Source organism: Salvelinus fontinalis, chromosome 18 (genome assembly GCF_029448725.1).
Source record: "Salvelinus fontinalis isolate EN_2023a chromosome 18, ASM2944872v1, whole genome shotgun sequence".
Lineage (NCBI taxonomy): Eukaryota > Metazoa > Chordata > Actinopteri > Salmoniformes > Salmonidae > Salvelinus > Salvelinus fontinalis.
The window spans coordinates 37,022,377-37,300,092 of record NC_074682.1 but is presented as its reverse complement, the minus strand read 5'-3'; the positions used below and the strand labels follow the sequence as shown (position 1 = coordinate 37,300,092).

General features: G+C 44.4%; 3 protein-coding genes and 1 long non-coding RNA gene across 9 annotated transcripts; 1 reads left to right on the top strand and 3 right to left on the bottom strand.

The window, feature by feature from the left end:
* Positions 1 to 24,016: 24,016 nt before the first annotated feature.
* On the bottom strand, positions 24,017 to 28,070 carry LOC129815446 (class E basic helix-loop-helix protein 40-like). Its single transcript, XM_055869290.1, has 5 exons — positions 27,590 to 28,070; positions 27,384 to 27,447; positions 26,985 to 27,092; positions 26,476 to 26,599; positions 24,017 to 26,088 (listed from the first exon to the last, which is right to left on the bottom strand). The coding sequence occupies exons 1-5, from the start codon at positions 27,661 to 27,663 to the stop codon at positions 25,199 to 25,201; spliced, it is 1,260 nt and encodes a 419-aa protein (XP_055725265.1). The 5' UTR covers positions 27,664 to 28,070; the 3' UTR covers positions 24,017 to 25,198.
* Positions 28,071 to 51,010: 22,940 nt separating this feature from the next.
* Positions 51,011 to 219,309, bottom strand: LOC129815445 (inositol 1,4,5-trisphosphate receptor type 1-like). 5 transcript variants are annotated; one of them, XM_055869284.1, is made up of 60 exons: positions 219,096 to 219,305; positions 217,215 to 217,333; positions 213,505 to 213,575; positions 189,105 to 189,220; positions 188,246 to 188,332; positions 187,535 to 187,693; positions 181,928 to 182,026; positions 181,081 to 181,164; positions 180,720 to 180,866; positions 180,412 to 180,507; positions 180,236 to 180,280; positions 178,602 to 178,756; positions 174,296 to 174,395; positions 173,848 to 174,008; positions 173,507 to 173,648; positions 173,124 to 173,282; positions 168,275 to 168,447; positions 162,167 to 162,286; positions 158,496 to 158,690; positions 157,849 to 158,100; positions 157,459 to 157,600; positions 157,185 to 157,338; positions 156,754 to 156,944; positions 156,385 to 156,517; positions 156,244 to 156,298; positions 155,937 to 156,102; positions 153,971 to 154,141; positions 153,443 to 153,523; positions 153,166 to 153,303; positions 152,930 to 153,055; positions 152,585 to 152,785; positions 152,083 to 152,334; positions 151,559 to 151,684; positions 151,160 to 151,288; positions 143,484 to 143,604; positions 142,994 to 143,178; positions 142,733 to 142,881; positions 137,081 to 137,192; positions 130,854 to 130,889; positions 117,731 to 117,778; positions 116,390 to 116,525; positions 114,533 to 114,720; positions 100,680 to 100,863; positions 100,181 to 100,434; positions 97,610 to 97,810; positions 96,867 to 96,977; positions 96,322 to 96,417; positions 94,184 to 94,327; positions 93,885 to 93,992; positions 91,335 to 91,527; positions 89,370 to 89,492; positions 85,195 to 85,370; positions 84,127 to 84,291; positions 77,630 to 77,819; positions 75,988 to 76,083; positions 74,420 to 74,553; positions 70,567 to 70,732; positions 58,146 to 58,306; positions 56,613 to 56,774; positions 51,011 to 55,637 (listed from the first exon to the last, which is right to left on the bottom strand). In XM_055869284.1, exons 2-60 carry the CDS (start codon positions 217,304 to 217,306, stop codon positions 55,551 to 55,553), a joined length of 8,244 nt encoding a protein of 2,747 aa, XP_055725259.1. In that variant the 5' UTR covers positions 217,307 to 217,333; positions 219,096 to 219,305; the 3' UTR covers positions 51,011 to 55,550. The 5 variants fall into 5 exon arrangements, with proteins under 5 accessions (XP_055725259.1, XP_055725260.1, XP_055725261.1 ...); XM_055869285.1 differs by having other exon boundaries at positions 117,731 to 117,775; XM_055869286.1 differs by lacking the exon at positions 117,731 to 117,778 and having other exon boundaries at positions 219,096 to 219,304.
* Positions 219,310 to 225,289: 5,980 nt separating this feature from the next.
* On the top strand, positions 225,290 to 240,149 carry LOC129815444 (uncharacterized). The gene is made up of 3 exons (XR_008753431.1): positions 225,290 to 227,157; positions 236,107 to 236,227; positions 236,499 to 240,149. It is a non-coding gene; the product is annotated as an uncharacterized LOC129815444 (long non-coding RNA).
* Positions 240,150 to 245,945: 5,796 nt separating this feature from the next.
* Positions 245,946 to 260,062, bottom strand: LOC129815443 (leucine-rich repeat neuronal protein 1-like). Of its 2 annotated transcripts, none has more exons than XM_055869282.1 (2): positions 259,422 to 260,062; positions 245,946 to 249,155 (listed from the first exon to the last, which is right to left on the bottom strand). In XM_055869282.1, exon 2 carries the CDS (start codon positions 248,875 to 248,877, stop codon positions 246,742 to 246,744), a length of 2,136 nt encoding a protein of 711 aa, XP_055725257.1. In that variant the 5' UTR covers positions 248,878 to 249,155; positions 259,422 to 260,062; the 3' UTR covers positions 245,946 to 246,741. The 2 variants fall into 2 exon arrangements, with proteins under 2 accessions (XP_055725257.1, XP_055725258.1); XM_055869283.1 differs by having other exon boundaries at positions 259,573 to 260,062.
* Between the last annotated feature and the right edge of the window lie 17,654 nt (positions 260,063 to 277,716).

The window sequence follows — 277,716 nt, the reverse complement described above, 5'->3', positions numbered from 1 at the left end:
CATGTGTGGTTCTCACCGTGAAGCATGGAGGAGGAGGTGTGATGGTGTGAGGGTGCATTGCTGGTGACACTGTCAGTGATGTATTTAGAATTCAAGACACACTTAACCAGCATGGCTACCACAGCATTCTGCAGTGAGATGCCATCCCATCTGGTTTGCGCTAAGTGGGACTATCATTTGTTTTTCAACATGACAATGACCCAACACACCTCCAGGCTGTGTAAGGGCTATTTGATCAAGAAGGAGAGTGATGGCGTGCTGCATCAGATGACCTGGCCTCCACAATCACCTGACCTCAACCCAACTGAGAGGATTTGGGATAAGTTGGACCACAGAGTGAAGGAAAAGCAGCCAACAAGTGCTCAGCATATATGGGAACACCTTCAAGACTGTTGGAAAAGCATTACAGTTGAAGCTGATTGAGAGAATGCCAAGAGTGTGCAAAGCTGTCATCAAAGCAAAGGGTGGCTATTTGAAGAATCTCAAATATAAAATACATTTTGATTTGTTTAACACGTTTTTGGTTATTACATGAGTCCATATGTGTTATTTCATAGTTTTGATGTATTCACTATTATTCTACAATGTAGAAAATAGTAAAAATAAAGGAAAACCATTGAATGAGTAGGTGTTCTAAAACTTTTGACCGGTAGTGTATTTCAAATTCATGTAACAGAAATAGTCTTTCTACCTGTGATAGCTCAATGTAATAGTTTCCATTAAACCATAAATCTAGGATCAGATGATCTTAACCCCAACCTTAACGTTAACCATTATAGGTATGTAAAAGTTTCTGATCCTATATCAGTGGTTAGCAGGAACTTCCATCCAATTCTCCCTATGGGCCCTTGTCCTTCTGCAAGCACCTCTCCACCCCCAATTCACAGTCAACGATACTGTATAGTACACGTTCATTAGAAATGTCTAATTCCGAAAGATGATTGTTTGTATTATTCCTTCTCTCCCTTGCTCTCCACATTTTTAGAAGACTTCCGGAGGACAGCATGCACGAGACTGCTCCAGTACATAGTGGAAAGGAGTGACGGAGAGGGCAGAGTGGGAGGAGAGGGAAGAGCAGAGGAAGAAAAGGTGGAAAATAACTCATCACAATTTAACAGTATCAGAGGGATATACTGAACACACAAACACTTAATATACTGCAATAAATTGTGCCATTCTCGATGTCAAGCCAATCATTCTTTCCCCCAGTCCCTAAGAAACGCAGAGAAACTCGATTAGTCGCTCCAGGAATGATTGACAAGGCTTTGCACATATGCCATGAGTTTCTCAACAGCTTGGACCATGGTGACATTGATGTCACCCAACATACCTCCCCTGCTATGAGATCGTCTCGAAGGATGGCACCAGAGCTCGCCCTGGCAAATGCTTGCCTGGGGCTGAGTCTGAGCAGCGGTGATCCTCTCCGCCTAGTTCCCAGGACTCTGTCCCACTCCCTCAACACCTCCTGTGGAAAATTAGGGGGGATATCCACCCCTCTCACCCGAAAACCCATCCCGCCACAGGACCCCGTATCGCCTGGCACTTCCTCCCAGATTCCACGCTGGGACCCCAACGCAGGGCTCTACACTGGGGCTTGCCCACCCTTGCCCACCCAATCCCAGCCCTGGAGGTCCTTGACCTGCGCCCCACCCCACTGACAGGACCCCGCCCAATGCTGGCCACCCTGGCCTCCGCATACACCAGCTTCTCCCCCACTTCCACAGGCAGGCCAATGGCCACCAAAAACAGGGGCTGCACTGGCGAAGGACCCAAATCCTCTTGACGTAAATCCTGATCTGAAACAAAAGGGGAAAACACAAAACTGACTCTGGATTAGCATCTATGGGCAATGTCAACTTTTTTTCTCTCTCTGATGGAAGTCTTGAAAGTAGAATTAAATAGAACATGAAGTAAAGACTTTCCATCTGTGAGGTTAATGTATTTTATTTAGTGTTAGATTTAACAGAACTTCACTTCACGTACAGGACCGCTTGCAAATAGCACTATCAGTGATGGTTCAGGGGACATTCTAAGGATGGGTTTTTGATAACTAGGTTTTTCCTGTATTGGTACTGTTCTTTCCAGTAAATGGTCAAATTGACTTTACACTTGCACACAACATGCCAGGATCTCACCTCATTGGCAGCATCTCACTGGTATGGTCACTATGTGTCGGGATTTCCACTCACCCATGCAAACATACAAACAACTCCCCCTTCCTCTCCCAGGCGGATGTGGTCCAAAGAAGATTCTTTGGATGCAACAGTCTTCAAAAGTAACATCGAACCACAGGGGGTGAACGAGAATTCTGTAAAAATCTGCCAGAAGTTAGACAATAGATACCGCTACACTACCCTGTACTCCTTCAAGCATAGGGTGCCTATCTACAGCGGGTACACCTATGGCGAGTGTCTTATTCAAGACCACCTAAAACGAGACCGATTCAAGACCAAGACTGGATCAAATCGAGTCAAGTCAACACCAAGACCGGGGAGGGGGGGGGGGGACTGAGTTAAGACCGTGACCGGGAGGGGGACAAGAGGTCAGAGACCGAGTCAAGACCGAGACCAGAAACATGGGAGTCCAATTCAAGACCATGACTGTAATTTTGTCAAATCGTCACCATAATAAGAGTTGTCCAGTATTTCTGTGTTAATATTTCAGAAGAACATATGGATTCGTTAGATGTTCAGAAGGGTGAATGCTGAGGGCAAATAGAGCCACAAACCTAAACACAGTGGGGAACAAGGAGGGCCTTCTATGCTTTCAGAGAAAGACTAAGGATTTATAAAATAATACAAATATTAATAAATATATTATTATTTTCAATGATGTTCTATCTTCAGTGTTTGTTAGAAAGGAAAAGGTTAACACTGAAGAGAAAAAAAGATCCAATCAGGATCATTCAACTGTTTTCGCATTCAACTGTATTAGGGCAGAATTTGGGACTGACAGTGGAATCAACCAATTACATTGACTTGTAATGGCCAACAGGTCAAAGGCCAGCAGGTCACTGTGCAATAGCGAGCAGTAGTTTCCCACAGTCAGCGAGCTAGCTTTTGTTGTAGGCTAGTTTACAGTGGCTGCAGAAGGTGTTATCTGAAAGGATGTTGTTGCTAATTTGTTAGCATCTCCCTTTTCAAGAATAACTTTCAACAAGAAGTTAAGTTTCAAATTATCATCATCTGGTGAGTGGAACTGTGTTTTTTATTGCAGCTCGCATGCTGTTGTTGGCCATCTCTTTGAAAGTAATTTGTGTGTGTGAAACATTGTTGCATTCAAACTTTAGATAACCAGTTACCTTGTGTGCTAAATGTGAAATGTTTTTTGCAATGGGAAATAATAGTTGTACATTTCGATTGGGAAATGCTTAGCCTAACGGTTGTGTTTTTGTATTCTTATGATTGGGACCTACTGGTTTATTATGTCCGAGTGAATGGACTGCTTTCTTTCCATCGGCCCTATGCAGTGGTGTGGTGGTGCCTGGAGAGGTGGGTCCTGTGTGAAGGAAAGGCGCCTTGTGTGAAAAATCCAATGTTTTCCTATAGATTTTCCTGTTTTTCACTCTCAAAATCACACTTTTTAAAATAAAATAAAATGTTCTAATTCCACATCAATGCTCAAACCACATCAGGTGACCATTTTAAAAAAAAACATTTTTTATTTTTTTATTTTATCCCCTTTTCTCCCCAATTTTCGTGGTATCCAATCGCTAGTAATTACTATCTTGTCTCATCGCTACAACTCCCGTACGGGCTCGGGAGAGACGAAGGTCGAAAGCCATGCGTCCTCCGAGGCACAACCCAAGCTGCTTCTTTAACACAGCGCGCCTCCAACCCGGAAGCCAGCCGCACCAATGTGTCGGAGGAAACACCGTGTACCTGGCCCCCTTGGTTGGCGCGCACTGCGCCCGGCCCGCCACAGGAGTCGCTGGAGCGTGATGAGACAAGGATATCCCTACCGGCCAAACCCTCCCTACCCCGGACGACGCTATGCCAATTGTGCGTCGCCCCACGGACCTCCCGGTCGCGGCCGGCTGCGACAGAGCCTGGGCGCGAACCCAGAGACTCTGGTGGCGCAGTTAGCACTGCGATGCAGTGCCCTAGACCACTGCGCCACCCGGGAGGCCCATTAGTTACAGTCTTGTCTCATCGTACGGACTCGGGAGAGGCGAAGGTCGAGAGCCATGCGTCCTCCGAAACACAACCCAACCAAGCCGCACTGCTTCTTGACACAATGCCCATCCAACCCGGAAGCCAGCCGCACCAATGTGTCGGAGGAAACACTGTACACCTGGCGACCGTGTCAGCGTGCACTGTGCCCGGCCCGCCACAGCAGTCGCTAGTGCGCGATGAGACAAGAATATCCCTGCCGGCCAAACCCTCCCTAACCCGGACGACGCTAGCCCAATTGTGCATCGCCCCACGGACCTCCCGGTCGCGGCCGGCTGCGACAGAGCCTGGGGGCGAACCCAGAGACTCTGGTGGCGCAGTTAGCACTGCGATGCAGTGCCCTAGACCACTGCGCCACCCGGGAGGCCCAGGTGACCATTTTTGAGGTCTGTGAAAAATAAAAAAATATATTTTCGATAGAATTCAGTATTATATCGTTCTGCAGTAAACATTTATTTGGGAAGTTTTTTTGGGAAAGCCTTAAATGTTCATGAAAACAGCACATGATGATTAGATTGAACATCATAAATAGCCTATAACCAAGACTAAGGACCAAGCTTTTTCAATACCCATTGTTGCCTTAGTTAGCATTTACTGGTATATATCATAAATTGAAATGTCTTTCCTACCAATGTCATTCTTCTGTGAGCTGCTCCATGTTGAGAGCAGGGCGCTCTTGCTGCTTGTAGATGATATTCCGCTGAAACTAGGCTATGTGTATATATTACACATGCTTTGCGATTGTGTAGGCTACTTTGTTAATGATTTGTCTATTCTACTACTTAAAAAAGTCGTATAAGTCGTATACCTCCACTACACTCATGCACTCCCTTGCATGAGTGCGCTGGTATTATGAGCCTGTCACACACTGAAGGCCTAGGTCAAATAGTTTCAGCACTGCGCAAACATGTCTTTAATGGATAAAGACTGTTACAATTTCCCCCTGTCTCCAGTGGTGTGTATTCATGGATGCCAAGGGAAGCCAGACTTCCCCAAAAAATGTACCTAGAAAAAAAGCAAAAAATGATTTATGTTTCGTCACTCTGTGTTAAATAATTTTCCTTCAATTTGCAAGAGGTTGAATGTATCTCACTGGAGAAAGCATCTAAGCGAGCGAAACGGCGCCCCTCTCTCTCTGTATGTGTAGACCATCCATCTGATACTGTCTGGTCCAAAACAGTATGACATTGTTACCGCCAGTAGCATTGAATGCAAGGGCAGCGAGCATTTGGCCTCTCTTGATAAAATATTAAAAATAATAGTCAATCAGCGTTGAGCTAAACTGAGTGAGCTCATCTGTGAATGGTTCTGGTGCACCAAAGAAAGTGTCAAGGGAAGCCAGTTTGGATTTGGCCTCACTCCTATCAAATCGCATCGAGAGCATACCTCATTGACAGAAACAACATGAATTGTTGCATCTTGTTGTGTTGTTGTCCTCTGGTGGCTAGCTAGCTTAAAATTGTCCCTTTCCTAAATTAGCAAGGATGGAAATAGGGATTTGGACTTCTGGATTTACTTAATTCTCCGTACTGGCCAATGATACATTGTGCCCCTGGCCTGAGAGGATGGAAGTTCAGTATGTAGCTAGATGTAGAAGGCTAATGTTAACTAGCTAATGTTGCCCATGAAAGGAAGTTAGGGTAGCAAGCAAGCATTTTAGCCAGGTAGCCTTGGACCAATGTTCCCTCTAACCAATGTTCCCTCTAAGCTAAATCAAATGTCATTGGTCACATACAGACCAATGGTTAGCAGATGTTATTGTGAGTGTAGCAAAATGCTTGTGCTTCTAGTTCCGACAGTGCAGCAATATCTAACATGTAATCTAACAATGCGCGCATATGCGGGAAATATTAGCCCACAGAGAGAAGCACGAGATTGAACTTCACTCAACTTTCTAGAGCAGCGGTCACTAACCAGTCGCGATCGACTCGTCGATCTCCAAGACATTCTTAGTTGATCGCCAATGATTTCTGTAAAAAAAACAACGATAAAGCCTTGTGTTCCTATTTATTTTCTTTGTCTGGTGCTGTTGGCAATAGGTGCACCCGATTCAGCTGCCCTGCGTGTCGGGTAGGCAACTGAAGGTGCAAAAACTCTGCCTTCCCGGCAGGCCCGGAGAGCAAATCAAGTGCACTACAAGCCTAGCTGTAACGGATTTCCTCTTCGTCTGAGGAGGAGTAGCAAGGATTGGACCAATGTGCAGCGTGGTAAGGTGCGGACTCTGGCCGCAAAACCTGAACCTATAGGGGAGGGTCTGGGTGGGCATTTCACCGCGGTGGCGGCTCTGGTGTGGGACGTGGACCCCACTCCACCATAGTCTTGGCCCACTTATGTGGCGCCTTTGGAGCGGCGACCTCGGACTGGGGACCCTTTCAGCAGGCCCCGAATAGACGGGAGACTCCGGCAGCGCCGGACAGGCGGGAGCCTCCGGCTGCGCCGGAGTGAAAGGCGGTTCCGGCAGCGCCGGAGTGAAAGGCGGTTCCGGCAGTGCCGGAGTGACGGGCAGCTCCTGACTGACGAGCAGCTTAGGCAGCTCCGGACAGGAGGGAGACTCCGGCTGCTCCGGACAGGAGGGAGACTCTGGCTGCTCCGGACAGGAGGGAGACTCTGGCTGCTCCAGACAGGAGGGAGACACTGGAGGCTCCGGACTAGAGGGCGTCGCTGGAGGCTCCGGACTAGAAGGCGTCGCTGGAGGCTCCGGACTGACGTCCTTCGTTGGAGGCCTCATGCCATGGATCCTCACCGGAGGCTTCGTGCCATGGATCCTCACTGGAGGCTTCGTGCCATGGATCATCACTGGAGGCTTCGTGCCATGGATCATCACTGAAAGGCTTCGTGCCATGGATCATCACTGGAGGCTTCGTGCCATGGATCATCACTGGAGGCTTCGTGCCATGGATCATCACTGGAGGCTTCGTGCCATGGATTCTCAGTGGAGGCTTCGTGCCATGGATTATCACTGGAGGCTTCGTGCCATGGATCATCACTGGAGGCTTCGTGCCATGGATCATCACTGGAGGCTTCGTGCCATGGATTATCACTGGAGGCTTCTTGCCATGGATCATCACTGGATTGGAGAGACACACAGAAGGCCTGGCTCTGGGAGAAGGCACAGGACTCACCAGGCTGGGGAGACATGCAGGAGGGTTAGTGCTTAGCACAGACACAGAACTCACCAGGCTGGGGAGACATGCAGGAGGCCTTGTCCTTGGCCGAGGCACCGGATGCACTGGACCGTGGAGGCGCAATGGCGGTCTCGAGCGCAGAGCTAGCACCACTCGTCCTGGCTGGATCCCCCCTGTAGCCCGGCAAGTGCGGGGAGTTGGAACAAGCCACACTGGGCTGTGCTGGCGAACTGGAGACACCGTGCGTAGGGCTGGTGCAGTATACCCCGGGCCGAGGAGACGCACTGGAGAGCAGATGCGCTGAGCCGGCATCATCCCTCCTGGCTCGATGTCCACTCTAGCCCGGCCGATTCGAGGAGCTGTGATGTAGCGCACCGGGCTATGCGTGCGCACTGTGGACACCTTGCGCTTCTTCGTATAACACGGTGCCTGCCCAGTCACTCTCTCACCACGGTAAGCACGGGGAGTTGGCTCAGGTCTCCTACCTGAGTCCACCAATCTACCCGTGTGCCTCCCCCCAAACAATTCTGGGGCTGCCTCTCGTGCCCGTTACCTCACGCCAATTCCTCGCAGTGGCGCCGCTCTGCTCTAGCTGCCTCCAGCTCCTCTTTCGGATGGCGATACTCCCCTGGCTGTGCCCAGGGTCCTTTGCCGTCCAAAATTTCCTCCCAAGTCCAGGAGTCCAGAACCCTCTGCTTCTGGTTACCACGCTGCTTGGTCCTTTTTTGGTGGGTGATTCTGTAACGGATTTCCTCTTCGTCTGAGGAGGAGTAGCAAGGATCGGACCAATGTGCAGCGTGGTAAGTGTCCATAAAGAGATATTTAATAACTCAACAGAACACTGAACAAAATAACAAAAGTACAAACAAACAACCGAAACAGTCCCGTATGGTGCAAACACTAACACAGGAAACAATCACCCACAAAACACAATAGAAAACAGGCTACCTAAATATGGCTCCCAATCAGAGACAATGACTGACACCTGCCTCTGATTGAGAACCATACTAGGCCAAACACATAGAAATATAACAACAGAACAAAACATAGAAAAACAACATAGAATGCCCACCCCAACTCACGCACTGACCAGTAATGTCTGCAGTAATGTAGCAGGCATAAAATAAAGCTACAGCAGTTGATACTGTGAGATTTCAAAACGTTTAAAACCATGACTAGAGAGAGACTGTCAACGAATACAGCAACGAGCTGCTGTATTTATGATTGAGTTCATGTGTAAGTTCTTACTCAGCACTGTCAACACTTTGTATTCAACACTTTCATAAGCCATAAAATGCACCTTCTTCCTGTTTCCAATCAGTTCTACAACAAGCACTGCAGTAGTAATGAATGAGTAGGAAAGTGTATCTATAGGCTTGAGCTGCACCGTTGAGAGCATCCTGACGGGTTGCATCACTGCCTGGTATGGCAACTGCTCGGCCTCCTCTGACTACAGAGGGTAGTGCGTACGGCCTAGTACATCACCGGGGCTAAGCTTCCTGCCATCCAGGACCTCTATACCAGGCGGTGTCAGAGGAAGGCCCTAAAAATTGTCAAAGACTCCAGCCACCCTAGTCATAGACTGTTCTCTTTGCTACCGCACGGCAAGCTGTACCGTAACGCCAAGTCTAGGTCCAAGAGGTTTCAGCTTCTATCCCCAAGCCATAAGACTCCTGTACATCTAACAGATGGCTACCCAGACTATTTGCATTGCCCCTCTCCCCCCTCTTCTACACTGCTGCTGCTCTCTGTTATTATCTATGCATAGCCACTTTTATAACTCTACCTACATGTACATATTACCTCAATTACCTCGACACCGGTGCCCCTGCACATTGACTCTGTACCGGTACCCGCTGTATATAGCCCCGCTATTGTTATTTACTGCTGCTCTTTAATCATGTGTTATTCTTATCTCTTGCTTTTTTAGGTATTTTCTTAAAACTGCATTGTTGGTTAAGGGCTTGTAAGTAAGCATTTCACTGTAAAGTCTACTACACCTGTTGTATTCAACGCATGTGACAAATACTATTTTATTTGTTGTTGTTATTATTAGTGGCTTGGGTCTTTTTTAATATTGAGGAATATTTCACTTTCTCTGTTCATAGGAGTAACAACATGAATTTGTGCATAAGGCAGAAATACTGCGGTGCGACTCGTGTTTCGCCATCAGCTGGAAGACTGTGTCCGTTTTTGGTCAGTGTCAGTGGAGGATAGGGAGAGCCGAGGGATGTTGAGAGGCGGACCCTCAGTCTGCTGCTCTCTCCCTCCACTGAGACTGACCAGATGCAGGCACCATCAGCCCAGTCAAATTGCTCACTCAGCTGTGCCTCAAAAGTAATACAACAAAGGATCTATTACCGGTGTGATCATATTGCCGAACATCAATGCATTGGCAGGGCAATTCAAGCAAAGCCAATATGCGGTGATAATGTATTGGGCCTATAGCTCACTGCACAAACATTGCTACAGTACTGTTTTTAATTGGTTAATGTTGCATAGACTTACATTTTTTAAGTCATTGAGCAGTAGATGTCTGTTGCATTTTGACTCAGAAAGTGATCTTGACTCAGAAAAGGTTGGTAACCCCTGTTCTGGAATTTTCCGTGTTAACACTATCAACGTTTCCCTTTACTGTGGCAATTATGATCTAATCCAATACAATATTAGCCACTTTCAATGCAACATACCGAAACTATCAGGTTTTAGGAAAGACCCAGATGCAGACAGTGTTGAAGTAACAAAAGTTTGCTACAACAGCGGGCAGGCAAAACGACAGGTCAAGGGCAGGCAGAGGTCAGTAATCCAGATCAGAGTCCAAAAGGTACGAAACGGCAGGCAGTCAGGGTCAGGGCAGGCAGAGGTCAATAATCCAGTGTAGTGTGACAAGGTACAGAACGGCAGGCAGGCTCAGGGTCAGGGTAGGCAGGATGGTCAAAACCGGGAAAACTAGAAACAGACAGGAGCAAGAGGAGAAACGCTGGTAGGCTTGATGAACAAAACGAACTGGCAACAGACAAACAGAGAACAAAGGTATAAATACACTGGGGATAATGGGGAATATGGGAGACACCTGGGGCCTCATTAATAAAAATGTTCTTAGATTTATAGTTGAATTTAGCCTTAAAACAATTTCTGACGCTGTGCTTACGTTCGATTCATAAAAGATACTGAGCATAAAAAACCTTGCTTACGCAAGTTCTAAGAAAACCATTTGTAACTTACGCACCTGTGATCTATAAATCTCAAATTAATTTAAAATGGTGCTGGCTAAAGCTAAAACTGGCGAGTGTAGAGAGTATAGGGATATTGTTATCCACGTCGGCACCAACGATGTTTGGATGAAACAGTCAGAACATAGACAGGGCTTTAATTCCGCTAGCTCCACAATGAAATAGGGTGCAGGCCAGGCAGCAGGCTGTTAGCCAGCCTGCCAGCTCAGTGGAGTCTGCCATTAGCACAGTCAGTGTAGTCAGCTCAGCTATCCCCATTGAGACCGTGTCTGTGCCTCGACCTAGGTTGGGCAAAACTAAACATGGCAGTGTTCGCCTTAGCAATCTCACTGGAATAAAGACCTCCTCCATTCCTACCATTATTGAAAGAGATTGTGATACCTCACATCTCAAAATAGGGCTACTTAATGTTAGATCCCTCACTTCCAAGGCAGTTATAATCTTGATGTGATTGGCCTGACTGAAACATGGCTTAAGCCTGATGAATTTACTGTGTTAAATGAGGCCTCACCTCCTGGTTACACTAGTGACCATATCCCCTGCGCATCCCGCAAAGGTGGAGGTGTTGCTAACATTTATGATAGCAAATTTAAATTTACCACAAAAATAATATGTTTTTGTCTTTTGAGCTTCTAGTCATGAAATCTATGCAGCCTACTCAATCACTTTTTATAGCTAATGTTTACAGGCCTCCTGGGCCATATACAGCGTTCCTCAAGGAATTCCCTGAATTCCTATCGGACCTTGTAGTCATGGCAGATAATATTCACATTTTTGGTGACTTCAATATTCACATGGAAAAGTCCACAGACCTACTCCAAAAGGCTTTCGGAGCCATCATCAACTCAGTGGGTTTTGTCCAACATGTCTTCGGACCTACTCACTGCCACAGTCATACTCTGGACCTAGTTTTGTCCCGTGGAATAAATGTTGTGGATCTTAATGTTTTTCCTCATAATCCTGGACTATCGGACCACCATTTTATTACGTTTGCAATCGCAACAAATAATCTGCTTAGACCCCAACCAAGGATCATCAACAGTCGTGCTATAAGTTCTCGGACAACCCGAGCTCTGAAGCAAGCTTCCAGAAAATTGGAACGGAAATGACGCCACACCAAACTGGAAGTCTTCTGACTAGCTTGGAAAGAGAGTACGGTGCAGTATCGAAGAGCCCTCACTGCTGCTCAATCATCCTATTTTTCCAACTTAATTGAGGAAAATAAGAACAATCCAAAATTTATTTTTGATACTGTCGCAAACCTAACTAAAAAGCAGCATTCCCCAAGAGAGGATGGCTTTCACTTCAGCAGTGATAAATTCATGGACTTCTTTGAGGAAAAGATCATGATTATTAGAAAGCAAATTACGGACTCCTCTTTAAATCTGCGTATTCCTCCAAAGCTCAGTTTTCCTGAGTCTGCACAATTCCGCCAGGATCTAGGATCAAGGGAAAGACTCAAGTGTTTTAGTACTATATCTCTTGACATAATGATCAAAATAATCATGGCCTCTAAACCTTCAAGCTGCATACTGGACCCTTTTCCAACTAAACTACTGAAAGTGCTGCTTCCTGTGCTTGGCTCTTCTATATTGAACATAATAAATGGCTCTCTATCCACCGGATGTGTACCAAACTCACTAAAAGTGGCAGTAATAAAGCCTCTCTTGAAAAATGCCAAACCTTGACCCAGATAATATGAAGAACTATCTGCCTATATCGAATCTCCCATTCCTCTCAAAAATGTTGATAAAGCTGTTGCGCAGCAACTCACTGCCTTCCTGAAAACAAACAATGTTTACGAAACACTTCAGTCTGGTTTTAGACCCCATCATAGCACTGAGACTGAACTTGTGAAGGTGGTAAATGACCTTTTAATGGCGTCAGACCGAGGCTCTGCATCTGTCCTCGTTCTCCTAGACCTTAGTGCTGCTTTTGATACCATCGATCACCACATTCTTTTGGAGAGATTGGAAACCCAAATTGGTCTACACGGACAAGTTCTGGCCTGGTTTAGATCTTATCTGTCGGAAAGATATCAGTTTGTCTCTGTGGATGGTTTGTCCTCTGACAAATCAACTGTAAATTTCGGTGTTCCTCAAGGTTCCGTTTTAGGACCACTATTGTTTTCACTATATATTTTACATCTTGATGATGTCATTTGTAAACATAATGTTAACTTTCACTGCTATGCGGATGACACACAGCTGTGCATTTCTATGAAACCACTACCATGCTACCGTGCACCGCTACCACACTACCACGCACCGCTACCACACACCGCTACCGTGCACCGTGCACCGTTACCACCAACCACTACCATGCTACCGTGCACCGCTACCACACTACCACGCACCGCTACCAAGCAACCATGCACCGCTACCACGCAACCACGCACCGCTACCATGCAACCATTCACCGCTACCACACACCACAACCACACTGTAACTTTACAACAGTTTCCCCCACTTTTCCCTACCAGCAAGTCAAGGACATTCAGACAAAGTTTGAGGATATTTTTCAATAAAAGTAAAGGACAGTAATTTTACGAGTGAAGTAGAATAGGCGCTAAGATATTGTTTCAAGAAAGAAGTGAACATATTTGGCCTGGCGAAGCGCTTTTATGCACTGACTGAATGGAAGCTGATAAGTTTTTTACTCTGCAGGTCTCTGAAGGAAATTACGAGTCCTCACTGGCTGGTCTCTGAAAGAAATTGCGTGTACTCATATAATTTACGTGAACTCACGTAACTCTAGACCGAGTAAAATGTATCCAACACCGAGACAAGACCTAGACACCCAATATGTGAACTCGAGACCGGACTTGAGACCTCTCTCGAGTACTACAACACTGCCTGTAACTCTGACTGCAAGCATGAACACTGGTTTATTGATCCACAGCGAAAAAAGGAGACCTCTCGGCTTCACTGGTTGACTAACAAAAATTGACTGACCTCACTCTGTCTTAGCTCATCAGTCAGTCGACATGATGGAGGAGAGGGACCATGTTCCAGATAACGTGAGGATAATTTAGGCTATGAACAGTGATTTCAGCTACGAGAGTAGGCAGCTGAACCCCAACAGCTACCAGTGTGTGATGGCAGCTGTGTGACCTTCACTCTGTGCTCTGTCCCCTCTCATCTCTGGACTAGGGTTGAATGGCCGGAAACCGGTTACCGAGATTTACCGACATATGGCCCAAAACCATTCTCTTTTCCCGGGATTAATAACTGCAAGGAACCGGTAAATTATAATAAATAGTTAATATGAACAGCATGGCGTGAAATGGAACTGTTAAATTATATGCAATGTCTAAATCTGGCTTCTCTTCGGCCTCTGCATTTTTTAGCATTTCTTACATCAATAAACTATTCGAAGAGGGATTCAAGCTCATGTTTGCTGAATATTACATACAGCAGCCAATAGAACTCATGTGTAGTTTGAAAGAAAAGTGAACGTGCGATGGCGGTGACCTATAGCAGTTATTTTTTCAGACCCATAACCATTCAAACGTTGTGAAGATAAGTGAAAGCTTTCTGCATCTTATTATGGTCCTATGTTATTCAAGGATATCATTAGAATGATGAAGATAAGGGCAACAAAATGTATTTCATTTAACTGTTGAACGCATGAAGCAACAATAGAGAGAGAAAGAGGTAGGCTTATAACATTAGGGAACATGTTATGAAAGGTGTAAATATATATATTTACACCTTTCATAACATTTCACAACATTTCATAACACACCGGGAGACCCAATTGTGCGCCGCCCAATGGGTCTCCCGGTCGCGGCCGGCTGTGATAGAGCCTGGACTCTAACCCAGAATATCTAGTGGCACAGCTGGGTCTCCCGGTCCCGGCCGGCTGTGATAGAGCCTGGACTCTAACCCAGAATATCTAGTGGCACAGCTTGCCTTAGACCACTGTGCCACTCGGGAGGCGCAAGTCTCTTCTTCTTATTGGCGTCGTTTAATAGTGGTTTCTTTGCAGCAATTTCACCATGGAGGCCTGATTCCCACAGTCTCCTCTGAACAGTTGATGTTGAGATGTTGAGATGTGTGTGTGTGTGTTACTATATTTGGGCTGCAATCTGAGGCTGATAACTCTAATGAACTTTTCCTCTGGCAGCTTCATTAAATAGTACCTGCAAAACACAAGTCTCAACATCAACTCCAGGATGCTGGCCTTCTAGGCAGAGTTGCAAAGAAAAAGACATATCTTAGACTGGCCAACAAAAATAAAAGATTAAGATGGGCAAAAGAACACAGACACTGGACAGAGGAACTCTGCCTAGAAGGCCAGCATCCCGGAGTCGCCTCTTCACTGTGTTTTGCGGGTACTATTTAATAAAACTGCTATTTGAGGACTTGTGAGGCGTCTGTTTCTCAAACTAGACACTCTAATGTACTTGCCCTCTTGCTCAGTTGTGCACCGGGGCCTCCCACTCCTCTTTCTGTTCTGGTTAGAGCCAGTTTGCTCGGTTCTGTGAAGGGAGTAGTACACAGCGTTGTACCAGATCTTCAGTTTCTTGGCAATTTCTCACATGGAATAGCCTTCATTTCTCAGAACAAAAATAGACTGATGAGTTTCAGAAGAAAGTTCTTTGTTTCTGGCCATTCTGAGCCTTTAATCGAACCCACAAATTATGATGCTCCAGATCCTCAACTAGTCTAAAGAAGGCCAGTTTTATTGCTTCTTTAATCAGAACAACAGTTTTCAGCTGTGCTAACATAATTGCAAAAGGTTTTTCTAATGATCAATTAGCCTTTTAAAATGATAAACTTGGATTAGCTAACACAACGTTCCATTGGAACACAGGAGTGATGGTTGCTGATAATGGGCCTCTGTACACCTATGTAGATATTCCATTAAAAATAATCAGTTTTCAGCCAGTCAAAAAATCAAGTGTTTCCAGCTACAATAGTCATTTACAACATTAACAATGCCTACACTGTATTTCTGATCAATTTGATGTTATTTTAATGGACAAAAAATGTGCTTTTCTTTCAAAACAAGAACATTTCTAAGTGACCCCAAACTTTTTAATGGTAGAGTGTATTCTTATTTTTGTTTATTTTTATGTTCATTGTTGGACATAAAAGACTGTAAAAACACCAGGAAATCAGCTTCAATAGATTTAAAATGTGGAAATCTGTTCCCAAATATTCCCACTCGTACTACAGAGACGTGATCATAAAAAAAATGGTAGCAAGGTTTAAAATTATTATGTTTTAGTCACATATTATATCTGTGGTCAATTTGCAGTCTAAAAATGATTTGTAATTCTGTGTGTGTTCATAAATTCACTCTGGAGTGCCAGAGTGCGATCAGAGTGCGCTCTGGGTGTTTGTAAATTCTGAGCATTGCCAGATTGTCCATTCATAAGTTCATAAATTCAGAGCGTTTCACTCTTGGACAAAGCATGTGAGTGGAGCGGCGCCCAATTTGACTGGAGCCCAGAGCAAGATTCCCAAATGCTGGAGCGTCTGCCTTCTTGCCAGTCCAATTTGGCTCCAGTAGCGAGGGCCTGCACGGCCCAGCATGCATTTGTAGACTACTTGTCTACAGTGGTGGAAAAAGTACCCAATTGTCATACTTGAGTAAAAGTAAAGAAACCTTCATAGAAAATGACTCAAGTAAAAGTCACCAAGTAAAATACTACTTGAGTAAAAGTCTAAAGGTATTTGGTTTTAAATATACTTAAGTATCAAAAGTAAATGTAATTGTAAAAATATACTTAAGTATCAAAAGTAAAAGTATAAATCGTTTCAAATGTCTTATATTAAGCATACCAGACGGCAACATTGTATTGTATTTTTAATTTACAGATAGCCAGGGGCATGCGCCAACACTCAGACATCATTTACAAACTAAGCATGTGTTTAGTGAGTCCGTCAGATCAGAGACAGTAGGGATGACCAGGGATGTTCTCTTGATAAGTGTGTGAACTGGACAATTTTCCTGTCCTGCTAAGCATTCAAAATGTAATGAGTACTTTTGGGTGTCAGGGAAAATGTATGGAGTAAAAAGTACATAATTTTCTTTAGGAATGTAGTGAAGTAAAAGTAAAAGTAGTCAAAAATATAAATTAACTTCTTGCGAATATAGGGGGTGCTGTTTCGCATTAGCATAATTTGCTCTACAGATTAAACTGCCTAGTACTCAATTCTTGCTCGTACAATATGCATATTATTATTATTATTGGATAGAAAACACTCTCTAGTTTCTATAGCCGTTGGAATTTTGTCTCTGAGTGAAACAGAACTCCTTCTACAGCACTTTTCATGACAGGGAGTCAGATTTCAGACATCTTGGCCCCTGATCTGGGGTCGGTTTAAAGGTCCCTGTAAATGCTATGGAGAAACAGACACTGCTTACGTCTTCCCCTGGGTGTCAGTACGTGGTGACGCTTTGAATGGAGTCGATTGCGCAATCAGGGCCTGTATAAAAGACCAAATACCGGAAGTAGCTTCCTTTTCCTGCTGCGCCTGACGCACGAAGGACGTCAGACTCGCCTCCTTCCAAGCTGTTGTTTAGCCAGTAATATTTCTCCGGTCATGTTTTTACTCGTTATAGGTGTTAACAACATCATAAGGTAGTTCATTTGAACCGTTTTATAGCAATTTATATCCGTTTAGTGCGATTTTGAGGCATTGCTTTGTTGTGCACTTTGAAGCGCCGGGCACGTTTCAGGGTCCCGGTCGAACGTTAGTGGGCATTTCGACAGACAAGAGGACATCTTTCGACCAAAATAAGATTAGACCCAAGAAAGGATACATTGCCCAAGATTCTGATGGAAGATCACCTCATAGTAAGAAATATTTAAGATGATAAATCGTTGTTCTGTAGAAAAATGTTAAACGCACGTTCCGCCATTTTTGTTGGTATAGCTTCGCTTGGCGAACCCTGTATTGCACAGTAAGGATAATTTTAGAAATGTAATTCAGCGATTGCATTAAGAACTAATTTGTCTTTCGATTCCTGTCAACCCTGTATTTTTTAGTCAAGTTTATGATTAGTTATCGATTAGACTAGATCACTCTCAAAGATGGCGTCCGACACTTTCAGACCAGTTTGGCTAGTATTGTCATTGTATAACCACGTTTTTTTGTGGCTAAATATGCACATTTTCGAACAAACTCTATATGTATGTTGTAATATGATGTTACAGGAGTGTCATCTGAAGAATTCTGAGAAGGTTAGTGAAAAAATTAATATATTTTGGCGATGATTACGTTATCGCTCTCTTTGGCTAGAATCAATGCTCTGGTAACGTTTGCACATGTGGTATGCTAATATAACGATTTATTGTGTTTTCGCTGTAAAACACTTTGAACATCTGAAATATTGTCTGAATTCACAAGATCTGTGTCTTTCCATTGCTGTGAGCTGTGTATTTTTACGAAATGTTTTATGATTAGTAATTAGGTAATACACGTTGCTCTGTATTTTTTCTAGTCGAGTTGTGATGGTGGGTGCAATTGTAAACTATGATTTATACCTGAAATATGCACATTTTTCTAACAAAACCTATCCTATACCATAAATATGTTATCAGACTGTCATCTGATGAGGTTTTTTCTTGGTTAGTGGCTATCAATATCTTTATTTGGCCGAATTGGTGATAGCTACTGGTGTTGAGAAAAAATGGTGGACAAAGAAAAATGGTGTCTTTTGCTAACGTGGTTAGCTAATAGATGTACATATTTTGTCTTCCCTGTAAAACATTTTAAAAATCTGAAATGGTGGCTTTATTCACAAGATCTGTATCTTTCATTAGGTGTCTTGGACTTGTGATTTAATGATATTTAGATGCTACTATTTAATTGTGACGCTATGCAGCGATGCAACTCAGTGTGGGGGGGGTGGGGGGTGCTCCCGGATCCGGGGTAGAGAGGCGTGAAAGGTTAAAAAGTAAAGTACAGATATCCTAAAAACGACTTTTGCTGCTATAGCCCCTTGCTTTAGCTACTGTCATAAAGTTAGTTAAATATTTTCATAAAGAAGCTGATAGAACACACAGGTGCTAAATCAAGGTGACTTACAAAGATGAGGACCAAGAGCAAGAGAGGGAGCGCGGGATGTGGTGTTCACATCTAAATAATCATTGTCCCGAAAACATGATGGTGTACTTACTATGTGCACATGCTAAAAGAAAGGAACGAGGTGGGTAGATAACTAAGTGTGTCATTGTAGCGTTTAAGTATTTATAAACAAAAGATTCTGATCTCTTAAACATTTCCCTAATTTCTGTTCTATTGTCCATATAATAGGCCATAATTGATTTTGGCCCAATAGGCCTGGCTAAGGACTCTGGGACTAAACACCTCCCTCTGCAACTGGATCCTGGACTTACTGACAAGCCACCCATAGGTGGTAAGGGTAGGCAACAACACATCTGCCACGCTGATCCTCAACACGGGCCCATCAGCGGTGCGTGCTTAGTCCCCTCCTGTACTCCCTGTTCACCCACAACTGCGTGACCAAGCACGACTCAAACACCATCATTAAGTCTGCTGACACAACAGTGGTAGGCCTAATCACCGACAATGTGTAACAAATAAAATTATATTTGATATTCCAATGTTCAAGGAGCTTTCCATTTTGATTGGGTTATTTTGCCTAAAAACCTTTAGTCCTACCTATAGAAAAATTAAAAAAACAACTCTGCATCTCTGCCCAGCCTGGCAAGAGTTACCAAAAGGGTGTTTAGCATCCCCAGTGGCTCTGCAAGTGAGGAGAGGATATTCTCCGCTGCTGGCCTGCTCTCCAGGCACAGTCTGGCCAAACTTGTAAGGACAGACGCTGGAGACGAGAAGCAAGCACAGGGAGAGAAGATTTAATGAAAACACAAACAGAATAGGGACAGTGTCTGGGCAGGGGAAAACAAAATGACAATAATGCTGACATGGGGATGAAACAGAGGAAACAGACAGATATAGGGAAGGCAATCAAAACGTGAAGGAGTACAGGTGAGTCCAATGAGCACAGATGTGCGTAATGATGGTGACAGGTGTGCGTAATGAAGGGCAGCCTGGCGCCCTCGAGCGCCAGAGAGGGGAAGCGGGAGCAGGTGTGACAGTAACCCCCCCCTAGGGGCCCCTCCCGGCGTCCCACCTGGGCGAGCCTGACGGACCGGCCCGAGGCTAGACTAGCCGGCTAAGGCGTAGAAGCCCGATGAGCTGGCTGAGGCTTAGGAGCCCGACGAGCCGGCTGAGGCGTGGGAGCCTGACGATCCGGATGAGGCGTGAAAGCCTGACTATCCCGCTGAGGTGTCGGAACCTGACGAGCCGGCTGAGACATGATGTGGGATGTGAGCCTGACGAGCCGGCCGAGGCGTGGGAGCCCGACGAGCCAGCTGAGGCATGGGAACCTGACGAGCCAGCTGAGGCGTGGGAACCTGAGGAGCTGGCTGAGGCATGACGTGATATGTGAGCCTGATTGGCCGGCCGAGGCGTGGGAGCCTGACGAGCCAGCTGAGATTTGAAAGCCTGATGATCCCACTGAGGTGTGGGAACCTGATGAACAGGCTGATGCATGACGTGGGATGTGAGCCTGATGAGCCGGCCGAAGCGAGGGAGCCCGACGAACCAGCTGAGGCGTGGGAGCCTGATGAGCCGGCCGAGGCGTGGTAGCCTGGCGAGCCAGCTGAGGCACCCCCGGTTCCTACGGCACAGGCACCTGGACCCGATGTCACCAACAAAACAAAAAGTAAAAACCACCCTGATGCTTCAAATATTGGTGTCAGCATTCTGTAAGGACAGACGCTGGAGACGAGAAGCAAGTACAGGGAGTGAAGATTTAATGAAAACACAGACAGGAACAGAATACGAACACCGTCTGGACAGGGGAAAACAAAACGACAATAATGCTGACATGGGGATGAAACAGAGGAACCAGACAGATATAGGGAAGGCAATCAAAACGTGAAGGTGTCCAGGTGAGTCCAATGAGCGCAGATGCGCATATTGATGGTGTCAGGGGTGCGTAATGAAGGGCAGCCTGGCACCCTCGAGCGCCAGAGAGGGGAAGCGGGAGCAGGTGTGACAGTACCCCCTACCCTCTAGCGGCACCTCCCGGCGTCCCACCTGGGCGAGCCTGACGGGCTGGATCGAGGCATGGATGCTAGACTAGCTGGCTGAGGCGTAGAAGCCCGACGAACCGGCTGAGGCGTGGGAGCCTGACGATCCGGCTGAGGCCTGATGAGCCGGCCGAGGCGTGGGAGCCCAACGAGCCAGCCATGGCGTGGGAACACTTCCAGCCAGCTGAAGCGTGGGAACCTGACGAGCCGACTAATGCATGACGTGGGATGTGAGCCCGATAAGCCAGCTGAGGCATGGGAGCCTGATGAGCGGGCCGAGGTGTGGTAGCCTGACGAGCCAGCTGAGGCACCCACGGTTCCTACGGCAGCGGCACCTGGACCTGACGTCACCAACAAAACAAAGAACAAAAACCTCTCTGATACTTCAAATATTGGTGTCAGCATTCTGTAAGGACAGACGCTGGAGACGAGAAACAAGTACAGGGAGTGAAGATTTAATGAAAACACGGACAGGAACAGAATACGGACAGCGTCTGGACAGGGTAAAACAAAACGACAATAATGCTGACATGGGGATGAAACAGATATAGGGAAGGCAATCAAAACGTGAAGGAGTCCAGGTGAGTCCAATGAGCGCAGACGTGCGTAATGATGGTAACAGCTGTGCGTAATGAAGGGCAGCCTGGCACCATCGAGCACTAGAAAGATGCACTAATAAGTCATTTTTTGGTTTAATTTGTATTTCATTCTAAGTAAATCACTTCTTATATGCACAATTTAGACTATAATGATTTAATACAACAAAATGTTGTTTAAATGCTGAGTGATTTATGTCCCTACCACCCTATTGTGTTGCACTCGCAAATGCTTCACAATGTATTTCTTTGTAGGCTATAGCCTTGAAATAATAAAAATAATATAGTCTAAATAATTAATTTTCCGTCTTAGGCTACCTGTCTGGCTCCTGACCTATTTAGAGTGTTTATATGGTGTTTAATATGACATGTTGCCTATTTGAAATGATACGCGCTTCTTGTAGGCCGTCATTGTAAATAAGATTTTGCCTAGTTAAATAAAGGTTCTATTAAAAAAAACATAATTACATTCACCTTTTAATGTTTATTCAAATGCTTTTAATTCAAATCCATATGGTTTGGTTTCAATACTTCAAAACCAAATGGTTGGTCCAGATAGTCACAAAAATAGATAAATGTTGGTTAAATTGTGATTTTAGAAAATGGAGAAAATTTGGACCAGTAATTTGTTGTCCTGTGAGCATGGAGCGGTTTTTAGCGGAGTGGTTAAAAAGTACATGGAGGGCATGAGCCATGAGCGGGACTTTCAACCACTCAACTCCGCTCACATGTTCTGCTCTTGGAGCGTTCAGAGGGCACACTGGACGATCTGGCCAAGGAGTAGGCTTGATCCAAGCATTCTGACCACACAAAGGCAGTCAAGTACCCAAGGTAACTGACTAAAGTTGGCTAGCTTACTCGCCCTAGCAAATTGGTTAGGCTACAGTTACTCTGCACTCTGACACAATCAGAAGAGAGTGCTCTAAAACTGTCCCGGCCCCGACCATCCCCAAAAGAAAACATTTGTCCTGCGACTGAATCTAGTTGATGATCCCTGATATATACTATGTATTGGATAACAGCACAATAATTTGGGTTTGGGCTTGAGCTCATTAAATGTATTTAATGTATGGCTCATCAGGCTCAAGTAGCATCAGGCTTGAATTTTCTATCAAAGCTCTAATCAAATCCAGACAGGCCTCTTTATATGCTTTATAATGCTTTTGAATGACACTTCCTGTTTTGGCGGGAAATACCGGGCTACCCGGGAGAAAATTTGTTTATTTTCGGGATGGAACATTTGTAAAATACCTGGAAAATATTCAACACTACTCTGGACGGCTGTCTGTTTCCTACACCACGATGAAAGATAAAATAAATAATTTTCTCTGGGCTACGTGGGGCAGAACGTGGTCAACGACAGAGTCACTGTGATGACAGTCCCCGAGCTCAACCCCGTGCGGGAACATCAACCAAAGGGCTGGAGTCAAAGATAAGGCCCAGAACCTTCCATCAAACCCCCACTAGCAGGACAGTGAGGACAGATCTAAGTATGTGTATTGACTCATAAGCCAACAACTTTAAAGGAAGTATGAAATTATTGCTTTGTTGAAATAAATATTTGTCTTAACTATTGGCCCAACCATTGTAATGTTTTGTTGAAGTCATTCTATCCTATCAGTGAGGTGATGGTTCTCTATTCTCCCAGCAGGGGGCCACACATGGCTGAGGATCTCTACTGGATAACGGCACAGAAAAACAGGATGATAAATGGCAGATGTATTATCATATCTACACACTAGGGGGAGAAGACACCAAAGAATAGTAGGATATGTTATATTTAATAGTGTCTATGAGGCTTTTTTTGTCAATTAAATTAGCTGTATTTGTAAACCAATAGGACTTTGTCAGCATACTAGAGCAGGGTGAGGAAAGAGATGGTGAGGGAAATGGAAGAGCAGGCTGGTGTGTCCATGCTCATTTACACCTGGCTGCCGAGTAGCCCTCCCTTCCCATCAACTCACCAATCACAGCTACCGGGGATAGCTATGTGGCCGTTCATGTGACAGCCGTGTGTGACTGAGCAAGGTAATATTAAGCTGTGAATAAGAGTGCCTGCTGGCTTCTCATTTGTGTCAGTCTGTTAATGTTCTTTCCCTTTTATCTTCTTGCAGTCTTGACATCTTCTCCATTTGGTCTCTTGATCAGCCTGAGGTTTGTTAAACTCAACATCTATGATTTAAACTTACACCTGTTCTTTAAACCTTGATTCCAGTTTATTCATTATCATTGCACAGGAACTTTGACCCAGTGCCCAATTCTGTGTTTACCATGAACTATATAGACTGGACTATGGAGTGATAACATTTTGATTGTAACTATCTACATAAAATGGATGCTGAATAATAGGTCTCTTTATTGTGCTTCTGTAACCGATGTGAAATGGCTAGCTAGTTAGCGTTTTTTTGTCACTCGGTTGGGTATGGGTTGGGTCTAGGTCTGGTTGTTGTAGAGTCCATTTGGGTTCGGGTCTGATTGTTCTCGTGTCCATTAGTGTCCGGGTCCAACTTTTTGGAAATGTGAAGCTCTCTACTTTAAACAACCTCCTAAATATATGAAAGATAAAACCACATGGCCTTTAGAGCGCACTGATTGTTCAGGGACCACCACAGTATCTGTCTGTCACCATAGCGGTGTTTCTCTTCTTGTGACTAGCAGTGCCCGTCCAGTAAGCAGACTGCAGCAACTCTCCCCATTCTATAAGAGTTCCCCCCGACAGAGTTGTGATTGTGGGAGAAATATATCCCAGGAGATTACATTTCACCTCAAGATGCTCTCTACTCACTCATGAGGAACCAAGCAGACAGGCTTTCCACAGGAAAAAATACTTTATTAATACGCTTATATAATGTATATCACCATTTATAGACAAAGTATGTACATCAACAACTTTCTGGTAGGTCCCAAGTACCTCTTTCTATAGAAAACAAATATTCTGTTAAAACGTATACATTCACTTCTCGCCAACTCCTTAGACTGCAGTATTCATACAAATACATTTAATAAACATCTGATGATGTTTTTATCAGCTTTTCACAAGTAAAAGGCAACAGCATGAACAAACACCAGGTTTGATTTGAGGAGAAGCGGATTGCTGAAAAACGCAGACCAGGGCCAGCACAGGGCATGTATGTAAAGGGTTTATTTTACACTAAAATGACTGTCCACACTCTACTACCCCTCTCTCTAGTCCGAGAATTAGGACACATATCAAAAATAGAGATGTACAAGAAGTATACACAATAATGACAGATAATCCATCTCAACAGTCAGCGAATTGCCAACTCGACATAGTCACGTGATGACATCACTAACTCCATAAGGTGTGAATTGGCGTACCCTTTGCTCCTGGCTGTACAGTTGTGAGGATCATTATTTTAGTCACAGCGCTTGTTGTTGTCATAGGAAATGGGGCAAAGGGCATTGTCAGTGATGGCAATGGTTACCTAAGGTAGATAGACAGTGGCCTTTGGGTGAAAGGTGACTGTTGACATTAGGTGTAACATGATTTAGGACGGTATGTGTCTCTATGGCAGCAGATACAACTGAGACCTGTCAGTGTCATCAGCATGTAGAAACCTCAACAGCAGCATCTACGGGATTGCCTCTCTTTTACATTCAACCAAGGGTGTGTGTTTAGGGCAGGTCCAGATCAGTGGGGTCATTGGTGCACTCAGCTCTCTGGTGGGGGTATGCATTTTAAGTCAAACATTCAGAAGGTTGAGGGTCAGGTAACAGGTTCAGCTGTCTTCATTCTACACCTTCACTCTTTCTTCTCTTCGCAGCAGTGTGGCTGTGGATGATGCATCACCGGTCCGGGACCAGATCAGGTGCATGCTCTCTGTCTGTCTCCCTTCTGTCTTCTGACCTCTGGGGTGAGGGACCAGGGGAGAGGGGTGATGGTGGGTGATCTGACTGTCAGTCATGTTCTCCCCCATGTTCCCTCTCGGCAGAGCAGTCTCTATGTTCAATAACACTGTTCAGTGGTCTCTCAGTCTTTGGTTTCCAGGTTAATGGGCTTTAACGCTTGGAGGAGGGCTGGTGAGTCCATGAGGCTCTGGGCCACGGTGAGGGGAGAGGGAGAGTGCCCCCTGGGGGATATCGTAATCAGGGAAGGTTGGGCATGCGTGTCGCTAGGCATGCCCTGTGCGGAGCCCCCCAGGCCAGGGTAGATCATGGGCATGGCCCCAGAGTACCAGCACTTCTCCAGCATGGGTAGATAAGCGGCAGCAGAAGGGGGGATGAGGTAGAAGGGCATGCAGAGAGGATGAGGTTGGGCCTGGTGGGGGGAGTAGGCGCTCATGTAGCTGCCGTGACCGCTGGAGGAGGATGAAGAGGATGAGGATGACTCTCCACCTGAGAGAAACTCGTCATCGGATGACTCCACCCGGGCATGTTTGTGGCGAGGTTCATCTTCCTGCTTGACGCCCAATGATGCCGTCTTTTCGCCCAGCGCTCTCTTCAGCTGGCTCTCTTGGCTGTAGTACCCTGCACGCGACGCCAGATGCTCACCCTGCTCGCCACCGTAGCCGCTGTCTGTGTCTGTATCACTGCCGCTTTGCTCACCGCCCACCTGGGCATACGCCCGCTGTATGACTGGCACACAGTTCTTCCTGTGGACCTCGCTGGGCTTGGGGGGCTGGCCTACAGGCTTCTCCCTCTGGGCGTGGTGGTGGCTGGGGGTCTTTTCGGGCCAGGGGCTGTGGGGAGGGACCTGGAGGATCTCAGTGACCACCTTGTGCAGGTGGTTGATCATGTGGGAGGGTGTGAGGTCTCTGTCACCCTCCTGCTTGGCCAGGTACTGTAAAACCTCCTGGGCACAGACGTGGAAGCCTGAGCGGAACATCTCCTCACTGTTCTCCTGGCTGGGAGAGGACTGCTCTGTAGACAGGAAGGAACAACAACGTCAAATACAGAACTACCACAATGCATTATTATGGAAACTACCAAACTACTCTCATTTCATTTGGAGAAATTCTCATAAGAAATAAATCTTATTATGGGTAAAATTTCCCCTTATATTCAACCACATCCATTCTAAATTTATGAGTTATTCTCTCTCAGTTTCTTATTCCGGTAACATGTTATAATAATGCAATAGATGAGAAATGCACTGTGCTGCATTTGAGAATTAGTGAGGATGTTGTCTGCATCCAAATGGAAACGAGTCAAGGCAAGAGATGACAAGCTATATTTAAATTCACTGATTTGCATGCCCTTCTGCAGAATCATCTTATTGTGGGGGTGTGTGTGTATGTTTCTTCTCACCGATTTGCATGCCATTCTGCAGAGCGAGGATTTTCTGCTGCTGGTTTTCCAGTAGAGTGGTGAGGGCTTTCACATGCTTGAGCGTGAGCTCCAAAACCACAGCCTTCTCCAGATGGCCAAGAGTCTAGAGAATAACACACACTACTGTCAGCTGGGGCTCCACTCTTAAGGAACACACACACACTCAGCAGCACACACACAAACTTGGAGGAACAACAACAATAACTAGTTATACTCAAATTAAAATTCGATCTTCAACATTTGATCATATATCCGATATCACTACCTGAATCATAAAAATACTGATCTAAGGAAATTTGCACCATTTCAGAATTTGTTTAAGTATTTAACTTCATTGATTTAAATGATTTTATAAAATCTCAACTGTTAGTCACGCCGATACCAAAACCTGAAGTACCACAAAGCAACCACTTAACGGCGCCTTAGCTAACATCTACAAGCAGTGAACTAGTTATTACTGTGCTACTTCCAGATAAATAGGAACTTACTGTAAGTTTCAGGTGCTCAGGCAATAAATCTTTCAACTGAGCGATGCACTCGTTTATCCTGTCTCGCCTTTTCTTCTCAATAAGTCGATGAGGTAGTTTGTAGTTTTCCTAAAGGCAGGAGTGTGAAAGTAGGTTAGGTGGAGTCATATTGAGGTTACCGAACACCTACAGCAATTTGACAAGCAGCCCTATCAACACTAACATGGACTTCAAGCCTTACATAAGATGGGAAAACGGGTCAGGGCATGATCTGAATTATCAGGCCAACTGAGTGACTTAAAACAATGTATAGTTTAAATAATATTGTATAATCATAATATTCTTATTGTAATACTATTACATTCAAAAGTATTATTTCCCATGAAAATACAGTGAATAAACACAAATATTTCTACCAACCTTGCACTCCTCTGCTCGTTTCATTCCCCGACGGGATTTGTATACATATATAGGGAAATCCATCCTAAAGAAAGGCAGAAGACAGTCAATGAGATGTGAGTTTGGTGAAGTTGCGCACTCAATGTCAAAAGAGACAAATGTGTGACACTATGTAGAGGCACAGGACAAGCATGGCCATTGCACAAGTGTCTTTCTCAGCAACTTACCCTTGCATGTCAGACAGCTCAGCCTGCTGGTACTTGGGAGAGAGTTGCGCCCTTTGAATCCTTTCCATTTCCATTATCTTTAGGCCTACTCCAAACTAATCACGAAAGGGCAAGCTTGTTTTCCCAATGTATTCACTCAAGGATGCATATGAAATGTAATACAAGTAAATCGCCCTTAAATTCTTTCACAAAAAATCGTTCAGCATTCCTACTAACTCGAGATTAATAATATGTAGAGAAAATGTATTTTCCTTTATATTTCAATTGTTGTTATTATTATATTTGTCGCCGAATGGGAGAAAATTGTCCCGGAGATCTCCACGAAGTCAGTCAAGAGGTAGCCCTGAAGATGCACTAATCTTGGTTGCGCGTTGGGAGTGGGGGAGGACACTAGAGCTACGTGTTAAATAAACCCCTCTGACTCTCGCTCGCAGAGTGACCTACCTCTGTCACATGAGTCACGTTTTGGACGCCGCTGTCTCCTCGGTGGAGGGACTGCCCATTTTCTACTGATAAGGAGGATCTGGGGGCGGACGTCGGTTCCACGTCACACTGGAGGACTGATTCCCGGGTCTCGTGTACCACCATGCTCAACTGTATGGTAACCACTATACGCGCCACCGCTAAGGAGCATATAGATAGGTTACAGTTCACAACACAGAGCTACGCTTCTCACCAAAACTGCTCCGCAGGATCCACTACTGACAACAAGACATCAATAATATTGATATGGGGATAATTTTGCAAATATATCGATGAATTGATAGAATGGGGAGTTAATGTGATATTATCTTATCCCAATCCTTATATTGTTCATGGGACTCTCACCTTTTGCCTCATACACAACATAATTTAATCGTAAGTGTAAGCCTATGCCAATAAGCAAAATCATGTCATTTGTAAATACAATACATTATTCTATTATTTAACTTTAACCACTGTGTTAAGTTAATAGCCCTATGTTGTAGGGCTTTATAATAGGGGTATTGACATGCAGGCCTACCTGGTGGATGCTGAACTCAACACGATTTAGGATGGATTTGAGCAACGACTAGTGTGGGCTGACTGGAACTCCAACTTCACACAAAAAAACTTTTATTTTAAATAAAAAAACGACAGATGATAGCACCCAAAGATTACCCAGCAATTACACAGAACAATGTCATGTGTAATTGCAGGCTATTCTTTGGGTGCTGAAATCAGTAACTCAAAAAATAATTAACTTCGGAGCTCTAATCCGCCCACACTAGTTGCCACTCAACTCCATCGTAAATTGTGGAGTTGAGTTTAGTCGGCTAACCTGGTGGATGTCTTAACCTAACCTTGTGCTATCCTTGACAAATAGATTATATTAATTGTAGATATGAAGATGGCGCTGCAGTAGATAGCTTCCGTCTTACGGCCTCCTGACCAATTTAGCTATTTTGTGAGTTTTTTTACACTGATGTTAACTTTTATGTTCATGATATTTCCACCGTCATTTCCGAACAGCTCCTGGACATCAGAACAGCGATCACTAACCTCGATTTGAATGAAGATTTCTACTTCAACAAGTTTGCAGCTGTGGATGTACTGCTCATTTCGGACCAGGCCCTATTCCCCAGGACTTGAAAGAGGAAGACACTGCGCAAGATGGCACACGAGCGAGCTCCCTGACGAGTCTACCACTGCCAGTAAATGAGCTCTCTCTACCAGAGTATGTGAGCGGAGCTAGAGCAGAGCTTGCCCAATTTGACTGGAGCAAGATTCCCAAAGGCTGGCTTGTCGGCCTTCTTGCCCTCTCCAAGTATCGCTGACATCAAGAGCTCGGGGCATGCTGGGCCCCCCATGCATTTGTAAACGACTTGTGTGCTGCGTCACATTACCTTCCTCCTCTCCTGAAGCGACCATGTTCTTGAGACGGAATAGGTAGTATGCTGTGACATTTTATTTTCCTACCTTGTGACAGACAAAGAACTGGAAGGGCTGGAGCTCCAGATACCACCTGGTCACGCGAGAATTCCGGTCACCATGGTCTGGATCCAGGTCAGGGCTGTGTGGTCCGTGTGCAGGTCAAATTCTCTCCCAAGAAGGTAGTACCGGAGGCTATCTAGTGCCCACTTTATAGCCTCCTTCTCGATGGTCAAATACTTGGTTTCCCTGGGCAAGAGCTTCTGACTCAGGTACAGCACAATGAGCTCTTCTCCTGGCTCCCTTTGGGCCAGTACAGCTCCAATTCCCACAGCCGAAGCGTCCACCTGTTTGAGGAACCTCTTCTGAAAATCCCAGCTCTGGAGAACAGAGGATGAGCACATGTGTTTTTTCAGCATTATGAATGCTTCCTCACACTCCTCAGTCCACTTCACAGGGTTGCTGGCTACCTTTGAAGTGAGGTTGGTCAGAGGAACCGCGATGGTCGAGAACTGGGGAATTAATCTCCGGTACCACGCTGCCAGACCTAGGAAGGACTTCACCTGTGTCTTGGTTCTGGGTTGAGGGCTGTTCCTGATGGACTCCACTTTGTCCACCTGAGGCCCGAACTTCACCCTTACCCAGCTGGTAACCCAGGTACTTTGTCTCCTGTTTCGCACACTCATACTTCAGGAGGTTATGGGTGAAGTCCGCATCATGAATCTTCCCCACTACTCTGCTAAGATGTTGTATGTGCTCCTCCCAGGAGTGGCTGTAGATCACCACGTCATCCAAGTAGGCAGCACAGCAATCATCACAGTCCTCTGGAAAGTCACAGGGGCCCCATGAAGGCCAAACGGCATAACCTTGAACTGGAACAGGACCATTGGCGTCCAGAAGGCAGTGTAGGCCTTGGATAGTTAGTTCAGGGGCACATGCCAGTACCCTTTGCAGAGATCCAATGTGGTGATGTAATGAGCTCTACATATTCTCTCCAGTAAGTCATCAATGCAGGGCATGGGGTAGGCATCAAACTGGGAGCAGGCATTCACCTTACGAAAGTCCATGCAGAGACGCAAAGAGACATCCTTCTTTGGGACAATGACAATGATAATGGCTCAACAACATCCATCTCTATCATGGTATGGACCTCTTCCTTGAGGGCTACCACCAGCCTCTCAGACACATGGTAAGAAAGCTGGTGCATAGGGTTCTGATCAGGCTTCAAACGGATGATGTGTTCCAGAACCTTGGTTCTTCCTGGCTTCTGACTGAAGAGGGCTTGATACTCGCCAAACAGCTGCTCATCTTGCTTACCTTCTTCCAGGTGAGCCAGTATGACCTCTGCTCATCCCTTCCATGTCTCTGTGATCCCCTCCGACTCGTCCTCTTCTTCTACTCTGCGGCCCAGGAAGGATGTTCCCTTGGATAGTTCCTTGCTCTCTTCCCAGACCTTTGGAACATCCCATTGCACCTCTAACCCAGACACGTCAGCAACAGGTACAGGATGACTTTCTGGGCCCTTTGGTTCCCCCCTCGCACAGACTATCACAAGTCAAGCAGAGGTTGTAAACCATCTTTGGCCTGGGCACGAGAGACAACTATGCATGACACATGAACATCAGATTGGCAAACTGACTGCTCATATAGCTGACCCCCCACATTTCACAACATATCAGAGTACAGGCACATCCCTCTCCAAAATCATCTCAAAAGGTAGATTCTCCATTATCGCAACTTTGAGAAGGTACTTCTGGCCCTGAATCTAAACTGTGAGCTCAGCTGTGGGATGCTGTGACTGGTCACCGTGGACACACTGGATCAGTGTCTGGTGACCATAATCAATGCCATTACCAGGTACATTACATTTTCTGATCAAAGTCAGGGAACTGCCTGTGTCAATCATTGCAGTAAGACTATTATCATTCACTTTTACAGGTACCAAGACTGACCCTTCCCCACTGTGCCTATCCTGAACATCATCCCCCTCTCTGGGCACATAACAGTAACCTGAGAGCTTGGATTTACGTAGTGGACACATTGAAGCTTTGTGCCCTTGCTGCTGACAATAAAAACAGGTCAGGCCCCTCCCATCAGAGTGAAATGCATGATCCCTTACTTCCCTCCTCCCAGACACATACCCCCCAGAGTTACCTCCACCATCTCTGATGTCCCTTGTGTCTATGAAACTCCTTGGAGAGGGTGCTGAAGGTCGTGGTGGCTCCCCTTTTCATGGATTAAGGTGCTGCATAGCCAACCTGGCTGCCATAAGTCCATCCTTGGGCTCATGCTCTTGGACCCAGTTTGGAATGTCGTGTGGGAGAACATGTAGAAGTTGCTTGAGGATGAGGGACCTCACCGATCTCGTCCTGTGTCTTCTCCTCCGGTCGAACCCATCAACGGTAGAGGCCCTTGAGGCGGTGGTATGTCTCCGTCGGCAACTCACCCAATGGCGTTGACAGCTCTGAAGCGTTGACGGTAGGTCTCCGGGGACATGTTGAACTTCACCAGCATCGCTTCCTTCAACATGTTGAACAACCCCTCATCCATTGCGGTGTAAGCCTCTAAGGCCTTGACCCTGAGCAATGGGACAAGCCTGCAGGCCCACTCTACCTCCGGCCACCGCCACATCTTGGCAATTCGCTCAAACCTCAGCAGCTAATTTCCAATGTCCTCCCCCTGCTGGTATGAAGGCATCTTCGGCTCCTTCCTCAGAAATGCTGGAGGGTGGATGTTAGCACTGCTGGACTGATCTCCTGGTGCTGGGCCTGGCCTCATCACTGCTTGGGGACCCTTCTGTGGAGTTGAAGTCCCTGCTGTGTCAATCCTCTGTCGACCTGGTGTTGGCAGACCCAATCTTGGGTTCTCACTTACGAGTTCCGCTTGGTGAGGCGCTGTGAGGATATATTGTCGTAGGCCCCGGAACTCCTGCTTGAAGTCTCCTTCAGTTGGCTGGTCTTTTATGGCTGTATCTGGTGGTTCAATCTGCAACTCAAGCGATTCTGGTTGTGTTTGGCCCCTTGGCCAGGCTCCTAGTTTCTCATAATTGACCTCTTCTTCACCGGATGATTCCATGGTATTCCACCCCGTTTGAATTTTAGATACCTTTTCTGAAAGTTGATGCGAACAACTCTGTACGCGTTCCTTTATATCTATTTTTGGAATTCACTGATTTGCGGTGGGCCATCCCACTGCTGCCACCATATGTAGAGTAGAGTAGGCCAGAAGGCTAAACTGAAAAACCTAACCTCTATCAAATAAAACGATGGCCGTAAAAGTACTGCGCAAGGGTGTTTATTTACATAGTGATTCTGGAAGAAAAACAGTACTGCCACTGTTGATAAATCGTTATTGGAGACAGGAGGCCAAGTTGAGACATAGGACGAGGTGAACATGGTTTAATAAAGGCAGTTTATTAAAGGTAAAGATATCTGGCAAAGCGTGCTGCACGGCCCCGTTCGTCTGGCTCGTATGGAACCATCGGAAAAAAGAGAGCCTAAACATATTTTGCAGTTCATTATACAGCAAAAGGAAGTAGGTTGAATCTGGTAGTCTGGCCTTCTGATTGGTCACTCTGGGTCGTGGGTAGTCCTGTTCGGGCCTGGTGTCGACGTTCCATTGGCTCTTAACATGGTTCTTTGTCTTAAAGTCTCATCCTTGAATATAATGTGTGTGGGGTTGTTTTAGCAGGGGCCTGTTCATGGGGGAGGGGAGTGTGTGTGGGTCTGTGGTTGTTATCTGATGAGAACAAAATGTGTGGGGGTAAAGAGGGGGATGGGTGCATATTGTGTCAAGTATAGCTTGTGTTGAGAAGTTGTTAAAACAAGTTTCCAGTATCTATTACAATGTTTTACACCACCAAAAGTATACATTATGGGACAGATAAAACAGTGCTGCCCCATCAACAACTCAATCAAAACGCCACCCGCCCCCCTTACCAACACCAAAGCCTACATTTTCCACTAAACTAATCATATCATGAATTATCTTCATTGAACCTTAGCAATCGGTTTTTAATGATACAATATAGCGCAATATAACACATTTACATAATCCCATCACTCCTGACATGGTGTCTTCCATGGGACAGGCACTACAAAGCCAGCCCGATTGCCGTATCTCGTGTCTTTATTCCAGAATACCCGGAAGCTACAGAGACAGAGGAACAGAAACAAACAGAGCGCTCATCCGAAACATTGATAAGTACAATAAACGCCACATAAATTAAACATGAAATCTTGTCTGCGTCGTCCTTATAACATACCAAACTGTTACTGAAGGGAGGTAAGAATGTGTGTAATGTAAGAACTGAGATCGCTAAGTTAACGTGTGTGTCGACCCACATTTTTAAGGTAGCTAAAAACAGAGCAGGGAAGGGGAGATGAGTGTGTGTGGGTGTGTTAGCTTACCAAATGCGGCTAGTGTTCAGAGCGGAGCTAGAGCAGAGCGTGTCCAATTTGACTGGAGCGAGATTCCCAAAGGCTGACTTGTCGGCCTTTTCGCCTGCTCCAAGTAGCGCTCACATCAAAAGCTCAGGGCATGCCGGGCCCAGCATGCATTTGTAGTCTACTTGTGTGCTGCTATAGCCCCTTGCTTTAGCTACTGTCATGGAGTTCCCTAAATATTTTCATAAAGAAACTGATCAAATGTACAGGTGCAAAATCAAGGTGACTTACAAATATGAGGACCAAGAGCAAGAGAGGGAGTAATGTCCACAACTAAAGAAACATTGTGGAATCTGAAAAGACACATCCCAAACGCATGATGACTTACTTACTATGTGTACATGCTAAAATAAAGGAATGAGTTGGGTAGCTAATTAAATGTGTCATTGTAGCAAAGTATTTAAAACTAAAAAACAGATCTCTTAAAGGTGTCCTTAATTTTTGGTAGTATTATAATACGCCTGGCATATTCCAATGTTCAAGGAGCTTTCCATTTTGATTGGGTTATTTTGCCGAAAAAACGTTAGGCCTACCTATAGAAAACAAAACTCCCCAGTGGCTCTGCAAGCATGGAGAGGATATTCTCCGCTACTGGTCTGCTCTCCAGGCACCATCGCATAAATCTGAAGCCACAGACTAGCCAAACTGGAGTTTCTTAAAATGATTTCAAAGGCATGCAGACTGAGCCTAATAAGGCATTTATAATTTTTTATTTAATTTTAGTAGATCACAGCATATATGTGCAATTTCTAGACTAAAATGATTTAATACAACAACAAGTTGTTTAAATGCTGAGCGCTTAATGTCACTGACTCCCTAGTGTGTAGCACTCGCAAATGCTTCACAATGTATTTCTTGTAGGCTATAGCCTTAAAAATAAATTTAAATAATTTACCCCCCCAAAATATTTTGTGTTCCTTCTTAGGCTCCCTGTCTGGCTCCTGACCTATTTAGAGTGTTATGCTGTTTAATATGACATGCACTGTAGCCTTTTTGAAATGATGAGCGCTTTATACAACACAAGACATGCAAACAGGTCCAGAACAGAGGCAGGGAAAGTACAATCTTAAATAGAGCCTTGGCTACAGGTAACTCAAGCTTTCAATAAAACCAGTTTAAAAAAAGAGATAAAAGAACACCTTACTGCACAAAGGGGACTGTGAAGAGACACAGACATGTTATATATATTGTATTGTAATTTGCACTGTACTATGTATTAGACCTAGATATTGTGTGTTTGTACTGATATGTAGGCTGTGTGTGATGTTTTAAATGTATGTATTTCAGTCCTTGATAATGTTCTGTACTATGTATTATGTCATGTTTCATGTGGACCTCAGAAAGAGTAGCTGATGCTTTGGCAGCAGCTTACGGAGATCCTAATAAATACCAAATATCATTCACCTTTTCATGTTTTTTAAAATACTTATCTTTCCAATCAAAAATAGATTGGTGTTGGTTAAATTGTGATTTTAATGAATGGAGCGAATTTGAAGCAGCAGTTTTTCCTGGGTGCTTGGTGCAGTTTTTAGCGGAGCAGTTGGAAAGGACATGGAGCACAGGATAACTCCATAAGCAATGAGCGGGATTTCTGACTGCTCAACTTTGCTCCCAAACTCTGGTTTCTACCCTCAGTTCTATTGGCAGACATACAATCACTAGAAAACAAACTAGACGAGCTCCGTTCGAGACTATCTTATCAACAGGACTCGAAGAACTGTAATATCCTATGTTTCTCGGAAGTAGTGGCTCTTTCCATGACATAGACTGATCAGGTGAATCCAGGTGAAAGCTATGATCCCATATTGATGTCTATGATCCCATATTAGTGTAGATGAAAGAGACGAGACAGGTTAAAGAAAGGATTTTTAAGCCTTGAGACATGGATTGTGTATGTGTGCCATTCAGAGGGTGAATGGGCAAGACAAAAGGTTTACAGTGCATTCGGAAAGTATTCAGACCCCTTCACTTATTCCACATTTTGTTACGTTACAGCCTTATTCTAAAATTGATTAAATTGTTTTTTCCCTCGTTAATCTACAAACAATACCCCATAATGACAAAGCAAAAACACGTTTTTAGAAATGTTTGCAAAAAATAAAACATAAAACTGAAATTTCACACTTAAATAAGTATTCAGACCCTTTACTCAGTACTTTTTTGAGGCACCTTTGGCAGCAATTCTTCTTCTTCTTGGGTATGACGCTACAAGCTTGGCACACCTGTATTTGGGGAGTTTCTCCCATTCTTCTCTGCAGATCCTCTCAAGCTCTGTCAGGTTGGATGAGGAAGCGTCGCTGTACAGCTATTTTCAGGTCTCTCCAGAGATGTTCAATCAGGTTCAAGTCCGGGCTCTGGCTGGGCCACTTAAGGACATTCAGAGACTTGTCCCAAAGCCACACCTGCATTGTCTTGGCTGTGTGATTATGGTCGTTGTCCTATTGTTGTGAGAAGGTAGGGGTGGTCTACAGAAGAGAGCCCTATTTGGTGAAAGACTAGGTCCATATTATGGCAAGACCAGCTCAAATAAGCAAAGAGAAACGACAGTCCATCATTACCTTGAGACATGAAGGTCAGTCAATTCGGAAAATTTCAAGAACTTGGAAAGTGTCTTCAAGTGCAGTCGCAAAAACCAATTCACTATCACAATTCCAGTGGGTAAGAAGTTTACATACACTAAGTTGACTGTGCCTTTAAACAGCTTGGAAAATTCAAGAAAATAATGTCATGGCTTTAGAAGCTTCTGATAGGCTAATTTACATAATTTGAGTCAATTGGAGGTGTACCTGTGGATGTATTTCAAGGCCTACCTTCAAACTCAGTGCCTCTGCTTGACATCATGGGAAAATCAAAAGAAATCAGCCAAGACATCAGGAAAAAAATTGGAGACCTCCACAGGTCTGGTTCATCCTTGGGAGCAATTTCCAAATGCCTGAAGGTACCACGTTCATCTGTACAAACAATAGTACGCAAGTATAAACACCATGGGACCACGCAGCAGTCATACTGCTCTGGAAGAAGACGCGTTCTGTCTCCTAGAGATGAACGTACTTTGGTGTGAAAAGTGCAAATCAATCCCAGAACAACAGCAAAGGACCTTGTGAAGATGCTGGAGGAAACAAGTACAAAAGTATCCATATCCACAGTAAAACGAGGCCTACATCAACATAACCTGAAAGGCCACTCAGCAAGGAAGAAGCCACCGCTCCAAAACCGCCATAAAAAAGCCGGGCTACGGTTTGCAACTGCACATGGGGACAAAGATCGTACTTTTTGAAGAAATGTCCTCTGGTCTGATGAAACAAAAATATAACCGTTTGGCCATAATGACCATCGTTATGTTTGGAGGAAAAAGGGGGAAGCTTGCAAGCCGAAGAACACCATTCCAACCATGAAGCAGATGGCAGCATCATGTTGTGAGGGATGGCAGCATCATGTTGTGGAGGTGCTTTGCTGCAGGAGGGACTGGAGCACTTCACAAAATAGATGGCATCATGAGGAAAGAAAATGATGTGGATCTATTGAAGCTACATCTCAAGACATCAGTCAGGAAGTTAAAGCTTGGTCACAAATGGGTCTTCCAAATGGATAATGACCCCAAGCATACTTCCAAAGTTGTTGCAAAATGGCTTAAGGACAACAAAGTCAAGGTATTGGAGTGGCCATCACAAAGACCTGACCTCAATCCCATAGAAACTTTGTCCGCAGAACTGAAAAAGCGTGTGCGAGCAAGGAGGCCTACAAACCTGATTCAGTTACACCAGCTCTGTCAGGAGGAATGGGCCAAAATTTACCCAACTTATTGTGGGAAGATTGTGGAAGGCTACCCGAAACTGTTTGACCCAAGTTAAACAATTTAAAGGCAATGCTACCAAATACTAATTGAGTGTATGTAAACTTCTGACCCCCTGGGAATGTGATGAAAGAAATGAAAGCTGAAATAAATCATTCTCTCTACTATTATTCTGACATTTCACATTCTTAAAATAAAGTGGTGATCCTAACTGACCTAAGACAGGGACTTTTTACTAAGATTAAATGTCAGGAATTGTGAAAAACTGAGTTTAAATGTATTTGGCTAAGGTGTCTGTAAACTTCTGACTTCACCTGTAACTGCACCTCACAGAGTTCAAGAAACAGGCACATTCTCAACATCAACTGTTCAGAGGAGACTGCGAGATTCAGGCCTTCATGGTCGAATTGCTGCAAAGAAACCACTACTAAAAGTACCCCAATAAAAAGAAGAGACTATTTGCCAAGAGAGTATATCTATATTTTTCATAGCTGTCTTTTTACCACCACAAACCGATGCTGGCACTGTCCGCATTCAGCGAGCTGTATAGGGTCATAAGGAAACAAGAAAATGCACATCCAGGGGTGGCACTCCTAGTGGCCAGTGATTTTAATGCAGGGAAACGGAAATCCGTCTTACCTAATTTTTACCAGTATGTGACCTGTGCAACTAGAGGGGGAAAAACTCAAGTTCCCCTTTATTCCACACACAGAAATGCATACAACGCTCTCCCTCGCCCTCTATTTGGCAAATCTGACCATGACTCTATCCTGCTGATTCCTGCTTACAAGCAAAAACTCAAACAGGAAGTACCAGTGACGCTCTCAATACGGAAGTGGTCTGATGAAGTGAATGTTAAGCTACAGGACTGTTTCGCTAGCACTGACTGTAATACTGTATGTTCAGGGATTCATCTGATAACATTGAGGAGTTTACCACATGAATTACCGGCTTCATTAATTAGTGTATCAACAACGTCTTCCCCACAGTGACCGTACGTACATATCTCAACCAGAAGCCATGGATTACAGGCAACATCCGAAATGAGCTAAAGGCGAGAGCTACCACTTTCAAGGAGCTGACGCTTATAAGAAATCGCGGTACAATCTCCAACGAGCCATCAAAATGTCAATACAGGACTAAGGTTGAATCCTACTACTCTGGCTCTGACGCTTATCGGATGTAGCTGGGCTGGAAAAAACCCAGCTGTGAGTTTCCCAGTGATGCGAGCCTACTAGATGAGCTAAATTCTTTCTATGCTTGCTTCGAGGCAAGCAGCACTGAACCATGCATGAGAGTACCAGCTGTTCCGAACGACTGTGTGATCTCGCTCTCCGTAGCTGATGTGAGTACGAAGTATGTCACAAATAAAATTTGATATTGCTGAATGCATTGCATTACATGTCAAAGAAAATGAATTGAAGACGCAAGATAGGCCCTACAATTTTAAGAGGATGTGTGTAAAACCGCACATAGCCTAATGCCACAATGTAAAATGGTGGAAATGTTTGCAAGCCCTTAATGGTTAACTTGGAATGAATCCATATTCAGAAGCCTACAATTCACATTAGAATTTTATGTAATAGTTACATATTTTTTGAAAAGTATAAATATTTATTCAAGTGTGCAATAATTGACATGGTTCTTCTGATATTTTTGGGAGCACTTTTTAGGACCCTGTTGAATAAAGTGCACCTGCATGAGGCATTTATTTTTCTAAGAGATCTTTTTGCTTATAGAGACAACCAGACTAATTGCTTTCGCTTCAACAAGTGTGAAGGGCCAAGCAATGTTATTTCATGCTATCAGAACCATCTGCTATTCCACGTGCACGGTGGACTGGCAATGTGTGGCAATGTGCCTGGCAATGTGTCTGAAGGCAGGCTGCTTTGTTACCGTGCGCCACACTGGTTATCACATCGATCTGCTGATGGCCTCTCGGGGCCCCACTGTGTGCTGAGGGCACATCCACCATACGGCTACTTTTTATATCTAATGTGCACCCGCCTGCTCCACACTCCTGTGACTGCTGTCAATTAAACAAGCTTCTTTCAAGGTAGCCTATACTGCCTTGGCTTGAAGAGGCCTAAATTGCTCACCAAACAAATGGATTTATCTGAAAGAAAATGATATGCAACATACTACTACTTTGTATCCTTTATGGAAATCTAAGGGTTTAAATAATTCAATTTTACCACCAACATGCACATCACACCCCAACACGCAGATACCGTGACAAAATATTTAACTATTTGGAACGCGGAAAACTAATACGGAAAGCCCCAAAGAATCTGAATAATTTACACTGAATGAACCAATTATACACGGACAAAACCAAATAAAGCTCATTTTATTTTATTTCCCAGTCGGGGAAAAAAACCTAGTGACATTCATAGAGAAATAGCGCAACAGGTCAGAAGGACAACAGGCTAGTACATGCTGGTCAACCAAATCAGCAGTAACCCAATAGACAAAGAGCAAGTACACCCCTATCAACTCACAATGCATTTTGTTACCAAAGATATTACCTTTAGTCATTCAAAGGTTTAGGCTCATTAAACCAGAGTGGGTTGACAGAGTGTGTCATGCCCATCAATTTGTTCAATGTTTTATAAGTTTATTTTCACAATGATTTCAAAGGAACTGCATTTGGCTATCCTCAACATTAGGGGCATGGATCTCTGGGGCATGACCAGAAATAAGTCCACACTTTAAATGTAATATTTTTACCCAATCTGAGGTGGGCAATTATAATGCACATGTTTTGGATTTGTGTATCAGTGAAATCTCTTTAGGTTCATATTGTTTATATTTTAAATGTCGTTGCTGGTAAACCCTACCTGTTTAGCTATCCCTCCTCCTATTGGGTTTTAGTCCTATAATTTCTTTAGCCTACCAAGAAAGGAAAATTGATATTGTAATTAGATTAATATGAATTGATAGCCTTTGAGATTGGAAAATAAACGTACATTTTCTCCAGACCTTGATGTATTTATGAATAAAAAAATGCTTAATGTTTTACTCTGTTTTTTTGGTTTTGTCTTTTATCATTTGTCTTTTCTTAATTTCATGTCCCTTTTTCCGTTCTGGTTCCCCCTTATTGAACACGGGGAGAGTGGGGTAAGTTGAGCAAGTTAGGTCCAAAAAAAAGGATTTTAAGGAAGTCAAATTCATTTGTGTTAGAGGTTTCATGATGCTTGTATCTAAACCAAAGTAGATAATTAAAAAAATAATAATAATCTATTTGAACCTTTATTTAACTAGGCAAGTCAGTAGGGATGCACGATATACTGGTGAACATATCGGAATCAGCCAATATAAGCTAAAAATGCCAACATCGGTTGCTGCGGGGGGTGCTGAGATGTTGGCTGTGGTATGGGTAGCCAGGTAGAAAGCATGGCCAGCCGTAGAAAAATGCTTATTGAAATTCTCGATTATTGCGGATTTATCAGTGGTGACAGTGTTTCCTATCCTCAGTGCAGTGGGCAGCTGGGAGGAGGTGCTCTTATTCACCATGGACTTTACAGTGTCCCAAAACTTTTTGGAATTAGTGCTACAGGAAACAGTTACTGTTTGAAAAAGCAAGCCTTAGCTTTCCTGACTGACTGAGTATATTGGTTCCTGACTTCCCTGAAAAGTTGCATATCGCAGGGGCTATTCGATGCTAATGCAGAACGCCACAGGATGTTTTTGTGCTGGTCAAGGGCAGTCAAGTCTGGGGTGAACCAAGGGCTATATCTGTTCTTAGTTCTACATTTTTTGAATGGGGAATGTTTATTTAAGATGGTGAGGAAAGCCCTTTTGAAGAGCAACCAGGCATCCTCTACTGACGGGATGAGGTCAATATCCTTCCAGGATACCCAGGCCAGGTCGTTTAGATTAGGCCTGTTCACTGAAGTGTTTTAGGGAGCGTTTGACAGTGATGAGGGGTGATCGTTTGACCGCGGACACATTACGCACGCAGGCAATGAGGCAGTGATCGCTGAGATCCTGGTTGAAGACAGCAGAGGTGTATTTAGAGGGCAAGTTGGTCAGGATGATATCTAAGAGGGTGCCCATGATTACGGATTTAGGGTTGTACCTGGTAGGTTCCTTTGTGTGAGATTGACGGCATCTAGCTTAGATTGTGGGATGGCCGGGATGTTAAGCATGTCCCAGTTTAGGCCACCTAACAGTACAAACTCCGAAGATAGATGGGTCGCGATCAATTCACATATGGTGTCCAGGACACAGCTGGGGGCTGAGGGGGGTTTATAGCAAGATGTTATGGGGCATGAAACCCTACCTACCCTCTCCCTCCGACGCTCATGGAGACGGTTGTCGATGCGGCTTGCGAGAGAGATGAGTTCATCAAGTCCATCAGGCTCATCCTTGGACATCAACTCGTTCTTGAGGGTCTCAGTGAGCGCGTTCCGGAATGCTCCCTGGAGGGCCTCCTCATTCCAGCCGCAACGGTGCGAAACTCACATTCCATCTCAGCAACACTATGGGGGACTTGACGGAGGGACAGTAGTCGTTTAGCGGCATACTTACCGCAGACCGGGTGGTCGAAGACTTTCTTCATCTCCTCCGTGAATCTGGAGTAGGAGAAGCAGATGGGGTACTGTCTCTCCCACACCGCTGTGGCCCAGGAAAGCGTTGCTCCACGGAAGCAGCCAATCAGAAAGGAAATCTTGGCCCGTTCGCTAACAAAAGAGTAGGGCTGTTGCTCAAATACTAGTGAACATTGTATCAAAAAGGCTCTGCAAGCTCCGAGGTTGCCATCGTAACGCTCGGGAGTTGGAACAAATGGCTCCCGGAGTGGAGGAGAAGGACTTGGAACTGGTTGTGAGCTCTGGGCGAAGGGTCGGCCTTGTAGGTCAGACAGGCTCTGTGAAAAAAGTTGATGTACTCCAGAAGGGTCTTCAGGGCCTGGTCATATTGCTCGAGCAAGGTGCCTTGGCCGATGAGGGTTTGTTGGAGAGTAGCAGAGTCTGCTGGGTTCATCTCTTTGGCCAGATCGTACTGTTATGCGGAGTGGAACAGGGGAACCCAAAGAGCAGACTCAGATGAGGAGACTGGGATGAAGTAATCAAGGTATTTATTCACACATAGGGGGAGATGGAGTGCAGGTCAGGGGAAGCTCGGGCGGGTTGCTAGAAACCAGGTGCGGAGGCTGAGGCTGGATCAAGAGAGGTTAAGACAGGGTAAGCAGGTCCGGAGGGGAACCAAAGGAGTAGTAGAGTGGGGAATCCAGGACAGAGTAGCAGGATGACGAAACGTGGGACTGGAGACAGGGACCAGAGTCAGAGCGGGCAGGACTGTAGCGGAGAGGAAAACAACGTCAGGCAAGGAAAACAGGCACAACAGGATCTGAATAGTAACGAACGGCTAGAAACGTAGACTGACTGAGCAGAGATTACGATCTGGCAGTGTGGAAGTGGCAGGGCTGAGTATTTGTAGAGGTCTTGATTATGGAACAGGTTGCAGCTGGTGGGGATCTGCTCTGACTCCAGCACACCTGTCTCCACACACACACACACACACACACACACACACACACACACACACACACACACACACACACACACACACACACACACACACACACACACACACACACACACACACACACACACACACACACACACACACACACACACACACACACACACACACACACACAGAGGGAGAGAGTACTGGGGGAGTGGCGGCAGGTCAAGGATACACAGGAGGAGCATTATAGGGCATTGCAGGAGCAGATGTGACAGACACAGACTGTGAACAAGCGATTCGGTGACATTCTCTCTTTACTGTGTCGCCACCATGCTCGATGCCATGTACAAGGACCGCTACTTCGATGCAGACAAGAAACAGGGTTTACGTGAAATGTTACATACACAGCTGGACAAGATAGAAACGGACACAGTGACAGTGCGCACAAAGGAAGAGAGGCCACGGACAGACAGAGCTGAAACTTCACTGCTTGACATGTATGAAATGAACAACGAAACAGCATAGCAAGGAAGTGAAATAAATAGGTTTTGATTATGTTTTACTTGTAATGGGAACATACATAAATGCCAACAAAATAACTTTTCGGTCAGTGTGGTGTGTGTGTAACCTTTATTTAACTAGGCAAGTCAGTTAAGAACAAATTATTTGCAATGACGGCCAACCCCGGCCAAACCCGGACAATGCTGTACCAATTGTGCGCCGCCCTATGGGACACCCAATCACGGCCGGATGTGATTCAGCCTGGATTCGAACCAGGGACTGTAGTGATGCCTGTTGCACTGAGATGCAGTGCCTTAGACCGCTGTGCCACTTGGGAGCCTTGTTCTATAAAGATTGTTTTAAGATGAAAAGATGACACTGCAGTAGATAGTAGCAGTCTTATGGGCTCTTCATCAATTCTGCTACTTTGTGGGGGGTTTTCTTAACTTTTTTGTACATAATATCTCCGCCATCATTCCATGTGACTGAAAACAGTTCCTGGATATTAGAACAGTGATCACTAGCCTCGATTTGGAAGAAGATTTCTACTTCAACGAGTTGGCAGCTCTGGACATTCTGCTTACTCTGGATTAGGCCCTAATTCCTGGGACATGAAAGCGGAAGCGATTGCGAAAGAGAGGCAGGCATGGCGGCATGATGAGACCACGTCGGCAAGCAAATAGACTGCCATTGCCCTCTGTTCTATTGGCGAACGTGTAGTCACTGAAGAACAAATTGGATGAGCTCCGTTCCAGATTATCCTAACAACGGGACCTGAATGAGCTGTATATGGCCATAAAGCAAAGTAAAATGCTCATCCAGAGTCAACATTTCTTGTGGCCAGTGATTTTTACGCAGAGAAACTGAAATCCGATACATTTTTACCATCATGTCACCTGTGCAACTAGAGGCAACAAAACTCTAGATCTCTTTTACTCCACACACAGAAATGCATACAAGGCCCTTCGTCACCCTCCCTTATACAAATCACACCATAACTCTATCCTCCTGATTCCTGCTTACAAGCAAAAACTCAAACAAGACTGATAGCACATACTAAAATATGTTCAGGGGTTCATCAGATAACATTGAGGAGTTTTCAACATCAGTCACCGGCTTCATTGATAAGTGCATCGACGTCGTTGTCCCCACAGTGACCGTATGTACATACAGTTCCCCAACCAGAAGCCATGGATTACAGGCAACATCCACACTGAGCTACAGGTTAGAGCTGCTGTTTTCAAGAAGTAGGACACTAATCCGGATGCTTATAAGAAATCCCGCTACAACCTCTGACGAGTATCATGGATTACAAAGGGAAATCCAGCTGCGTGCTGCCCAGTGGAGCGAGCCTACCAGACAAGTAAATGCCTTCTATGCTCGCTGCGAGACAAGAAACACTGAACCATGCATGAGAGCACCAGCTGTTCCGTATGACTGTGTGATCTTGCTCTCCGTAGCTGATGTGATTAAGAACTTTAAACAGGTTAACATTCACAAAGCCGCGGAGCCAGACGGAATACCAGGACGCGTACTGGGCATGCGCTGACCAGCTGGCAAGCAAGTGTCTTCACTGACATTTTCAAGTAGACCACCATAGTCCCTATGCCCAAGAACGCCAAAGAAACCTGCCTAAATGGCTATCGCCCCATAACACTCACATCTATAGCCATGAACTGTTTTGAAAGGCTGGTCATGGTTCACATCAACTCCATCATCCCAGACACCATGTACCCACTCCAATTCGCATGCCGCCTCAACAGATCCACAGTTAACACAATCTTTATTGCACTCCACACTGCCCTCCTGAACAAAAGGAATACCTATGTAGGAGTGCTGTTCAGTGACTACAGCTCAGCATTCAACACCACATTCCCCTCCAAGCTCATCACCAAGCTCAGGACCCTGGGACTGAATACCTCCCTCAGCAACTGGATCCTGGACTTCTTGACGGGCCACCCCCCGGCAGTGATGGTAGGCAACAACACATCTGCCATGCTGACCATCAACACGGGGGCCCGTCAGCGGTGTGTGCTTAGTCCCCTCCTGTACTCCCTGTTCACCCACAACTGCGGCGCTGCGCACGATTCAAACACCATTATCAAGTTTGCTGAAGACACAACGGTGGTAGAACTAATCACCAACGATGATGAGGCAGCCTATAGGGAGGAGGTCAGGGACTTGGCAGGGTGGTGCCAGGACAACAACCCCTCCATCAATGTCAGCAAGACAAAGGAGCTGATCGTGGGCTGAGCTCCCTGCCGTCTGTTGTTTACGAGGCATGTGACAAATAACGTTTGATTTGATCAGTTTCAATGTGTCATAAACCTAGCATGAAAGTTTAGCTGTGCGGGCTAATATAGTCATCATGTTTGCCTTGGGGTAAGTCTACTCTAAACGGTGCCTGAGGAAGACCTGCTGTATCAAGGACACCACACACTGCAGCCACGAGCGATTCACTCCCTTACTGTAGGGCAGACGGTATCAGACCTCATGCTCCGATACCAACAGGCTCAGAGACAGTGTCTATCTACAAGCCATCAGACTGCTGAACACTTGAAATGGACTGACCACCTGCTCTGATTCTCTACACTTTATTACACACACACACACACACACACAACAACTTCGCTACTAGACTCTTATGACTGCTAAATAACGCACAATTTAAACACTTGCTACCCAATCCCCCTTTCCCAAAACATGTGTAAATATATTAATGTAGAAGTTTTTAGAAACACATTCTATTCTTATTTACAATAAAAGTGGCTCCAAAATGACACAATACAGTAATTTTGTAAAAAGTAAGTACACCCCCTGGAAAGTGGTCTTTTATTTTATTTTTTACTGATTTAGACACATGGATATTTGAGCTAAATTCCCACCACGTTCATTGATTAAGGTACCCAATTTAACAAATCACATAAAAAACATACTTTGAAAATGTTATGCAATTAAAATGAACAAAAATGCCCTTTTCTATGCGGAAAAGGTTAGTACGCCCCTACCTTTACCATCACATACAATTGCTAAAATTAGAATCAAGTGCACCAAAACAGGTGCAAATGATTAGAAAATCATTAGAGAGAAACTCAGAGAGAGTGTCCAGCCTTCCATAAAGATTAGAAACTGGTTTGGTCCTAACCATATGGGTGTGTGGTAACACATCATGTCAAGATCAAAAGACCTACCTGAGGCCCTCAGAATAAATATTATTGATGCCCATGAGTCTGGGAGGGGTTACAAATCCATTTCCTAGAAATTCAAAGTACATCAGTCCACTGTCTGACGGCTCATCTACAAATGAAGAAAATTCCAGACCGCTGGCAATCTACCTAGGACAAGTCATCCCACCAAATTCAGCCCAATATCTGACCAAAATATGCTCATAGAAGTCTCTAAGAACCCTAGGGTAACATCAAGGGATCTACAGGCCTCTCTTGCCACAATCAATGTCAAAGTGCATGAGTCAGCTGTCAGAAAGAGACTGCACAAACTTGGCCTACATGGGAGGTCAGGCAGGAAAAAGCCTCTGCTCTCAAAAAAATATTTCAAGACACAATTGACGTTTGCCAGACAACACCTGGGTGAAGACCAAAACTACTGGAACAATGTGCTCTGGACAGATGAGTCAAAGGTGGAGTTGTTTGGCCGCATTGCCAGACGCCATGTTCGGAACACTGCCTTTGAACAGAAGAACCTCATACCAACCGTAAAGCATGGAGGCGGTGGCGTTATGGTTTGGGGCTGCTTTGCTGCCTCAGGGCCTGGACAACTTGCCATCATTGAGTCAACCATGAAATCTTTATTGTACCAGATAATTCTTGAGGAGAATGTGAGATCATCTGTCAAAATGCTGAACTGAACATGGATCTTGCAACAGGACAATGATCCAAAACACACAAGCAAAGCTACAACAGAATGGCTCAAAAATAAGAAATTGAGGGTTATGGAATGGCCAAGTAAAGCCCAGATCTCAATCCTGTCGAAATGCTGTGGGGGTCTTGAAGAGGGCCGTACATGCAAGAAAGCCCTTGAACATGACACAGTTGAAGCAGTACTGTAAAGAAGAGGGGGGGAAATTCCTCCCAGTCGATGTAAGAGACTGACAGACAGTTACAAGTAACGGCTACATTAAGTTACTTCATCTAAAGGGGGCAACGCCAGCTATTGAAGCTAGAGATGTACTTATTTTTTCCGCACTATGAAATTGCATTTCTGTTGATTTTTGATAAATAAATGATTGCAAAGTATAATCTTTCAGTGTCATTTGTTAAATTAGGTTACCTTTATCTGTCAATAGTGTTGAAGTGAAGATTACATATCCATTGGTCAACAAAAAGGCAACTTTCCAGGGTTTTTTCCACGACTATACATTATTTACCATTCATTTCTATTGGGCATAAAATGCATAAAATAACCTGAAACACAACCAAAATAAACAGCAAATGCATCCAAAAAATGTGTAGAGTCACAAGCATGATGTAATGGTTGCGTGCTATGGATATGGGACCAAATAATTAACATTTTACTACATTAACACAAGTGAATTTGTCCCAATACTTTTGGTCTCTTAAAATGGGAGGATTATGTACAAAAAGTGCTGTAATTTCTAAACAGTTCACCCTATACTGATAAAAATGCCCTCTAATTAAACTTGATAGCCTGCACTTTAACCTCCTAGTCATTGTATCATTTCAAATCCAAAGTGCTTGAGTACAGAGCCAAAACAACAACACATTTGGAACTGTCCCAATGGTTTTGAAGCTCACTGGAAATGCATATTTGTCTCTGTTTCAGCACCAACTGGTAGATTTAAAAATACTCTGATCTTGTAGATTATTAAGCCACATTTTAAGGTTATGAAAGTACGTATTTATTTTTATTTAACCTTTATTTAACTAGGCAAGTCAGTTAAAGAACAAATGCTTATTTACAATGATTGCCTACATGTATAATTCATTCAAAAAAGGTTTGGAGAGCCTTTACGCATTAAATATATTGATTAATCAAAAATACAGTAGTTTGAGTCATTCAGAAAGTTGCCACATTCAGTTCTTTAACCAATGGTAATGTTGGAAGATTAGTGTACATAGAATTAGAATAGGGAGAATAGTATACAATAGTAGGCTTATACCCTTGTCCATTTCATACACTAACCACGGCCAAGTATTGCGCCATGAGTCAGGTCTGTTATAGTTTGGTTTGCGCTCTGCTCCATAACGATTTAATTAGCCTAAACCCTTTTTTAAATTTTATATATATATACACTGAACAAAAATAAATGCGACATGCAACAATTTCATTTTTTTTTACTGAGTTACAGTTCATATAAGGAACTCAGTCAATTAAAATAAATGTATTAGGCCCTAATCTAGGGATTTCATGACTGGGTATAGGCCCTCCCACTTGGGAGCCAGGCCCAACCACTGGGGAGCCAAGTCCAGCCAATCAGAATTAGTTTTTCCCCTCACAAAAGGTCTTATTACAGACAGACACTCCTCAGTTCCATCAGCTTTCCGGGTGGCTGGTCTCAGATGATCCCATAGGTGAAGAAGCCGGATGTCAAGGTCCTTGGCTGGCATGGTTACACATGGTCTGCAGTTGTGAGGCTGGTTTGATGTACTGACAAATTCTCTAAAACAACATTGGAGGTGGAGTATGGTAGAGAAATGAACATTAAATGCTCTGGCAACAGCTCTGTTGGACATTCCTGCAGTCAACATGCCAGTTGCATGCTCCCTCATAACTTGAGACATCTGTGGCATCGTGTTGTGTGACAAGACTGCACATTTCAGAGTGGCCTTTAATTGCCCCCAGCACAAGACACACCTGTGTAATGATCATGATGTTTAAGACATTTGAGAGTACCCATCCCTGCAAGTTAAAAGGCTGTACAATTTAAATTCTGCATAATGTCACAGGATTTCATAAACTTTACTGTGGGATGGTTTTCTACGTTAATATGCTTCAGTTTGCTGCCATATGACTGGTTTTACATGTCTCCAGCGATTATAAAAGGTAAAATATATCTAAAACAAGTGTTATTTATATTTACAATTCCCTTAGCCAAACAGACTACTCATTTATCTAGCTGTTATCAATAGTCATTTCAAGTTGTAAATTACAGTGCATGGGGAATGGTGTTATTTCTATCTGAAAATAATTCAGTAGATGCTTTTTTCACTTGGAATTGCTTATTCATGGTTTCCTCATGCGTAAAGATGGTAGCATTATTATGGCATTAAGTCAAGGTCAGAATATGGCATCTGTACCCACCTCTTCCCACATTCATTTATTCAATCTCCACCCAAAACGAATAGCAGGTGAAAAGCACGCTGTTGTCATGCTTAAGTTCAAGGTCAGAATACACATAGAGAGTAAAGTGCATAAAAAGGGAATTGTTACATTTATGCGCGCTTAACTAGGGTCGGAATCTGGGCCTTAGAGAATAGCAACTGGTAATGCTTTGGGGATGTTTGTCTGAATGGGGTAAGAGGACACTCACCTGACAACAGGTGGTGGTAACAGAACACTTACCTAATGACTGGTCCAGAAGAACTATATTACCTTATAATGGGGACACCCATTAATACCACTTTGAACTCTCCAGGTTATGTTCCATCCTGAGAAAAAGGAGATCCTCATGTTTCAAGCCTTTTTTCCCCTCATCTGTATTCATTTATTGCTTTATTTATATATATATTTTTCAATTGTTATAATGGGACTGTGTGAGAGCCTCGAGAGGAGATTTCACACTGTCTGGTGGCATTCCCCTGCTTCCTGTATGTGAGAGGACTCATTCAGCTCCAGCTGCAGTGGGCAGCACCCTGCATGAATGGCACTACTCTAGTCATAAGTAGAAAACCAGTTACGTGCATCACATGATACACATTTAACAGCATACATCATTCTGGCCCGTGGCCGTGGGTGACGCCTCATTAACTTCTAAATCTATGTTAGAGGGGTTTTCCCATACATGTCATCTGACCAAGGCAAACTCTGGGACCTAGTTATAGGATATAGGGCCCAGAGTTTTCCCTGGTTAGATCAAGTGTTCAGGAAAAACTCCTGACCTATAAAGTAAATGGACCATATTGATCCTTGTTGGACACCAATCATTTGATTCTGATATACTGATTCTGTGTATACCATATCACAAGTATTCTCTCTGTGGTGTTTACAACCCATACAGATGGAAAAATCACCCCCTGACTGTCTAACATCTTTAATAGACTTTTAAAGAATGGAATGTAAATTTCAGACAGCATGTTTTATATAGTAGTATCAAAGGTTTGAAAGAAACTTTGGTCAAACAGCACTCCAAATCTTTTATATTAGTACTCTGTGGATTTCTTTACATAAACACTGCAATCAAACCAGGACACCTCTTCGCAGAAGGCCCTTCACCAAACAAAGTGACAAGTAAACTTAATTAATTCATGTGCTACAAGCAATAATAACATAATAATCAGTGCTGAAAGATTAGATAGCAGAAATGTATGTAAATATAAGATTGTCAGAATGTAATTCAGAGCCAACATATCAAAACAAGGTTCTCACTTAGGTGTTTAGAGTGTTCCCAATGTATGACATAAGTAATACCAAAGTAATATAAAATAAATTGATTCCTTCAGTTTGACTCCTTGTCTTTTCTCCTTCTACACCCTCCCTCATAACGCTCACAACAACCATCTACAGGGGACATACGCAGAACAAACAGGCAAATATGCTACAGGAACCTTGGGATATGACATCACAAATATGACCTCAAACAGTAACCTTAGGTCCTCAACCTAAAAGCTTCTTGGGTATGATCAGATACCTTCAAATTAGAATATAAGAAAATAAATGTATACAATGTCTTCAGAAAGTATTCAGACCCCTTGACTTTTTCCACATTGTTACATTACAGCCTTATTCTAAATTGAATTAAATAAAAAAAATCCTCAAATCTATTCACAATACGCCATAATGACAAAGTAAAAACGTTTTTTAAATATTTTTTTTTTTTGCAAATGTATCAAACAGAAAAACCTTAATTAGATAAGTAATCAGCCTCTTTGCTATGATACTCGAAATTGATCTCAGGTGCACCCTGTTTCCAATGATCATCCTTGATATGTTTCTACAACTTGGAGTCCACCTGTGGTAAATTCATTTGATTGGACATGATTTGAAAGGCACACACCTGTCTATATAAGGTTCCACAGTTGACAGTGCATGTCAGAGCAAAAACCAAGCCATGAGGTCGAAGGAACTATCCATAGAGCTCCGAGACAGGATTGTGTCGAGGCACAGATCTGGGGAAGGGTACGAAAAGATTTCTGCAGCATTGAAGGTCCCGAAGAACAGTGGCCTCCATCATTCTTAAATGGAAGAAGTTTGGAACCACAAAGACTCTTCCTAGAGCTGTCCACAAGGCCAAACTGAGCAATTGGGCAGAAGGGCCTTGGTCAGGAAGGTGACCAAGAACCCGATGGTCACTCTGACAGAGCTCTAGAGTTCCTCTGTGGAGATGGGAGAAACTTCCAGAAGGACAACCATCTACCTCTGCAGCACCTCACCAATCAGGTTTTATGGTAGAGTGGCCAGACGGAAGCCACTCCTCAGTAAAAGGCACATGACAGCCCGCTTGGAGTTTGCCGAAAGGCACCGAAAGACTCACAGACCATGAGAAACAAGATTCTCTGGTCTGATGAAACCAAAATTGAACTCTTTGGCCTGAATGCCAAGTGTCACGTCTGGAAGAAACCTGGCACCATCCCTACGGTGAAGCATGGTGGTGGCAGCATCATGCTGTGGGGATGTTTTTCAGCTGCAGGGACTGGGAGACTAGTCAGGATTGAGGCACAGATGAATGGAGCAAAGTACAGAGAGAGATCCTTGATGAAAACCTGCTCCAGAGTACTCAGGATCTCAGACTGGGGTTAAGGTTCACCTTCCAACAGGACAATGACCATAAACACACAGCCAAGACAATGCAGGAGTGGCATCGGAACAAGTCTCTGTATGTCCTTGACTGGCGCAGCCAGAGCCCGGACTTGAACCCCATCGAGCATCTCTGGAGAGACCTGAAAATAGCTGTGCAGCAATGCTCCCCATTCAACCTGCCAGCGTTTGAGAGGATCTGCAGAGAAGAATGGAAGAAACTCCCCAAATACAGGTGTGCCAAGCTTGTAGCGTCATACCCAAGAAGACTAGAGGCTGTAATTGCTGCCAAAAGTACTGAGTAAAGGGTCTGAATACGTATGTAAATGTGATATTTCAGTTTTGTTTTTTTTGTAATAAATTTGCAAAAAAAAAAGTTTTGCTTTGTCATTATGGGTTATTGTGTGTAGATGAGGGAAAAAGTTATTCCATTTTAGAATAAGGCTGTAACGTAACAATGTGGGAAAAAGTCGAAGGGTTTGAATACTTTCCGAATGCACTGTATAGTATGATTAATATGCAGACAAACTCATGTGTTTGAAAACGAACACTGCTGGCATGATACCCATGCTGTGCATTTTGACTTTTGGGTCGAGCTTTCCTTTGACAAAAATACTGTATATATTGTCTCATTTGTAGATTATTGGTCAAAAAATCTTGAAAGAAGTCTTAAAGGTGGTCACAATTCTATTTGGCCATTGAAATACAGCGACTTAAGTATTTAGACATCGACTTTTTCCCCATTTTGTTGTGTTACAGACGGAATTTAAAACGGATTAAATTGAGATTTTTTTTGTCACTGGCCTACACACAATACCCCATAATATCAAAAGGGGAATTATGTTTTCAATTCCTTTTACAAATTAATAAAAAATGTAAAGCTGAAATGTCTTGAGTCAATAAGTATTCAACCCCTTTGTTATGGCAAGCCTAAACAACTTCAGGAGTAAAAATGTGCTTAACAAGTTGTATGGACTCACTGAGTGCAATAATAGTGTTTAACATGATTTTTGAATGACTACCTCATCTCTGTACCCCACACATATAATTATGGTGAAGGTCCCTCTGTCAAGCAGTGAATTTCAAACACAGATTAAACCACAAAGACTAGTGAGTTTTTTCAATCGCAAAGAAGGGCACCCTATTGGTAGATGGGTACACATTGTTTAAAAGCAGACATTGCATTTGAGCATGGTGAAGTTATTAATTACACTTTGGATGGTCTATCAATACACCCAGTCACTACAAAGGTACAGCTGCCCTTCCTAACTAAGTTGCCAGAGAGGAAGGAAACCACTCAGGGATTTCACCATGAGGCCAATGGTGACATTAAAACAGTTACATAGTTTAATAGCTGTGATAGGATAAAAGTGAGGATGGATCAACAAAGTGTAGTTACTCTACAATAGTAACCTAATTGATACAGTGAAAATAAGGAAGCCTGTACAGAATATATACATATTCAAAAACATGCATCCTGTTTGCAACAAGGCACTAAAGTAATACTGCAAAAAAAACTGACAAAGCAATTAACTATTTGTCCTGAATACAAAGTTGTTTGGGGAAAATCCAATACAACACATTACTGAGTACCACTCTCCATATTTTCAAGCATAGTTGTGGCTGCATCACGTTATGGGTATGCTTGTAATCGTTAAGGATTGGGGAGTTTTTCAGGATAAAAAAATGAATGGAATGGAGCTAAGCACAGGCAAAATCCTGAAGGAAAACCTGGTTCAGTCTGCTTTCTACCAGACAAATCTACACTGGAGTTGCTTACCAAAAAGGCAAGACCTGAGCATGGTTGTCTAGCAATTATCAACAACCAATTTGATAGAGCTTTATATTTATTTTACAAGAATAACGGGCAAATGTTGCACAATCCAGGTGTGGATAGCTCTTAAGAGACTTACCCATAAAGCCTTACAGCTGTAATCGCTGCCAAAGGTGCTTCAACAAAGTATTGACTCAGGACAGTGAATACTTATGTAAATGAGATATTTCTGTATTTCAATTTCAATAAATTTGCTAAAATGTCTAAAATCATGTTCACTTTGTCATAATGGGATATTGTGTGCAGATGGGTAAGAAAAACAAAAACAATCCATTTAGAATTCAGTATTCAGAATACTTTCTGAAGGCACTGTATATAAATAAAATAACAAAGCCATCTAAAAAAAACTCAAACCATCTCCATCAGACATTATGTACAGATTAAACATCTTTATGGTTGCATATCGTAAAGTATTCATATTGCACCTCGTACAAAATAAGATATTAAATACTGTTTGCCAGGTTACAAATATAAAAAAAGAGGAAAGGTCCTTCAACACGAGTGTCCCATGTGTCTCAAGAGTCTTGTGTTGCAATTGGCTGAGACTTCAAGTTCACCAAATACATCAAGACCAATGGGGGAGTAGAACCTTTGTCACCCATTCAAAGTGGTAAGGAAGATGGACAAGGCATTAAGGGTAGTAAGACAACCGAAGGCATTTTCACGCGAGTCATTTTCACAACCTAAACTTACATGACTGGTTCCTTCTTCTCAAGTCCAGGGGCACTTTGTGAACACTCCATACATTCCTCATCCACCTACTCAAACTCATGTGCACAGTACATAGACACACTAACGTACACTACATGCATATGCCCCATCTCCTAATGTGCACTAGTTTCATAAACACTAAGTGTTCATTAAGGCATTCTACACACAAATCCCTTCATACTGTACATACTCACTCTCTAAAGCCCATGAGTCAGGCACACTACTATTGTACATACACACTTTGGTATACTCCTGTACACTACATAGACTGTCAGAAGAAGGCACTGTAATGTCAGGCTCTCCTTCATGTGAGTGGTCCTGGGTTAGGGTCCTGGGTAAGGGTCCTGGGTGGAGGAGGTGGTACCCACCCCATGGTCCTCCTCAGGCTGGCTGCTGGGGATTGACGTTCATGTGAGGGGGGTGGCCCAGGAGTCCAATCCTCTGCTTTTGTTTCCTCTGCTCTGTCATCTACCGAAAGGAAGAGTGTTGATCTCAACCTCAAATAAACACACAGTACACACCCAATAACAAACACATGGAGAAGCGCACAAAAATCTGCACACCTACTGATAAATGCATTGAGACACACACACACACACACAGAAACCCAAGTTTCCTGTGGCGAGCTTTGACATAGACCATTGTTGACCCTGTGAACTCATGAACTGCCAGCCCCTTCCTCCACACACAGCCCAGCTGCCGCATATTTCTCAACAAATCTGTGAACCCACCCTGGGCCCACCTCACCAATCACAGCCAACCCCAACCCCACAAACCTTTCTCCACAATCACTCAACAGCCCAGACCAGTGAGAGAATCTGACATACCTTCTGCTCAATTCAAAATGACCCCTAACTCCTACTCATAGGCACTTGTAAACATACAAGGATTGGATCAGTTTAAAGGGTAAGAAGAAAAAGTTTCTCTCCAAAGTAACAACAGTGTGGTCAAAGTCTTAGTAGCTTAGTTTTAGTCACGGTCTGGTTACCTACACCTCCAAAAATATTTATTTTTATTTTTATTTTTTTAAACATTTAGTCTAAAAAAAAAATATCTTCGGGACAACCCACAATGAACTATTGTCAAAGTCGTATGGAGAACTTACAGAGTTTGTATGCTAACTCGAGCTGGCTAATGTTAGCCACTAGCCATGCTAGCATGTAATTACATTCCAGAACGAGTGTTGGCAGTGATGAGCTACAATCCATCAATCACTTCAGTTTCAGCACCGGCTGGCTCTTGTTGCCTTCTTGCCTCGGGCTCAGTAAGCAAGAGTAAATCGCTCCATCTTGACTTCTAATAGGCTAGGTGGAATCTCTCCCATATTGCTTTTCACCAATCCAATCATCTCAGAACTACATGAGCACCTTGCCAATTAGCTGTTGGGAGCCAAGGTGTGATTTGACAGACATCTGTCTGTGTGTCTGTGCAGATGAGACTCACCTGCTCCTTGAGCTCCGTGAGCTGTCCAGACAGATTGCATACCAGCCTCATGGCTGACTCCAGCTTCTCTTGCAGGTTTCTGATCTCGTTCTGCTCGCCTTCCGCGTCACTGCTCACCAGCGACATCGCACGCATCCGTGGGAACCAGTCCAGATTGTGCTCCTGTAAAATAAGATGAAATAAATGTCTCTTAATTGACTTGCGTAGGTAAACAGAGGAAGAATAGATAGAAACATACAGACATCCAATGGCTTTCAGGAGGGGTTGATGGATATCAAAGAAAACGATCAGCAAAAAAGGAAGACTCAGAACACTGAAAGTGATTTATGCCCCAAAGTGTGTTTATTTGCATTGAAACATAAGAAAAACTCCAGGGATTGTTAGCGTTGCGATCCTCCCTTATATTTGTGTTACACTGTAAGAATATTTTGAAGATAAATACACAACAGAGGACAAGAGGTCAATAGAGGACTAAAAGTCAAACGATCAATGGAAAGTGTTTTTTCTGTAACAGGGGATTAATGATCAATGAGACATGGGAGGAATTTCAGTCTGGGACTCATAGCTACAAAGCAAGTTCTCATTGTTCCAAATTGTTTATACATTGAACCTGAAATAAGATACTTGTTATTTAGCTATTGGCCCAGTTTTATAGCAAGGAATTCCAATCGGTCAACTACAGGCTAGGGCTGGGTTATAAAACTTTATTCTGTGGAGAGAATCACTAAGGAGAGATTCACTGAGGACAGGGGAGAATGAACATCTACCTCTCAGCATAACATTTATGATTTGTCCTCTTTGAATAAACATATTTTTCTCCCCCTGATTTTCTTTGGGGTCTGTGCTATTGAAAAGTAACATCAACTGCTAACACCACCAAACTGCACAGACCAGTATGATTGCTACCAAAATAACAAGGCCGAACAGCAAAAATGAAGACTCTTTAAGAGATGACTCTCCTGGCATCTCAAGTTTATTCTAGTTTATTCTCAGGTTTATTCCCATTCCTTTTCTAGTGCTATCATTGTGCCTCGTATCACAGCTTAATCTGTTTTAGGGTTAGACAACAGTTCATGTTTAAGTCTTACCCCTCTGCCTTTCTGTTTGTCTCATCCAGTGAGATCACAGGGTGTGTGTGTGTGTCATCCAGTGTGTTTGTCATTCAGTCGGTCAGTGACATTCAGTGTGTACATGCTATCTCTGTCAGTTGAGGGTGGAAGGGCAAATAGCTACGTTGGAGGTGTGTGTGCGCGAGTGTCACATTCTCCTCTCTGACTCAATACACACAATGTACACACAGTTAGTAAAGGTCAGCAGCTAGTTAAGGGATTTACCAGAAAACACAAACAGCAACTCTATGGCCCTACATGCACCCTGCAAACCTCAGTCTAGTGTGTAGTGTGTAGTGTACCCTATGCACTCATGTCAGTGGGTAATGGGAACGGCCTGGGCTTATGCTGTATCACATGACCTATTAGACATTGTGGTCTGACATGGGAAATGATACCAGCTCAGGCCTGGTGTGTGTGTCACCTTGATCATCTCAGCGACGTAGCTCTCGGGCCCGGTGTACTCTGTGGAGTCCTTCACCTTGACCAGCACTATGAAGAACAGGTAGTGCCACATGTTGTGCTCCTCCTTGATGTGCTCCTCAAACGTCACCGTCTTGTTGTCAAACTTGTCTCTCTCCAGACCTGTGAGGAAACAAAGTGTGCACACACACACACACACACACACACACACACACACACACACACAAGAGATCCTAAATCAATTCACGGAGGGTAAGCCGTTGTCGACCTAAGAAATAAGGAAAATGCAACTTCTTGACCAGAGGTCGACCGATTAATAGAGTTTTCATAACAATCGGAAATCGGTATTTTTGGACACCGATTTGGCCGATTTTTATTTTTTTACACCTTTATTTAACTAAGCAAGTCAGTTAAGAACACATCACATTCTTATTTTCAATGACGGCCTAGGAACGATGGGTTAACTGCCTTGTTCAGGGGCAGAACGACAGATTTTTACCTTGTCAGCTCAGGGATTCAATCTTGCAACCTTACGGTTAATTAGTCCAACGCTCTAACCACCTGCTTTACATTGCACTCCACGAGGAACCTGCCTGTTACGCAAATGCAGTAAGAAGCCAAGGTAAGTTGCTAGCTAGCATTAAACTTATCTTATAAAAAACAATCAATCAATCATAATCACTAGTTAACTACACATGGTTGATGATATTACTAGTTTATCTAGCGTGTCCTGCGTTGCATATAATCGATGCGGTGCGCATTCGCGATAAAGGACTGTCGTTGCTCCAACATGTACCTAACCATAAACATCAATGCCTTTCTTAAAATCAGTACACAAGTATATATTTTTTTAAATCTGCATATTTAGTTAATATTGCCTGCTAACATGAGTTTATTTTAACTAGGGAAATGGTGTCACTTCTCTTGCAACAAAGTCAGGGTATATGCAGCAGTTTGGGCCGCCTGGCTCGTTGCGAACTGTGTGAAGACTATTTCAACCCTAACAAAGACAGCCAACTTCACCAAACGGGGGATGATTTAACAAAAGCGCATTTGCGAAAAAAGCACAATCGTTGCAATCGACTGTACCTAACCATAAACATCAATGCCTTTCTTAAAATCAATACACAGAAGTATATATTTTTTAAAACTGCATATTTAGCTAAAAGAAATCCAGGTTAGCAGGCAATATTAACCAGGTGAAACTGTGTCACTTTTCTTGCGTTCATTGCACGCAGAGTCAGGGTATATGCAACAGTTTGGGCCGCCTGGCTCGTTGCGAACTAATTTGCCAGAATTTTACGTAATTATGACATAACATTGAAGGTTGTGCAATGTAACAGGAATATGTAGACTTATGGCTGCCACCCGTTAGATAAAATACGGAACGGTTCTGTATTTCACTGAAAGAATAAATGTTTTGTTTTTGAGATGATAGTTTCCGGATTCGACCATATTAATGACCTAAGGCTTGTATTTCTGTGTGTTATTATGATATAATTAAGTCTATGATTTAATAGAGCAGTCTGACTGAGCGATGGTAGGCACAAGCAGGCTCGTAAGCATTCATTCAAACAGCACTTTCGTGCGTTTTGCCAGCAGCTCTTTGCTGTGCTTCAAGCATTGCGCTGTTTATGACTTCAAGCCTATCAACTTCCGAGATTAGGCTGATGTAACCGATGTGAAATGGCTAGCTAGTTAGCGGGGTGCGCGCTAATAGTGTTTCAAACGTCACTCGCTCTGAGACTTGGAGTAGTTGTTCCCCTTGCTCTGCATGGGTAACGCTGCTTCGAGGGTGGCTGTTGTCGATGTGTACCTGGTTCGAGCCCAGGTAGGGGCGAGGAGAGGGACGGAAGCTATACTGTTACACTGGCAATACTAAAGTGCCTATAAAAACATCCAATAGTCAAAGGTATATGAAATACAAAACATAGAGAGTGAAATAGTCCTATAATTCCTATAATAACTACAACCTAAAACTTCTTACCTGGGATTATTGAAGACTCATGATAATGGAACCACCAGCTTTCATATGTTCTCATGTTCTGAGCAAGGAACTTAAACGTTAGCTTTCTTACATGGCACACATTGCACTTTTACTTTCTTCTCCAACACTTAGTTTTTGCATTATTTAAACCAAATTGAACATGTTTCATTATTTATTTGAGGCTAAATACATTTTATTGATGTATTTAATTAAGTTAAAATAAGTGTTCATTCATTATTGTTGTAATTGTCATTATTACAAATAATTTTTTAAAATTAAAATAAATAAATAAATAAATATATTTTTTATTTTTTATTTTGTAAATATTTTTATTAATTTTTAAATTGGCCGATTAATCGGTATCGGCTTTTTATGTCCTCCAATAATCGGTAACGGCGGTGGAAAATCCTAATCGGTCGACCTCTATTCTTGACAGCAGAGGAGCACTTTTGACCCTGTGATATGGCGTGGTGTTTAATGAGTATCTGGCAGAAGCAGATTCCCGAAAAAAGTCCATCTTTCAGTCTAATGACTAAACAACATTAGTCTTCCCGGATAAACTGGACAACTTCCCGGAATCTCCAAAATATGAAAATTGCCATGTGAATTTGGGAAATGTGGAGAAAGTGTGGGCATTTTGGATTTTATCTATCTGGGCAAGGGGTGTCAAATACATTTTGGCCCGCAGGTCGCGTTCGGTCTTCACCGAGGTCCTGTGGTCCTGTGGGCCCCCCCCCCCCCCGTAGGGATGGGCATTTGACATTTTTACTGTTACAGTACTCGCATGATTTTCTACCCAAAGTACACAGATAAAAAAACATATATATTTTTAGAACACAAAAAAAAATGTGTGTGCATTTATCTATATGCCAACAGTGCGCAACAAGGCCCAATTTGTCATAACCATTACAGATAACGAATCCTAATTGACCCATATATACTCAGCAAATAAAAAAAAAAAAGCAATTTAAGACTAATTTATTGAAACTGTTTTATCAACTGGTTATGTTATACCGTAGAACACAATCTTCAAAAATGTAGTAACCTTGCTTGTTGAAGCTTATGGCTGTGCAATGGCATAGGCTTTTTTGTTAATTTAACAGACAAGATGCTATTATTTCTTGAACCCTTATCACAGTCAAGACCAGTGGTATTCATGGATGCCAAGGGAAGTCAGGTATCCCCAAAAAATATCCCCAAGAAAAAAACAAATAATTTATCTTTCCTCTCTCGGTGTTTCACAATTTTCTTTCAATTCGCAAGAGACTGAATGTATTGCACCGGAGAAAGCATCCAAGCGAGAGAAACATCGCCCCGCTGTCTCTGTATGTGTAAGGCCATTTATCTGATGCTGTCTGGTCCAAAAGAGTATAACATTGTTTCTGCCCCTAGCATTGAATGCAACGGAAGTCAGCGAGCATTTGACCTTCCTTGATAAAAAAAATAAAAAATAATAGCCAATCAGCGTTGAGCTAAACTGAGTGAGCTCATCTGTGAATGGCCCTGGCGCCCCCCAAAAAAGTGTCAAGAGAAGCCAGTTTGGATTTGGCTCCACTCCGATCACATAGCATCGAGAGCATACCTCATTGACAGAAACTCGTTGAGCATCTTGTTGTGTTGCTGACCTCCGGTGTCTGGCTATCTATCTATCTACCTAAAATGAGTCCTTTCCTAAACTAGCCATGGATAGAGATTTGGACTTGTAGTTTTACTTAATTCTCCGTACTGGCCAATTATAACGGCGATTCTGATCCAACTATAAATTCAAACAGTTTGCCCCTGGCCTGAGAAGATGGAAGTTCAATATGTAGCTAGATGTAGAAGGCTAATGTTAACTAGCTAACGTTGCCCATGAAAGGAAGTTAGGTTAGCAAGCATGCATTTTAGCCAGGTAGAGTAGGACAACAAAAAATAAAAGCTTTTACTTGTATGAAAGAGTCATATACCATTTCATCAATGTGAAAGAGCGGAGTATGGCATTGGCGTTTCTCTACAAGTAGGGTGAGTGAACGCACAGCTACTGGTCAAAACACACCTATTTTATAGTAAAATAATTATGTAACATAACAGAATAAAAGAGAATAGTGTGAAGTGATGCGCATCTCGCATCTGGAACAGTTATTCTAAAAGCGTGATCATTTGAAACAGGGCTCAACTTGGGTTACAAACCAGAATCTGTCTTTTCTGTATACAGATGTTCGATTTAGTTTATTCTGCCTGTTCTTCGGAATTTTCTATATGGATTAACAATTCCATATACTGCATGGGGATGAATTACGACCACACCATCTGTTTGGTGAGTAGGCCTAGACTTAATGATTCTAATGAAAATATGCTCTGTCTTTAGCAAACTAATGTTTTTGCATATTTTCAGTGTGGAACCTGTCTATGTTTAGGGGGGTTATTAGCCTAGACTAACCAATTCTAAATGGCACTAGCAGTTCGCAAAGTAGGATCATCACTAGTTACCACATCGTCCACCGCTCCCGAGAATACTACTAGCCAACGTCTAGTCTCTTGACAACAAGGTAGACAAAATCCGAGCAAGCGTTGCCTTCCAGGGAGAAAGAGATTGTAACATTCTCTGTTTCACAGAAACATGACTCACTCGGGATACGTTATCAGAGTCGGTACAGCCACCCGGTTTCTTCACGGATCGCGCCGACAGAAACAAACATCTCTCTGGTAAGATGAAGGGCGGGGTTGTATGCCTTATGATTAACGAGTCACGGTGTGATCATAACAACATACAGGAACTCAAGTTCTTTTGTTCACCTGACTTAGAATTCCTTACAATCAAATGCATTATCTACCAAGAGAATTCTCTTCGATTATAATCACAGCCGTGTATATCCCCCCCAAGCAGACACCTCGACGGCCCTGAAAGAACTTCAATGGACTCTATGTAAACTGGAAAACACATATCCTGAGGCTGCATTTATTGTAGCTGGGAATTTAAAAAAGGCTAATCTGAAAACAAGGCTCCCTAAATCTTATCAGCATATCGAATGCGCGACCCGGGCTGGGAAAATTCTGGAACTTTGTTACTCTAACTTCCGCGACGCATACAAAGCCATCCCTCACCCTCCTTTCGGAAAATCTGACCACGACTCCATTTTGTTGCCCCCAGCCTATAGACAGAAACTAAATCAGGAAACTCCCATGCTCAGGTCTGTTCAACGCTGGTCCGACCAATCGGATTCCGCGCTTCAAGATTGCTTCGATCACGTGGACTGGGATATGTTCCGGATAGCGTCGAACAAAAACATTGACGTATACGCTGATTCAGTGAGCGAGTTTATTAGCAAGTGCATCGGTGATGTTGTACCAACAGCGACTATTAAAACCTTCCCCAACCAGAAACCGTGGATTGATGGCATTCGCGCAAAACTGAAAGCGCGAACCACTGCTTTTAATCAGGGCAAGGCGACCAGAAACATGACCGAATACAAACAGTGTAGCTATTCCCTCCGCAAGGCAATCAAACAAGGTAAGCATCAGTATAGAGACAAAGTACAGTCGCAATTCAACGGCTCAGACACGAGAGGAATGTGGCAGGGTCTATAGTCAATCACGGACTTCAAAAAGAAAAACCAGCCCCGTCGCAGACCCCGATGTCTTGCTCCCAGACAAACTAAACAACTTCTTTGCTCGCTTTGAGGACAATACAGTGCCACCGACACGGCCCGCTACCAAAACCTGCGGACTCTCCTTCACCGCAGCCAATGTGACTAAAACATTTAAACGTGTTAACCCTTGCAAGGCTGCCGGCCCAGACGGCATCCCTAGCTGCGCCCTCAGAGCATTCGCAGACCAGCTGGCTGGTGTGTTTACGGACATATTCAATCAATCCCTATCCCAGTCTGCTGTTCCTACATGCTTCAAGAGGGCCACCATTGTTCCTGTTCCCAAGAAAGCTAAGGTAACTGAGCTAAACAACTATCGCCCTGTAGCACTCACTTCCGTCATCATGAAGTGCTTTGAGAGACTAGTCAAGGATCATATCACCTCCACCCTACCTGACACCCTTGACCCACTCCAATTTGCTTACCGCCCCAATAGGTCCACAGACGACACAATCACAATCACACTGCACACTACCCTAACCCATCTGGACAAGAAGAATACCTATGTAAGAATGCTGTTCATCGACTACAGCTCAGCATTTAACACAATAGTGCCCTCCAAACTTGTCATTAAGCTCGAGACCCTGCCTGTTTCTTGGACATTGGTGTTGATGTGAGTGTGTATAAGGTAGTTGTGGAATTGTTAGATTACTTGTTAAATCAAATCAAATTTTATTGGTCACATACACATGGTTAGCAGATGTTAATGCGAGTGTAGCGAAATACTTGTGTTTCTAGTTCCGACCATGCAGTAATATCTAACAAGTAATCTAAAAATTTCACAACAACTACCTTATATACACAAGTGTAAAGAAATGAATAAGAATATGTACATATAAATATATGGATGAGCGATGGCCGAACGGCATAGGCAAGATGCAGTAGATGGTATAGAGTACAGTATATACATATGAGATAAGTAATGTAGGGTATGTAAACATTATTTAAAAAGTGGCATTGTTTAAAGTGACTAGTGATACATTTATTACATTTATTACATCCAATTTTTTATTATTAATGTGGCTTGAGATTTGAGTCTAGTATGTTGGCAGCAGCCACTCAATGTTAGTGATGGCTGTTTAACAGTCTGATGGCGTTGAGATAGAAGCTGTTCTTCAGTCTCTCGGTCCCAGCTTTGATGCACCTGTACTGACTTCGCCTTCTGGATGATAGCGGGGTGAAGACAGTGGCTCGCGTGGTTGTTGTCCTTGATGATCTTTTTGGCCTTCCTGTGACATCGGGTGGTGTAGGTGTCTTGGAGGGCAGGTAGTTTGCCCCCGGTGATGCGTTGTGCAGACCTCACTACCCTCTGGAGAGCCTTACGGTTGTGGGCGGAGCAGTTGTTGTACCAGGCGGTGACACAGCCCGACAGGATACTCTCGATTGTGCATCTGTAAAAGTTTGAGTGTTTTTGGTGACAAGCCACATTTCTTCAGCCTCCTGATGTTGAAGAGGCACTGTTGCGCCTTCTTCACCACGCTGTCTGTGTGGATGGACCATTTCAGTTTGTACGTGATGTGTACGCCCAGGAACTTAAAACTTTCCACCTTCTCCACTACTGTCCTGTCGATGTGGATAGGGGGGTGCTCCCTCTGCTGTTCCCTGAAGTCCACGATCATCTCCTTTGTTTTGTTGACATCAAGTGTGAGGTTGTTTTTCTGACACCACACTCCGAGGGCCCTCACCTCCTCCCTGTAGGCTCGTTGTTGTTGGTAATCAAGCCCACTACGGTTGTATCGTCTGCAAACTTGATGATTGAGATGGAGGCGTGCATGGCCACGCAGTCATGGGTGAACAGGGAGTACAGGAGGGGGCTGAGCACACACCGTTGTGGGGCCCCAGAATTGAGTATCAGGTAAGTGGAGATGCTGTTTCCTACCTTCACCACCTGGGGGCGGCCCGTCAAAGTCCAGGACCCAGTTGCACAGGGTGGGTTTCAGACCCAGGCCTTAAGCTTAATGATGAGCTTGGAGGGTACTATGGTGTTGAATGCTGAGCTGTAGTCAATGAAAAGCATTCTTACATAGGTATTCCTCTTGTCCAGATGGGATAGGGCAGTGTGCAGTGTGGTGGCATTTGCATCGTATGTGGACCTGTTGGGGCGGTATGCAAACTGAAGTGGGTCTAGGGTGGCAGGTAAGATGGAGGTGATATGATCCTTGACTAGTCTGTCAAAGCACTTCATGATGACAGAAGTGAGTGCTACAGGGCAATAGTCATTTAGTTCAGTTATCTTTACCTTCTTCGGTACAGGAACAATGGTGGCCATCTTGAAGCATGTGTGGGCAGCAGACTGGGATAGGGAGTGATTGAATATGTCTGTAAACACACCAGCCAGCTGGTCTGCGCATGCTCTGAGGACGCGGCTAGGGATGCTGTCTGGGCCAGCAGCCTTGAGAGGGTTAACAAGTTTATTTTTGTAGTCCGTAATTGCCTGTAGACCCTGCCACATATGTCTCGTGTCTGAGCCGTTGAATTGCGATTCCACTTTGTCCCTATACCGACATTTCACTTGTTTGATTGCCTTGTGGAGAGAATATCTACACTTTATTTTTCGCCATATTCCCCGACATCTTTCCATGGTTGAATGCGGTGGTTCGCGCTTTCAGTTTTGCGCGAATGCCGCCATCTATCCACAGTTTCTGGTTAGGGTAGGTTTTCATAGTCAGTCACAGTGGGTACAACATCTCCAAGGCACTTCCTTATAAACTCACTTACCGAGTCAGTGTACAAATCAATGTTATTCTCTGAGGCTTCCCGGAACATTTCCCAGTCCATGTGATTAAAACAATCTTGAAGCGTGGATTCCGATTGGTCAGACCAGTGTTGAATGGTTTTAGTTATGGTTACATCCGGTTTGAGTTTCTGCCTATGGGACGGTAGGAGCAAGATAGAGTTGTGGTCGGATTTGCCGAAGGGAGGGCCTTGTATGCATCGCGGAAGCTAGAGTAGCAGTGGTCCAGTGTATTGCCCGCGTGGATGCTACAGTCAATGTGCTGGTAGAATATAGGTGGCCTTGTTCTCAAATTAACTTTGTTAAAATCCCCAGCTACATAATGAATGCAGCCTCAGGATATATTGTTTCCAGTTTACATAGAGTCCAGTGAAGTTCCTTGAGGGCCGTCAAGGTATCTGCATGGGGGTATATACAGTTGTGGCCAACATTTTTGAGAATGACACAAATATTAATTTTCACAAAGTCTGCTGCCTCAGTTTGTATGATGGCAATTTGCATATACTCCAGAATGTTATGAAGAGTGATCAGATGAATTGCAATTAATTCCAAAGTACCTCTTTGCCATGCAAATGAACTGAATCCCCCAAAAACATTTCTACTGCATTTCAGCTCTGCTACAAAAGGACCAGCTGACATCATGTCAGTGATTCTCTCGTTAACACAGGTGTGAGTGTTGACGAGTACAAGGCTGGAAATCACTCTGTCATGCTGATTGAGTTCGAATAACAGACTGGAAGTTTCAAAAGGAGTGTGGTGCTTGAAATCATTGTTCTTCCTCTGTCAAACATGGTTACCTGCAAGGAAACACGTGCCGTCATCATTGCTTTGCACAAAAAGGGCTTCACAGGCAAGGATATTGCTGCCAGTAAGATTACACCTAAATCAACCATTTATCGGATCATCAAGAACTTCAAGGAGCACGGTTCAATTGTTGTGAAGAAGGCTTCAGGGCGCCCAAGAAAGTCCAGCAACCGCCAGGACCGTCTCCTAAAGTTGATTCAGCTGCGGGATTGGGGCACCACCAGTACAGAGCTTGCTCAGGAATGGCAGCAGGCAGGTGTGAGTGCATCTGCACGCACAGTGAGGCAAAGACTTTTGGAGGATGGCCTGGTGTCAAGAAGGGCAGCAAAGATGCCACTTCTCTCCAGGAAAAACATCAGAGACAGACTGATATTCTGCAAAAGGTACAGGGATTGGACTGCTGAGGACTGGGGTAAAGTCATTTTCTCTGATGAATCCCCTTTCCGATTGTTTGGGGCATCTGGAAAAAAGCTTGTCCGGAGAAGACAAAGTGAGCGCTACCATCAGTCCCGTGTCATGCCAACAGTAAAGCATCCTGAGACCATTCATGTGTGGGGTTGTTTCTCAGCCAAGGGAGTGGGCTCACTCACAATTTTGCCTAAGAACACAGCCATGAATAAAGAATGGTACCAACACATCCTCCGAGAGCAACTTCTCCCACCCATCCAGGAACAGTTTGGTGACGAACAATGCCTTTTCCAGCCTGATGGAGCACCTTGCCATAAGGCAAAATTGATAACTAAGTGGCTCGGGGAACAAAACATCAATATTTTGGGTCCATGGCCAGGAAACTCCCCAGACCTTAATCCAATTGAGAACTTGTGGTCAATCCTCAAGAGGCAGGTGGACAAACAAAACCCCACAAATTCTGACAAACTCCAAGCATTGATTATGCAAGAATGGGCTGCCATCAGTCAGGATGTGGCCCAGAAGTTAATTGACAGCATGCCAGGGCGTATTGCAGAGGTCTTGAAAAAGGGTCAACACTGCAAATATTGACTCTGCATCAACTTCATGTAATTGTCAAAAAAAAGCCTTTGACACTTATGAAATGCTTGTAATTATACTTCAGTATTCCATTCCATCCGTAACATGACAAAAATATCTAAAGACACTGAAGCAGCAAACTTTGTGGAAATTAATATTTGTGTCATTCTCAAAACTTTTGGCCACGACTGTACACTATAATCGAAGAGGATTCTCTTGGGAGATAATGTGGTCAGCATTAGATTGTATAGAATTCTAGGTCAGGTGAATAGAAGGACTTGAGTTCCTGTATGTTGTTATGATTACGCAATGAGTTGTTAATCATGAAGCATACACCCCCGCCCTCCTTCTTACCAGAGAGATGTTTGTTTCTGACGGCATGACGCATGAATCAACCCGGTGACTGTACCGACTCCGACAACATATCCCGAGTGAGCCATGTTTCCGTGAAACAGAGAATGTTACAATCTCTGATGTCTCTCTGGAAGGCAACCCGTGCCCTAATTTCGTTCACCTTGTTGTCTAGAGACTGGACATTGACGAGTAATATGCTCGGAAGCGGTGGGTGGTGTGCACGCCTTCGAAGTCTGACCAGGAGGCCACTGTCTACCTCTCCTGCGGCGACGTTTTGTGTCGGCCTCTGGGATTAGATCCAATGTCCTGGGTGGTGGTCTGAACAAAGGATCCGCTTCGGGAAAGATATATTCCTGGTCGTAATGTTGGTAAGTTGACGTCACACTTATATCCAATAGTTCTTCCCGGCTGTATGTAGTAACACTTAACATATTCTGGGCTAACTATGTAAGAAATAATACATAAAAAAAACTAATAGGAACTCATAAAAAAAAAAAACATTAAGTGTTGTATGTAGGCATTGTGTGTAGATTGGGGGTATTTCGTGTAGATTGATGAGGAAAAACCAAAATGTTATACATTTTAGAACAAGGCTGTAACTAAATGAGGAAAAAGTCAAGGGGTCTGAATACTTTCCGAAGGCACTGGAAGAGGCACAAAGGTAATACTTCAACTGTAGGAGGGTCCGAAAGGAGGACGAAGTCAGTGGCTTGAAGAACCATCTCTTTCTCTGTGATGGGAGACAATCCCTCTCCCATCTCCTCTTTGCCTCAGTTCCCACATGAAACCATGACGACGGTGCCGTGCCCCCCCCCCCCCCCCCCCGGATCAGGCTTTATGTAACGTGTGTGAGTCATAGACCACCTCCACAGACATACAGCTCAACCCGACAACAGACCAGGGTCTTGTTCAAAAAAGTATAATGGTAGGAGTGCTAATCTAGGACTCCCCACCCCACCTCTTATTCAATATGATTTAAAAGGGAAAACTGATCCTAGATCCTACTATGTGAGTACAGCTCCTGGACTAATACTAATATATCTGCTGCCCACTTGGGCCCACAACCTGACTGGCTGAGAGAGAAGAAAGGAGTGCTGGGCAGGCAGGAAGCCTCCCTGACTCAGTCTTCTAGAGAAAAGGGGAGGAAAGAGAGATACTGTATAAGGAGAAAAGAGGGAATGACAGCAGTAAACTAACATTCATAGAAGAAGGTCAAGCTAAGGACTTGTGCTTACTCATGAGGGTGTGTGTGCACTACCTGCATACTCCTGTCATACTCAGGACTTGTGGTTACTCAGAAGGGTGTGTGTGCACTACCTGCATACTCCTGTCATACTCAGGACTTGTGGTTACTCAGTAGGGTGTGTGTGCACTACCTGCATACTCCTATCATACTCAGGACTTGTGGTTACTCAGTAGGGTGTGTGTGCACTACCTGCATACTCCTGTCATACTCAGGACTTGTGGTTACTCAGTAGGGTGTGTGTGCACTACCTGCATACTCCTATCATACTCAGGACTTGTGGTTACTCAGAAGGGTGTGTGTGCACTACCTGCATACTCCTGTCATACTCAGGACTTGTGGTTACTCAGTAGGGTGTGTGTGCACTACCTGCATACTCCTATCATACTCAGGACTTGTGGTTACTCAGAAGGGTGTGTGTGCACTACCTGCATACTCCTGTCATACTCAGGACTTGTGGTTACTCAGAAGGGTGTGTGTGCACTACCTGCTTACTCATGAGGTGACACCCATCCAGATGAAATACTATGTAACCATATCTTGTAAAATACAACAAACCTACATTGATATGCCAGTTTTCTACTAAGCAACTGAAAACAAATGATTCAGAATACATGGCTACCCCAGTTATGTGACTAGTAGTTCTGTTCTTTTCAGGCTAGAGACAGGGCAGCTATGTCTTCTCACCGCATATGAAGCAGGTGGTCTTCAGGACCTCTTCCTTCTTCTGTTTCTCACTCCTCAGGTCTGCAAAAGTGTCGATGATGACTCCGAAGATAAGGTTGAGGACGATGATGATGACCATGAAGAAGAAGAGCAAGTCGTAGATCACCCTGGCCGCAAACAAAGGCTCCTACAAAGAGAGAAAGGGGGATTGGAGGGAGAGGAGTGGTTATAACACATTATAAAGCATTATAAACGCCAGGTAACAACATATACAGTACCACACTATAGCTATTATTGTTGGTACTTTGAGTAGAAAGTGACAAAGTGTCGGGTGTACAGACTAAACCAGAGATGACCAACAGATTTTTGGTCCAACCCACCACTAACAGCTCAACCTATAAACTTATTTAACAAATCAAATAAATGAAATCAATGTAAAGCAGTATTAGTTGATTTAGGTGTGTAAGTAGTGGACTGGACACACTGTGACCCTTCAGGATGGAGTTGCCCACCTGTGGATTAAACACATATAACATACAGCACATATAACACAATGATAATAAGGTCAGAATAAAGCCAGATGTTAGACAGTGAAAGTGGGGCCCTGTATCATACTGAGCTGACATATGATGATGTGACCTGGGTCAGAGATAGCGTGGCCTGTTTATTTGGGTACACAACTGAAAACGTTATGCAATGAAAGGTGGAAATGACTGTCTCTTATTGGACAGGTCCAGGTAGTCCCTCCCTGTTCCTTCCATTTGGTGACTATATTGAACACGGCGCTGGTTTTTACATAAAGGCAGAATAGGGGCCATTGGTTATGAGCAGGGGCTTAGCCTAATCGGCCCTGAATCATGTGTGTTGATTTGAAACATAAGAACACAGGTGCAAGCGGCCAGATGTCACACAGTTACGACAACAAGAAACAGTTACGCAAACAGGCTGAAATGTCGGGCACCGTATACAGGCTCTTCTCTCGTCAAGCACCTCTTTTTTAACCGTAACAAGCATTTTACAGCTTTGTGGGCAAAGATGAAAACATTTTGCACCGAAAACATTTTGCTCTCTGTCCTTGTACTCTTAGATTTAAGTGGTGCATTCGACACGGTTGACCAAGATGTCCTTCTGGACAGACTGGAGAAGTGGGTTGGTCTCCCCGGGTCCAGTTCTAAATTGGTTTAGGACCTATTTAACCAGTTAAGAGTGTCACCCTTGGTGAACATAACTCTGAGAAAATACATATCACGTGGCATTCCGCTAAGGTTTGATTTTGGGTCCGGTACTGTTCAGTTTATATACAGTATGCTACCCTTTGGGAGGGTTATCAGAACGCACAGCATTGATTTTCACTGCTACGCAGACGATACGCAACTTTATATTTTTGAGTCACCAGAGGATTTTAGCGACAAGGATAAATTATTAGACTGCATTAGTGATTTAAATACTGGGATGGCTCACAACTTCCTCCAGGTAAATCAAGACAAGACCAAGGTATTTATTGTTGGAGCCAAAGCAGAGAGAGAATCTAGCCACACAATTTAATTCACAAGCAATACAGATGAAACAGCAGGTAAAAAAAACCTAGGTGTTATTTTAGATTATGAACAAAATTTTGAAATCACACAATGTGACCAAAACAGCTTTTTACCACCTGAGGAACATTGCCACGGTGCGGCCATTTCTCTCTCAGGCTGATACAGAGAGATTCATCCATGCTTTTATTACAAGCAGGCTTGACTACTGTAATGCTCTCCTGTCTGGTCTACACAAGAAAACAAGAAATGCTGCAGCACGGGTAGTGACCAAGACCAGATGGAGAGCACACATTACACCGGTTATAAGGTCTTTGCACTGGCTGCCTGTGAGTTTTAGAATTCATTCTAAGATTATTCTATTGGTTTTTAAAACAATCCACGATTGTGCTTTTAAGTTATGTACCCAGTAGATCCCTCAGGTCCTCTGGCACTGACCTATTAACTATCTAAGACCAAGAGGTATGGAGAGGCAGCCTTTAGTTATTATGCCCCCTACCAGAGAACCTGAGGGGGGCGAACACTGTGGACATATTTAAAATAAATTATTTTAACTTTGCTTTTCCTTTTTAGTTCTTTAGTTTGTGTCATTCTTTAGTTTATGTTATGTTTGTTGTGGAGTACATTTTTCTATTTTTATTTTCATTGTTTTTTATTTGTTTTTTCATGTAAAGGACATTCCATGTCTGAAATGTGCTGTATAAATAAAGATTGATTTGTAAAACTTCTGAAAAGTTAGATTTAAAAGTTTCTGGTTAAAGTTATTATTTTTTTTAAAGTAAAAAAATAAAGACTTGCTTCCAGTCAGCCACAAGAGCTTTAGTGAGGTCGGGCACTGATGTTTGACGATTAGGCCTGGCTCGCAGTCGACGTTCCAGTTTATCTCAAAGGTGTTTGATGGAGTTGAGGTCAGTCAAATTCTTCCACACCGATCTCGACAAACCATTTCTGTATGGACCTCGCTTTATGCACGGGGGCATTGTCATGCTGAAACAAGAAATTACCTTCCTCAAACTGTTGCCACAAAGTTGGAAGCACAGAATCGTCTAAAATGTCATTGTATGCTGTAGCGTTAGGATTTCTCTTAATATTTTTTTTTAATTTGACCTTTATTTAACTAGGCAAGTCAGTTAAGAACAAATTCTTATTTTCAATGATGGCCTAGGAACAGTGTGTTAACTGCCTTGTTCAGGGGCAGAATGACAGATTTTTACTTTGTCAGCTCGGGGATTCGATCTTGCAACCTTTCGGTTACAACGCTCTAACCACTAGGCTACCTGTCACCTCACTGGAACTAAGGGGCCTAGCCCGAACCATGAAAAACAGCCCCAGACCGTTATTCCTCCTCCACCAAACCTTAGGTGGCACTTTGCATTCGAGCAGGTAGCTATCTCCTGGAATCCGCTAAACCCAGATTTGCCCGTCGAACTGCCAGATGGTGAAGCGTGATTCATCACTCCAGAGAGCACGTTTCCACTGCTCCAGAGTCCAATTGCGGCGAGCTTAACGCCACTCCAGCCAACGCTTGGCATTGGGCATGGTGATCTTAGTCTTGTGTGCGGCTGCTCGGCCATGGAAAACCCGCTTCCAATGAACAGTTATTGTGCTGACGTTGCTTCCAGAGGCAGTTTGGAACTCGGTAGTGAGTGTTGCAACCGAGGACAGACACGCTTCATCACTAGGCGCTACCGTTCTGTGAGCTTGTGTGGCCTACCACTTAGCGGCTGAGCCGTTGTTGCTCCTAGACGTTTACACTTCACAATAACAGCACTGACAGCTGAACGGGGCAGCTCTAGCAGGGCAGAAATTTGAGGAATTTACTTGTTGGAAAGGTGGCATCCTATGACGGTACCACATTGAAAGTCACTGAGCTCTTCAGTAAGACCATTCTACTGCCAATGTTTGTCCATGAAGATTGCATGGTTGTGTACTCGATTTATACACCTGTCAGCAACAGGTGTAGCGGAAACAGACAAATCCACTAATTTGAAGGGGTGTCCACATACTCTTGTATATATAGTGTATTTCCAGACCGTACCAAGTTCCACACAGGGAGGAGGCCAAACAGCTGGAATGGTTCTGAGGAAGATATGTATTGCTATAAACATCAGCTCAACTCTACAGATGATACTGAACTCTATATAATAACTGGGCCTGACTGGGTCTGGATCTGTATTCAGAAAATCTGAAAGTTGTTGTTGATCTCGGATCAGGTCCTTCTTCATGATTTAAAAAGCTGAACTGTTGCTAGATCAGCAGTCTTACGCTGAGACACTTTGTGAACAGGGGCTCTGTTCTCTCCAGAGTGTGCTGGGTGGGGGTCTGGTCTGTGTGCTTACCTCTTTGGAGGGCTTTCTCAGGACGTCTCCCACCCCCCCTCCACTCCTCAGGCCGTGGCTCAGCACAGTGACGATACACATGAGCAGAGAGTCACATGTACGCTCCTTGCCATCTTCCATGTCCTCCAACAAGTCTGAGGGAGAGGGACAGGTAGGAGGGTTAAGCACACACACAGACACACACAATTTTAAATAATTAATTTGAATCCACAAATCACATTACACAAAGGATACAAACATTTCAAAAGGTCTTGGTTACAATGAGACTTAAGGAAACAAAAAGCCACTTCTCCACACAGCGAGGCTGCCGATAACGGCAGAAACAGAGCAGTACCTCACCAGTTGCTTTGCTTTAGTCTTAGACAGGCCTGCAATCTGAAGGCTACGTAGAGTAAGCCTATGTACGTGGACAAGAATGCCAAATAGCAGTGCCACCAACTTGCACATATATCCAAGGCTATCCAAAACATGATACGAGGGGCTGGTATTTAAGAAACTTGTCAGTAAAGCCTGCTTCCTATAACAATCAAATGAGAAACCCACTTCCAAAATGAAAACCTCCCCCACAATGACAATATCTGTCAGATTCGATACACAGGAAAACACATCAACTTCCTTTTACACAGGAGTGTTCATGGATGTGGGCTTCACCACCTCACTGGCTATCAGGTGAATGAGGCGGTCATGTCTAGTATGGAAATGTGCAACAGTCTCCATTACATTTGACTCAGTGTGTAACATTCAAAACAGGTCATGATTTGCCGGGCAGGTACCAGTCCTAGATTATATTTTGTTGGTAGAACCTGTAACCTAGCCTTAACAATAAAGGTGAGAATGTCCTTGCCAATGGCAGCATTGTGACACATGGAATGATAGACAGAATGGTCAGCACGTTTCCCTGCAGCCTCAGGCCAGTCCAGTGCTGCAGTAGCTTTGCCTGGATACCCATCCACATCGCTCCGGCCAACTGACGTTTCTTCTTCACGATGAGTCTGGATTTGCACCCCTCCCCTGTGATTTCTAGAATGAACACATTCTGACCGTTCTGATTGGTCCCAGAAACCAATGGGTTGGGCCAGAGCCGGCCTACATGATGACGCTATCAACTTTGATACTCTGATTGGATCGTCTCTAACGAATTTAACCTATCGCTAATGAATTTGTTTTGTACAACGCCTTTCATTTTGAAGTCACACAAACGACTTCTAGGATGGCAGCTTCAGACTGAATGTATGGAGCGAGAACAGCGGAATTCAATTCAAGGTGAGCATCAGCAAGCCGTAGCTGCCTTTGCCTGATACCGAGGAGTGTTGTCCTCGATGCAGGGTATTATGTTTCATCATGGTTGACAAGCCTCCATGACAACACAGGAGCACGCCACAACTGCATCAGAGCCAATCATTGGTTTCGTTTGTCACACACACACACACACACACACAGCCTTGATAATGATCACATTTCAATAATCTGATAAAAGGCCTTTGAGAAATGATTTTGGTTGACAGAAACTTTTGCAGTAGGCCATAGATTATTATTATTGTATAGTTTGCTGGAGTATTGTACTGTACCATCCACTTGAGGCTCTGTGGTGCAGTTGTTCCCTCCACTTTCAGACCGACACATCCCATCAGACACCAGCTTATTGGGCATAGTGACCCCGTTCTCTACAAGGGACATCAGGTTAGTTAGCAGCATGACAACTGGGAGAGCAACACCTCCACATAACAATATTCTATTGTGTTCCCTGTACTATATATTATAGCAGTCCGGTGTGTAAGGGATTTTGGTTATTGTGTTCCCTGTACTATATATTATAGTAGTCCGGTGTGTAAGGGATTTTGGTTATTGTGTTCCCTGTACTATATATTATAGCAGTCTGGTGTGTAAGGGATTTTGGTTATTGTGTTCCCTGTACTATATATTATAGCAGTCCGGTGTGTAAGGGATTTTGGTTATTGTGTTCCCTGTACTATATATTATAGCAGTCTGGTGTGTAAGGGATTTTGGTTATTGTGTTCCCTGTACTATATATTATAGCAGTCTGGTGTGTAAGGGATTTTGGTTATTGTGTTCCCTGTACTATATATTATAGCAGTCTGGTGTGTAAGGGATGTTGGTTATTGTGTTCCCTGTACTATATATTATAGCAGTCTGGTGTGTAAGGGATTTTGGTTATTGTGTTCCCTGTACTATATATTATAGCAGTCCGGGGTGTAAGTGATTTTGGTTATTGTGTTCCCTGTACTATATATTATAGCAGTCCGGTGTGTAAGGGATTTTGGTTATTGTGTTCCCTGTACTATATATTATAGCAGTCTGGTGTGTAAGGGATTTTGGTTATTGTGTTCCCTGTACTATATATTATAGCAGTCCGGTGTGTAAGGGATTTTGGTTATTGTGTTCCCTGTACTATATATTATAGCAGTCTGGTGTGTAAGGGATGTTGGTTATTGTGTTCCCTGTACTATATATTATAGCAGTCTGGTGTGTAAGGGATTTTGGTTATTGTGTTCCCTGTACTATATATTATAGCAGTCCGGGGTGTAAGTGATTTTGGTTATTGTGTTCCCTGTACTATATATTATAGCAGTCCGGTGTGTAAGGGATTTTGGTTATTGTGTTCCCTGTACTATATATTATAGCAGTCTGGTGTGTAAGGGATTTTGGTTATTGTGTTCCCTGTACTATATATTATAGCAGTCTGGTGTGTAAGGGATTTTGGTTATTGTGTTCCCTGTACTATATATTATAGCAGTCTGGTGTGTAAGGGATGTTGGTTATTGTGTTCCCTGTACTATATATTATAGCAGTCTGGTGTGTAAGGGATTTTGGTTATTGTGTTCCCTGTACTATATATTATAGCAGTCCGGGGTGTAAGTGATTTTGGTTATTGTGTTCCCTGTACTATATATTATAGCAGTCCGGTGTGTAAGGGATGTTGGTTATTGTGTGACTGTGTAACTCAGTAAGCCGTGAAAACATAATTTCCTCTTAACAGATCATTAACATCTAGTCTGGCCCAAGTGCTGTATTACCAACTCTGTTGGAGTTGAAGAATTGGCAAGATGGCAAAAACAGATCTGGGACCAGCCTAATAAACATCCCTGGTCTCCATAGAATTAACGGGCATCCCAATTCTCATCAATTATAACATATTGAGTTCCCTCACAGCAGGAAGTAATATTTCTATGGTCTCCTACTCGTCCTCACCCAGAGTGGTGTTGGGGATGCGGTCCACCTCCAGGATGAAGTCATCCTTGAAGAAGATGTACCCCACGATGGAGAACAGGTAGACCAGGATGAGAGCCAGCACTGCTGTCAGCACGATGGAGCGACCGTTACGGGTCACACTCTTTATCACGTTCAGTAGAGTCTCCTCCCTGTACACCAGGTCAAAGAGCTGCACGAGAGACACAACACAGAGTTATAGCTAGACCTAATGTAGAAACAGAATGGAAGACAGAAAAATACTTTCTTGGATTTTCTGTTTGGAATGATTCACTTTTTTCTGACCTTTATAGAGGTATTTTTGTCTAGTTTGGAAATATAAGGTTTGTGTGTGTGTGTGGGGGGGATTGATATATTTGTCCAAAAATAGAATAATTTGGATAATTAATTTCCTCTTTTTACGTGGCTCCTTACATAGCTGTTCTATTTTCCAAAACAGATTTCCAGTCCATTTCTCTATGACACCTATAACTTTACATAATAGCAGTATCCTGTCATTCACGTGGAAATCTTCTGCATGTGCATTGGCAGCCGCTGGGCCTTGTAGTTAGATACCGAACAGAAAACATCCACAGACTCTAGCACATGTAGTACGCCTGACACATAAAACACCAGCAAGCATCACTCCACACCCAAATGGGTCTGTCTGCATATGTCTGTCTGGGTCTGTCTGTCTGTGTGTGGCTCTGTGTGTGTGTGTGTGTCTGCCTGTCTGTGTGCGTGTCTGCCTGTCGGTGTGCGTGTGTGTCTGATGGTGTGTGTGTGTCTGACGGTGTGTGTGTGTCTGTCGTTGTGTGTGTTTGTTTGTGTCTGTCTGTCGTTGTGTATGTGTCTGTCGGTGTGTGTCTGTCTGTCGTTGTGTGTGTGTCTGTCGTTGTGTGTGTGTCTGTCGGTGTGTGTGTGTGTGTGTGTCGGTGTGTGTGTGTGTGTGTATGTGTCTGTCGGTGTGTGTGTGTGTCTGTCGGTGTGTGTGTGTGTCTGTCGGTGTGTGTGTGTGTCTGTCGGTGTGTGTGTCTGTCGGTGTGTGTGTGTGTCTGTCAGTGTATGTGTGTGTGTGTCAGTGTATGTGTGTGTGTGTCAGTGTATGTGTGTGTGTGTCAGTGTATGTCGGTGTGTGTCAGTGTATGTCGGTGTGTGTCTGTCTGTCTGTCGGTGTGTGCGTGTGTCTGTCGGTGTGTGCGTGTGTCTGTCTGTCTGTCGGTGTGTGCGTGTGTCTGACGGTGTGTGCGTGTGTGCGCGTGTGTCTGTCGGGGTATGTGTGTGTGTGTGTGTCTGTCGGTGTGTGGGTGTGTGTGTGTCTGTCGGTGTGTGGGTGTGTGTGTGTGTGTCTGTCGGTGTGTGTGTGTGTGTGTGTCTGTCTGTCGGTGTGTGTGTGTGTGTCTGTCTGTCGGTGTGTGTGTGTGTGTCTGTCGGTGTGTGTGTGTGTGTCTGTCTGTCGGTGTGCGTGTGTCTGTCTGTCTGTCTGACGGTGTGTGCGTGTGTCTGTCTGTCGGTGTGTGCGTGTGTCTGCCTGTCTGTCGGTGTGTGCGTGTGTCTGTCTGTCTGTCTGTCTGTCGGTGTGTGCGTGTGTCTGCCTGTCTGTCGGTGTGTGCGTGTGTCTGCCTGTCTGTCGGTGTGTGTGCGTGTGTCTGCCTGTCTGTCGGTGTGTGCGTGTGTCTGCCTGTCTGTCGGTGTGTGCGTGTGTCTGCCTGTCTGTCGGTGTGTGCGTGTGTCTGCCTGTCTGTCGGTGTGTGCGTGTGTCTGCCTGTCTGTCGGTGTGTGCGTGTGTCTATCTGTCTGTCAGTGTGTGCGTGTGTCTGTCTGTCTGTCGGTGTGTGTGTGTGTCTGTCTGTCATTGTGTGTGTGTCTGTCTGTCATTGTGTGTGTGTGTGTGTGTCTGTCTGTCATTGTCTGTCTGTCATTGTGTGTGTGTGTGTGTGTGTGGGTGTGTCTGTCGTTGTGTGTGTGTGTCTGTCGTTGTGTGTGTGTGTGTCTGTCGTTGTGTGTGTGTGTGTGTGCGTCTGTCGTTGTGTGTGTGTGTGCGTCTGTCGTTGTGTGTGTGTGTGTGTGTGTCTGTCGTTGTGTGTGTGTGTGTGTGTGCGTCTGTCGTTGTGTGTGTGTGTGTGTGTCTGTCGTTGTGTGTGTGTGTGTCTGTCGTTGTGTGTGTGTGTGTGTCTGTGTGTGTGTGTCTGTCGTTGTGTGTGTGTGTGTGTGTCTGTCATTGTGTGTGTGTGTGTGTCTGTCATTGTGTGTGTGTGTGTGTCTGTCATTGTGTGTGTGTGTGTCTGTCATTGTGTGTGTGTGTGTCTGCCGTTGTGTGTGTGTGTGTGTGTGTCTGTCGTTGTGTGTGTGTGTGTGTGTCTGTCGTTGTGTGTGTGTGTGTGTCTGTCGTTGTCGTTGTGTGTGTGTCTGTCTGTCATTGTGTGTGTGTCTCTGTGTGTGTGTGTGTTTCTGCCTGTCTGTGTGCGTGTCTGTGTGCGTGTCTGCCTGTCGGTGTGTGTGTGTGTGTGTGTGACGGTGTGTGTGTGTCTATCGTTGTGTGTGTTTGTTTGTGTCTGTCTGTCGTTGTGTATGTGTCTGTCAGTGTGTGTGTGTGTCTGTCTGTCATTGTGTGTGTGTCTGTCTGTCATTGTGTGTGTGTGTGTGTGTGTGTCTGTCTGTCATTGTCTGTCTGTCATTGTGTGTGTGTGTGTGTGTGTCTGTCGTTGTGTGTGTGTGTGTCTGTCGTTGTGTGTGTGTGTCTGTCGTTGTGTGTGTGTGTGTGCGTCTGTCGTTGTGTGTGTGTGTGTGCGTCTGTCGTTGTGTGTGTGTGTGTGTGCGTCTGTCGTTGTGTGTGTGTGTGTGTGTGTGTGTCTGTCGTTGTGTGTGTGTGTGTGTCTGTGTGTGTGTGTCTGTCGTTGTGTGTGTGTGTGTGTCTGTCATTGTGTGTGTGTGTGTGTGTCTGTCATTGTGTGTGTGTGTGTGTCTGTCATTGTGTGTGTGTGTGTGTCTGTCATTGTGTGTGTGTGTGTGTCTGTCGTTGTGTGTGTGTGTGTGTCTGTCGTTGTGTGTGTGTGTGTCTGTCGTTGTCGTTGTGTGTGTGTCTGTCGTTGTCGTTGTGTGTGTGTCTGTCTGTCATTGTGTGTGTGTCTCTGTGTGTGTGTGTGTGTGTCTGCCTGTCTGTGTGCGTGTCTGTGTGCGTGTCTGCCTGTCGGTGTGTGTGTGTGTGTGTGTGTGACGGTGTGTGTGTGTCTATCGTTGTGTGTGTTTGTTGGTGTCTGTCTGTCGTTGTGTATGTGTCTGTCGGTGTGTGTGTGTGTGTCTGTCGGTGTGTGTGTGTGTGTCTGTCGGTGTGTGTGTGTGTGTGTCTGTCGGTGTGTGTGTGTGTGTGTGTCTGTCGGTGTGTGTGTGTGTGTCTGTCGATGTGTGTGTCTGTCAGTGTGTATGTCTGTCAGTGTGTGTACGTGTGTCTGCCTGTCTGTCGGTGTGTGTGCGTCTGTCTGTCTGTCTGTCATTGTGTGTGTGTGTGTCTGTCGTTGTGTGTGTGTGTGTGTCTGTCGTTGTGTGTGTGTGTGTGTGTGTCTGTCGTTGTGTGTGTGTGTGTGTCTGTCGTTGTGTGTGTGTGTGTGTGTGTGTGTCTGTCGTTGTGTGTGTGTGTGTGTGTCTGTCGTTGTGTGTGTGTGTGTGTCTGTCGTTGTGTGTGTGTGTGTGTGTCTGTCGTTGTGTGTGTGTGTGTGTGTGTGTCTGTCGTCGTGTGTGTGTGTGTGTGTGTCTGTCGTCGTGTGTGTGTGTGTGTGTGTCTGTGTGTGTGTGTCTGTCGGTGTGTGTGTGTGTGTGTGTGTGTGTCTGCCGTTGTGTGTGTGTGTGTGTCTGTCGTTGTGTGTGTGTGTGTGTCTGTCGTTGTGTGTGTGTGTGTGTGTGTGTCTGTCGTTGTGTGTGTGTGTGTCTGTCGTTGTGTGTGTGTTTGTGTCTGTCAGTGTGTGTGTGTGTGTGTGTCTGTCGTTGTGTGTGTGTGTGTCTGTCGTTGTGTGTGTGTGTGTGTCTGTCGTTGTCATTGTGTGTGTGTCTGTCTGTCATTGTGTGTGTGTGTGTGTCTGTCTGTCATTGTGTGTGTGTCTGTCTGTCATTGTGTGTGTGTGTGTGTGTGTGTGTCTGTCGTTGTGTGTGCGTGTGTGTGTGTGTGTGCGTGTGCCCGTCTGTCATTGTGTGTGCGTGTCTGTGTGTGTGCGTGTGCCCGTCTGTCATTGTGTGTGCGTGTCTGTGTGTGTGCGTGTGCCCGTCTGTCATTGTGTGTCCTTCTGTGTGTGTGCGTGTGCCCGTCTGTCATTGTGTGTCCTTCTGTGTGTGTGCGTGTGCCCTTCTGTCATTGTGTGTCCGTCTGTGTGTGCCTGCGTGCGTCCGTCTCTGTGTGTGCCTGCGTGTGCGTGTGTGTGTGCCTGCGTGTGCGTGTGTGTGTGCCTGCGTGTGCGTGTGTGTGTGCCTGCGTGTGTGTGTGCGTGCGTGTGTGCGTGTGTGTGTGCCTGCGTGCGTCCGTCTGTGTGTGTGCCTGCGTGCGTCCGTCTGTGTGTGCGTGCGTGCGTGTCTGTGTGCCTGCGTGCGTGCGTGTGTGTGTGCCTGCGTGCGTCCGTCTGTGTGTGTGCCTGCGTGCGTCCGTCTGTGTGTGTGCCTGCGTGCGTCCGTCTGTGTGTGCCTGCGTGCGTGCGTGTGTGTGTGCCTGCGTGTGCGTGTGTGTGTGCCTGCGTGTGCGTGTCTGTGTGCCTGCGTGTGCGTGTCTGTGTGCCTGCGTGCGCGTGTCTGTGTGCCTGCGTGCGCGTGTCTGTGTGCCTGCGTGCGCGTGTGTGCGCGCCTGCGTGCGCGTGTGTGCGCGTGCGTGCCTCCGTCTGCCTGTCTCCGTCTGCCTGTCTCCGTCTGCCTGTCTCCGTCTGCCTGTCTCCGTCTGCCTGTCTCCGTCTGCCTGTCTCCGTCTGCCTGTCTCCGTCTGCCTGTCTCCGTCTGCCTGTCTCCGTCTGCCTGTCTCCGTCTGCCTGTCTCCGTCTGCCTGTCTCCGTCTGTGTCTCCGTCTGCCTGTCTCCGTCTGTGTCTCCGTCTGTGTCTCCGTCTGTGTCTCCGTCTGTGTCTCCGTCTGCCTGTCTCCGTCTGTGTCTCCGTCTGTGTCTCCGTCTGTGTCTCCGTCTGTGTCTCCGTCTGTGTCTCCGTCTGTGTCTCCGTCTGTGTCTCCGTCTGTCTGTCTGTGTCTCCGTCTGTCTGTCTGTGTCTCCGTCTGTCTGTCTGTGTCTCCGTCTGTCTGTCTGTCTGTGTCTCCGTCTGTCTGTCTGTCTGTGTCTCCGTCTGTCTGTCTGTCTGTGTCTCCGTCTGTCTGTCTGTCTGTGTCTCCGTCTGTCTGTCTGTCTGTGTCTCCGTCTGTCTGTCTGTCTGTGTCTCCGTCTGTCTGTCTGTCTGTGTCTCCGTCTGTCTGTCTGTCTGTGTCTCCGTCTGTCTGTCTGTCTGTGTCTCCGTCTGTCTGTCTGTCTGTGTCTCCGTCTGTCTGTCTGTCTGTGTCTCCGTCTGTCTGTCTGTCTGTGTCTCCGTCTGTCTGTCTGTCTGTGTCTCCGTCTGTCTGTGTGTCTGTGTCTCCGTCTGTCTGTGTGTCTGTGTCTCCGTCTGTCTGTGTGTCTGTGTCTCCGTCTGTCTGTGTCTCCGTCTGTCTGTCTGTCTGTGTCTCCGTCTGTCTGTCTGTCTGTGTCTCCGTCTGTCTGTCTGTCTGTGTCTCCGTCTGTCTGTCTGTCTGTGTCTCCGTCTGTCTGTCTGTGTCTCCGTCTGTCTGTCTGTGTCTCCGTCTGTCTGTCTGTCTGTGTCTCCGTCTGTCTGTCTGTCTGTGTCTCCGTCTGTCTGTCTGTCTGTGTCTCCGTCTGTCTGTCTGTGTCTCCGTCTGTCTGTCTGTGTCTCCGTCTGTCTGTCTGTGTCTCCGTCTGTCTGTCTGTGTCTCCGTCTGTCTGTCTGTGTCTCCGTCTGTCTGTCTGTGTCTCCGTCTGTCTGTCTGTGTCTCCGTCTGTCTGTCTGTGTCTCCGTCTGTCTGTCTGTGTCTCCGTCTGTCTGTCTGTGTCTCCGTCTGTCTGTCTGTGTCTCCGTCTGTCTGTCTGTGTCTCCGTCTGTCTGTCTGTGTCTCCGTCTGTCTGTCTGTGTCTCCGTCTGTCTGTCTGTGTCTCCGTTTGTCTGTCTGTGTCTCCGTTTGTCTGTCTGTGTCTCTGTCTGTCTGTCTGTGTCTCTGTCTGTCTGTCTGTGTCTCTGTCTGTCTGTGTCTCTGTCTGTCTGTGTCTCTGTTTGTCTGTGTCTCTGTTTGTCTGTCTGTGTCTGTGTGTGTCTGCCTTAAATATGTCCTGAGACTGTGCTCGGAGCCACACCAAAGGCTTTTGAACTAGAGTTTGGACATTGAGGTTTATACCAACATTAGCTTATTCTGCTAGACAGCTTCCTATTAAGTATGACTGTGTGTTCACCAGCAGCCATATACATTAATATACAGAATATACATGTAAATATACCAGTAGGCTGTAGAAGAAGACATGGACGAAGACCCCCAGGCTACAGATGATGAGGTACATAAGATGGTAAAGGAACTCAACGTCCAGGATCATGGCCTTGTAGCCTCGCGTGAACGTCCCTTTGTTCCCCACAAAACTCATCAAGAAGATGATCTTATTACAGACCTGCAGGGACAGGAGACATTCATATTTATTAGCATTATTATTTTATCTAACCTTTATTTAACCAGGAAGTCCCATTGAGGTCAGAAGACCTCTTTCACAAGAGAGACCTGACCAATAATGGATTGTGAGGTAACGCTTAACTTAAAGTATCCAGCCATAATTCTGTATAACTCGTTAAAGACAGAAAAAGGCTAATTCGTGCTTATAACAAGGCCTATAATATGTTGTTTCTATGCATAAAATGTGAATATATTCATAGGACATGCACTACATGACATTCCATGATGACCATCAGACACAATGTGATCCTACAGAACAGGCATTTCATGGACCAACAGTGGATTGTTCTTAGCAGTATAGTAGGAGTTGTAGTAGTACTGGGGTTCAGTAGATGGATGTGGGATTGCTATCTATCCCCCAGCCACAGGGAGGGAGGGAGACCGAGGGAGGAGAGACCGAGGGAGGATGGGAATGCAAAAGGGGCCAGTTGAGGACATAGGGGGAGTGGGCAGCGGGCCGTGTATAAGGGGCAGTTCCAGGGAATTTTGGGCAGCTGCATGGGTGGTGTCAGCCTCCAGCGTCTAGTGACGCATTTCACAGCCGACCGACCACACACTCAGGCCGTGCCAGGCCAGCCAGGGAGTCAGGCCAGGGGGTTACGCCATAGGCAGAATGGGCACTGGAGTGGGTATGGGCTGGGGCGTGAGGGAGGTCTACATGGGGACAGGGTGTGTGGGTAGTGGGTACGTATGGATGAATGTGGTGTGAGGGGGGCATGAGGAGAGAGGGGGGCTACTGAAGGCTAGCAAGGCTATCTGGATTGACATTGGAGAACATGGAAATTAAGATTTAGTGTCGGACCACAATATAGTCAAACACACACGTTTCCCAAAGAAGACGTACGTTAAAGGCTCCAAGCAAGAAGAGGGTGGGCTCCAGGCCCACAGAGAAGATGAGGCGGAGGATGGTGGCAATGATGAGGGTGCGAACCCCAAGGTGCTGGGGCATGGCCACCACGATAGCCAACGATGCCAACATACCCAACCAGAGCAGGGCAGACAGTTGGGGCTCCAGGGTACCTAGGAAGGATACACACAATGTCAGCCTGCACACCCCACAATGTCAGCCTGCACACCCCACCATGTCAGCCTGCACACCCCACCATGTCAGCCTGCACACCCCACAATGTCAGCCTGCACACCCCACCATGTCAGCCTGCACACCCCACCATGTCAGCCTGCACACCCCACCATGTCAGCCTGCACACCCCACCATGTCAGCCTGCACACCCCACCATGTCAGCCTGCACACCCCACCATGTCAGCTTGCACCCCCCACCATGTCAGCTTGCACCCCCCACCATGTCAGCCTGCACACCCCATCATGTCAGCCTGCACACCCCACCATGTCAGCCTGCACACCCCACCATGTCAGCCTGCACACCCCACCATGTCAGCCTGCACACCCCACCATGTCAGCCTGCACACCCCACCATGTCAGCCTGCACACCCCACCATGTCAGCCTGCACCCCCCACCATGTCAGCCTGCACCCCCCACCATGTCAGCCTGCACCCCCCACCATGTCAGCCTGCACCCCCCACCATGTCAGCCTGCACCCCCCACCATGTCAGCCTGCACCCCCCACCATGTCAGCCTGCACCCCCCACCATGTCAGCCTGCACCCCCCACCATGTCAGCCTGCACCCCCCACCATGTCAGCCTGCACCCCCCACCATGTCAGCCTGCCACCCCACCATGTCAGCCTGCACACCCCACCATGTCAGCCTGCACACCCCACCATGTCAGCCTGCACACCCCACCATGTCAGCCTGCACACCCCACCATGTCAGCCTGCACACCCCACCATGTCAGCCTGCACACCCCACCATGTCAGCCTGCACACCCCACCATGTCAGCCTGCACACCCCACCATGTCAGCCTGCACACCCCACCATGTCAGCCTGCACACCCCACCATGTCAGCCTGCACCCCCCACCATGTCAGCCTGCACACCCCACCATGTCAGCCTGCACACCCCACCATGTCAGCCTGCACACCCCACCATGTCAGCCTGCACACCCCACCATGTCAGCCTGCACACCCCACCATGTCAGCCTGCACACCCCACCATGTCAGCCTGCACACCCCACCATGTCAGCCTGCACACCCCACCATGTCAGCCTGCACACCCCACCATGTCAGCCTGCACACCCCACTTCCACATAAGAATAATGCAATAAATTACACAACTTGCTTCTGTAACTGTCCCCAGTCACTAAACCTGGGGCTTACTGCAGGCAGGCATGTGCTAAGGGGGGACAGGAAGAAATGGGAGGCGGGGGGGGTAGAACTAGGGAAGAAACAAAGAGAGAGAAAGCGAGAGAGAGCGAGACAGAGACAGAGAGACAGAGAGAGAGGACAGTAATCGCCCCTCATTTCTTGTCCCTGTAGAGGTCACATGACAAGTGACACTTAAATAACTACTGCCGTCTTTAAAAATACTCTGCTGAAAGATTCATGAGGAATGGACTGACTGTCTGGGGTCTGCATTCACTGAAAGATTCATGAGGAATGGACTGACTGTCTGGGGTCTGCATTCACTGAAAGATTCATGAGGAATGGACTGACTGTCTGGGGTCTGCATTCACTGAAAGATTCATGAGGAATGGACTGACTGTCTGGGGTCTGCATTCACTGAAAGATTCATGAGGAATGGACTGACTGTCTGGGGTCTGCATTCACTGAAAGATTCATGAGGAATGGACTGACTGTCTGGGGTCTGCATTCACTGAAAGATTCATGAGGAATGGACTGACTGTCTGGGGTCTGCATTCACTGAAAGATTCATGAGGAATGGACTGACTGTCTGGGGTCTGCATTCACTGAAAGATTCATGAGGAATGGACTGACTGTCTGGGGTCTGCATTCACTGAAAGATTCATGAGGAATGGACTGACTGTCTGGGGTCTGCATTCACTGAAAGATTCATGAGGAATGGACTGACTGTCTGGGGTCTGCATTCACTGAAAGATTCATGAGGAATGGACTGACTGTCTGGGGTCTGCATTCACTGAAAGATTCATGAGGAATGGACTGACTGTCTGGGGTCTGCATTCACTGAAAGATTCATGAGGAATGGACTGACTGTCTGGGGTCTGCATTCACTGCTGGAGGTGTGTGTTGGGGGGCGGAGGGAGAAATACAGGCATGATGTGAAAGTTTGTGTGCATGTACTGTATGTGTGATAAGAGCTTAATGTATAGTGTCTGCAGGCGCGTGTACTGTATGTGTTGTGTCAGGCTAGGTGTGTGGGGTCCTGAGTGACATAAGCTCCTACTTGTCAACAGGCAGGCAGCGGCACACACTGATCTAGTTTGAGCACTCTTATCTCATTTCTATCCCTCATTCCAGAGCGGTGGGGGGGAGATGGAGGCCCTGAGTAATAAAGCAATAAACAGAATTCCTGAACCAGGCCAAAGGTATGTGGGGCCTCACGTGATCATCTTACCCCCCTTCACACAGCTCTAATGTACCGTAGGGCGGGAAACACACACACACACTGGGCTGAACTGTGCAGTGCTATATTACTGTTGTAGTCTACAGAAGAGGCCTCATCCACAGCCATGCTGCTCCACTCAGTTACAGTAGTTAGTGTGACTGTGTATAATAGCATTCATGTACATTGGAATGGGGTTGATGAGGATTACTTTTCCACATGATAACGTCTCTAGTTTTTGAGAGAGAGAGACAGAAAAAGAAAACTAGAGACAGAGATTTTTAGCCTATGCTCCTGATCCCAGGCAGGTGACCTGAGGTCAGAGGTCAATAGGTCAGAGGAAGAAGTGAAAGACAGAGCTCACTGGGTCAGGGGGAGTTTGGGAAGGGAAGGCCAAGCAAAGGATTTTGTTTCACTTCCCAGAGCCCAAAATGTCTCAACGGGAATATTTGACATTCTAAACCACAGAGATGGGTATGCCCGGGACCTATACTTACTGCTGCACTGTTTGGAAATATCTACGCTTGTGAAGAAGTAATGAAGTTAGCATATGGCAAAATTGTATATGTATAGCGTCAATCCCTCACATTGAAATACTCATTGCTAATAATATTATTGTCCTGTGTTTACACAGATACAATTTCCCCCCATACAAAATTGTACAATACATTTAACTTGAGTGTGAGTACCATTTGTGTTGCATAATTATGGAAATAATGTGTTATCTAAATAAGCCTCTATAAATAGAACTGTGTAGAACACAGTGTAATATAAACACATCAGTCCATCGTCAATTATTTGAACTAAATGCTCCACAGTTATTGTGCACTCATAATGTTCCATAATGAAAAAGTAGAGGCACACGTATAAAACGCACAAAAGAGAGAAAAATATTGCAGCCATCCAGTTGCACTGAGAAACATGTAGAAGTCTATGTGATACAGTGCAACTGGGCCGGATCATATCACAGAGACTTGAGCCGTCCTCTGTTCTTCCTGTTTTCAGCCCTCAGTGTTGTGTGTGCGACTCACGCAACCATCCTCTGACCCGATGTTCTACACCAGCACTTCAAAGGGATATACAAACATGCTTGATGGCTCTGAAGGGAACAGAGCCGGGGCCGGAGCGCCCACATAAACAGACCATGGCATCAACACACATGAAAGAATCCAGAATGGAAACAGCGAAAACCTGAAATCTCTTAAAACTCCTTCGTATACAGGGAAGAGTCTGAGCATTGATATGATGTCCCTAGTGACCAGGTACATGTAGACAACGGTTTTCTTAAACCAACACTACCTGCATAGACAGAATGAATGAATAGCACAATCAGATTGAAAAGGACATAGCTACAGCTTGAACCTATGTTCTACCTTTCAAAATGAATGAAATACCCTGATGTCCATCCAGGGTTAGTTTTAACTGTGGCTTGACAATCAAGGGGTCAAGGCTTTGGGATGGGTCAAGGCTTTGGGAGGGGTCAAGGGTTTGGGAGGGGTCAAGAGTTTGGGAGGGGTCAAGGCTTTGGGAGGGGTTAGGGGTTAAAGGTGAAAGCTTGAAGGTTGCTGGCACGTGACTGACCTTCACGCAACCCCTCCAGGGGATAGAAGAAGGCCACAAGCAGGTTCATGAGGACGGCCAGGTTGAAGGAGATGTTACTCCAGAACGACATGTTCCTGGAACACCAGTACAACACGGGCTGGGCTAGAGGGAGGGAAGGGGTAGGGAGAGGAGAGAAGGAGGGAAGGGGTAGGGAGAGGAGAGAAGGAGGGAAGGGGTAGGGAGAGGAGAGAAGGAGGGAAGGGGTAGGGAGAGGAGAGAAGGAGGGAAGGGGTAGGGAGAGGAGAGGGAGGGAAGGGGTAGGGAGAGGAGAGAAGGAGGGAAGGGGTAGGGAGAGGAGAGAAGGAGGGAAGGGGTAGGGAGAGGAGAGAAGGAGGGAAGGGGTAGGGAGAGGAGAGAAGGAGGGAAGGGGTAGGGAGAGGAGAGGGAGGGTAGGGGTAGGGAGAGGAGAGGGAGGGAAGGGGTAGGGAGAGGAAAGGGGTAGGGAGAGGAGAGAAGGAGGGAAGGGGTAGGGAGAGGAGAGAAGGAGGGAAGGGGTAGGGAGAGGAGAGAAGGAGGGAAGGGGTAGGGAGAGGAGAGGGAGGGAAGGGGTAGGGAGAGGAGAGGGAGGGAAGGGGTAGGGAGAGGAGAGAAGGAGGGAAGGGGTAGGGAGAGGAGAGGGAGGGAAGGGGTAGGGAGAGGAGAGAAGGAGGGAAGGGGTAGGGAGAGGAGAGAAGGAGGGAAGGGGTAGGGAGAGGAGAGAAGGAGGGAAGGGGTAGGGAGAGGAGAGAAGGAGGGAAGGGGTAGGGAGAGGAGAGAAGGAGGGAAGGGGTAGGGAGAGGAGAGAAGGAGGGAAGGGGTAGGGAGAGGAGAGGGAGGGAAGGGGTAGGGAGAGGAGAGAGGGAGGGAGGGAAGGGGTAGGGAGAGGGGGGAGAGAGAGAGAGAACAACAATTTTAAAAGAGAATGGGAAATAAACTTGGCATTACACATTTTACCAATAACAGAAAATCTATTGGGTATTTCCTTGTTTGGTATGATACTTTACATCAGGCTCAGTATATCCTGCAGTACTCATAGCTGGAGGGCAGTGGTGTGTGAAGCTGTGCGATACAGAGTATCAGTGCCTCGTACTGTAAGTGTGCAATAATAAAAAGGCTCGGTACTAAAGCACATACATTTTTATAATAGAATAAAGTTTTCAATAGACAAATATTACACTTTTAACAGGTAACATTTATAGAATTGAGTGAAGAAAAAGTAGTCTTTATGTATTTTTATTAGAAGTTTAAGCTGGGAGGAAAAAAACCACAAAGGCAGCGGGAGTTGAATGTCTCTGCTGTTCATGTTGGTTTAGGACTAGACACCCATGAGGAACGCGACCTTTAGACATCTCACTGTAACCTTTCCTCTATTGAAGCTGGCTGTCTTCTCCCCTCCCCACAGCTGACAGCCAATCTGGCATGCTGGCCCTGTTTATAGACGCTATTCTGTGTCGCTTTTTATATTGGTTTTATTGGAAAATAGAAAATAGACAAGGGACTTTTCTCTTTCTCTCTGACAGTGACAGAGAAGTGTGTGGGCATGTGTCTCTGTGGATCCACAATGGGTGTGTGCGTGTGTGTGTAGTGTGTGTGAGAGAGTGTGTGCGACTGTAAATGTGTGTGTCTGTGTGCGCTGTGCTCTCAGTTGTGATTCATACTGTTTCACGGCTCAGATGTAGTGGAAAGCCCCTACAGCCCACTGACAGACTGACAATGGAAAGAAGAGGTGTAATAGTGAAACACTAACCTCTGCCAAAACACACAGAGTTAGGATGATACTGGCTCTATTAACACTAGCCCTGCGACAGCAACATTAAAACCCTTTCTCAGCTCCTCTGGGTCACGACATGAGATCACTAGCAAGTTTTGGCATAACACACAACTTTTATTTAGACTGCATCAAGTTAATGCAGTAACATTTTAGAGGAAGTAGATGAATATCAATTGAAGAGCTACTGTAGCTACCTCGTAGTTTCTTCTGCCAGTTCATCTCATTGAAGAGGTTCTCAGCGCTGAGGAAGAAGTCGTTGATCTTGCTGCCCTGCTCGTCCCTCTCTGTGGTATAATACACCCTCAGTTTGGACTCACAGGTCAGGAACTCACAGATGTTGGGCACAGGGAACACTATCTCCTCCATGGTGCGGTCATGACGCACGATCTGAGAGGACACACACAGGAACACACGCAGTCACTTTCAGCTCCATAGGTATAGAGTGTACCAGCCACTTAGGCCCCAGGTTGGGGAGCACGAGTGTGCCTGGACAGTGTAATTTAGCCCCAGGCTTGGAGCATTCGATTAGGCCTCAGATTTAGAAGAACTGAAATCTCTCTAAGGCAGTGTTTCCCAATCCTGGTCCTGGAGACCCAAAGGGGTACACATTTAGGTTTTTATAATAACACATACATATAACAAACACACATCGACCTATCTACAGTTGAAGTCGGAAGTTTACATACACTTAGGTTGGAGTCACTAAAACTTATTTTTCAACCGCTCCACAAATTTCTTGTTAACAAACTATAGTTTTGATAAGTCGGTTAGGACATCTACTTTGTGCATGACAAGTAATGTTTCCAACAATTGTTTACAGACAGATTATTTCACTTATAATTCACTGTATCACAATTCCAGTGTGTCAGAAAATCACATACACTAAGTTGACTGTCCTTTAAACAGCTTGGAAAATTCCAGAAAATGATGTCATGGCTTTAGAAGCTTCTGACAGGCTAATTGATATCATGAGTCAATTGGAGGTGTACCTGTGGATGTATTTCAAGGTCGACCTTCAAACGCAGTGCCTCTTTGCTTGACATCATGGGAAAATCAAAAGAAATCTGCAAAAGACCTCAGACAAAGAAAATGTAGACCTCCACAAGTCTGGTTCATCCTTGGAATCAATTTCCAAACGCCTGAAGGTACCACGTTCATCTGTACAAACAATAGTACGCAAGTATAAACACCATGGGACCACGCAGCCGCTCAGGAAGGAGACGCGTTCTGTCTCCTAGAGATGAACGTACTTTGGTGCGAAAAGTGCAAATCAATCCCAGAACAACAGCAAAGGACCTTGTGGAGATGCTGGAGGAAACAGGTATAAAAGTATTTATTTCCACAGTAAAACGAGTCCTATATCAACATAACCTGAAATGCCGCTCAGCAAGGAAAAATCCACTGCTCCAAAACCGCCATCAAAAGCCAGACTACGGTTTGCAACTGCACAAAGATCATACTTTTTGGAGAAATGTTCTCTGGTGTGATGAAACAAAAATAAAACAGTTTGACCATAATGACCATCGTCATTATGGTCATGAGGAAAAAGGGGGAGGCTTGCAAGCCGAAGAACACCATCCCAACCGTGAAGCATGGGGGTGGCAGCATCATGTTGTGGGGTTGCTTTGCTGCAGGATGGAATGGTGCACTTCACAAAATAGATGGCATCATGAGGAAAAAAAATGATGTGGATATATTGAAGCAACATCTCAAGACATCAGTCAGGAAGTTAAAGCTTGGTTGCAAATGGATCTTCCAAATGGACAATGACCCCAAGCATACTTCCAAAGTTGTGGCAAAATGGCTTAAGGACAACAAAGTCAAGGTATTGGAGTGGTACAAAGCCCTGACCTCAATCCCGTAGAAAATTTGTGGGCAGAACTGAAAAAGCGTGTGTGAGAAAGGAGGCCTACAAACCTGACTCAGTTACACCAGCTCTTTTAGGAGGAATGGGCCAAAATTCACCCAACTTGTTGTGGAAGGCTACCCGAAACGTTTGACCCAAGTTAAACAATTTAAAGGCAATGCTACCAAATACTAATTGAGTGTATGTAAACTTCTGACCCACTGGGAATGTGATGAAAAAAATAAAAGCTGAAATAAATCACTCTCCCCCCTATTATTCTGACATTTCACATTCTTAAAATAAAGTGGCGATCCTAACTGACCTAAGACAGGGAATTTTCACTAGGATTAAATGCCAGGAATTGTGAAAAACGGAGTTTAAATGTACTTGGTTAAGGTGTATGTAAACTTCCGACTTCAAACGGTATATACATATATACTGTACATACACAAACACACACATTTTTGATGCACAAAACAACTTAGGCAACAGGGATCTTGATCCAAGAGGAGATTGAATGTCTCTGCTGTAACCAATAAGCTTGATCTTGACATCTAGCCTCTTAGCTAGCAAACCAAATGCATAGCTTGAGCCCTGAGAAGGATATCATTTATGATACATCTTAGATTTCTTATAGTTAAACTTAACTGAGCGTGCGTGGTGTTACACACACTCCCGTGAGGCTGGTATTGAAAATCGGAAACGGTAAGGAAAATCATACTGTTGGTATTTTGAAATACCCCGGTATACGGTATATTGCCCAAGCTTAATGTGCACCCCTTTTGGTCCCCAGGACCAGGATTGGGAAACACTGCTCTACTGCAAAAGGACACATTTGTGTCAATGACAATTAAAGATATTCAGTTAGTAAACTGTGTGAGTGTATGATGTCACTGACCTCTATCTGAGCAGTGTGTTTGGCGTAGAACTCCAGAGCCTCGTCTCCCTCTCCGTTGGTCCCGCCTGGCTTCAGCATCACCTGCAGCTCCTTGTTGTGGCGCGCCAACTACAGGGTTCAAAGGTCAAATAAGGGGTGAAAAATTGCTCGTGAGGAGTATGGGCAGGTAAGACAGGAGACTGCATCTGACTCTGCTGAGTGTACTTGTATACCTCAAATGGTTGTATCCAATGGTTGGTTATCCAAAAAACATGTGTATCTAAATGTGTCATTGGGGTCAACTAGGCCCTGAACACTACCTGGTGGGCCAGGATGTAGATGTTGTGGCCTACGTTCCTGGGGGATGCAGCATCATGCTCCTCTTCCTCCCCACTATCGTCCTCCTCTTCGGGATCCTCAAACTCCACCTCTCCCTGCAGGTAGGCCTTCTTGATCACCTCCACCTGAGGATCCCACCACCCACAGAACCATTACCTGCTTTATACCTGACCAGAAACACTGACTTTCTCAGGAGGATAGAACTACACTGAACAAAAATATCAATGCAACTTGTAAGATTTTACCGAGTTACAGTTCATATAAGGAAATCCGTGAATTTAAATATATTCATTGGGCTCTAATCCATGGATTTCACATGACTGGGAATACAGATATGCATCTGTTGGTCACAGATACTTTAAAAGAAAGGTAGGAGCGTGGATCAGAAAACCAGGCAGTATCTGGTGTGACCTCCATTCACCTCATGCAGCGTGACATCTCCTTTTGCATAGAGTTGATCAGGCTTTTGATTGTGGCCTGTGGAATGTTGTCCCAATCCACTTCATAGGCTGTTCGAAGTTGCTGGATATTGGTGATATTGTCATACAGGTCGATCCAGAGCATCCCAAACATGCTCAATGGGTGACATGTCTGGTGAGTATGCAGGCCATAGAAGAACTGGGACATTTTCAGCTTCCAGGAATTGTGTACAGATCCTTGCAACATGGGGCTGTGCATTATCACGCTGAAACGGATGAATGGCAAAACAATGGGCCCTTGGGATCCAGACACGGTATCTCTGTGCATTGCCATCGATAAAATGCAATTGTGTTCGTTGTCCGTAGCTTAACCATAACACCATAATAATACCATAATAATACCATAACCCCACCGCCCTTATTGGGCACTCTGTACACAACGTTGACATCAGCAAACCTCTTGCCCACACGACACCATACACGCTGTCTACCATCTGCCTGGTACAGTTGAAACTGGGATTCAACCGTGAAGAGCACACATCTCCAACGTCCCAGTGACCATTGAAGGTGAGCAATTGCCCACTGAAGTGGGTTACGACGCCAAACTGTAGTCAGGTCAAGGCCATGGTGAGGACGACGACCACACAGATGAGACGGTTTCTGACAGTTTGTGCAAAACTTCCTCGGTTGTGTAAACCCACAGTTTAATCAGCTGTCCGGGTGGCTGGTCTCAGACGATCCCGGAGGTGAAGAAGCCGGAGGTCCTTGGCTAGCGTGGTTACACGTGGTCTGCGGTTGTGAGGACGGTTGGACGTACCGTCAAAATCTCTAAAACGACAGAGGAGGCTTATGGTAACATTACATTATCTGGCAACAGCTCTGGTGGGCATTCCTGCAGTCAGCATTCCATTAGCACGCTCCCTCAAAACTTGGGACATCTGTGACATTGTGTTGTGTGACAAAACTGCACATTGTAAAGTGACCTTGACTTGTCCACACCACAAAGTGAACCTGTGTAATGGCCATGCTGTTTAATTTTGATATGCCACACATGTCAGGTGGATGGATAATCTTGGCAAAGGAGAAATGCTCACTAAGAGAGATGTAAACAAATTTGTGTGTATGGAAAATGTATGGGATTTTCTATTATTATTTTACCCCCCTTTTCGATCTTGTCTCATTGCTGCAACTCCCCAACGGGCTCAGGAGGCGAAGGTTGAGTTATGCAACCCGCAAAACCACGCTTCTTAACACACGCCCGCACCAATGTGTTGGAGGAAACACAGTTCAACTGACAACCAAATTCAGTTTGCATGCGTCCGGCCCGCCACAAGGAGACACTAGAGCGTGATGTAGTAAAGTAAAGCCCCCCCGACCAAAACCCCCTAACCCGGATGACGCTGGGTCAACTGTGCACCAGGGTCTGTAGTGACGCCTCAAGCACTGCGATGCAGTGCCTTAATCGCAGTGCCTTAGACCACTGCGCCACTTGGGAGGCCCTATGTATAGGATTTTATATTGCAGCTCATGAAACATGGAACCAACACTTTACATGTTGCGTTTATATGTTTGTTCAGTGGAGGGGGGTGAATGATTACTTTTTTCAGGTGAATGGGGACGTCTGGGAATAAAAGGGGATTTGTGGGGACGAATGGGGACTAGTATGGACACGTAGAGTTTTGTAGAGACACGAGGCTCACCAGCTCCTTCGGCCTCATGTTGTACAGGATTCTCTCAGCGTTCTCACTGTCATGGCGACTCTCCATGATAGCCAGCAACAGCTTGGAGGCATTGTTCTATGAGAGATGGAGAAATAAGTTTCCATGATATTAAACCATTATGCCCTTGTAATGAGATATGTCTAAAGTTAAAGATCAAATCCTTTCTGAGATGTTTCTGTTCCTCCCAAATAAAACAGACAGAATCCACAGGGCTTAGGGGGGGAAATGCACTCTGCAGATATTTGCTTTGGCACCTAAGGTGCTAGCTTAGGAGAGATGAATGAGTTGTCCAGGTTTCAAAAGCAGCAACACACTGTTTTTGAAGTTCCACTCAGGGTTTAGTAGTTATTAGAGTACGGGGTAAAGCTGCTTTACTACTAGTACAGTAGGCCTAGTGTGGAGACCCAGGCTGCTTCCAAAATGGCACCCTATTCCCTATATTGTACACTAATCTGGTCAAAAGTACAGCTCTAAATAGAGAATAAGATGCCATTTCAGACGTAGACCCAATGAGGAGGCCTCACCTTGAGTTCCAGCACCAGGTCCATCCTCTTCTTCCCCAGTGGGTTGATGTCATTCAGGATCAGGGCGATGATGATGTCAATGCCGTTGGACTCATGGGTGGCTATGCAGTTCTGCAAGGAAACAAGAACTTGGGTAAATTTTATAAAAGGCACTGAGGAGGACAACACTAGATCAAGAACTACACATGTCAGGACCCTCTCAATCCACCCATTGACAGTAGAAGTAGTATGGATGGAAATGGACCCAGGACAGGAGTCCATAACTGGTTCCTATGGTATGCACATGTGCTTGTAGCTAGTTCTTATGACAGGGTTCTCAAACTGGCGGCCCAGTTACTGTTGGACATAAAAAAACTGTAAAAATACCAGGAAATCAGCTCCAAGTGATTTTAATTTGGGAAATCTGTTCAAGTATTTCCAAGCATAATAGACAAGTGATCATATACAAATGTAAGCAACGTTTGAAATGATGATGTTTAGTTAAATATTATATATTTTTGGGCTTCTTGCGGTCAATTTGCAGTCTACAAATGATTTGTAATTATGTTCCGGCCCCCGAACCATCCGCTCAAGAAAAAGATGAGCCCGCGGCTGAATCTAGTTGATGATCCCTGTCTTATGGGACGGACCCACACTATCTGCTAGTTCTAATGAGAACATGACAAAGGCCCATAGCTAATTAGTTCAAATGACAAGGGCAGTTAACTTGTAGTAGTTCTAAAGGCAAAGACACATCCTAGTACCTGGTTCTCGTGGCAGGGTCCCTGGCAGTACTCTGTCAGGCTCTCTACTGCCTGGTTGATGAGAGCCACGTTCTTTTCATTGATGTAGAGTCCTAGTAGCCCCAGGCCTCCCGTGGTGCTGCCACAGATACAGTCCAGGAACTGCAGCGTCTCACACACCAGGTTATAGTTGTTCTTGTTGTTCTGACACCGAAGGAAGTTCTGAAGAGGAACGAGGCAAGTGTGAGGGAATGGAAAGGGCAGGAAACAACAGAATGCAAAGTCAATGTATTTTATACACACTATGTTTTACTTCACAGGAAAACAATCCCACCTGACATTGTGTATTGAATTTTTTATTTTTATATATTTTATTTATTTAACCTTTATATAACTAGGCAAGTCAGTTAAGAACAAATTCTCATTTACAATGACGGCCTACCCCGGCCAAACCCGGGTCAATTGTACGCCGCCCTATGGGACTCCAAATCACGGCCGAATCCGAATGTGATGCAGCCTGGATTTGAACCAGGGACTGCAGTGATGCCTCTTGCACTGAGATGCAGTGTCTTAGACCGCTGCGCCACTCAGGATCAGAAAGGGAAAGGGAAATATTGAAAGGGAAATATGCATTGAAAGTGTGTCTGACTCTGAACTGAAAATGAGGACAGGGTGACCCTGACTCCTTAGACTCCACAGAGAACATCTGTGTATGAGTCACTGGGTAATCATGACCATTGTGTTGAGTTAACTGTTAGATCAGAGACGTGACAGCCAGGCCTTCACTGAATATAACCATCTCTCTCATTACTCTCGATGATCCTCCCACCATCTTTGGCCCATGGGAGACGACGCATATCAGTTCAGACGGTGAATACACAGCAGCAGCCCACACAGACTTAGAGGTCGACCGATTATGATTTTTCAGCGCTGATACCGATACCAATTATTGGAGGACCAAAAAAAGCAGATTTTATATATATATATATTTGTAATAATGACAATTACAACAATAATGAATGAACACTTTTATTTTAACTTAATATAATACATAAATAAAATCAATTTAGTCTCAAATAAATAATGAAACATGTTCAATTCGGTTTAAATAATGCAAAAACAGTGTTGGAGAAGAAAGTAAAAGGGCAAAATGTCAAAAAGTTTAAAAAAAATAAAAAAATGTAAAAAAGCTAACGTTTAAGTTCCTTGCTCAGAACATGAGACCATATGAAAGCTGGTGGTTCCTTTTAACACGAGTCTTCAATATTCTCAGGTAAGATGTTTTAGGTTGTAGTTATTATAGGAATTGTAGGACTATTTCTCTCTATACCATTTGTATTTCATTTACCTTTGACTATTGGATGTTCTTATAGGCACTATAGTATTGCCAGTCTAATCTCGGGAGTTGATAGGCTTGAAGTCATAAACAGCGCTGTGCTTCAAGCATTGCGAAGGAGCTTTTGGCAAACGCAGGAAAGTACTGTTTGAATGAATGCTTACGAGCCTGCTGCTGCCTACCACTGCTCAGTCAGACTGCTCTATCAAATATCAAATCATAGACTTAATTATAATAAACACACAGAAATACGAGCCTTAGGTCATTAATATGGTCAAATCCGGAAACTATCATTTCGAAAACAAAACGTTTATTCTTTCAGTGAAATACGGAACCGTTCTGTATTTTATTGACGGGTGGCATCCCTAAGTCTAAATATTGCTGTTACATTGTACAACCTTCAATGTTATGTCATAATGATGTAAAATTCTGGCAAATTAATTACGGTCTTTGTTAGGAAGAAATGGTCTTCACACAGTTCGTACTGAGCCAGGCGGCCCAAACTGCTGCATATCCCCTGACTCTGCTTGCACAGAACGCAAGAGCAATGACACAATTTCCCTAGTTAATATTGCCTGCTAACATTAATTTATTTCAACTAAATATGCAGGTTTAAAAAAAATATACTTGTGTATTGATTTTAAGAAAGGCATTGATGTTTATGGTTAGGTACATTGGTGCAACGACAGTGCCATTTTTTGCAAATGCGCTTGTTATATAATCACCTGTTTGGGGAAGAAGGCTGCGATTCGATGATAAATTAAAAGGCACCACATTGATTATATGCAATGCAGGACAAGCTAGTTAACCTAGTAATATCATCAACCATGCGTAGTTAACTAGTGATTATGTTAAGATTCATTGTTTTTTATAAGTTTAATTCTAGCTAGCAACTTACTTTGGCTCCTTGCTGCACTCGCGTAATAGGTGGTCAGCCTGCCACGCAGTCTCCTCGTGGAGTGCAATGTAACCGGCCATAATCAGCGTCTAAAAACGCCGATTACCGATTTTTATGAAAACTTGAAATTGGCCCTAATTAATCGGCCATGCCAGCTATTGACTAACCAGCCTACGTAGTAGGAAATTCTGAGCAAACAAAGTAATGATTAACGCAAAACTATCCATAAAAAAAGCTAAGTAAAGCAAGATGCATGCCCTCCTCAGCACCTCCATCTTACCTCACGTAAGGTATAAATAAGACTAAAGAGGCCGTGTCTGAGGGCTGGCTCCCCCTGGTGTTGGGCTGGTTGACTGACCTGCAGGTCTCGGTTGTGGTTCTCACAGAGCAGCTGGAGGAAGCGCAGGATAGGCTGCATGATGACGATGATAAAGCTCATCTCTCCATCGTCCTGGCCCTTGTCCCCGGTGCTGGGTGTGCCATCAGCCGTAGAGAAGTGGTCATCGGGGTCGGCCTCACGGCGGTATGAGTTGAAGGCTTTCTTAGTGGCCGACGAGGCCTCCAGCAGCTGCTCTCTTGCCTCATCTGTCACCAGTACCGCTGAGTCTTTGGCTGCAGAGACACAGGGAGGGGAGGGGAGGTCAACAGAACCAGCCCACAAAGTCTATAAATCATTACAAAACTAGGTACTGGGGTAAAAAAAAATACTTCTTCATGGCAGTTATTTTTATATTGCTAACGTGTTCAGAGAGAAATTGACCTTAGATAAGTGTCTATGTGTAACTTCATCCTACTCCAATACAAAACCCATTAACAGCTGATATGAGAAGGCATTTTGATTTTGGTTGACCTCTGACCTTTCTTGCGGACGGGCACATCCTTGTCAGGGGCGTCGTCGTCTCTCTTCCTGTTGCCGAGGTCGCTGGTGTTGACCGTCACCGTGGCTTTAATCTCCAGCTGGGCAAGCTTCATCCGGTCATAGAACACACGGAAAAACTTCTCTGACTTCTTGTCCTCCGTCAGACGGCAGATGAAGGAACGCTAGCACAAAAGGAAAACAAAAAGGTATAGGGAAGTAACGTTATTTGCAATTAAAGATTAGGAACGTTATTTCACGCCACATGCTTGTGTATTGTTGTGTGTAGCCTACTTTAGCAAATAAATTACAACAGACATTGTTGAAGGCTCAGTTGGTTACGTGGAGCAAAGTGTTCACAACACCACAGTTGTGGGTTTGATTCCCGAATAGTAGAAATAGATGTGATAACTAAGACAGCTTTGGATAAAAGCATCTGCTAAACGACCATTGGTCAAAACACAGAGGTTCAGGTAATTGATCTAATTGATCAAAATAAGACAGTGCTACTGTAAACACAGCAGAGCAGGCCTAAGTACATATCATTAACATACACACTCGCTGCAGCACATACTTCAGACAAGGGAAGTTTAAGTCATGTGCATAGGTACTTTAACACTGAATACTACCATTGAGATGGTAATGGACCTAAAGCCACCTACGTAGTCACTTGGTTTGTTTCTCCACACGCCATTTAAAGTCATGAGAAGAATGATCGAAAATGCATTGTTTTTTACCCTATTCTACTGTGCAAACAGTCTATGACAACACACGGGATTCAAGACCGGGTTTCTTTATTTCTCTCTCTCTTTATTGCTGTGTGCCCCATGCATGCAGAAAATCATTAGACCACGACCATAGTCAGCCTCAGCCTGTTATCTGGTCAGTCTACTGGGAGGGAGAGACTCCAAACCAATGGCAGAACAGGCCAGGTCACACTGCTTAGGATGAAAAACGACACGAGTGGATGAAGCCTGCCCTACTTACACAGATAGAGGGGGGAGCGAGAGATGAAGGGAAGGAGGGAGGGAGACAGAAACACAGGGAGAGAGAGGGGGGAGAGGGTGGAGGGAGAGAGGAAGGGAAGGAGGGAGGGAGACAGAAACACAGGGAGAGAGAGGGGGGAGAGGGTGGAGGGAGAGAGGAAGGGAAGGAGGGAGGGAGACAGAAACAGGGAGAGAGAGGGGGGAGAGGGTGGAGGGAGAGAGGAAGGGGAGGAGGGAGGGAGACAGAAACACAGGGAGAGAGAGGGGGGAGAGGGTGGAGGGAGAGAGGAAGGGAAGGAGGGAGGGAGACAGAAACACAGGGAGAGAGAGGGGGGAGAGGGTGGAGGGAGAGAGGAAGGGAAGGAGGGAGGGAGACAGAAACACAGGGAGAGAGAGGGGGGAGAGGGTGGAGGGAGAGAGGAAGGGAAGGAGGGAGACAGAAACACAGGGAGTGGAAAAAGGGTGCAAGGAAGAAAATAAGAAAAAAGGTGACGCTTTACTTGACACCCAGCGTCAAAACATGTTATGACAGTCATACATGTCATAATAAGTCATAACAGCTGACATAACTCATAATATGGTCCTAACACTGTCATGACATATTTAGACCTGTTGTGACAAATATTGCGTTACATTATTGCTGGTTATGACACCTACATAAGAGTGTCAAACCCCAAAAACCTACCACATTCCATGACACAATAGCCTACATGTCAAGTGTGTTTATGATTAAAAAGCAACAACTATTGGACCATGTTCAATTACCATTGTAATAGCACACACATTGATGTCAGACATGCACCTACCCAAATGCTCTGTTGCTGATGACTGGGGTGAATGCAGGAGCTGAGGACATGTATGTGATAGGCCTATCTAGCTTATATAATTACGATGGTCATAATGCTTCTTGACAGTGTCATGAAGTGTTATTTCAAATGATGAAAAAAAACAAAGGATTTAAGAAACAAACTTTGAAACGAAAGGAAACTTCTAGGCAGGGAATAAAATAGTTTGAATAAATGTGGGTTTTGACAGTGTTATAACCATATTATGACAGGTTATGTCAGCTGTTATGACATTGTCATAACGTGTTATGACAGTGTCAAAAGTAAAGTGTTACTAGAAAAAATATGAGAGAGATGGAGGGGGAGAGTGAGGGGGAGAAAATGTTATCAGCTGGTATCTAGGCCAGTTCTGAAAGCTTGTTGAAAGCTGAAAGTTCTGAAAGCTTGTTGCATAACTAGACTTAATTCCAGGTTAGGTGTAAACTTTGTTAAACTGGGATAGTGTGTGTGTGCTTAAGGGCTAGTTTAAACCTCTTAAGGATCTCAACAGATCATTGTCCCACCCTCGGGACGGTTGAGCTAATGTGCGCTAATGCGATTAGCATGAGGTTGTAAGTAACAAGAACATTTCCCAGAACATAGACATATCTGATATTGGCAGAAAGCTTAAATTCTTGTAAATCGAACTGCACTGTCCAATTTACAGTAGCTATTACAGTGAAAGAATACCATGCTATTGTTTGAGGAGAGTGCACAGTTATGAACTTGAAAAGTTATTAATAAACTAATTAGGCGCATTTGGGCAGTCTTGAAACAAAACATTTTAACAGAAATGCAATGGTTCATTGGATCAGTCTAAAACTTTGCACATACACTGCTGCCATCTAGTGGCCAGAATCTAAATTGCGCCTGGGCTGGAATAATACATTACGGACTTTCTCTTGCATTTAAAAAACAAGACAAAAAGACATTTGTTTTTTTCTTTGTATTATCTTTTGCCAGATCTAATGTGTTATATTCTCATGCATTAATTTCAGATTTCCACAAACTTCAAAGTGTTTCTTTTCAAATGGTATAAAGAATATGCATATCATTGCTTCAGGTCCTGAGCTACAGGCAGTTAGATTTGGGTGTCATTTTAGGCAAAAAAAATAAAAAAGGGGCGGATCCTTACAGTGTGTGTGTGTGTGCGTGCGTGTGCATGGAGAAGCGGGATTGAAAAACAAATCGTTTTAATCAGTTTGAATAAAGTATAAACCAAATGGACAAACTCCATTTTACGATGTTATTTGAAAAAAGAGATGTGGTATAGAAGGCTTGTTGGCAGGAAGACATTCACTACTTTACCAGTACAATGTTAGAAATGTGAAATTAATTAAACATGCCAATCCTCCTCGGTAAACAGCCCTGGGTCTGCTAACAACACAATTGTGGAGTACTATGTAGCCTGCAGTAATCATTTTCAAATCTGTGCCAAAATATGTTAGTCAAATATATTGTCATAATGTAGACGATAATGAAGATGCAATAGGAATATCACGTTGGCAGTGTTTTCACATATTATTTGTAGCTCACAATGAATCAATGTGGTTGAAAAGATAGCATTTTCAGAGTTTCCAAGCCAACATTTCCAAACAACAGTACATTGCTGACTTGCTAGCAAAACATGGTATATCTATAGCACTTTCAGAAAGTATTCACACCCTTTGACTTTTTCCACATTTTGTTGTGCTACAGGCTGAATTTAAAATTGATTAAATTGAGACTGTGTGCCACACAATACCCAAACATGTCAAAGTGGAATTTTGATTCTTTAAATTTTTACAAATTAATAAAACATTTAAGGCTGAAATGTCTTAAGTATTCAAAAAGTATTCAACCCCTTTTATGGCAAGCCTAAATACATTCAGGAGTAAAAATGTGCTTAACAAGTCGCATAATAATTTTAATGGACTCACTTTGTGTGCAATAATAGTGGGTAACATGATTTTTTACTCTGTACCCCACACATACAGATAATTGTAAGGTCCCTCAGTCGATTAGTGAATTTCAAGCACAGATTCAACCACAGGCCAGGGAGTTTTTCCAATGCCTCGCAAAGGGTAAAACATTTAAAAAATAAAATAGACACTGAATATCACTTTGAGCATGGTGAAGTAAGTTATTAATTACGCTTTGGATGGTGTATCAATACGCCCAGTCACTACAAAGATACAGGCGTCCTTCCTAACTCAGTTACTGGAGTGGAAAGAAACCGCTCAGGGATTTCACCATGAAGCAAATGGTGACTTTAAAACAGTTAGAGTTGAATGGCTGTGATTGGAGAAAACTGAGGACGAATCAACAACATTGTAGTTACTCCACAATACTAACCTAAATGACAGAGTGAAAAGAAGGAAGACTGTATAGAATAAAAATATTGAGTGGCCTAGTTACAGTTTTGACTTAATCGGCTTAAAATCTAAAGTCAAGACTTGAAAATGGCTGTCTAGCAATGATCAACAACATTTACATTTACATTTAAGTCATTTAGCAGACGCTCTTATCCAGAGCGACTTACAAATTGGTGCATTCACCTTATGACATCCAACAACCAACTTGACAGAGTTTGAAGTGTTTAAAAAGAATTATGGAAAAAATATTGTACTAAAATCGTACCCAAAAAGACTCTGTATCTAATCTGTATTTAATCGCTGCCAAAGGTGATTCTAACATGTATTGATTCAGGGGGTTGAATACTTATCTAATCAAGATTCGTGTTACATTTGAAATTCATCTTTAAAAAAGTATTATTTTTCTTCCACTTTGAGATTAGAGTATTTTGTGTAGACCCTATTTAAAAAAATAAATATATATAATCCATTTTAATCCTAATTTGTAACAAAATGTGGAAAAAGTCAAGGGATGCAAATACTTTCTGAAGGCCCTGTATAGCTTCACTTATTGTGAAAGTGATAACTCACTAGATTCTCACCATCATCTTTCCTTAGTATCAAAATATTACGCCGTTTGAACAAAGCAGTATTATGTTGTGTCATGATTAGAGACCTGCCCATCTTGTGATGAGTGACTTCTCCTTCACACCGTTAAGCCTTTTGGACCTAGACTTGGCGCTCTGGTACCCCCTCAAGCCGATACCACGGCGATCCTCAAAGAACTACACTGGACTTTATGCAACCTGGAAACCACATATTCAGAGGCACATTTATTGTAGCTTGGGATTTTAGTCAGTAGTCCTCGCGCTGATAAAATATTGCTTAACAACTTTTCGAAATGCCTACAAATGCCTCTCAAACTACATTGCTCTTATGTAACAACCAAATTCATTCTCTACTCCCTCCCCACCTTTGTGTTGACATGCTTCCTCTCACTACTAGGGCACATTACTCTCCACTCTGAGCTGGTGGCTGTGGTTGAATATCTATGTGCAAATGGGACTCAGTTGGCAGTGTTGCCAGAGATGACAGAGTTGGTGGAGTCTGGGATCTGGGTTGGGTCAGGGTTACTATGTTGTGAGTATGTTGGGTTTGGTGGAGTTTTGTGAGGTAATGTTGAGGCTTCAGTTTGGTTGTGATGGATTTATGACACTGATGATGTATGACAGTGGTGAGGATGAGAAGTATCATGTCTACTGTAATTGAATGAGCGTTAGGTTATGGCATCAGACACCTGGCACAGTCTACGGCCGACAGCATCTCTGTTATTCATACTCACCCTCTATCTATCCCTGTCTCGCTCGGTCTCTCCCTCTTCCCTGTCCCATCTCTCTCCATCCGTCTCTTTCCCCCTCTTTGTCTGTCTGAAAGAGGCTTAGAACCTTTCTAAGAAATGTGCTGATATCGTCTAAATCCTAGAGGACAGGGGTCTTCCTCACAAACAGGAGGATGCATGGCATGCATCACAGTATACACACTGCCTTGTCATGGACGTTGCAACAACACACTGGTACAAGTAATATGTTCTTTCTTCTGCATTTCAGCATGATCAAAAACGTCCCCCTTTTATGAGAAGACTTCAGTAGAATAATAGAGATATAGTCACTTTATTAGCCACAGAAATGTGTCAAAAGCCCCTCCAAGTAAATGGCGTTGCCAGAGGTATTAACCCTTTCCACTCACAGCCCCCGTCATCCCGTATACAGGTTCTCTGCTTCACAGCGCTGTATGGGTTTTGACTTGAGCACCGCGCATGACAAGATGCCCCCATCCCTCCCACTAATTGGGGTGCTTTCACATTTGTTGTTGTCAGAGTAAGGGAAATGCTGTAAATTGAGAGGAGTCTATGTGTTTGGAAAGATTAGACATTGAGGATTATAATAATTGATGATGTCATACAAGCAAACCAGACACCCATGAGTCCAAATGTGCACTTCACATTTTCATATTTGAAAACTCATGTAATTTACAGTATCATCATTTATGATCTCTATGTTTGATCCAGTTATAAGGATGACATGCGTTATACCCTGGGTTGTCCTGAACAGAATGAGAATATATGAATCGTATTGTGAAGAAAATTTGCATTGGAACACGCACTTGAAAGCACTCATGACTCCATTCTATGCAAATCAAAAATTACAATATTTGACTGAAGTGCCTTTTGAAAGCCTAACACTAAGAAAGTATTTCATAACTTAGCGAGCCATGTTGGCAATAGAATAAGAGTTCAAATGATGCCCATCTGACCCAGATTGTGATTTATAATGGAACGTTTTTGGATTGCATAAACAACAAAAATTGTGTGATTTTGGATTGCATAAACAACAAAAAAAGTGTGATTTTGGATTGCATAAACAACAAAAAAATGGGGGATGGTGAGGACGCAGGGCTGTGTTCTAAACAAACAAAAATTGTGCTTGCCTCAGTTCCTCAATGGCAGAGCTAGGAGGGCTAAAAAAAACACCTTATAGTTGAAGGCTCTTTACTTGAGTCATAAATTACTTAGGAACTGTGCACAGTTTGGAGAGGTAGAGAAACCAGTTTGACCTCTCACTCAAACCCTTTAAATAGTTTTTTCTTAACTTGCACCTACTCCAAAATGTCAATGAATATTGTTATTATGTTACTGAATGTATGCAGAGTATTTTCAGCAGGGGTTGGAACCAGTTCAAAGAACATAAAACCGGAAAAGAACGTCATTTTTATAGGAACAGAATCAGAAAAGGGAACGAAAGAGATATACTGTTCCGGAACATAACTGTTATTTTCAAAGCATGGGAACCAGTTAATAACGTTATTTTATGTTCTGGCCAAAGCCCTCACTCTGTCACTCAAACTTATTCCAGTGCCTGCCTGCCAGTTGAATATCTTTGCCAGTGTGTGTGCATGTGCCCCTCCCCCTCCGAAGCTTAGGCTACTGTAGCCTACTGACGTTACAAGCCTGATTCAGAAATTAGGGAGAGATTATTCAAGAAAAATTGATAAACTTCTTCAATGCTAGTTAGGGATACTATAATTATCACGTTTCACATTGGATAATTAACTACAAAAAGGTGAGATGTGTTTTCAATTCTGGTGCCACTCTGCACACACAAGCTTGTTAGCTAGCTATCTCTGGTCCATCTATCGGGAGTTGAAATTTCCTCCATAGAAGCCGCTCCTCCGTAGGTATAATTCTCTGGGCCTAATTCAGATCATGCACGTCATAACAAGATGCCCAGCGTTCCTCCACCCTCTCTCACTTTCTCCCCACCCGCCAAATTTCAGTCGCCTCTCGTGCCATCGCACAAGTGAACAACTATAGCTTTGGCAGCCGATAGCGCCCATAAACTATTGGCTGCCTAGGCTGAAACAACTATAGCTTGCCCGCTCCATAGAAAGCTGTTCTATCAGAAAATAACGATATAAGGCATTACTTTTTCCCCCAAACTTGTTCAGAACTTTATTTTGCAGGATGGAACAGTGGAACGGAACTAAAAAACATAATGGCACTGTTCAGAACTAAAAGAATTACTAAATAATTTAGGTTCCAACCCCTGATTTTCAGATTTTGTTATTGATAAATGCTGTGAAAGAACAGAAAATATAAAATGCAAATAAAATCAAAAGTGTAATGTTTGGATTCAGTCTTGTGACAGGTGAACTGTTGTATCCTCACCTTTGGTCTGATAATTTCCTCATAATCTCCAAAGTGTTCTCTTTCAATTGCTACCATGGTCATACATATTCTTTTTATATTTCTTCTGTTAGAAACACTTCAATTGGGCCCTATCCATATAGGCTAATTTCCACAAGTGTAAGGGGTTAAAAAAGCCATCTGTGTTTAGACAGAATTTAGAAAACGAGTGCTGGAAAAGAGACACTCGACAGATTGATGGTGGTGGAGGAGTAGAGAATAGAGATAAGCAAGGGATGGGGAGTTTCAGGAGTCCCCTGGAGTGTTGGGTAAACAGAGAGCCTGTCTGTAACCATGGAGATGAACCTTGAGCAGAATAAGAGTTGGGAGCGAGGCAGGGCGAGGAGAGGCGGGGGAGGGTGGCTCTGAAAAACAAGGTCACAGCGCTTTCCCTTCACTCCTTCCGTTCCGCCACTTGGCATCAACAAAGGGATGTTATATAACAGCTATTTATATCCACACTCCCTCTCTTTCTCTCCCTCTCTCTCCCTCTCACACACATCAGGCAGCACCACACACAGACTAACTGGAAATGCAGCTCTCCTCTTCCCACTGACACCCCTTTGTCCTCTCTTACCGTGAACTAGCCTCTTGTTTCAATCTTCCTCCTATCCTCCTGTCAGAACTCTTGTCTCTTCCTCTTCCCTGTTCCTTCATCTCCTACTCTTCTTCCTATCCTCTCTGCCCTGACACGGGAAGGCATAACTTGTGGTTTTACGGCAGGTGCCCGAGCACTGCTGAAATGTTACAAGTCACCACTTGTGTGTGTGCCACAACCCAATTACCACTCACACAACCATTATCTCCCTCTCTTCTAGCAGTAGCTGTCATAGGAAGAAGTGAGGCATGCAGGAACAATCTAACGTTTCCTGCAACAAAGTGACTGACGTTGATTGTTAAAAGAAAATAAATTAAGTTCGCCGGAGTGAAGATTGAGATTATGACATGCGTCACATGATCTATAGTCTTGCTTGATTATGTATGTCCAGATATTGATTAAAACCCATTGATTATGAGAAGCACATTTATTGACCGTGATTGATGTGTGGATATTTATCATGTGAATATATTACCTGAATGTGTTTGTATGCCATTTGTCATACCTTCATTGAGTTTGATTGTCAATTAGGTAATTGGTAGGGTTTGTGATGCATCCTGGGTAGTGGGTGTTGCGACAAGAAGGATTTCATTGCTTTGTTTGCGAGACCGAGAGGTAACAGGTCGGCATGATGCCGGGTTCACAGGCATGATTGAAGCCTGGGTTTTCTTTTGTTAGAGCTCTGTTATTCACGTCAGTTTACCTTTCTGTTCATCGTCCTGTTTATTTGATTGTGAAAATAATTGTACAGTTCGCCGGCTCTTTATCCTCACATTGGCAAGAAAATCACATCTTCCTTGTATGCCTCTTCACTGTTAAAATCCTACCGCACAGTCAACCTCACAGCCGGGACCAAAGTTTCTCAGTCATTAATGGCCTGCCCAGTGGCTGACAGAGTGAGTGAGAAAGGTGTAAGTGAGGGAGTGATTGAGCAGGTGAGTGAGTACATGGTCAGGTTTATTTCTGTGTGATATGTAGGTCAGGAGGTAATGGTTAACCGTGTTATGTGAGTGAGTACTATCCCAGGCGTCTACCCTGAACAGGTGTCTGGGCTAGAGACGCATCAACACAGATTAAAGAACGCAGAGTAGATCTCTTGTTCAAAAGGGACAGAATAGACTGATCACTATCTATCCATCCTCTGTTTCTCATCTGTGAAAAAGGCAGAGGCTAGAAAAGTGGTCTGAATCTGAGTGAATAGTACACAAAAACATTATGCTAGTGTGTGTCATTTAGACAAATAACTCAATGTCAATACTCCAGAAAATTAATGTTAAGAGTCAAAAAGGTTCTTGAGTTGAAATGTCAGAAATCAATGTTTCATCGTGCTGAAATCATTAGTAATGCTAACCCTATTTCTTCAAAAGTTGAAACTGATGTCCAGCTAATCAGTCTAAAAAAGGTCAACCTGGTTTTCTAGTGTGACCTCAGGTTTCTTACTCTACAGGGAGACAGGACAGTCCAGACACCACTGATGACAACCACATAGAGACATCAAATGGTTATTTGTGGAGGTTACAGCGAGTGAGCATATGCAGAAGTATCTGGGTCAGAAAGCAAATATCTAGCCTACCAAACTGGTTTGCATTCATGAACTGCTACAATATGTTATGTCAAAGTTCTTTAGAGAACATGTATACCCTCATTAGCATTAATACTTCAGTATTTACCCCTCTAAATTTCCACTCCATGTTTCAGTACAAAACAACTGTTGGAAGAGAAGCTCCAGTTTCTTTCCAGTCCCCCCCTCTCTCCCTCCCTACTGCCCTACTTCAGAGACCCAAAATGACCCAGTTTGGGCTGAGCGCGAGCTTGAAAGAGGGCCGGAATGTTTTGAAGCCTGAGACATTCCTCATTGTTCATTCACACAGGCCTTATGTAACGCTGGTCACCTGATTATCTCTGCAACAGCCAGGCTGCAGCCGTGGGAAGCCAGGACATTATCTCTGCTAGAGTGGCTTCCTCACCCCTAATCTGATTACGCAAGCTGCCCCCGTTTACGCAAGCAATCAGACTGACAAAGGAGCAGACAGGCAGAGGAGCAGGCAGACAGAGACTAGAGAGATAAATGCAGCGGGCTTGTTCACACATGCATACACACGCACACCACTTACACACACACTTGAATCTACTCTTTGTAATTTCTCTTCTGTTTGCAGAGGTAGGTAGGCAACGCGTTGCCAAAACAACCATTAGTGAGGTTGGCTGCGTAAATGGATGAATGCAGAAAAGCGTGGAGGGGTGCAGGGTGGTAGTGGTTGATCTACACAAGCCCTCTATGAAATGACGATTCCACCCACAACAAGATGTGCCTTCCTCTCTATGAGCCCATTATGAAGGGGAAGGGTTATTCCACAAGGGGCTCAGCGGTACAGGGGCTGATCTACAGTATACACACAAACAAATATACCTCGACAGTCTACACTACTTGTCAAAAGTTTTAGAACACATACTCATTCAAGGGTTTTTCTTTATTTTTACTATTTTCTACATTGTATAATAATAGTGAAGACATCTAAACTATGAAATGATGTAGTAACCAAAAAAGTGTTATGATTTGTTTTTGAGAATCAATTTCTGAGGCTGGTAACTCTAATAAACTTATCCTCTGTAGCAGAGGTAACTTTGGTTCTTCCTTTCCTGTGGCGGTCCTCATGAGAGCCAGTTTTATCATAGTGCTTGATGGTTTTTGCTACTGCACTTGAAGAAACTTACAAAGTTCTTGAAATTTTCCAGATTGACTGACCTTCCTATTTTACCAAATAGGCCTATTTTCTATATACCACTCCTACCTTGTCACAACACAACTGACTGGCTCAAATGCATTAAGAAGGAAAGAAATTCCACAAATTAACTTTTAACAAGGCACACCTGTTAATTGAAATGCATTCCAGGTGACTACCTCATGAAGCTGGTTGAGAGAACGCCAAGTGTGTGCAAAGCTGTCATGAAGGCAAAGGGTGACTATTTGAAGAATCTAAAATAGAAACTATATTTTGAGTTGCTCACAACATGATTCAATGTGTTATTTCACAGTTTTGATGTCTTCACTATTATTCTACAATGTAGAAGATAGTAAAAATAAAGAAAAACCCTTGAACGTGTAGATGTTCTAAAACTTCTGACCAGTAGTGTACCTTCACAGTCTGTTCAACATCAGGGGGAAATTATAGTACATTCAAACACAAACTCAGCAAAAAAAGAAATGTCCTTTTTTCAGGACCCTGTCTTTCAAAGATAATTAGTAAAAATCCAAATACCTTCACAGATTTTCATTGTAAAGGGTTGAAACACTATTTCCGACAACAATTAATGAACATGCACCTGTGGAACGGTCATTAAAACTTCTTCAGGCTAGGGTCCTTTAATCTCAATTTCCGCCTGACTGATGTGCCTGTTGCTCAGGCCCTGAACCCAGGATATGCTTATAATTGGTAACATTGGAAAGAAGACACTTTATAAATAATGTAGGAGACTATAACACAATAGATATGGTAGGAGAAAATCCAAAGAAAAACCAACCGGAAATATTTTTGTTGTTGTTGAGAGCCCATGCTCCTACAATGGAAAGTATAGGGAAATAATTTAATCTAGCTCCCAGTATGCAATTCCTATGGCTTCCACTGGGTGTCAGCACTCAATGTTCAAGGTTTCAGGCTTGTTTCTTCCAAAACGAGTAAGAATAATGAGTTTTACTACAGGGACACAGTCTTGGAAATGCGTGTGCGCGCGCCATGAAGACAACGCGCACCTGCTAATATTGGTTTCCTATTGAACATACTTCTTTCCGTATGAAATGTTATAGTTTGATTACATTTTAGAGTATCTAAGGATTAAATAGAAATGTATTATGACTTGTTGAAACAAAGTTTAAGGATAGATTTTCGGATTCGTATCTTGGCATGTTGAACGAGTGGATTACTCAAATCGAAGGCGCCAACTAAACTGACTTTTTGGGATATAAAGAAGGATTTTATTTAACAAAATGACACTACATGTTATAGCTGATTTCCTGCAAGACAGGAATGTCAGTGTTCTGCCATGGCCAGCGAAGAGCCCGGATCTCAATCCCATTGAGCACGTCTGGGACCTGTTGGATCAGAGAGTGAGGGCTAGGGCCATTCCTCCCAGAAATGTTTGGGAACTTGCAGGTGCCTTGGTGGAAGAGTGGGGTAACATCTCACAGCAAGAACTGGCAAATCTGGTGCAGTCCATGAGGAGGAGATGCACTGCAGTACTTAATGCAGCTGGTGGCCACACCAGATACTGACTGTTACTTTTGATTTTGACCCCCCCTTTGTTTAGGGACACATTATTCAATTTCTGTTAGTCACATGTCTGTGGGACTTGTTCAGTTTATGGCTCAGTTGTTGAATCTTGTTATGTTCATACAAATATTTACACGTTAAGTTTGCTGAAAATAAATGCAGTTGACAGTGAGAGGACGTTTATTTTTTTGCTGAGTTTAGTTACATATACAGTACAAACATATGCGTCTCAAAAATGTCTCCCTTGTAAATAATCCAGAAAGAGCAGCGGTCATGTGCCTCAGTTTCAGTTCAATCATTCCCCATGGCCTCATAGGATTGTTTGACGTTGCCAGTAAACTCTACAGTGGCTCAGCTCTGTCAGGAAAAGTATAGAAGTGTTGTGTGGCATGGTGAGCCATCCTCTAAGGGAGCAGGGAGGGAGGGGTGTGGACTAACGTAAAATGGCTGCCTTATACAGGATCAGAGCATGCCAGTACATGATAGACCAATGCAGTGGCAGTCTAGTCTACAATAGGCCTGGTGCTGTTCCTATCCAAGGACTTACAGTGCCTTAAGAAAGTATTCATACCCCTTGACATTTTGTTGTGTTACAAAGCGGGATAAAATGGATTTGTCATTTTTTTGTTAACGATCTACACAATATATTCTGTAATGTCAAAGGGGATGAAAAATTCAAAAATTTGTAAAAAATTTATAAAAAGAAACAGTATTGACCCCCTGAGTCAATACATGTTAGAATCACATTTGGCAGTGATTACAGCTGGAAGTATTTCTGGGTAAGTCTAACTAAGAGCTATCCACACCTGGATTGTGCAACATTTGCCAATTAAAAAAATAATTCTTCAAGCTCTGTCAAATTAGTTGTTGATCATTGCTAGACAACCATTTGCAGGTCTTGCCAAGTCAAGGGGTGTGAATACTTTCTGAAGGCACTGTATCTTTCTCATCTGTGAAGTGTGCTGGGACCAATGATGCATCTTTATGGTAGTGAAATGCACTTTAAAAAATGTTTGTTTAGATTTATCATTCAGGTATGTATTGGGCTTCAGACTCTCCTGACACACCCACATCCTTTTGATTGACAAGTGGCTCAGACTCACTTGGATGGTGGTGTTCCCGCCCTCCAGCAGGGCGATGGCCAATAGGATGCTTTCCTGGAAGACGCGGTCACTGGTGGTGTTCATGATGAGGTCTATGACGAGGTCGGAGGCTCCCTCCTTGTCCAGGTGACACTGTACCTCTGACAGGCTCATCTCTCCTCGACTCAGGGCCCCCATACCACCGAGACCTGGAGGGAGGGACAGGGGTCAGAGGTGAAGGGCCAGGAGTGTGATTCTTCCTGTTCTCCTGACTCATAGCGATAAGGAGAGGTTTCAAATCTTTATATCTAACATCTTACTTCCAAACTACTCAATCACATGGAACAAGGAAAGGAAATAGGAAAGTGCCATCTTCCAGGCAGTTGCCTACTTCATTGTGGAACCATTACATATTAATTTACAATATACTTGCATATGGAATTAGAAAGTGAATGTACGTTTGCCACATTTCAAATATATCATTAATTTTGATAAGAAAACATCAAGAGGGGCTTTCCTGTGAGAATGTAAAAGAGGGCCTACTCTGCTTCTTTCACACAAGTATTATTGACAACGCCCTTGGCAGCCTTTACCAGCGGCAGGCAGGCAGGCACGCACGCAGGCACGCACATACACGTACACATAGTGCTAAGAAGTCCGGACTCTCGTTTCTGCAGCAGGTGCAACCAGGAGGCCGTTTTCACAGGAAGTAGTAGTCTGTCGTCTACCAACAGCCAGAACTGGATCAAACAAGGGAGGGGTGGGTTGACTTGCTATGGTCTGGAGGGTTGCCAGGCAGTGTCTTGGTTCACATGGGAGACATGGTGAACCAGGAACTAGGCTTATTTCTCAACTCATTCCCATAAGAGGCACAGGGGTCTAACAGTAGTAGTACATTGTTTGACATGAACATGGCTGGGCAATTAGATATGCTATAACTGGGTAATATGATGTCACGCTATATCAATAAACAGTACATCTGACCCCATGTTAAATGTGACAACACTACATCTACATTTACATCTATATAGAAATACATGACAACACTTCATCTCCATCATGTTGACTGACTCATAGGCCTATATGTTGACAACACTACATAGAAAACTCAATATTTTGACTTGAAATAGTGAGGTCAGATCAGTCACGCAGTGCTTATTATGAGGAGATTACAGTGTTGTGCTTGGTGTGCTCACAGTCACAGGGCCGGACAAGACCTAGACCTCTGTGTGTGTGTGTGTGTGTGTGTGTGTGTGTGTGTGTGTGTGTGTGTGTGTGTGTGTGTAGATAGGCCTATTGGTTAAATAATAGAGAGATAATGAGAAGGCCTGTTTGGGAAACAATATCAATATCCCTATCCACCACCATCCATCACACACAGACCTTCACCTCTCAAAGTTGCATTATCCGCATGATGGTATGTGGGTGTGTGGGAATGTTTATGTGTGTGTGTCAATACAGAGGAGTCTTTTCTTTGGCAGAAGTTCAGAATGAGGTCAGAAGAATATGCAACGTTGTCATGTTTGGTTCCTGTGTGCACTAGAAAGAAACTCATGCTTTTTTTGACAGTTTAGTTTCACTCCTTTTGTTCATCTGTATCTGGCAAATTACTTCTACAACACTTAGTGACAACTTACATAAAAGGTACAAAACAAACAGATCAGAATTACCCGAGTTAACCTTTTCGTCCAAACCATGGACAGACAGGGAGAGAGATGGAGAAGAGAAGACAAGAGAACAGACAGACAGAGACAAGAGGAGACAGACAGACACAGAGAAGATGACAGAGAGACAAAGAGAGCAGACAAACAAAGGAGATGACAGATCAATAAATACTATATATAGATACCATACCAAGCGACAGAGAGGTGCTCTCACCTGATTGGCTCTTGCCTGGTCCTACTGGAACCAGGGTTGCGTTGCTGAAGGCCTTCAGGCTGTCCCTCCGCCCAGCACTCCTACTATGGAAGTTACCATAGTAACGGTTCACCAGAATCTGCCTCAGCGCCTCACCCTTCAGAAAGAGGAAAATGGTGGTGTATTAGTGTGATGATGTAAGAGACTTGAGAGGGAGTCTATCATACAGTATACATTATGTGCACCATATATCCATCATCATGTCAATAAGGCCCACTTGAACTGATTAAAGGGGTTTGAAGAGAGAAGGGACGTGAGGTAAACTGCCAGGGCCAATCCAAATAAACATTGTGTGCATGAACTGCACTTAAGTAGTATAGTTTCGCAAAGAAGAAGACTAGAGTTGAGTTCAGATGCTTAGTTTGGTTTTGTTGGCGTAGGGTTCTGAAAACACCAGGGTTATGGGTTTGATACCTGCATGGGCCACCTATGTTGCTGTGGATAAAGCATCTGTTAAATGTCTATAGCGTTATTACTCTCCCGACATTCTCATTCACGTATTGAATAAACAACCAATAACACAGGTAAAGATCAGTCATCAAGCTTGTTATATCTCTATCCCTGGTAGAAGTGCGACGGAAATTTGGGTCCTAGCTGTTTTCAGACAGGCCAACAGGGGGGCCATCTCTCCCCACACCATCGCCATGACTCATCCAGAAACCTGTCGGCGTCAGCACCATAGAAAATAGAACCTTATCTGTCACTGGCAGGAGGCAGACGAATGGGCATAATGTGAAATGAGCTACACAATCACACGTTGAGAGCCAATCATCCAATCACATTCCACAAACATGAGCTCACATCCTTGTCCTCCACTCCTAGGTTCCTTGGAGACAAGTGTGTGGAGGTGGGAAGGTAACATATGCTGTTTAGGTTGGTTCGGCTGTGCTAGGTAGCATTACCCAGTCAGTGTTTGAGACTTAAGAAAAAGCCACTGAAATGCAAGCTTATCTATTCAACACATGGAGACACACTAAGCCAACCATGATTATACTGTATGATGTGCACCAAGTCAGCTAACCACAACTGTAGGGAAAGGGCTGCAGTGAGGTTAGTAAAAACAACCTGTAGAGTTCAGTGACAGGTTGAGGGTTCAGGCTAGGGTGAAAGCCTAACAATCTCAGTGGTCAGTCTTCATCGTAGAATGAGTGTTGGGGTTTCTGTTAGGGTTAGGTTCAGAATTACCTATCCTCCTCTGAAACTATGTTCATGTTAGGGTCCTCCAGTTGTTTAGGTTTTAGGTGGGGTTCAGGATTCATGGTTTATGGTTGTATTCATGTTACGGTCAGGTTTAGTACCTACCCTCCTCTGGTCGTCCAGTATTTTCTGTGGCTGGTTGAGATCCAGCTGCTGGTGCAGTGAGGTGGGTTAGTACAGCACAGCGAGCAAACAAAAACAAACGCAGGGTTAGTCCTCATGCAGCATTTGTATGGCCAACACACACATAGTTAATAAGTTATTAATAATTTCATTCATTATGGACGTTAAGGTATAGGGTTGTGCTGTGCCATGCCATGAACAGTGGGTTAGAGAGGGGTGGTGTGAAAGTTAGTGAGGGGTCAAAGCAAAGGGAGGGGTCAGCAGCGGTGAGGATGACTATTAATCAGGAAGTGAAAGGTGAAGGAGAAAATCAACAGTTCACTATATTTAACAGTTTACCTAATTTCAATCTGCAAAGTAGGCCACAGTACTAGTGTCCAATAAAGATATGCACAAATAAAAGTGATCTATGGTTCTCATCTCTCTTAAAGAGTTGGACCCTATCCCCTCCTCTTTTCTCCAGACCATTTCCGGAGACCTTCTCCCTTACCTCACCTCGCTCATCAACTCATCCTTGACCGCTGGCTACGTCCCTTCCGTCTTCAAGAGAGCGAGAGTTGCACCCCTTCTGAAAAAACCTACACTCGATCCCTCCGATGTCAACAACTACAGACCAGTATCCCTTCTTTCTTTTCTCTCCAAAACTCTTGAACGTGCCGTCCTTGGCCAGCTCTCCTGCTAATCTCTCTCAGAATGACCTTCTTGATCCAAATCAGTCAGGTTTCAAGACTAGTCATTCAACTGAGAATGCTCTTCTCTGTGTCACGGAGGCGCTCCGCACTGCTAAAGCTAACTCTCTCTCCTCTGCTCTCATCCTTCTAGACCTATCGGCTGCCTTTGATACTGTGAACCATCAGATCCTCCTCTCCACCCTCTCCGAGTTGGGCATCTCCGGCGCGGCCCACGCTTGGATTGCGTCCTACCTGACAGGTCGTTCCTACCAGGTGGCGTGGCGAGAATCTGTCTCCTCACCACGTGCTCTCACCACTGTTGTCCCCCAGGGCTCTGTTCTAGGCCCTCTCCTATTCTCGCTATACACCAAGTCACTTGGCTCTGTCATATCCTCACATGGTCTCTCCTATCATTGCTATGCAGACGACACACAATTAATCTTCTCCTTTCCCCCTTCTGATAACCAGGTGGCGAATCGCATCTCTGCATGTCTGGCAGACATATCAGTGTGAATGACGGATCACCACCTCAAGATGAACCTCGGCAAGACAGAGCTGCTCTTCCTCCCGGGGAAGGACTGCCCATTCCATGATCTCGCCATCACGGTTGACAACTCCATTGTGTCCTCCTCCCAGAGTGCTAAGAACCTTGGCGTGATCCTGGACAACACCCTGTCGTTCTCAACTAACATCAAGGCGGTGACCCGTTCCTGTAGGTTCATGCTCTACAACATTCGCAGAGTACGACCCTGCCTCACACAGGAAGCGGCGCAGGTCCTAATCCAGGCACTTGTCATCTCCCGTCTGGATTACTGCAACTCGCTGTTGGCTGGGCTCCCTGCCTGTGCCATTAAACCCCTACAACTCATCCAGAACGCCGCAGCCCGTCTGGTGTTCAACCTTCCCAAGTTCTCTCACGTCACCCCGCTCCTCCACTCTCTCCACTGGCTTCCAGTTGAAGCTTGCATCCGCTACAAGACCATGGTGCTTGCCTACGGAGCTGTGAGGGGAACGGTACCTCCGTACCTTCAGGCTCTGATCAGGCCCTACACCCAAACAAGGGCACTGCGTTCATCCACCTCTGGCCTGCTCGCCTCCCTACCTCTGAGGAAGTACAGTTCCCGCTCAGCCCAGTCAAAACTGTTTGCTGCTCTGGCACCCCAATGGTGGAACAATCTCCCTCACGACGCCAGGTCAGCGGAGTCAATCACCACCTTCCGGAGACACCTGAAACCCCACCTCTTTTAGGAATACCTAGGATAGGATAAAGTAATCCTTCTAACCCCCCCCCCCTCCCCCCTTAAAAGATTTAGATGCACTATTGTAAGGTGGTTGTTCCACTGGATATCATAAGGTGAATGCACCAATTTGTAAGTCGCTCTGGATAAGAGCGTCTGCTAAATGACTTAAATGTAAATGTAATGTAAATGAAACTTTCCTGTAAATTTCCAGAATTTCCCCGTAAATCTTCCATGGGAAGTTAAGCCCTGGAATTTGGGGAATTATGATTAAATTCATAAAAAAAGTTAGCTTATAAAAGTTAACCTTTTTTTGTGGGATACACATAAGGCAATTCTAGGTCTTGTGGCATTTTTTGGTTAAACTATCCCCAATTCAATGGAATTGTACAGCTGATTCTCAAGATCTTGCACACTAATGAGATGCTATTGAGACCACTACTACACTGTCTGAACCAAGGACTACATGCGTTCTGGTAAGTTTTTATTACAATACTGGGTAGGGTGAATATATTTTATATGACATACATGATTTTGTGGTAACTAGTAAATAGTAGCCTACAGCAAAGTGTGTTTAAATCATTTTCTAATCAATTTCTGCAAGTTAGTTTTTGCTACCATGTGGGTTTTAGCTTGCTTCAGACTGCTAACTGAGGAGTGTTAATTCACCTGTTTCCATACATGTTTCATTTAAAAAATATATCTTACAAAGGAGTTGTTTAATCTAACTGCTTAACTATTTATCTGTACATGGAATTGTAATTGTTTGTTCTTCTCATTTTTTCCTAATGTTTACAGGAAAATGCCACAGGCACTATCTGATGTGTGGAGACATTTCACTGCAGCTAATGTAAAAGGAAAAGCGGTGTATATTTGCAAATACTGTGCCAAATGATATGTGAAGAATGCAACAAAGATGCAGAATCATCTGGCCAAGTGTATAAAGTTCCCTCACCACCCACAACCTCTGACAAAAGTCCCTCTACTTCTACTCGAGGTGAAAATTATGAATCAGACACCTTATCGATAGCAACAGCTTATGGTCCTCCTGGAATCAGAAGGTTTTTTGACTCAATGGAGGAACGTAGTCAGAAGTGCTGATGAATGTCTTGCTCCAGCTGTGTATGCAACTGGTTCACCTCTGATGCTCGCAGGCAATGTGTATTGGAAGAGATTTCTGAATGTTCTTCGCCCAGCATACACCCCTCCAACCAGACATGCTTAATCTACTCATTTGCTGGATGCAGAGTTCAACAGAGTTCAAGTGAAGGTCAAGCAAATCATAGAGAAACCAGACTGTATTGCAATCATCTCTGATGGGTGTTCGAATGTTCGTGGGCAAGGAATAATTAACAACATCATCTCCACCCCTCAACCATTATTCTACAAGAGCCCAGACACAAGGGACAACAGACACACCGGTCTCTACATTGCAGATGAGATGAAGGCAGTCATCAATGACCTTGGACCACAGAAGGTATTTGCACTGGTGACAGACAATGCTGAGAACATGAAGGCTGCTTGGTCTCAAGTGGAGGAGTCCTACCCTCACATCACACCCATTGGCTGTGCTGCTCATGCATTGAATCTGCTCCTCAAGGACATCATGGCACTGAAAACAATATATACACTCTACAAGAGAGCCAAGGAAATGGTTAGGTATGTGACGGGTCATCAAGTAGCAGCTCTTGGCAGTCTGGCGAAGTACACTTCCAAGCAAGGGCTTTGGGATGGAGATGCAATATGGCAGTAGTGCCAACATATCTCATCAGCCACCTGGTAGAAGGGACTTTGTGGATCTGAGGCGCTTTCCCCTGTTGCCTCCATCATCCTCCAAATCCCACCAACATCAGCCACCTCAGAGCGCAACTGGTCCTTGTTTGGGAACACACACACCAAAGCATGCAACAGGCTGACCAATACAAGGGTTAAAATATTGGTGGCCATCCGGGCAAATCTGAGGCTTTTTGAGCCTGACAACGAGCCATCCTCAACAAGGTTGGAAAGTGACAGTGAAGATGAGGCCTCAGTCTGATGTTCAAGAGGTGGACATTGAAGAGGTCCAGGAAGAAGACATGGAAGCCTGAGAGGAAGACCACAAAAGCTTTAGTTTCTAGACTATCATTTTACAGATGTATGTTGAAAAGGTTTTTCGGAGATGCGATGGATCATTGGGGATCATTTAATATTCCCTTTCTTTTGTTGTTCAGTGAAATCATCCCATGTGAGGAGTCAACTCATTTAATTAAAGTTCAATTCGTAACTAAATAGTTAAAAAATATATATATTGGAAGGATTTAATAATTTGCAATTATGTCTACTTATGATGAGGTTAAAGGTTTATGTTTCTGTCTCCATATGACATGGTAAATATATCCAATGCAACAAACATCTAGATTTAATTGGCATTCATATTAATTTGCATGTATTTCCGTTAATTCCCATATATTCCCGTTAATTCCCACGGAAAGATTCCACCTCTGAATATTCCCCAAAATGTCCAACCCTAGCTACACATGAATCATCCAAATACCATATCTACATTTGTAATTCCTGGTAGCTAGCTACAACTGCTTGGAGTAGGACCAGGCTCCCATGAAATCATGTTCATTACATAAGAAGCAGAAACACTAGAAGGGGAGTGGAGGGAGGTGTGGATGGGGGAGGGAGTTAACATAATGTTGCTCAGGAGGGAACCAGGACACTGAACTAGTGACACACAGGAGCTTAGAGAGTCCATATGTCACCAAAACAACACAGAGAGAGAATAACACAACACTGGGGCACTGCCAGCACAACCATGGGTCCCCCTGAAATAAGGTCAGACAGGACAACACAGAGGCTCTGCCATAACCAGAGGGCTGTAGGTGTGTGGAGAGGTTGTTCTATCCTTGGGGGTAATGAAAGTCCCCACAAGGATAGTAAATCAAGGAAAAGTATCCCTCATGGGGACATTTCTCCCATCCCCATGAGGACAAAGGCTATTTTAAGCATAGGGGTTAGGTTTATGGTTACAATTTGGGTTAGGGTTTCTGTTAGTGTGTCCCAGTAGAGAAGCAGAGGCAGGTTAGAGGTTGTCCTACTGCAGCTCAGTCAGACAGTCAGAAGTGGCTACACCATCCTCCCCCACTGTGACCACATCAAAGCCAGACAGCCACCGTCACACAGCCTGCTGATCAGAGCAGATCTGCTCCCTCTCCACACCGCCCACGGGCCGACCACAGTGACCGCACAGCAACTCCTCATGCTCACCACATCCTCTCCAACAACCGTTCCACCGAGTTGGAATCTCCCCGCGGCAAGCCCCTGCTGTCGGTCTCTGACATCTCCAGCTTCCCCATTAGAGGAAACACACACGTACAGTTTTACGTGTACACACACACACGCGCAAGCTTATGTACTCACACGCACGCACGCACGCACGGACAAGTACATGTACACACACATACCGAATGCAAAAACATTCCCTTTTGGGGGGGGTGCACGTCCATGTGTTTGTGTTTTAGCAGGCGGAGGGAGACGGAGTCATGTTTAGTTTCGTTGTGACTGAAATGGATCCTGGGGTTTACCGCTTGGCTGCTCACTGTGTCCAAACACCATAAAGACATCAAGGGAACCTAATTAAAATAGTCTGTTGCTCTCTCTGTCATTTTCACTGCAACTGACCTGCTTTTCTCAAACCTGTACCACCCAAGATCTGGAACCAAGGTGAGTTCAAGCCTAGTGAGTGTCAACTCTCTTTTGGTAACAAGTGGCTGGTCCGGAACTACCTTCGTACTTGGTTAACCATGTGGACCTATTTAGTAAGGTGAAATAATAATTCAGAACATGGCAGATGGTTATGTAATGTATAGAGCTGATACAATTCCCTATTCTACATGAGTATCAGATCTGCTCTACACCATTTGTATCTGACTGCTCTGTGATGTTAGACCCTTCTGAACAGAGCCCAGGTCCCTCTGATTTGCCTTCCTCTTTAAATCCTGGGCCCAGGTGTTAAGGGAAGACTTTAAAACCTGGCAATCTGCAGTGGAGCCAACTTTACTACCTTACATAACAAACTGAGTGAGGCAACACAGGCCTCAGCTCAGCCGGAGGACGTATGTGAATGTGCGTGTACTCTGCAGTCACGGCCTCACCTATCAGTTGCCAGGCTAAGGTTGGTCCATACGGTACATTATGAAATACCTCATTCAACTGTCAATCACTGAAGTGTACACCCGTGGTTTCCTATCCTGGTTCTGGGGAACCCAGTCAACCCACAGGGTTCTAGCATAACACTGACAAACATCATTCGTCTTCACCTAACCAACATCAATCAATATTGAAGCCCTTGATGTGTTGAATCGAGATACAGGTAACTGACAAAATAAAGGAAACCCCAACATAAAGTGTCTTAATAGGGTGTTAGGTCACAACGAGAAGCAGGAACAGTTGAAATGCACCTTGGCATAGATTCTACAAGTGTCTGGAACTCTATTGGAGGGATGCGACACCATTCTTCAACAAGACATTCCATAATTTGGTGTTTTGTTGATGGTGGTAGAAAACACCGCCTCAGGCACCTCTCCAGAATCTCCCATTAGCATTCAATTGGGTTGAGATTTGGTAACAGACACCCGATTAAGCCAAAATAATGGGCAACTGCGCATCTTTAGACATGACAATAAGCATGATAGGCTGGTAATTGCTCAGGTACTCAGGAAACACACCTGTGTGGAAGCACCTGCTTCAATATACTTGTATCCCTCATTTACTCAAGTGTTTTCATTATTTTGGCAGTTATCTGTAGTTAGTGCTGGGCTGGAACAAAACGGATCACCCCTGTTAGTTGGAACAGAACTGAAGAGTACTACAAACATATTTGAGAGCAGCGCATAAAGTAACAAACAGTACATGTTCATGAGCATTAAGTGTGACCTACATTTCAACCCACACACATTCTCCTGCTCTGCCTCAGTGTAGCTGAGGAGATCCACTTTCACAGGAGTAGAGTGTGAGAGGAGAGGCGCCACAAGCACTTTTTTCTTCTTTTTTCTATTGTGTTATTGACTGTATGTTTGTTTATCCCATGTGTAACTCTGTGTTGTTGTTTGTGTCGCACTGCTTTGCTTTATCGTGGCCAGGTAATAGTTGTAAATGAGAACTTGTTCTCAACTGGCCTACCTGGTTAAATATAGGTGAAATAAAATACATTTTAAAAAAGCCCAGCCGGTGTGAGGATCACCTCCAACACACTACAAAACTAACACGCCACAGAAACAACCTCTAACTCCACTGAGACTACAGACACAGTGTGATTGTCTGCAGGACTGTATGTGTGAGAGAGGAAAGGAGAAAAGGGGAAAGAGAAAATGGAAAGAGAGAAAGGTAGGATGTTTTGAATGACATTTCAAAGGAGCTAAGAGATGGAAGGAAAAAGGAAGGAGAGAGTGGAGGAATTAAGGAGAGAGAGGACGAATCAGGGAGAGAGAGAGGAGGAATCAGGGAGAAAGAGGGAGAAACGTTGGCTAGAGAAGGTAGAGTGGGCGAGGTTGTCTGGCTTGCTTTCCTCCACACTGCCTTGTTATTAAATCAGCGCTGGCGACAAGGAGGGAGGGAGGGATGGAGGGAGAGAGGGGCACTTAACAGGTGTGGATAGGGAAGGCTGTAGATAGCTATACTGTATACCCCGACCCTGTACCCCTTATACCCTCTGACCTTGTAACCGCTTAGCCTCCGACCCTGTACCCCATATATCCTCCCGACCCTGTACGTGCTATAGCCCCCGACCCTGCACGCCCTATTGCCCCCGACCCTGTACAACCTATACCCCCCGACCCTGTACCCCCTATAGCCCCCGACCCTGTACCCCCTGTAGCCCCCGACCCTGTACCCCCTATAGCCCCCGACCCTGTACGACCTATAGCCCCCGACCCTGTACCCCCCGACCCTGTACGCCCTATACCCCCCCGACCCTGTACGCCCTATAGCCCCCGACCCTGCACGCCCTATAGCCCCCGACCCTGTAAGCCCTACAGCCCCCGACCCTGTACCCCCTACAGCACCCCGACCCTGTACGCCCTATAGCCCCCGACCCTGTACGCCCTATAGCCCCCGACCCTGTACGCCCTATAGCCCCCGACCCTGTACGCCCTATAGCCCCCGACCCTGTACGCCCTATAGCCCCCGACCCTGTACGCCCTATAGCCCCCGACCCTGTACCCCCTATAGCCCCCGACCCTGCACCCCCTATAGCCCCCGACCCTGCACCCCCTATAGCCCCCGACCCTGCACCCCCTATAGCCCCCGACCCTGCACCCCCTATAGCCCCCGACCCTGTACGCCCTATAGCCCCCGACCCTGCACCCCCTATAGCCCCCGACCCTGTACCCCCTATAGCCCCCGACCCTGTACCCCCTATAGCCCCCGACCATGCACGCGCTATAGCCCCCGACCCTGTACCCCCTATAGCCCCCGACCCAGTACCCCCCAACCCTGTACCCCCTATAGCCCCCGACCCTGTACCCCCTATAGCCCCCGACCCTGTACCCCCTGTAGCCCCCGACCCCGTACCCCCTATAGCCCCCGACCCTGTAAGCCCTATAGCCCCCGACCCTGTACCCCCTATAGCCCAGCGACCCTGTACCCCCCGACCCTGTACCCCCTATAGCCCCCGACCCTGTACCCCCTATAGCCCCCGACCCTGTACCCCCTATAGCCCCCGACCCTGTACGCCCTATAGCCCCCGACCCTGTACGCCCTATAGCCCCCGACCCTGTACGCCCTATAGCCCCCGACCCTGTACGCCCTATAGCCCCCGACCCTGTACGCCCTATAGCCCCCGACCCTGTACCCCCTATAGCCCCCGACCCTGCACCCCCTATAGCCCCCGACCCTGCACCCCCTATAGCCCCCGACCCTGCACCCCCTATAGCCCCCGACCCTGCACCCCCTATAGCCCCCGACCCTGTACGCCCTATAGCCCCCGACCCTGCACCCCCTATAGCCCCCGACCCTGTACCCCCTATAGCCCCCGACCCTGTACCCCCTATAGCCCCCGACCATGCACGCGCTATAGCCCCCGACCCTGTACCCCCTATAGCCCCCGACCATGCACGCGCTATAGCCCCCGACCCTGTACCCCCTATAGCCCCCGACCCTGTACCCCCCAACCCTGTACCCCCTATAGCCCCCGACCCTGTACCCCCTATAGCCCCCGACCCTGTACCCCCTGTAGCCCCCGACCCCGTACCCCCTATAGCCCCCGACCCTGTAAGCCCTATAGCCCCCGACCCTGTACCCCCTATAGCCCAGCGACCCTGTACCCCCCGACCCTGTACCCCCTATAGCCCCCGACCCTGTACCCCCTATAGCCCCCGACCCTGTACCCCCTATAGCCCCCGACCCTGTACCCCCCAACCCTGTACCCCCTATAGCCCCCGACCCTGTACCCCCTATAGCCCCCGACCCTGTACCCCGTATAGCCCCCGACCCTGTATCCCCCGACCCTGTACCCCCTATAGCCCGCGACCCTGTACCCCCTATAGCCCCCGACCCTGTACCCCCTATAGCCCCCGACCCTGTACCCCCCGACCCTGTACCCCCTATAGCCCCCGACCCTGTACCCCGTATAGCCCCCGACCCTGTATCCCCTATAGCCCCCGACCCTGTATCCCCTATAGCCCGCGACCCTGTATCCCCTATAGCCCCCGACCCTGTACCCCCTATAGCCCCCGACCCTGTACCCCCTATAGCCCCCGACCCTGTACCCCCTATAGCCCCCGACCCTGTACCCCCTATAGCCCCCGACCCTGTACCCCCTATAGCCCCCGACCCTGTACCCCCTATAGCCCCCGACCCTGTACCCCCTATAGCCCCCGACCCTGTACCCCCTATAGCCCCCGACCCTGTACCCCCTATAGCCCCCTCCTGCAAAGGCAAAGCCAGTGTCTCTGGGACAACAGCGCCTCCACACTTTTATTGGCTATTACTTCTGAAGGTCACACATCAGTGGAGGGAGGGGAGAGAGGTAGAGAGAGACGCAGGCTGGGTTCCAGGGAGAGGGGCAGGCTGGTTTCCAGGGAGAGGTAGGCAGAGAGAGAGGTATAGAGAGAGATGCAGGCTGGGTTCCAAGGAGAGAGAGGTATAAAGAGAGATGCAGGCTGGGTTCCAGGGAGAGAGAGGTAGAGAGAGAGATGCAGGCTGGGTTCCAGGGAGAAAGAGGTATAGAGAGAGATGCAGGCTGGGTTCCAATGAGAGAGAGACGTATAAAGAGAGATGCAGGCTGGGTTCCAATGAGAGAGAGGTATAAAGAGAGATGCAGGCTGGGTTCCAGGGAGAGAGAGGTATAAAGAGAGATGCAGGCTGGGTTCCAATGAGAGAGAGGTATAAAGAGAGATGCAGGCTGGGTTCCAAGGAGAGAGAGGTATAAAGAGAGATGCAGGCTGGGTTCCAGGGAGAGAGAGGTATAAAGAGAGATGCAGGCTGGGTTCCAATGAGAGAGAGGTATAAAGAGAGATGCAGGCTGGGTTCCAGGGAGAGAGGGAGGGAGAGGTATGGATAGAGAGGCAGGCTGGGTTCCAAGGAGAGAGAGGTATAGAGAGAGATGCAGGCTGGGTTCCAATGAGAGAGAGGTATAAAGAGAGATGCAGGCTGGGTTCCAGGGAGAGAGAGGTATAAAGAGAGATGCAGGCTGGGTTCCAATGAGAGAGAGGTATAAAGAGAGATGCAGGCTGGGTTCCAAGGAGAGAGAGGTATAGAGAGAGATGCAGGCTGGGTTCCAATGAGAGAGAGGTATAAAGAGAGATGCAGGCTGGGTTCCAGGGAGAGAGGGAGGGAGAGGTATGGATAGAGAGGCAGGCTGGGTTCCAAGGAGAGAGAGGTATAAAGAGAGATGCAGGCTGGGTTCCAGGGAGAGAGGCAGGGAGAGATATGGATAGAGATGCAGGCTGGGTTCCAGGGAGAGAGAGAGTCAGGGCGAGGTATAGAGAGAGGTATAGAGAGAGGCAGGCTGGGTTCCAGGGAGAGGGAGAGAGAGAGAGATGCAGGCTGGGTTCCAGGGAGAGGGAGAGAGGCAGGGAGAGAGATGCAGGCTGGGTTCCAGGGAGAGAGAGGTATAGAGAGAGATGCAGGCTGGGTTCCAGGGAGAGGGAGAGAGAGGCAGGGAGAGGTATAGAGAGAGATGCAGGCTGGGTTCCAGGGAGAGAGAGGCAGGGCGAGGTATAGAGAGAGGCAGGCTGGGTTCCAGGGAGAGGGAGAGAGAGGCATAGAGAGAGATGCAGGCTGGGTTCGAGGGAGAGGGAGCGAGAGGCATAGAGAGAGATGCAGGCTGGGTTCCAGGGAGAGGGAGCGAGAGGCATAGAGAGAGATGCAGGCTGGGTTCCAGGGAGAGGGAGAGAGAGGCATAGAGAGAGATGCAGGCTGGGTTCCAGGGAGAGGGAGAGAGAGGCATAGAGAGAGATGCAGGCTGGGTTCGAGGGAGAGGGAGAGAGAGGCATAGAGAGAGATGCAGGCTGGGTTCGAGGGAGAGGGAGAGAGAGACAGGGCGAGAGGTATAAAGAGGCAGGGAGAGGTATAGAGAGAGATGCAGGCTGGGTTCCAGGGAGAGGGAGAGAGAGGCAGGGAGAGGTATAGAGAGAGATGCAGGCTGGGTTCCAGGGAGAGGGAGTGAGAGGCAGGCTGAGTTCCAGGAAAAATAAAAAAAGCCGGCCCGGTCGTTATGTAACCATCACCCCAGAGCTGGCAGCGGCCCAGGAATCGTGCAACTTGCAGGCAGGGAAAACTAGGACACAGCAGCACACGCACACACCTTCCTAGATATACCGTCACAGTGCCCCCTACTGACATCCTGGGGAAAGCCCAGACCTCACGTAGAATGAGGAAGACACTGAAAAGGTAGAGAATGGAGAGAAAGGAAAACTTAAAATCAGGAAATTGTGAAAAGAAGAGAAGGTAAATAAATGGCACACATATGAGAAGCCAACATTACTGGTCCAAAATTCATGTTATAGGTCAAACAGACAGTATCAGAAGTTATATTATACTCTCCCCTTATGACAGCAGGTAGCCTAGCGTTTAGAGCGTTGGGCCAGTACCTGAAAGGTTGCTGGTTCAAATACCCAAGTAGTCAAGGTGAAAAATCTGTTGATTTGTGTCGTTGAACAAGGCACTTAACTGTCATTTTCTCCAGGAGCGCCGTACTACTATGGCTGATCCTGTAAAACAACATTTCACTGCACATTTCTTCCTGACTAGGAATACTCCTGGTCCTGTTGCAGTAGCATTGACTAAAGCTCCTCCTGAAAGCTCCCTTCATCCTTCTGGTGAAATAGGGAGGGATGTTCCTAAAGGAACCATGTACACACATTCCACAGCCCTTTTGAAGGCCCTATAAAAAATACATTAAAACAAGTCAACCTACTGTCGTGAGTTAGAATAGTAGAACACACAAGGTGCAACTTCAAAATGTGGTGGCGCACCAGCAGTTTCTCTCTTATGTCAGTCACTGATAGTCACTCAATCAGCCCATGTCAGCAAAACATTTCTCTAAAATTAGTAATCATGGTTGAATTAAAAGAGTGGGGGGCCCCTCCATTCGTTTTGTTAGTCAGTCCCACTCAGATATCACATTAAAAACTGCAAACATTTCTCTCCACCGTATGGCAAAATGTGTAGAATTGCAGGACATTTGTATAAATGCATAAAATGTGTTATAATATGGCAAAATCTTTTCTCTGCCCCATGGCAAAATGTGTAGAATTGCCGCAAACTTGCTTTAAAACTGCAACGTGTTCTCTAAAATGTGTATAATTGCACAAATTGCATGTGGGTACGCAGACTCGTGAGCAACTGAGGACCCTCATGATAAGTTCAGATTTTTTGTGGCCTCCACCGCCATCAAAATGTGCCTTAGAGAGACTGGGTATGTCCAAACACACCGACAGCCTGCCCTACCAGCATGGGACTCTGGAACAGCATAACACTATTGGCTAATGCACACACACACTTAGCTTTACTTACTGAATGGGAGGGTGAGAGAGAGCGGGTGAGAGAAAAAGCAAACCAGAACTACCACTACAAGCCCAGGCGTACTACCTACAGACACGCATCACCACCACATACAGACACAACCACAGACCTACATTTAAGAGGAAAAGGCACATTGACAGAACAAGTGAAAGAGGGAGAGAGAAGTAGAAGAAAAAGAGGAACAACCTCCGGCATATCCATCTCATCATTAAAGGACCTGAGCTGAAAGAGAAGAGAGGAGGGTTAGATTGGTTAGCATAGGGAGGACACAGGCTGCTGCTGTACCATTGTGAACACCACAACATAAGGGAACATATATCAACTTTATTCAGACAACAGATAAATACGGTCTTCAAAGCACTCATGTCATGTGTATCTTAGCAAACATGTAATACTTTAGAAAATACACCGTTTCCTCTGGTCTAAAAAAAAATATCCCAATGCCCCAGGGCAGTGATTGGGGACATTGCCCTGTGTAGGGTGCTGCCTTTCGGGATGGGACGTTAAACAGGTGTCCTGACTCTCTGTGGTCACTAAAGATCTAGTAGAGGCCCTCATACCATCACGGTCATCTAATCATCACCAGCTTCCCTGTAACTATTCCCCAGGTCGTTGCTGTGCATGAGAATGTGTTCTGTCAACGTACCTGGTAAAATAAGGGTTAAATTAATTTCAAAATAATACTATTTGACGAGTCAAATAAGCTTGTGGACCTGGATAGGACTGCAATTCACTTAACACTTTCATTACTTTTTTACACAGTTATTATCACTCCTATTTCATATGTCACAGCGATTCACCGATACATATGCTATGATGCTGGTGCTAAGCTGACATATGGAATTGTTTCAAGATGGTCATACTATGTATGATTTTTTGGACCCCTATTAGGTATAAAATAAATGTTTTGATAAAATATTGATTTTGGCTGTTACTACTAAAGCCCATATACACGGATTGCATAACAGTCATAAAAGGCAAAAAGGAGAGTCAAAAAATGTATCATAAAAAAATAGGTTTTGAAGTGTCCTAAATCTAGGAATTATACTAAGGAAATATATATATAGAGAGTACCAGTCAAAAGTTTGGACACACCTACTCATTCAAGGGTTTTTCTTTATTTTCACTATTTTCTACATTGTAGAATAATGAATAAAGAATAAAACTATGAAATAACACACATGGAATCATGTAGTAACCAAAAAAGTGATTAACAAATCAAAATATATTTTAGATTCTTCAAAGTAGCCACCCTTTGCCTTGATGACAGCTCTGCACACTCTTGGCATTCCCTCAACCAGCTGCATATGGAATGCTTTTCCAATAGTCTTGAAGGAGTTCCTACATATGCTGAACAGCTTTGTCTTCACTCTGTGGTCCAACTCATCCCAAACCATATCAATTGGGTTACATTTACATTACATTTAAGTCATTTAGCAGACGCTCTTATCCAGAGAGACTTACAAATTGGTGCATTCACCTTATGATATCCAGTGGAACAACCACTTTACAATAGTGCATCTAAATCTTTTAGGGGGGGGGGGGGGGGGGGTTAGAAGGATTACTTTATCCTATCCTAGGTATTCCTTAAAGAGGTGGGGTTTCAGGTGTCTCCGGAAGGTGGTGATTGACTCCGCTGACCTGGCGTCGTGAGGGAGTTTGTTCCACCATTGGGGTGCCAGAGCAGCGAACAGTTTTGACTGGGCTGAGCGGGAACTGTACTTCCTCAGAGGTAGGGAGGCGAGCAGGCCAGAGGTGGATGAACGCAGTGCCCTTGTTTGGGTGTAGGGCCTGATCAGAGCCTGAAGGTACGGAGGTGCCGTTCCCCTCACAGCTCCGTAGGCAAGCACCATGGTCTTGTAGCGGATGCGAGCTTCAACTGGAAGCCAGTGGAGAGAGCGGAGGAGCGGGGTGACGTGAGAGAACTTGGGAAAGTTGAACACCAGACGGGCTGCGGCATTCTGGATGAGTTGTAGGGGTTTAATGGCACAGGCAGGGAGCCCAGCCAACAGCGAGTTGCAGTAATCCAGACGGGAGATGACAAGTGCCTGGATTAGGACCTGCGCCGCTTCCTGCGTGAGGCAGGGTCGTACTCTGCGAATGTTGTAGAGCATGAACCTACAGGAACGGGTCACCGCCTTGATGTTAGTTGAGAACGACAGGGTGTTGTCCAGGATCACGCCAAGGTTCTTAGCACTCTGGGAGGAGGACACAATGGATTTGTCAACCGTGATGGCGAGATCATGGAACGGGCAGTCCTTCCCCGGGAGGAAGAGCAGCTCCGTCTTGCCGAGGTTCAGCTTGAGGTGGTGATCCGTCATCCACACTGATATGTCTGCCAGACATGCAGAGATGCGATTCGCCACCTGGTCATCAGAAGGGGGAAAGGAGAAGATTAATTGTGTGTCGTCTGCATAGCAATGATAGGAGAGACCATGTGAGGATATGACAGAGCCAAGTGACTTGGTGTATAGCGAGAATAGGAGAGGGCCTAGAACAGAGCCCTGGGGGACACCAGTGGAGAGAGCACGTGGTGCGGAGACAGATTCTCGCCACGCCACCTGGTAGGAGCGACCTGTCAGGTAGGACGCAATCCAAGCGTGGGCCGCGCTGGAGATGCCCAGCTCGGAGAGGGTGGAGAGGAGGATCTGATGGTTCACAGTATCAAAGGCAGCCGATAGGTCTAGAAGGATGAGAGCAGAGGAGAGAGAGTTAGCTTTAGCAGTGCGGAGCGCCTCCGTGACACAGAGAAGAGCAGTCTCAGTTGAATGACTAGTCTTGAAACCTGACTGATTTGGATCAAGAAGGTCATTCTGAGAGAGATAGCAGGAGAGCTGGCCAAGGACGGCACATTCAAGAGTTTTGGAGAGAAAAGAAAGAAGGGATACTGGTCTGTAGTTGTTGACATCGGAGGGATCGAGTGTAGGTTTTTTCAGAAGGGGTGCAACTCTCGCTCTCTTGAAGACGGAAGGGACGTAGCCAGCGGTCAAGGATGAGTTGATGAGCGAGGTGAGGTAAGGGAGAAGGTCTCCGGAAATGGTCTGGAGAAGAGAGGAGGGGATAGGGTCAAGCGGGCAGGTTGTTGGGCGGCCGGCCGTCACAAGACGCGAGATTTCATCTGGAGAGAGAGGGGAGAAAGAGGTCAAAGCACAGGGTAGGGCAGTGTGAGCAGAACCAGCGGTGTCGTTTGACTTAGCAAACGAGGATCGGATGTCGTCGACCTTCTTTTCAAAATGGTTGACGAAGTCATCAGCAGAGAGGGAGGAGGGGGGAGGAGGATTCAGGAGGGAGGAGAAGGTGGCAAAGAGCTTCCTAGGGTTAGAGGCAGATGCTTGGAATTTAGAGTGGTAGAAATTGGCTTTAGCAGCAGAGACAGAAGAGGAGAATGTAGAGAGGAGGGAGTGAAAGGATGCCAGGTCCGCAGGGAGGCGAGTTTTCCTCCATTTCCGCTCGGCTGCCGAGTTGAGTTGAGTTGGGTTGAGGTCGGGTGATTGTGGAGGCCAGGTCATCTGACGCAACACTCCATCACTCTCCTTGGTCAAATAGCCCTTACTCAGCCTGGAGGTGTGTTGGGTCATTGTCCTGTTGAAAAACAAATGATAGTGGGACTAAGCGCAAACCAGATGGGATGGTGTATCACTGCAGAATACTGTGGTAGCCATGCTGGTTAAGTGTGCCTTGAATTCTAAATAAATCACTGACATTATCACCAGCAAGGCACCCCCACACCATCACACCTCCTCCTCCATGCTTCACGGTGGGAACCACACATGTGGAGATCATTCGTTCACCTACTCTGCGTCTCACAAAGACTTGGCGTTTGGAACCAAAAATATCCAAATTGGACTCATCAGACCAAAGGACAGATTTCCACTTGTCTAATGTCCATTGCTCGTGTTTCTTGGCCAAAGCAAGTCTCCTCTTCTTATTGGTGTCCTTTACTAGTGGTTTCTTTGCAGCAATTCTAACATGAAGGCCTGATTTACGCAGTCTCCTCTGAACAGTTGATGTTGAGATGTGTCTGTTACTTTTTATTTGGGCTGCAATCGGAGGTGCAGTTAACTCTAATGAACTTTTCCTCTGCAGCAGAGGTAACTCTGGGTCCTCCTTTCCTGTGGCGGTCCTCATGAGAGCCAGTTTCATCATAGCGCTTGCTTGCTTGCTTGATGGTTTTTGCAACTGCACTTGAAGAAATTTTCTTGAGTTCTTGAAATTTTCCCGGATTGACTGACCATCATCTCTTAAAGTAATGATTCTCTGTTTATTTGAGCTGTTCTTGACATAATATGGACTTGGTCTTTAACCAAATAGGGCCATCTTCTGTAGAACACCCCTACCTTGTTACAACACAACTGATTGGCTCAAATGCATTAAGGAAAGAAATTTCACAAATTAACAAGGCACACCTGTTAATTGAAATGCATTCCAGGTGGCTACCTCATGAAGCTGGTTGAGAGAATGCCAAGAGTGTGCAAAGCTGTCATCAAGGCAAAGGGTGGCTACAGTGAAGAACCTGAAATGTAAAATATATTTCGATTTGCTTAACACTTTTTGGGTTACTACATGATTCTATGTGTTATTTCATAGTGTTGATGTCTTCACTATTATTCTACAATGTAGAAAATAGTAAAAATAAAGAAAAATCCTTGAATGAGTAGGTGTCCAAACTTTTGACTGGTTCTGTATATATTTTTTAACACATATTTAACCCCTTTTTTGGGGTAGGCACAAAACTAACTTCATTACTTCAATTCGTTTTTTTTTTTATACCAGTACCGGGTACCTTCAGACGAGTCCCGTGACACTTGTGAGGGTCGTATAGCAAAATGGAGAACACCATCGTGAGAATCTCCCCTTTCCACAGCGGGGTCCCATTAGTTTGTAGCCCAAACGGTTCGGACACTACTAAACAGAAATTGGCACATCGACTGTACTGACTTCAGACGAGTCTCCTAACATTTGTGGGGGTCAAAGAGCAAAACGGACAACACCATCGTGTTCGGTCAAACCGTTCGGACGCTACAGACATTTTCGTTAGAAAACCTATTATAGGGATGTCTCATGGTCTGACAAACCCCGCTCTAGCTCTGCCACCTTTCACTGCAGATACGGAAGTGCAACACAGGCGGATGTTCTTAAAATGATTTTGTTATGTAACTTAGATTGACGCACCGGTGTGTCTAACGACTCTAGTGGGATTGAAAGGGATGTACAAATAGCTAGCGAGCTAGTTATTTTCATGAACTGAAATTTTATTTCAAAAGGAACACAAGTGGCTGCCTAGCTATTATTGAAAATAACTGCAGTTTCTGCTGGTCATTGTTTTCAGGCTGTTTCAGGCATTGGTGCTAACTAGGTAAACAAGCTAACGTTAGCTAGCTAACCCCGAGAGGATGCTAATAACATCTGTATCTAACATTTCTGATCCTGCTCGTTTGATCCTGATCTTATTTCAAATGCTCACACAGACGTTTTCCATTCGGTCAAAGAAATAATGCTTTATTACCAAAGCAGTATTACAAACATATTTTTTTACAGCAGCTTGGACAGTGCTACTGATCATAGTGGTGGTGCTTGGCTTGCACAGCCTATATCAATTAGCGATAGCATTGTAGCCAACAACTGCTGCATCCAAAATATGTATTTTACAAAGATCACAATGAAATATAATCTTAGTGACTATTCAAGCAAGAATCAAAACAAACATAATTGTAAGCGTATGAGAAACCAAATGTTTTATTTTGTTTAGAAGTAATACAAATTTAAATCTAGGCTGTTGACTGGGCGCAGATGGTGTTGGCTTTCTTAATGATGCCAAGAGTCGCACGCATCTGTGTGTCGCATACTGGAAAAGGGTCTATAGAATTTTGTTATTTGTAGTGTCAAATTAAAAGTTTAATTGACGCATCAAAGTGTTATTTGACGTGTATATTTTTGACACGCAAAGACCAAAATGGCGTTCCATATTAGAAGGTGTTATACACAGATTGAAAAGTGTTTGGTATAATTGAAGAGGGAAATTCCATCCATTCTGAACCAATAGCTTTTATATGGAGATGGACCATCGGGAGCTACAGTACATCTTCATGCTTGTCCTCACACATGGATGCTTTCATTGGGCCATGCAGGTTAGTTAGTGCCCAGCCAAGTATTCATGAGGTCAGTCTAGCTTGGCCAAGCTGTGTGTGTGTATTCATTATATAGACCCATATAATTCCATATCACATCAGAATAAATAACACACCCAGACATTGGTTGATGAGTATTACAATGTGAGCAAACCTAAAAAGAGGAGGTTAGACACTACACAGAATTGTTCATCGATCAAACTGTGATTGAAAGAAAGAGATGTTTTTAGATGTTCAGGGCTGCAGTTGAATGTAAGGTAAGATGTGATTTGGCTCGTGGTCTACCTTCTCTCCGTATCCTCGGTCTTTGGTCATCATCTCTCGGAGGGTCTGCAGGACTTTGATACACAGCCTCTCCTCATTCTCCTCCAGCAGCTGCTTGGTGTGTTTGATCAGCCTGGGGAGAGACAGGGTCAAAGGTCACCATGGGGTCACTAATCATGGGGTTGAGGTCACAAGAGGATTGACTGGATGGGTGGGTTTGGGGGACAAAATGTTGGAGTGGCGGTGTTGTGTACACATTCACATTCATATTTTTGTTATTTAGCAGACACTGCTAACCAGAGCGACTTAACAGTCAGTGCATTCAAATAAGTTCAATAAGAAAAATGACAGCTTCATTAAATTGTACCTGCGAAACACCAGTTTCAACGTCAACAGTGAACAGGCGACTCGGGGATGCTGGCCTTCTAGGCAGAGTTGAAAAGAAAAAGCCATATCTCAGACTGGCCAATAAAAAGAAAAGATTAAGATGGGCAAAAGAACACAGACACTGGACAGAGGAACTCTGCCTACAAGGCCAGCATCCCGGAGTCACCTCTTCACTGTTGCCGTTGAGACTGGTGCTTTGCGGGTACTATTTAATGAAGCTGCCAGTTGAGGACTTGTGAGGCATCTGTTTCTCAAACTAGACACTCTAATGTACTTGTCCTCTTGCTCAGTTGTTCACCGGGGCCTCCCACTCATCTTTCTATTCTGGTTAGGGCCAGTTTGCTCTGTTCTGTGAAGGGAGTAGTACACAGCATTGTATGAGATCTTCAGTTTCTTAGCAATTTCTCACATGGAATAGCCATCATTTCCCAGAACAATAATAGACTGATGAGTTTCAGGAGAAAGTACTTTGTTTCTGGCCATTTTGAGCCTGTAATCGAACCCACAAATGCTGATGCTCCAGATACTCAACTAGTCTAAAGAAGGCCAGTTTTATTGCTTCTTTAATCAGACCAACAGTTTTCAGCTGTGCTAACATAATTTCAAAAGCGTTTTTCTAATGATCAATTAGCCTTTTAAAATGATCAACTTGGATTAGCCAACACAACGTGCCATTGGAACACATTGCTGATAATGGGCCAATGTACGCCTATGTAGATATTCCATTAAAATAAATCTGCCGTTTCCAGCAACAATAGGCATTTACAACATTAACAATGTCTACACTGTACTTCTGATCAATTTGATGTTACTTTAAAATGGACAAAAAAAAATATGATTTTCTTTAAAAAACAAGGACATTTCTAAGTGACCCCAAACTTTTGAACGGTGCTGTATATAGTACCAGTCCAAAGTTTGGACACACCTACCCATTAAAGGGTTTTTCTTTATTTTACTGTTTTCTATATTGTAGAATAATAGTGAAGACATCAAAACTATGAAAAAACACATATGGAATCATGTAGTAACCAACAAAGTGTTAAATCAAAATATATTTTATATTTTAGTTCTTCAAAGTAGCCACCCTTTGCCTTGATGACAGCTTTGCAAACTTGGCATTCTCTCAACCAGCTTCATGAGGTAGTCACCTGGAATGCATTTCAATTAACAGGTGTGCCTTGTTAAAAGTTAATTTGTGGAATTTCTTTCCTTCTTAATGCATTTGAGCCAATCAGTTGTGTTGTGACAAGGTAGGGGTGGTATACAGAAGATAGCTCTATTTGGTAAAAGTCCATATTATGGCAAGAAGAGCTCAAATAAGCAAAGAGAAATGACAAATTACTTTAAGACATGAAGGTCAGTCAATGCGGGAAAGATCAAGAACTTTGTAAGTTTCTTCAAGTGCAGTCGCAAAAACATCAAGCACTATGATGAAACTGGCTCCCATGAGGACCGCCACAGGAAAGGAAGACCCAGAGTTACCTCTGCTGTAGAGGATAAGTTCATTAGAGTTACTAGCCTCAGAAATTGCAGCCCAAATAAATGCCTTAGAGTTCAAGTAACAGACACATCTCAACATCAACTGTTCAGAGGAGACTGCGTGAATCAGGCCTTCATGATCTAATTGCTGCAAAGAAACCACTACTAAAGTACACCAATAATAAGAACAGACTTGCTTGGGCCAAGAAACACGAGCAATGGACATTAGACTGCTGGAATCTGTTCTTTGGTCTGATGAGTCCAATTTGGAGATTTTTGTTCCAACCGCCGTGTCTTTGTGAGACGCAGAGTAGGTGAATGGATGATCTCCGCAGGTGTGGTTCCCACCGTGAAGCATGGAGAAGGAGGTGTGATGGTGCTTTACTGATGACACTGTCTGTGATTTATTTAGAATTCAAGGCACACTTAACCAGCATGGCTGCCACAGAATTCTGCAACAATATGCCATCCCATCTGGTTTGCCCTTTGTGTAACTACCATTTGTTTTTCAATGGGACAATGACCCAACACACCACCAGGCTGTGTAAGGGCTGTCTGATCAAGAAGAAAGGTACCATGCATGTAAAATGTGTGTAGAATGTACATGTAAAAAACAAAACGTTGTAAAAACAAATGTATTTTTGTGCTCCGAAGAGGTGAATGGGCCAAAACAAATCTAAAATAAAAAGTTTTGTAGGAAAAAACTAATCACATATCACAGTCATTGCAAGTAGAACCTTATTCATTTTGTTTATATTCACTTTTGATTGGACTTTTCTATTCAGGCGATGTCAGGTGAAAATAGAAATTCACGCAGACACATGATAAATAACAGGTTCACTCTTCCCACGACCAATAATCTTATCCACAAATGTTCTCTTTGTGAAGGCCTTGGCCTCACACAACTGTGTCACCAAATATAGGCAATGCATCGTATGTAATGACTGAGGTATAAAAATGACCACCAGACAGTGTTGTCAGAATGAGGGCTTCTGTAGTTCTACTGGTGTTGCTGCTGACAGTGATTAAACAATAATGACCAAATGGAATGAATGCAATCTCTCTTCTTCGATGCTGTATTCACAGACAGACCATAGGTGGCGTGACACTACATTGATCTACCCCAAAGTCATCACAAACATCAGCAAGGTTTAGAACCAAGTTACAGGTACAATGTACTATGCATGTATTTCAACCATTGGATGACAAAATAAAAAATACAAAAATGTACACGTAACATACTGTATGTTTTTTCCTGATAGAGGTCTCTTTACAGAACTAGTGAGAGGAGTCTACTACTTCAGATACACGGTCTGTGGTCAACTGAATTAAACAGGTTTGGGTGTAGGCTTGCTGAACAATGGCCAGTGAGCTGTATACAGTTGTGGCCAAAAGTTTTGAGAATGACACAAATATTAATTTCCAAAGTTTGCTGCTTCAGTGTCTTTAGATATTTTTGTCAGATGTTACGATGGAATAATGAAGTATAATTACAAGCATTTCATAAGTGTCAAAGGCTTTTATTGATAATTACATGAAGTTGATGCAAAGAGTCAATATTTGCAGTGTTGACCCTTCTTTTTCAAAACCTCTGCAATTCGCCCTGGCATGCTGTCAATTAACTTCTGGGCCACATCCTGACTGATGGCAGCCCATTCTTGCATAATCAATGCTTGGAGTTTGTCAGAATTTGTGGGTTTTTGTTTGTCCACCTGCCTCTTGAGGATTGACCACAAATTCTCAATGGGATTAAGGTCTGGGGAGTTTCCTGGCCATGGACCCAAAATATTGATGTTTTGTTCCCCGAGCCTCTTAGTTATCACTTTTGCCTTATGGCAAGGTGCTCCATCATGCTGGAAAAGGCATTGTTTGTCACCAAACTGTTCCTGGATGGTTGGGAGAAGTCGCTCTCAGAGGATGTGTTGGTACCATTCTTTATTCATGGCTGTGTTCTTAGGCAAAATTGTGAGTGAGCCCACTCCCTTGGCTGAGAAACAACCCCACACATGAATGGTCTCAGGATGCTTTACTGTTGGCATGACACAGGACTGATGGTAGCGCTCACTTTGTCTTCTCCGGACAAGCTTTTTTCTGGATGCCCCAAACAATCGGAAAGGGGATTCATCAGAGAAAATGACTTTACCCCAGTCCTCAGCAGTCCAATCCCTGTACCTTTTGCAGAATATCAGTCTGTCTCTGATGTTTTTCCTGGAGAGAAGTGGCTTCTTTGCTGCCCTTCTTGACACCAGGCCATCCTCCAAAAGTCTTCACCTCACTGTGCGTGCAGATGCACTCACACCTGCCTGCTGCCATTCCTGAGCAAGCTCTGTACCGGTGGTGCCCCGATCCCGCAGCTGAATCAACTTTAGGAGACGGTCCTGGCGGTTGCTGGACTTTCTTGGGCGCCCTGAAGCCTTCTTCACAACAATTGAACTGCTCTCCTTGAAGTTCTTGATGATCCGATAAATGGTTGATTTAGGTGCAATCTTACTGGCAGCAATATCCTTGTCTGTGAAGCCCTTTTTGTGCAAAGCAATGATGACGCCACAGGTTTCCTTGCAGGTAACCATGGTTGACAGAGGAAGAACAATAATTTCAAGCACCACACTCCTTTTGAAGCTTCCAGTCTGTTATTCGAACTCAATCAGCTTGACAGAGTGATCTCCAGCCTTGTCCTCGTCAACACTCATATCTGTGCTGACGAGAGAATCACTGACATGTCAGCTGGTCATATTGTGGCAGGGCTGAAATGCAGTGGAAATGTTTGTTTGGGGATTCAGTTCATTTGCATGGCAAAGAGGGACTTTGCAATTAATTGCAATTCATCTGATCACTCTTCATAACATTATGGAGTATATGCAAATTGCCATCATACAAACTGAGGCAGCAGACTTTGTGAAAATTAATATTTGTGTCATTCTCAAAACTTTTGACCATGACTGTACACTGCTGAAGTTAATACTGATGGAGTCAGAATCTAATGCAGCAATCCTCCTGGAGTTAGAGTTGGGAGATGTGGTCTACATCCCGCTTCCATAAATCTACCAGATCTATCTATTCATATGGTCGTAACACCTTCAGTGGCTTCCTGCTCTTCAAATCAAATGTATTTATATAGCCCTTCTTACATCTGCTGATATCTCAAAGTGCTGTACATAAACCCAGCCTAAAACCCCAAACAGCAAGCAACGCAGGTGTAGAAGCACGGTGGCTAGGAAAAACTCCCTAGAAAGGCCAAAACCTAGGAAGAAACCTAGAGAGGAACCAGGCTATGAGGGGTGGCCAGTCCTCTTCTGGCTGTGCCGGGTGGAGATTATAACAGAACATGGCCAAGATGTTCAAATGTTCATAAATGACCAGCATGGTCAAATAATAATAATCACAGTAGTTGTCGAGGGTGCAGCAAGTCAGCACCTCAGGAGTAAATGTCATTTGGCTTTTCATAGCCGATCATTCAGAGTATCTCTACCACTTCTGCTGTCTCTAGAGAGTTGAAAACAGCAGGTCTGGGACAGGTAACACGTCCGGTGAACAGGTCAGGGTTCCATAGCCGCAGGCAGAACAGTTGAAACTGGAGCAGCAGCTTCACCGTGCAAGTTATGTTATCATGTTGAACAGAGCTGAAGGAAGTGCTTGGATGAATTCCTCCAACCAATAAATACATTCATCAAGAATTGGCAATGTACCTTTCTTTAATTTGGTTTTCAATATTATTATTTTTTTTTTTTAACCATGTCCATTTAATATCCCAGGCACTGTATACTTTGTTTAGGGTTGAGGTGGGATTGTTAATGTAAACACACGTACTTGCAGATGAATCCGCCACTCTCACACTTCCTGCGGGAGTCTGTGTTCTCAGGAAAGAGCAGCTCTGGCCGATGCAGCACATCCACTAGGACAGACAGCTCAGCCTGGACCAGCGGACGCAGACGGTCCTCTAAAGCTGACACTATGTCCTACGGAAAAGGGGGGGGGGGGGGGGGGGGGGGGGTTATGACAGAGACACGTAAACCATACAGATGGATGAGTTTAAAGGGACGGACGGATTCACAAACACAGTGTACCCACCTGCAGTCTCTCAATGATGTTCCTGTAGTCTCGCGAAGCGGTCAGTACCGAGTCTCTGCGGGCAGCATTGCGGGCAGACATTCTCCAGGACATTGCTGTCTTCTGGACGATGTTGTTGGACTTCACAAACAGGTTGTTCACCTGGCTGTCCAGATCCACCGGGATGGCGATGGCTCGCCCTTTAGCTGTCACACACCAAGAAAGTCAAATAATGTGTGTGTAGAGGTCTTACAGACAGTATGATACAACACTCATCTTTATAGTACATCCCAATCATAATACCCCTGCCTCATCAGGGGATTTGACTAACAAAAGAACAACAAATTACTAACATCAAGTTGGATTTCTTTGAAAACATACATAAATAAAGTGTTAAATCTGTCAAATCTATACATACACCAGAGTAGTTCATAGAACTACTTATTATTTTGAGTTGTCTTTGTTAGTTGATGATATAATCAGTGTTGGGGGTTAGTGTTGTCCTCCTTACCCACGTCAGACAGCACCTTGATACAGCTCTCCACTGAGCCCTTCTGAACTGGGACCAGCCAGTTACAGTGATACACTCTGAACACTGCCTGTAACTGCTGAACAAACACAGGCTGTCTGGTCTGGGGACAGGGAGAAGGTAGAGGGAGAATAATAATAATAAGTTATAACATAGATCAACTATACGGAACAAAAATATAAACGCAACGTGTAAAGTGTTGGTCCCATGTATCATGATTTTCAATAAGCACAAAAAGCTTACTTTTCTCAAATGTTATGCACAAATTTGTTTACATCCCTGTTAATGAGCATTTCTCCTTAGCCAAAATAATCCATCCACCTGACAGGGGTGGCATATCAAGAAGCTGATTAAACAGTATGATCATTACATATGTGCTGGGGACAATAAAAGGCCACTAAAATGTGCAGTTTTGTCACACAAATCCATGCCACAGATGTCTCAAGTTTTGAGGGAGCGTGCAATTGGCATGCTGACTGCAGGAATGTCCACCAGAGCTGTTGCCAGAGAACTGAATGTATATTTTTCTACCATAAGCAACCTCTAAGTCATTTTAGTCATTTTAGAGAATTTGGCAGTACTTCCAACCGGTCTCACAACCGCAGACCATCTGTGACCACGCCCAGGACCTCCACATCCGGCTTCTTCACCTGCAGGATCATTTGAGACCAGCCACCCGGATAGCTGATGAACCTGTGGGTTTGCACAAGCAAAAAAGTTCTGCACAAACTGTCAGAAACCATCTCAGGGAAGCTCATCTGCTTGCTCGTCGTCCTCACCAGGGTCTTGACGTTGTAACTGACTGCAGTGGGCAAATGCTCACCTTCGATGGCCACTGGCACGCTGGAGAAGTGTGCTCTTAACGGATGAATACCGGATTCAAATGCACCGGGCAGATGGTATGGTGTCGTGTGGGCGATATGCTGATGTCAACGTTGTGAACAGAGTGCCCCATCGTGGTGGTAGAGTTATGGTATGGGCAAGCATATGCTACAGACAACGAACTAAATATAATTTTATCGATGGCAATTTGAATGCACAGAGATACCGTGATCCTGAGGCCCATTGTTGTGCCATTCATTTGCCACCATCACATCATGTTTTAGCATGATAATGCACAGCCCCATGTTGCAAGATCTATACACAATTCCTGGAAGCTGAAAATGTCCCAGTTCTTCCATGGCCTGCATACTCAGACAGATCACCCATTGAGCATGTTCGGGATGCCCTGGATCAATGTGTACGACAGGGTGTTCCAGTTCCTGCCAATATCCAACAACTTCGCACAGCCAATGAAGTGGATTGGGACAACGTTCCACAGGCCACAATCAAAAGCCTGATCAACTCTATGCAAAAGGAGATGTCACGCTGCATGAGGTGAATGGAGGTCACACCAGATACTGACTGGTTTTCTGATCCACGCTCCTACCTTTCTTTTAAAGTATCTGTGACCAACAGATGCATATCTGTATTCCCAGTCATGTGAAATCCATAGATTTGGGCCTAATTCATTTATTTAAATTGACGGATTTCCTTATATCAACAGTAACTCAGTAAAATCTTTGAAATTGTTACATGTTGCATTTACATTTTTGTTCAGTGTAGATAATACTAAAAGGTCTATAGAACCATGCTATTGTATACCTAACAGGAATGTTTCCAACTCACACTTAATATCAAGTCTCCACCATTACAAATCAAATGTACACCTAACCCTGTGAAACAACATGACCCACATGGGAAATCTGCCTCAGATTCTGCTGCATCCTCACAACCTGTTACCTTACACCACAAACCCCTCCCCCTTCTGACTGTGGTAGGGTAGAGGGGGAGGGGCGATAACACCTGTAACCAGGCCAGCAGGGAGGTGGTGAAGAATCTAACTGCTGGGTTTAGCGGCAGTTAGCTTTCCCATGTGAAACACCAAGCACCAACATCACACCGTCATATTGCCCCAGCCCACCCAAACCCCTGTGTCACAACACCCTGTCAGACCAACTGAACATGACTAAACATAAATAGTTTGCATTCAGACAAAAATTGGAGAGGATACATTGCATTTGTGCTAAGGTTGCCTAACCTTACCAACACCAGCTGAGGTAATGGGATGGAAAAGCACATGCACCTGCATACTCACACATGAAACATTAGCACCCAGATGTGTGTGGTCCCCATTCCAATAAATGTAAATAAAATACCTCTATCATTTTCCCCAAAAGTGAGGCCTGCAGCAGAGGATGAAAGCAGTCAGAAAATAAAATAATTGTCAGTGACAATATTCAGGACAAGCCACTTGATAAACTGGTATCTCACCTCTCTTACAGTCTCTACACCAGGGATTATCAAGTAGATTGAGACGCGGGATGATTTTTTCTTGAGCGGATGGTCAGGGGGCCAGAACTTAATTACAAACATTTTGTTGACTGCAAATTGACCGTAAAAAGCCCAAACAGATATAATATTTGACTAAAACATAATCACATTACATCTGTATACGATCACATCTCTCTATTGTGCGTGGGAATCATTTGGAACAGATTATCAAAATCACTTGCAGCTGGTGTCTTTACAGTATTCTGTCCAACAATAAAAAATACAATTATTGTTCAGAAAACTTGGGGGGCCAAATAAAATCACCCGTGGGCCAAATTTGGCCAGGAGGCAAACAGTTGGGGAACCTTGCTCTACACACTGGTGCAGATGCCTATAATAATCAACTCTTACCCTACGAGGTCCGGAGCCTGCTGGTTTTCTGTTCTACATGATAATTAATTGCACCAACCTGGTGTCACAGGTCTAAATCAGTGCATGATTAGAAGGGAACAATGAAAAAAATGCAATGGAACTGCCTTCATGGTCCAGAGTTCAGTTTGAGGGGTCTAGAAGGTCTAATGTCTTCTATTCTAGGAATTGAAGAGCGAGTTGTTTACCAAGAAGTACAAGAATGGACATTGAACACAATGATCAACAATTACTGCATGTTGTCTACCAAGGATATGACTGTACAACAGGAAAACACCATGATAATCATTACAGACGGTCACAGGAAGAGGCTACAGCCCTAAGGCTAGGATGATGACTAACTCCATGTTCAAGGATGAAAGACAGAAATGGCAAACGAGGTTGAAGGAACTGAGGGAAGGAGGTGTGTACTGGCTTTCTCTGACAGTACGTCACTCTATGTTCAGGGAAGGGATGCATTTTAAAACCGTATTGCTCGCACACACCACACACACCTGGTCTAGAGTTCTGTGAATCACCATCTACATTCTCAGAAATTGGTAGGAATCACTTAAGAGCCTATAGCTTAAACCCATTTGAATTCAATCCCTTTTTGAAAGCATCCCTTTTTGATTTAAACAAAACTTCCTATACATGTTTGCCCACAGAAAAAGTTTATTTTTAGACCTGAATTCAGGATATATCCAGGCTGCATCCGGCCGTGATTGGGAGTCACGTGATTGGGAGTCCCCTGCATCACATCTGGCCGTGATAGTAGTCCGAGTTTGGCCGGGGTAGGCCGTCATTGTAAATAAGAATTTGTTCTTAACTGACTTGCCTAGATAAATAAAATAAAAAAATTAAAAATATATATACACACACACAGTGGGGTGAACAAGTATTTGAAACACTGCCGATTTTGCAGGTTTTCCTACTTACAAAGCATGTAGAGGTCTGTAATTTTTATCATAGGTACACTTCAACTGTGAGAGACGGAATCTAAAACAAAAATCCAGAAAATCACATTGTATGATTTTTAAGTAATTCATTTGCATTTTATTGCATGACATACGTATTTGATCACCTACCAACCAGTAAGAAATCCGGCTCTCACAGACCTGTTCGTTTTTCTTTAAGAAGCCCTCCTGTTCTCCACTCATTACCTGTATTAACTGCACCTGTTTGAACTCGTTACCTGTATAAAAGACACCTGTCCACACACTCAATCAAACAGACTCCAACCTCTCCACAATGGCCAAGACCAGATAGCTGTGTAAGGACATCAGGGATAAAATTGTAGACCTGCACAAGGCTGGGATGGGCTACAGGACAATAGGCAAGCAGCTTGGTGAGAAGGCATCAACTGTTGGCGCAATTATTAGAAAATGGAAGAAGTTCAAGATGACGGTCAATCACCCTCGGTCTGGGGCTCCATGCAAGAGCTCACCTCGTGGGGCATCAATGATCATGAGGAAGGTGAGGGATCAGCCCAGAACTACACGGCAGGACCTGGTCAATGACCTGAAGAGAGCTGGGACCACAGGCTCAAAGAAAACCATTAGTAACACACTATGCCGTCATGGATTAAAATCCTGCAGCGCACGCAAGGTCCCCCTGCTCAAGCCAGCGCATGTCCAGGCCCGTCTGAAGTTTGCCAATGACCATCTGGATGATCCAGAGGAGGAATGGGAGAAGGTCATGTGGTCTGATGAGACAAAAATAGAGCTTTTTGGTCTAAACTCCACTCGCCGTGTTTGGAGGAAGAAGAAGGATGAGTACAACCCCAAGAACACCATCCCAACAGTGAAGCATGGAGGTGGAAACATCATTCTTTGCGGATGCTTTTCTGCAAAGGGGACAGGACGACTGCACCGTATTGAGGGGAGGATGGATGGGGCCATGTATCGCGAGATCTTGGCCAACATCCTCCTTCCCTCAGTAAGAGCATTGAAGATGGGTTGTGGCTGGGTCTTCCAGCATGACAACGACCCAAAACACAGGGCAACTAAGGAGTGACTCCGTAAGAAGCATCTCAAGGTCCTGGAGTGGCCTAGCCAGTCTCCAGACCTGAACCCAATAGAATTTTCGTCTGCCTTTCAGGACCGGAACGAGCCTGTGGTTTTCTGAACATAACGCGCAAACCAAATGGAGGTTTTTGGTTATAAAACTAATCTTTATCGAAAAAAAGAACATTTAATGTGTAACTGGGAGTCTCGTGAGTGCAAACATCCGAAGATTATCAAAGGTAAGCGATTCATTTTATTGCTTTTCTGACTTTCGTGACCAAGCTAATTTGGGGCTAGCTGTTCTTACTGTTTTGTCTAGTGATTGATAAACTCACAAACGCTTGGATTGCTTTCGCTGTAAAGCATATTTTCAAAATCTGACACGATAGGTGGATTAACAACAAGCTAAACTGTGTTTTGGTATATTTCACTTGTGATTTCATGATTATAAATATTTTTAGTATTATTTTTGAATTTGGCTCTCTGCAATTCAGCGGTTGTTTACGAAAATGATCCCGCTAAAGGGATCCGTGCGGCAAGAAGTTAACATCGACAGGGCTCTGTGTGTGGAGTAAATGTGGTCTAGAGTTTTTTCCCCTCGGGTTGCACATTTAACATGCTGATAAAGATTAGGTAGAATGCATTTGAGATTCCCTGCATTAAAGTCCCCGCCCACTAGGAGAGCTGCCTCTGGATGAACGTTTTCCTGTTTGCTTATGGCCGTTGAGCTCATTGAGTGCGGTCTTAGTGCCAGCATCAGTCTGTGGTGGTATATAGACGGCTACAAAAAATATAGATGTAAACTCTCTTGGTAAATAGTGTGGTCTAGAGCTTATCATGAGATACTCTACCTCAGGCGAGCAAAACAGAGACTTCCTTAGATTTCGTGCACCAGCTGTTGTTTACAAATATACATAGTCCGCCGCCCCTTGTCTTACCAGAAGCCGCTGTTCTATCCTGCCAAAAAAGCTTAAAACCCGCCAGGTGTATTTTAATCATGTTGTCGTTCAGCCATGACTTGGTGAAACATAAGATATTACAGTTTTAATGTCCTGTTGGTAGGATATACATGCTCGTAGTTCGTCTATTTTATTATCGATTGATTGTACGTTGACTAATAGGACCGATGGTAAAGGTAGATTACCCTCTCGGCAACAGATACAAGGCAAGGCACCCGGACCGTCGATCCTTACAAGGCACCCGGACCGTCGTCCACGATATCTCCGGCTTTTCCTCCTGCGAATGATGGGGATGAGAGCCCTGTTGGGCTTCCGAAGTAAATCCTTCCTGTCCGACTGTCACGTTCCTGACCTTATTTCCTTTATTTTGTCTTTGTTTAGTATGGTCAGGGCGTGAGTTGGGGTGGGCATTCTATGTTATGTGTTTCTATGTTGGGTTCAATGTATTAGCCTGATATGGTTCTCAATTAGGGGCAGGTGTTTTACGTTTCCTCTGATTGAGAACCATATTAAGGTAGGCTGTTCTCACTGTTTGTTTGTGGGTGATTGTACCACACGGGATTGTTTCGTTTCGTTCGTTCGTGTGTTCCGTCCTGTTCGTGCGTTCATGTGTTTTGTTCTCAAGTTCAGGTCTGTTCACGTCGTTTGTCATTTTGTAGTTTGTTCAAGTGTTTTTCGTCTTCGTTTAAATAAACGTGATTATGTCTTTAAACTATGCTGCATATTGATCCGATCCTTGCTCCTCTTCAGATGAGGAGAAAGACGAGCGTTACAGACTCATTGAAGAATTCTTCCAGTATGGGGTGAGTAATCGCTGCCCTGATGTCAAGAAGCTCTTTTCCGTCATAAGACACAGTGGCAGAAACATTATGTACAAAATAACTTGCGAAAAAACATGCACAATAGCACAATTGGTTACAGGATCGTAAAACGGCAGCCATCTCCTTTGGCGCCATTATCATCACCATTATTATCGCCATTTTTCAAGTCAACATTCTCTGGTGTGTTATTCCCATGTTAGTACATTTATCAGCCAAAACATGACACCCACCCTGTATTCAAGAGCATGTTGTGTCTCAATAACATATGTGTATATAAAAATAAAATACAAATCGGAGTTTACGCTTTTAGATAATTGATGTTAAAGGATAAAAAGTAAATTTTCTATTAAAAAACATGTTTTTCAAGAAATTATAAAATAGTTTGACTGACCCTGTTAGTAAGCTTTAAAATGATATCAAACTCAACTGTTGATTTTTTCCAGTGAAGAACACATGGCTGTCTCATGGTATGGTGGGGTATGCAAAATGGGTCAAATTTGAGCACCTTTATCTATTGAATGTTTTGGCATTAAGGTTAAAAAATCCACTTTCTGAGCACTTCTACAATGGTCAAATATGTATGGATGGTTCTGTTCAAATCAATGGAGGTGCTGTCAAAAAGTGATTGAATTGAAATGGATTCACCATATAGGTTGGTAGGTGGAGAAGGAAGTGGGGTGAAACCATTAGGTTATGTCAATGGAGGGAGGGGGCATACTGTATGCATATGTGGTTAAATGTAGATTTGGTGACTTAGTATATCTATCCATATTTACAAACATGGTCCTGGCCACCTACACTATACAATGAAGTGATGAAAGAGAGGGAGGGGGCTGGGGGTTAAAGGGAACATAAGCTAGTTGTGGGAGGGGCTATGTTAGGAGAGAGACCGGTGCCTCTTGGGAGCTACACTATCTACAGAGATAGATTTTTGGTAATTATTAAACCTTCAACCATGACATTAGCACTGTCTTACTCTGAGGCGAGCCAAACCAAGCTTTACTGAGCCGGCCTGGTTGCACATCCACCACTTTCAGGACGGTTTAGACAATGTGAAAAGAAACTATCTGATCCAACACAGTTTGGTTTCGGTCAACACAATCATGTAAAATGGATAACATAGTGGTTAGTTGTTGGTTGCCAGTGGTTACCTGCAGGCTGGTGGACTGGTCGGAGAAGGGTGAGCTGAAGAAGGTGGTCACGATGCCCATGACTGTCTCGGTCACGTAGCTCTCCAGGACCGTGTCGGCGTGTTTGCGGTCACTCGTGTTGTTGCACACCTGCAGAAGTCACAAGGTCAAGAAGGTGACCACAACTCATTCCTGTTTCACCTGCAGTTGTACTGCAATTATAACATCTACACAGTCTGAATACTGAAATGAATGCAGGCCTACATACAGTATAGTACAGTACAGGAGGATAAACTGGGTTATGCTAATAATTATACTATTGTGCTCCAATGATGCCTTGTAAATTAGTTTAATTGAAACCCTGACCCAAACTCATCAGTCATTCAGACATAGAACTATTGTGTAAGTGTTGTCCCTCACCCTGCAGATGTCCACCAGGAAGTTCTCAAAGAGCTTCCACATGTGGTTGCTGGTGTAGATCTCCTTCATCTCCACCTCTGTGTCCACATAGCAGTGGTTCAGGAAGTTGATGTAGGCTATCTTCACCTGGAAGGACAGGATTAAATACCATCATTACACCCTGTCTATGCCCCTAGGAGTTGTTTTACAATGATGAAGAATGCATCTTGATTGTAGCTTTGGCCTGGGCTGGAGTACAGTGGCATGATGTTAGTTGACATGGTTATACTGGGTTTGTTCCCATAGAGTGAGGCTCAAAACTGTCTAACACAGAGAAGATGACAGCTAGTGGACAATTAGTTGTCCACAAGAGTGAAACGGGGACGAGGGCATACAGGCCTTTGTGGGGACGGTTAGTTGATAATTGGTACTGTTGGCTTGTGATGTCTTGGGGACCCATAACCCCCTGCTATAGACCTTCAAGTCTAACCCTAATCGCCACCCTTCTCTCTCTGCATCTTCCATCCTGCATCTCCTCAGCTCACCTCAGGGATACAGTCCTCGTGGGTGACCACCCTCACTATGTCGTCCAGAGGCAGCAGAGAGTTACATTTGATCTCAGTGTAGACGTTCTTTCCCTCAGTGCAGACAGCCAGCAGCTCTACCAGGTGAATGTGGTACATCAGAGGACTGTTCTGATCCATACGGTCCCGCTCTGACCGCATCATCGTCACCAGGGTCTGGAAGGACGCACGGTCGTTGTAGAACACCAGCACATCCTCGCCAGCGTTCACCAACTATGGAGGAGAGAGGGACAGAAAAGCAATAAAAATATAGAGAGTACAGGGTAGGTTGAAAAGGGATGGTCAAATATGTCCAAATAGGATTAGTTGGTGATCGACTTGAGTTGCATATGATTTGGTATTAAGGTATTAAGTTGTAGAAATAGACAATTATTTTAGAATGACAAATTAACTGTCTTGAAAAGAGTAAACTAGAATGAAACGTTGACAAATACAAATGCTGAGGGTATTACTGAAAAAAGACCTCAGCCATGACGATGTCTTGACACTTCTTAATGAACTTGCTCTCGGCCTTGACGATGGTCTGCAGGAACTTGAGGTACTGGACGTTGCGGCCGTGCGTCTCGATGCAGTGGACAAAGTGCTGTACCACGCGCTCGTTGATCTCACTGCACAGCTGGAAGTTATTCATGAAGACATGCTGCATGGTGACTGCCTCGAGGATCTGTAAGGGGGGAAGAGAGAGAAGAGGGGGAGGGAGAGAGAGAAAGAAAGAGTAGAAGAGATGGTTAGAGTAAGACAGTGTTAATGTCATGGTAAGAGTAAGAACAGTGGTGAGGTCATGGTGGGTCAGTGTAGTCTGTCTCACCCCAGGGTTGAGGAACAGGTTGATGTGTTTGTGGAGCAGGGCCTGGTTCTGCTGGTTCCCTGCACAGAAGTTCTGCAGGAATTGGTGGGCCAGCTTCATGATCTCCTGCATACGTACATCCTCCCCCTGGAGACAACACCGAGGATGAAAGGATGGAGAGCACACAAACACACCTCTACAAACACACCCACACAAACACACCTCTACAAACACACCCACACAAACAAACACAGTACCTTCTCATAGGGGATCTGCAGTAACTCCAGCACCACGGTGTGAGCCCCCATGTTCCTGAGGAGTCTCTGCTGCTGCTTCTTACTCTTCCTGCCGGACAGGCTCTCCTGAACACACAGCCTACTGAGACGCAGCAGAATCTACACACACACACACACACACACACACACACACACACACGTAGATAGAGCTTCACGATGTTAACCATAGCTCTATCTCTATCATACCTATATGATAATACAGTATAATGAAAAGTTAAAAAGACTGTTTAGACTTCACCTCCTTCACCACTCTGTAGTTGTAGCTGCTGGTGCTCTCTGGTTTCTTTGGTTTGTCTGAGCCACTTGAGTTGGAGTCACCCTAAAGAATAAGACCATTAGCCAATGCATCTCTCCCAAAAGATAGCTAGCAGGCTAACACCAACGCTCTATTGCCATAGTTTAACACATAGAGCTAAGCACTAGGTGGCTAACTCCTTTTCTGTGGATGCCTACTACCGTACCTTCTTGGACTACTACCGTACCTTCTTGGACTACTACCGTACCTTCTTGGACTACTACCGTACCTTCTTGGACTACTACCGTACCTTCTTGGACTACTACCGTACCTTCTTGGACTACTACCGTACCTTCTTGGACTACTACCGTACCTTCTTGGACTACTACCGTACCTTCTTGGACTACTACCGTACCGCATGTTGGAGCTCAAAGCATAACATTTTCACTGTACCCTGCAACCCTGTACATGTGCCTATCAAACACTCTGAATCTGAATCTACTACTGTACCTTCTCGGGCTACTACCGTACCTTTTTGTGTTGAGACTCGGCAGAGTGTTCCCCAGTGTCCATGCCCTCGTCTGGCCCCAGTCTCTTGTAGACCCACAGCTCAGACTTCTCCACAATGGAGCGTAGCTGGTCCAGGTCTGACTTGATCTGTTTGTAGTTTTCCACATCCTGACTGGTCACCAGCAACTGGACCTGGAGGCATGGGCAACACACCAGTAGGACACCAGTATGGAGGATACCAGATGTGGGATGGTTGCATGGTGTTTATGATTAGAGATGAACAAGAGTTTTACCTGGTCATGTGACTGGACTAGGATCAACTCTGGGCCCTAGTTTGAGTGTATATCTACAGGTTTTCCTGGTCAGGTCATGGAGTCATTTACTGGTCAAGCATGACTAAATCCCTACCGGGTACTTATAGTCTGTTAGGATAATTGGAATTACTCTAAGAATATTAGGTAAGTGAGTAATGGGGTCATTGGTAGGATACACAGTGTAATGGTATGACTATTCTGTATGTATGACAGTATGACTAATAGGACTATATTTAACATTTTAGTCATTTAGCAGACATTCGTATTCAGAAAAACACACAATAAGTGCATAATAATATGTCCAAATAAGCAGAGGTGTGGACTCGAGTCACATGACTTGGACACGAGTCAGACTCGAGTCACAAATATGATGATTTGCAACTCGACTTTGACTTTAACACCAATGACTCGTGACTAGACTTGGACTTGAGCCTTTTGACTTGAACTGACTTGATACCCTCCCCAAGCCCAAATATTAAAAATGATGCTATTAAAAAAAGTGTGCAGCGCATCAATTCTTCATTTAACAGATTACAGTTTGAATTGGACAGCAGCCAATCAAATTGTGGCAGCTGAGAAAAAGTTGTGTGTGGCAGTGCAGAGGAACGTCGGCAGGTGAATTCAGATGGAGCCCTTGGAAAGATGATACCACAAATTATTATTTTCGGAAATAAAGACTATGCTGTAACAACAAAAAACGGATTGCAACTTGCAGAACATGCGGGAAGAACATTACAGATGGAGGTGCAACAACTTCCAACTTTGTTTGACATTTGAAGCTGCACAAAGAACGGTAAGTCGTGGCTAATATAGCCAACAGCTATATATTTTATTACTTTACTGGTGTATCATGTAGGCTAACGTAACGTTAAATCAATGAGCCTCCATACAGTCAGTCAGTGCGGGAACGTGATCATTGCACCCAAGATTGAGCTACAACAGGCTAGGCAGTTGGTAGCCTAAATCCTGCCTGATGTTACTGCTGTTCCTGAAACCATTGACATACGTTAGCCTACTGTAACCACACAGAGAGAGAGTGTGTGTGTTAAGGTTGGGCGATTGTGTACAAGCCTACATTGCACGATTGCGCCGGGGCGGGTCTTTCTCAAGGCTACCCATGTATTTCCATGGACATATAAAGTTTATTTGGAAAGTAATAAATATATATATTTTTTAAAAGCATTCATGATTTGCGTAAATGTATTATACAAACTATTACTCTTGTTAAAAATATGAAATGGTATTACATTTGGTGAAGAGCACATTATGACTTGTTAAGGACTCAAAACTCAAAGTTTAGGACTTGAGACTTGACTTAAGACTTGTTCGTCTTGACTTGGGATTCGAGTGCTAAGACTTGAGACTTATTTGTGACTTGTAAAACAATGACTGTGTCCCACCTCTGCAAATTAGTATAGCTAATGCGTATGCTTTTGTGATGCATGAATCAGCTCAAAACCCTGGTCTTTCTGTTTATACAATCTGCTCATGCATTTAGAATTGGCTACTTTAAATGAGATGTGGGTCATCATTTCTATTATATTACATTAGGCGGGTGAAGGTCAGTACATGTTTTACTGCAGGTCAGATGCGGATCAAAATTATCCCTGGCCTATGCATCATTAGTATATACAGTATACTAGTTGTATGGTGGGTGGGTAGCAGTAGAGTACCTGTTTGAAGGCCTGTAGAACCTCCTGTCTCTGGCTGAAGTGTCTGAAGAGCAGGTGGAGGGCTCGGGATACCAGGGGAGGGTAGTCATGCATGGTCAGGTGGAGGAGGACCCTCAGGAAGGTCCTACCACCATCGTCATCTAGGTCCAACGGGGTGTTCTCCTCACTGGGTGTGGGCACACAAGCACACATATTTGAACACATTCACAAACACACACAACAAACTGAATTGGCCATGTCAAGTATGAAAAATGAACTGAAATGAGCCAGACTAATTGTTGCAGGTTTAGCGTATCACAACAGTTACCTTCCACCAAATATCCCCTCTGCCTGCTCCTCTATGTTCTCAAAGTCCAGAGCTCCTGAGAAAACAATTCAGTGACCTTAGAAACACACAAAGAGGTGTCATGCCAAGTGATGGCTGCCATAAGATGAATTCTTCTCCCACCTGGCATGTTGTTTGGTCCCTCATGGGTTCCTGCTATAGACAGATCTGACTGGGAGTTGCTCTCATCAAACTCCCTCTTAAAGATGCACAGCAAACAGGAGATCCGGTAGTCCAGACGCACATTCAGAATGAACTGCAGAGAGACGGGAGGAACATGACACATACTAAATGAGTAAGACTATTGTATAGTAGAGGGATTATATTAGGATAAGCAATGGGGGATATGGATGAGTGGTTGGGGATAAGGAGGGTAACCAAGTTCGGGGGAAGGACATTTGCAAAGGAGTGTATACAGTATGTCCACTGCATGTATGCATCGATAGTGATGTGTGTGTGTGTGTGTGTGTGTGTGTGTGTGTGCCTTTCTACCTGTAGTATCTCTATGATCTTGAGCTTGGTGTCCATGACAAGGATGTCCTGTTTCTCCGGCTCTGTTTGGGTCTTGACCTGGTCCCCATTGGGGGGGTTGATGGGGTTGGTGGGCAGGAAACCCCCTCCTCTCAGGACCACCTGGGTCATCAGCTCCCCCACTCCGTGGATGGAGCGCATCACGTTACTGCCTGGAAACGCACGCAGGCACACATGATTGGGCCATCCATCATGTATTAGAGAGCACAATTGTTCGGTCCTTTGTTGGCCATGGGGTGAATAATGCTCAAGCTCAGGGTTGCAAAATCCCAGAATCTCTGAGAAAAACCTGGGAACTTTAGGAATGTTTCTGGAAATTTGCAACTCTATTCAAGCCCCACTGATGTTTGATCTTTCACCCCTCTGGGGGGCAGTGTGTTACTGTGCCCTACCTTTAGTCTCGTCTCCCTTCTCCAGCTTGTTGATGGGGAAGATGGTGCTGACGTGGACACAGTCCAGGATGGCTAGTAGGATCTTGGTCAGCCTCAGCAGGTCACTGAAGTTGTAGAAGCCAAAGTAGATGAGGTTCCTGGATAGATTCACTACCTGGGAACAGACCGAAAGAAATGGGAAGAGAGAACAAAGCTAGTGCAAATCCATGTCCTACTGAGACTCATTCTGCTATGACCAATAGGGGTTGAGTCTCTAGATGGACTGACCAATTACCTCGAAGGTTAGTTTGTTCTTCTCCTTGTCGGCGAATGGGAAGCTCTGACACACCACGTCTCTTAGGTAGTTCTCGACAAACTCCATGGTCAGGGCAAAACGCTCCTTGATCTCATCCTTGGATGTGCCGTCGTTGTCATAGCTGGTAGCAAGGGATACAGGTAGGGGACAGGTGACAACTTATGACTAACTCTTACCATGTTAATGCTACTCTCACACTACACAAGACTGATAAGGCTATGACATTGTATTCACTCCTACACTCCACTTACTCCCTTCCTGATGGCCATTGGACATGATAGTCATTCCTTTCCTCAACCCTGATAGGCCATTGTTTCAGCTACTAAATCCTTTCCCCAACCCTGATAGGCCGTCGGCCCTGCCACTCACTCGTCAATGGCGATCTCGGAGGGGATCTCAGACCAGAGGCGGGCATACTTTACAGGCGTGACCTGTTCCTGGGGGTCGCGGTCCACATGCATGTGCAGCATCATGCGGCAGAAGGAAGCGCGCAGGTCGTAAGGCAGGTCCTCATCAGACATGCAGCGCAGGATCAAGTCCACGTCCAGCTGGCCAGAGATCTTATTGATGGCCAAGTACTGACGATCCAGACACATCCGCGCAAACAGGTTCAGCTGGTACCTGGGAGAGAAAGGCGTAGGGACAGGGGCAACATTGCGTAGATATTTAGAGACACAGAGGCAAGGAGGGAGACAACAAACAGAAAGGTTAATCGTGCATACTGGTTCTCTACTTCCTGGTATTTTAATAATCAATTCATATCATTAGTTTCAGAATAAAAGTGGACTATGAATGATTTCATTTATATTGGACCTTTTCCAAGTACTCATAGGAACTTCTAAGGGGAGAGGGAGTGGGTACTTACCTCATCCACTCCCAATGTGCAGGATCCCATTTCCAAAAGCAAGGATGAAACCAGCATATACACACACTAGCATCTCGACCAACACAGAAGTTATTGACCGTCTACAGTCACAGACAGTAAAGAGGAGAAAAGGCCGGGTGTTGTTTCTGACCTGTAGTAGCTGACCACCTCTTGGTCCTCCTTGGCGCCCTCCTTGGCATCCTGGGCAAGTTCTCTGATGCTCTTACTTCTGATCTCCTTACTGCTGTCCTTCCAGAACAGCCACACCTCCTCCTCGTCCTCCTCAGACTCCACTGAGTTCTCTCCGATGGACGCTCCCTCGATCTCAAACCTTGACAGCACCAATCTGGGGAGGGGAGAAGTTTTCCCTATAAGAACAGATCTAGGATCAGATTACCCTATCAGCAATAACTATCAGGGGGGAAACAACATCTGGTCAGCAGTCCAAACACTTAAAAGACACACCCTATCCCCTCTGATGACGTATCATGAAGTGTGACGAGTATACACTTGCAGGGCAAGGGAGTAAGGAATGATTTTTTAAATGGACCACCCTTACACGGTGATTGTGTTTTCAGCCACTGGTAGCTTGTGGGTGCTTTATATGCGCTACAGTCAATTATGATTGCATGTCCACTTATATTAACTATATAATTATTAATATACGCCTACTGTATGATAGCTAGCAAATTAATTAGCTAACTAACGTTAGCCTGCCTAGCTGGAACTTCTGAAGAAGGAAAATGTTTTATTTCTACAATTTCCAAAAGCTAACCAAACAAAAACATAATTACCTTAACGATATGTGTTTGTGCTGTCGTGTGCATTAGTAGCACAATTTCTAACCTTTTTACTTACACTTGTATGTTGACTTTTCCATTGATGTTGTTAAGTGTGGCTGACTTTTCTTAGCGGATGTACAATTGTACATCGTACAGTTTCAGGCCCCGGAGTGAACATAATTGTACACTCGCAAAGCTGACTAAAAACGAGGGCTGAGGGGCTTACGTTACAAACTTCCCTTGCTTGGCTAATCATTTGGACCGCCCGCCAAGATGGTGACGGGGATTCCCCCAAAGGCATAAGGCGAGGGTAAGTGAACGAGGGTGTCTTTTATGAGTTTGAACCGCAGCCCTGATTTCAAAACTTAAGACAGCACCAGTCTGGGGAGGAGAGGAACAGTGCTAGGCCCTCTAGCCACAGATCTAGGTTCAGATTACCCAATCACCCATCACAACCATGACTATTCAGGGAGTGGAAACAGTATGATCTCAAACCTGGACAGCACCAGTCTTGTAGCAGCCCTGCTCGGAAACACTGGTAAAGTAAATGTGGTCTAAATTTAAGACCAAACGCGGATTAGCTGAATCAGGTGTGTTGGAGCTGGGCTAGAACAAAAGCCTGCACACACAGCCAGTTGACCATCCTTGAGGTACATACAAACATGTTGGCGTGACGATACACACTACTAACACATTTAGGGGAAAGGGGGGATACCTAGTCAGTTGCAGAACTGAATGCATTCAATCGAAATGTGTCTTCCTTATTTAACTTAACCACTCTGAATCAGAGAGGTGCGGGGGGCTGCCTTAATCCACGTCATCGGCCTCATATAGCTCGGGAATACACTTTGGTTGAACCAAAAAGCTTCACATGGAGTTCTGAGAGTAAACCTGCCTCTTCCTTTTTGTAGCACTGAGAACAGAACACATAGGTACAAATGAATGCAAGCCTTGCACTTTCAAGCCATGGCACACATGGAGATATTAAGTGCTTTGCAGTCGGGAAGCATTGTTTTGTCTGGAAGAACAGACGTTTACTGAATGGCTACATGTTGTTCTCTACTACAGTGCCTTCAGAAAGTATTCATGCCCCTTGACTTATTCCACATTGTGCTGAGTTATACAGCTCAAATTCAAAATTGATTTAAAAAAAAAGTATCTACACACAATACCCTATAATGACAGGGTGAAAACATGCTTTTAGAAATTATTGACAATGTATTGAAAATGAAATAGAAAAATATCTAATTAATAAAAGTCAATACTTCGTAGAGCCACATTTGGCATCTTTCTGAGTAAGTCTCTAAGAGCTTTCCATACCTGGATTGTGCAACATTTTCCCATTATTCTTTTCAAAATTCTTCAAAGCTCTATCAAATTGGTTGTTGATCATTGCTAGACAACCATTTTCAGGTCTTGACATAGATTTTCAAGCAGATTTAAGTCAAAACTTTAACTCTGCCAGTCAGGAACATTCACCATCTTCTTGGTAAGCAACTCCAGGATAGATTTGGCCCTGTGTTGTAGGTTATTGTCATGCTGAAAGGTGAATTCTTCTCCCAGTTTCTGGTGGAAAGCAGACTAAACCAGATTATCCTCTAGGATTTTGTCTGTGCTTAGCTCCCTTCTGTTTATTTTTTATCCTGAAAATCTCCCCAGTCCTTAACGATTACAAGCATACCCACAGGATGATGTAGCCACCACTATGACTGAATATATGGAGTGGTACTCAGTAATGTGCTGTATTGGATTTGCCCCAAACATAACACTTTGTATTCAGGAGAAAAAGTTAATTGCTTTACCAATTTTTTTGTTGCAATATTTCTTTAGCACCTTGTTGTAAACAGGAATCATGTTTTAGAATATGTTGTATTCTATTCAGGTTCCTTATTTTCACTCTGTCAATTAGGATAGAAATGTGGAGTAACTACAATGTTGATCCATCCTCACCTTTCTCCTATCACAGCCAATAAACTCTGTAATTGTTTTAAAGTCACCACTGGCCTCATGGTGAAATCCCGAAGTGGTTTCCTTCCTCTCCGGCAACTGAGTTAGGAAGGACTGGGTGTATTGATCTTTGTAGTGACTGGGTCTATTGATAGACCATCCAAGGTGTAATTAATAACTTCACCATGCTCAAAGGGATATTCAGTGTCTGCTTTTTTTCTTTTTACCCATCTACCAATAGGTGCCCTTCTTTGTGAGCATTGGAAACCCTCCCTGGTCTTTGTGGTTGAATTTCACTGCTCAACTGAGGGACATTACAGATAATTGTGTGTGGGGTACAGAGATGAGGTAGTCATTCAAAAATCATGCGAGTCAATATAATTTGTTATGTGACTTAAACAAATTTTTACTCTTGAACTTATTTAGGCTTGCCATAATAAAGGGGTTGAATACTTATTGACTCAAGACATTTCAGCAGTTTTAATTCATTTGTAAACATTTGGAAAAACATTCCACTTTGACATTATGGGGTATTGTGTGTAGGCCAGCGACAAAAAAAAAATCTAAATTTAATTCATTTTAAATTCAGGCTGTAACACATCAAAATGTGCCTTTTCTGAAGGCACTGTATATTGCTAAATGACCATACCATATAATATTATTATTAACCATAAACCTGGTTGTGTGTGCAGGCTGGACCATCCTGTGCTGCATGATGGTAATGTGGAATAAGTCAAGGGGTGTGAATACTTTCTGAAGGCACTGTCCATTAGGACAACCATGAGGACTCATTGTTCTGTAGAGCTCAAGGTCATCGTGTGGGTGCTCCAGGAGTAAACACCTCCATCATATTGTCACCTTGAGCAACTTGATCTGTACGACTGAAAGAGATCCAACTGAACACACTTCACTAAAGAGAGTAGCACTGCACTGAATATCGAGCTCTTTTTCTACCATACTAGAACAACCTGTGATAGACTATAGGCCAACAACCACTGGATATTGTTAACTGTTTAGAAAATATGTTTCTATAAGGTATTGATTGATTCTTCAAAGGAAAAGAGTAGAGGAATGGAGAGGCGAGGAGGCATACTTAGTCTCTATGAGGATGTCTCCGTTGGTGGGGTCCAGGACTGCGTTACAGATGAGCTCCTGGGTTACAGGGATAGACTTGTTCATAGACACACACAAGTCAGACAGGTAGTCCAGGAACCTGGAAGACACACACAGATCATTCAATGGACAAAGACGTTCACATGTACACAAAAACAAACACATGTTTCTATAGACCTATGATCAGTCTCTAATAAAAATTTCCCCAAAAGCTTAACTTGACCACAATTAAATGACAGAGGAAAACATACCATCTGACCTTAAGCAGCTTAAAATACACTCCACAGTGTTTTACTCCCTTGATGTCTTTAATTCAATTACATAGAACACATTAACATATCTGGCTATAAAGAGCATACAGACCGATATCAAGACATGCAAATTAACACATTAAAATCTGTACCAAAAACATGTACTGCACACACAAACATGTGAGCATGCACAGTGATCACATACAATACCGGTCAAAAGGGTTTCTTTATTTCTACACTCTTGGCATTCCTCTCAACCAGCTTCACCTGGAATGTTTTTCTAACAGTCTTGAAGGAGTTCCCACATATGCTGAGCACTTATTGACTGCTTTTCCTTCACTCTGCAAGAGTCCAACTCATCCCAAACCACCTCAATTGGGTTGAGGTCGGGTGATTGTGAAGGCCAGGTCATCTGATGTAACACTCTCCTTCTTCAAATCAAATTTTATTTGTCACATACACATTGTTAGCAGATGTTAATGCGAGTGTAGTGAAATGCTTGTGCTTCTAGCTCCAACCATGCAGTAATATCTAACAAGTAATCTAACCTAACAATTTCACAACAACTACCTTATACACCCAAGTGTAAAGGAATGAACAAGAATATGTATATAAAAATATATGAATGAGTGATGGCCGAACGGCATAGGCAAGATGCAGTAGATGGTATAGAGTACAGTATATACACATATGAGATGAGTAATGTAGGGTATGTAAACATTATACACTGCTCAAAAAAATAAAGGGAACACTTAAACAACACAATGTAACTCCAAGTCAATCACACTTCTGTGAAATCAAACTGTCCACTTAGGAAGCAACACTGATTGACAATAAATTTCACATGCTGTTGTGCAAATGGAATAGACAAAAGGTGGAAATTATAGGCAATTAGCAAGACACCCCCAATAAAGGAGTGGTTCTGCAGGTGGTGACCACAGACCACTTCTCAGTTCCTATGCTTCCTGGCTGATGTTTTGGTCACTTTTGAATGCTGAGGGGGCTTTCACTCTAGTGGTAGCATGAGACGGAGTCTACACCCCACACAAAAAGCTCAGGTAGTGCAGCTCATCCAGGATGGCACATCAATGCGAGCTGTGGCAAAAAGGTTTGCTGTGTCTGTCAGCGTAGTGTCCAGAGCATGGAGGCGCTACCAGGAGACAGGCCAGTACATCAGGAGACGTGGAGGAGGCCGTAGGAGGGCAACAACCCAGCAGCAGGACCGCTACCTCTGTGCAAGGAGGAGCACTGCCAGAGCCCTGCAAAATGATCTCCAGCATTTCATTTCATTTCACAGAAGTGTGATTGACTTGGAGTTACATTGTGTTGTTTAAGTGTTCCCTTTATTTTTTTGAGCAGTGTATAAAGTGGCATTGTTTAAAGTGGCTAATGATACATTTATTACATCAAGATGGCAAGATGCAATATATACATATGAGATGAGTAATGTAGGATATGTAAACATTACATAAAGTGGCTTTGTTTAAAGTGGCTAGTGATACATTTTGCCATTATTAAAGTGGCTGGAGTTGAGTCAGTATGTTGGCAGCAGGCACTCAATGTTAGTGATGGCTGTTTAACAGTCTGATGGCCTTGAGATAGAAGCTGTTTTTCAGTCTCTCGGTCCCAGCTTTGATGCACCTGTACTGACCTCGCCTTCTGGATGATAGTGGGGTGAACAGGTAGTGGCTCAGGTGGTTGTTGTCTTTGATGATCTGTTTGGCCTTCCTGTGACATCGGGTGGTGTAGGTGTCCTGGAGGGCAGGTAGTTTGCCCCCGGTGATGCGTTGTGTAGACCTCACTACCCTCTGGAGAGCCTTATGGTTGTGGGCGGAGCAGTTGCCATACCAGGCGGTGATACAGCCCAACAAGATGCTCTCGAATGTGCATCTGTAAAAGTTTGTGAGTGTTTTTGTGACAAGCAGACATTGAGTGTGAGGTTATTTTCCTGACACCACACTCCGAGGGCCCTCACCTCCTCCCTGTAGGCCATCTCGTTGTTGTTGGTAATCAAGCCTACCTGTCGTCTGCAAACTTGATGATTGAGTTGGAGGCGTGCATGGCCACGCAGCCATGGGTGAACAGGGAGTACAGGAGAGGGCTGAGAACAAACCCTTGTGGGGCCCCAGTGTTGAAGATCAGCGGGGTGGAGATGTTGTTACCTACCCTCACCACCTGGGGGCGGCCCGTCAGGAAGTCCAGGACCCAGTTGCACAGGGCGGGGTCGAGACGCAGGGTCTCAAGCTTAATTACGAGTTTGGAGGGTACTATGGTGTTAAATGCTGAGCTGTAGTCGATGAAAAGCATTTTTACATAGGTATTCCACTTGTCCAGATGGGTTAGGGCAGTGTGCAGTGTGATTGCGATTGCGTCGTCTGTGGACCTATTGGAGCAGTAAGGAAATTGGAGTGGGTCTAGGGTGTCAGGTAGGGTGGAGGTGATATGGTCCTCGACTAGTCTCTCAAAGCACTTCATGATGACGGAAGTGAGTGCTACGGTGCGGTAGTCATTTAGCTCAGTTACCTTAGCTTTCTTGTGAACAGGAACAATGGTGGCCCTCTTGAAGCATGTGGAAACAGCAGGCTGCGATAAGGATTGATTGAATATGTCCGTAAACACACCAGCCAACTGGTCTGCGCATGCTCTAAGGGCGCGGCTGGGGATACCGTCTGGGCCTGCAGCCTTGCGAGGGTTAACACTTTTAAATGTTTTACTCACGTTGGCTGCAGTGAAGGAGAGCCCGCAGGTTTTGGTAGCAGGCAGTGTCAGTGGCACTGTATTGTCCTCAAAGCGAGCAAAGAAGTTGTTTAGTTTGTCTGGAAGCAAGACATCATGGTCCGCGACGGGGCTGGTTTTTCTTTTGTAGTCCGTGATTGACTGTAGACCCTGCCACATACCTCGTGTCTGAGCCGTTGAATTGCGACTCCAATTTGTCTCTATACTGGCGCTTAGCTTGTTTGATTGCCTTGCGGAGGTAATAGCTACACTGTTTGTATTTGTCACCTTGCCCTGATTAAAAGCAGTGGTTCACGCTTTCAGTTTTGCGCGAATGCTGCCATCAATCCACGGGGTCGCACAATCGATATGCTGATAAAATTTACGGAGCCTTGTTTTCAGATTAGCCTTGTTAAAATCCATAGCTACAATAAATACAGCCTCAGGATATGTGGTTTCCAGTTTACATAGAGTCAAATTAAGTTTGTTCAGGGCCCTCTGTGTCTGCTTGGGGGGGGGAGTATACACGACTGTGATTATGATCGAAGAGAATTCTCTCGGTCGGCATTTGATTGTGAGGAATTCTAAGTCAGGTGAACAAAAGGACTTGAGTTCCTGTATGTTGTTATGATCACACCACGTCTCGTTAATCATAAGGCATACACCCCCGCTCTTCTTACCAGAGAGATGCTTGTTTCTGTCGGCGTGATGTGTGAAGAAACCAGGTGGCTGTACCGACTCTGATGACGTATCAGAGTGAGCCATGTTTCCGTGAAACAAAGAACGTTACAGTCTCTGATGTCTCTCTGGAATGCTACCCGTGCTCCGATTTCATCAACCTTGTTGTCAAGAGACTGGACATTGGCGAGTAGTATGCTCGGGAGCGGTGCGCAATGTGCCTGTCTTCAGAGCCTGACCAGACGACCGCTCCGTTTGCGGCGCCGTTGTTTTGGGTCGCCGGCTTGGATCCGATCCATTGTCCTGGGTGGTAGGCCGAACAGAGGATCCGCTTCGGGAAAGTCGTATTCCTGATCGTAATGTTGGTGAGTTGATGTTGCTCTTATATCCAATAATTCCTCCCGACTACAGGAAAAGGAGCACCGAGCACGTCCCCATTCTCATCGACGAGGCTGTAGTGGAGCAGGTTGAGAGCTTCAAATTCCTTGGTGTCCACATCAACAAACTAGATTTGTCCAAACACACCAAGACAGTCGTGAAGAGGGCACGACAAGCCTATTCCCTCTCAGGAAACTAAAAAGATTTGGCATGGGTCCTGAGATCCTCAAACGGTTCTACAGCTGCAACATTGAGAGCATCCTGACCGGTTGCATCACTGCCTGGTACGGCAATTGCTCGGCCTCCGACCGCAAGGCACTTCAGAGGGTAGTGCGTACGGCCCAGTACATCACTGGGGCAAAGCTGCCTGCCATTCAGGACCTCTAACCCGGGCGGTGTAAGGCTTCTCAACAGTTTTTACCCCCAAGCCATAAGACTCCTGAACAGGTAACCAAATGGTTACCCGGACTATTTGCATTGTGTGTCCCCCAAACCCCTCTTTTACGCTGCTGCTACTCTCTGTTTATCTTATATGCATAGTCACTTTTAACCATACATTCATGTACATACTACCTAAATTGGCCCGACCAACCAGTGCTCCCGCACATTGGCTAACCGGGCTATCTGCATTGTGTCCCACCACCCGCCAACCCCCCTTTTTACGCTTCTGCTACTCTCTGTTCATCATATATGCATAGTCACTTTGACGATACCTACATGTACATACTACCTCAATAAGTCTGACTAACAGGTGTCTGTATATAGCCTTGCTACTCTTTTTTCAAATGTCTTTTTACTGTTTTTTTTTTTATTTCTTTACTTACCTACACACACGCACACCTTTTTTTCCTGCACCATTGGTTAGAGTCTGTAAGTAAGCATTTCACTGTAAGGTCTACACCTGTTGTATTCGGCGCACCTGACAAATAAACTTTGATTTGACTGTATGTAATAAAACCTAAGATTTCCTGGGGTAACAATGTAAGAAATAACACATAAAAAACAAAATACTGCATAGTTTCCTAGGAACACAAAGCGAGGCGGCCATCTCTGTCAGCGCCGGATGTTAGCCCTTACACAGCCTGGAGGTGTGTTAGGTCATTTTCCTGTTGAAAAACAAACGATAGTCCCACTAAGGGCAAACCAGATGGGATGGTGTAACGCTGCAGAATGCTGTGGTAGCCATGTTGGTTAAGTGTGCCTTGAATTCACAAAGACACAGCGGTTGGAACCAAAAATCTAAAATTTGGTCTCAGACTAAAGGACAGATTTCCACCGGTCTAATGTCCATTGCTTGTGTTTCTTGGCAGAGGCAACTCTCTTCTTATTATTGGTGTCCTCTAGTAGTGGTTTCTTTGCAGCAATTCGACCATGAAAGCCTGATTCACACAGTCTCCTCTGAACAGTTGTGTCTGTTACTTGAACTCTGTGAAGCATTTATTTGGGCTGCAATTTCTGAGACTGGTAACTCTAATGAACTCTGCAGCAGAGGTAACTCTGTGTCTTTCTTTCCTGTGGCGGTCCTCATGAGAGTTTCATCATAGCGCTTGATGGTTTTTGTGACTGCACTTGAAGAAACTGACCTTCATGTCTCAAAGTAATGATGAACTGTCATTTCTCTTTGCTTATTTGAGCTGTTCTTGCAATAATATTGACTTGGTCTTTTACCAAATAGGGCTATCTTCTGTAGACCACCACTACCTTGTCACAACACAACTGATTGGCTCAAACGCATTAAGAAATTCCACAAAATAACTTTTAACAAGGCACACCTGTTAATTGAACGCATTCCAGGTGACTACCTCATGAAGCTGGTTGAGAGAATGCCAAGAGTGTGCAAAGCTGTCATCAAGGCAAAGGGTGGCTACTTTGAAGAATCTCAAATCTCAAATATATTTTGATTTGTTTAACACTTTTTGTTTACTAAATGATATTTCATAGTGTTGATGTCTTCACTATTATTCTACAATGTAGAAAATAGTAAAAATAAAGAAAAACCCTTGAATGAATAGGTGTGTCCAAACTATTGACTGGTAACACACACACACACACACACACACACACACCTGGGCTCCCGGTTCTTCCTGACGAGGCTGACGAAGGTGTCTATCTCTGCAGCGGTGATGTGCTTCTCCAGCAGCTTGCGGTTGTTGTGGAGCAGGGCTGTGATAGTGTCCTCAGCTAGAACATCATAACCGATCTGCTTCTGCATGAAGCGAAACTGCTTGGCTATGTACTCCTATTGGACAAACACAGCCCCTGATCTTAGTCAAACATTATCCCAACATTGGGATTGTGGTCCTGTGTGGCTCAGTTAGTAAGCGCATGGCACAAGCACCGCTAGGGGTTGTGGGTCAGATTTCTGCTGGGTCCAACCATACGAAAATCTATGCACTCAATGGATAAAAGTGTCTACTAAATAGCAAATGTTACATTGATGCCATGCTATTGAATGAGGTCAAATAAATAATCGTGAATCAGGTCAATCAAATAATGTAAACTCTGTTGAATGGTTAGCCACTTTGATTTAGAGTTTAAATGACAATGTGTTCATAGTGTGATCCAGGTTGCTACTAGTTCACTAAGACTATGCGGCAGGTAGCTTAGTGGTTAGAGCGTTGGGCCAGTAACCGAAAGGTTGCTGGATCGAATCCCCGAGCTGACAAGGTAAAAATCTGTCGTTTCTGCCCCTGAGCAAGGCAGTTAACCCACTGTTCCCCGAGCACCGAAGACATGGATGTTGATTATGGCAGCCCCCCCGCACCTCTCTGATTCAGAGGGGTTGGGTTAAATGCGGAAGACACACTTCAGTTGAAAGCATTCAGTTGTACAACTGACACGATATACCCCTTTCCCATTGTTGTCTCAGTATTCCTGACCTAACCTTCCCACTCATTACTTCAACAATTCATTTAATGTAGGCTAAAGTAATTTCTTAGTATTCATTGTAAGATCAAATCTAAGATTCCCCACGTAAATTCCACAGATTACCTTACAATTCTCCCATGGGTAATTTCCCAATTTTCCTGAAATTGTTCAACTGGACTGACCAGTGTAACGTCATTAGATTACAGAGAGAATGGCGGTCCCTGCTAATGGAGACAGTATTAGTGCGGCAGTATCAAAGGCCTCCAGCATTCATCTGAGACAGAGCCTTTCCACAGACATCAGACAGCCTTCCTCCTTCAGCTGAATTCAGCCACCATTCCAACAATTACACAGTATGTGAAAGTGAGAGCAGAGACATCCTTCTGTGTCTGTCTGAGTGTATATGGACAATGCAAGTTATTTCTCTAGGAGTGCGATCGTGTGTGTGTGTGTGTGTGCGTATGTCTGAGAGCGGGGGTGCATGTCTTGCACCCTGGGAGGGAGGGATGGGGTCGTGGAAAGTTTGATGAAGGCAGAATGTGAGTATAGTTGACACACTGACTGAACACCACATTCAATTACAGCTCTCTATGAATGGCATGGTCTTTACATTAAAGGGAGACTTCAGGATTTTGGGCAGTGAAGCCGTTTATTTACAGTTGAAGTCGGAAGTTTACATACACTTAGGTTGGAGTCATTACAACTCGTTTCCAACCACTCCACAAATTTCTTGTTAACAAACTATAGTTCTGGCAAGTCAGTTAGGACATCTACTTTGTGTATGAAACAAATAATCTTTCCAACAATTGTTTGCAGACAGATTATTTCACTTAAAATTCACTGTATCACAATTCCAGTGGGTCAGAAGTTTACATACACTAAGTTGACTGTGCCTTTAAACAGCTTGGAAAATTCCAGAAAATGATGTCATGGCTTTAGAAGCTTCTGATAGGCTAATTGATATCAGTTGAGTCAATTGGAGGTGTACCTGTGGATGTATTTCAAGGCCTACCTTCAAACTCAGTACCTCTTTGCTTGACATCATGGGAAAATCAAAAGCAATCAGCCAAGACCTCAGAAAATAAATTGTAGATCTCCACAAGTCTGGTTCATCCTTGGAATCAATTTCCAAACGCCTGAAGGTACCACGTTCATCTGTACAAACAATAGTACACAAGTATAAACACCATGGGACCACGCAGCCATTATACCGCTCCGTAAGGAGACGCGTTCTGTGTCATAGAGATGAACGTACTTTCGTGCGAAATGTTCAAATCAATCCCAGAACAACAGCAAAGGACCTTGTGAAGATGCTGGAGGAAACAGGTACAAAAGTATCTATATCCACAGTAAAACGAGTCCTATATCGACATAACCTGAAAGGCCGCTCAGCAAGGAAGAAGCCACTGCTCCAAAACCGCCATAAAAAAGCCAGTCTAAAGTTTGCAACTGCACATGTGGACAAAGATCGTACTTCTTGGAGAAATGTCCTCTGGTCTGATGAAACTAAAATAGAACTGTTTGGCCATAATGACCTTAGTTATATTAGGAGGAAAAAGGGGGAGGCTTGCAAGCTGAAGAACACCATCCCAACCGTAAAGCACGGGGGTGGCAGCATTATGGTGTGGGTTACTTTGCTGCAGGAGGGACTGGTGCACTTCACAAAATAGATGGCATCATGAGGTAGGAAAATTATGCGGATATATTGAAGCAACATCTCAAGACATCAGTCAGGAAGTTAAAGCTTGGTCGCAAATGGGTCTTCCAAATGGATAATGACCTGAAGCATACTTCAAAAGTTGTGTCAAAATGGCTTAAAGACAACAAAGTCAAGGTATTGGAGTAGCCACCACAAAGCCCTGACCTCAATCCCATAGATAATTTGTGGGCATAACTGATAAAGCGTATGGGAGCAAAAAGGCCTATAAACCTGACTCAGTTACACCAGCTCTGTCAGGAGGAATGGGCCAAAATTCACCCAACTTATTGTGGGAAGCTTGTGGAAGGCTACCCGAAACGTTTGACCCAAGTTAAACAATTTAAAGGCAATGCTACCAAATACTAATTGAGTGTATGTAAACTTCTGACCCACTGGGAATGTGATGAAAGAAATTAAAGCTGAAATAAAGAATTCTCTCTACTATTATTCTGACATTTCACATTCTTAAAATAAAGTGGTGATCCTAACTGACCTAAGACAGGGAATTGTTACTAGGATTAAATATCAGGATTTGTGAAAAACTGAGTTTAAATGGATTTGGCTAAGGTGTATGTAAACTTCCAACTTCAACTGTACTTCCCCAGAGTCCGATTAACTTGTGGACACAGTCTATGTCTCTGCGTGCAGTTTGAAGGAAGTTGTTAACTAGTGTTAGTGTAATTGAAAAACTAGGGTTTGTACATCGACTGGAAGTCTATGGTGACTGCTTGCAGGACACCCCTTCAAATTAGTGGATTCGACTATTTCAGCCACACCCGTTGCTGACAGGTGTATAAAATAGAGCACACAGCGATGCAATCTCCTTAGACAAACATTGGCAGTAGATTAGTCTTACTGAAGAGCTCAGTGACTTTCAACGTTGCACTGTCATAGGATGCCCCCGTTCCAACAAGTCAGTTCGTCAAATTTCTGCCCTACTAGAGCTGCCCCGGTCAACTGTAAGTGCTGTTATTGTGAAACCGCACACAAGCCTAAGATCACCATGTGCAATGCCAAGCGTTGTCTGGAGTGGTGTAAAACTCGCCACCATTGGGCTCTGAAGCAGTGGAAACACGTTCTCTGGAGTGATGAATCACACTTAACCATTGGGCAGTACGACGGACGAATCTGAGTTTGGCGAATGGCAGTACAACGCTACCTGCCCCAATGCATAGTGCCAAGTGTAAAGTTTGGTGGAGGAGGAATAATGGTCTGGGGCTGTTTTCATGGTTTTGTCTAGGCCCCTTAGTTCCAGTGAAGGGACATCTTAATGCTACAGCGTACAGTAACATTGTAGACCATTCTGTGCTTCCAACTTTGCGGCAACAGTTTGGGGGAAGGCCCTTTCCTGTTTCAGCATGACAATGCACCCGTGCACAAAGCAAGGTCCATACAGAAATGGTTTGTCGAGATTGGTGTGGAAGAACTTGGCTGCCCTGCAGAGCCCTGACATCAACCCCATCGAACACCTTTGGGATGAATTGGAACGCCGACTGCAAGCCAGGCCTAATTGCCAAACATCAGTGCCCAACCTCACTAATTCTCATGGCTGAATGGAAGCAAGTCCCCACAGCAATGTTCCAACATCTAGTGGAAAGCTTAACCAGAAGAGTGGAGGCTGTTATATAGCAGCAAAGGGGGACCACCTCCATATTAATGACCATGATTGTGGAATGAGATGTTGAATTGAGGTGTCCACATACTTTTGGTCATGTAGTGTAGCATAGATTTCCAGTCATTGCACTAATGCTAGTTAGCATCGGCTCATGAAACTACCTCTAACTTCCTTCATACTGGATGCAGAGACATAAAAATGTTATCCATGTTCCTTTATCCAGGTACCACTTGATCTTACTATGGGGAAGTAGATACAAGGCTTTTTTGCCAAACTCCCAAAGTATCCCTTTAAGTGCCAGCAGACAGTATTTAGGCTAATTGCATAAGTGCTGTGGCTTGATCTATAGGCTATGGGTTAAGACTCGGTCTGCTGGAACACTGTCCAGAACAGCATGCGAAAACAACCCCTATTCCCTTCATTTACTGGAGCCTGTTAGGGCCTGCAGGCCTAAAGGAACTAGATACTGTAGGTGTATAGAAGCCAAATGGTGATGACTCCACCTAGACCTCCAATGAACTAAGGGGAACTTCAATCATATTCCTTAACCTCATCTAGTATCTTCAGATCAGCAAACATTGAAAGGGTTGGGGTTAGGTTAAGGGGCTAGGGATAAGGTTGGGGGTAGTGGTTGTTTTGTGACCAGACCAGTCATGCGACCTGTCATGTGTGTCCTTGTGTGGCTTTAGAAGGACCAGACCAGTAGGCCTTGACCATTACCACGTTGCTGTACCTGGTTCTTGCGGTAGTCCTGTTGAGAGTGGCGTAACACACGGTAACACAGGCGACAGATGTGTCTGAAGGGTGTGTGGCGCTGGTCAGCCAGCTCCTCCAATCGCAGCATGGGCCCGTCCCCGCTGTCTGTGAATGGAGCCTGCAGTAACTTGAAGATCTGAACACAAAATTCCATCAGATGGATGATGTTCCATCAGGTTAAAAAAATGTGTTTGGTGAAGGATGACAACGTTCGTTATATAGGTTAATAGTAGACAAAGGAGCTTGCTGCAAAATGTATCCACATTGAAAAAAGGAATCAAGTAACCGTCCTGAGCCTTTATTCACCCCTTCAGTCTGTGGAAGTTCTGGTTGTCCCTTATGAATGACATGGTCCTCTACCTGTTTGAGGATGTTCTGTTCCCTCATGAGTTTCTGTCTCTCTCTGTTGGGCTTGTTGACCATGATCTCCAGAACATCCTGGCCATTGTTGGGGATGTCCACCACAAAGAACACCAGGTCCTCCAGAAGCTTGGTCACCGCCCTGGACGACACACAGGAACGGGAAGTCATACACAGGAAGAGGCACAACCAGAAATATCCAGAGGTAGGCTAATTTTATTTGAGATTTAGAATCCTTAATGTTGATACCAAGAGTTCTAAGGACATTACATTCCGGTAAAGGTTTGGTGCCAACATTGAAGAGGTAAAGAATGCAGAGCACCAAAATTACTGCCATGTACCTTCTCTCGTTCTGAGTGATGGTGCCCTTCTCCAGTTTGCCTGCGATGGAGGCCAACACTTTACTGGCATCGTTGGCAAAGTCCAGGTCTCTGACTTCGGCGGGCGAAACAGGTACGATGGCAAACGCCTCTTTGTCTTCTTTCAGTGCAGACGTGCCGATCTTAAAATAACAACAGTGATGCGTGAATTAGGATGGTAAAATGTAATTATTTCTCAGAAGTAAACTCACAAATAGAATAGTATTCAATAGTGCACCTGGTCATCAGATCAATTGTCTATCTAAACTATTCTAAGGGTATTATTATATTATTGAGTAACGTTTGGGTTGGACTGATTATCTGGAACAGACCAATCATAATGTACAGGAGTTAAAGATTGGGTTAGGCAAACTATTGATAAGGTCTCACAAACTGGCTAGTCTTAATGGCTGGCTGAGCGGTCACTCACGCGTAGCATGACAGGTTTCTCCTCCTCCTTGTCGATGGGGTGGTTGGTGCTGTGGACCCATGTGTTGGTGCATAGGTGTCTGAGCCTCACGTACGAGTTCCTGAGCGCACGCACACACATACAGTATTGTGAATCCAGAATGAATAATAAAGTATTTATTGGACAAGGCCCACTCTAGAACATACCAAGCAGTGCCATACAAAACAGTGGAATGGAAGTGTGCCTCTGATAAATATTCTAAAAAACATCTCATCTGATTCATTCCAGAACAGGGAGGGAGATCATAATAATAGTGGTTACTGTAATCCAAACACAACATCTTATAGCATCTCACATGCATAAAACTCAACCACACACTTGAGTAGGTACCGTAGCCTATATAGTAAGTAAGGAACAGGGCAAGGGCCTGCAGTAAGTCAGTCTAGAGTAGGGTTGCACATTTTGGGGAATATTTAGAGGTGGAAACTTTCCGTGGGAAGTAACGGAAATATATGCAAATTAATATGGAGACAAACACATTAACCTTTTACATCATCATAAGTAGACATAATTGCAAATGATTAAATCCTTCCAATAGAATTTTTTTTTTTAAAGATTTTGTTACGAATTGAACTTTAATTAAATTAGTTGACTTCACATGGGATGATTTCACTGAACAACAAAAGAAAGGGAATATTGAATGATCCCCACTCAGCCATCACATCTCCCAAAAACATTTTCAACATACATCTGTAAAATGATAGTCTAGAAACTAAAGCTTTGGTTGTCTTCCTCTCAGGCCTCCATGTCTTCTTCCTGGACCTTTTCAATGTCCACCTCTTGAACATCAGACTGAGGCCTCATCTTCACTGTCACTTTCCGACCTTGTTGAGGATGGCTTGTTGTCATGCTCAAAAAGACTCAAATTTGCCCGGATGGCAACCAACCTTTCAACTGTTGTATCGGTCAGCCTGTTGCGTGCTTTGGTGTGTGTATTCCCAAACAAGGACCAGTTGTGCTCTGAGGCGGCTGATGTTGGTGGGATTTGGAGGAGGATGGAGGCAACAGGGGAAAGTGCCTCAGATCCACAAAGTCCCTTCCACCAGGTGGCTGATGAGATATGTTGGCACGACTGCCATATTGCATCTCCATCCCAAAGCCCTTGCTTGGAAGTGTATTTCACCAGACTGCCAAGAACCTTGCCCTCATCCAGGCCAAGATGGCGAGACACGTTAGTGATGACACCATAAGCCTTGTTGATCTCTGCACGAGACAGGATTCTCTTGCCAGCATACTCGGGGTCCAACATGTACGCTGCAGCGTCTATGGGCTTTTTGATGTATTTCAGAACTGCAGTTTCCTCTGCTTGGAGCAACAGTGAAGTGGCCAGTACAGATTCCTTCTCTTACATCTGCAAGCAGAGTCTGAACATCAGACAGGATGGCATTGTCTCCCGCAATCCGTGCAATGGCTACTGCTATATGTTTCAGGAGTTTCAGGCTGCTTACCACTCTCTCCCAAAATACTTAATCCAGGAGGATCCTCTTGATGGGGCTGTCCATATCGGCAGACTGCGATATGGCCATTTCTTGGAGAAACTCCTTTCCCTCCAGGAGACTGTCAAACATGATGACAACACAACCCCATCGGGTGTTACTGGGCAGCTTCAATGTGGTGCCCTTACTCTTCTCACTTTGCTTTGTGAGGTAGATTGCTGCTATAACTTGATGACCCTTCACATACCTAACTATTTCCTTGGCTCTCTTGTAGTGTATCCATTGTTTTCGGTGCCATGATGTCCTTGAGGAGCAGATTCAATGCATGAGCAGCAGAGCCAATGGGTGTGATGTGAGGGTAGGACTCCTCCACTTGAGACCAAGTAACCTTCATGTTCGCAGCATTGTCTGTCACCAGTGCAAATATCTTCTGTGGTCCAAGGTCATTGATGACTGCCTTCAGCTCATCTGCAATGTAGAGAACGGTGTGTCTCTTGTCCCTTGTGTCTGGGCTCTTGTAGAATACTGGTTGAGGGGTGGAGATGATGTAGTTAATTATTCCTTGCCCACGAACATTCAACCACCCATCAGAGATGATTGCAATACAGTCTGGTTTCTCTATGATTTGCTTGACCTTCACTTGAACTCTGTTGAACTCTGCATCCAGCAAATGAGTAGATAAAGGATGTCTGGTTGGAGGGGTGAATGCTGGGCGAAGAACATTCAGAAATCTCTTCCAATACACATTGCCTGTGAGCATCAGAGGTGAACCAGTTGCATACACAGCTGGAGCAAGACATTCATCAGCACTTCTGACTACGTTCCTCCATTGAGACAAAAAAACTTCTGATTCCAGGATGACCATAAGCTGTTGCTAATGATAAGGTGTCTGATTCATCATTTTCACCTCGAATAGAAGTAGAGGGACTTTGTCAGAGGTTGCTTGTTGTGAGCGCTGAGGGAACTGCACTTGGCCAAATGATTCTGCATCTTTGTTGCATTCTTCATGATTTGGCATAGTATTTTCAAATGTACACAGCATTTCCTTCTACATTAGCTGCAGTGAAATGTCTCCACACATCAGATAGTGCCTGTGGCATTTTGCTGGTAAGATTAGGGAAAAAATGAGTAAAAAAAACAAACAAATACAATTCCATGTACAGATAAATAGTTAAGCAGTTAGATTAAACAACTCCTTTGTAAGATATATTTTTTAAATGAAACATTTATGGAAACAGGTGAATTAACACTCCTCAGTTAGCAGGCTCAAGCAAGCTAAAACCCACATGATAGCAAAAACTAACTTGCAGAAATGTTAAGTTAGAAATGATTTGCAAACACACTTTGCTGTAGGCTACTATTTACTAGTTAACAAAAAATCATGCATGTCATATAAAATATATTCACCCCAACCAGTAATGTAATCAAAACTTACCAGAAAGCATGTAGTCCTTGGGTCAGACAGTGTAGTAGTGTGGGCTCAATAGCATCTCATTAGTGTGCAAGATCTTGAGAATCAGCTGTACATGTGATGGAAGAATGCACTGTGCATACAGAGGGTTGCAATTCCATTGAATTGGGGATAGTTTAACCAAAATATGCCACAAGACCTAGAATTGCCTTATGTGTATCCCACAAAAAAGGTTCACTGTTATAAGCTAACTTTTTTGATGAATTTAAGCAAAATTCCCCAAATTCTCGGGCTCAACTTTCCATGGAAAATTTCCGGAAACATTCCAGACATTTTCTGACCCTTTGCAACCCTAGTCTAGAGTCAGTCTAGTCTGTGGGAATTATCCTTTTGTCCTCCATCACAGTCAACAGATTATATCCTTCCACCCTCACAACCAGCATGCCAGTTACACTGGTTATTGGAAGTCAAAGCTTCCCTACTGTACATTCAGCTAGGGAGAAAAAAATGACAGACCGACTCACACGTCCACACTATTGCTCACACATGTCCTATGTCAATTTATACTGAAGCCAGCGTAACCATAACCCTGTCCACTCACCCTTTACACTGAAAGTAATAACAGGTGTCTTAATAGGGGAAATTTCACTTGAATTCAACTAAATGTGGCTGATGACAAACAAATACCACACATATGTAATCTAAAGATTATTAGTGTGTGTATGTGTGTCTCTGCATTTCCAGTGGGAGGAACATGCCCGGTTACATTTCATATTGGAACATGTTCCTTAGAATCTGATCTGCGTCAACAGTGGGATACCTACTGCAGTCACTACGTCTTCTGGGGGATTTTCCAGAGATAGTCAATCTTTCCAGACATCCAGACTTTATAGCTACTCTAGCACCTTCTATCTCAATAGACAACCACGTATACCAGGGTGGGATCAATTCCGATTTAAGTCAGACAATTCAGGAAGTGATTTGAATTTAAAATAAAAACTAATTGAAAAACTTCGGAAAGAATAGTTTCTTCTTTGCAGTTTATTGAGAAGTCATTGAAAATAAAAGCTTTTTCAATTATTGAATTGGAGTTTAGTTTAAGTAACTTTAGTTTACTTCCCGAATTGACTGACTTCAATTCAAATTGACCCCAACCCTGACATAGCCTGGTCACTCACCCCTCTCCCTGTACATGACCAGTTCCATCACACAACAATACAGGATGACATCTAAAGATGCATTTTAAATTGACACATTCTCATGGATGTAGTAAAAAGTTACTTTCTAGAAAAATTACTAATTTCTATAGAAATATTATGAGTAATGGAGTCTTTTTGCACAATGCAGTGGCCCTAGTCCTATCTGGGTACCAGGGAGTCCCCCCCCTCTCACAGTGGTAAGGTCCATCTCAAAGTCCTACCTGGGTACTAGGGAGTCACCCCCTCTCAGAGTGGTTGGGTCCAGCTCAAAAATGGAGGAGATGTCGTTGCCATCAGGGACAGACACCAGGGTGTACATGACCTTCTCCTGGGGGTTTCTGAGGCGGGCGCGGAGGTCCACCTGCTCAGAGTCCAGCTGGAGACACAACATGACAACAAAACAGTTTCATCAGATCACTACAGAGACTTTAAAACAGTCTCATCAGATCACTACAGAGACAACATAACAGTCTCATCAGATCACTACAGAGACAACATAACAAAACAGTCTCATCAGATCATTGCACAACCACATGGACACGAGGCACAGAAGAACAGGATCAATGATTATAAAGAGGAAAATGATTGATAGAAACACACAGGTCAGTTTCCTGTAAAATTCCTGGACAATGACTCAAAGAGCATATCGTGTGCAGGAACATACTGAAGAAGGTAGACTCACAACTCAAAAATAGCTCTTCTTTCACCACAATGAGAGCATCAATTTGATCAATTAAAAAAATAGGCTTAATTCAATACTACACGTCATGACCTACTAATGGTATGAAGTTCTAAAGGCTAAATGAGACGTTTCCTCTGTTATCACAGTGTATGGTGGAGTATCAATCACAGCATTATACATAAAGAGAATAAAATATGTATGCATGTTAATATTTCAGTATTTAGGGTAATTAGTTAGAGTAGGTACGGAGTTAAACTGCAGCTGTCATTTTAGTTTGGGTCTTCTGCTGTGTTCACATGGTCACTATAGTGAATGATTGTTTAATACTGTATAACCCTTTTCACTCTATGGTGCTGACCCCAACCTTACTGTTCTGGTTTGGATATTTTCTTTTTAAGTTGTCCTTTCCAGCAACTATAATATGGTGGATGCATAACCAGAACAGCCAGCTCATTACAACTTGGCTCGGTTTGACTTAGTGTGAAAAGGGAACATGTTCATTCTCAGCATCCTGCTCTGTTAGTTATTCAACCATGTGTTGACTAATGAGAGTAGTATGTGTCAGTGCTGTAGAAGTCAGGGTCTTGTAGAATGAATTGTGTGACTCTGAGATCCATTCCTAGTAGTAGACTGCAACCAGCTAGCTAAAGGCAGACCATGCCACATTAGTACCATCACGCTTCTCTATGCAGACACTGCCATCTAATGGTGGCATCGGGGAAATGCTCTTTACTGTGACGGTTCAAGCTGAGATAAACAAGTAAGAAGAGTTACAATAATCACTGTTTCCTGGGACACAACAGTAGGATGTGACTGATTCATTTCACATTGTGTCAACAGACTGGGTTGTGATTGGTTCATTCAATGGGTCACAGGAAAACTCTGCGGCAGGTAGCCTAGTGGTTAGTGTCGGACCAGTAACCGAAAGGTTGCTGAATCGAATCCCCAAGCTGACAACGTAAAAATCTGTTGTTCTGTCCCTGAACAAGGCAGTTAACCCACTGTTCCTATGCCGTCATTGTAAATAAGAATTTGTTTTTAACTGACTTGCCTAATTAAATAAAGGTTAAATTAAATAAAACAAATGGGAACGACTGGTTCAGATGACCCACAGTATTCATCATCCCTCTACATGGTAGGCCATTGCTACCAGAACTGGAGAAGGTGACTCACTGAGGAGCTGAACTCCAGGCGCTCTTCCTCATAGTCAGGGTTCATCTGGAAAACACACAAAGTACACACATACAATGAACAAGCTAGGGCTCTCTTCACAATCAGAGGTCTCAATGTGACTTCCTGGCAAAAATATATATTTTTTGTGTGCGTGTGGTAAAAGCAGTGTTACTGACCTCTGCAGCCAGGTAGTGTCCAGTGGCCAGGTGTTTGAACCTAAACAGACTGTTCCAATAGCCAGCTCCGCCTCGACATGGATCATGCTGCACCACCTGGCAAGAGGAGAAACGCAGCGATCAGTCACATGTCATATCTTACCTTGAAGTTGTGTACATGCACATATTAACAACTTGTCAGCCCATATACACATCAAACTAAAATGGAACTTTTAGTCAGAATAAATTTGCAGTTGTGAAGGAGAAGTAAAATTGCCATGATCTGAGGGGCTTTCTACAATTTCTATTTCTATGCACTTCCTCCTCACCTCCACCTCCCATAAGGCTTTGCTGCTAGTTGCCGAGGTAGCAGACTGGCGTCCAGTGGTGCGCAGGAAGACATACTGTTTTTTCCGGTGGTCGTCACAGGTGAGGAACTTCTCCTGCTCTGCATGGAACAGGCGCACCACGTCACCCTGCCAACAAACAGACAGGAAGGTTGTTACAGAGACTGCTAGGGAAAGTATCACTGCCTTGGGATATATTTTTAAGCTACCTATAACATTTAACAGTGTTGTGTCTTCAACTGGGATACCGGGTTCGTCGACCCATTATTTTCAGATTCATACTCAAGGCAATGTGAACTGTGAAAATCAGGCCTGATCGGTTGAGAGTTGTGATAAAACCAACCCCTTTTAGAATGATCTCCTGATTGTCACCCCATTTCATGAACAGCACAATCTTCCAGCTGGTGTTACAGTTGACCGAGTTCACCTGAAACACCAAGCAAACAAAAAGAGTTACCAGTTTAATCCCTTAACAGCAACACATGCAACAATCATCACTGAGGGAATTTGATTATCTGGTCCGATTCCCCCGGTGGATGGAGTTGCACAGGGTGAAAAGTGATTGCATTAGTTTTGGAACCGGGCTGCCTCCCAGCGTGCGCCAGGTGCCCAGTTTAAAGCCCCCGGGGAAGTCGGCTCAAAACAAAGTGATATAGCCTAGGCTAAATTAAGCATGTGGAGTAATGAATAGGATTCTGAGATTTCACATGCAAAAGTCTTTGTTCTGCCGTCCCAATGAAAACTAGTCTGAAAATTCAAACATATATTTTATGGAAAAGAGCTGTACATTTCTGGACGATGCACCATGCTGTCGACAACATGACCGAGCGGCACATATTACTGTTCCATTTGAGAAGGGCACTCCTCCCTCACCGCTTTTGACAGATCACATCACAAGCCATAGACCGGTGCACCGCGGCTCAGGTTAATAGAACTCCTTCACCGGTACCCTATAACTATAAAGCAGCACACCATTCTCACAGAATGAGCTGCAGACTAGAGCTAAATGCAAATCCTAGACATAATTGATGCAAATGTGGAGGACCATGGCACAATGCTGTAATGTTTGAAATGGTAGGAGGGGGCCAATAACATTACACACTACACACTCCTATAAATACAGTACATACAGTATACAGCAGTGTATAAAACCCATAAGAGAGGAGCTGCAGACAGCGTGAGGGTCTAACCTCGTTACATCCTGGGTTGTCCACTAGTTGATGGGTGCTGGCATGAAGGGGCTGGCCAGCATTCACTGGGTTCAGGACCACCTTGTCCCCTATCACCACCTGGAATGAAAACACACATTACAATTTAGTATGCATGCATTACACATGTGCACGTCAGCTGCTAGGGGCAATGAAACATGAACAAAACTCATTTGAATGTGTGTCTGTCTGCAGTCAAATACAGGACAGTATGTGAAGCTCTGAATCTCAAACTCAATCACTCATCCAGAGGGCCTATTACCAAGACGTAGTACTAGAACAACAATCATGGCTCCACCTTAGGTCACCCTGTCCTGGGGCTCCTACTCACCTCAAGATCTTGGCAGGGAGAGCCAGGATCATTCAAAACAGCTCTAGAGACCTGTCCTTAAAGGCGCGGATGAACTTCATGATTTAGCCTCGATTTAAATTCTACTTATTAGGAAATGCGACAGAACGAGATTTGGGTCTTGGGGACTTGCTTTGATGTGGGTGTCACGTGTGTGTGTGTGTGTGTTCGAAAGTGGGAAGCATTTGTACTTTATCTGTCAAAACTGTACACAGTCATTCCCCCTTTTAGATAACTTGAAACAGTATAGCCAAATTATTTTGCCAATTATATTCAGCTGGCGGGTGTGCGACAGTGGCAAATTGGTTCGACTTTGGATAGCCCATATGTGGAGCTAGTTAGGAACCTTCAATAAATTACAGAATGTAAATGGGACAAAATGTTGATATTGCACATGTTTAAGTCTCATTAAATGCTTTCAATATTTGTACATACATTTCTATAGTTTACAGTTGTTAAGGTTTTTAAGTCAGTGAAATTTGGAGCTATTGACATTTTTAAATATTGTCCCATATACATTGTGTAATTCACTGATGGTCCCATGGACATCAGGATCGGGTCACCTGAAGCTGCACGCCGAATTGATGATTACACTTTATTTGTTGTTGACTGATACCAATGCCACATGATGTTGTTTTCTACCAGAGAAGTTGTTAATTGCCTTCAGTTGTTATTTGAAGTACAAGGCTCCAGCATGGTGCCACTATAAACCCAGTCAGTCCAGAGCTAGATCTGATCTGGCCCTCATCAAAGAGGATTAGATTGGAAAGCCAGCACAAAACACCTGACCTGGGCCTGACCCCTTTTCCTGTCCCAGCCTAAACACTGACTCGGCCTGAGGTGATACAGCCATTTGTGTTGTTGTGGCTGTAGAATGACTCGTGGCCTCTGCTGCTTTAATCCACAAAGAGACTACTATGCTGCACACATGGCTAGCACAACTGACTGGAACAAACCTGATTGACTGAAGTGCGAGCTGGCTGCCACTTAAAGTTGAAGTCGGAAGTTTGCATACACCTCAGCCAAATACATTTAAACTCAGTTTTTCACAATTCCTGACATTTAATCCCAGTAAAAAGATCCATGTTTTAGGTCAGTTAGGATCACCACTTTATTTTAAGAATGTGAAAATGTCAGAATCATTGTAGAAAATGATTTATTTCAGCTTGTATTTCTTTCATCACATTCCCAGTGGGTCAGAAGTTTACATACACTCAATTAGTATTTGGTAGCATTGCCTTTAAATTGTTTAACTTGGGTCAAATGTTTTGGGTAGCCTTCCACAAGCTTCCCACAATAAGTTGGGTGAATGTTGGCCCATTCCTCCTGACAGAGCTGGTGTAACTGAGTCAGGTTTGTAGGCCTCTTTGCTTGCACACACTTTTTCCGTTCTGCCACAATTTCTATAGGATTGAGGTCAGGGCTTGTGATGGCCACTCCAATACCTTCACCTTGTTAATCCTTAAGACATTTTGCCATTGTCCATTTGGAAGATACATTTGCGACCAAGCTTTAACTTCCTGACTGATGTCTTGAGATGTTGCTTCAATATATCCACATAATTTTCCATCCTCATGATGCCATCTATTTTGTGAAGTGCACCAGACCCTCCTGCAGCAAACCACCCCCACAACATGATGCTAACACCCCTGTGCTTCACGGTTGGGATGGTGTTCTTCAGCTTGCAAGTCTCCCCCTTTTTACTCCAAACATAATGATGGTCACTATGGCCAAACAGTTCCATTTTTGTTTCATCACACCAGAGGACATTTCTCCAAAAAGTAAAATCTTTGTCCCCATGTGCAGTAGCAAACTGTAGTCCGGCATTTTTATGGCGGTTTTGGAGCAGTGGCTTCTTCCTTGCTGAGCACCATTTCAGGTTAATGACGATATAGGACTTGTTTAACTGTGGATATAGATACTTTTGTACCTGTTTCCTCCAGCATCTTCACAAGGTCCTTTGCTGTTGTTCTGGGATTGATTTGCACTTTTCGCACCAAAGTACGTTCATCTCTAGGAGACAGAACGCGTCTCCTTCCTGAGCGGTATGACGGCTGCATGGTCCCATGGTGTTTAGACTTGCGTACTATTTTTGTACAGATGAATGTGGTACCTTCAGGCATTTGGAAATTGCTCCCAGGGATAAACCAGACTTGTGAAGGTCTACACGTTTTTTTCTGAGGTCTTGGCTGATTTCTTTCGATTTTCCCACGATGTCACGCAAAGAGGCACTGTTTGAAAGTAGGCCTTGAAATACATCCACAGGTACACACCTCCAATTGACTCAAATTATGTCCATTAGCCTATCAGAAGCTTCTAAAGCCATGACATGATTTTCTGGAATTTTCCAAGCTGTTTAAAGGCACAGTCAACTTAGTGTATGTAAACTTCTGACCCACTAGAATTGTGATGCCGTGAATTATAAGTGAAATAATCTGTCTGTAAACAATTGTTAGAAAAAAGACTTGTGTCATGCACAAAGTAGATGTCCTAACCGACTTGACAAAACTATCGTTTGTTAACAAGAAATGGGTGGAGTGGTTGAAAAACGAGTTTTAATTTCTCCAACCTAAGTGTATGTAAACTTCCGACTTCAACTGTATCATCAAAAAGAAGCGAGACGCAGTGCATGAGAACTCACCAGAAAAGCACAGTGGAAAATAATTTGTCTGAAACTAGATAGCTCACGAAGCTTATTTTAAACACCCAAAGATAAAACCAACACTCAGCAGCAATTATTTCATATCAGCAACAACTGTACTAGCTAGCTAGTTAGATGTAAAATGTAGTGCTTTTAGCCAGTTACCTAACTAGCGACGATAGCTTGCAAAATTTAGCTAGCCTAAAATCCCTAGCTAACTGGCAAGCTAGCTAACTGGCAAACACAACATTTGTAAATATAGCTACTTAAGCTACAAAATGAATGCCTAGTTAGTTGTAGGTAAGTACACACATTCTCAAAAACTGTTTGTATCGTTCAGAAAACATGTATATTTATTTAATTACTAACAAAGTAAAGTGTGGTGTTTTCTGGCACATACACAGCCACCATATTGGTCAGAAAACCTGTTTCTCCCGCCTTTATTTGTTTCCACCATTTTGATCGGTCGACTGACCCCAAACTGACATACACTTCATGGTCAAAAGTATGTGGGAATCTGCTTGTCGAACATCTCATTCCAAAATGATAGGCTTAAACATTACTACCGGACTTGCTTCCATTTAACCACATTAGTGAGGTCGGGCACTGATGTTGGATGATTAGGCCTGGCTCGCTGTCTGCGTTCCAATTCATCCCAAAGGTGTTTGATGGGGTTGAGGTGAGGGCTCTGTGTAGGCCTGGCAAGTGCTCCCACACCGATCTCGACAAACCATTTCTGTATGGACCTCACTTTGTGCACGGGGGCATTGTCATGCTAAAACAGGAAATGGCCGTCCCAAAACTGTTGCCACAAATTTGGAAGCACAGAATCGTCTAGAATGTCATTGTATGCTGTAGCATTAAGATTTCCCTTCACTGGAACTAAGGGGCCTGGCCTGAACCATGAAGAACAGCCCCAGACCATTATTCCTCGTCCACCAAACTTTACAGTTGGCACTATGCATTCGGAAAGGTAGCATTCTCCTGGCATCTGCCAAACCCAGATTCATCCGTCGGACTGCCAGATTGTGAAGCGTGATTCATCACTCCAGAGAATGCGTTTCCACTGCTCCCGAGTCCAATGGCGGTGAGCTTTACACCACTCCAGCCGACGCTTGGCATTGCACATGGTGATCTTAGGCTTGTGTGCGGCTGCTCACCCATGGATACCCAATACATGAAGCTCCCGACGAACAGTTATTGTGCTAACGTTGCTTCTAGAGGCTGTTTGGAACTCGGTAGTGAGTGCTGCAATCAAGGACAGAACATTTTTACATGCTACAAAAATTGCCCGTCCCATTCTGTGAGCTTTTGTGAACTTCCACTTCGCGGATGAGACGTTGTTGCTCCTATACATTTCCACTTCACAATAACAGCACTTACAGTTGACCGGGGCAGCTCTAGCAAGGCAGAAATTTGACGAACTGACTTGTTGGAAAGATAGGATCCTATGTCGTTGTCACATTGAAAGTCACTGAGCTCTTCAGTAAGGCCATTCTACTGCCAATGTTTCCTATGGAGATTGCATGGCTGTGTGCTCGATGTTATACACTTGTCAGCAATGGGTGTGTCTGAAATAGCCAAATCTACTCATTTTAATGGGTGTCCGCATACTCTTGTATACATAGTGTAGATGTGCTTCGCCGCTTTGAAAACATTTCACCATAGGGTTTTGCAAGCTGTGTGAGTTTTGGCATATGTTTTACTTATTTTTTGTAAGTCTAGGAAGGTATATCTGTGACCATATTGCCTTACACATTTGATTCACTCAGTCTGACAGATTGTTCATGTTTCCAGAAGCTGTGATTCAGGCGATCCTATACAGTATGTGTGATCATTGCCATAGGTGTAACTCGCACTGTCTCCTGTAAAGCGCAGCTGGTAGAAAGGATGGACGTATAAAACCATAAAGATAGAACTCACACTTTCTCCTATGTAGAACCATATTGAACTCACACTAATGCCTATGGAGCACAGCTTGTAGAACCATGATATAGATACAGTGGAACTCAGTCTCCTGCACATGCGGTAAAGAAGTCAATCGAACTCGACCAAAACAATGGAAATGCCATGGAGGAAAGATCCTGAATCTCCTCATTGCCCCCCAGAAATGATGAGATTCAGGCTAGTATTTATGTGTATTTCACACTATGTTAAGGTAAAAATCAGAGTATAATGCTTGTATTGATGTCAACCCCAATACATGTTCATGTCATCGTCACCAATCATCTGCATTCCAGTTCAAAATGACTGACTACCTCCACCGATTTCTGTACGCTAGCTATTCTATCAGCTTATAAGAACGGGACTTAGCAGTCACTTCTAAACCTGAAAAGAAAAAACATAAATAAATCCAAAGAGGACTTTAGAAAGTTCATTTTGGGCCTGTTACAATACATCAATCATGACGGATATGACGAATATCCTCTTTGTTAAATCAGATTTGTTGAATGTTCCCCAATCCGGTATCCTCCTATCCCCAATTATGCATTCCATTGACCTCTTTACAGCATCTATGGAGCGAAGCTTGGAGAACCATATAGATCTCACACATTCTCCTTTGGAGCCCAGCTTGGAGAACCATATACATAGAACTCACACTGTCTCCTATGGAGCGCAACTTGTAGAAGGGTTGAATGTAGAACCAGGAGCCTTCGTTCCCGGCTGTGTCCAGCATCACTCTCATGGCATTCTTCTCCAGCAGCGCAGGCAGACGCTTATTCACTGTCAGGTACTTGTTACTCTTCAGATGGAGGAGCTGGGGGAATACAGCAAACATATTGGTGATAGAATATGATGCGATACAATATTACAAGATACGATACAATAACCCAGCAGTCTGTCATTGTGTGATACAAACATTCTGACAAGTTTTGCCTGTGCACGTCATCTTCTTCATAGGGTTTATTTTGGCGTTGTATGGGCTTTCTCGAACCTTATGGGTATGCAGTACGTTTTAGTCTCTCCACATAAACAGAGCAGACTATAACTGAAAGGTTTTGACTGAGAAAAGAACATGCTCAATTCTGAAGCTAGAAAAACACCATCTAGATCCTCCCACATCACTGTTCTATTTATAAACAAACAGAAACAGCATGGATGCCTCCAGGGCTCTTAGTCTCTCCAAGTTTGGAACCGGCAAAATATATTGGATGGGAAGCCTCGTAAACTGTGTCACGTTAAAATCCAATAGAAATATGTAGGGTATGAGATTCATTATGGCATAGATTGGCTTCATTGACATGACTTTGAGCTGTGGATACAAGCCAATCACTGTTCATCCAGACAATGAATATGTATACACACACACCTGAATGACGTTCCCATACTGAATCACCGTTCCGAGCAACTTTTTATTTTCTGAATCGTTTTGCTTCTTTTCCAAATCTGCTGCATGCTACACAAGTGATGGAAAAAGGAGTTAGAGACCATTACTATTGCTAGTAGTAACATTGCTACTGCTTTTGCACAAATGTATCCACAAATAATTATCCACATGGACTTGAGTAAGAAGGACTAATTTCAATGACAGAAATCTGAAGAATGTAGCAATGGCAAGTGCAGTTAACAGCAAACACTCCTGCAAGCTTCAACTGAAGGGCTAGAACCTACAGCTCTGGCCTCACATCACCATGGTAACACAGGAGAGATTTTATGACTCTGTAGTCAGATACCAGAAGGCTTTAAGTGGTATTGTATCAGAACAGGGAGGGAGGGAGAAAGAGCTGAGAGAGAGAGAGAAGAAAGGTGGGACGGTGGTAGTAATGAAACTACAGCTTCAGAAATGGCTATAAAAGGACCTGAACATTACCTCTAGCTCAGCAAATATATAATTCCCCTAACACCATCACACCAGTGTGGGGACAGAAAACCTAAACCCTTTAAGAGAGCTCCTCAAACCATACATGTTGTTAAAGGGAATTGCAGGATGTAGTATTTCACACTTGAACGAGAGATTTACTAATGTAGTTGTATTGGATTTTAGAAGTAGTGCTAGTTTAGATTAGTTATCTAAGAGGGCTCATCTATTGTATCTCTTCAGATGTGGATGAGCTCATACCTCGAATGACATTTGGAGTCATTATACCACTGATTAATTGACATTATAAATCATATAATACAGTAATATCATGGTAAGACAGTTGAGATGGGTGAGGGGAGTCACTCACGTGTAGTTTGTTGAGGAGGACCGTGTCTGTGGTGCTGTTTCCTCCGGGCTTCGCTGCCTTCCAGAACTGTTTCTGAGCAGAGTACCGGTTCATAGGACACAACCTGAACAGACAATCTGGACAGAGAGACACGAAGACGATGAATAACAGTTTCAGAGGTGAAGGATGGTTAAGATTGAGGTGTTGTCAATACAGCTACAGTTGAAAGTCAGACGTTTACATACACTTAGGTTGGAGTCATTACAACTTGTTTTCAACCACTCCACAAATTTCTTGTTAACAAACTATAGTTTTGGCAAGTCGGTTAGGACATCTACTTTGTGCATGACACAAGTCATTTTTCCAACAATTGTTTACAGACAGATTATTTAATTTTCACTGTGTCCCAATTCCAGTGGGTCAGAAGTTTACATACACTAAGTTGACTGTGCCTTTAAACAGCTTGGAAAATTCCAGAAAATTATGTCATGGCTTTAGAAGCTTCTGATAGGCTAATTGACGTAATTTGAGTCACTTGGAGGTGTACCTGTGGATGTATTTCAAGGTCTACCTTCAAACTCAGTGCCTCTTTGCGTGACATGGGAAAATCAAAAGAAATCAGCCAAGACCGCAGAAAAAAAATGTGTAGACCTCCACAAGTCTGGTTCACCTTTGGGAGCAACTTCCAAACGCCTGAAGGTACCACGTTCATCTGTACAAACAATAGTACGCAAGTATAAACACCATGGGGCCACACAGCCGTCATACCGCTCAGGAAGGAGATGCGTTCTGTCTCCTAGAGATGAACGTACTTTGGTGTGAAAAGTGCAAATCAATCCCAGAACAACAGCAAAGGACCTTGTGAAGATGCTGGAGGAAACAAGTACAAAAGTATCTATATCCACAGTTAAACAAGTCCTATATCGACATAATCTGACAGGCCGCTCAGCAAGGAAGAAGCCACTGCTCCAAAACCGCCATCAAAAAGCCAGACTATAGTTTGCTACTGCACATGGGGACAAAGATCATACTTTTTGGAGAAATGTCCTCTGGTCTCATGAAACAAAAATAGAACTGTTTGGCCATAATGACCATCGTTATGTTTGGAGGAAAAAGGGGGAGGCTTGCAAGCCGAAGAACACCATCCCAACCCCGAAGCACGGGGGTGGCAGCATCATGTTGTGGGGATGCTTTGCTGCAGGAGGGACTGGTGCACTTCACAATATTAATGGCATCATGAGGGTGGAAAATTATGCGGATATATTGAAGCAACATCTCAAGACATCAGTCAGGAAGTTAAGGCTTGGTCGCAAATGGGTCTTCCAAATGGACAATGACCCCAAGCATACTTGCAGAATTGTGGCAAAATGGCTTAAGGACAACAAAGGCAAGGTATTGGAGTGGCCATCACAAAGCCCTGATGTCAATCCTATGAAAAGTGTGTGGGCAGAACTGAAAAAGTGTGTGCGAGCAAGGAGGCCTACAAACCTGACTAAGTTACACCAGCTCTGTCAGGAGGAATGGGCCAACATTCACCCAACTTATTGTGGGAAGCTTGTGGAATGCTACCCGAAACATTTGATCCAAGTTAAAAAAAATTATAGGCAATGCTACCAAATACTAATTGAGTGTATGTAAACTTCTGACCCACTGGGGATGTGATGAAAGAAATACAAGCTGAAATAAATAATTATCTCTAATATTATTCTGACATTTCACATTCTTAAAATAAAGTGGTGATCCTAACTGACCTAAGACAGGGAATTTTTACTAGGATTAAATGTCAGGAATTGTGAAAAACTGAGTTTAAATGCATTTGGCTGAGGTATATGTAAACTTCCGACTTCAACTGTATATTGAAGTTGCCGAAACAATAACTTTGGACAAACTTCAAATTGATCAGTGTAAATAAATTCACAGTGCTCAGTGACACACACACTTGCATCATCCTTCTCACAGGGCTACATGCTAAAACACACATGAGCACACGCACGCACTTACAGATGGTTTGCATCAGGTTCCTATCCAGATAAGTCTCATGAGCTCAGATGAGAGGGGGAGGACGTGACATGAGACAGGCCACTGAGGGAACATTAGAGGGGGAAAGGGGATAGGGAACTCAGCATGTAACAGAGTGTCTGTCTGTGACCATTTCCACTGAAAAGTCTGGGGTATGATTGTATACAGTGGGTACAGCAGCACTGTAAAAAATGTCGATTCAACGTACAATTGTAAGGAAACCAGTTTCAACAGTTTGGTGAGTTTCCTCAGCAAACTCACAACAAAAAGTTAGTGTTAGAATGTTGTTTAGCAAACTCACAATCCTATTGCAGCTTTTTTTAAATTTGATTTCTTTGTGAGTATGTTGAGATATGACAGTCACTGTACATAACGCCAAACTACCGGCCAGTCCTGAAAGTATTGTGATTCTACCAGTCATTTCCATAGCCACAATAGGAAGCAGACAGAGAAACAGCGCCTCAAATTTGCATGTGTTCTCAGTTAAACCAACCAAGCAGTTTCACTACATAAGTGTTGCAAAGTAGAGGATACCCATCTCTCTCTGTCTGTGTCTGTCTGTGTCTGTCTGTGTCTGTCTGTGACCAAATAAGGCTAGCCAGAGCAGGGGAGTGGAAAGAGTCGTGGACTCCAACTCCCCTCTCAATCATCCCTCCATCCAAGCACTCCTCAAGCTAATAGCTGTTTATACCCCCTCTATTTCTCTAGGATGTGATTTACACCATGCAGTCCAAAACAAACAAGAGAAAGTGGTGTCAGCAGAGAAAGAAATAGGAAAGTGAATATGGAGGGAGGAGCTCTGATCTATTCCCTCAGAGCTCTGGACAGAGCGGCCCTTTGTAGTGTGTGTAGCTTGTGTGTGTGTCAAAAAAAGATATTCCGTCTCTAGCGATGGGCTGATAAAACACGTCCACCAGAATCACATCAAAAAGGGGTGAAAATAGAGTGAAACGGCAGAAGAATGCAGGATACCACAGAGTAGTCGGACTGACGAAGAAATACATCTCTACCACAAAACAAGTACCTCCTCCTCACTCCTCCTCCCCTGTCAGTCAGCTGTGGGAGATATCAGGGAATTATGTGGCCGCTCCTTCTCAGAATTCCCATTCGGACTCCGGGAAAAGGGGTGGTGAGATCGCTCTGAGGGCGACCTGGTAAACTGGGGCAGTTAATGATTCAAAACTTTGTTGACATTCCTGGTTTTAGCTGGCTGGTATCAGCAGAATATACTGTCTACCAATCACAGAACAGGACTATGACCCACTGATTGTCAACTCATGAGCTCACAATCATGGAATCCTAATAGAGACCAAAGTGGAGCTAGCTAGGCCACCAGACAATATGGTAAGCAAGCACAGCCCCTGAGAGTACAGAATAATTCAGAGATTGGATGCTAGAGTGGACGAGCCCACTAAGTAGCCTAGTATTTCCCCTAGATCCCCCCCATTCAGGGCAGCAAACATCAAAACATTCAAATGAAACCAATAAAGGCCACAAAACAACAGAGCTCAGATGTGTTGCCTCTGTCTTGAAAGTTGAAAGGGAAAAAAAACAGCGACACACACACGATGTCCTCAGAACATGGCCTTACACAAACAGAGACAGAGACCCAAATAGAGAGAGCAACAGAGAGAGTGACAGAGTGTGACAGAGAGCTATCAAAGGCCTGCTGCCAGGAATAGGGAGGCCTGTCTGGCCTGGTGGAGAGACTCAATAGCCAGGACCAGCTCAAATCCAGACAACTTCACAGGTCTGGATCTATCCTCTGTTCTTATCCTGTTTTACAGTTTATAAAGGAAGCAACCTCTCAGCTTTATTGCATGTCCCAGACAATGGCGCAGTCTCGATGCTCTTCAACAGCTTCCTTCCCTTGCCTAACCTCTCCTTTACCTCACTGACAGGTTAGTTCAATATGCTGAAGACATATCCTTATTCTAAACGTCTGGGTTGAGCCTGAACTGTAGAGCTGTTTAATGACCCAGTACACATCCATGTAAACAATTTTAGCTGTGATGAGGAAGAAAGCAGGATAAAGGAAGGATGAATGGAGGAGAGCAAAACAAACAGATGACAAAACCAGCCTCTGTCCAGCAGGAGAGATCCCTCTAATGTCTTCCACATGCTCTCACATTCTGTTAGTCACCAACAAAACCAGCCTCTGTCCAGCAGGAGAGATCCCTCTAATGTCTTCCACATGCTCTCACATTCTGTTAGTCACCAACAAAACCAGCCTCTGTCCAGCAGGAGAGATCCCTCTAATGTCTTCCACATGCTCTCACATTCTGTTAGTCACCAACAAACCCAGCCTCTGTCCAGCAGGAGAGATCCCTCTAATGTCTTCCACATGCTCTCACATTCTGTTAGTCACCAACAAAACCAGCCTCTGTCCAGCAGGAGAGATCCCTCTAATGTCTTCCACATGCTCTCACATTCTGTTAGTCACCAACAAAACCAGCCTCTGTCCAGCAGGAGAGATCCCTCTAATGTCTTCCACATGCTCTCACATTCTGTTAGTCACCAACAAAACAGCGTCTAGAAAAACACACAAAGACAAGGTTCTGTCCCTTCTTAGGTATTTCAGGTGGAACAAAAACATTCCAATCTTATTCACTGTCAATGTGGTTAGAAACAGAGTTTGTCCTGACTTCTTCAAGGACATGTTACTCCTGAGGAGACGGTAATGAGAAGGTTTTGAGAGAGATCATTGTGGAACAGAGCTTTATATACTGCAACAAAGGTGGACATTATAACTGTATGCATGAGAGGAATGGATGGGTCACCTCAAGCAACAACTACAACTTTTCAGAACATTCTGAACCGACAAAGACAGACAAAGGTCCTATGTTTAAGGGAAAACTGAACACAATGAGATGAAAACAATTGGTATCTAGGTGTCACATGATGGAATGTAGATTGGTCTGCTACTTGAAACATAATAATGATGTGTTTCAGCAGCAGAATGTGTATGGTCGGATGATGGAGGTGAGAATGTTGACATGAGCCTTTGTTTATGTGAACCCCAGCCTTTGCTGAGCTGTAGGGACACGAAGAGATGTGCAGTGCCTTCAGAAAGTATTCACACACCTTGACTTTTTCTATATTTTGTTGTGTTACAAGGTGTGATTAAAATATATTTAATTGTCATTTTTTGTCAACAATCTACACAAAATACTCTTTATTGTCAAAGTGAAAGAAAAATGTAAAATAAACGTTCTTAATTGAAAATAAAACACAAATATATTTTGATTAGGTAAGTATTCAATACGTTAGAATCCCCTTTGGAAGAGATTACAGCTGTGAGTCTTTCTGGGTAAGTCTCTCCAGAGCTTTCCAAACCTGGATTGCACAATATTTGCTCATTATTCTTTTTAAAATTCTTCAAGCTCTGTCAAGTTGGTTGTCAATCATTGCTAGACAGACATTTTCATGTCTTGCCATAGATTTTCAAGCAAATGTAAGTCAAAGCTGTAACTAGGCCACTCAGGAACATTCAATGTCATCTCCAGTTACCTTGAATTTTAGGTTATTTTATTCTGTACAGTCTTCCTTCTTTTCTCTCTGTCCTTTAGGTTAGTATTGTGGAGTAACTACAATGTAGTTGATCCATCCTCAGTTCTCCTATCACAGCCATTTAACTCTGACTGGTTTAAAATGACCATTGACCTCATTGAAATCCCTGAGCAGTGACTGAGTGTAATACACCATCCAAAGTGTAATTAATAACTTCCCCATGCTCGTTGGGATATTCAACGTCAGCTTTTTTTTATGTGTACCCATCTACCAATAGGTGTTCTTCTTTGTGAGGCATTGGAAAACCTTCCTGGTCTATGTCGTTGAATGTGTTTTAAATTCACTGAGGAAATTGTATGTGTGGGGTACAGAGATGGAGTAGTCATTCAACAATCATGTTAAACACCATTATTGCACACAGAGTGAGTCCCTGCAATTTATTATCTTACTTGTTAAGCACATTTTTACTCCGGAAGTTATTTAGTCTTGCCATAACAAATGGGTTGAATACTTATTGACTCAAGACATTTCAGCTTTACATTTTTTATTAGAGAAATTTCTAAAAACATAATTCCACATTAACATTATAAGGTATTGTGTGCAGATCAGTGACACAAAATAGAAATGTAATCCATTTTAAATTCGGGCTGTAACACAAAAAAATTTGGAAATCGCAGAGCAAAGAAGTTCAGGGACCTGAGAAAAAATGCGATAACAAAAAAAAGACAAACGGGAATGATTTTCAGTGCAAAATGTCCAAATTACATCAGCTTGACCAGTTGTAAGGAAATATACTGAAAAAAATAAACATGTAGGTTTCATGAGCTAAAATAAAATTAATTTTCCATACGCACAAAACGCTTATTTCTCTAACATTTTGTGCACAAATTTGTTGACGTCGCTGTGAGCATTTCTCCTTCGCCAAGATAATCCATCCACCTGACAGGTGTGGCATATCAAGAAGCTGATTAAACAGCTTCCTCTCATCACCATATTTGGGAGTGAATGGAAACGCCAACTAGGAAACTTTACATTTAAACATTCTGTGAAATTTCTAGCTCATTGTTCTAGGCAGCCACAAAATAAAGAAATCATTAAACTGATGTTAAACAATCACATTTGATATGTAAATAAACAAAGTTCGTTAAGGCTGGTTCATTGAGTGAATGCTTATTTTACAATGCTCCTGTGTAATGAGGCCCACGCCATGCATTAATGAAAGCACTTGTTTCCAAAGCTCAAATTATATCTGACTCTTTTTACAGTTCTAATGGATGATGTTAATAAATGTCATGTTTATTGTAATTTGAACTATCGTGGGGTTGTGACTCGTGTCATGTGTGATATACAGTTGAAGTCGAAAGTTTACATACACTTACACTAAATATTGCATCTAACTAGCTAGCTAGTACAGTTGTTGCTAATATGAAATAATTGCTGCTGAGTGTTGCTTTTATCTTTGGGTGTTTAAAATAAGCTTTGTGAGCTAGCTAGTTTCAGACAATTATTTTCCACTGTGCTTTTCTGGTGAGTTCCCCCGCACTGCGTCTCGCTTCTTTTTGGTGCTACAGTTGAAGTCGGAGGTTTACATACACTTAGGTTGGAGAAATTAAAACTCATTTTTCAACCGCTACACAAATTTCATGTTAACAAATTATAGCTTTGGCAAGTCGGTTAGGACATCTACTTTGTGCATGACACAAGTCATTTTTACAACAATTGTTTACGGACAGATTATTTAATTTTCACTGTATCCCAATTCCAGTGGGTCAGAAGTTTACATACACTAAGTTGACTGTGCCTTTAAACAGCTTGGAAAATTCCAGAAAATTATGTCATGGCTTTAGAAGCTTCTGATAGGCTAAATGACATAATTTCGGTCACTTGGAGGTGTACCTGTTGATGTATTTCAAGGCCTACCTTCAAACTCTGTGCCTCTTTGCGTGACATCGTGGGAAAATGAAAAGAAATCAGCCAAGACCTCAGAAAAAAATGTGTAGACCTCCACAAGTCTGGTTCACCTTTGGGAGCAACTTCCAAACGCCTGAAGGTACCCCGTTCATCTGTACAAACAATAGTACCCAAGTATAAACAACATGGGGCCACGCAGCCGTCAAACCGCTCAGGAAGGAGACGCGTTCTGTCTCCTAGAGATGAACGTACTTTGGTGTGAAAAGTGCAAATCAATCCCAGAACAACAGCAAATGACCTTGTGAAGATGCTGGAAGAAACAGGTACAAAAGTATCTATACCCACAGTAAAACGAGTCCTATATCAACATAACCTGAAAGGCCGCTCTGCAAGGAAGAAGCACTGCTCCAAAACCGCCATATAAAAGCCAGACTACGGTTTGCAACTGCACATGGGGACAAAGATCGTACTTTTTGGAGAAATGTCCTCTGGTCTGATGAAACACAAACAGAACTGTTTGGCCATAATGACCATCGTTATGTTTGGAGGAAAAAGGGGGAGGCTTGCAAGCTGAAGAAAACCATCCCAACCGTGAAGCACGGGGGTGGCAGCATCATGTTGTGGGGATGCTTTGCTGCAGGAGGGACTGGTGCACTTCACAATATTGATGGCATCATGAGGGTGGAAAATTATGTGGATATATTGAAGCAACATCTCAAGACATCAGTCAGGAAGTTAAAGCTTGGTCGCAAATGTGTCTTCCAAATGGACAATGACCCCAAGCATACTTGCAGAATTGTGGCAAAATAGCTTAAAGACAACAAAGTCAAGGGATTGGAGTGGCCATCACAAAGCCCTGACGTCAATCCTATGGAAAATGTGTGGGCAGAACTGAAAAAGCGTGTGCAAGCAAAGAGGCCTACAAACCTGACTCAGTTACACCAGCTCTGTCAGGAGGAATGGGCCAAAATTCACCCAACTTATTGTGGGAAGCTTGTAGCAGGCTACCCGAAACGTTTGACCCAAGTTAAACAATTTAAAGGCAATGCTACCAAATACTAATTGAGTGTATGTAAACTTCTGACCCACTGGGAATGTGATGAAAGAAATACAAGCTGAAATAAATCATTGTCTATTATTCTGACATTTCAAATTTTTTAAATAAAGTGGTGATCCTAACTGACCTAAGACAGGGATGTTTTACTAGGATTAAATATCAGGAATTGTGAAAAACGTTTAAATGTTTAAATGTTTAAAGTTTAAATGTATTTGGCTACGGTGTGTGTAAACTTCCGACTTCAACTGTATGTAAACTTCCGACTTCCAACTGTATGTAAACTTCCGACTTCAACTGTACATGGCTTATTGATAACAACTCTGTTTCCTACTATAGGCAGTTGGCTGCCTAGTGATTGTAACTGTCCGATGTAAATAGTTGGCATCGAAGAGTTACCAAGTGCTTTTCTTAATTTTACCTTTATTTAACTAGGCAAGTCAGTTAACAACAAATTATTATTTACAATAACGGCTTACCCCAGCCAAACCCGGACGATGCTGGGCCAATTGTGCGCCGCCCTATGGGACTCCCAATCACGGCCGGATGTGATACAATAGTACTGAATAAGCTCAACTGAAACACATCAATCCATTCCTTATCTTTACACTATAAAATGACACAGGGACGGTATATCTTGGCTAGGGAGGCAGCAGAACTGCTAGGATTGGGCCAGACAAACAAGAATTTGCCTCCAATTTACTTGCATATGCGGTGGATCTTGGCCTACTCAAAGCGAGCCGGTCCTGTTGTGAAGTCAAAACTGTCCTTGGAGCAGCTTGCTATGCGCATCTGCCTCGTTACTTTGTCCTCAAGGCTGTCTTTAATCTGTTTTGGAGAAAGAACACCCTCTCAGCAGGCACACTGGAAACAGGGATAATCAACACAATCTTTGCCAATTTTGCCCAGTCAGGGTACAACTTATGAGGACCTTGCATCGTTTGCGTGAGTAAAAATAGAAAAACACATGCACCGACACTTCCGAGCAGCTTGATGATTTATTCGCCTATGAAGTATATTTGCCTTTGAAGTTGGAGACCATCGACTGGTATTTCCATCAATTAATAAAAAAACATTATTTTGCAATGGATGTTCGTTTTTTGTGGATAATTTGGCCGGCCACTATTTTATTAGCTTTTCATAACGGAAACCTTGCTGTCTGCTGCTGTCGCAGGTACACAACATGTGGGAGCTGCTACGCCGGTACACAACAGTTGGGAGCGACACTGCCTCCTGGAGCGCCCCTGCCTCCTGGAGCGCCCCTGCCTCCTGGAGCGCCCCTGCCTCCTGGAGCGCCCCTGCCTCCTGGAGCGCCCCTGCCTCCTGGAGCGCCCCTGCCTCCTGGAGCGCCCCTGCCTCCTGGAGCGCCCCTGCCTCCTGGATACATACTGGAGTTATAACTTAAAAAATGACCAATAGATGTTTAAAAAGGGAATGCCCACGTGCAGGAATGTCCTGAATTGTAGGCAGCAGTTGCACCCTTCACTTTTTCTGCCCATTCCCAAAAGCACTTAGTGTGTAGGCTATCTGGGGCACATTTGAGTTGAGTTTGAGCTTATTTTTATTTTTACAGGGACAGTGCACATTAATCAACGTTTCAGTAAAAGTGCCGGTTTTAGCCAGCCGGCTAATTTTCAACCGCAGTCCCTGGGCAGGTTATTATTTAATTAGGCCCTAAAGATTATAGGCTTACGAACTAATGCCAGATGGTCCAAAATAATGAAAGAAAAACCTCAATGGTGCCTATAGATATAAAATGCACAAGAATTATACATTTATGCATTTTTTAAAGGTAATGTTCTCTTTATTCAAACCCGCCCGCCACCCATCGACCCTTCATCCACACTATTTCATGACCCTGAACCCACCCTACTAGGGTGACCACATGTCCTGGATTGTGCGGGACAGTCCCGCATTTTGACCTTTTGTCCCTCATTTAATCAACAAATTCAAACACGACTAATAAAAAATAAAAAAAGGTTGATTTGTCCATTATTTCAGTCAGACATTCAGACTGGTCCCTTGCGGTCACGTGACACACATACATACATATACTTACATATACATACAGTGGGGAGAACAAGTATTTGAAACACTGCCGATTTTGCAGGTTTTCCTACTTACAAAGCATGTAGTGGTCTGTAATTTTTATCATAGGCACACTTCAACTGTGAGAGACGGAATCTAAAACAAAAATCCAGAAAATCACATTGTATGATTTTTAAGTAATTAATTAGCATTTTATTGCATGACATAAGTATTTGATCACCTACCAACCAGTAAGAATTCCGGCTCTCACAGACCTGTTAGTTTTTCATTAAGAAGCCCTCCTGTTCTCCGCTCATTACCTGTATTAACTGCACTTGTTTGATCTCGTTACCTGTATAAAAGACACCTGTCCACACACTCAAACAGACACCAACCTCTCCACAATGGCCAAGACCAGAGAGCTGTGTAAGAACATCAGGGATATGGTGATGTTAAACACTCTCAATCGTTGTCTGATCTGATATTCTGCACAGCGCAAGACGAGAAGTAGGCCCATCGTCAAACAATCAGATTTCTCAAATCCTTTCGGGCTACATTCCAGCTAAACTTGGAGAGGACAGCCTAACTACATACAAAAAGCATGCTTCTAATGAAGACCTACAAAAGTAAGTAAATCGCCATATTTGACAAAGATATATAAGGCAATTTCGGCAAACTTGTGAGGCTCTCCATGCTCATTAGTTGCTGATACAACAAAAACACCCTAAAATCTCATAAGAAATTAGGTGATGGTTATAGTTGAATAGCTAATTTTCACAAGTTTGACGAAATTGCCTTATATGTATGTGTGTGTGTGTGTATATATATATATATATATATCTTTGTCTAATACGGCCAAAACTGAACAGCTTGAGCCACTAGGTAGAATGTGCTATGGACTGAAACTAAATACAGGAAGGCTAGGCTATATAGTCTGCTTTAATTTGCTCATGAACCAGTAACTCAATAAGATCTAAATGCATATTCCCATGAAACTGATTGAGATCAAATGATTGGCATGTAGATTCAGTTTGGACATTTCACTGGTAAAACGTGAAGAATCGTCATTCACGATTGACAGTGATGATGCCATGGCCTATTTTGAAATTATGTATGCCTAACTTGGTGTTTGAGGGAATTAAAAATATTAAATGTTCTAGAGACAGTATGTTTTTATGCATATTCTATAATGATATTAAATATAATGATATCAAAGTCGGTAAAAATTATTAATTAAATTTATGTCATTTACATTTGTATTGCTCTCCAACACCTAAAAACTACACCATAAGTGGGAAGGGGATTGTGTGTGTGTGTGTGTGTGTGTGTGTGGGGTACAATTGTTTTTATCATGTAGGCTACACTGTCCCGTGAATGTCAGCAAAATCATCCTGTTGTCCCACATTTGTGTATTTTAAATGTGGTCCCCCTACGCCCTACCTGCAGATATAACCACAGGGACTGCGATTTATGAGTCAACCAGCACATCACTAGCCTGTGTGTGTTTAAAGGGATACTTTGGGATTTTGGCCCTTTATCTACCTAGCACTAGCAGATGACTGGGAGTCTATGGCTATGACCGCAATGACTGGGTACGGGTATGACTGGAAGACTATGGGTATCTGCTAGCCATATGACTGGAAATCTTTGGGTATCTGCTAGAATGCTAGTTAGCATTGGCTCGCGAAACTACCTCTAACTTCTTTCATACTGGACACAGAGACATAAAAATGTTGTTTGCCTGCAAAATTGTGTGCGTGCATGTGTGCGTGCCTGTAAAGTGGGGTGTGTCTGCTTACATTGGGAGGAAATGGTATGCATACCTCAGTAGTGAGGACTGGTGGCCAGGGTTAGTCTGGCCCTCACCCAGCAGCATGCTAAAGTAAGGAGGGTTATCTCCACCATCTTTCAGAGCAGCAACACAGAAACACTTTACTCTCTCTGAGGAGGAACTCTCCAAAATGGACGGCACACAGGGGGACTGTGCTCTAGGCAGAAGTCGATCTAGGATCAGAATACTTCCGGCGCCGACAGAGATGGCCGCCTCGCTTCGTGTTCCTAGGAAACTATGCAGTATTTTGTTTTTTTACGTGTTATTTCTCACAATATTACCCCAGAAAATCTTAGGTTTTATTACATACAGTCGGGAGGAACTATTGCATATAAGAGCAACGTCAACTCACCATCATTACGACCAGGAATACGACTTTCCCGAAGCGGATCCTTTGTTTGGCCTACCACCCAGGACAATGGATCGGATCCCAGCCGGGGAACCAAAGCAACGACGCTGTAGAAGGGGCAGATGGAGCGGTCTTCTGGTCAGGCTCCGGAGACGGGCACATCGCGCACCGCTCCCGAGCATACTACTCGCCAATGTCCAGTCTCTTGACAACAAGGTAGACGAAATCCGAGCAAGGGTAGCATTCCAGAGAAACATCCGAGACTGTAACGTTCTTTGTTTCACGGAAACATGGCTCACTCGAGACACGCTATCGGAGTTGGTACAGCCACCTGGTTACTTCACGCATTGTGCCGACAGAAACAAGCATCTTTCTGGTAAGAAGAAGGGCGGGGGTGTATGCCTTATGATTAACAAGACTCGGTGTGATCATAACAACATACAGGAACTCAAGTCCTTTTGTTCACCTGACTTAGAATTCCTCACAATCAAATGCCGACCGCATTATCTACCAGGAGAATTCTCTTCGATTATAATCACAGTCGTGTATATTGCCCCCCAAGCAGACACATCGATGGCCCTGAACGAACTTCATTTGACTCCATGTAAACTGGAAACCACATATCCTGAGGCTGCATTCATTGCAGCTGGGGATTTTAGCAAGGCTAATCTGAAAACAAGACTCCCTAAATTCTATCAGCATATCGATTGTTAAAACCCTGGATCATTGTTATTCTAGCTTCCGCAACGCATATAAGGACCTCCCCCGCCCTCCTTTTGGAAAAGCTGACCACAACTCGATTTTGTTGCTTCCAGCCAATAGACAGAAACTAAAACGGGAAGCTCCCGCGCTCAGGTCTGTTCAACGCTGCTCCGACCAATCGGATTCCCCGCTTCAAGATTGCTTCGATCACGTGGACTGGGATATGTTCCGCATTGCGTCAAACAACATTGACGAATACGCTGATTCAGTGAGCGAGTTTATTAGCAAGTGCATCGGCGATGTCGTACCCACAGCAACTATTAAAACATTCCCCAACCAGAAACCGTGGATTGATGGCAGCACTCGCGCAAAACTGAAAGTGCGAACCACTGCTTTTAAATCAGGGCAAGGTGACCGGTGTAGCTATTCCCTCCGCAAGGCAATCAAACAAGCTAAGCGTCAGTACAGAGACAAAGTGGAGTCGCAATTCAACGGCTCAGACACAAGAGGTAGTATGTGGCAGGGTCTACAGTCAATCACGGATTACAAAAAGAAAACCAGCCCCATCGCGAACCAGGATGTCTTGCTCCCAGACAGACTAAATAACTTATTTGCTCGCTTTGAGGACAATACAGTGCTACTGACACGGCCCGCTACCAAAACCTGCGGACTCTCCTTCACTGCAGCCGACTTGAGTAAAACATTTAAACGTGTTAACCCTCACAAGGCTGCAGGCCCAGACGGCATCCCCAGCCGTGGCCTCAGAGCATGCGCAGACCAGCTGGCTGGTGTGTTTACGGACATAATCAATCAATCCTTTTCCCAGTCTGCTGTCCCCACATGCTTCAAGAGTACCACCATTGTTCCTGTTCCCAAGAAAGCTAAGGTAACTGAGCTAAACGACTACCGCACCGTAGCACTCACTTCCGTCATCATGAAGTGCTTTGAGACTAGTCAAGGACCATATCACCTCCACCCTACCTGACACCCTAGACCCACTCCAATTTGCTTACCGCCCCAATAGGTCCACAGACGACGCAATCGCAACCACACTGCCCTACCCCATCTGGACAAGAGGAATACCGATGTGAGAATGCTGTTCATCGACTACAGCTCAGCATTTAACACCATAGTACCCTCCAAACTCGTCATCAAGCTCGAGACCCCGGGTGGTGAGGGTAGGTAACAACATCTCCACCGCGCTGATCCTCAACACTGGGGCCCCACAAGGGTGCGTTCTCAGCCCTCTCCTTTACTCCCTGTTCACCCACGACTGCGTGGCCATACACGCTTCCAACTCAATCTTCAAGTTTTCAGACGACACTACAGTGGTGGGCTTGATTACCAACAACAACGAGACGGCCTACAGGGAGGGGGTGAGGGCCCTCGGAGTGTGGTGTCAGGAAAATTACCTCACACTCAACGTCAATAAAACAAAGGAGATGATCGTGGACTTCAGGAAACAGCAGAGGGAGCACCCCCCTATTATCATCGATGGGACAGTAGTGGAGAGGGTAGAAAGTTTTAAGTTCCTCGGCGTACACATCACGGACAAACTGAATTGGTCCACCAACACAGACAGGGTGGTGAAGAAGGCGCAGCAGCACCTTTTCAACCTCAGAAGGCTGAAGAAATTCCGCTTGTCACCAAAAGCACTCACAAACTTCTACAGATGTACAATCGAGAGCATCCTGTCGGGCTGTATCACCGCCTGGTACGGCAACTGCTCCGCACACAACCGTAAGGCTCTCCAGAGGGTAGTGAGGTCTGCACAACGCATCACCGGGTGCAAACTACCTGCCCTCCAGGACACCTACACCACCCGATGTCACTGGAAGGCTAAAAAGATCATCAAGGACAACAACCACCCGAGCCACTGCCTGTTCACCCCGCTATCATCCAGAAGGCGAGGTCAGTACAAGTGAATCAAAGCAGGGACCGAGAGACTGAAAAACAGCTTCTTTCTCAAGGCCAACAGACTGTTTAACAGCCACCACTAACATTGAGTGGCCGCTGCCAACATACTGACTCAACTCCAGCCACTTTAATAATGTAAAAATTGATGAAAAAATGTATCACTAGCCACTTTAAACAATGCCACTTCATATACTGTTTACATACCCTACATTACTCATCTCCTATGTATATGCATATACCATACTCTATATCATCTACTGCATCTTGTCATCTTTATGTAATACATGTATCACTAGCCACTTTAAACAATGCCACTTTTATATATGTTTACATACCCTACATTACTCATCTCATATGTATATACTGTACTCGATACCATCTACTGCATCTTGCCTATGCCGTTCTGTACCATCACTCATTCATATATTTTTATGTACATATTCTTCATTCCTTTACACGTGTGTGTATAAAGTACTTGTGGTGAATTTGTTAGGTTACATTACTCGTTGGTTATTACTGCATTGTCGTAACTAGAAGCACAAGCATTTCACTACACTCACATTAACATCTGCTAACCATGTGTATGTGACAAACAAAATTTGATTTGAGCTTGGGGTGAAACTGACCTAAGATCAGTGTTTCACTCCAGAGGTAACCTCACCCTACACCATCCAGCGTACACACACCCCCCCTCCTCCGGAAGTCTCAAAAAAGTACTTACCAATCTAAAGTTTGGGATATAAATGGAAGTACAGTAACTCCCACTGAGTATACACAGTGGTTTTTAGTGTTTGGCTAATGTTAAAAAGAATAGGAAGAGACTGTTTATTGTTTGGTTTAACGTCTGGAAAAAACATCTCGTAAATAAAAAGGCCATGACAAGCCACAGAGAGAATCCAAATGAGTCACGTTTTGGTATAAAAAAAGAATTAGATCAGTTGAGGTCACAGTAGTGTTAGCCAAGCAGGCTACATCTTACCCTATACTATCATCTATTACTACCAACAACAATCTTCTTACTGTTAGAATACAGGCGACTTCAGGTCACAGCCCTGGTTAAAGCCTTACAGGACACTGAACATCCTGTCGGGCTGTATCACCGCCTGGTACGGCAACTGCTCCTCCCACAACCGTAAGGCTCTCCAGAGGGTAGTGAGGTCTGCACATAACTTGACTGAACATACACACACAGACAGAGATAACTTGACTGAACATACAGACACACACACACCGTTACTGCACAGAAAGATGGACGGACAGAGAGAGAGTAGCCTCCTAGTGTTGTTAACAGTCTTCAAGGAGGACAAACTCAGAGAACTTCCATCGGACATCAACTCTCTATCGAAGGAAAATAAAGCTTTATGGCTTATAAATACAGTACAATCTCCCTGCTTCGCTCTATCAGACTGCAGCTAATGGGCACAATGTATGCTAGACAGAGCCCCACTCACCTTCAGCCACATCGTGTAATGTAGAGACTAACATAACTCCTAGTATGAGTGGAATGCTTGTTAGTCTCAACTCCTTCCAGCCATGCTGAAACATCCTCATTTGTTCCTCTTAGGACGACACTTAGACCTACCATGGATCCATATTACACTCCTTCCATTACTGCAAAGTACACCATCACAAAACACCATGCTTTTCTCACCTCTTCAGCGATTATTACACACACTAACACAGACAATTGCTAAAACCCCACATCAATTGTGCATGGAACGTCCACGCATATTGAAATGGTGAACATACTGCAGTGCCAGGAAAAAGTACTGATACTGAATGTTTTCTGATCTTTAACCAAAACCTAATATTAAATAAAGGGAACCTGAGTTAACAAATAACAAAAACAATGTATACTTATTTTATTAACAAAGTAATGTAACACCCAATTCCCCTGTGCGAAAAAGTCATTGCCCCCTTACACTCCATAACTGGTTGTACCACCTTTAGCTGCAATGACTGAAACCAAATACTTCTTGTAGTTGTTGATCAGTCTCTCACATTGCTGTGGAGGAATTTTGGACCACTCTTACATGCAGAACTTAACTAAGCAACATTTGTGGGTTTTCAAGTATGAACTGCTCGTTTCAAGTCCTTCCACAACATCTCAATTGGGATTAGGTCTGGACTTTGACTAGGCCATTCCAAAACCTCAAATGTGTTGCTTTTTAACCATTTTCATGTAGACTTGATTGTGTGTTTGGGATCATTGTCTTCATGCACGACCCAGCTGAGCTTCAGCTTTAGCTCACAGAAGGATGGGCTGACATTCTCCTGTAGAATTCTCTGATACAGAGCAGAATTCATGGTTCCTTCTATTAAGGCAAGCCATCCATGTCCTGAGGCAGCAAAGCATCCCCAAACCGTCACACTACCACCACCATGTTTGACCGTTGGTATGAGGTTCTTACTGTGGAATGTAGTGTTTGGTTTTTCTCATCCAAAAAGTCTGCCAAAAAGCACCTGGTAACACCTGGAAGAATGTTCTATGGACAGATGAGTCAAAAGTATAACTTTTTGGAAAATATGGGTCCCATTATGCCTGGTCGAAAACCAAACACTACATTCCACAGTAAGGACCTCATACCAACGGTCAAGCGTGGTGGTAGTAGTGTGATGGTTTGGGGTCAGCGTGGTGGTAGTGTGATGGTTTGGGGTCAGCGTGGTGGTAGTAGTGTGATGGTTTGGGGTCAGCGTGGTGGTAGTAGTGTGATGGTTTGGGGTCAGCGTGGTGGCAGTAGTGTGATGGTTTGGGGTCAGCGTGGTGGTAGTAGTGTGATGGTTTGGGGTCAGCGTGGTGGTAGTAGTGTGATGGTTTGGGGTCAGCGTGGTGGTAGTAGTGTGATGGTTTGGGGTCAGCGTGGTGGTAGTAGTGTGATGGTTTGGGGTCAGCGTGGTGGTGGTAGTGTGATGGTTTGGGGTCAGCGTGGTGGTGGTAGTGTGATGGTTTGGGGTCAGCGTGGTGGTAGTAGTGTGATGGTTTGGGGTCAGCGTGGTGGTGGTAGTGTGATGGTTTGGGGTCAGCGTGGTGGTGGTAGTGTGATGGTTTGGGGTCAGCGTGGTGGTAGTAGTGTGATGGTTTGGGGTCAGCGTGGTGGTAGTAGTGTGATGGTTTGGGGTCAGCGTGGTGGTGGTAGTGTGATGGTTTGGGGTCAGCGTGGTGGTAGTAGTGTGATGGTTTGGGGTCAGCGTGGTGGTAGTAGTGTGATGGTTTGGGGTCAGCGTGGTGGTAGTAGTGTGATGGTTTGGGGTCAGCGTGGTGGTGGTAGTGTGATGGTTTGGGGTCAGCGTGGTGGTGGTAGTGTGATGGTTTGGGGTCAGCGTGGTGGTAGTAGTGTGATGGTTTGGGGTCAGCGTGGTGGTGGTAGTGTGATGGTTTGGGGTCAGCGTGGGGGTAGTAGTGTGATGGTTTGGGGTCAGCGTGGTGGTAGTAGTGTGATGGTTTGGGGCCAGCGTGGTGGTAGTAGTGTGATGGTTTGGGGTCAGCGTGGTGGTAGTAGTGTGATGGTTTGGGGTCAGCGTGGTGGTAGTAGTGTGATGGTTTGGGGTCAGCGTGGTGGTAGTAGTGTGATGGTTTGGGGTCAGCGTGGTGGTGGTAGTGTGATGGTTTGGGGTCAGCGTGGTGGTAGTAGTGTGATGGTTTGGGGTCAGCGTGGTGGTAGTAGTGTGATGGTTTGGGGTCAGCGTGGTGGTGGTAGTGTGATGGTTTGGGGTCAGCGTGGTGGTAGTAGTGTGATGGTTTGGGGTCAGCGTGGTGGTAGTAGTGTGATGGTTTGGGGTCAGCGTGGTGGTAGTAGTGTGATGGTTTGGGGTCAGCGTGGTGGTAGTAGTGTGATGGTTTGGGGTCAGCGTGGTGGTAGTAGTGTGATGGTTTGGGGTCAGCGTGGTGGTAGTAGTGTGATGGTTTGGGGTCAGCGTGGTGGTGGTAGTGTGATGGTTTGGGGTCAGCGTGGTGGTAGTAGTGTGATGGTTTGGGGTCAGCGTGGTGGTAGTAGTGTGATGGTTTGGGGTCAGCGTGGTGGTGGTAGTGTGATGGTTTGGGGTCAGCGTGGTGGTGGTAGTGTGATGGTTTGGGGTCAGCGTGGTGGTAGTAGTGTGATGGTTTGGGGTCAGCGTGGTGGTAGTAGTGTGATGGTTTGGGGTCAGCGTGGTGGCAGTAGTGTGATGGTTTGGGGTCAGCGTGGTGGTAGTAGTGTGATGGTTTGGGGTCAGCGTGGTGGTAGTAGTGTGATGGTTTGGGGTCAGCGTGGTGGTAGTAGTGTGATGGTTTGGGGTCAGCGTGGTGGTAGTAGTGTGATGGTTTGGGGTCAGCGTGGTGGTAGTAGTGTGATGGTTTGGGGTCAGCGTGGTGGTGGTAGTGTGATGGTTTGGGGTCAGCGTGGTGGTAGTAGTGTGATGGTTTGGGGTCAGCGTGGTGGTGGTAGTGTGATGGTTTGGGGTCAGCGTGGTGGTGGTAGTGTGATGGTTTGGGGTCAGCGTGGTGGTAGTAGTGTGATGGTTTGGGGTCAGCGTGGTGGTAGTAGTGTGATGGTTTGGGGTCAGCGTGGTGGTGGTAGTGTGATGGTTTGGGGTCAGCGTGGTGGTAGTAGTGTGATGGTTTGGGGTCAGCGTGGTGGTAGTAGTGTGATGGTTTGGGGTCAGCGTGGTGGTAGTAGTGTGATGGTTTGGGGTCAGCGTGGTGGTGGTAGTGTGATGGTTTGGGGTCAGCGTGGTGGTGGTAGTGTGATGGTTTGGGGTCAGCGTGGTGGTAGTAGTGTGATGGTTTGGGGTCAGCGTGGTGGTGGTAGTGTGATGGTTTGGGGTCAGCGTGGTGGTAGTAGTGTGATGGTTTGGGGTCAGCGTGGTGGTAGTAGTGTGATGGTTTGGGGTCAGCGTGGTGGTAGTAGTGTGATGGTTTGGGGTCAGCGTGGTGGTAGTAGTGTGATGGTTTGGGGTCAGCGTGGTGGTAGTAGTGTGATGGTTTGGGGTCAGCGTGGTGGTAGTAGTGTGATGGTTTGGGGTCAGCGTGGTGGTGGTAGTGTGATGGTTTGGGGTCAGCGTGGTGGTGGTAGTGTGATGGTTTGGGGTCAGCGTGGTGGTAGTAGTGTGATGGTTTGGGGTCAGCGTGGTGGTGGTAGTGTGATGGTTTGGGGTCAGCGTGGTGGTAGTAGTGTGATGGTTTGGGGTCAGCGTGGTGGTAGTAGTGTGATGGTTTGGGGTCAGCGTGGTGGTAGTAGTGTGATGGTTTGGGGTCAGCGTGGTGGTAGTAGTGTGATGGTTTGGGGTCAGCGTGGTGGTAGTAGTGTGATGGTTTGGGGTCAGCGTGGTGGTAGTAGTGTGATGGTTTGGGGTCAGCGTGGTGGTGGTAGTGTGATGGTTTGGGGTCAGCGTGGTGGTAGTAGTGTGATGGTTTGGGGTCAGCGTGGTGGTAGTAGTGTGATGGTTTGGGGTCAGCGTGGTGGTGGTAGTGTGATGGTTTGGGGTCAGCGTGGTGGTGGTAGTGTGATGGTTTGGGGTCAGCGTGGTGGTGGTAGTGTGATGGTTTGGGGTCAGCGTGGTGGTGGTAGTGTGATGGTTTGGGGTCAGCGTGGTGGTGGTAGTGTGATGGTTTGGGGTCAGCGTGGTGGTGGTAGTGTGATGGTTTGGGGTCAGCGTGGTGGTAGTAGTGTGATGGTTTGGGGTCAGCGTGGTGGTAGTAGTGTGATGGTTTGGGGTCAGCGTGGTGGTAGTAGTGTGATGGTTTGGGGTCAGCGTGGTGGTGGTAGTGTGATGGTTTGGGGTCAGCGTGGTGGTAGTAGTGTGATGGTTTGGGGTCAGCGTGGTGGTAGTAGTGTGATGGTTTGGGGTCAGCGTGGTGGTAGTAGTGTGATGGTTTGGGGTCAGCGTGGTGGTAGTAGTGTGATGTTTGGGGTCAGCGTGGTGGTAGTAGTGTGATGGTTTGGGGTCAGCGTGGTGGTAGTAGTGTGATGGTTTGGGGTCAGCGTGGTGGTAGTAGTGTGATGGTTTGGGGTCAGCGTGGTGGTGGTAGTGTGATGGTTTGGGGTCAGCGTGGTGGTAGTAGTGTGATGGTTTGGGGTCAGCGTGGTGGTAGTAGTGTGATGGTTTGGGGTCAGCGTGGTGGTAGTAGTGTGATGGTTTGGGGTCAGCGTGGTGGTAGTAGTGTGATGGTTTGGGGTCAGCGTGGTGGTAGTAGTGTGATGTTTGGGGTCAGCGTGGTGGTAGTAGTGTGATGTTTGGGGTCAGCGTGGTGGTAGTAGTGTGATGGTTTGGGGTCAGCGTGGTGGTAGTAGTGTGATGGTTTGGGGTCAGCGTGGTGGTGGTAGTGTGATGGTTTGGGGTCAGCGTGGTGGTAGTAGTGTGATGGTTTGGGGTCAGCGTGGTGGTGGTAGTGTGATGGTTTGGGGTCAGCGTGGTGGTATTAGTGTGATGGTTTGGGGTCAGCGTGGTGGTAGTAGTGTGATGGTTTGGGGATGCTTTGCTGTATGAAAGTTCTGAATTAATCAAGCCTGAAAAAACAAACTTAATACAAATTATGATTGTGCCGTTACACAATTCATATCCTACAGCATATTATACATAGCAGAAAAACATAAACCAAAACTGATTTAAGAGGTCTTCGGTACATAATTGGTCTAGCCTATACGCAAATTAAACAAATTTGAGGAAATGCCTTTTGAGTGTGGACTGTATTATTATGCATACTGGATGTACTGGTTACCTTATGCTACAGTCTAAAACTTCTATTCATGAGTCTGGGAGAGAACGAATAGCCCTAGGCGATGCTGTTGGTTCATTAATTGTGCAGTGTGGCTTACAGTTAGCCTACAATTTGTGAATTTGTATTTGGTTTGAATAGCCTAATAGGGAATTTTTATATTTTCATAATTAATTGTGTGACACATTACCTTTAGCTATACAGAATATCTCACCACCATGCATTTCCAAATCAAATGTTATTGGTCACATACATGTGATTAACAGATGTTATTGCGGATGTAGTGAAATGCTTCTCTCTCCAGCATGCTGACAGGCTGTCAATTTAGTGAAATATGTTTCATTGTGAAAACATGTTACTTTCAATGTTCACGAACAGATTTCAATTGGTTTCCAAAATTTAGTACTGGGTAGCTGCAGGAACAAAGTTGGAGAGCACATGGCATACAGAGTTTGGGCGGAATATCACCTGTTGGGGCAGTGAGAGCTTGCTCCTCAAACAGGAATATCACCTGTTGGGGCAGTGAGAGCATGCTCCTCAAACAGGAACATCGCCTGTTGGGGCAGTGAGAGCATGCTCCTCAAACAGGAATATCACCCGTTGGGGCAGTGAGAGCATGCTCCTCAAACAGGAATATCACCCGTTGGGGCAGTGAGAGCATGCTCCTCAAACAGGAATATCACCCGTTGGGGCAGTGAGAGCATGCTCCTCAAACAGGAATATCACCCGTCGGGGCAGTGAGAGCTTGCTCCTCAAACAGGAATATCGCCTGTTGGGGCAGTGAGAGCATGCTCCTCAAACAGGAATATCACCTGTTGGGGCAGTGAGAGCATGCTCCTCAAACAGGAATATCACCTGTTGGGGCAGTGAGAGCATGCTCCTCAAACAGGAATATCGCCTGTTGGGGCAGTGAGAGCATGCTCCTCAAACAAGAATATCGCCTGTTGGGGCAGTGAGAGCATGCTCCTCAAACAGGAATATCACCTGTTGGGGCAGTGAGAGCATGCTCCTCAAACAGGAATATCACCCGTTGGGGCAGTGAGAGCATGCTCCTCAAACAAGAATATCGCCTGTTGGGGCAGTGAGAGCATGCTGCCTGTTGGGGCAGTGAGAGCATGCTCCTCAAACAAGAATATTGCCTGTTGGGGCAGTGAGAGCATGCTCCTCAAACAAGAATATCGCCTGTTGGGGCAGTGAGAGCATGCTCCTCAAACAGGAATATCGCCTGTTGGGGCAGAGAGAGCATGCTCCTCAAACAGTGGGTGTTGCATGATCAATTGATGAGCGAACAGCTGTCCACCCTGAGGCAAGAAACAGAGAGCAAGCTTCTTTTTTGCCACTTTTTCAAATCATCAGTAACGTGTAGTCATACGATGTAGCCCCTATGTTTTGATTTCTAAGACATTCTAAGGTTTGTATCCTTCACAACTAAAGTTGCCAAATAACTCTTAATGTAGCATATAGGACCTGTTTTAAATGATCACTTTATTACGCTCAGCATTGCAATTTCATATGCGCAGTCACTCTGTAATGGGAAAAATATCCTTTCTATTTTATTCAGCTAAATTCAATTATATTATTCTTACTATAAAATCATATCAAATAAAATAATGTCACGGGACTTAGGCATATCTTGTCAGCTAAATGAACTAGCCTACAGCCTATGGCATGGAGCATAGCCAGATAACATACAGTAGGCCAACTCATATTCTGTTCTTCTGAAATACATGTTCTTCATATCATGTTTCTTTAGACCTGCCTAAAATAAATAATGGATTTATTGTGATTGTGTATGTTAAATTGACTTATTATACTTTTTTAAATGTAGATGCTCCAAATGCCCTCATCGTCGGCTTGTTCGTGTGGAGGCCTGGAGATGCTAAACGAGTATGTTAATTAACGGTCAATTACTGTGAGAACGTGAGTCTTTTGCATGACAACAACTGGCTGACAACATTTCATGACCGCCACAGCCTTAGTCGCAAGTTCAGTTGTACTTCCTGTCACAGAGCTATTTTTAGCCCAACTGCAAAACCCAGAGAAAACATCTTCCTTCGTGGGCCTCAGGGAGAACATCTTCCTTCATGGGCCTCAATATGTTCACAGCCTCACAACATAGACAAGATGATACACAAACTGATAAAAAAAACAGATACACACAGAGATACAAGCATCACACACACACACACACACACACACACACACCAGCATCAAAGAGAGCAGTGCTTTTTGAAGTCCATGTGGACAGGGAGTAATACTGGCGATAGCACCATAGAAACGCAGTGTAACACAAGAAGAAACATCTCCAGTGGAACACACTGTGTAAACAGGCAGGATTTACTGAGGTGATGTGATGCTGCGCCAGCTGCTATAGTACGATGAGATGGGAGTATACCATTTTCTTACCTCTGAACTTTTTGGGGGGGTTGTTCAGGTCCCCTGTGTCGGGCTGTACCACACAGCGGTCATCTACCAGCCTGTGGAAGGAAGAGACAATGACGCATGTCAAGTCAGAAACACACACAGAGTTGACCACACACCCTTCACATGCAAATAAACTTGAACAGTTTCAACATTATAAATGTGCACCACACATACAAAGCTGCAAGCACATAGCTTTCTTTATTTTCATATATAAGCCCCAGGCTCCAAACAAATATGTACCCCATTCCACAAGGGTTATTCATTCTGGGTTAGGCTATATCTGGAATAAACCAACATCTTTTCACATCGAAGGCTTTTATTTCAACTTATTGTTTCACAATAAAACCCTCCATTACATCCAAGTCCATTGTCAGCCTGAGATCTTGTAATAAAGCACCACATACACCCATAAAAAGTACACTGTTTTTTCATAACACTTAACCACAGAGCTCTGTTTATTTTACTGCCTTAGTCACTATATTTAGACCAATCACATACTTGTGATTACACCATGAGGTTTCTTGTATCGCCGTGGCTCCTCTACAGTCCACCCAATTATGAGGAAGAAATGAGAGGCTTAGCTGGCCACCGCTAGTGGACGAACTGGCTAGCATTCCTGCCGGTGACAAATGTAGCTTTTTACTGGCTCATAATAAAGGCTGCCTGGACCCTGGCCAGATACCACATCCATCCCAGTCATGTTCCTGTGGAGTTTCCACACACACACCGTCAGTCGTACTACACATGGACCTGTCTGCACCAGGGATACACCGCTCTGAAAATGACATAACACTCTGAGGATCCAGTCTACAGTGTCTACCTCCGCAGAGCATTATACCACATTGCTATACTGAGCATCTGATTCATATTATAGTAAGTTGTCAGAAAAGAGAACCTATGACTAGGGCTGTGGCGGTCATGAAATTTTGTCAGCCGGTGATTGTCATTCAAATAACTCTGTCTGGTCTCTGTCTGGTGGATGGCTAGTAATGGATGGTCTCTGTTCGTCTGTCTGTCTCTGTCTGCTCTCTCTCTCTCTGTCTATGTCTGGTCTCGGGTCTGCGTCTGGTCTCGGGTCTGCCTGTCTCGTCTCGGGTCTGCCTGTCTCGTCTCGGGTCTGCCTGTCTCGTCTCGGGTCTGCCTGTCTCGTCTCGGGTCTGCCTGTCTCGTCTCGGGTCTGCCTGTCTCGTCTCGGGTCTGCCTGTCTCGTCTCGGGTCTGCCTGTCTCGTCTCGGGTCTGCCTGTCTCGTCTCGGGTCTGCCTGTCTCGTCTCGGGTCTGCCTGTCTCGTCTCGGGTCTGCCTGTCTCGTCTCGGGTCTGCCTGTCTCGTCTCGGGTCTGCCTGTCTCGTCTCGGGTCTGCCTGTCTCGTCTCGGGTCTGCCTGTCTCGTCTCGGGTCTGCCTGTCTCGTCTCGGGTCTGCCTGTCTCGTCTCGGGTCTGCCTGTCTCGTCTCTGGTCTGCCTGTCTCGTCTCTGGTCTGCCTGTCTCGTCTCTGGTCTGCCTGTCTGGTCTCTGGTCTGCCTGTCTGGTCTCTGGTCTGCCTGTCTGGTCTCTGGTCTGCCTGTCTGGTCTCTGGTCTGCCTCGGGTCTGCGTCTGTCGTCTGGTCTGGTCTGCCTGTCTGGTCTCTGGTCTGCCTGTCTGGTCTCTGGTCTGCCTCAGGTCTGCGTCTGTCGTCTGGTCTGGTCTGCCTGTCTGCCTGTCTGGTCTCTCGTCTGCCTGTCTGGTCTCTCGTCTGCCTGTCTGGTCTCTCGTCTGCCTGTCTGGTCTCTCGTCTGCCTGTCTGGTCTCTCGTCTGCCTGTCTGGTCTCTCGTCTGCCTGTCTGGTCTCTCGTCTGTCTCGGGTCTGCGTCTGTCTCGGGTCTGCGTCTGTGTTTCCTTGCAGGTAACCATTGTTGACAGAGGAAGAACAATGATTCCAAGCACCACCCTTCCTTTTGAAGATTCCAGTCTGTTATTCGAACTCAATCAACATGACAGAGTGATCTCCAGCCTTGTTCTCGTCAACACTCACACCTGTTAATGAGAGAATCACTGACATGATGTCAGTTGGTCCTTTTGTGGCAGAGCTGAAATGCAGTGGAAATGTTTTTGGGGATTCAGTTAATTTGCATGGCAAAGAAGGACTTTGCAATTAATTGCAATTCACCTGATCACTCTTCATAACATTCTGGAGTATATGCAAATTGCCATCATACAAACTGAGGCAGCAGACTTTGTGAACATGTATATTTGTGTCATTCTCCAAACTTTTGGCCACGACTGTACTGAATGAGAAGTTAAATTATGGAGAAGAAAGGTGTGTGTGTGTGTGTGTGTGTGTGTGTGTGATGAGGAGTTCTAAGAAAAAAATTCTTGAGCGGATGGTCAGGGAGCCAGAACATAATTAGTAGACACTAAATTGACAGCAAGAAGCCCAAACCGATAACATTTGACTAAAACAATCATTTGAAACATTACTTCCATTTGAATACCATCACATATCTGTAGTAAGTGTGGGAAAATTTGCTGGTGTTTTTATAGTCTAATGTCCAATTTGTATGTATTTTTATTTGCTCAGAAAAGCAGGCTGCTAGTTGGGGAACCCTGTTGTAGAATAATTCCTGTGGAGTGTGTTTACACATTCTCACTGGATTTATGACCCTATATAAATGTTTTCTCTTGCTCATACACAAACATATCTTATCATTGTGTGTCCAGTATTGTCTATGGATCACCAACAGTCTACACATACCATACACAGGCGTCCTCCCTACCTTTCTCCATCTGGGTTAAATCCTTTCTCCCTCCCTCCCAGACACATCTCTCACACAATCACACCTTACCATTGTGTGGTAATTAGTTCCCCTCTATTTCCCATTCTTCCCAGTCTACATACCATCATGGTCATGGAGATACCCAGGACCAGACAACCACTTCAAAGGGCCGCTTGACCAGCTCTGTTCTTTGAGAAAAGTGGAAATGTCATTTACCCTTCCAAACCACTCTGTATCAGTGGCCCACAGATGGCAGAGGGGCCCCTGCGCAGCACAGACACAGCCCTGTGTGCCAGTACCTCCCTGCCATGATAACACTAACTTTCAGACTCACAGGCCACACCTCCTCTCCTGTGATTCATCTCCACAGCATTCCCCTCTCAAACCCACACTCATCTTACGATTGGGGACTCGCACCACCACTACAGACTAAAATCCTTTATATATGCACTGCAGAGCTTTGAAGGCAGTACCTTAATGACCTTCTCAAGTGTACATGAAGCTATGAATTTACCCTTAAAGGGATAGCTCCCTCCACAATTAAAGTTTGTCATGCATGTGCAGACCTCAAAAGTGCCCTAATGTCCAGGTGAGTTCATGTCCCATGGCATCTGCTGAGTAGATGCAGCTATATTCCTCCATTCCAAATGATTGGGAACTATATAGGCACCATCTAAAATGATTACATTAGACCAGGGCAGTTCAATGTCTGGGGTCAGTCTGGGGAGGGCCAAAACACTTGGTTTTTATCCTTTCCTTCTAATCAGGGACTGATTAATTAACACCAGGTAGAAACAAAAAACGGAAGTGTTTCTGCACTCCAGGACCAGAATTGACCAGCCCTGCATTAGAAGACCTATGTAACCACCAGTGCCACTCATTTGAGATGGTAAGTGATAATTGCTAAAGGAGGGAAGGGATAGGTGAACTTAACTCACCCCAGAGTGCTGATGAAACCATTGGTGGAGCCCTCTGCATACAGGGAGCAGATGTCCCCGATGTGCAGAAAACTGGACATCTTATCTGACATGTCTCACACACACACACTGGGCCACACCTGGAGGAGAGGAGAGGCAGGAATTTTACAATCATATAAAGAGAATCACAACACACACTTTAACGAATGACTATAGGGCCTGAGTTTTCCCAGACCTGGGCAGGTCACACATTCAGGAATAACCATAAGAGTGACATTTTGTGCATCTTCACTTTGTCAGGTCATCCTCCTAACCCTGTAAATTGTAAAGACATTACAGTCCTGCATATATAAATGACTGTTTATTTGCATTACAAATGAACAGGGAATCAAATCAAACTGGGGTAAAATTGTAACATGTATCTTGGAAACACAAGGCCTTGCCATCAGTAGATTTCAGATTCCAACATCCACCTTGGATTTCCTTACATTACATTATATTATTCTAATGGGGCAGACCGTTGGTTTCCCAGTTCTAATGAGGTGATTTGGAACAGAGGAAACCTGAGAGAAAGGGAGCAGGAGGATTTGCATGGGGCCAGGCACTATCTGATGCTCCAGCCTGGTGTAGCTGGGTGAGGGGTAAACAGTTAATGATTAGGAGAGGCAGAGAGAAACAGGAAGAACATGCAGCTGTATGTAGTATACCTGCTCTGGGCTATAGGGTGGAAGGAGTGATAGACCAGTCAGTTCACTGTGTTTTATTGTAACACTGATCCAGGCTGGGTTACAATCCAGGTTGGATTCAACCCCCTTTCAATTCAGGGAATGAAAATGGCCCTTACTTTGTAATGGACTTGAACTGAATTATAAAAAGACTGACCCCAACCCTGATTAGAATACAATGAATGAGGTCATGACTATTGGGGTGAAATGTGGTCTAGTGCATGGTTACTGTATTACAGGTGTTATAGTGAGTAAAGCAGTGTCCTGTGCTGTGTTGTTTCCTGACCACTTAGTCTCGTGTTACCATACTCCCCATTTCTCGTTCACCATGAACAGCAAGGACGCCAGGAAACCGAGGCTACAGACCACTTGACCTGTCCAGGAAAAACTCCAGACCCTAATTGTAGGCTGTCATTTGGGCTTAGAGCTTTTCCTGTTAATGTGGCTGGTAAAGAAAAACTCCAGGAACATATTGTACCTCCTGAGTCTTGACTCACATTGGTGACATTTGTGTCTTTCAGAACTCAGTGACAGAGCTCCTTCTGTGCAAGTTTAGTAGCCTATCTACACATATGCATTATTTGCCTACACTGCGACATCATCCATGAGTACACCGAGGTTGATCTTAACATATTTTCAGACCACTCATCTTCTAAACCTACTCAAGCGAAAAAAAACCATGGAGAACAATTCACCCCATCATACCACCTCAAAACCACATAGCCAAACAATTAGTAGGCAACAGTAACTCATGACATAGGCTCCTGTAACTTATGTCCATCAACATGATGCCCGTCCATCAACATGATGCCCAAGTCAATGGGTAAATTGTCAGCATCAAATCCATGACCATGTTTAGCCCATTTCAGGCTACCTTACAGGGTAGCCAACAAAATCCCTTCCAACTTCACTGAACTTCAACACATCCCGAGACGAGTTACCTAATAAATCAGGCTCTGATACCAGTTTACTAGTCTCATATCCTTTCGAATCCGAGTGTGGGAGTCTGTCTCTCATCTCGGGGAAAAATGTGTTTCACCAGCGTCAGTGGAAAAAATCATGACTGCCCGTTCATGATGACAGTTACATTTCTGCGCTTCTTCCCTCGCCACAAGTAATACATATTTAACAGGCGGAGATGCTACCCAAAACTGTACAGAGTTGTGCTAAACTTTACCTTCGCTGTGGTAAGTGTTTGGGAACGACGCGCACGGCTGGGTCAACGGGACAGCATTACAACGATATACCGCTTTCAGCTCATCTATAGCACCAGATCCCGTTAGCGAGTAGAGTCCGATTTTTTTTTTTATTTTTTTTACGGCTAATCACCCTGCCATGGGTTCGTTTGCTACATGAGCGTCCTTCCCCGCTTGAAGCTCTGTTGCCTCTCAGAAAACACTGGTCTCTGGGAAATGAGGTTTATTGAATGGTTCTTTCAGATAAATAACCAGGCTTAAGGTACATTTATGACTACAACTCCCACAGTGTGGTGGAGCCTTGCACGGAAACTTCTCCATCCAAACTTTAGACAAATTGCTGAAGGAAGTGGCATTGAATTTTCGATCAAGAAATGCACTCACACATGCTTTTATGCCACACATTGATAAGGTTTGACCTTTGTTGATGGCAACACAACTAAGACCAATGATACATTATATACAAGTAGCTATGAACTAAATGTGTAATGAGTATTTGCTGCCTTGTTCACTCTACCGGGCTTGTACCAAGCGGAAAATTTCCGCGTGCCGTAGCCCATTGTGACTTGTGGGCGTTCTTGGCAGCATATAGCAGCATGTTCGAGTGTGCGTCAAGAATTCAGCATAGCAAGTTTGTAAGAAGGTCTGGTTATTAAGTGGGTAAATAGTTCAATAGTAATATGCTTTAAAACGCTCTGGTAACGAACAAACTTTGCTGCCCTGTTTACAATTGTCCACATGGCTGGAAGAAGCTATTCAATTGAGTATATACATTTTGAAAAGGGTAAAATAAACTGTGTATTATTAGCTAACTAGCTAGCAGGCTAACTCAAATGAGTTGCTAAATGAGCTTGCTAGTTATCTAGCCAACTTTACATACTGTATAGATAGATAGCTAGCTAAGTTAAATTAATATCACCAGCTACTAAACTTCATATTAGCTAGCTATCTTGATATATTGATCACTGTAAAAAACAAACTCCAAATGCATTTGTAGATAACTAGTTAACAGCCATGGAGGAGGGTGAAAGAATAGTAGCCCCAACTGTCAAAGTGAGTAGGCTATTCTGGATAGGGCAGGCACTTTTGTGTAGTTCCAGGAGTGAGGACAGAGATAATAGTAACATAATATTCAGTGCTGTGTAATTTGATTACAATGAAGTCTGTTTCTTGTGGTGTTCTGTCTTCAGATAAAGAGGGCTATGAAAGCCTGTCCCAATGAAGAGCAGTGGTTCTCAGTCCTGGTGATTCAAATCGGTGCACATTTTTGTTTTCGCCTTAGCACTGTACAGCTGATTCAATTAATCAACTCCTCAAGCTTCAAGTGTTGTTTATGTATTCATTTGTGATGCTATCCTTGATATGATCTTATTGTGTGTGTGTGTGTGTGCACATGTGTAACGGATGTGAAATGGCTAGCTAGTTAGCGGGTACGCGCTAATAGCATTTCAATCGGTTACGACACTTGCTCTGAGACCTGAAGTAGGGTTTCCCCTTGCTCTGCAAGGGCCGTGGCCTTTGTGGAGCGATGGGTAACGATGCTTCGTGGGCGACCGTTGTTGATGTGTGCCGAAGGTCCCTGGTTCGCGCCCGTGTCGGGGCGAGGGGACGGTTTAAAGTTATACTGTTACATTGATGCTGTTGAACCGGATCACTGGTTGCTGCGGAAAAGGAGGAGGTTGAAAGGGGGGTGAGTGTAGCGGATGTGAAATGGCTAGCTAGTTAGCGGGTACGCGCTAATAGCATTTCAATCGGTTACGTCACTTGCTCTGAGACCTGAAGTAGGGTTTCCCCTTGCTCTGCAAGGGCCGCGGCTTTTGTGGAGCGATGGGTAACGATGCTTCGTGGGTGTCAGTTGTTGATGTGTGCAGAGGGTCCCTGGTTCGCGCCCGTGTCGGGGCGAGGGGACGGTTTTAAGTTATACTGTTACACATGCATCTATCAATCGAATGTTATGTTGATTTTGTTATAAGGGATATTATACTTCAGTAATCCAGTTACCTGGTGAAAGATTATTGGAGTCTGTATGGGTAGCTGGACAGGTAGGATGACTGACAATAGTGAAGGCGAACAGGTGGTCACAGGTCAGGTGACCGAGGAATGGATGAGACTGAGGCAGGAATTTCTTTAACTACAAAGTGGTATATTTACTGGGTAGTTTATCTGTGTTGCATAACAACGGAAACAGAATAACATAATCAAAGTCAAATCATTCTCATTATTAACAGAATGAGGTAATTCCGCAATAAGGTTCCGTAGGAATTGAATATGAAGCAGAATGGAGTCATTTAGGATCATAACCATTCATCATAGTCATGAGAAGGATAATACAAATATAAATTGATCAGTTATCAGTTATTCAATCTATAATCTCCATCCGTTTGATATCAGAATTTATCAGTTCAGCAAACAGTTACGTTTCATATTTCATCCTTTCGGGTTTAGACTTCATATGTACATGTAATTTCATTACATATTAACCATATATTAATGGCATAATTGGCCTGAGATGATCTGTAGGGCTGTGATCATTGCCCATTTACATAACGCAATAGGTTTGAAGCGTGCACTCCAAGCCGCTCTCTGCGGTAATAACTGATGGCCCGGTCTCCCGATCGCAACAGATGGTTCAGATGAAAGGTAACAGATTCAGTGGATTTACGTTGATTCATGGACGCACAGAATGTCTGGATTAGACAGGGTTGAGAAAGCAGCGAGGTCGGGCGGTGGCGATTTCCTCCTTTTAATGAGTTGATCTGTCGGACATTTCCACCTGACCTAATTAAAACACCCCTGGCCCAGCTGAGCAAGTGGCCATGAATTAAAGGACGATTCCACCAACTCCATGGGCCTTTTTACACCTGGTGATGTAAAAGTCTAATAATGACATTATCGTACATATTCCTACAGATACCTTGTAACTGGAGATTCTTTCAAAACGATTGCCTACAGTTACTGTGTAGGGCACTGCAAGGTTGGGTGACCAGGGCCATCTGGGGCTGCCTCCTGGAGGAATTCAGGCGTGTGAAGGCTGTCCTGCAAAACTTCATGAGGATGGACATAAGGACCAGGAGGAGATCTGCAGGTCGCCACTGTGTGCCAGAGAAGAAGTCTGGTGCTCTGCAGGATGTTTCAAGGATGGGGTCCAACAATGCCGCAAGAGAGGCAATCCGTTTGTGGGACATCTTCACCTCCTACTTCTTTGAAGAGGATGCTGTTCCCTGGCAACACCAAAGACTACACTGCACAACGAGAGGCTCAACTTCTTGCGACTACAGGGGGTGCTGTTTACTCATTAGCATATTTGCATTACAGATTAAACGGCTTCCTACTCTCCTACTTTATCGTACAATATACATGTTATTACTATTATTGGATAGAAAACAGTCTCTAGTTTCTATAGCCGTTGGAATTTTGTCTCTGAGTGGAACAGAACTCATTCTACAGCAATTTCCCTGACATGGAGTCAGATTTCACACATTTTGGCCCCTGATCTGGAGTCAGTTTAAAGGCCACTGTGAATGCTATAAGGATACGGACACTGCTTACATCTTCCCCTGGATGCCTTTACGTGATGACGCTTTGAATGGTATCGATTGCCCAATCACAGCCACTATAAAACAAAAACACGTGTAGGTAGGAACTCCTTTCCAGCTGCGCCGGACGCACGGTGGACACCGACCCGTTCTTTTTCCAAGCATTAGTGGAGCCAGTAATATTTCTCAGGTCATGTTTTTACTCGTTATAGGAGTTAAAAACATCATAAGGTAGTTAATTTAAATCGTTTTATAGCAATTTATATCCGTTTAGTGCGCATTTTGGGACATTTATTTCTGAGACTTTTTGAAGAGCCGGGCAGGTTTCCAGTTCATGCCGAACGCAGTTGGCATTTCCACATGGCAAGAGGACAGCTTTCGACCAAAAGACGATTAGACCCAAGAAAGGATTCTTTGCCCAAGATTCTGATGGAAGAACAGCTCAAAGTAGGAACAATTTATTATGATAAATCGTGTTTCTGTCGAGAAATGTTAATCGCTTATGACGCCATTTTGTTTGACGTAGCTTCGCTTGGAGCAAACTGTATTGAAAAGTAAGGATCATTTAAAAAATGTAAATCAGCGATTGTATTAAGAATTAAATTGTCTATCAATCGCTGTCCACCCTATATTTTTTAGTCACGTTTATGAGTATTTATGTATACGACTAGATCACTGTCTAATATGGCGCACGACATTGTCTGACCAGCTGGGCAACTTTTGTCATTGTCTAACCATGATTTTGGTGGCTAAATATGCACATTTTCGAACAAACTGTATATGTATGTTGTAATATGATGTTACAGGAGTGTCATCGGAAGAATTCTGAGAAGGTTAGTGAAAAAATTAATATATTTTGGCCGATGATATGATATCGCTCTCTTTGGCTAGAATCAGTGCTCGGGTAACGTTTGCGTATGTGGTATGCTAATATAACGATTTATTGTGTTTTCGCTGTAAGACACTTAGAAAATCTGAAATATTGTCTGTATTCACAGGATCTGTGTCTTTCGATTAGTGTATGCTGTGTATTTTTACGAAATGTTTGATGATTAGTAATTAGGTAAACACGTTGCTCTATGTATTTATTCTAGTCCATTTGTGATGGTGAGTGCAATTGTAAACAATGATATCTACCTGAAATATGCATATTTTTCTAACAAAACCTATCCTATACCATAAATATGTTAGACTGTCATCTGATGAGGTTTTTTCTTGGTTAGCGGCTATCAATATCTTAGTTTAGCCGAATTGGTGATAGCACCTGATGGAGTAAGAAACTGATGGAGTTAGAAAAGTGGTGTCTTTTGCTAACGTGGTATTAGATTTACATATTTTGTCTTCCCTGTAAAACATTTTAAAAATCTGAAATGGTGGCTTTATTCACAGGATCTGTATCTTTCATTAGGTGTCTTGGACTTGTGATTTAGTGATATTTAGATGCTACTATTTAATTGTGACGTTATGCTAGCGATGCTAATCAGTGTGGGGGGGGGGGGGGGGGGGGGTGCTCCCGGATCCGGGGTAGATGCTCGTTAGAGGTTAACCTGTCTGGCTCTGACGTTCCGCCAGGGGAACTCACATTCCACTGAAAAGGCAGAGCGCGAAATTCAAAATATATTTTTTTGAAATATTTAACTTTCACACATTAACAAGTCCAATACAGCAAATGAAAGATACACATCTTGTGAATCCAGTCAACATGTCCGATTTTTAAAATGTTTTACAGCGAAAACACCACATATATTTATGTTAGCTCACCACCAAATACAAAAAAGGACAGACATTTTTCATAGCACAGGTAGCATGCACAAAGCCAACCTAACTAACCAAGAACCAACCAAACTAACCAACAAACAACTTCATCAGATGACAGTCTTATGACATGTTATTCAATAAATCTATGTTTTGTTCGAAAAATGTGCATATTTCAGGTAAAAATCATAGTTTACATTGCAGCTACAATCAGCCAGAATAATTACAGACACCAACGTCAAATACCTAAATACTCAAATACAAAACATTTCTGAAAAATCGATGGTGTACAGCAAATTAAAGACAAACATCTTGTGAATCCAGCCAATATTTCTGATTTTTTAAGTGTTTTACAGCGAAAACACAATATAGCATTATACACTGCTCAAAAAAATAAAGGGAACACTTAAACAACACAATGTAACTCCAAGTCTATCACAGTTCTGTGAAATCAAACTGTCCACTTATGAAGCAACACTGATTGACAATAAATTTCACATGCTGTTGTGCAAATGGAATAGACACTACGCTGACAGACACAACAAACCTTTTTGCCACAGCTCGCATTGATCTGCCATCCCGGATTAACTGCACTAGCTGAGCCACTTGTGTGGGTTGTAGACTCCGTCTCATGCTACCACTAGAGTGAAAGCACCGCCAGCATTCAAAAGTGACCAAAACATCAGCCAGGAAGCATAGGAACTGAGAAGTGGTGTGTGGTCACCACCTGCAGAACCATTCCTTTTTTGGGGGTGTCTTACTAATTGCCTATAATTTCCACCTTTTGTCTATTCCATTTGCACAACAGCATGTGAAATTTATTGTCAATCAGTGTTGCTTCATAAGTGGACAGTTTGATTTCACAGAACTGTGATAGACTTGGAGTTACATTGTGTTGTTTAAGTGTTCCCTTTATTTTTTTGAGCAGTGTATTAGCTTACTACAATAGCCTACCACACTACCGCATTCATTCATCAAGGCACGTTAGCGATAGCAATAGGCACATTAGCGATAGCGAATAAACCAGCAAGATATATAATTTTTGACTAACCTTGATAAGCTTCATCAGATGACAGTCCTATAACATCAGGTTATACATACACTTATGTTTTGTTCGAAAATGTGCATATTTAGAGCTGAAATCAGTGGTTATACATTGTGCTAACGTAGCATCTTTTTCCCACAACGTCCAGATATTTTTCTGACACTTTTTCTGACACACATATTCTGACCAAATAACTATTCATAAACATAACTAAAAAATACATGTTGTATAGGAAATGATAGATACACTAGTTCTTAATGCAATCGCCGTGTTAGAATTCTAAAAATAACTTAATTACGACATCCAGCTTAGTTATAGCGAGAGAGTACCCAAAAGCTGGGCGCAAACGACTAGTACAACATGTTCGACAGATATATGAAATAGCATCATAAAATGGGTCCTACTTTTGCTGATCTTCCATCAGAATGTTGTACAAGGGGTCCTTTGTCGGGAACAATCGTTGTTTGGTTTTATAACGGCCTTTTTCCCTCTCGATTTAGCAAGCACACTTGCCAAGTGGCGCGAATCTCTCCATCGTCAACAAACTCAGAGAACGGAACACGGCAAAACTCCCGAAAAAATTTCAATAATCTGATTAAACTATATTGAAAAAAACATACTTTACGATGATATTGTCACATGTATCAAATAAAATCAACGCCGGAGATATTAGTCGTCCATAACGACAGTTTATCAGAAGGCAAATCCAGGTCCCTTCTCGCGCTCTCCAGAAAACAGGAAACTGGTGACACGTCATGCCAAGAGCTATTATTTGAGCCCAGATCAAGTTACACACTCAATTTCTTCTCTCACTGCTTGTCGACATCTAGTGGAAGACGTATGAAGTGCATCTAAACAAATAAATATCAAGGACTTTAATAGGCAGGCCCTAGAAGAGAGCATCGATTTCAGATTTTCCACTTCCTGTCAGGAAGTTTGCTGCAAAAGGAGTTCTGTTTTACTCACAGATATAATTCAAACTGTTTTAGAAACTAGAGAGTGTTTTCTATCCAATAGTAATAATAATATGCATATTGTACGAGCAAGAATTGAGTACGAGGCCGTTTAAATTGGGCACGATTTTCCCCCAAAGTGAAAACAGCGCCATCTGTCCTCAACAGGTTTTAAGAGCCATCCACATTGCAATAAGAGTATTCTTCCATTTACTTAGCTATGTCAACTGCTGTTATTCAATTATGTTTCTCTCCCTTTGATTTCTACTTCTCAGGCAAGAGTACTGTTTAGGTAAGGGTGTGATGTCTGTACAAAAACTAATTTAGAATAATTAGACACCCTATAACCCACACACACACTCATGTATCAATCTGATTGATGGATTGTGTTGTGCACTAAGCAGGCTCAGGTGTATAACTGTGGCTCCTTCCACCTTCAAATGATAGGCAAGAGGGCCAACTATGGAGAGTAGTAAGACACTTTCTATAACTACGCTATATTGTTTGTCCTCGTGTGTCCGTTCATGTTTATCAGTATAAAGTACTCGGCAGCCACTTAGTGTGGACAACAGGTGAGGCCACACACACAGATTCCTATTGAACACTGTCTCTTTAACCACCTTATTTTCTCAATAAGTCTCTTCACTTCATCCCTCTCTCCCCTACTCCCTAAATCCTCTACGTTATATCAGCTGTGTCGGTGAACACCTCCCGCATCTGAACTGGCAACATAGAGGGCACAGCATGATCAGAGGTGAGAGGTCACTTGGTCAGGTCAACAGGAAGTATTATTAAAGGGATGCTTTACATTGAAATACAGATAGAGATGTAGTAGTCCCAGAGTTAATGATCCAAGGTCAGTCTTGCATTTCACCACCTGATGATTATGATGACTGACAGTGTTAGAATAAAAAAAGAGGCTTAAACATACTCTCATCTGCCGGTATGTTTTGATGTGAGAGGATGCCAACCCCCAGTCCCGTCATCGCCACCTCACCCGCTCTTAAGATAACCTTCGGGCCGGCTGGGAGCCCAAGGCTGTTAGGAGACACCACTAGACACTATTATCTAATTGTGATGAACTGAGAGAATATTAGGGTAGCACTGTGATTCTTTAATCATATGCGGAATTCCCTGCTCCTATGTTCTTACTACTTTCCCTTTCTGTCTTTTACACCTCTCTCGCCACCTCTTTCTTACTCTGTTTTTATAATGCACAGCAGATGTGCATGGCAGTACAGATTGAACATGTATTTATAATGCATGGATTTATAACACTTGGATAATTAACTTCTTTCAATAAAGCGTTTCACATTCTCTACTGGTTTAAATTAAGTCTAATTTAATGAAATACTACACCTATCATGTGTTTCAGATCAATGCAGATGAAGGAAATTAGATATTGAGATGAACTGGTTTGAGTATTTACATGATGTAGTGTACTGTTTTTAAAAATTCTATTTCTGTATATATGAATTACAAATCAGCCTTTAACCAGTTAAATCATATTTCTAGTCTATTGCATAGTTACAATGTGTAACCATGGATGTCCCAAGACCAAGATTGGTAAACACTGTTGATGTGTATAATTGTAATACATACATGCTGGCACAGCATCATTCAAAGACTGGAATTTGATACTGCTGGAATTGAATATGACTGAAAAATTATCTCAGACATTGTCACGCCCTGGCCTTATTATTCTTTGTTTTCTTTATTATTTTAGTTAGGTCAGGGTGTGACATGGGTAATGTTTATGTTTTGTTGGTTTTGGGTGTTTATTTGGTAAAGGGGTTATGGGGTGTAGTAGATGGTTTTGTGTTGAGTGTATATGTCTAGCGTTGTCTATGTTGGTTAGTTATCTAGGAGAGTCTATGGTTACCTGAATGAGTTCCCAATTAGAGACAGCTGATTTCGGTTGTCTCTGATTGGGAGCCTTATTTAGGGTAGCCATAGGCTCTCATTGGTTGTGGGTAATTGTCTATGTCAGAACGTTTGTAGCCTGTCTGTCTATGCACAACGTTTGTAGCTTCACGGTCGTTTTGTTATTTTGTATAGTTTGTATTAAGTGTTCGTCTTTCATTTAAATAAATTCATTATGACTTCATACCTTGACGCGTATTGGTCCGACCCATGCTTCTCCTCTTCAGACGAAGAGGAGGAGAACGATCGTGACAGTAGCCATAGGCTCTCATTGGTTGTGGGTAATTGTCTATGTCAGAACGTTTGTAGCCTGTCTGTCTATGCACAACGTTTGTAGCTTCACGGTCGTTTTGTTATTTTGTATAGTTTGTATTAAGTGTTCGTCTTTCATTTAAATAAATTCATTATGACTTCATACCTTGACGCGTATTGGTCCGACCCATGTCCAGAAATCCTTTGTGGGTAGGTCCTGTTGCCGCCTTCCAGACAGGAGCAGCCAGATCAGTCAGCCAGCCATGAGCAGCCAGATCCGTCAGCTAGCCATGAGCAGCCAGATCCGTCAGCTAGCCATGAGCAGCCAGATCCGTCAGCTAGCCATGAGCAGCCAGATCCGTCAGCTAGCCATGAGCAGCCAGATCCGTCAGCTAGCCATGAGCAGCCAGATCCGTCAGCTAGCCATGAGCAGCCAGATCCGTCAGCTAGCCATGAGCAGCCAGATCCGTCAGCTAGCCATGAGCAGCCAGATCCGTCAGCTAGCCATGAGCAGCCAGATCCGTCAGCTAGCCATGAGCAGCCAGATCCGTCAGCTAGCCATGAGCAGCCAGATCCGTCAGCTAGCCATGAGCAGCCAGATCCGTCAGCCAGCCATGAGCAGCCAGATCCGTCAGCCAGCCATGAGCAGCCAGATCCGTCAGCCAGCCATGAGCAGCCAGATCAGTTAGCCAGCCATGAGCAGCCAGATCTGTCAGCCAGCCATGGGCCGTCCCTCAGTCCGGAGCTGCAGTCCCTCAGTCCGGAGCTGCAGTCCCTCAGTCCGGAGCTGCCATTCCTCAGTCCGGAGCTGCCCCTTACCCTGGAGCTGCCCCTTCCCCTGGTGCTGCCCCTTACCCTGGTGCTGCCCCTTACCCTGGTGCTGCCCCTTACCCTGGTGCTGCCCCTTATCCTGGTACTGCCCCTGACCCTGGTACTGCCCCTTACCCTGGTACTGGTCCTTAGTCCGGAGCTGTCCCTTAGTCCGGAACTCCCCCTTAATGCAATGGGGTTAATGTGGAGGGGGGTCGTTTGGAGGAAGCCTAGGAGGTGGTTAGGTACTGTGGTGACGTGGGGACTACGACCAGAGCCGGAGCCGCCACCGTGGAGGGGAGCCCACCCAGACCCTCCCCTAGACTGTGTATGGTGCGCCCGGAGTTCGCGCCTCAAGGGGGGGGTTATGTCACGCCCTGGCCTTATTATTCTTTGTTTTCTTTATTATTTTAGTTAGGTCAGGGTGTGACATGGGTAATGTTTATGTTTTGTTGGTTTTGGGTGTTTATTTGGTAAAGGGGTTATGGGGTGTAGTAGATGGTTTTGTGTTGAGTGTATATGTCTAGCGTTGTCTATGTTGGTTAGTTATCTAGGAGAGTCTATGGTTACCTGAATGAGTTCCCAATTAGAGACAGCTGATTTCGGTTGTCTCTGATTGGGAGCCTTATTTAGGGTAGCCATAGGCTCTCATTGGTTGTGGGTAATTGTCTATGTCAGAACGTTTGTAGCCTGTCTGTCTATGCACAACGTTTGTAGCTTCACGGTCGTTTTGTTATTTTGTATAGTTTGTATTAAGTGTTCGTCTTTCATTTAAATAAATTCATTATGACTTCATACCTTGACGCGTATTGGTCCGACCCATGCTTCTCCTCTTCAGACGAAGAGGAGGAGAACGATCGTGACAGACATTCATACCTGAACTGCACCTTTTTATTTGCCAAGATAGAGTACATGATCAGTGACTACATTAAATGTACAGGCTGCAATGTGGGGATCTCATGCATGGTAATAACTACATGTATATTAAACTCAGCAACAAAAAAAAACTAATTACTTCACAGCTCTTCATTGTAAAGGGTTTAAACACTGTTTCACGTGCTTGTTCAATGAACCATAAACAATTAATTAACTTGCACCTGTGGAACGGTTGTTAAGACACTAACAGCTTACAGACGGTAGGCAATTAAGGTCACAGTTATGAAAACTTAGGACACTAAAAGAGGCCTTTACTGACTCTGGAAAAACACCAAAAGAAAGATGCCCAGGGTCCCTGCTCGTCTGCGTGAACGTGCCTTAGGCATGCTGCAAGGAGGCATGAGGACTGCAGATGTGGCCAGGGCAATAAATTGCAATGTCCGTACTGTGAGACGCCTAAGACAGCGCTACAGGGAGACAGGACGGACAGCTGATCGTCCTCGTAGTGGCAGACCACGTGTAACAACACCTGCACAGGATCGGTACATCCGAACATCACCTGCGGGACAGGTACAGGATGGCAACAACTGCCCGAGTTACACCAAAGAAGCACAATCACTCCATCGGTGCTCAGACTGTCCGCAATAGTCTGAGAGAGGCAGGAATGAGGGCTTGTAGGCCTATTGTAAGGCAGGTCCTCACCAGACCACCGGCAACAACGTCGTCTATGGGCACAAACCCACCGTCGCTGGACCAGACAGGACTGGCAAAAAGTGCTTTTCACTGACGAGTCGTGGTTTTGTCTCACCAAGGGTGATGGTAGGATTTATCATCGAAGGAATAAGCGTTACACCGAGGCCTGTACGCTGGAGTGGGATCGATTGGAGGTGGAGGGTCCGTCATGGTCTGGGGCGGTGTAACGGCAGCCTTCCCTGTCTTCATGAGAAGAGGTGTAGCAGGGATCGGACCAAGATGCAGCGTAGCTCGTGTTCAACATGATTTTAATTACGAAAATACTGAACACTAAACAAATACAAAATAACAAATGTGGCAGATACAGCCCTATCTGGTGCAGAGAAAACACAGAGACAGGAAACAACCACCCACAAATCCCCAACACAAAACAAGCCACCTATATATGATTCCCAATCAGGGACAACGATTGACAGCTGCCTCTGATTGAGAACCATATTAGGCCAAACACAGAAACAGACAAACTAGACACACAACATAGAATGCCCACCCAGCTCACGTCCTGACCAACACTAAAACAAGCAAAACACACAAGAACATTGGTCAGAACGTGACCAACAGCATCATCGGACTGAGCTTGTTGTCATTGCTGGCAATCTCAACGCTGTGCGTTACAGGGAAGACATCCTCCTCCTCCCTCATGTGGTACCCTTCCTGCAGGCTCATCCTGACATGACCCTCCAGCATGACAATGCCACCAGCCATAGTGCTCGTTCTGTGCGTGATTTCCTGCAAGACAGGAATGTCAGTGTTCTGCCATGGCCAGCGAAGAGCCCGGATCTCAATCCCATTGAGTACGTCTGGGACCTGTTGGATCGGAAGGTGAGGGCTAGGGCCAATATCCCCAGAAATGTCCTGTAACTTGCAGGTGCCTTGGTGGAAGAGTGGGGTAAGATCTCACAGCAAGAACTGTCAAATCTGGTGCAGTCCATGAGGAGGAAATGCACTGCAGTACTTAATGCAGCTGGTGGCCCCACCAGATACTGTTACTTTTAACTTTGACCCCCCCCTATATTCAAGGACACATTATTAAATTTCTGTTAGTCACATGTCTGGAACTTGTTCAGTTTATGTCTTAGTTCTTGAATCTTATGTTTATACAAGTATTTACACCTGTTAAGTTTGCTGAAAATAAACGCAGTTGACAGTGAGAGGACGTTTCTTTTTTTGCTGAGTTTATGACTTGCATCCTTGGCACAAAGTTATATTATATTCTACTCAATCCATAGGCTTCATTAATGTCATTTAGACTGTTTTGAAGTTGATACAACTGGCTATGATAGCTGAGGTTCATAGCTAGGTCCTGAAATAATATGTATACCAAACGTTTGGGTCCATACACGGATCGGCTATATAGCTAGCTACACATCCATAGGCATACAGGTATTTGTATCCTCTGCACAATAAGCAAGAACTTAGCTACGTTATTTAATCTATCTGCATTGCATGGCAAATATCAGCAAGGCAAGCTTACAAAATTGTACATTAGATTTGCAATAAATGCTTTAGCTAGCTAGATTCTTTACATCCACTACATACATCCATACATTCACAAGACGGCAGCCTGGTTTGCAGGTTTTCTCAGGAGTCCCTAAAACATTAAACACAAATGACAATTTCATACTCATGTCACAACACCCATAAAGCTAGTTAGCTAGCTGGCTAAATAGCCAATTTTGTAAATTAACTTAATAACCCAAAAAAAATCATAACCGTTTGTCTCTACATTAACTAACATATTCCTCTCAACTGTAAATTTTTGCATGACTCACATTAACATATTCCCCTCAACTGTACATTTTTGCATGACTCGTTATGACATTGTAATTACTTACATTTGCTTCCATCCTACTATTTTTGTTAGCCATCTTTGCTGAAGAAAGTCTCAAGCGATGGGTAGCATAACGTCAAATTCGTCATGGGAACCACTCGATATGATTTGTCATCGCCCAGCCGTTGCAAAACATACACTATGTTACAAAGATCTCATTGTACAATGGTGTCAAAGTTAGGGGAAGGGTTAGCTAACATGCTAAGTAGTTGCAAAGTAGCTACAACGTAGTGAGTAGTTGAAAGTTGCAAAAGTTGTTTATATTTGTATTTATTATGGATCTCCAACTCTTCCTGGAGTCCAGCAAAATTAAGGCAGTTTATATAATTTTAAACACATTCACAGATTTCACAACACACTGTGTCCCCTCAGGCTCCTACTCCACCAATACCACATATCTACAGTTCTAAATCCATGTGTATGTATAGTGCATATGTTATCGTGTGTGTGTATGCATGTGTCTGTGCCAATGTTTGTGTTGCTTCACAGTACCCGCTGTTCCATAAGGTGTTTTTTTTTAATCTGTTTTTTAAATCTAATTTATGATTCAGTTACTTGATGTGGAATAGAGTTCCATGTAGTCATGGCTCTATGTAGTACTGTGTGCCTCCCATAGTCTGTTCTGGACTTGGGGACTGTGAAGAGACCTCTTGTGACATGTCTTGTGGGATATGCATGGGTGTCCGAGCTGTGTGCCAGTAGTTTAGACAGACAGCTCGGTGCATTCAACACCTCTCATAAATAAAAGTAGTGATGAAGTCAATCTCTCCTCCACTTTGAGCCAGGAGAGATTGACATGCATATTATTAATATTAGCTCTCTGTGTACATCTAAGGGCCAGCTGTGCTGCCCTGTTCTGAGCCAAGTCCTTTTTTGTGGCACCTGACCACACGACTGAACAGTAGTCAAGGTGCGACAAAACTAGGGCCTGTAGGACCTGCCTTGTTGATATTGTTGTTAAGAAGGCAGAGCATCGCTTTATTATAGACGGACTTCTCCCCATCTTAGCTACGACTGCATCAATATGTTTTGACCATGACAGTTTACAATCTAGGGTTACTCCAAGCAGTTTAGTCGTCTCAACTTACTTAATTTCTACATTATATATTACAAGATTTAGTTGAGGTTTAGGGTTTAGTGAGTGTTTTGTTCCAAATACAATGCTTTTAGTTTTAGATATATTTAAGGCTAACTTATTCCTTGCCACCCACTCTGAAACTAACTGCAGCTCTTTGTTGAGTGTTGCAGTCATTTCAGTCGCTGTAGTAGCTGACGTGTATATTATTGAGTCATCATCATATATAGACACTCTGGCTTTACTCAGTCAGTGGCATGTCGTCAGTAAAAATTGAAAAAAGTAAGGGGCCTAAACAGCTACCCTGGGGAACTCCTGATTCTAACTATATTGTATTTGAGAGGCTTCCATTAAAGAACACCCTCTGTTTTCTGTTAGACAAGTAACCTTTTATCCACATTATAGCAGGGGGTGGAAAGCCACAACACATACGTTTTTCCAGCAGCAGACTATGATCGATAATGTCAGAAGCTGCACTGAAGTCTAACAAGACAGTCCCCACAATCCTTTTATTATTCATTTCTCTCAGCCAATCATCAGTCATTTGTGTAAGTGCTATGGTTGTTGAGTGTCCTTCCCTATAAGCATGCTGAAATTCTGTTGTAAATTTGTTTACTGTAAAATAGCATTGTATCTGGTCAAACACAATTTTTCCCAGAAGTTTACTAAGGGTTGATAACAGGCTGATTGGTCGGCTATTTGAGCCAGTAAAGGGGGTACATTTTTCCCCAAAATTTCATTTAAGTTGCCCCAAAGCTTTTTACTATCATTCTTTATATAATTATCTTTGTTTCATAATGTAGTTTCTTTAGTTTAGTCAGATGATTTCTTAATTTGCAGTACGTTTGCCGATTAGTTGGGCTGCCAGACTTAATTGCCATACCTTTTGCCTCATCCCTCTCAACCATACAATTTTTCAATTCCTCATCAATCCAAAGGGATTTAAGTTTTTACGGTCATTTTCTTAATGGGTGCGTGCTTATTAGTAACTGGAATAAGTAGTTTCATAAATGCGTCAAGTGCAGCGTCTGGTTGCTTCTCATTACACACCACAGACCAGCAAATATTCTTTACATCATCAACATATGAATCACTACAAAACTTCTTGTATGACCTCTTATACACTATATTAGGCCCAGCCTTTGGAACTTTAGTTTTCCTAGATATGGCTATTATATTGTGATCACTACATCCTATGGATTTGGACACGGCTTTAAAGAAAATATCTGCAGCATTAGTAAGGATGTGATCAATACATGTTGATGATTTCATTCCTGTGCTGTTTGTAACTTCCCTGTTAGGTTGACTGACAACCTGATCCAGGTTGCAAGCAATGGTTAAAGTTTGAAGTTTTTTCCTGAGTGGGCAGCTTGATGATAGCCAGTCAATATTTAAATCACCCAGAAAATATACTTCTCTGTTGATATCACATACATTATCAAGCATTTCACACATATTATCCAGATACTGACTGTTAGCACTTGGTGGCCTATAACAGCTTCCCACAAGAATGGGCTTTAGGTGAGGCAGATTAACCTGTAGCCATATTACTTCAACAGTATTTAACATTAGATCGTCTCTAAGCTTTACAGGAATGTGGTTCTGAATATAGAACGCAACACCGCCTCCGTTGGCATTTCTGTCTTTTCGGTAGATGTTATAACCATGTATCGCTACCACTGTATCATCAAAGGTATTATCTAAGTGAGTTTCAGAGATAGTCAGAATATGAATGTCGTCTGTTACATGCAAGTTATTGACTTCATGGACCTTGCTTCTCAGGCTGCATATGTTAATATGGGCTATTTTTAGCACTTTTCTGGGTTGCTTGACTGTTTTTTATGCTTTACAGGGAAGCTTATCAGAGGTAGATTTACTCATGTTATTTACATTGGAGCTGATAGTGCAGGGTGAGCTGCATAAGTGCTAACAGTGTAACTGGTTTATAGGCTCATGATTACTGCTTACAATAGCTGTAGGATAAACAGATGTATTCGGTGCAATTAGGGGTACATCAATTAAATTACTTAACTTGTGTTTGCCAAATCCCCAAAAGTCATGTACATTTGATGCAGCATTATGACAACTCATTGTCACAATGGTAGGGATTAACTGAGCTGGTCTTGGATCCTTTACCAGTCATTGATGAGATTCGAACTCGTAACCAAGTAACCATATCTTAGGGAGACAGGGAGGGTCCCCAGAGGAGGGTGGACCTGGACCTCTTCTACATGGACGCTCATGAAGTCAGCAACCGGAACTTCCAAAGCTTCATCAACGCCACAGGCTACGTCAGCGAGGCAGGTTTAAACATTTTACTGACTTATTTATTAAGATTAGTCTTATCAAGTGTCTCTTTTTCTCAATGGAGACCTGGTCAAAGACAGAAGTGGGATCAGCAGTATTAGAAACATGAAAACGCACATTGCGATCCACGTGGCATTGTGGTTTCCTCTGGGACAGCCATGCTGACAGATGTCACTCTATAGATAGAAGTGATAGCTTCCTATCTTCTCTGATTATTGTCCTAAAATGCTTTCACTTCTCCCGCCCCACTGTGTATTCCTACAGGCAGAGAGGTTTGGAGATTCTTTTGTGTTCGAGGGGGTGTTGAGTGAGGAGGTCAAAAGCCAGATCTCCCAGGCAGTAAGTACGCTTCAGAGCTCAGACCAAAGACTTAAAGGCAACAGAGAAAGATAGGAGGATAAATGAAATAACCCCAAAACCAGGGATGTATTTGTATGTATTGTGCATTTATCATGCTGAGGAATGAAGTGACTGCTGCAGTCAATGTTCTATTGTCACTGAGGTAGGTTTTACAATTTAACTGACTTATTTGTTGACATTAGTCTTATCAAGTGTCTATTTTTCTCAATGGAGACCTGATCAAAGACTTCTTTAAGTGTTGCCTAGGTGCTAGAGTGACTGTTTCTGCATTCAACAATGCCACTTACGACACTAAAGCTACTGAGGAGTTTGTAAAGTGTTAAACAAATCAAAATATATTTTTAATTCTTCAAAGTAGCCACCCTTTAACTTGATGACAGCTTTGCACACTCTTGGCAGTCTCTCAACCAGCTTCACCTGGAATGCTTTTCCAACGGTCTTGAAGGTGTTCCCACATATGCTGAGCACTTGTTGGCTGCTTTTCCTTCACTCTGCGGTCCAACTCATCCCAAACCATCTCAATTGGGTTGAGGTCAGCTGATTGTGGAGGCCAGGTCATCTGATACAGCACTCCATCACTCTCCTTCTTGGTATAATAGCCCTTACACAGCCTGGAGGTGTGTTGGGTCATTGTTCTGTTGAAAAACAAATGATAGTCCCACTAAGCGAAAAAACAGATGGGGAAAGCTTATCGTTGCAGTATGCTGTGGTAGCCATTCTGGTTAAGAGTGCCTGAATTCTAAATAAACAGTGTAACCAGCAAAGCACCATCACACTTCCTCCTCCATGTTTCACTGTGGGAACCACACATGTGGAAATCATCCATTCAACCAACTCGGTCTCACAAAGACACGGCGATTGGAACCAAAAATCTCAAATTTGGACTCAAAAAGACAGATTTCCACTGGTCTAATCGAACCCACAAATGCTGATGCTCCAGTTACTCAACTAGTCTAAAGAAGGCCAGTTTTATTGCTTCATTAATCCGAACAACAGTTTTCAGCTGTGCTGACATAATTGCAAAAGGGTTTTCTAATGATCAGTTAGCCTTTTAAAATGATAAACTTGGATTAGCTAGCGTTGATAATGGCCCTTTACAATATTCCTTTACAACATTAACAATGTCTACGCTGTATTTCTGATCAATTTTATGTTATTTTAATGTTTACAAAACACGCTATTCTTTCAAAAACAAGAACATTTCTAAATGACCCCAAACTTTTGAACGGTAGTGTAAGAATGCTGTTCATTGACTATAGCTCAGCATTCAACACCATAGTACCCTCCAAGCTCACCATTAAGCTCGGAGCCCTGGGTCTGAACCCAGCCCTGGGTCTGAACCCAGCCCTGTGCAACGCGTCCTAGACTTTCTGATGGGCCGCCCGCAGGTGGTGAAGGCAGGAAACAACACCACCACTTTGCTGATCCTGAACACAGGGGCCCCACAAGGATGTGTGCTCAACCCCCTCCTGTACTCCCTGTTCACCCATGACTGGGTGGCCACGCACGCCTCAAACTCAATCATCAAGTTTGCAGACGACACAACCGTAGTAGGCCTGATTACCAACAATGACGAGACAGCCAACAGGGAGGAGGTGAGGGCTCTGGCAGAGTGGTGCCAGGAAAATAACCTCTCACTCAACATCAACAAAACAAAGGAGCTGATCGTGGACTTCAGTAAACAGCAGAGGGAGCATGCTCCTATCCACATCGATAGGACCGCAGTTGAGAAGGTAGAAAGCTTCAAGTCGTTGGTGTACAGATCACTGACGATCTGAAATGGTCCACCCACAAAGACAGTGTGGTGAAGAAGGCGAAACAACACCTCTTCAACCTCAGGAGGCTGAAGAAATTTGGCTTGGCACCTAAAACCTTGCAAACTTTTACAGATACACAATTGAAAGCATCCTGTCGGGCTGTATCACCGCCTTGTACGGCAACTGCACCGCCCGCAAACGCAGGGCTCTCCAGAGGGTGGTGCGGTCTGCCCAACGCATCCCCGGTGGCAAACTACCTGCCCTCCAGGACAATACAGCACCCGATGTCACAGGAAGGCCAAAAAGATCATCAAGGACAACAATCACCTGAGCCAAGGCCTGTTCACTCCGCAATCATCCAGAAGGCGAGGTCAGTACAGGTGCATCAAAGCTGGGACCGAGAGACTGAAAAACAGTCTTCTATCAAGGCCGTCAGAGTGTAAAATCACTAGGCAGCGTCCACCAGGGTTACTGTCGTGGAAATTCTAATCAAGTGAGAGAGACTTTGTCATTTCTTCAAACAATCAACCTTTTATTTGATATCAATACATTTTTTGCAATAATGGAGCTGGTCAACAAACCACCCGTAGGTGATTCGTTGAAAGCCCAACAATACAGGAAATGCTGAGATCTTATATAGTGGACCTAAACATGCTTATTAATGGCTGGTTCCACCCCTCCCCGGCAGATCAGGGAATCATAAGCTACCTTGTTTTCTTCTTGTGGCTATGTGTATCGGGTCATAGCGCACAAACAAGTGATAACCTTAGTTCTGTTACTCCTCTCTGTTCAAGCCAGTCTCTGTTCACCTCATATCTCCACACAGCTGTGCCCTTCAAAGATATGAGAAGAACAGGATGGACTGAGACACTGTGGTCACTCTGAGGCTCTTTGTCTTATGCCGTGTGACCAAGTTGAACAGAGGCAGAGTGGAAAAATACCCGTTTTTTCTTACAAGACCTTCAAACAGACAGTGGAAATGTACAGGTTTAAGGCTCATACAGCGCATGTGCATAACAAAGTTCAGCATTAAGAACTAATGAAGTAAGTAATTCTTCTTCATTACAGGCTATATGAGCTTATAGAGCTTATACAGGATTTTTCCCCTTACATTACACAACCCTGCACCATAGAGGTTGCTGCCCTATATATATACTGTAGACTTGGAATCACTGGACACTTTAATAATTGAACACTAGTCACTTTATTAATGTTTACATATTTTTGCTTTACTCATCTCATATGTATATACTGTATTCTATTCTACTGTATTTTAGTTTTTGTCACTTTGACATTGCTATTCCTAATATTTATATATTTCTTAATGACATTATTTTACTTTTAGATGTGTGTATTGTTGTGAATTGTTAGATATTACTGCACTGTTGGAGCTAGAAAAACACCAAAGCCCAGCTGTTAGCTGGGCCAAAGATATTTTCCCCAGTGGCTGGACTTCTTTGGTGGACATTGTGCAATCAGTCAGTGGTAACCTGGTAACGCAAGTCATGATTGGTGTCGTGGAAATATTCGGTCAATCATATTTCACAAATACCGGAGCCTGTGAGTTCAAATAGACTTTTTATCACAACATAACAAAAGCCGAGCTGGTTCATGAATACAACTGCCTTTCCAGTCTTGGCAAACAATTTTTATACATTATTCCTCCTTAAGTCACCCTCATAGTAACTCCTCTTAATGACTCATCCCCTCTGGCATTTAGCCACCGTTATCTTATTGCCTTGCACTAAGTTTAGTTTGGTTTCATATTAGGGCATGGAACCCGTAGAGCCACAGAAATAGTTTTTATATGACGACATTCAGTGCCTTTACAGAAATAGTGGATGGACTGTTGTTGATTTGTTTACACGTATGTGAACTCTATAGTCTATTTTCTCGGACTGAAAATAGGAGGAGCAGTTGTCAATCCTAAGTGTCTCCGTGCGCCCATTTGATCTTTAGGTTAGGCCTATATAATGGGAGTATTCTCATTCTGTGGAAGGCTACAAGTACAACAGCGTAATCAACAATGTCTACTCTGAATAATAAATACATGTGTTTGTGTAACTACATTCCTGGAGTGAGGGCAGAGTGAGGGCGGGGATCAGCCGTTTCACTTTGGGTAACTTAAAGCGTAGGGTGTCCTGTTTCAACATGGTGGACTATAGAAACCGTTCTCAAATTGTTAAAGATCATTATTGGGTAACAAACAATAACAACCAAGGACATGCTTGTGTTTCTCAATTAATTGAGACATTTTTACAAACAGCTACTATGTGCATTTTGCATATCTTGAGATGAATTACACCATACAGATATTTGAATTAAAGTCAAATGTCATCCCCTGATGATCTTCATTAGGCCTATTGACCGCTAATATTCAGTACAATTCAGCCTCTCAGGGTAGGACAATGAAACGTATTAATGCCAGAGGGTTAGACGAGACCTATTTTTGGGGAGCACGAAATACCCTAGTCACAATGAGAGAGACAGATGCAAAGAGACAGCTCACCATGATTTAGGGCCTTCAAAAGACAGATAAACAGCAATCACTCGCGGCTGTTCAGGCTACTTATTATCCTGATCGTCATTCAATTCAAGAAATGAAACTAGATTTCCTATGTAGGGTGTGGCTAAAAGCTTTGTTTACACACAGCCCAATTCTAATAAATGTTTTCACTTTCAGATCAGCTCTGAAAAACATCTGATGTGAAAAGGTCTGACATTATTCTTGTGCAGGTCCACATGAGCATCTTGCCACCTTAATAAAAACATAAATGTAGGACCTTATTTTACAGTACTGTTTCCACTGTTTTTACCTGTGGATACTTTCTGGTACTTACTTCAAAGAATTCATACCCAATTGGTAAACATCTGCTGCTTATTTCAATAGATCCAATGGCCAGCAGCATACCACCCTGCATACCACTACTGGCTTGCTTCTGAAGCTACGCAGGGTTGGTCCTGGTCAGTCCCTGGATGGGAGACCAGATGCTGCTGGAAGTGGTGTTGGAGGGCCAGTAGGAGGCACTCTGGTCCTCTGGTCTATTACAAAATAAAGGGAACACTTAAACAACACAATGTAACTCCAAGTCAATCACACTTCTGTGAAATCAAACTGTCCACTTAGGAAGCAACACTGATTGACAATAAATTTCACATGCTGTTGTGCAAATGGAATAGACAACAGGTGGAAATTAGAGGCAATTAGCAAGACACCCCCAATAAAGGAGTGGTTCTGCAGGTGGTGACCACAGACCACTTCTCAGGTCCTATGCTTCCTGGCTGATGTTTTGGCCACTTTTGAATGCTGGCGGTGCTTTCACTTTAGTGGTAGCATGAGACGGAGTCTACAACCCACACTAGTGGCTCAGGTAGTGCAGCTCATCCAGGATGGCACATCAATGCGAGCTGTGGCAAGAAGGTTTGCTGTGTCTGTCAGCGTAGTGCCCAGAGCATGGAGGCGCTACCAGGAGACAGGCCAGTACATCAGGAGACGTGGAGGAGGCCGTAGGAGGGCAACAACCCAGCAGCAGGACTGATACCTCCGCCTTTTTTCAAGGAGGAGCAGGAGGAGCACTGCCAGAGCCCTGCAAAATGACCTCCAGCAGGCCACAAATGTGCATGTGTCTGCTCAAACGGTCAGAAACAGACTCCATGAGGGTGGTATGAGGGCCCGACGTCCACAGGTGGGGGTTGTGCTTACAGCCCAACACCGTGCAGGACGTTTGGCATTTGCCAGAGAACACCAAGATTGGCAAATTCGCCACTGGCGCCCTGTGCTCTTCACAGATGAAAGCAGGTTCACACTGAGCACATGTGACAGACGTGACAGAGTCTGGAGATGCCGTGGAGAACGTTCTGCTGCCTGCAACATCCTCCAGCATGACCGGTTTGGCGGTGGGTCAGTCATGGTGTGGAGTGGCATTTCTTTGGGGGCCGCACAGCCCTCCATGTGCTCGCCAGAGGTAGCCTGACTGCCATTAGGTACCGAGATGAGATCCTCAGACCCCTTGTGAGACCATATGCTGGTGCGGTTGGCCCTGGGTTCCTCCTAATGCAAGACAATGCTAGACCTCATGTGGCTGGAGTGTGTCAGCAGTTGCTGCAGGAGGAAGGCATTGATGCTATGGACTGGCCCGCCCGTTCCCCAGACCTGAATCCAATTGAGCACATCTGGGACATCATGTCTCGCTCCATCCACCAACGCCACGTTGCACCACAGACTGTCCAGGAGTTGGCGGATGCTTTAGTCCAGGTCTGGGAGGAGATCCCTCAGGAGACCATCCGCCACCTCATCAGGAGCATGCCCAGGCATTGTAGGGAGGTCATACAGGCACGTGGAGGCCACACACACTACTGAGCCTCATATTGACTTGTTTTAAGGACATTACATCAAAGTTGGATCAGCCTGCAATGTGGTTTTCCACTTTAATTTTGAGTGTGACTCCAAATCCAGACCTCAATGGGTTGATAAATTTGATTTCCATTGATAATTTTTGTGTGATTTTGTTGTCAGCACATTCAACTATGTAAAGAAAAAAGTATTTAATAAGAATATTTCATTCATTCATATCTAGGATGTGTTATTTTAGTGTTCCCTTTATTTTTTTGAGCAGTGTATATCCCAATGCGCCAGGGCAGTGCCCTGTGTAGAGTGCTGTCTTTCGGGATGGGACGTTAAACGGGTAATGACTCTCTGAGGTCATTAAAGATCCCATGGCACTATTTCCCAGGTTGTTGCTGTAAATGAGAATGTGTTCTCAGTCAACTTTCCTGGATAAAAAAAATGGAAACAAGGTCCATTTACCATTTTACTATGAAATGTCTCAGTAAGAACCTGAGAATTACATATTGTAAAGTGCTATCTACAAAGAGACAGCTCACCATGGTAAACAAGTTAGGACCTTCAAAACACAGGCAAACAGCAACCACTAGCGGCTGTTCAGGCTACTTATTAACCTGATAGTCATTCAGTTCTCAAGAAATTAAACTAGATTTCCTACATAGTGTGAGGCTAAAGGCTTCAGTTACACAAAGGCTTAGTTTACACAGACAGCCTAATTCTGATATATTTTTTCACTTATTGGTCTTTTGACCAATCAGATCAGCTCTGAAAAAGATCTGATGTGAAAAGGTCTGACGTTATTGGTCAGAAGACCAACTAGTGGAAAAAAGATCAGAAATGGGCTGCCAGTCTAAACACAGCCTTAAGGATCAGAGTCAGTAGGTATAGATACAAACACATGATTGGGACATTTCATCAAGGAGCTGCCATACAGTGGGGAGACATCAACTGAAGGCTGCCAATCTGAAACTCTACAATCAAGCAGCAAGTCTCCACCTGTCCCAGATCTGCTGTTTTGGACACTCTCTACCGCACCAGCTGTCTCTAACTCTGAATGATCGGCTATGAAAAGCCAACTTACATTTACTCCTGAGGTGCTGATCTCAACCAACTCAAGCGACAAGGATTGTGTATGTGTGCCATTCAGAGAGTGAATGGGCAAGGCAAAATATTTAAGTGCCTTCAAACGGGGTATGGTATTAGGTGCCATGGGCACCGGTTTGTGTCAAGAACTGCAACGCTGCTGGGTCTTTCACTCAACAGTTTCCCGTGTAATAAGAATGGTCCACCCCCACTTATTCTGGACATGCCCTAAGTTACATGCTTACTGGGCTCTCATTTTTGATTACTTATCTAAAGCCTTTGATCGTGTTCTAGCCCCAGACCCATTGATCGCTCTGTTTGGTACAGTTGATGGGAATAACCAGGAAGGGAAAGCTGTCTCTCTTTGTACTCTATTAGCAAAAAGGCTCATATTGCAATTTTGGAAATTGGAGACTGTACCTAACTTTGAAATGTGGTTACGGGATTTAGGGAATGTAATACGTATGGAAAAGATTCGATAAAATACCTCCAATAGAAGTACAGTGTTTTACAAAATATGGCAGCCGATACTGGATAAATGGTCTAGTCCGGCTTCATAACTGGGCTGACGATCTGCTGCTACTCTGTGCTGTACTCCACTCAATATTTATTTTTGGCTTAACTACACTGCTTGTAATGACTATATGCTGTCTTCTTATACATGTACCACCTAATAGGATTTTGTTTTATTTTGTGTATGTGTGAGTTAAGTTTTGTTTTGTCATCTAAATTGGCCATCCCATTCAACAGTACAATGAATGTCATTGTTTGTATTGCTGTCTTTTTTTATTTTTTTTATTGGAAAATAATAAACATATTATAAAAATATAGAATGGTCCACCACCCGAACAAAGGGTCCAAGCCAACTTGACACAACTGTGGGAACCATTGGAGTGAACATGGGCCAGTATCCCTGTGAAATGCTTGACACGTTGTAGAGTCCATCCTCCAATGAATTGAGGCTGTTCTGAGGGCAAAAGGGGGCGCAACTCAATATTAGGAAGGTGTTCTTAATGTTTTGTACACTCAGTATCCATGAACAGCTATTTCTACATTTTTTTTCTTTTCTACATATTACATATATTTCCTCATATTTAGGTACAGTATTTTTCATAGAAAGAAGCACATTACTTCTCATATTCAGTGCTTAGTGCTCACAAGGGCTTTATTGTACTACCCACTAGGGGGCAGCACAGACTCACAAATCCATTTGATACATGGATGAAAAATATTACCAAAATGAGCTGCACTGGTCTTTTTCATTTCGATCTTTTACAGCTCAGTATTGATTATTATTCTCACACAGTAAAGTCATAACCCCTTGGTTAACACAGTTCTCTAATCTACTGCCTGTATGCAGTTCACAAAGCAATAAGACACCTTTCTAAACAGACAGAAGGGATTGATGGCACTCCGCTAATGCTTAAGACACATGCACACAACATCAACCCACCACATCCACAACCTCCTACTACCCTCCATCTGGTCATATCCATCTTCAGACCCCTCACACCCTCTCCACGGGTATATTACTATTCTCTCTGGGATCCTGTTCCTCTGCACCGCTCTCCCCTGGCAGATTCATAGCAGTTTCTCTCAGCATGTTTGTAATGTGAGCGTTGTGAGAGGAATGATTTGGTCGGATCAGGAGGGAACAGTATATACACCATCTGTTGTCTCATGTTAACCATATTTCCCCGTGTCATGTGGTCTGAAGGTGGCATGTTGTACGATATTACCCCAGTTCCTTCACTGATTCCTTAAGCATTGATTGATGAGCTGGTAATATGGTGGAATAAAGTTATTATTCTCTCCCACTCTGATATAGCGTGCACACACTCACATGTAGAACAGAGCAGACAGCGGGGGGGGGGGGGGGGGTTAAGCCGACAGGATCTGTGCTCTCTGTATGGCTGATTAGACTCAGGGGAGTGGGCTCTGCCGCACAGTGTGAGTCTGAGCCGTGAAGCTCCATGCTGAGATACTGCTTATGGGCTGCTGCAGCACATTGGAGGTGAAGTGGAACCAGGTCCGCATGGAAAAATAACCAGAGCTAAGAGATCAGAGGTCAAACAGAGGTAAAAGGTCATGGTGCCTCATTACAATATGATTTATAGCGATTGAAGGACTATAATTAAGCAAACTGGTGAAATAAATGTACAACAACTGATTGAGAGACATTATTTATATAAAAAGATCAAAATGTTATTTATTTCAACTTCCTCATATACAACATTTTGTGTGATGAAATCACAACAAAAGTAAGTGGTCAGCGACAGATTCTAGCAGATAAGAAAGAAATAATTCAGAGTAAATAAAGCTACTACTGTACCTAGTAACTGCATGTTATCAAACATTCACATTTCTAGTGCTTTACAGAACATTTATCAGCAAACTAATTTCTATTTTATTCCCAATTAAAATTGAAAAAGAGTTTCAAATGATAGTTGATACAACATTACTGTACAATCGCTAACGTTATTCAGTAGACAGTATAACAAGTCTAATCCCCTTAGTCAGCTTTTAAATGAAGTCCATACAAACTCCTTTACATTTCAGTGCACAACAGATGACCTGTTTTACAAAAAGAGAGAGAAAAAACTATGTGATCTCAACCAACACTGCCAGAGGAACCTTTAACTAGACTAGTCGTCCCTGTTGCTGCGTTATCGACACTAAGAAAGTGGGTCCATGGCAACAAGCCAAAAGGCTGTGCTATCAAAAATGCACCATAAAGCAGATAAACGGAGACAACCTGGAAGCTAAACACAGCTGCCATCTTGGAATAGTCCAAACTATAAAAGAGAAATAGAGTCAAACAAAGGCGATACGCTATACTAATACAAATCCTGTCCTTATCACTCTGCTACTTATTAGCAAAGCTAAAAATAAAACATTTGCAACTATCTGATTTTTGCCCCCAAAATTGCAAAAGTGTGTCTGTGTGCTGGGGGAGGGGCGCCCCCTCACCACATGTAGTAGCTGCGTGTGGTGTCCACGGGGGAGGGCTTGCTCTCTGCCCCGCCCTCCTTGTCCACCTCCCACAGGTTGATGAGGGGCGGGTAGAGCTCATTGAGGGGGATGGAGGAGGTCTTCTGCATGTACTTCTTCAGGGAGTGGTGATAGTTCTTCCTCTTCAAGCGCCGGGCCACGTACACCCCCACGGTGGCCAGGCTGAGGAAGGCAAGCATGGTGGCCATGACGACTAGCAGGGCGGCGCTAGGCCTCTGGCCCGACACGTCCAGGGCGAAGGTGTTGCTGCGCGTGGTCACATTGACGCACGATTTATGGGTCTGCAGGTGGATGTTGGAGACGGTGAGGCACACCTCATACTCAGTGCCCGGCTGCAGGTGAGTCAGGTTGTACTCGTGCACGTCGACGGGCACGCGTGCAGTGTAGGTGATGTGGGGGTTGTCAATCTTCATGGTGGCCGAGGCCCACTTGAGGTTGGAGGTCATGACGTTGGAGTTGATCTTCCAGGAGACCAGAATGGAGTGGGACTCGGTCTGCTTGACGTAGATCTTCATCACCTCGACGCTGTCCAGCAGGGTGCCGTTGACCCGGATGGTGGTGACGCGTGTGTCGGCCCCCTCTGTGTTCTGAGCCACGCAGGTGTAGCGGCCTGAGTCCTCCACCTGGACGTGGGACAGCCGCAGGGTGCCCTCACTGCTCAGATGGTACCGCTCCGACACCGTGTCCACCGTGATCTTGCTCCCCATAGGAGACACCCAGTAGATTTCTGGCTCGGGCTCGGCCATGGCCCGGCAGTCCAAGCTGACACTCATGCCCAGCTCTAGGCTCAGGTGGCTGGGGAAGGTGTTGTGGGAGATGAGGGGCAGGCACTGCTCTGGGGAGTCCTGTAGCCTCACCTCCCTGACCCGCTGGCCCCGGAGCTCGGGCGGTGAGCTACACAGCATAGCCCGGGGCTCCATGAATCGCACGCTGGTCCTGTTTGAGCTCATCCACTGGATGACACAGTCACAGCGCAGCGGGTTGCTGTGCAGGCTGATCTCGCGCAGGTTGGGCAGCGCCTCCACGGTGCGCTGGTAGATGGCATTGAGGGCGTTGTTGTTGAGCATCAGGCTCTCCAAGGAGGATAGGTCCCTGAAAGCCATCCGGTGGACAAAGGACAGCTTGGGGTTGTTGGTGCCCTCCAGCTTGGTCAGCTCAGGCAGGTTGTCCAGTGCGTAACGGTCGATGGACACCAGCTCAGCCATGTTGTTGATGCCAAGCTCCTTCAGATGCAGCATGTTCCTGAAGTCCCCCTCCTGGATCTTGTGCACCGGGTTCTTGTTCAGGTCCAGGAACTTCAGGTTCTGCACTTTCTGCAGGGCCAGCTGGGGAACTCGGACCAGCTTGTTGTCGTAGAAGGACAGGCTTTCCAGGTTATCCAGACCCACCAGAGCACTCCCGGGAACGTCGGTGAGATCCATGCCGGCCAGAACCAGGCTCCTCAGACTCCCCAGGGGCTTGAAGTTCATGTCCAGGATGCCAATGACGGGGTTATCGCCGATCATCAGGATCTCCAGGTTGGGCGTGGCCTCGAACCAGCGGCTATCGATGACCCGGAGCCTGTTGGAGTTGAGGTGGAGGCGCAGCAGGCTACGCAGGCCAGAGAAGGCCCCTGGGGCAATGGTGCTGATCTGGTTGTGGTTGATGTAGAGCTCCTGCAGGTTGCTCAGGTCCTGCAGGCAGTGGTCGGGCAGTTGGCTGATCTGGTTCTCCTCCAGGTGCAGGGTGGTGAGCTGGTTCATGTTGGCCAGGCCCACGGCTTCCACACTGCTGAAGTTGTTCTGGGATAGGTCCAGCTCCGTCAGGTTGAACAGGGCCTCTAGCTCCCCGCTGGTGTGGGCGATGGAGTTGCTCTGGAGCAGCAGCACCTGGGTGTCAGAAGACAGGTTGGAGGGGATGCATGTCAGCCGCAGGTCGTTGCAGTCCACCGTGGCCGCCTCCCTGTAGGTGGACTGGGGGGTGAACCAGGGGCGCACCTCACACACGCACAGCCGCGGGCACTCCCCCCCTCGCACAAGGGGCAGCAGGGGCAACAGCAGCCCTACACACAGCCATGCCAGTGGGGGCCAAGGGAGGGGGCTTAGAGCCATGCTGTCTCCTCTCTCTGTCTGGTCACACTGCTCTTAGAGGAGAGGCCGGGTTCCTGAGGAAGGCCTGGAGGGTAGGTGTGGGATGTGACATCAACAACCAATGGTCATCAGAGTCCTCCCTGTACAGGCTGGTAGTGGCTGGTAGAGCTGCGGTCCACAGTGCGGGTGAATGTGTGTGTGTGTGTTTCAGAATGGGGCCAGGGGATGGTCAGGGTTATCCTCTTCCTCCACTCACATGTTTTTCCTCTCTCTTTACTTCAGAATTCAGCAGAATAAGCCTGAAATACACAGAAACCAGGTCAGGTATTAGAGCTCTGCTTTACATCGTTCCATTATCATCCCACAAACAGATGGTGATTTAGATAAAGAATAAAGAGATATAGAGAGGGATACAGAAACAGTAAGAAGGAGAGAGAGAAAGGGTCTAGAGAGAGAGGGATTGAGAGTTCCCGGTGAGAGATAAAAGCCACAAAACCTGTCAGACAGTGAACTGCATTTCATAAAAAAATACCTGATATAGACAAGACTTTTATTCTAAATATGGGCATGAATTAATTACAAGTCCATATCTGCTACATACTGACAAGACAACATTTGTGTGAAACAGAGAGTAATACATTTACAGTAGTTAGCTGCTGACCTGGCTTCAAATACAATTTGAAATCATTAAGAATACTTTAACTGTTTGTTTGACCTTGCCTGTTATAATGGAACCAATAAAAAGTCCCAAAAGCTCAAACTCTGCCCCCCTGGCACTCCAGTCTGGCTAAAGGTCTGGTTCTGTGGTTGGACCAAGAGATCTGACTTCCTTTATAGTTTCACAGCAGAGGGTTAGAGTGGAGACAGCACCCAGCCTACACAGCACCAGTCTGCAGACTTCTTGGGGACTCATTTGACATGCCTAACAGGGCAGAATAAATCTGTGAAATTATTTTCTTTGCTGTGCTATTGTGCAGAGGTTAATTTCTGTCTTTAATGAGCTGTTACTCAGCCAGAGACTATTGAAAAACAGGTGAAAAAAGCAAACGCTGAGCATTCAAATGTAATTGAATCAGTCAGTGTCTTGGTAGTACAGGCAAAACCACTCAACCCCAATGCCAGCAGTCTGACTGCTCTGGCCTGTTAGTAGCAGGTTGCCTCTGAAAAATTTAAGTCAGTCAGAGGTTTCAGTGAAGTCATTTATCATATTGGTGTCCTAATTCTCCTCATTTTCAAATAAAATATGGATGATACTAAATGTTTACATACATTAACTGAGACAGATAGTCCTGCTGTTTTAACAGCTGGGTGAGTGAAGGATATACACACACGAGTAAGTTGTAAACCATAATGTACTCCCAATGTATTGCATCCAACAACAAGCCTATAACATCTGAGTACACATTGTTTGCATATGGCTCACTATATTTGTGTATGCAGAAGTGCTGTCCTTTGTTCAGATAATATATAAGATTATGGTCCAGAATTTTAAGGTATGGGCAATTCCACGGAAACGGAGTGACACAGACTCTGATTTTTCACTTTAAAATGTATGTCACAAAAATCAATGATTGTAAAGTGAAACCTTACAACTATATATACACAAGGACTACTTTTAACAATTTCCACTGAAAATGTACTTGAAGAACAGTGCAGATGCACAGAATGACGGCACCAACAGCACAAACTGTCATTCTGTTACCAAACTTTGCATCTGCACTGATCTTCAAGTAAATGTGTTTCTGTAAAAGTTTCAGTGGAAATTGTTAAAAGTAGTCCTTGTGCATATAGTTGTATGGTTTGTTTAAAAATCTGAGTCTCAGTGTCACTCTGTTACCGTGGAATGCCCGTATATGACAATGTATATTAGTAGAGATTGGTAGGCTAAATGTTTGATGCATATTTGATACGTATATTTGTCCCTATCTGAGGTCTATTGTGGATATGAACTCAGCTACTCTGATGTATTCTGTGTCTGTCTCTTCAGAGATTACCCACGTTTCTCTCTCCCAGGGGATTATCTGCGTATGCTACTGGCACAGTGACAGAGAGATACTTTTGGTGTGGTAGCAGCCAGCCAGAGTTCTCTGCTCTGACTATGAGCACATTACACAACACACCTAATCTACCAGGGCGGGCAGAGAAAGAAAAGCGCTCAGCTCGACTCTGCGCATTATCGTTAATGGTAGCTCTTGATTATGAGACACGTCTCTGGAAAGTGGTGGCAACACAGGCGGGTAGAAATGAGTCTTTTAATGAGCCTGAACAAATCAATTAGAGGCCTGGAGCCTCTGTGCTGGGACGGTGTCAGCTCCGGGCCGGGCCCAGGGTGGTGGTTTGGATGTGGGGGAATGGGCAGGGCTGGGGCCAGGGTGGTGGGGTGGATGTGGGGGAATTGGCAGGGCTGGGGCCAGGGTGGGGTGGATGTGGGGGGCAGCGCAGGGGCCAGGGTGGGGGTGGAGGTGGGGGAATGGGCAGAGCAGGGCAGGGGCCAGGGTAGTGGGTGGATGTGGGGGAATAGGAAGGGCTGGGGCCAAGGTGGGAGGTGGATGTGGGGAATGGGAAGGGCAAGGCTGGGGCCAGGGCCAGGGTGGGGATGGATGTGGGGAATGGGAAGGGCATGGGTGGGGCCAGGGTGGGGATGGATGTGGGGGAATAGGCAGGGCTGGGGCCAAGGTGGGAGGTGGATGTGGGGGAATGGGAAGGGCAAGGCTGGGGCCAGGGCCAGGGTGGGGATGGATGTGGGGGAATAGGCAGGGCTGGGGCCAAGGTGGGAGGTGGATGTGGGGGAATGGGAAGGGCTGGAGCCAGGGTGGGGATGGATGTGGGGAATGGGAAGGGCTGGGGCCAGGGTGGGGATGGATGTGGGGGAATGGGCAGGGCTGGTGGGTCTAGCTCCAGAGGACAGGTAACATTCAGGAGCCTCTACCGCCGCTGGGATAGCTCCTCACATCAATTTCTGATGGGTCCCTGGCACCGCAGCATCCTCCCCAACACATTTATGAGGCCCAATTATGGAAATCCAACACAGCAGTTTATTCTTCCTCTCCGTTTAAACTGCCAATACTGGATCTATGAGGTCTGTCAGGGGAAAATATGTTTTTCCTATATCAGTTTGGTGCTGTCAGTGATAAGGGTATTTCCACTGTAGCGGTGATATCCTCTGTGCCAGGAGTGTAGTGTTCTCTAAACAGGTGACACGTTAATGTATGTATGATGGTGATGAACTACCATGTATGATCTGCACATAATCAATGACTACGCCTTTCCTCTGCCCTGCCTGCCCTTCCTGGGGATATTCAAATCAGTGACAGGAGAAAATAACATTGCATTATCATAAACAGATAGGACAGTGATGAGCACAGGGCCCAGTGACTCCAATCCATTTCAGCAAATCAAAAATGTTCTCACAAAAAAACTAATCCATCTCCATCCAGGCCAATTAGTTTTCAATACTAGAGAAAAGGATGATTAAATCCCAGCCTTTTAGGCGAGGTGAAACACTTTGTATCTGTTCAGGCAGAATTCCAGTGGGTGGGTGTGTGTATATATACACAATACAGCTGAGGACGGCAATTTATCTCTTCAACCTGGAGGAATCAGCCTCCCATAACTGTCCCAGTGAGTGTGTACGGCAGGCCCTGCCGCTCTCGCACTGACAATAAACACCACCGTTCCTGCGCCTCCAGTCAGATACTAATAACACACCACATTTATCCCCATAAACACACTCAGTGCAGCCTGAAGACAGAGACGTGTGCGTGGGGATGTGTTTTGTTTCACATCAAAAATTGACAACCATGTCTCTGGATTTCTACTTTAGAGACAATAGTAACATAGAACAGGTTTAGTTCGATTTTTCTCCTTTTCTTCATGTGTGATTTCTCATCGACATTTAGTGCAAGCCTGGCAGAAACACCGAGCACAGGGATGTGTGACTGACACAAACTCGGCTTTGATTCATATTGCAGGTGTGGTATTTATAGTGTCTCTAAAAATACTTAGTTATGCAGAAAATAAAACAGCATGTCAGTCACTGTGTTTCATGTCTGCATATTTTAATCATGAACCAATGCATGATCAAAAGCCTATCTGCCATTACAACTTCTCAATTAGTTAACTTAGTCAGTGTGGGAGAAACTAGGTACTGGATACAATATAATGTGAGTATCCGGTGAGTATCCGGTTGGTATGGCTGTTACTGTAAGAAAATCCCCTACCTCTAAGATACTGTTCTAATAGCCACGATGATATATATAGTATCCAAGACTAATGGCATCCTCTCTGCAATGCCTCGGCCAATCAGAGCGCTATCTCAGTGATTTGTACACTGTGACTGAACTGTAACATCAAGGCTTTATATTTCCTCCTATTCCTCTTCTCAGGGCTCAGGGCCTGGGAATGGACAATAAGAGATCTGTCATCTCTCCCCCTCTATCCATCAACCTGTCTATCTATCAATCTGTTGGTCTGTCTGGCTATACACTGTATCTTTATATCCAGCCATCTATCAGGTCATATATTATGCCTCTCTCCCTTTCCTTCTCTTCTCTAAAATCGGAGGAGACAGGCGAGGTAATCGCTGTTTTCACACTGAGGCTATAAAAATCACACCTGGCACCAGGCTCCTGGAGTGCTGACATCTCTGTGGGGGCTCGTATCCGGTTTGACCGACCGCTACCTCAGTGTGTGTGTGCGTGCGTGTCCATGTGCGCACGTGTGTGTATGTGTACATGCGCGTGTGTGATGGGGGAAAAACGATTATGACAGGGGACACCTCCAATGGAAATTGTGAACAAACAAGGCCAGAGGTGCCCTCCCTCAGCATCAAAGCCCAGAGAGACTACCAGGCTGTCCATCGTGGCCTGAAGGCCTGAAAACAGAACACTCACTGTCAGTGATGAGTGTAATGAAAGTTGTCACACTAAACAAAATGACATTTCCCTCAGCCCACAGAGTGGTCTGAATGAAGGGAAACAGATGTTGCTATTTCATCCTCTCACTGACACAGCAGCACCAGGCACTGTTGGCTTACACAGGGCCCCTTCCTATTAGCACTGCTGTTGATAGATACGGTGGCTAAAAGCTGTTTAATCCTGGATGGAAAAAACATTATCGCTGCAAATCCTACAAACTATCCATATCCTGATGGCAATCCTTCAGTCATTCCAAAAGCGTTGTCTGTCGTAGCCTTACCCGCTATAAAGTGAATGGGGGGAAAATATATTTTTTACTCCCCGTGGTTTGAGTGAAACTCAAGAAACCAATAGATTGATGTTTCTGTTCCTGTGAAAGTGACCAAACTGCTTAAAGAGTAGAACAGTTATGGGGGGATTAAGGCTATAGTCTGCAAAAACATCCTATACTATATACAGTATATCCTGTTTATACTCATCATCTACAGGATGTACATAACAATGCCTCAGGAGCAGACATAACAAGCATTGTTTTGGGCTTCCTGGCCAGTGACCCCTAGTCAGGTGCAACACTTGTCTGAAGAGACCAAACTGCTTAACTCAGATACACAGAGATTCAGTGTTCACACATCGTTTGCACTTAACCCAGAACTACAACAAAGAGAAACACAGGTAGAGAAGAGGGATAAAGGGGAGAGTGTAGAGATATGTCTGCTTTTACACTCACCTATCATATCGCACTACACAGACGAATGCCTGTGTTACAGAAGGAGACACAAAGCCCTGCATGAAGCCTAGTTTTATAGTGAGTGTGTTTGGTTGGCCCTGGCCCTTTATGTGATAGCATCAGAGGTTTTGGTGGATCTGAGTTTCATTCCCTCCCTGACAAAGGCGATTTACATTTTTGTCATTATCCAATGTGACTTACAGGAGCAATTAGGGTTAAGTGATTTGCTCAAGGGCACATTAACAGATGTCTTCACCTAGTCGGCTCAGGGATTGGAACCAGCGAACTTTCGGTTCCTGGCCCAACCCTCTGAAATGCTGGGCTACCTGCCTCTTCATTCTGTCACATCCTTTATGTGCTTGAGTTTCTTAAAACACACAAGCACGCATGCACACGCACAGTATAGAAAAACATACACACACTCGGGCACCATGTACACCAAAAACATACACACAAAAACACAAACACAGAGTGGCGAATGTTCACCCAGCTTAGAGCCTGCCCTTTGATAAAAACAGCCCTGGGGTTCAAAGGATAACACATGCAAGTAGAGCAAGATGTAATTTAGAGATATCATCAGCCCTGTCTTTTAATGCCAAGGCCTCATAAATACATGCATTACTCTATGTTCCCAGACAGCACAGGGACTAATGAAGCAGTAGGGCTCTCTGTCTGTGGCCACATAGAGCGCACTGATTTTGGAGAGGAGACTGAGAGACACCCTGTTTGGATGTCTGAACGGATGTCTGGAAGTCTTAGACCCTTCATGAATGCTCTGTTTCCTGTCCTGCTGAGCTTTTCCTAACAGCATTAGGTTTCCTTGGGCTGAGTCCACTCTGCCAACGTAAGCACTCACTGTTCCACAAAGACTTCAATAGCTAAAACCTTCTCAATTTTCAAATCGGGACACCAAAGTACACAAAGGCAACCACATGAATAAAAAACAAATGGCCAAATAGCTTTTTTCCATTGGAGTATGAATGAGTGTCTGTCTTCAGTATCCATTTTGCTCAGTGACTTAACCCTCGCTTTCCAGATGCTCTAACCAAGTGCCACTGGATGCTTCTGCCAAGAGGAAACTGGGTCTAATGACAACATGATAGCACCTTTTACAGGGAAGAATAATGTGTTTCTCCTCATTCATTTGTCCCTCTTCATTGGGTGTAAAATGTGAGCAGTGTTTCTCAAACAGCAGCCGCACTACCACTACAGGCTCCCTCACAATCTTGCCGTCACCATGGTGACCGGCTATGCCACCGGCATGTCTGTTTCATACCCAAATGAGGAGACAGCTGTGTGTGCCATTAGGCCACCGTAGAGCGAAGAGCGACAAGAACCACCGCTAGCACAAGACCACAATCATAAACATCCATATGACCAGATTAAACAACTGACACCGTCAAACGAAAAGGCTGATAATTGCTATACCAGCAGACAATGGCTCCACTATAGCGCAGCTGTGATCAGTCTACAGCTGCCAAAACAAGCAAAAAGAGACTGCTGTTGCCTAGTAGAGTCTACTGACTAGAGCTACCAAGGCACAACAGCATGTATCCTTCCCAAACAACATCTATTACCGCTGCATCACAGTATATCACAATACAGCAACCACAGCCAAACCTAACATTCCATCACTATTATTAGTCTAGACGCAATGCTTCTAAATTACAGTTCCATACTGGAGCCCCCAGCCCGCCATGTGCTGCTGACCGTCGGCCTGCCAGTCAAGTGTGTACCTGATGGGCACGCCATGTCCTTGCTGCACTGGCTTGCCTGAGAGGTAGTCTGTTCCTGCTGCTTTGACCTGCTTGAGGCACCCTGGTTTTGGCTGCTTTGGCCTGTTTAAGAGGCACTCTGTTCCTGCTGCATTGGCCTGCCTGAGAGGCACCTGGTTTTGGCTGCTTTGGTCTGCCTGAGAGGCACCTGGTTTTGGCTGCATTGGCCTGCCTGAGAGGCACCTGGTTTTGGCTGCATAGGCCTGCCTGAGAGGCACCTGGTTTTGGCTGCTTTGGTCTGCCTGAGAGGCACCTGGTTTTGGCTGCATTGGCCTGCCTGAGAGGCACCTGGTTTTGGCTGCATTGGCCTGCCTGAGAGGCACCTGGTTTTGGCTGCATTGGTCTGCCTGAGAGGCACCTGGTTTTGGCTGCTTTGGTCTGCCTGAGAGGCACCTGGTTTTGGCTGCATTGGCCTGCCTGAGAGGCACCTGGTTTTGGCTGCATTGGCCTGCCTGAGAGGCACCTGGTTTTGGCTGCATTGGCCTGCCTGAGAGGCACCTGGTTTTGGCTGCATTGGCCTGCCTGAGAGGCACCTGGTTTTGGCTGCATTGGTCTGCCTGAGAGGCACCTGGTTTTGGCTGCATTGGCCTGCCTGAGAGGCACCTGGTTTTGGCTGCATTGGCCTGCCTGAGAGGCACCTGGTTTTGGCTGCATTGGCCTGCCTGAGAGGCACCTGGTTTTGGCTGCATTGGCCTGCCTGAGAGGCACCTGGTTTTGGCTGCTTTGGTCTGCCTGAGAGGCACCTGGTTTTGGCTGCTTTGGTCTGCCTGAGAGGTACCCTGTTTAGGCTGCTTTAACCTGCTTAAGAGGAAACCTGTTCGGGCGCCATTAGTATGCAGGCGTCTCGCTTCACATCACACAGGGCTTTGGTGCTAGAGGCAGAGCAGAGGAGGAGGAAATGTTTCTGTTCAGTCAGAGAGAAGAAGAAGCGGGAGAGGACAATCTTGTATGTTTCATTAGCTGAAGCCAATTCCTAACGGAACAGAGATGGTGCTGGCATTAACTATTTCTCTCTCTCACGCACATGCACACACACTTTGGCAAAGTCCTTTAACACTGCAGCAATATAGAGACTCAAGTCCAATAACTCAAGGGATGCCCCATGTGGGACAAAGCATAAAAATCTCTCAGAATAATGCCCATTCATTCATTCCCTACCCAGAAATTAGATGGGTAGAGTTAGACAAACAGCTGCCTCAATCAGAAACGTCTTTACAAAAACCTCACAATGGGGGGATGTGTTTCCCTCACCCCTCAGCTCACAGTCACAATGGGAGAGGGTCGAGCTGGAGCACCCAAGTCGCCCACAGCCTTCCCCCCTCAAACACCCCACTGACCTCCAAAACTAGAGCGCACAGTGCAGTCAGTCCCAGGCTCTCTTAATGGGTCTCGGCGACTTGTGAACACACACATGCGTGTGCACGCACACACACACCGTGTTAAACACATCTTTGTGTTGGCTAGTTCTCACGACTCCTTAACTACTGGCAGAGGACACTGCTTTGTGTGTGGGGGTTGGGGTGGGGGAACTCACTGCCTGTGCCATGCCTTCCTAAAGCGGGTTATACCTAACCTCTTCCCCCCTCCTCCCTCACTACTCTGGCTAGAGTACATCCATATATGTCCGCAGAGTTTTCCAATGACAAGGCTCCGGTTTAGTTGGCAAGCCCAAAGAGCACAATAGTGAATAACAGGATTATTTAAATCAACTGTGTCTCGGCCAGTGAACTTTGCACATTTCCATATCAGGCAAAATGTTATCAAATTACAGAAACTGCAATTCCTTGAAAACAAAAAGCCTTAACAACTGAAACACAAAACCCTGCTTAACTGTTATGTTGATTGCCTCTGTAGGACTATTTATCATGAAAACACTATACAAACATTATGACTCTCAAGTTCAAACCAAGTATGATCCAGTGCTCAAACAAATCCTCCACATTACCAAGACTTGACTTGTGTAGGTTTGATTGAATGAGACACTCAAAGCATCTTGGATCTGTGGCTTCAGCTTCCGAGAGCGCAGTAACAGGTGCCACTGTCGCGCAACAGCTGCAGTAACCAAGCCGACAAGGATGAGGAGCCAACTTTTACAAAGGTGACCCAAAACAATGTCCCTAACATGTCACCGCCCCTACCAGCTCTCACCCCCAACGTATCTTGAACAACCCATTGTCTTTTTGTTTTCCCCCGAAAACTTGTCAAATTCCTCCACAGAGCAGTCGAGACATCTGCCAACATCATTCCCTTACCAAGACAAATGAATATGATGGGACACTAGAGACCTTAGCTGTCAGTCAGCTGTTTTAACTGCTCTCCCTGTGCACATGTGTAATGTTGCACTTTGGGATTGTTACATTGTAGACTCTCATCCTCAAGCACATGAGGACTAGAGAATGGGGGAATAAAAACACATCTGGGATACACAATGGAATTCAGTGCTCCTTTCACTTCAGAACGGTGAGATAAGTCGTTTCAGGACAGTTGCAGCTTACTTTGAACCATTTAGGAATAAAACACACTAATTCTAGAATGACACTCTTTGGTCAAAAGTACAGTGTGTCAGGAATATGGGTGACATCATGGCAAATGTTTTTTTGTTTTTTTTGCATGTTTTTCTGCTGTTGTTTATTAACGCGGTTTTATTGGTTTATTGCAGCCTACTGTGTGAGTGCACGTTTGTCAGTGTGTCATCCCTCTCAGAAAAAATCCATATGAATTCGCATTCTCAATCGATAGAAATGAATTATAGGCACACATACTGTATATCAGACTACAGCCTGCGTATTATTGGCCACATGTGGGCTACTGAATGCGGATCACAGTGCCCTTGCAAATCAAATGGTTGCACTGATGCTGTAGCTACCCTACCCTTTGAGCAACGAAATGAAATTCAGCCAGCTTCAAAAATAGAAATATGTACGGCCACGGTTCTGTTGAGTTAAATAACAAACAGCTTAGACTACATATTTGATTTAAAATATATACTAATTGTGCTGCCACCACCCCAAATTGTCTATCTCTGCCAATTAAGTTATCTGTTTATATTCAAAAGCTAAGAACGCAATTCTTAATAATTGACTTGTTTCTGAATATTTAAATTGGAGCATATTATAAATGAAAATGAGTTAACGTTATTGGTCTCACCTTAGCGTTTTAGCATATAGCGGAATGCCTCTCCACACACACAGACTCCGATGCTCCAGGAAAATAATAGGAAATTTGAGCGCTATGTCTTGAAAGATAATATTAAGCCTGCTATATCTATGGAAAATAAATAATATAACATTTAACTTACAAAGCGATGTCTATATTCAGAGAGCACACGTTTTATTCTCTTCAGGAGACGTTTTTTTCTGTCCTCTGTGCTTCTGCCGCGGCTGACTGTAGAACACTAAAAACCTCGCCACTGGTAACCCTGCCTTGAGCTCGCGATTCTCTTGCCCTCCTCCAACTCAACATGCAGGGATCACCTGGCGCTGACCAGCGCAGCAAGGCTAGTCAGCTGATTTCAAACGCGCGATCGTTCGCGTGGCAGTCCTTGTCACTGGTGCTCGCTCAACTAGTCCACCTCACCATCTGCTCGAGTTCTGCTGTGATGCCAACAAAAGCCGCGGCGGCCAAAAGCTCGCCGTGGGAAAAACGAAGCGTGGATGAGGTTGGCAGGCCAAGGAATAAAAGGGTTTCCTGAGTGTCCAATAGAAATGTTCAACGCTCCTCCTTGTGTCATTTTTTGGACGTTCCAGAGTGGTCTTTGTCTGAAAGTTTCCAATGTCAGGTGACGTGGGTCCATGTCCATGACCCCTCAAGTCAACTAATCGAATCCAAAAACACCCTACACACTCTACATTTACATAATGACCGTGTGAAAGGTTTGGTGGCATAGTACTGGGTTTCTGGATTTGACAGAGGTGAAAGTCTAGGATGTGGCAGTATTCTTATTTCACACACACACACACAATCGAATAACAAATCAAATGAATTCAAATTTTAATGGTCGCTTACATATATTTTGCAGGTGTTATCACAGGTGCAACAAAATGCTTATGTTTCTAACTCCAACAATGCAGTAATACCTAACAATGCAAAATAATAAACACAAATCCCCAAAATATAAATAAATTAAGAAATATCAGAAAGCACAATGTCAGAGTCCAGAATATAAATATGTACAGTACCAGGGTTTTTATTTATTTTTACTTTTTTCTACATTGTAGAATAATAGTTAAGATATCAAAACTAGGAAATAACACATATGGAATGATATAGTAACCAGAAAAGTGTTAAACAAATATAATTATATTTTATATTTCAGATTCTTTAAAGTAGCCACCCTTTGCCTTGATGACAGCTTTGCACACTCTTGGCATTCTCTCAACCAGCTTCATGAGGTAGTCACCTAGAATGCGTTTCAATTAACAGGTGTGCCTTGTCAAAAATGTATTTCCTTAATGTGTTTGAGACAATCAGTTGTGTTGTGACATGGTAGGGGTGGTATACAGAAGATTTTCAAATAAGCAAAGAGAAACGACAGTCCATCATTACTTTAAGACATGAAGGTCAGTCAAACTGGAACATTTCAAGAACTTTTTAAGTTTCTTCAAGTGCAGTCGCAAAAACATCAAGCACTATGATGAAACTGGCTCTCATGAGGACCGCCACAGGAAAGGAAGACCCAGAGTTACCTCTGCTGTAGAGGATAAGTTCATTATCCAAACTGCACCTCAGATTGCAGCCCAAAATGCTTCACAGAGTTCAAGTAACAGAGACATCTCAACATCAGCTGTTCAGAGGAGACTGCGTGAATCAGGCCTTTATGGATTAAATTGCTGCAAAGAAACCACTACTAAATGACACCAATAAGAAGAAGAGACTTGCTTGGGACAAGAAACACAAGCAATGGACATTAGACTGGTGGACATCTGTCCTTTGATCTAATGAGTCCAAATTTGAGATTTTTGGTTCCAACCAAACTCTGCTTCTTACAAAGTCTCTTTGTAAGAAGCAGAGTAGGTGAACGGATGATCTCTGCATGTGTAGTTCCCACCGTGAAGCATGGAGGTGGTGGTGTGATGGTGTGGGATGCTTTGCTAGTGACACTGTCAGTGATTTATTTAGAATTCAAGGCACACTTAATCAGCATGGCTATCACAGCATTCTGCAGTGGTTGGCACTTAGTGGGACTATCAATTGTTTTTCAACAGGACAATGACCCAACACACCTCCAGGCTGTGTAATGGCTATCTGACCAAGAAGTAGAGTGATGGAGTGCTGCATCAGATGACCTGGCCTCCACAATCACAATGGTTTGGGATGAGTTTTTTATTTTATTTTATTTTATTTTATTTTACCGTTATTTTACCAGGTAAGTTGACTGAGAACACGTTCTCATTTGCAGCAACGACCTGGGGAATAGTTACAGGGGAGAGGAGGGGGATGAATGAGCCAATTGTAAAGTTGAACTGCAGAGTGAAAGAAAAGCAGCCAACAAGTGCTCAGCATATGTGGGAACTCCTTCAAGACTGTTAAAAGCATTGCAGGTGAAGCTGTGCAAAGCTGTCAAGGCAAAGGGAGGCTACTTTGAAGAATCTAAAATATATTTCAATTTGTTTAACACTTTTTTGGTTACTAAATGATTCCATGTGTCATTTCATAGTTTTGATGTCTTCACTATTATTCTAAATGTAATCTGTTAGTTAGTAGTTACCTGTCCAAAATTGTAATCAGTAACGTATCTTTTGGATTAGCCAAACTTTGTAACATAATCTGATTACTTTCCCCTTAAGAGGAACTGGCACAGACAGTCATAAAATCTGACTTTAACCCTAACCTTAACCACACTGCTAACTTTAATGCCTAACCTGAACCTTAAATTAAGACCAAAAAGCACTTTTGTTTGACTTTGCAGCTGGCACATCTAGCAGATTTTTTTTTGATGCATGCCAGCAAAGCCAGTACACAATACAACATTAAACAATACATTAATTGCACTATAACGATGACAAACGTTGCCCACAAACTGTTAGGGCCTACAAAAGCTGTCTCAACAGCAGAGCTTTCTTTTCAGCACCATGGTGTGAATCCTTACCACTGACCACCTGGCTATCAGCGGAGCCTTGACTTGCAGCGAAACAGTTCATTCAGCCTCATTTACTGCATTTAAAAAAAACATAGCTGATATGGCTGACTTGGTTAAACAAATGTGGTTTCTACTGACAATTGAGATGTACAAACAATGGCATAAGGGGACGACAAGCAGATAAGAGGCAATCCATAATTTCGATTAAGATATTCATGAGCGAGCTAGGACGGACGTAGTCAATATAACTATTTGTTCAGCACATTTGAAATGTACAGCGACAGTATTCTCGTTGTACACCAAGTCAGAACCGTAGGATAAATAAAGGGGGCATATAAGCAGACAATGAAAGCTCTTACAGTATTCAATGATTACATTTCTCTAAAACAAGCAAAAGGCTAAATGTGCACATGGCCTACTAACTGCATACTGCACACCACACTTAGTATTACTTTGTTAGCTACAGTATACATTTCTCCCTGGCAAATTACATAATTTATACAGCAGCATACAATACATTTTTGGACTCACCTTGTGCTGTGCTCACTTGAACAGGAAGGTGGCCCGGCGGTCATTGATCCAAATTCCTTGAGCTCTTTTACTATCTTTTATTCCCATTGAATGTCATCTTTGGATGAATTTATGAGTGACAAACAGATCCATACGAAACCTTAGAAAGGAAGAGCAACAGCAGTGGTTTTCACATCCCAATTTAAAGCTGTCATCTGATACCTACTGGAGTCCAATGTGTAAATTATTTACAATACAGTTGCAAGAAGAAGTATGTGAACCCTTTGGAAATATCTGGATTTCTGCATAAATTGGTCTTAAAATGTGAGCTGATCTTCATCTAGGTCACAACAATAGACAAACACAGTCTGCTTAGACTAATAACACAAACAATGATATGTTTTCATGTCTTTATTGAACACGTGTGTAAACATTCACAGTGCAGGGTGGGAAATGTATGTGAACCCTTGGAGTTAATAACTTGTTGATCCTCCTTTTGCAGAAATAACTTCAACCAAACATTTTCTGTAGTTGCAGATCAGACCTGCACAACGGTCAGGAGGAATTTTGGATCATTCCTCTTTACAAAACTGTTTCAGTTCAGGAATATTCTTGGGATGTCTGGTGTGAACTGCTCTCGAGGTCATGCCACAGCATCTCAATCGGGTTGAGGTCAAGACTGTGACTGGGCCACTCCAGAATGTGTATTTTCTTCTGTTGTTGATTTACGTCTGTGTTTTGGGTCGTTGTCCTATTGCATCACCCAACTTCTGTTGAGCTTCAATTGGCAGACAGCCTAACATTCTCCTGCAAAATGTCTTGATAAACTTGGTAATTCATTTTTCCGTTGATGATAGCAAGCTGTCCAGGCCCTGAGTCAGCAAAGCATCCCCAAACCATGATGCTCTCTCCACCATACTTTACAGTTGGGATGAGGTTTTGATGTTGGTGTGCTGTGCCTTTTTTCTCCACAAAGTGTTGTGTGTTCCTTCCAAACAACTCAACTGTAGTTTAATCTGTCCACAAAATATTTTGCCAGTAGCGCTGTGGAACATCCAGGTACACTTTTGCAAACTTCAGCAGTGGCTTTTTCCGTGGAGTCCTCCCACGAACACCCTTCTTGTTTAGTCCGTTACATATTCTAGACTCGTCAGAGATGTTAGCATGTTCCAGAAATTTCTGGAAGTCTTTAGCTGACACTCTAGGATTCTTATTGAGCATTCTGTGCATTGAGCATTCTGCGCTGTGTTCTTGCAGTCATCTTTGCAGGACGGCCACTCCTAGGGAGTGTAGCAACAGTGCTGAACTTTCTCCATTTATAGACAATTTGTCTTACCGTGGACTGATGAACATCAGGGCTTTTAGAGATACTTTTGTAACCCTTTCCAGCTTTATGCATGTCAACAATTCTTAATCTTAGGTCTTCTGAGATCTCTTTTGTTTGAGGCATGGTTCACATCAGGCAATTCTTCTTGTGAATAGCAAACTCAAATTTTGTGAGTGTTTTTATAGGGCAAGGCAGCTCTAACCAACATCTCCAATCTGATCTCATTGATTGGACTCCAGGTTAGCTGACTCCTGACACCAATCAGCTTTTGGAGAAGTTGTTAGCCTAGGGGTTCACATACTTTTTCCAACCTGCACTGTGAATGTTTAAATTATGTATTCAATATAGACAAGAAAAATACAATAATTTGTGTGTTATTAGTTTAAGCACACTGTGTTTGTCTAATGTTGTGACTTAGATGAAGATCAGATCAAATTTGATGACCAATTTATGCAGAAATCCAGGTAATTCCAAAGGGTTCACATATTTTTCTTGCCACTGTACATTTTGTGGGTACAATTTCTAAGATGCAAAGTATTAAATCGTTTTTTACTAACCAATTCAAATAACTCTGATGTCTTTCCTTGAATTTATTATAGCAATGTTGTTGTTATGATGAAGGAGTCAGTAGAATTGACCACATATTGTGCTGGCCCTAGTTGACTAATGCACGCCCGATGAAGGACATATTGACTGAAATCTAAACATACCATTCACTCCCAGTCTTTCCATTTGGCAGATTAAATCTATTTCTCTTAGTTTGGTAAACACAGAGAGTGTTCTGAGTGGATTCAATGGTCATTCTGTGATTGCTGACCTCTCCACCCATTAACCTGTGCTGTGTGTGTATGTTTATGTGTGTGTGTGTGTGTTATGGTAGCCATGGCAACAACACTCTCCCAGAGAAAGGCTTTGTGGCGTTTCCTGTGGTTATTAGATCTCAGATCACAGAGCTGCAGGCTCCACATGTCCCTCTGGGAACACCATGCACAGATAAACATGTCCCTCTAGGAACACCATGCACAGATAAACATGTCCCTCTAGGAACACCATGCACAGATAAACATGTCCCTCTAGGAACACCATGCACAGATAAACATGTCCCTCTAGGAACACTATGCACAGATAAACATGTCCCTATAGGACACAGGTGTCAAACTCATTCCACGGAGGGCCGAGTGTCTGAGGGTTTTCGTTCCTCCCTTGTACTTGATTGATGAATTAACATCACTAATTAGTTAGGAACTCCCCACACCTGGTTGTCTAGGGCTTTATTGAAAGGAAAAACCAAAAACCTGCAGACACAAGGCCCTCCGTGGAATGAGTTTGACACCCCTGCTATAGGAGCATCATGCACAGATAAACATGTCCCTCTAGGAACACCATGCACATATAAACATGTCCCTCTAGGAACATCATGCACAGATAAACAGGTCCCTCTGGGAACACCATGCACAGATAAACATGTCCCTCTAGGAACATCATGCACAGATAAACATGTCCCTCTAGGAACATCATGCACAGATAAACATGTCCCTCTAGGAACACCATGCAGAGATAAACATGTCCCTCTAGGAACATCATGCACAGATAAACATGTGCCTCTGGGAACACCATGCACAGATAAACATGTCCCTCTAGGAACATCATGCACAGATAAACATGTCCCTCTGGGAACACCATGCACAGATAAACATGTCCCTCTGGGAACACCATGCACAGATAAACATGTCCCTCTAGGAACACCATGCAGAGATAAACATGTCCCTCTAGGAACACCATGCACAGATAAACATGTCCCTCTAGGAACATCATGCACAGATAAACATGTCCCTCTAGGAACATCATGCACAGATAAACATGTCCCTCTGGGAACACCATGCACAGATAAACATGTGCCCCTCATTCTCCTCTTTTCCCTCTTTAACCATTTCTCCATCCCTCCATCTCAATTAATTCTGTTGAAGGGAGAGACAGCATGTAATTAGCAGAGAGTCAGTGGCGCCGGTTTTCAGTGGAGGATGAACAAAGATGAAAAAGGGATAATTAGATTACTGTTTAAATGAATGAAGAATGTCCAGAAAGACGCCAGGAAGCAGACTGCCAAATCAAATCAAGCTTTATTTATACAGCACATTCAGTGGCAGTGTCCGACCTGTTTTGAGCCCCACATGTTTATATATTTTTTTAAATGCATTATATTTTTGCAATAGTACATGTCACATATCAGTTTGCAAACAATGTAAAAATATAAATAAATCACTGAGTTAATAAAGCAGCATACAAACATGGTCTCTTTTTTGTTTTCTTGAGTAAGGTAGATCCAAAATGCAGGTGTTTCAGCCTAGCTCAGTGCTTTCTGTGGTAGTGGGAGAAGCCAGCAGAAAATATTGAGAGTTGCACCGTGATTGGCTCAGTGTTCTGTCACTCATGCGGACACTACGTCACCGCCAAGTCTAAGGGTAGAGCTAGAAAATTCAAGCCCCTTGGGTGCTGCCATAGAGTTACATTAGAAATGCCCATCCAAGAAGACTGATAAAATGTTGTCAAATCACATATCTACAGGAGCTTTGATTGAACTGATCATGTCAACATCATACTTTCAAAATCTTAGCTAGCAGTCATCATCATGAATCAGTCGACAATCTACTGGTAAATCCTTTTTAACCCTTGTGATATTAACCTTTTCACACGTACCAACACACGGTTGTGATTATTCTACAGTGGTCCCTGTAGCTACGATCAAAGCGGTGTGATTAGAACGCTTATTTCAAACATTTATTTAGAATGGATAGTTTTGAATGACGCAACAATCAGCATTTGAGCTTGCCACGCTGTTTTTTCATTGTTTAGTGTTGTGTTGTGTAGTGGACCCCACATATATATTTTTTTGACCCACCAAGATTTACATGCTAAAATCGTCACTAATCACATTTCAGACATGAAATGCAACGCAATGTGCTTTACAGGAAAAAATTTAACAAATACAAAACAATCAATAGATTACATTTATTTATAATTACATCAGCTGATGTCACAAAGTGCTGTACAGAAACCCAGCCTAAAACCCCAAACAGCAAGCAATGCAGGTGTAGAAGCACGGTAGCTAGGAAAAACTCCCTAGAAAGGCCGGAACCTAGGAAGAAAGTCCTCTTCTGGTTGTGCGTGGTGGAGATTATAACAGAACATGGCCAAGATGTTCAAATGTTCATAGATGACCAGCAGGGTCAAAATATAATAATCCCAGTGGTTGTGGAGGGTGCAACAGTTCAGCACCTCAGGAGTAAATGTCAGCAGGTCCGGGACAGCGGGTAGATTAGTTAAAGAGTTACAGCAGGAGTTACTGAAACAGCAGCAGTGACCAGCAAATGCAGTCTACAACGTGATAGTACCATGGGTGGTGTCTATTCCTCCTGATTAATGTCTCCCGTTTGTCAGGGACATGACAACATACTTTCACAGGACCATCAATCAGTACTGTGTGTCTGCTCTCTAGTGAGACTGAGCCCTCCGTCTTATCCGAAAAACTGGTGTTGTGTGCCTTTATCTTATTCACACGTTAGGGTGGTGGGTAATTTACAGGTGGAGGGTTTAGCTTTTTTTAAATATTGACTTGTTTAGCTAGCAGATACCCATAGACTTCCAGTCATTGTGTTAACGCTAGTTAGCATTGACTTGCGAAACTACCTCAAACCTCCTTCATACATGACAGAGACATAAAAATGGTATTGACTAGATCATCTGCCTCTGGGGAAGTAGATAAAGAGCCTCTTTGCCTAAATCCGTTTCAGGTGGTGGGTAATTTACTAGTGTTCATTTTATGTTTTTTTATCTTATTTCCCCTTTCATCATACTTTTCACCTCTGTATTACATTGTGTTTTACATTGCACAATTTTCCTTGTGATTTTTCCCTTTATGATCATAAATATATATCTAACAGGTCTGCAAATGTCTGTGTCTGGTTATTTGTACTTGTGGCAGAAAATATTACTGTTCTGAATCAGTCACTCAGTAAACTTGTACAGTACATGAGATATGTAGATGAGGTTCATGTCTTGGGGGTCTGTCCTTATTGTCTACAGCTGGACAGCCATTCTCACCCATGTACCATAGCAGGAAGGTCTCCATTGAAAGGCCTCTACACACATGACCATGTACAACATTGTGTTATGTTGATTAGGTAAATGGCTCGAGGGTCTAGCTTTATTGTCTACAGCTGGACAGATATTCATTGAAAGGCCACTACACAACACAAGGTTCAGTAAATGTCTTGAGAGTCTGGCCTCCAAAAAATATATGACAAACTAAAATAACACAAGGATTAAATGACTGTCATTATGGTAGTCTTTATTGTGATTTGTAAAGTGTGAATAAGAAAAACAGCAAAATCCTAACAGCAAAAACAAGTGTGTAGCTCACATAGGACATTTAAACAGTCATCAACCAGAGAAAGTGTGTGCTCATGTTTTCCAAACCACACTCCAACATTTTAACATTTACTATAGATAGGGTGGCATGTTTGATAGCAGCATCCTGGAAAGACACTGTGACACTGTGAGGAAGTAGTCCTTGAAGTTGTTGCACAAGTCTATAGCAACTCTGGTTGCCCTGTCTGCTGACATGTTTCTTAAGGTCCATGAAGCTGGTGTCTTCTTGTACCACCTGTCTCCACTCTCCTGGATGCAGGTCCACAGTGGGTGTAGTGGTCAACAAATGTGGGTGGATGTACTGGGTTGATGGCTCTGTGTTGTCAGTGTCTGAAGTGTCCGTGATGCAAAGGGCATTGTGGAGGGTCACGCAGGCCTTCACAATGGTCTCAGCTTTCTCTGGGGCAACATCAAGGGCTCATCCCAGGATCCTCCATCTTGCAGCAAGGATCCCAAAGCAGTTCTCTGAAATTCTTCTGGCTCTTGAGTGGTGGTAGTTGTAGATCTTCTTGGCGTCATCAAGGCCAGATGAACCTTTGCATAAAACAAGTGTTTCCGTTAGTATTTGTATTTATTATCCCATTAGCTACTGCCAAGGCAGCAGCAACTCTTCCTGGGGTCCAGAAAATTAAGGCAGTTATACAATTTTAAAAACATTACAACACATTCACAACAGATTTCACAAAACACACCAAGTGTGTGCCCTCAGGTCCCTACTCCACTACTACATATCTACAACACAAAATCTCTGTGTGTGTGTGTGTGTGTGTGTGTGTGTGTGTGTGTGTGTGTGTGTGTGTGTGTGTGTGTGTGTGTGTGTGTGTGTGTGTGTGTGTGTGTGTGTGTGTGTGTGTGTGTGTGTGTGTGTGTGTGTGTGTGTGTGTGTGTGTGTGTGTAAGCATGTGTCTGTGCCTGTGTTTGTGTTGCTCACAGTCCCAGGAACATGAAGGCTATCAAATGTGTACTGTAACAACTGTGTAGACATAGACCCCCATCCGCTTACTGGGACGACAGATCACTTTTATGTGAGGCATAAAATTACAACGTTTATATTGGTATAATCCCCACATCATATGTATAGTTACATGTATGTAGCGTTTCTTACCTGGATATGGTCACATCAGGTTAACCCTCAGAGGGAATGCTGTGTCCCTCACAAAGACATAAGAGCTCGTTGTTTGGGTCCTCAGCAAGCACTCTGGCCTTGGTAGCGGCATTTGGCCTGCAATGAGTTGGAAGCCGAACTTGCTTCGTGAGAAGATTCCTGCATCTCCCTCCCGACCATATGAGCCTCATGATTAAACGGTACTTTGCTTCGCAGTCTGCCATCAGGACCATTGAGAAAAAGCACTTGTAGTTGTAATACTTGCTGCCCAAGTTTGTCGGAGCTCAGATCCTGAATATATTTTACACAAGACGTATGTGGCAGGGGACTCCAGACAATCACGGATTACAAAGGAAAAACCAGCCTGGTCGCGGACACCGACGTCTTGCTCTCGGACAAGCTAAACACCTTCTTCCCCCGCTTTGAGGATAACACAGTGTCATCGACGTGGCCCGGTTTCAAGGACTGTGGGCTCTTGTTCTCCGTGGCTGACGTGAGTAAGACATTTAAGCATGTTAACCCTCGCAAGGCTGCCAGTTCAGACGGCATCTCTAGCCGCGTTCTAAGAGCTTGAGCAGACCAGCCGGCTGGAGTGTTTACGTACATATTCAATATCTCCCTATCCCAGTCTGCTGTCCCCACTTGCTTCAAGATGTCAACCATTGTTCCTGTACCCAAGAAAGCAAAGGTAAGTGACTATCGCCCTGTAGCACTCACTTCTGTCATCATGAAGTGCTTTGAGAGTCATGGGTGAACAGTACTCCCTGTTCACCCATGACTGTGAGGCCACGCACGCCTCCAACTCAATCATCAAGTTTGCAGACGAGACAACAGTAGTAGGCCTGATTACCAACAATGACGAGACAGCCTACAGGGAGGCGGAGTGGTGGAGTGGTCATGGCTGAGTGGTGCCAGGAAAATAACCTCTCCTTCAACGTCAACAAAACAAAGGAGCTGATCAAGGACTTAAGGAAACAGCAGAGGCAGCACGCACCCAACCACATTGAAGGGACCATAGTGGAGAAGGTGAAAAGGTTCAAGTTCCTCGGCGTACACATCACTGACAATCTGAAATGGTCCACCCACACAGACAGTGTGGTGAAGAAGGCGCAACAGCGCCTCTTCAACATCAGGAGGCTGAAGAAATTCAGCTTGGCCCCTAGGACCCTCACAAACTTTTACAGATGCACCATTGAGAGCATCCCGTCGAGCTGTATCACCGTCTGGTACAGCAACTGCACCGCCTGCAACTGCAGGGCTCTCCAGAAAGATCATCAAGGACAACAATCACCAGTGCCATGGCCTGTTCACCCCGCTATCATGCAGAAGGCGAGGTCAGTACAGGTGTATCGAAGCTGGGAATGAGAGACTGAAAAACAGCTTCAGACTCTTCAGCTCGTTCTAATATTTATATATTTCTTAATTCCATTCCTTTTACTTTGAGATTTGTGTGTATAGTTGTGAATTGTTAGATATTACTGCACTGTTGGAGATAGGCACACAAGCACTTTGCTACACCTGCTAAATATGTGTATGTAACCAATAAAATGTGATTTGATTTGATTTCCGAAGACAGCTCCTGCACAAAACTTCGTTTTTGTGTTCTCCAAACTCTCTGGCGATTTCTTCCCATTTTGCCACAGAGGGATGCAACTAAATCCTCCTTCAGGACATGACCGATAGCCTGGCCCATTTCTGTATCGATATCACAAACTGTCGAGATTCCTAGCTTCTAACTCGCAGTGATACTTTGCTGGGTGCGGCCACTCGCCAAAAACAGAAGGGTCACAGACAGCCTTTCTGGAGCAATTACAGGCAAGCTGTGAGTTCTCGTGCAAGATGTGAGGGGCAAGCAGCTGAAGCAAGTCATCAAATCTTGCAACCGACATCCGAAAGCAATGAACATTTCTTTCCTTGTCAATGCTTCACATAGGTTGGACAAGAGACATGTATTCTCCATCGTCCCCTCTTGTAGTGTTCAGTGCATGAACTTGTCATTTTCTTAGTCGTTTTTCCCCCTTCTTCTCCTGAGTAGTAAGATCAGTTCAAGCTCTTGCTGTTCAAGCTGTAGCGATTGCAATTCATAGAGAGACGTGTTTGCCTCTGTTTCTGTGGCTAAAAGGTAGCGTTGTAAATCATAGCGCGCCAGACCAGCCAGAGATGTAGCTAGTTAGCATAAAAAGGCATATAACACTGTTTTGCTTGGTTAGCTACTCTGGCTCCCCAAGATCTAGTGGGTATACATTACACAAGGCGGACTTCTTCTCTGTGTGGAACGCAACGACGATGTGGACAGAAATGTGCACTGCCCAAATAAAACATACTTCGCCCTTGCACATGCACGCACGTCGATCGACAAAGTGGAGCTTGTAGCTGCCTTAAGTCACTTTTCTATGAAAGCGTGTGCTCAATGGCATATATTATATTATATTAAGGATGTATATTAAGGATATTATAAGTGGATGATTCAATAAGAGCCTGTATGCAGCCGATATGGAGCGGGTGCTATAGGGACACTGCGGGCAGAGGGTATTTAGATGGCCCTGGATAAGATCATTCATTTAATCAGTCTTATTGGGTCATGCCATCAAGTCAGATAAGGCTACAGACCAGTGGAGGCTGCTGAGGGGAGGATGGCTCATAATAATGGATGGAACAGAGAAAATGGAATGGCATCAAATACATGGAAACCATGTGTTTGATGTATTTGATGCCATTCCACTGAATCCGCTCCAGCCATTACCACGAGACCCCAATTATGGTGCCATCAACCTCCTGTGCTACAGACACAAACACATGTGTTTGAACACTATACTAGGGTATGCCCAACCTATCAAGCACAGTCTGCTTGTAAAGTTCAGTGTGGTTAGGTTTATCGTTAGTTTTATCTTCAGGTACAATCATTTGGAATTGTAAGATCTGAAAATGTTTTCATTTCTCATCATACAATGCAACAGCATTACTCCACCTCTAATGGAGACAGGAATCTGAAAATGGAAATGTGATTCTGAGAAACATAAATCAGTGTCGCAATCTGCATACACACAATGCGTGATTTTTGGTTTTAAAGCTAGAATCCATAATTACTACATCCATTTTTGGACTTATAGCTTAGTGATATATACCCATTGATTCTTGAGGAATATAACTTATAAATGCCTCATGAGCTAAGTTCAACTGTAGTACCCCATCAGAACCCAAAATAGAAGCTTGTTTTACTCCAATGTTTGTAAACAATATAAGTGTAAACAAACACTGTATAGCCTCAAATCATGTTTAAAAAATGACAGTTTTGATATCATGGCTGATCAGGCCTTGCATCCATAGCTCTGTCTAAACATTTGAGAGTGGTTACATTTCTCCACGCCCATCCCTCAGCTTTTTACCAAAACAGAGGTGGAGTGACCTCTTTGTTATTGTTTCAATTATTTCAATTTCAATTGTTTAACTTAAGTTTTTCGATTGCGCTCCTTATGTTATTTGATCTAATTAGCTGCTAATGTGAGACAGCTTGGTGGGGTTGTCAGTGGCAACTGTTGCAGTTGCCTCCTCCCACCCATATGTTTAGCACATTGCCACTGTCACATACCCACACCAAAGTGTCAAATACCCACGCCACACTGTCACACACCCACGCCACACTGTCACATACCCACACCAAAGTGTCAAATACCCACGCCACACTGTCACATACCCACACCAAAGTGTCAAATACCCACGCCACACTGTCACATACCAACACCAAAGTGTCAAATACCCACGCCACACTGTCACATACCAACACCAAAGTGTCAAATACCCACGCCACACTGTCACATACCCACACCAAAGTGTCAAATACCCACACCACACTGTCACACACCCACGCCACACTGTCACACACCCACGCCACACTGTCACATACCCACACCAAAGTGTCACATACCCACGCCACACTGTCACATACCCACACCAAAGTGTCAAATACCCACGCCACACAGTCACATACCAACACCAAAGTGTCAAATACCCACGCCACACTGTCACACACCCACGCCACACTGTCACATACCCACACCAAAGTGTCAAATACCCACGCCACACTGTCACATACCCACACCAAAGTGTCAAATACCCACGCCACACTGTCACATACCCACACCAAAGTGTCAAATACCCACGCCACACAGTCACATACCAACACCAAAGTGTCAAATACCCACGCCACACTGTCACATACCAACACCAAAGTGTCAAATACCCACGCCACACTGTCACATACCAACACCAAAGTGTCAAATACCCACACCACACTGTCACATACCCACACCAAAGTGTCAAATACCCACGCCACACTGTCACACACCCACGCCACACTGTCACACACCCACGCCACACTGTCACATACCCACACCAAAGTGTCACATACCCACGCCACACTGTCACATACCCACACCAAAGTGTCAAATACCCACGCCACACAGTCACATACCAACACCAAAGTGTCAAATACCCACGCCACACTGTCACACACCCACGCCACACTGTCACATACCCACACCAAAGTGTCACATACCCACGCCACACTGTCACATACCCACACCAAAGTGTCACATACCCACGCCACACTGTCACATACCCACACCAAAGTGTCACATACCCACGCCACACTGTCACACACCCACGCCACACTGTCACACACCACGCCACACTGTCACATACCCATGCCACACTATCACATACCCATGCCACACTATCACACAACTACCCCACACTGTCACATACCACGCCACACTGTCACATACCCATGCCACACTATCACACACCCACGCCACACTGTCACATACCCACGCCATACTGTCACACACCCACACCACACTATCACACACCCACGCACACTGTCACACAACACCCACGCCACACTGTCAATCACCCACGCCGCATCCAGATGCCAGCTGACACAGCTGACGACAAGTGACAGATGTCAGTGCAAACTCACACACACACACACACACAACTCTGCGAAACACTGTGAGAGACGTGTCTGTGTCTGTCTCTGTCATCAGAGTAAGATGCAGTGAGATCAGCTCACAGATCATTTTTACCTGTTGTTGAATGTGGTAAGGAAACATACAAGGTACTGTAAGTACTGTACAAGTATATCCTGTCCTGGCTTTGTCTCAGATCCGACTAGACGATCAGCAGTGGTGGAAAAAGTACCCAATTGCCATACTTGAGTAAAAGTATAGATACCTTAACATGCTGACCACACCACTCGTGTCGCAAAATAAATGTAAACATACATGTTATTCAATTATTGCACTCACACTGCCTCTCCCATCTCCTCATTGGTTTATAGAAGCAGATACCCACGTGCCATCTCCTCATTGGTTATACCCACGTGGGTGATTGAAAGATGAACTGAGTTCGGTCGGTTATCGGGGTAACTATGAAAGTTAGATGCCAATCGCCATATAAAGTCCAAAGAAGAAAAAGCCTGGAAGGAGGAGAGATGATTAGAAATTATTTGGTTGACCGTTTTATGTGTGGATTAATTGTCCGAGTAGTGGACCTTCTGCATTTCAGGTAAAATAACATCTCAATGTTTATATCCCAGGACAAATTAGCTAGAAACGGCAAGCTAGCAAAATAGGACAAATTAGCTAACAACTGCAAGCTAGCTAGCTAAATTGCCATAAATGTTTAATTCTTTTTGACCTGTCCCCAAATTAATCTAATTGGTTCAGAGTTTGTTTTGATATTTTAACCGCACGCGCACGGCCGGTTTGGGTACAGTGTAAGACAAAGTTACTCAAGTAAAAGTGAAAGTCACCCAGTAAAATACTACTTGCGCAAAAGTCTAAAAGTATTTGGTTTTAAATATACTTAAGTATCAAAAGTACATTTAATTGCTAAAATATACTTAAGTATCAAAAGTAAAAGTAAATAATTTCAAATTCCTTATATTAAGCAAAGCGGACAGCACCATGTTCTTGTTTTTAAAATGTACAGATAGCCATGGGCACACTCCAACACTCAGACATCATTTACAAAAGATGCATTTGTGTTTAGTTAGTCCGCCAGAACATAGGCAGTAGGGATGACCACGTGTTCTCTTGATAAGTGCATGAATTTCACAATTTTCTTGTTCTGCTAAGCATTCAAAATGTAAGGAGTACTTTGGGTTGTCAGGGAAAATTTATGGAGTAAAAAGTACAATATTTTCTTTAGGAATGTAGTGAAGTAAAAGTAAAAGTTGCCAAAAAATATAAATAGTAAAGCAAAGTACAGATACCCCAAAAAGCTACTTAAATAGTACTTTAAAGTATTTTTACTTAAGTACTTTACACCACTGACGATCAGAAATCAACTAGACAAAGTGGTCTCCGAGGTCTGAGGATGAGCTGGGGATTTGCCTTAGTTATACCCGCCCCTGGTGTGATTGGGCAAGGCGCTGTCTCTGGGTGATGGGCATGTTGTGACACAGGGAGGAGAGATCTCACCTGACACATATAGCCAGGAGAGGAGATGAGTGTATCTCTCTGTACAGGTTCCAGGGATAAACAACAACAGGCAATTGGAGTTCCTCTTCCTCCTGCTGAGGTCTTAGTGTGACAGTGCGTAGTCTCTGTCTGAATGTTGTCAGTGTAAGCTGTCCCTGTGTATTACCACTGTGTGTGAACTGTGTCATAAGGAGATATTTTATTGGTATTGATGTGTGTGTATGCCTGCCTGTGTGTGTGTTTGTGTCGATCCTGTTTTGTATGCCACAGTCTCAGGCTGAGCATCAATGTGAGCAGGTGATGAGGTTTCCTCTGCCATTTCACCGGTCACTACTCATTAGTCTTCACATTAGACCTTTCCCATCTCCAACCAATCAAAGCCACTTAACAAGAAAATCAACAGATCCCTTTATAATTGCTCCTGAGGAAAGCTATTTACCAAGGACTCTTGGGGTTTGATTTTCATTTGCGTTTGTCAAACATGTGCCTCGGTTAATTTGTTTTGGTCCAAAAACAAATTTAAACTGTTTTCTAAAAGTCACATGTACAAGTGTATTAAGCCGAATTGGCTGTCTGCGGCTGTTTGCTTGATGCACAATAAATTGATTAAATGACCTTAAAAGTGGGAGTTAAGGAATCTGGTTAATAGCAGCCATTTGCAAATTACCCCGTTCCCAATATTTATCCAAGCTAAGTGGCTGCATTTCAGACAAACAGGGAAACTTTTTTCAAACAAACATGGAAAATATTTTTTTCAATTTATCCTCAATCAACAGAGCATAAATATTTAATTTAGTGGGAACAGTAGCTTTCTTGAATGCTGACTATTTGCGAAGGAGGAGAAACAATTTGTCAGTGACTGCATAAGTACTAGAATTACATCCATTAACACATTTTGAAAAACAGTTTTCTTGAGTGTGCAAACTGACATTTGCCTACACTTACAGAGCAGTTTCCTAGGTATAGCACCTACTGCCTAATCCAAGCACTCTTGTGGATGTCCACACAAACCATGCTTGATCAGTGACAGACTATACCATGACTGAACACAATCGCAGTTACTGTCATGCCCTGATCTGTTTCACCTGTCTTTCTGATTGTCTGCACCCACCTCCAGGTGTCACCCGTCTTCCACATTATTCCCAGGGTATTTATTCCTGTGTTCTCTGTTTGTCTGTTGCCAGTTTGTCTTGTCAAGTCAACCAGTGTGTTTTTAAGTACTCCTGCTTTTTCCTTGGCTCTGTTTTTGTAGTCCTCCTGGTTTTGACCTTTTGTCTGCCCTAACACTAAGCCCGCCTGCCTGACCATTCAGCCTGCCCTGACCTTAAGCCTGCCTGCCTCCCTGTACCGTTTGGAACTCTGACCTGGTTAATGAACTTTTGCCTGCCTCTTGCCTGCCCCTTGTTGTTTAATAAATATCAGAGACTCGAACCATCTGCCTCCTGTGTCTGCATCTGGGTCTCATTATAGTACGAACTGGCCATGACTCAACCAGCAGACCAGTTCCGTCA

What these genes read in the sequence shown, in the direction of transcription:
- LOC129815446 (XM_055869290.1), bottom strand. Translation starts at nt 27,663, where the DNA reads ATGGAAATGGAAAGGATTCAAAGGGCGCAACTCTCTCCCAAGTACCAG. An exon ending in CTGAGCACCTGAAACTTACA is followed by an intron (nt 26,600 to 26,984) that starts GTAAGTTCCTAT and finishes GTTATTCTCTAG; the next exon opens with ACTCTTGGCCATCTGGAGAA. An exon ending in GCAGAATGGCATGCAAATCG is followed by an intron (nt 26,089 to 26,475) that starts GTGAGAAGAAAC and finishes TCCTGTCTACAG; the next exon opens with AGCAGTCCTCTCCCAGCCAG.
- LOC129815445 (XM_055869284.1), bottom strand. Translation starts at nt 217,306, where the DNA reads ATGTCAGATAAGATGTCCAGTTTTCTGCACATCGGGGACATCTGCTCC. An exon ending in TGCGCTCCATAGGAGACAGT is followed by an intron (nt 182,027 to 187,534) that starts GTGAGTTCTATG and finishes TTTTCATTCCAG; the next exon opens with GTGGTGATAGGGGACAAGGT. An exon ending in AGAACAAACTAACCTTCGAG is followed by an intron (nt 157,339 to 157,458) that starts GTAATTGGTCAG and finishes GTCTGTTCCCAG; the next exon opens with GTAGTGAATCTATCCAGGAA.
- LOC129815443 (XM_055869282.1), bottom strand. Translation starts at nt 248,877, where the DNA reads ATGGCTCTAAGCCCCCTCCCTTGGCCCCCACTGGCATGGCTGTGTGTA.